Source organism: Hyaena hyaena, unplaced genomic scaffold (genome assembly GCF_003009895.1).
Source record: "Hyaena hyaena isolate Hyena2069 unplaced genomic scaffold, ASM300989v1 scaffold_105, whole genome shotgun sequence".
Lineage (NCBI taxonomy): Eukaryota > Metazoa > Chordata > Mammalia > Carnivora > Hyaenidae > Hyaena > Hyaena hyaena.
In genome coordinates, this window is record NW_024080737.1 from 1,941,222 (window position 1) to 2,229,579 (window position 288,358).

At 38.8% G+C, this 288,358-nt stretch overlaps 2 protein-coding genes and 1 long non-coding RNA gene across 6 annotated transcripts; 2 read left to right on the plus strand and 1 right to left on the minus strand.

The window, feature by feature from the left end:
- Positions 1-11,946: 11,946 nt before the first annotated feature.
- On the minus strand, positions 11,947-230,686 carry VEPH1 (ventricular zone expressed PH domain containing 1). 2 transcript variants are annotated; one of them, XM_039236068.1, is made up of 13 exons: positions 230,523-230,686; positions 213,137-213,352; positions 202,752-202,926; positions 174,907-175,073; positions 160,890-161,099; positions 131,944-132,164; positions 108,256-108,465; positions 106,938-107,335; positions 64,548-64,687; positions 61,004-61,138; positions 34,941-35,058; positions 18,313-18,449; positions 11,947-13,454 (listed from the first exon to the last, which is right to left on the minus strand). In XM_039236068.1, exons 1-13 carry the CDS (start codon positions 230,658-230,660, stop codon positions 13,218-13,220), a joined length of 2,502 nt encoding a protein of 833 aa, XP_039091999.1. In that variant the 5' UTR covers positions 230,661-230,686; the 3' UTR covers positions 11,947-13,217. The 2 variants fall into 2 exon arrangements, with proteins under 2 accessions (XP_039091999.1, XP_039092001.1); XM_039236070.1 differs by lacking the exon at positions 61,004-61,138.
- On the plus strand, positions 165,057-174,991 carry LOC120234279. Of its 2 annotated transcripts, none has more exons than XR_005529042.1 (4): positions 165,057-165,106; positions 165,190-165,279; positions 166,512-166,719; positions 174,930-174,991. It is a non-coding gene; the product is annotated as an uncharacterized LOC120234279 (long non-coding RNA). The 2 variants fall into 2 exon arrangements; XR_005529043.1 differs by lacking the exon at positions 174,930-174,991 and adding an exon at positions 167,371-167,452.
- Positions 174,983-190,913, plus strand: PTX3 (pentraxin 3). 2 transcript variants are annotated; one of them, XM_039236072.1, is made up of 4 exons: positions 174,983-175,046; positions 184,648-184,779; positions 185,240-185,641; positions 189,904-190,913. In XM_039236072.1, exons 2-4 carry the CDS (start codon positions 184,650-184,652, stop codon positions 190,515-190,517), a joined length of 1,146 nt encoding a protein of 381 aa, XP_039092003.1. In that variant the 5' UTR covers positions 174,983-175,046; positions 184,648-184,649; the 3' UTR covers positions 190,518-190,913. The 2 variants fall into 2 exon arrangements, with proteins under 2 accessions (XP_039092003.1, XP_039092002.1); XM_039236071.1 differs by having other exon boundaries at positions 175,005-175,046; positions 184,602-184,779.
- Positions 230,687-288,358: the final 57,672 nt, after the last annotated feature.

The following is a 288,358-nucleotide window of genomic DNA, read 5'->3' on the forward strand; positions in this document are numbered from 1 at the left end:
TATTTTTATACTCTTTTTATTTTGAAGAATTCCATAATAAATAATAGCCTATCTACAGTCATATTCTTTTTAAAAAATATTTTAGTTAGTTAATATACAGTACAATATTGGTTTCAGAAGTAGAATTCAGTGATTCATCACTTACATACAACACCCAGTGTTCATTACAAAGTGCCCTTCTTAATATTCATCATACCCAGGATATGCTTTCAAATACTTGCTGTGACATTAAATGATCTTATAAGTGAGTCACTATTGAAATTCTGGCAAGCAGATATGACATCAGGGACAAACTTGACAGTTAACAGTGTAATTCTCTGTAATAACACCCTCCCCCACAAATTATTCAGCTGTATGGGTTTGCTTGTCATCCTGGGACATACTGATTAGCCACACTCATTCAAATAGTTTAAGATTACCCTCAAGGCATCCATTCTCGTCCACAGAAAGTATCTCTTACCTTCTGCTTTCGGTTACAGGTATAAGCCTAATGTGTCTGCTCCAATCACGTTCTATAACATCAATTTAGCATCTTGATGTTTGCAGCATTCTCCGCAGACAGAGCTCTGTGTGCATCTGCTATTTTAATTCCATCTTCAAAGGGGCCCTTGGCCTCTTGAACTTTGTTCTGTTACCATTAGTGTAACCGCAGCAGCTCTGAACTTTGACCCACCACTGTCCCTCCCCCCACAGCCTGTCCTTTCTGGTGGCTTGACACTTAAAACAAACTGGCTGCGCTTAGTTCTTGGTGGCAGAGAGCAAAACAAACAACATTTTCATAACGACTGTTTCATTTTGGGGGACAACCTCATGTTTTCCTCAGGGGCTGTTGTTTAAAACAACAAAGACAAACCTTTACAGCTCTTTTCTTGTTTGAAGATATCCTTAATATGGAAATACTGTATTAAGTATTATAAATAATAGAGAATCCTCCCTCCATTTGGATGGTCCTTGGAGAAGGTTGCTTGGAAGTTGTACCGTCTGTCTGTTCCTCTTTTCTAAAATGTATTCCTGCCTTAATTATGGCTTACAGATGTTGTCTGTCTGGGCTACACACTTTTGAGCCCACACCCAAATTACTTTTATTTGTTTCACATACTAGCGCAGCCTGTTGGTTTTCACTGCAGAATGTTATTTTTTTTTAATTGTAACAATCAATTAACTAATATGCTTTAAAGAAAAATCCCTTGTTATCCATTTTATCTCTTATAGACCATTTTGCCCTTCCTGTCACCCTGAGCCCCTCATTCACACTAGACAGGAGTCATCCGTTGCCTCAAAAAAGCGAAGTGAAAAGAAGTTGGAGAGAAGTAACAGGAAATTGTCAGCTTTTGAATTTCAGAGTAGATTTCTGGGATTTCCAGCTGAGATGATACTTTGAGAAAATAGGATTTTATCTCAGAAGGCAAGGTTTTGAGGTTAAAAAATGTCATGAACCTGAAAAACCAGAATATGAACCTTGAGGCATAAATAATACATGTGGGAATACTGTAGGAAATGGGGACTAGGAAAAACCTGAATAAATGGAGAATCCTGAGTTGGCCGAGTTTCCCCTGAATGGACTAAGATTACATTTTTGTCACTAGGGCTCAAGACGAAAATTAAGTTTAAATATAAAGCAACAAAGAAAATTATGTTATTAGCATGTTTAAATTCACATGTTGGTGTTTGTACCTTACACATCCTTATAAAACACGCTGTTGTCCTTTATCAGGGAGATACTGAAGCCACTGTTGATATATTACACTGTTCTCTGTGTGAGGCCCATTGGGAAAAAAATTCTTGGGTATCAGTAGTGGGAATATTTTCTTCCTCTGGGCAACTGATTTATATTTTTAGTCCAGGAAACTGTGACTTAAAAATCTGACTAGAATGTCTCTCTTACTTTCGCCTGCATCAAAGTGAAGAGTCAGCTATGAACCTTACCTACCTTTTGCTAGTGAGTAGGACCTCATGGCATGGATTTCATCTACTTCCCTCATTCTGGTGACTCTTCTTCCTGTCTCATATTCCTTTTGCCCTATACCTTTGCTTAATTTCAGTCTGGTTGGACCTTCTGGGAAGCAGACCCTGAGACAGAATTTAAGGCACAGAATGTTTATTAAGGAGCACCCTTGAAATCAATACTTATGAAGGGAGTGAAGAGGATTCAAGATCGGGGAAAGGAAGAAGTTGAGCCCTGATGCAGTCCCAAAGATCTCCTCAGGTGACCTCAAAGGGAGCTCTGGAGCTAGAATGGCCCCTCAAGTTTGTCCTAAGTTGGGCATGAATGGCCAGGTCTTCAAAAATCCTCCAATAACCATTCATTAGATGGCAGATGCTCCAGGAAGAGTTGTGACATTGGCCACGCTAAGACAATCTTTGGAGGAAATGACAGCTAAAGGGTGTTTATCCAAAGCACTCTTGCAGCTGGAGTAAAAACTTCTTCATTGGAGAGGGGCTTGGTGATACACCAGGGCTGTAGACTGAATGTTCGTGTCCCTCTAAATTCACATGCTGAAACGGAGTTTCCAGTGTGATGGTATATGGAGGTGAGGCCTTTGGGAAGTGATTAGGTAATGAGGGCAGAGCCTTCATGAATTGGATTAGTATCTTTATAAAAGAGATGCCAGAGACCTCCTTCATCCCAACTATCATGTAAGGACACAGCAAGAAGACAGCCATCTATGAATCAGGAAGCAGTCTCACCAGACACTGAATTGGCTGGCACCTTGATTTTGGCCTTCCCAGCCTCCAGAACTATGTTCTTTATAAGCCACCCATTCTGGAGTAATTTGGTATAGAAGCCTAAATGGATTAAGATATTCAGTAATTTTTTAAAACTTAGTATATATTTTAAAAGAATGAGAAGTAATTTTTGGAACAAGGGCACAGATAAAATCCGTAGCTAACAATAAGTGACTGTTCTCATCCTGGCCCATTTATGTTCTCTCTTCACTGTGATCCTAAATCTTTCCATATGCTCTTCCCTAAGACTAGAATGCCCTTTCCCTTCTTTGAGAAAGTGTGAAAGCGTGAAAGAAGAAAAGTAGATCCCTCCTTCAAGGCCTAGAATAGTATCACCTCTGCAGTGGAGGGTTTGCGGACTCCCTCCAGGCAGGGTCATTCACTTCCTGCTGTCTCTGCCGTGCCCTCCCATATGTTCTGATCCCTTCTCTCCTGACAAGCCTTTCCCTCAAACCTGACCCCCTTTGGGCGTTCTCTTTACCATGAACAGTGCCACCACCCGTCCACCGGTGCCAGAACCCCGAGGGTGAGTTCCCAAGCCTCACCATGTCCTGCAGCGTTCTTTCCAACCTGTCTCTCCCGCCCTCCATTTCTCTCTATTTCTGGTGTCACTCTCTTCTCTCAAACTCTCATCATATGTGTTGCCTGTACCATCTGAATAGCCTCCTATCTTTTTCTCAGATTCTACTCTTGCTTTCCTACCAATCCATTCTCGACACAGCAGCTAGAGTGCTCTTATAAAAATGAAATAGATAAAGAAAATCAAGAGGTATTAACTTCCAGTTATGAAATAACCAAATCACAGAGATAAAAATTACAGCATAGGGAACGTAGTCAATAATACTGCAATGACATCGTATGGCCACAGGCGGTGACTACACTTACTGGGGTGAATACCGAGTAATGGAAAGATCTGTTGAAATCACTATGTTGTAAGTCCCAAACTAATATAACATTGCGTGTCACTTATACTTCAGCAGCAGCAGCAGCAACAACAACAACAACAAAATGCTGCTCTAGTTGTGGAACACTGTTTTAAGCCTGTCAATTCCTCTCCCTCTGGGCCTGCTTGACTTACCCACCTCTCCAGCCTTCTTACCTTCATTAGTTTTCTTTCCCCACTGCTGGTTTCTGGCCACATTTTGGCCTGGTTTGATTCTTCTAATGGACTGTGCACCTTTTCTCTCCAGGATCTTCTCTCATTGTGTTCTTTTTTGTCTGCTATTCCTCCACCTCTCCCACAGATTAGAAATTCTTATTCATCTTTCAGATCTCAGGTTAGCCATCCTTACCTTCCTGACTAGGTCAGATGTCTCATTTCACAATCTCCATCCATTGCACTTCTTTGTAGCGCCGATCACATGGCAATTGCATAGTTAATTAAGAAAACACCTTAACATCTTTTTCTCCTACTAGAATATAAATTCCATAAAGGTTGAGACTTTTTTAAAGTTTATATATTGGGGCACCTGGGTGGCTCGGTCGTTTGTGTGTCTGACTTCAGCTCAGGTCATGATCTTGTGGTTCAGGAGTTTGAGCCCCAGGTCAGGCTCTGTGCTGATGGCTCGGAGCCTGAAGCCTGCTTCGGATTCTGTGTCTCCCTCCCCTGCTCACGTGGTCTCTCTCTCTCTCTCTCAAAAATAAACAGTAAAAAAAAAAAAAAATAAAGCTTATATATTTTGAGACAGAGAGCATGCACATATGTGCATGTGCATGACCAGGGGGAGGGTCAGAGAGAGAAGGAGAGAGAATCCCAAGTAGGCTCCACACTGTCAGCACAGATCCAGGTGTGGGGCTCGATTTCATGAACTGTGAGATCATGACCTGAGCCAAAATCAAGAGTTGGATGCTTAACCAGTCAGCTGAGCCACCCAGGCCCCCCAAAGTTTGGGACATCTTGATCACCTGAGCATTCCTAATCCTTAGCCCAGAGCCCACACATAGGAGGAGTCTGATGTTTTGATTTCCTTACTGGATATATATTTATTTACTGAGTTTCTTAAAGGCAGGGACAATGTATTAGTCCTCTTTGAGACCCCCTGCCCTACCGTAGTATCTGGCATATGTTGGATGCTCTAAGTATTTGCTAAATGAATGCCTGAACCTCACTGTTTGAAGGGTTGTCTGGGGGAAGAGGGAAGACATTTTGTTTGGCTGCCAGGGAAAGAACCAGAATTTAAGGTTAAAAATTAGAGAAAGGCAGAATTTTCCGAAAATAAATACACATGATGAGTAACCTAATAGGAATCACATTCAAACACTTCTATGGAATGCTTTTGGGTTCCGGGATTATGGGTCATTTTTAACATATTTTAGTAATCTTCTTGTGTTTTCTAAAATTTTCCACAATATTTTCATATACAATAAATAAGTACATCCAATAACTAAATCAGAAAAAAAGTGCTTTAAAAAGATACGGACAGGTAACAAGGTCATGGGCTCTCTAGAGTCCCTAGAAGTGTATGAGCAGCTAGATATAAATGACACCTGCCAATGGTGACAAGGAAGAGACTTCTCCATTGGGAAAGGGGGATTGGAGTCCACGTGCTCTGAGATTCTTCTGACTCCGATAGCCCTTGATACTGTTAACTGAAAGAGAAATACTGAGTCCCCTTTCTTGGAAGAACTTGGTCTAGCGTGCTTGGCTGCCTGGCATGCTCCCAGGGGCTTACTTCCACCGGAACTTAACCATGACAGGATTAGCTGCAGTGGAATCAGATTTATAGCCAACTGAGACTGATATGCAGCAAGATTTAGTGGTGTCAGGAGCATGAATATGTCTGTGTGGAAGAGCATTAGATATCTGTCTGAATTGTTTGAGTGAGTCCTGATTAAAATGTTCTCAAATCAGCACTTGAATCACACAGACTCTAAGTATTATATTTAATGGTTAATTAAAAAAACAAACAAACAGATATTTCCAAACTGTGGTTTTGGTTAAATTAAAAAGATGGGCTCCATTCTGATTTTTGTGTTTATGGGCTAGTTTGGCAAACAGGACTGTTGTTTTTCTCTTTTAAGAGAAAGGGCATTTAGACCATTTCCTCCATATTACAATAGTTCAGAATTAAGAGGGAACAGAATACTCCCAGAGGAAATCTGGTGTGTAGAAGTGAATCTCTGTCCAGAAAGCAGTGAAACACACATAATGTTCTTCTAATTACATGAAATCCCAGCCTAGATAGACACAGAGAGAGAAATCTAAGATAATGATGTAATAAGATTGATTTCTACAATGCATCTGTGAAAACTATTGTTTTGTTGTCATTAAACCTGTGTAAAAGAATATGTGCTTGTACATGTGTACAAGTTTGTACTATGGACATTACTGATGTGAGTGGGCTGGTAGTCACAAAACAAAATAAGGCAAAAAAGAATTCAAAGGGGGAAAAGTTAGAATTCACTCTTATTACTGTCCCCCAGTCCATAGTTTCCAGTGGAGTTCTGTTATTCCAATGAACAAATGAGTCTATCACTTGTTTGAGTACTTTATATTTTTACATTATTTGACTTCTTTATAATTCTTTTAGGTTCTCAGTACCAAAGTGAATTCTAATCATTTCACCGATCACAGGACAGAGGAAATGCATTTTCTTTCTCTTGGATGCAAAATTTAAAAAGGTTTGTCCATAACGGCCTAAGGAACTGTGTAAACACAATGTGTCTGATTATATTCTCACAGAAAAATGTGTAAGAAAGGTTCAGGATTTCCAGCTCCCCCTCCCCATACCATCAGAAAGTTTTTCTTTGAAGTAGACAAGTTCGATACGTACTGGGTCAGGGGTATAGAATGAGAAGAATGTCAATATGGAAAGTGCTCTGCAAGGCTGGGGTCTCATGGCAGGAACCAGGCTCTGTAAGGTCTTTGGGGAAGCTGGTTGTCTGTTCTGCAAAGTCCATGGCTAGAGGGGCTTGCATAACCTGGTATACGACATTGACCAGAACCCTCTTCACCTGGGCAAGTGCCTAAGCAAGCCAGTCTGGGGAATTAGCGTATTCCTTTAAATGTCCTTCAGCCCTCATCAGCTGCACCTAGTCTGCCTTGTGCCTCCCTCTGCTCTTCTCCGGTTCCCCAGCCTACAACTTAGTCGGATGCTTTTCCTCCCTCCTTCTGTCTCTGGTATCACTGACCTTGAGGGCCTCTTCTGGAAATGCTCCTCCTACTTGGTCTGGAATTCCTCCTTAGACACCATCCTAATTTCACCGCCATGCTCTCCAATCTGTGACAGTGGATAACAGACATATAAGCGCAGCTACCCTCACTGCTGCCACCTTGGCCCATTCCCTATGAGCTTCTCTGCCAAGAAAGAGAACTTGGATAAAGGAGAACACAGGAACATGGATTGCATATGGATATTAACTACCTTTATTTCCATCAAAAGACACTGTGATGGTTAAGTTTACATGTCAACCTGACTGGCCTAAGGGATGCCCAGATATCTGGAAAAAACATTATTTCAGAATGTGTCTATGAAGGTATTTCTGGAAGAGATTAGTATTTGATTCAGTAGACTGAGTAAAGAGATCCAGCCTCACCTGATATGGGTGGGCATCACTGCAGGCCTGAATGGAACAAAATGGCAAAGGAAGGGAGGATTCTTTCTCTCTTCTTGAGCTGGGATGTCCATCTTCCTCTGCTCTTGGACATCAGAACTCCTGGCTCTTGGGCCTCCAGACTCCAGGATCAACCCCAGTGGCTCTTTGGGTCCCAGGCCTTTTGACTTAGACTGAATGACACCACTGTCTTTCCTGGGTCTCCAGCTTGCAGATGACAGACTGTGGACTTCTTGCCCTTTGTAACCATGTGAAGCAACTTCTGTAATAAACCTCCTCATATAGATCATTCGCTATATATTCTATGGTTCTCTTTTCTCTGGAGAACCCCCAAAATACAGAAGGTAAGCATTCACAGAAATGTTTGATCTCATATCTTTGAGAATGGATGCACTGGGCAAATTATAACCATTTTAAATACAAAAATTACATTTGCAATATGCTTTACTGTTCACAAAAAACTTTTGATTATACAGTTTTGATAACTGTGAGACAAATCATTGTAGAACTCTTAAATTAATACGTTTGCTTACTTATTTACATTTTTTTCCCATATTGTAAGTTCTGAAGTTGGGATGCACCTTAAAATCAGTGCTGTTTTGCAGTTGTAATCCATCAGGAATGACTACGACCAGGTGTCATTCAAACTTGGTCCCAGTAGTTCTCTATGTTGTCACTTCAATTGAGTTACATGCTTGGCCGACACTACATGTGTTAACTGCTGTTTAGCATGTCTTGTTTTTTAATGTTTTATTTATTTCTGAGAGAGAGACAGCTTGAGCAGGGGAGGGTCAGAGAGAGAGGGAGATACAGAATCTGAAACAGGCTCCAGGCTCTGAGCTAGCTGTCAGCACAGAGCCCGACATGGGGCTGGAACCCACGAACTGTGAGATCATGACCTGAGCAGAAGCCAGAAGCTTAACCGAATGAGCCACCCAGGTGCCCTGCTGTTTAGCACGTCTTGAAAATAATAAGATGATTTGGTTTTGAGACAAAAAGTTATCATGTACACAGAAAGGCAAAGAAATATGGATGAAATATGGCATTTGGGAACCAAAGAGCCCTCATTGGAGAAATGACTGCAGATCCATGACTGCAAAGCAGCCACTAAATGTTTTATCTAAAAAAGGAAGGTATCAACATGTAGATAAGCCTAAGTTTCATTTTGTTGCTGAATTAGATACAAAAGGATTACCTGTCACACATCACTAGAGTTACCTAAAGTCAGAAGAAACTGCTAAATCTCTCAGGATAGATAAAAGACATTTGGAAGTAAAACAGCACTGATTGTATCATTACTAAGACATGGCATCATAATTTCATTTGTAGGATTTTTTTCCTCCCTTAGGAGTGTGTAAAAAATGGAGTGCCATCAAGTACCTATTAAATTAAAGGTTCTCTGCTGGATGCTTTTACTTAATATTTAAGCTTCGTAGCAATTCTGTTCCATAGACATTATTCTCAACCTAGATATGAGAGATGAGTAATTTGCTCAGGTTGGTAATTTAGTTTTGGTAGAGCTGGGACTTGAATCCTCATGTGTCTGTGCCCAGAGCCATCTTCTCTAGACTTCACTGCCTTTGTAGAAATCTCCCTGATTTTCAACCCCCTCTGTCCTTCAGAAGCACCTCTGGGAAAGAGTCATCCCAGTAGCGAGAGCTATTCTGGAACAAGATAACATTTTGGGTTTTTCATCTCAAAACTTAGATTTTTGGGGACAGGAAATCCTGGCTGGGGCATTTATGGTATTCATTACTCTACAATGCACCTTGAATTCCACGTATATATTCCCTTACCTCATCTTGCAATCATTTCCAAAGGTAATTTTTAAATGTAAATCTACTTTTAAATTTAAAGATAAATTTCCCAAGGGGAATTTTTCAACCCAGTAATCTTTATGTATGCCTGAGAATAAAGTTACAATACAGAAAGTAGGTGAATTGAAGATGACCCAATAAATGTTTCTCAACATCACCAACAAAGGATTTTCCAAGAAAATCATGTTAGCAAAGGATGGAACATTTATTTTTACCAAACCCCAGGTTCTCAAGAAATAACCAGATGAGAGTCTCACACATAAATGTTTGTTTCCACAGCTATCTGAGAGGGAAAAAGAATCAAAATAAAATGAAAATGAAAACCACTTGAATTTCTAACCATGATTATAATTGTATTCATCCCAACATTTTTAAAGGTTTAAACATGTTTAGAAAAGTGGTTTCTTCTTAGCTCAGGAACAGAAGCTACAGTCCTCTCGGAAAAGGGCACTGTGTGGTGAGCTAGCTGGCCACGGCAGGGGAAGTGCCAGAAATATCAGTGGGAAGCCAATGACTCTGAAATTCCTCGTGTGATTCCAAACCTGCGAGAATTTGTTTGCATTTGGAATTACTACCGCACCATGGAAATGAAACCAAAGAGATCATTGTTCACACGTCAGACATTTATTTCTTTTTAGAATTGGTTCAAAGGCTCTGAGAATTGTATTCTAAACTAGAGCATCCAGTTAATGAAATCACAAGGGCTCTGTAACAAGTAACAAAAATAATTCATTTCTTTCAAATTGAGCTGGTGGGGCCATTCTCTTCTTTCTTACGATAAGCGTTCAGTGAAAACAGAATCAGTGTATAACCAGGTTGCGTTTTACCGTAATCTCTCTGCTATGAAAGGTTTGAACACATCACTGGCATTTAAATTATTAACTAATGCAGCATCACCTAATATTCTATTTGTCTGTTATCAGCTTTTTCCTAATTAACTGACTCTTAAGAATGGCTGGTAGATTTCAAAATAATATTTAGAGACTCATTTACAACTCTATGTCTGCTCACCTTTTCCTCTCTGACTTCACGGGGGGAGATGTCTCTCTAGTCCAAGATGAATCATGTATATACTCTAAATATATACATTAATGTTAAATTTACCATTTGCCTCACCTCTTAAACTGTTGCTTCGGAATTTTCTCTCTCAGGAAATGCCACCACCATGCATAAAATTTCCCAAGAAAGCACCTACAGGTCATTAGAGACTTCTTCCCGTTTCTGTACCCTGGCTCCATCCAAACCACCAGTATCCAATCCATTTTACTAATTCAATATTTTTCCTGCATTTCCATTCCCCTCTATCTCCTCTGCCACTACACCTCACCACTTCCAAGAATGTCCCAAGTGATCTCCCTGCTACAACCTTTTATATCTCTACAATCCATTCTGCATAACACTATCAAAATTATTTCTCTAAATGCAAATCTTCTTAAAACCTTTTAATGGTGCTTCATCATCTTAAGAATAAAGTTCAAGATCCTTAGCATGGAATCAAGCTCTTTATGCTATGGCTTCCTAGGTCTCTCCAGCATCATTATGTACCATTCCTCAGCAGGCCTCCTTATGTTCCCATCCTACACAAGGACTTGTTGTTTTGCAAATGAACCATGTTCCTTTTCCTTCCTATGCTTTTGCAGTGTGGTTCCCTCTATTGACCATTGTCTCCTTGTCTGCCCATGACACTCTTAGCTCTTTAGGACACGTTCATTCTCTAACAGCTCTGGGAAACAGTGAGGGAGCCCATGCTTTGACTTTGAGTTCAAAGTCAATTACAGCGGTGCCTTCCCCTGTATTTCCATAGGACCCTGTGCAAACTTCCATCAAGGCACTTGCCCCTGAGCATTTCAATTTTTGTTCTACATGATTGTCTCTTCTATTATGCTATAAACTTGAGGGGAGGAGCTGGGTCTTTTATTTTTCTATCTCCAGGCCAAGCATGGTACGTGTTGCTTGCTAACTGTTCCATAAATTGCTATGGCATGAATTTTAATTCTTTTCCCATTACTTCTGAAAGCTTTGCTCACCCTGAGTTATTTTTCTTTTCTTTTTGTATGTTAAACTTCACCCCCTTAAGTCTAATTCATCTTTAGAACAAATAACAAAATGCTTTCTGTATTGTAGCCACAATATGTTGAAAATACAGTCCAGTTATTGCTTTAAACTCCTAATCTCCTTTTGATTTTTCAACCCACTGAAATTTCGCTTTTATGTAACTACTCTAATGGAATTGTTCCTACCAATAATGCCAACTGCTTCCTAACTGTAAAAGTCATTCTTTATCTTACGTGATTACTCTTCAGGATTTTACATTGTTAATCTCTCCCTTTTTTCTGAAAGCCTTAATTATTTGGTATTTGTGACATTGTTTCCCTTGGTCTATAATATCCCTGAACACTGACCAGCCAATCCAGTGTTCATTTGCTTAAAAGTTAGGTGTCCTTATTAGTCCTTATTAGTTCTTTCATCTTATTCTCCCTGAGTAATTTCAGCAAATTCCACATCTTTGGTGATCATGTATATATCCCATGAGGCAAAATCTTGACCCTCAGAACTGTTTCCAATTTGTAGTAACTTCTGTGACTCACAATACCCTCAAACTTAATGCGTTAAAATTCAATTATTTCCTTTCTCAAACTTGGCCTCTTATGAAGTATTTCCTGTCCTAGTGAGTTATCAGTAGAGTCAAGGTAGAAGAATTAAGAGTATTGACTACTTACATTTTTCCTAGATTTCTCTAGTCTTCTTATGTGTATTCCAAGTTAGCTTTTGTATTAATTCTCTATAGCTATGGAACAAATTTCCACACACTTGGTGACTTCAGACAGTATATATTTATTATCTCAAAGTTCCCCTGGGTCAGATGTCCAAGCATGGCTTAGCTGGGGTCCTCTACTCAGGGTTCTGCAAAGCTGTAATCGAGGTGTTAGCTGGGGCTGGGGTCCTCTTCAAGCTCATTGGTTGTTGGCAAAATTCATTCCCTTGAAGCTGTAGCATTCATTGCAGCTTGCTTATTCAAGGCCAGTGGAAGAGAGAGTCTCTGACTTGTTCACCCTTTTTTAAAAGGCTCACGTGATTAGGTCATGTTCACCTAGGGTCATATCCTTTTGACTGACTCAAAGTCAGCTGATTAAGAACCAGAAACCTCTTCACCTTTGCCATGTAATGAACCATAATCATGGGAGAGACCAACCTATTCTTTTTGCCATATTCTATTAGTTAGAAGCAAATTATAAGTCCCACCCCACTCAAGGGGAAGGGTCAGGATATAGACCATTGGGAATCATTCTATAATTCTGCCTGCCACAGCTTAATTGTTTTTAATATGAGTGATGGAAAAAAACATTAAATGTAATTTGGAGATATTAAAAGACTGAATATAAAGAAGAAAAGTATAGAACTGTAACATCTCAAAACGTAATGGAAATGGCACATATTTTGAAGATGGTGAAAATGGTGTTCTATGCTTACTCTTCCTGCCTTGGGCAGGAGACGTATCCAAGTACCTAAACTTTAGACCATGTTATATGAACCTAAACAGAATGATCAGATAAGTTGTTCTGAAAGACGGATATTTAATTATATAAAGCTGTCTTCACTTGAGAACTATTTTACCATGTGTTAGCTTCATTTGCAGTAGGAAAGAATAAACATTATTGTATGTCTGTAAGTAAGTTATGTTTGACTTTTCCTAATAGGGCTTTATTTTTCTTCTAATACTTTTAACAGACTGTCGTTTTCATCAGAGGTGCTTAATCTTTCCTTGGGAAAAGTATTTCAGGTACCTTGTGAAGCTGTGTATCTTCAATACAATATGGGAACCCCATATGTACAGGGGTTCCTAGATTCCTGACTCTCCCCTTTCTACCTGTACCATCTGTAACTCCTTTTTCTGAATGCATCATACAGATGTTCTGGAGTTAATGCAGATGCCATTAAAATATGAAATGTATAAAAATCTTGCCACTTTTGGGTTCTGCTTCTTAAAGAAAACTGTTCCATTTGGTACTCAGCGAAAACACAATGTGACTTGGCTAATTTATCTCTTTTTTCTTGACATTGGCAGTGATCACGCAGTGCCCATTGTATACAATCAGTGTGAGGTCGGCTTGCAAATCCCTACAGATATGTGGTTACTTCTCTACTTTCCCTCTCTTTTGCTTGGGCAACTGCCACATTGATGCACTGGAGCCACTCTTCTGCATTCTTCTCATCCTTGGCCTTGAAAACATAGGTTTTATTGTCTGTGAAGATTTCAAAAGCCCGAGGGAGGGAGCGGTCCCTGCGTTTCCTGGCCACAACTTTCACACTCTGTACTTTGCTGAGTTCTATTGGGGAGTCATCAGGATCATCTTTCTGAAATGGACATGGGAAGGAAAGAAAATGAGCTGGCTCCCACAGTATGAAAAGATCTTTGGCAACTGGAGAATTTTCCAAGAGGATCAGAATCGTTTCACTGCATATAGCTGTTATATGCTTTTTTACTTTGAACGCTAAGGGCCCAAAGAGTCATTAGACCAATGGAAGGAGTGAACAATTGACCCTATGTTACAGTATATTAAGCTGGCACAAGATGGCCAATTTGTAAGAAATTATTATACAGTGGAATTTGGGAAAATGTTTAATTCATATTTCTTTGACTTTATGTCATTTTCTTTGATTCCAACACTGTATCAATAGGGAAAAATGCAACAGTACAACAGAGTACTATTAATTCAGAATTTGAGATACTTGGGGAAGCATGAAATTGAATTTTCCGTCATGTTATCTCTGAGAAAGGGTATTAATTGAAAAAACAAGAGTTCTAATGTTTACATAGATCAAACTGTTTTTGAAACACACTGGACCTCTGGAAGCATGATTTGTCTACAAACATTCAGAGAAAGAATACTTAATGATTTACATTTTTCTTGCATCAAAGCAGAGGCTTAAAGATCACTGCAACATGAGGGCCATCACAATGGGCTAGTGTGAATGGTTTCGAGAGATCAAATATTCTTTACAGCAATTTCTTCAACATCCCTGAATGCATCTGTCTCCTGGAGCGTACATCTCTTCTTGAGGATCTTGCCAATTCTCCTTTCCCACCTCCCCTAGGCAGCCACCCTTTTTTCATTCTTCAGTGGAAAGGCACCCTTCTCACTCGTCGCAAACTTACCGTGGTGTATTGTCCCACTTGGAAAAAATCTCAGGGGAATCCAACAAATAAAAAAGCAATTCAAAATATGGATGCCAGGGATGTGTCCTTCAACCGAAGCAACATAATCACTCTCCAGATATTTCATTGAGATGCATTTCCAATAGCATTTCACTCTTTAATGTTTAGTAACTATTTATTGGATTATACTTTTGACTTTTAGTAAGTGATATAATTTTAAAAATATTTTAAAAATTTTAACTCTGAGAGACTGGTAGTCACAAAAAATTAAAGTAATTCAATTTCAATTTGTAAACATAGTTTTATTGTAGTGAAAAATGATTGGGTAATCAGGATAAAATGCTGTGAGAGTAGAAAATACTATTTCAAAGAAAAATAATACCATGTAAACATTTTGATTAAAGATGCACTAATTCATGTAGTCTTTTTTAAATGTTTTATTTATTTCTAGGAGAGAGAGAGAGAGACAGCGTGAGTAGGGGAGGGTCAGAGAGAGAGGGAGTCACAGACTGAAACAGGCTCCAGGCTCCGAGCTGGCAGTCAGCACAGAGCCCGACGCGGGCCCCGAACCCACGAACCGCGAGATCATGACCTAAGCGAAAGTCGGACGCTTAACCGACTAAGCCACCCAGGCGCCCCTCATGTATTTTTTTAATGGATGGTGTTTGGTGTCAGATTACTATGGTATCTTAGCCCAATGCCATATAAAAAGGAAAGTTGTGATCTTTTTATTTTAAAATAATAATATTTAGGAGTGCCTGGGTGACTAAGTCAGTTAGGCATTCAACTCATGACGGCTTAGGTCCTGATCTCATGGTTCATGAGTTCAAGCCCTACATCAGGCTCTGCACTGTCAGTGAGATTCTCTCTCTCTCCCCCTCTCTGCCTCTGCCCTGCTCTCACTCTATGTCTCAAAATAAGTAAATAAACCTAAAAAATGATAATGTTTATAATTCAGTAGATATTAGTTTGTCTGACTTTTTAAACTTCAGATTAACCAAAAATGCTAGTAGGTATTATACAGATTTTTCAAAATTCTTTTAGGAAATCGATGGAATAAAGTTTGAAGATACCTGTACTATGTAATGCTTTGTTAGCTTAATTAATTTGGTTTCTAGTAAATATCTGACAGCAGTAAGATTATATTTATTTGAATTAGTCTGTAGTATAGAAACTGATATATGGAGGAATTGATCGAGAAAACAAAAAGTTACCACAGTTCTCTAAAGAGGGACAGTGAAAATTACCCAAGAGAAATGGACAGAAAATCAAAGGGCACCATTTCCTGGCTGGTTGGTAGAGACCAAGACCTTAAGAATGCAAAAGTAAAAAATAACACCATAGTCTTTCAATTCTTATTAAAAATGCACATTTTTCTCATTTATAAGAAAGGTCCTTTTTGATGGAGCTGAAACTTCAGCTGGACTGGTGGCCACTGCTAGGTTACTGTAAGTGTCCCTGGGGATGAGAGGGAAGTTGCAGTGGTCTTTATAGTACATTCTATTATTTCCCAGTATTTGAGCCATAGGTTCTGTCAGGTTTCTAAAATGTCAAACCATTATTTGCCTCTAAAGATGTCAAATACGTTAGCCAATTATAAAATAGCTTATTCTCTAAGCTGTATTAAAAAGCTCTGAATTGGGGCACTTGGGTGGCTCAGTTGGTAAAGCGTCCGACTTCAGCTCAGGTCATGATCCTTTGGTTCATGGGTTTGAGCCCCGCATCGGGCTCTGTGCTGACAGCTCGGAGCCTGGAGCTTGGTTTGGATTCTGTGTCTCCCTCTCTCTCTGACTCTCTCTCTCTCAGAAATAAATAAAACATTAAAAAAAAAAAAAAAGCTCTGAATCAGGAAGTATAAAGGTCATTATTTGAGTTCAGGAAAGATGTTCTTAGGCCCTAACTCTGTCCTGTCTCAAGGGATATAAGAAATCACTGCATCTTAACTTCTAATTCTGATTACTTTAATAAAAACAGGAAATTCAGATGCTCACTTTAAACACTTTAAAAATATTTCAGTATGGAGCAATGCTAAAAATAAAGTTTCTTTAGACCTCCAATAACTGTCTAAATTGAGCACACCATTTACTTCTCTTTCAAAAAGATCTTCAGCCACAGAACATTCCATCTGTATATTTTACAATACACACAGATGAAGAAAGTAGCATGAGCTTAGAGTAGGTGTCATCATCTTTTTTTTCATTCAGAAAGTTAACTTGTTAACATTTCAGAAAGTTAAGTTTTATTAATTAAAAAAGCATTTGATCAAAATTTGTCATAATTCAGACATACCATACTATGTAGTTATCGAGTAAAGAGTTCAAATAAATTTTATAATGAGCATTCCAAAGATACAGTGCATATGTTCTCAGTGAGTCATAATTTTAAATAATTTAAAATCTTCCATTAATTAACTGAGACACAGCTGAGTTTGCCACTGGCTCTGTATTTTAAGTGTTCATGGGAAGCAGAACAGTATGTTCATTTCACAACATGCTTTGATGTCACACTGCCTGTGTCTGACTCCACAGTTTTATCCCTTTTTACCCTACTGGCTCTATCCTTGGTCAAGCCCATCGAAGTCTCTGTCTCTTTGTGTCTTTCTATCTCTGTCTCTGTCTGTCTCACAAGGGGAAGGGAGTGAGGCAGGGTCTGATGTTACGTGATGTAAAGGAACCATACGGTAGAACACATTTGAGACACATTAATTAAACAAAATTAACTGGGCTCTTTCCTGCAAGACTTGTCAGAGCCCTTAGCTCCTTTGTATTTCCCAGATGTCTTTGACCAGGCCCAAAGCCAATTCCTGGTAATAACTGACAGATCCTGGGTCCCAAAGGCCCAGAGTGGGGCACAATGGGTTCAGAGGTGTGAGCAGCATACCGTATGTGTGTTCTCCGGGCACCTTTGCACAGGAGTGGATGACCATGTGGACACATGCACATGTTTTCTCCATCACTCTGATTCTGGGGCTCAAGTAATGGCTGTAAAAATGGAACTGGACAGAACCCTTTCTGGCTGGCCTGGTAGCGAGGTAAGACTGAAAGTACCTCCACTGCCCAAGCAAGTCAGATTCCACAAGGCTTTCTTGGCGTCGGACCTAACCAGGTACCTGCCCTTCCCAGGAAAGACACAGGCAAGTAAGGGCTCTCAGCTGTGGGGGCGGCGGGAATGGCCCAGCCCAGAGGAACGTGCTTTCACCCTCTGGCAGGAGGGAAGGGGAGAGGGCAAGGCACCCCAGATGCAGCATCTGGAACATGGCACTAACAATAGTGCTGCCCTAGAGGACTGCTCTGAGGATTCTCGAAGGCAATCCAGTATGGCATGTGATAAGCTATATTCAAAATATCCAAGAAGTAGGTCAAGTTTTCTCTCTCCCTGATCCTGAATGAGTAGAATTTAAGGATAAAACTGATTTGAAAGGAAAGGGCTAACTTTGCATTGTTGATTGGAATAGAATGCTACTTCAGAGGTTTCCCACCAGAAGCTCAGAATACAGATATTTACAGAGCATCCTAGTTTCAGGTAGAAAGTTATATTACATGAATATTTGTTAATTCTTTTGTAATCATATTCTATTTGTTAACTGGATATTAAATGACTGAAAAATGAACTTAGTTGACTACAAAAAGGACTTATATAATTCAGCCTTTGTCTCTTTCTCCCAGCCTACTCTCTCCCTTCCTCAGGTCCCTGCCTCCGAATATAACTTTTAGTTATAAAGGAAATCAGGGTCAATATCAATAGCCATTGATTTATGTAGGTGATCTATAAGGAAACAAAAGCACACTGTTCAAGACAAGCTCACTGAGTAGTCTTTCTGCACTTCATCTTTCTAAAAAGTCAAAAAAGGATCTACCATAATAAATCGAAGAGAGACAGCTAATGTAGGACTGAATGGAATAGATGTTCGGGGGAGTATGCAATAAAATGGCACTGTAAAATTGTATATGGAAAAGGAAAAATTATTGGTGTTTTAACTCAATACAAAATGCCTACCTGCTGGGTGGAGAATGGACCCTTAAAAATCCAAGTGTAAAAGACAAGGGGGAAACTTACAGATTTTCCTTTTTGAAACAGAAGTTGATTTCCAGCCAGTGTAAAATAACGAGTTTTCCACCTTTTGATGAACTTCCATCTGACTTGCTTCTCTTTAAGTTTTCCTTCTATGAGAGGCTGGCCATCTTGATTTACAACTGTTGAAGGTAAGAGAATGATCAAGCCACTTATTTTCCATTATTTATTTGCAAGTGATCAAAAGTCAGAATTGTACAATGAACCTGAACCAAGTAAGCATATTTGGAAAGTACACTAATAAATTATGAATTTGGTTAACTTTTCCCCCTTTGCCCCTAAAGGAATGCACAATTTAGATATGATAATGAGAAAGTGTTGAAAGCCCTCATTGAGATTTTCAAAAGGAATATAGTTCACAAAAAGAGCATCTGGTTAGCAGTTTTTAAGGTGGATCCAGATATCCAACTTTCTGTGCTTCTTAACTCTTTTGTTTCATGATATTCTGTTCACATGAACTGCTTAGAAATACAACTTTATAAATAATCACACACCAAGTATATTTAGCTACATAACAGAAAAAGCCAAAGCAGTGCTCTCAAAGATGTTACCTGAAGGCAAAACATTGCAAAGGCAAGCCCAACTCTTTTGAACATGGTATTTCTACTTTCTGGCACACATATGCTCCCATTTCCGTTCTGCATGTGCCCATCTTTACCCAATGAACAACTAATCATTTCATGCATCAGCTCAAATGCTGTTTCTTTCAGAAGACCTTCCCTAAACTTAGACTGGAGTGGATTCACCTGCCATATGTTCTATAGCATCTGGCATGTTTCTTTTACATCAAACATTATTGATAGATAGTTATTGGTGTTTATCTGATTCATCTCTATCTTTCCTATTCAACTGAAAACTCTATGAGGGTAAGGTCTTTGCTTTGTTCACACGTGTATCACCAGGCATCTAATACAATGCCTGGCAGATATAGGCAATTTATTAATATTTGTTGAATGGAAAGGTTTATTTTACAGTGAAGTAGAATGTATATGATTACACATCATAATAGAGTTAGAAGATTTGTTACAATGTCAGAAATTACAACGGAAGAATTCCATTTCTTTTGCCAACTATGTAAGATTCACTCTCCAAATTCATATGAGAGCATCTGATTTCTTGGGATTATGACAATATTTACTTATATAAATTATGTTCAATTTTCACAGCACTTTGAAAGTAATGAAATATGTTCCATCATTTAGAAATTTAGACAGTGCTGTTTGACCATGAGAACAAAAGCCCTCCTTCTTATCCTACCATTACTGTTTTCTAATACAGGTCAAATAACTACCTTAATAAGGAGGATGTGTCCACCTTGAAGGCATTTTTGGGATAAGAATGATGAAATACACAAAATACAGTTTCCATAACCAAAGTTCTACTAAGGCTAGTTTCACCATGTTTCCTCCCTGTCTGATGACTATTTAATTGGATGGTCCATTCTCAACCCCAAATTAAGGTTAAAAACTGAAAACATTATCAAATATATTGTTAGATAGTGACAGGGCTATGATGAAAATGAAGCAGGGAGTGACTTGGGGATTGGTGAACATGCACGTATGTGGTCAAGAAAGAGCTTGGACATTTGAAGGGATCCTCATGGTGGCTAGTAACGTGCACAGCAGAGCCCAGGGAAAGCAGGAACTCAAGAAGTATTGACCACCGATACAGTGTTCTGCTTTGCTTTACTAGGGATCATCTGATTTAGAGTATTCTTAAAGACAATAACGTTCTTCGCATATTTAAATTTCCATAAATACAGTACTTGCTTCCTTTGTGCAACCTCCACACTCTGCAGTTATGGCAGATGAAGCACTCAGGACAGACGGTCTGTCTTCACTATTCTGTATGTCCTAGAGAGCCAGAACAGCCTCCCAGTGTGGGCCTGGACTATGGATTCAGTGTTTACTCACAGCATGCTGCTGAGTCATGAACAGGGCAGCAGCCTGTGTGAGAGAAGGAACGGAAGGTCCAAGGGGAGATCCAAGAAGAAGAAAACAAACTCTAACAATGAAAAACCCAGGCCAGAACCTAAACTAAAACATCCATTTCCTATGCTTTCACATTAGAAAAAAATTGCCAACCTAATTATAATGTTCTAGGATTTTTGCATAAGAATTCAGAAGGGTTAGACTGGAGTCCTTTCAAATACAGTTTTCTGATCAGCAAGATCCCATGTGCTTTACAAAGATGTTGAGATCAAAATTAAAACTTACGGAACTTATGTGAGGGCACAAGGTAAGTAAGCACTACTTTCCCCTCCATCTCCTGCTTTTATTCATAGTTTTACTTTACTTCATAATTTATAATCACATTGCTTTTTTACCATAGCTTTAAATGGGAAGATGACTTAATGTAATGCCTTCATAACAGTAGATTTTTCTCATCTCTGTCTTCCATATTTACTCAAAGAAGCATTTGAAATAGTCATGATATTTGAACTGATTTGAAATTATGGTTGATTTAGGCGATATTTAAGCACATGGATCCTTCTGGATCTGACCTAGGGGATTAGCTTCAAGTATTTCTCCTCAAGGCAGATCCAAATGCTGCACTTGAAGAGTATGTGACAAAAGTTTGCAAGGATCACTCAGCAAATAGTTGAGGGAATTGTCTGCGATACAGAGAGGGTAGCGTATCATACCCACAGACCTACGTAATGACCATATGACAATAATGTTCATGAAAGACTCAAGACAAAATGACAGGCTTGCTTGAGCACAAAAGGACTGAAGGACTATCGAGAAGTTCTGCTAAGCAGACACTTTTCATTGTAGCCCAGCCAAAATTACCCCAGGGAAAAAGTCCATGGAGAGGGTTGTAGGAAGAAAATGTTAGCAGAACTTTAAACAAGCTTTATGTTAGGGCCCGAATTTAGGCATCAAAGTCATCTTCAGGTAATTTAATAAAATCCAGGCTCTTTGTAGCTATAGGATTAATTTAAAAATAGTTTCGAAAGGCAAAAAAAAAAAAAAAAAAAAAGACTTAAAATGTTTTGCAGCTACTATCCTACATCTTTATTTTTCTTTTTGCAAATATGTCTGGCATATGCACCAGAGGCCGTGTGTCATTTTAATAGGTCTATAGCCCATATCATGTCCTTGTAAGCAATAATTCTCACAATAACACTATCTCTTCATGATCAAATCAGGGAATGAACTCTTTCTAAGGGTAGTCATATTCTATTTGAAAAATAACATGTGGAATGTGACTATCAGAGAACAATCACGCATCTGAAACTCTCCTGTTTCAACGAACACACACAGGACCATCTTCCCTCTTGCCAATTAACGCGTTATTTCATTTAAAGCACCACAATGTGGCTAAGAGCTGGATCTGTTCTTTTTCTAATTGTCACTGGCTGAAGAGCTATGGAATATTAAACTGATTTGTCTTGTGCAACTGGAACCCAAACTGTTATTGTGTTTATCAACTGAAAAGTCTTTCTGAGGGTCAATACAAATGTTTATACAGTAACTGTATTTCTTTTGTGCACCAAGAGTTGAATATATGTATGTTGATAAAAAATGAATTTTGAAGTGTTAATCTAGTTCTACATGAAGTGGGTGATTAAGAGTGAAGTAATGCCAGACAGATACCTTAAAGCTGAGAAGCTCCACAGCAGGAAGAGTAATGCAATAAAGAATACCTCTCGGGGGCGTCTGGGTGGCTCAGTCGGTTAAGCGTCCAACTTCGGCTCATGTCATGATCTTACAGTTGGTGGGTTCGAGCCCCGTGTTGGGCTCTGTGCTGATAGCTAGCTCAGAACCTGGAGGCTGTTTCAGATTCTGTATCTTCCTCTCTCTCTTACCTACCCTGCTCATGCTGTCTCTCCCTGAGAAATAAATAAAACATTAAAAAAAAGAGAAAAGAATACCTCTCTGTTTCTGTCAGCTAGCCAGCCATCCCATACATACTTTTGAACATAGATAAGCTGTAAGGCACTGTGTTTGGATCTGATGGGGTTACAAAGCCCAGCTCAGAGGGAGCTTGAATTTATCATCTTGTAGGTGGAGGTGAAGCATTTTACAAATTATACAGTGCCACTGGAGAAGTAAAAGTCAACCACTACAATACTAAAAATCAGGAAATTCTACTTGCGGCTCGGAGGAGGTGACCAGGCAGCTGGGCCTGTGCTAAGGAAAGGAGACAGGGTATCCTTGGAAGAGGGCAGAAAAGGGCTGAGGTACAAGAGGGGTGTGTAAGGGAAAGCACATGAAAAGAAAAGAACCTAAAACTCTGGAAGGATCCATGAACTCACAAGCAAGTTCATAAAACCATTGCTTTGGAACAAAGCCATATGTGGAAGGTTGAGGGGGTGAAGGCAATTCAAGATTTTCTAGGTGTAAGATCCAGGAAAGAGATTGAGTATCAAACTGTCATGGTGAGGTCATATTGGACTTTAATTGTAGGTCTTTTTGAAGACTTTTTAGAAAGGACTTTGCTTTTCTTAAGAACTAAGCAGGGGCCAAGAGCCTGTGTGGGTCCAGTCAGCATAGGCATGAGGCCTCCTGGGCCCCAGATGGGATCAGTTATATGTCACGAAGAGTTTCAGCAGGAAACAGAGGACACCCCAAGCTGGGTAATTGAGGGGAGTTAATAAAGGGGCTATTTACACAGATGTGGGCAAGGTGTAGGAAAAGCACTATAGTACTCTTGGGCCAGGCACCATGGGGAGGCATACTACCCTCTGCATGAAGAGAAAAGGGGAGCGAACAGTTAGGACTTGGAGGGAAACCTACGTGGAGAACACTGTCTGTCACAAGCTGTGGCCTTGGGCACAGGACATCGTCAGCCTGCAGCGACCAAGCAGAGGGGAAGCTGGGAACAAATAACCCTCCCTCACTCCGCTCCCTCTCTGTGATCATCTGATTTTGTCCCTAGTGGTCAACTGTAACTGAAAATCAGAGGTAGGGGAGACTGGAATACACTGAAGAGGTACCTCTTCTTAACTGGGCAGAGGAAGCAGGAAAGCTTCCTCTGGAGTAAATGTGTCTGAGCTGAATTCTGAAGAACAGATAACAATAATGAAAGTGAAGGAAGAAAAGATTCTCTGAAAAAACAAAAACAAAATCCAAAAGTATATGCAAAAAGCTAAGGCTTAGATAAGAGTCATGTAATACATTCTAGAAACGAATTCATTCTTGCTGAGTACAAAATGAGGGCTAATGGGGGTGGGAGAGAGGGGAAAGGAGTGAAGGGCATGGAGGAGGGCACTTGTTGGGATGAGCACTGGGTGTTATATGGAAACTAACTTGACAATAAACTATTTAAGAAACAAAACAAAACTAATTCATTCTATGTGATGGGAGCCTGGTGGGACTTGGAGGGTAAGAGATGAGGTATGGGAGTCAAGGCAAGACTAAGCCTAAGATCCTTGGACATTGTGCAAAGTGGAATCTAATGCTTTGTAATAGAACACAAAGAAAAATAATAATTTCTGAGGTCATACAATCCCTTTTATCTCAAGTACACTAGAGGTCAGTGACTCAAGATCTCCATCTTGTTTTAAGATTTGTTACAATTCTGAATATGTCCTTAGCCATTTATAATTTACTTAAACACAGTGTGTTGAATGTCATGTTTACTCACAACTATAATAGATCACACAGGGTTATACAAAAAACCTTCTCTGGTATAGGCCTATAGTTTATGGGGTAAAGGCAGTGATTTTGGAGCCAGACCTGAGCTGAACACCAGAATCTGCTATTTAACAACTGACTGGTCTTGTGTACGTTACTTCACTGAGTTTCAGTTTCATCCTCTAGAGCTGTAATGCTTAACAACAGGGCCACCACAAATGGCTGTGCAGGTTGTTCACTGCACGAGAGCACTCAGCCAAGGTGGTGAGTAGGGTCTGAAATTCAACGTGTATTTTGCTGTTCACCATCCCCTCCCAAGTGAATGTCATCCATAAAAGCACACAAAAGTGCCATTAAGGTTAACCTGAACAATGTCTGGTACATGGTAAGGGATACATAGTAGCTACTATGATCATGATCATGATATCATCACCAACAACATAAAATGATCGTTGTCATCCTTTTATTGTGATGATAAACAGATGTTTCTCATAAATACCATATTCTAATGGCTCCAGGATAAAACCTGCCTCCCTCCCTCAAATCAAGAATGAAGTGAAATTTACATGAAGGCATTAGGAATAACAAGAGAATTCAGAGTGAGACAGGAACACTTTTAAGGTTCAAGGACTTCAGGCTTTGAACTTAAGATGTGACAGGCAATTCAAAGAGTCCCAAAAGGGAGGTGAACTCTTCTGTTTTTGTGTAATGGATTCATTTATTCACCAAGACTGCCATTTTGAAGCCAGTCCAGTAGGGGTTGGGCTGCGTTAGGGTGTTTTCTACATCATCTGTGGTTGCTCTCTTTTCTTCCAGACTTCCTGCTTGTTCTTAGGACAGTAGATGGTAACCCCCATATAACTACTATTCATATTACCCAGAGACTTCCATCCAGGCTCAGAAATCCCTTATGCTGTGTGTTTTTTGGCACAGCAAAAATGTAACATTTGTTTTGAAAACATTGGATGTACAGGAATAACCCATAACTGAGACTGTCATGAATTTAATTTGCGATATTTGAATTCTTAGCCATTCTTTTCTGATTGTTAAATACCTTCAAAAGAAGGCATCTTCTGGAAGAAAAAAATATATATACATCTCAAATACTTAGCTTTTAAATAAGAACTTAGAAAATTTCCCTTGAAATTACGGCTTCTGGGAATTACAACTCCTATTCGGTTTGAGGGTTATTTCTTTGTATGTACTCAGAGTCTCAGATTACTTGAATTCCCTTCCATGGTTTTACTGATTTTTGTGTCTGTGACAGTTCTAATAAAGCCAACTATAATTATAGAGGAAATGCTTAAAGAGGGGTAGAAGCACTAAAATGAGGAGGTCATAGGAGCCATATTCAGTAAACTGAGCATCTGCGGTTTTTGAAATCACTAAGGATTGTTAACAAATGGCATGTTTCTACTGAATATCTAGGCAGTGTTTTAAGGTGCCATGCTTCCTTATCAGTAGTGAATGAATGAGGAGGTATAACCCGGCATAGATTTTGAAACATCCCACAAGATGCTATGAGGTCCAGAATAGGACAGACAAACTCAACTTGACAGGAGCTTTTTGATGACATTTTCACACGTACTGAATTTGAATTCTTAGCCATTCTTTTCTGATTGTTAAATACCTTCAAAAGAAGGTATTTAATAATTTTATACCCAATGGAACACGGTATGCTTTCTAGGCTTCTCTGCTGGTCACCAAAATGTTGATCTAAAGAAGCCTCAGAACTACTATTTTATAAGCCTGTAGAACAATGTTTTCTAGACTATATTCTGAGGGCCACCTACATTGGAATTACTGGCTGGCTTGTTAAAATGCACATTCCAAGGTACCCCTGCAACCTATTGAATCATAATTTTGAGGTGGGGTGAGGGATCTTATATTTTAAATAAGGTCCCCTGGTGATTCTCATGTAGCTCAAGAACTTCTAGGAAATGATAGCAGCCTCATGGCAGATGATAGTAATAGGTCATAGAATACACAGAATTGTTAAACTGCAAAAACAATAATGGGAAGAAAATTGTTATGATCTTTCCATGAAATTAAAGAATAGGATAGCAGTATAAAATAATATACATGTCCTTGGCTTAAGCCAATAGAGTTATAGAAAAAATGCTCAGTGTCTGTGGAATTTGGCTTATTTATTGTATCATCAGTGAAACAAAAATTCTAAAGCCGCTTGATAAAAAGGTAATCTGTTCAGAAGTTTTGTGCAGTAACCATGGTCACCTTTGTGCCTTTATGGGAAACTATCAGTGAAGACTGGCCCAGACTTGCTCACTAATGACTGGTAGGGACCAATGGGAAAAGATCAGAGGTGGTGGAAATGAATGAAGAGAACTGCTCAATTTCAGGATTGAGCTTTGAATAAGAAAGAGTCCCACACATGTTTCTTATGTTAGTCCCACACTGCTATTCTATTAACATGATCTCACTGATAGGTCTTAACTGGCAAATCTGGCCATAGGATTTTAGACAGCTGTAAATGTTGAGTACTTGCCCACACTGGGTAGCGTAGAGCTGCTTTCCTTGCACAGGGAAGTGATATGACATTCTTGTCACCTTGTTTGGGTTGTGCAATTTGAGCACATCCTGGCCATTGTCACAGCTCCCTGTACATTCCTGGTGTACTAGAACGTCCTAAGGTGTTGTCTATGATGCTTTTATGAAATGATTTAACACAAGTTCCATCTGTTGTTGTTCAAATCTTTTGGTCAAAAAAGAAGTTTTACATTGTTTGCATTGGAAACTTTATCTATAACATGTACATGTCATCATGCTCATGCCCCTGATCAGATGTATCTCTCTCTCTCTCTCTCTCACACACACACACACACACACACACACACACAACCTCACTTTCTGTTGATTAGAATGATTGCCCATATTGCTTTTGTAAAGAACTTAAGAAGATACTGTTTATTCAACAAATACATCTAACATGAAAATTACACTGGAAATGTTATCATATGAATACCTTTGTCTCTTAAAATGAATCCCTGTGAATTCCTTAGTTTTCTGTCACTGTTTGCCTGAAAAAAATTTTACCAAACATTTTCTGAGAAGATAGAAACTTTGAATGTTCACTTATTTGGTAAACATTTATTGAGCATTGTATGCTAGGGACTGAAAATGGATGGATAAGGAGAGCTCCCTTCATAGAATTTACTATTTTCTAGAGGAAATAGACATTAATCAAATAACCACATGTGAAAAAACAAGATGGCAGGTGTAACAGTGGTCATAAGAAGAAGTTTGAAGTGCTCTGAGGACCTTAGTATTAGTCAGGGAGGTCACAAAAAGCTTCCCTGTGGCAGTCAATCTGAATTGTAATGGGAAGACTAAGATCTATATTAACCAGACGATGAGGGGGGAAAAGGGCACTCCATACAAAAGCCCAGTCGCAAGAAGCAGCATGGTGTGTTTGGGGAACTGAAAGAAGATTCTTCTAGCCTGAGTGGAGAGAGAGCAGATGACATGTGGGACAAGGATAAGGCTACAGAGGATGGGAGAGACCATTGAATGAGAGGCTGTGAGAGGCATGCTATAGAGTTTGGTCTTCAAGCCAAGAGCTGTGGGAAGCTGCTGTAAGGATTCACGCAGGGATGTGGCACTGTCAGATCTGTGTTTTGAAGAGGACATTCTGGCTGCAGTGTGGGAGGCTGATTGGCACGGTCCAGAGTAGCTTAGTTAGGAGGCTGTTTTCATCATTTTAGGTAAGAAGTTACAGTATCTTACTCCGTGTGATGAAGAGAAGTGGACAGAGCTGAGAACCACTGAGAAGGTCAAATCCATGATGCTGGGTGAGGGACTGGGTGGAGGTAGGGAGAGGGCAGCGGGTTTCTGACTGGTACACTGGAATGACCGATGTTGTGTTTGCTCATATAGAGAACGCTAAAAGAAAACCTAGCCTTTTTTCAGGGGCAAGGGAGGGATAATCAGGAGTTTAATTTAAATGAAATGAGCCTGAGGTGCCTTCGAAGCAGCCAAGTAGGTGGCGGGAAACGTAAACCCAGAGTTGGGAGGAGAGGCCTGCCTGCAGATACGTGATTGGGAGTTGTCTCGTACAAGTGGCTGTTGAAGATGCAGACCCAGAAAAGACTGGCTGCAGAGAGAGTACAGCAGGGAGGAGAGGGCTCTCAGCAATGCAGAGCTGGATGGAGGAAGGTGCCCGCCCCCCCGAAAGGGGACTGAGAAGGGGTATCTGGAGAGTAGGAGGGAGACCAGAGTGATGCATCCCACAGTTAAAGGGAGAGGATGTTGGAAGAAGGAGAAATCGGTCAGCAGAATTGAGTGCTGTTAAAAGGCAGTAACGGAGGCATATACAGTGAGAGACTTGCCTCACTCCAATGACCACAGGGACAATGGATTAGAAAGAGTCAGGTCAGATGGAGAAGGATGCAAAGAGATGCAGAATGAATATAGACACCTTTTGTTTTAAAGAGGAGGCGAGGCAAACCATAAGAGACTCTTAAGTACAGAGAACAAAGACAGTTTGATAGAGGGAAGGTAGATGGGGTGATGGGCCAAATGGGTGATGGGCACTAAGGAGGGCCATCGCTGGGATGATAACCGGGTGCTATATGTAAGTGATGAAATCACTAGTTTCTACTCCTGAAACCATGACTACGCTGTATGTTAATTAACTTGAATTTAAATAAATAAATAGATAAATAGCCAAACAAATGAAATATTGTCTGTAAATCTCTTAATGTAGAGCTGGTTCATAGTAAATGCTCAATAAATGGTGGCTGCTATTCCTATTATTACTAAAAAGATAATAAAGAGGAGGTGAGAGGTAGTTAGTAAGTGGAGGAAAAGGAGAGGATAAGCCACTTGAGTGTGTTTAGAGGCCAATGCGAGGATTCAGTTGGGAGGAAGAAACTGAATAGGGAAGAAAGGGTAATCTATAGGAGAAGGTGGGAAGGATGAGATCCTACCTATGCAAAATATTGCCACCCTCTTGAGATATTGGATGATTTTATTCCCCGTGGCTGCTTAAAGCACCTGTATGTCATTTACACAGGCGAGTTTGTAGCTGAAAAACACATTTCTTTCCTAGCGTAGTTATATAGGTAAATAAAACGTTAGGGTTACTCTGAAAGGTGATGGCTAGAGCTCTTTTGAAATATTTTATGTGCTTTATTTTAGAACTACATAAAAGTTCTTTAAATTGATGTCATGTTAAGCCGGTGTACTGATAAGAGGCTGGTTTACTCACTCTATCTGCCTTTTGAAAGCATGTTTCTGCTCCACAGCCTGTCTTGACTCAGCTTATTCTCCAAGTGGAAAAGGACACATTCCCATGTGTGATAATTTGTTTGTGGAGAGCCATGGGGTGACTAATGCTTGGGTGCAAGTATCAGGCCATCAGACACTTTTACTCTGTGTCAGGATAAGATTGTTGACCCAATATGATAAGGCAGAAGGATCAGGAAAGTGATGGCAGATAAAGAATAGAAATTAGCCCTTGAAGGGTGCTAGGTTACTGAGCTTAGCTTATTTCCCACTGAAGCTCACATGTTCTCAGTCAATTTACTACAGACTCTGTGTATATGTGTGTATTGAAATCTTTTAGTGAAATATTAAAATTGGGTATTCATAAGATGTTAAAATCCTGTGCACAGCAACATTTTCTTCTTATAAAGATTTATTTTGCAAGAGTTGCTACTTTAAGGTTTCAGTTCAGTGTCTAATTTTGAGAAAGCACTGGATTTTAAAGTTGCATTTCAAAACAAATCTTCCATACTCATCCTATCACTTACATAATCCATGAATTATTTGGCATCCAAATACTTGTTAACCACTACCATGTACTGGGTACCGAGTACTGGGTAGGGTATACACAGATGAATAATCCATACTTCCTCTCCTCCAGTTCACTGTCCAGTCAGGGAGATTAGTAGCAACATGCTGTGTGTGCTGAAGAAGTGTGGGAGAATAGAAAGAACAGAGGAGAGGAATTTATTTTTTGAGGGTAGTGGTGTGTCCATGTCTGCGGGTGCATGTGTGACAGAGAGAGCTGTGAGTGTGTGGGAAGGCTTAAAAGAGAGAGGCATGCCTATAAACAGGCATAGAACAGGAAAATGGGAAGAGGGGGAAAAGAAGAGATTTCTAGTCTGAGTCAATATGTATGCATTTATCTTGTCATTAAATAATGGAAAGTATCTTTGAACAATAAGCTGGAGTTCAACTTATATAATATTGAGTGCATATTCAATAGTCTCTAATTATAGGTAAATGTGAAGTTATCCTACACAAGCTCTGTCCTGCTTTTGGGACTGACTCTACCCATGTGTAGGACATAAGACAATATTCTACCACATGTAGTTGGAGGGGAGGCGTCACAGGGGAAACCCAGCCACCACATAAACCCAAAATGGAGTTTTCTTTTCTGTTACGTTCAAAGTACTGTGAAAGTTGATAATGACATCCACTGTTTCCATATTAATGGACTCACAGAGGTATTGGTGGCCTATAGATTGGGTCCTCAGAGGCCACTGAGCCCACTTTCACATTGGCATTTGGAGTGGAAAGTTACCTAGCCCACACCGAAGGTGTCCGGCAAAGGAGAGCCACCACTATTACCGGTTTGCAGTGTGTGAAGAAAATCTCCTGACAGAGGCCTTTCTTTTCTTCATATCATTCTACAACCATCTCCATTTGCTAGTCCGATATAATGAATAGTATGCTTCTGTAGCACAAATATTTGAAATCATGTTCTAAAGAGGAGTCGTGATTGAAGGTTGTTTGAAAAAAATGTTTTTGTTTTCTTTTATAACCTAAGGAGACCTCCCACAGACGATCACATTCAACATCTAAATATCTAGTGACTAAGAGAGTAATCACACTGGGAGTGCTCAGATTTATAGAGGAGGACACGAGCGCCAAAACTGAGACATCTCTAAGTTATTTTTTTCTAGGGTGTAAGAACATAGGCATCCCGTGTGTCTTGAGAAATAAGAGTGAAAGTCACGACCTAGTTCTTCCTCCTCCTTTTAACAAATGGGACTGAACTGAAAGCCAGATGTGTTCCAGGATGAGCTGGCTGACTAACTGTGACTGCTAGGCATGCATTAGTGGTTCCAAGACATGAGGGCAACTGATAAGGGGGATTTGCTTGTTTTTCCAGAAGTAAGTTCTGTTCTGTTCTATCCACTTGCTCAATCTCTATTCTCTCATTCACGTGGAGTAATGGGATTGGCAATAAACACCAACAAGCAAATCTCAGAGGATTCTTGAGTTATTTCAGTGATTTTCTAATCTTCTACTCTGTATTTTTATAAAATAATTTTCGGAAACTGAATCAGCAATTGGAGGGATTGGAAATAGCTTCTACGTAACCATTTCCCTCATGTAATCATTTCCCACACATTATCATACCAAAGCCCTTGTTCTTCTTTAAGTACATTAAGTCACTGGAGAGGTAGATATTATAACATTGTGGAATAATTGTTCTTGGAATTTCCAATATTCCATGTCCTCAATTTGGATTTGCCTAAGAGGTTGAAGTTTCAGGTTCAGGAATTAAGCTGCATTAATCTTGATTCTATCACTTGGTAGCTGTGTGACCTTGGGAAAATTGTTTCAGTCTCCTCATCTGTAAAATGGAGTCAATAATAATCATAAAATTACTTAGCTCATTTTTAGTATCATAAATGACAGCAATTATAATAATTTCAGGACCTTTAGACTATTGTAGCGTTCAGTTTCCTCTGAGTTCATCTGTACCTAATGGATTCAAAGTATACTTTACTGACTACCAGATATTAAATGCCTGTGAATTTCTGTATGCTGCTAGGAGTCCTGGTAGGTGATAAGACTTTAATCTGAGAAGAGAAGAGAATGTACTTAGGTGACCATGTAAGCCAGATGATTTGCTGTCAATTTCTGAATGAGTCCCATTCATATAGTTTGGTCTATATATTGTTAAGAAGGATTTATCTTTTAGAATGTCCTTCTTGATGTCTAATTGAAATTTCTAAATACCTCGTTTTATTTCTCATTTATGGAGATGCTTAACAGCACTTTTTGCTTTATATGGGAACACTGAATACTTGACAGCAATTATTTTCATTTGTCAGTACTTCAAAAATAATACAGTTTTTTTAAAAATTTCTTTTGTCTTAGGCTCCCCAATTCTACTTCTTTAAACTCCTCCTCTCTTTGAACCCTGTGATGGGCATCTGGACTCTGGGAGCACTGATTAAACCCAAAGCAGTAAAAAAAGTCAGGCATAGCACGTCAGGTGCTAAGCTGGGGAAGTGGGCTATTTGTTTCATATATAGTGACTTATCTCAAGGAGGAAAGAAGCCCCATCCTCACTTACCAGATTCACAATGCACTGGGTATGGTATAGTGATGTATTTAATTTGAATTAATACATAATCACAATCTTGAAATATTTTATTTTAACGTTTGAGACACCTTTGATTTTGTCATTTCCAAATATTATTCATTCATTCACTCACTCAGCAGTATTCATTCCCTCCTATAAACATACAAGTAGGCTAGATTTTTCCATATATGCTTTCTGGCCCTAACTGGATTATGAACCCCTTCAGAGGAGAGATATTGCACCTTACTCATATTTTGTCCCAAGCTTTGGCCTACAGAAGACATTCAACCAATGCAACAAACATATGTTAAGTAAATGAAAAGTGGGCTGCGGGTGCTACGTTTGCTGTGCGTAACCAAATAATAAAATATTTATTCCTATGTCTTGGTCATCTTTAAAATTTAAGAACATGAATGCAAATATTGTCTCCATGAATAATATGTGTCAGCACCATTATGTTAGACCTTTCACTTCTGTGAAATGTACAATCTACATGCTTAAATAAGATGAGATCAACAATCTACATACATTTTTCAGGGAATCAAGAGTTTTTGGTGAAAATAATAGTTGAAAATAGGACTTCTCTCAGACTCACATTCCCTTTCATGTAGCAAAAAGGAAATGAGCAAAGAAATCTAAGCACAGTGAAGTTTTTAGAGCCAAGCATTTTGAATCAATATGCTCTGCTATAACATATTTGGCCTTGTTTGAATTTTTATTGCTATATATTCCTGGTCTATATTTAACTGTGAGAAACACAAGTAAGAAAAAGTAAATGTGCAAAATGTTCTTTTCAAGCATATGGCAGCGAATTTGAGAAAACATATATTAAAGGAACACTTTGTGTTTTTAACTTTCAGCCCCTCTTCTGAGGCCTCCGTTGGCCAGATACGATTAAATGTTTATTGAACTAAGGACTCAGCTTACTTGGAAAGAGAATTCTTAAGGGTCTCTAAAAGCCACCTAAGATAAGCACCCTACTTCGCCATGTTCTCAAATAGTTTCGTTTATGCTCTTTTCCATAGGTGGAATAAAGTATAATGAGGAAGTTTTATAATGGAGACATTCAATTCCCCAATTCCTTATTTGCTCAAATTAACTTTTTAAAATTGGGGTGTTCACTCTGGCATTAGCTCAATGCAGACTCTGTAATCAGCCAACAATCTGTGCCTCACAGAGGCTGCCATCCTGCACTGCCAGCCTCTTCCATCCACACCTTTTCTGCTGGCTAATACATTTTAATTGGTGCCTCTCCATGAGCCCCTCACAACTCCATCTGGCCAACTAAACACATTTCTTCCATTCAGTCTTAATTTCTTGGCAGTTAGCAAGAGAATGGACTTACCACAACGGGTAGTCTTTAAGATGCACAAAATCCTAAAACGAAAGGAATGGGTATGGGCAGTGTAATCCGTGGCTCTCTAGAGATGGCTCAACTACAAAGTGGCTTTGGGCTCAGCAGTGTTCTAACACTATTCTCTTGGTTGAAACTGCAGTTCCTGAGCTGTGTCAGCATTGAGAACTGAGAACTCTGTGTCCTCTCAGAAGGCAAGTGAGTGATGAACTAGTCTGCTTCCAAGGACAGTATAACTGTGTGAAGACATATTTATTATCAACCTAATTCTACCGGTCAGATTGGAGCAAGTGTAACCAGGAGGCACAATGGTGGAATGGTTAAGATCATGGGCCCTGAGGTCAGACTGGGTTCAAACCCTGCTACCATTAATTTATTACCTGTCTGACCTCAGTTAATCATATTTCTCTGTACCTAGTTTCCCCATAAGTAAAATGGAGATAATATTAGTACCAACCTGATAAGATCATTGTAAAGGTTAATGAGCTATAGCTGATATGTTTAGCATAGGGCTTGGCTTATATTCACTAATAATTATTATTTTTAGGCAAGGTCAATAGATCAAATTCCTTGGGCAGCAGAAAGGGAGGGAGAGGGTAAATAACAGCTCTGAAGTTATTCCTCAAATAATTCCTCACTCTTGAAATGTTTCACAGCAGAATCATGAAGCAAAAGTATAAGGGGTAGGTCACCTGGGTGACTCAGTCAGTTAGGTACCCGACTTTGACTCAGATCATGATCTCATGGTTTGTGGGTTCAAGCCCCACATCAGGCTCTGTGCTGACAGCTCAGAGCCTGGAGCCTGCTTTGGATTCTGCACCTTCTTCTCTCTCTGCCCCTCCCCTACTCATGCTCTGTCTCTCTCTCTCAAAAATAAATAAACATTTTTAAAAAGTGTTTTTTTAAAGTGTAAGGGGTGACCATGAGAAGACAGGGCTTGTGCATGCATTCACTCCTTCAGTGGCATCTTTTTTCCTTGGAACTTTCGACAGATTGCCTTTTTTTCTCTATCCCTCAGGGCCATCTGGACTGAAATGAATGCTTTCAGGGCAAAATAGCCAGTACTACTTTCTTGATGACTACACATAAGGTGTTGTTTCTCTTGCTCGTTTCTGGTTTATATTTCTTTCCCTTTCAACATCTTTCCTTTCTCTCATTCCCACTTTGGGTAGATGCCTTTCTCAGCATGAGGCAGAGGCCATCAGGCATACATTATTACAACTTAGGATGTTCATGTAAGAAGGCCAACTAGAATGGCAGGGCTCATGGGTCCCTGTAAATCCCAGGGGCACAAGTGATTCTTAGCATCAAGTGGAAGGGAGGGGTCTCTCACCGGTCGCTTTCTCGGGGTTGTTGCACATGAAGCATTGCCATGCTCCTGCTGCTTCGCTGAAGCCAAATACATCAAAGAATCTCACTTCTTCCAGATGGAGCTGTACCTGGTCCAGATCCTGTTCCAGGAACACAAAGCACAAAGAACATAAGCTGATCTGCCTGCTATGTAGCATTCGAAGACTGGAGAAGAGGGATGTGGGAGCAGGAGGGCCAGTACTCAGACTCAGTGCTAAGGACAAGGAGAGAGCACTGAGAAAACCTTTCTGGGCCCATCTTGCAAAAGAGCAGCTATCTCAAACTCTTTCAAGGGACTTCTCTTAAATGCAGAGGATAGTGATCATTGGCCCCAGGGCTGGGCCCCAGGGCTCAGAAGCAAGGTCTGAAGTGGCCCAGCATTTTCTTTCTTTCTTTTCTTTTTTAAAAAGTTTTTAATGTTTATTTATTATTGAGAGACAGAGAGAGACAGAGCATGAGCAGGAAGGTGGCAGAGAGAGAGGGAGACACAGAATCTGAAGTAGGCTCCAGGCTCTGAGCTGTCAGCACAGAGCCTGACGTGGGGCTAGAACTCACAAGCCACGAGATCATGACCTGAGCTGAGTGAAGTCGGATGCTCAACCGACTGAACCACCCAGGCACCCCAGCGCACCATTTTCTTACATCTAATGGCAACTCCAGAATTTCTAAAAAGGAGGGGTATGCAAGTGACAGCGTGGTTGAAAGGAAAGTTGTAGGGGAGTTTGTTATTTATACTTTGCATGAAATTGAGAATCCATTATCCATATGAAAAATTATTTTTGTTAGGTTGGCTTTGTAGGGGGCTGATGGGAGATATGAGAGAGGGCTTAATCCCTCAACCCTTGGCTTTGTCACTGTTTTAGTTTTGTGTTTTATCTTAAAGGTATATGCAAATCCTGCATTATATTCCATGATATGGCTGTATTGGTTTTAATGGAAAATAATGTCTTAAATTACTTATCAGTAAATTAATTAATTGTCCCTCTCCCAATAGCTGAGTTGAATCAACACACCAAGAAGACTGGCGCTGGTTTATGTGCCCTGTGGCATCGTGCCAATGTGTTCATGTTTAAGAGGCAGAGGAGAGAGGTTCTATTACACTGTAAATGGATGGGATACTATTAGCCTAACCAAATTAAATAGCTCTACTGTCCTCCTGAGGCTTTCCTATTATGTAAATGCCTTGTGTCCTCTGTTACAGGGTGGTCAGAACTGTGCTCTTAAAAACTTGCTTTCCTAAGAGGGATTTAATGCCTTTGCTAGCCTTCCACGTGCCCAGCTGACTTATGTGTTTGTCCTCTGCAGAGTTGTGATTTTATTTCCCTTCCTCTGGTCCACACACTCTTACCTTCTACTCATAGTAACAGCTCTTAGTAAGCCCAAGAGCCAAAGGAGGGAGGCACTGTTGATACTGCTTAGGATGATCTAACATAAAGAATGGGCAAGTGGCTCCTCAGTTCCTACCCCAAAGTTCCCATTTCCCAGGTCTATGTTTCTTAATAGAGGTGAGAAATATGCCAAACTCTCACAGGGTTCTTAAACCCTGTGAGAATAAACATCTACTTTGTTCATAGTTGAATCCCAAGAATCTAGTCCAACATCAGGAATGGATTAACATTGGTTTGCAAGCCCGGTGCAGAGTTTTCCAATGAACTATATGAAAGTATCATGAACATTTAAAGGGAATTCTTTTAAGAGAACATTTACACTCACTGGAACATAAACACAATGAAGGCAGGGATTTTCTCTGTTATATTGGTTGCTATGATCTCAGCGCTAAAACGCCTATCCCATAAGCAAGCATTAAATAAATATTTGTGGACTAATGAAAGGCATAAACTGGGACCAGAAAGAAATGCTTTTCAGCATTTTTTATTAAGACTATTATGGTTTGTGTTCTCACACTGGACATGTTGGAGCCTCGACATGTGGAATATAGCATTTTGAGTTGCTAATGTTTAATACCATTTTTTTAAAAAGCATGTTCCCAAGATAAAGACTGAAGAAGCACCTGGGAGTTTTTCAGGTTTCAAAGGATCAAATCTATATTTAAATTTATGGGGGAAAAGCAGATGTTCATAAATCTCAGTTTCAGAACTGTGTAGTCTCTGAAGTCTATACTTGGCCATTGGCATGCAGATCACTTCTCTATTTCACACACAACTAAGGATCAATTTTTCATTCACCACAAACACTGCTAACAAACAAAGTACTTAAAATAATATGTAAGGGTTCCTTCATTTCTCCTGTTCTGAGACCAGAAATGTCCCAGGTTGTTGTCTATAATCCACATTTGTCTTGGCAAAAAGTTACTTAAAAAGTTGAGGACAGATGGCAAGCTACATCCCAGTGTTCAAGTTCTTAAGTTAAAGCAGGCTTACTTCTTCAGAGGATTTAAGTGTTATGCAAAAGGAACTGACTGAAGAAGATAGAGGGTAATTCTCTGAACTGTTGAAATCAGTAATAACAGTCAACCTTGAAGAGAGACAGATGCAATACATGTAGCTCCAAATATTGTTGGAAAATCAAAGCAAAATAAATCACAAAACAAGGAAACATAAACCATCAACTAGTGATACCTACATTTTTGGAATTTTGGTTTCCTGCCTATGCTTGGGGTCATTATTTCTCTCTCCTATTTATCTTCCTTACCCTCCTGGGTCCTATAACTTCTGAGGCTTTGCCTGAGAATTGCTATATGGCACTTTAAAAAAAAAATACAAGAGAACTAAAATTGATTTATTTAGAGAATTATAAGCTTATTTTAAAATAACTAGATTCCAGAAGAATAATAAAAATCATTCATATCTAAGTACAGTCCCTCCATGAGTACTTTAGTTCAATGGCATTGTGGTAGACAGACCCTAGAGTGACCCCTCACCACACCATAATTTCTATCTTCTGGTGTCCATTCCTTCATGTAAACCCTTCCTCTTAGGTGTGGGAGAGACCTGTGATTTGCTTCTGAGAAAATGGCAAAGATGATATCAATTCCATGATTATGTTATTATGTACACACAAACACATACACACTGCACACACACTGCACATACCCTCCTCCCCCACAAACACATACACCACACACACACACACACACACACACACACACACACACACACACACACCTATCTTGTTAACAGATGCATAGGAGAGACTCTTCTGCTGGCCTTGAAGAAGCAAGCTGCCGTGTTGTGAAGTGCCTATGGAGAGGGCCACATGGCAGGTAACTGGGGTGGCCTCTTGGACTAAAGTCAGCCTTCAGCCAATAGCCAGTAAGAGTTGCAGGTCTTTAGTCTTACAACCCCAAACAAATGATATCTGCCAACAGCCTAACCACATTTGGAAGGAGAACCTTCCCAGTCAAACCTCCAAATGAGATCATAGCCTAGCCAATATCTGGACTGCAGTGTTGTTAGATCCTGAGTGGAAGACGCAGCTAGCTCACAAGCAGACTCCTGACCCAAGGAAACTGTGAGATAACAAATATATGTTCTTTTAAACTGCTAGGTTTGGGCAATTTGTTATGTAGCACAAAGGCTCAATACTGACATTGTGCCATGAAGAAGGGAAGGTGACAGACACTCTGTTGGCCCATTCTCAATGAAAATGATGATTCTACTTAGAGAGGTCACATTCTTTCAAGAACACTCCAAATCAGGCCTCAATAAAAACAGAAGAATATAAAGAAAAAGATATATAATCATAGTAAGGACACAGTAAGAAAGGTTTTCTTGATAAACACCATCTAATTCAAAAGGGATAGAAGCCCCTGGAGGAAAAATGATGTTTTTAAGTAGCCAATTCAATGAATGTTTCTCCATTTTTTAAAATCATTAACGGGAGTAGGAATTTGGAGAACTATATAAAAAGTCTCTTGCAAAGCCTCTTAGGGGAAAAATAGCCAGATAGCCTGGAAAGACGAGAGGATATTTACAACATTATTTGGATGATAATGACAGCATGAGTCAATGCTATGGATTCTGTGAAAGTGCAAAGTGGCTTCAGGGTCTTATACAGTGGTCGATGTAGTGTGAGAGGGTATGGGGAAGCAATTTTCCAGAAATCAGTGAAAGCATACATCTGGAAGAACTTTGTGTTCTGGTACATTTAAATTCTGTTTAAAGCTATTTTTGCACAGATACAAGACATAGGATTGCCTCATGTGCTCTGTGTGCCTATAGTTAATGGGATCAACTCTACACACATACTTCAAGTATGCTTTAAGATATGTAAACAAGAGGTTTTTTTTTCTTTTTTAACGATTTCCAATATTTTCACAATAGAGGAGGGCTTTTTGTCTTTACAGTTATTTCTAGTGTACGAATTCTAATTATGTGAAGTCCAGGGTGTACAATAAACTTATTGAGGGAAAAAATTAATGAGTCATCCTTATGTCACTTATCTTTATGTTATTCTTATTGTCCTACATTGTGCGATCATAGCGTCTTCTAAGAAACATACTGTGCATTGAGTGAATAAAGTAGCAAAAGAAACTCTAAAGAATATTTATGCTATAATTTAATTTTTAAATCAACTTCTGAAAAATATTATTATTCAATTTAATTTATAGCAAGTAGTATTTATAGCACCTGGTGTCAGGAACCAAGGATAAATAGATGGAGACGCTATCCTGTATTCCAAGGATGTGATACAATAATGCATTGGGTCCACAGTATTCCTTACAGAGGAAAACTGAAACACATCTTTATTTGTGGTGAGTTGTGATTTTAGCTTCTTCCAGTGTGACTTTTTTGGCTCTCAACTGGATTAAAGCCACTTGGCAGGAAGACTAATGCCTGCCTGTCTGTCTTTCTTTCTTCTTTCTTTCTTTCTTTCTTTCTTTCTTTCTTTCTTTCTTTCTTTCTTTCTTTCTTTCTTTCTTTCTTTCTTTCTTTCTTTCTCTCTCTCTCTCTCTCTCTCTCTCTCTCTCTCTCTTTCTTTCTTTCTTTCTTTCTTTTTCTTTGTTGAAGGAGAGAGAGTGGAGAAGGGGAGGGGCAGAGAGAGAGAGGGACAACAGAATCTGAAGCAGGCTCCAGGCTCTGAGCTGTCAGCACAGAGCCTGATGTGGGGCTTGAACTCACAAACTGTGAGAGTGTGACCTGAGCCGAAGTCAGACGTTTAACCGAATGACCTCGGTGCCTCAGGAAGACTAATTTCTATATTATTTTACAGCTTCTGAAAATACTTAATATAGCACTTCTCTCATAATAGATGTTCAATGAATGTTTGTAAATGTTTATTAATTGAGACACACAGATTTTAGTTCTCATTTATATCAACAGTAGAATTTAGGTTTTTAACCTTCACATCTATTCAATTATGCAAATAAGCCCTTTCAGTTATATTTTTGAAAAATATACCTACATCTTTATGTGTGTTATAGGAATTTGTTTTGTTGAATTTTATAAAACAAGTTTTTAGAATAAAATATGAGTAATTGAAGAATGTTTGTCTAAATCCTTCAATATAGCATGCTGACTGCTTATTCTCAGTATTTCCAAATTACTGGTTCTCAGGAGGTGTCAGTACCAGGAATCCCAGGGAAACTTGTTACAAACATTAAATACAGGTTCCTTTCCTAGAAGCCTAATGCAATAAGCCTGTGTTTGTGCCTGGGAATCTGCATTTCTAAACAAGCTCTTAGGTTATTCTGATGTGTAGTGACTGGTGATTAACCTTACATCCTTGGGAACAGAGGATGATGACTGATTTGTTTCCATTAATCGGTACTTGAGGACTTTTTCAATCCTCTTGTGCATATGTTTATATTCTTCCACAATAGTTTGGTTTCAAATGACAACATATACAATCTGGTTGCGAGAGCAAAAATTCCATTCTTGAAGATCAGAGACATTATTATTCCAACTTGGAAGGAAGAGAAAAAGCATGAAAATTCAGGCTGTTGAGGCTTATCTGAAAGTTGGCAGAAGGCTGGGATGTGTGGGGAAGGAGTGGGCAACAGGTGGGAGACAGACTCCGAGCAGAGGCAGCAAGGGTGCTGACCCAGAAGAACTCATAATATAATTCAGTATTCAATGTAGATGTCACACATGTGCTCTGTTCCATTGTCTCTCCTTTCTCTCTTACAGACTAATAAGGGAACTGTAGGTACATACAAGTACGTAAGGGCGATGAGGCCAGCTCCTTACTCTCACTATAGATCACAGAATAGACTTGACTTTTTTCCTATCCTTTGAGTACCAGTGCATTGGGAAGAACTGAGCTGCTTCTTGGCAAGTCATGGCAATTCTAACCGTGGGTCTGGCTCCAAGTGGCTGGAAGAAAGCATGTTTGATTCATTTCATAAGAAGTTCTGAAGAACTCTTTCATGTAAGAACCACCAAATATGTTAGAATATTAGACTTGATTCAAAAAGTCAAGTTTTCACATTCGCCTAAGGATCATGAGAAAATAATGTGATTATAAAATGTTGGCAGTAAACACTACAAGAGTTTAAATAAAGCAGTTTATGCAAAAGCTAATGTAAGTGTATGGGTTGAGTAGAAACTAAAGGTGGAAAATTGGGTGAAACTTCATAAATGTTTGATAAACCCACAATTACTTTCCTTATGAACCCAATTTCTTTTCAAATTTAGCCCATTAAAGGCAGCGAAGTATTTTTAATCAGAGTGGAAGCAAGGGCAAAAGATTAATTTGACATTTCTACAGTGGTGACAGCAGTAAAATATAATCATTGGAACCTCTGGCATGACAGCCAGTGTCGATGGTTGCCACCTGCATTTAACAACTATACATTGAGCCTCTAGCACTACTATGGGCAGTAGTCCCCCGTCATCTGTGGTTTCACTCTCCAAAGTTTGCGTTACCCACTGTCAACCCCAGTCTGGAAGCAGATAATCCTCCTGATGTATCATGAGTAGGTCAGTAGTAGCCTACTGCAACTATGTCGCACTTCCTGCATCATCCACCGCCGTTCATCTCATCACTAGGCATTTTATCATCTTCTATCATCACAAGCAGAACAGTGAGTACAGTATAAGATATTCTGAGAGACTACACTCACGTAAGTTTCATTACAGTGTATTGTTGTATTATTCTATTTCATTATTAGTTATTGTTGAACTCTTATTGTGCCTAATTTAGAAATTAACCTTTATCATAGGTACGTAGAGGAAAAAGCATAGCATATACTTGGTTCAGTACTATCCGTGGTTTCAGGGATCTACTGGTGGTCTTGGAATGCATGTGGAGAATACAGCAGGGGACTACTGTACTACCACGTGACACTAGATCACAGAGGGTGCTGATATGGAATGAGCCCAGTGAAGAGGCTTTCTTTTTCTCCTCTGGAAGTCAGTTAGTAGCATAACCATACTCCTCAGCCATGTAGGTGATTTTGTTGGGGGCGAGGTCCTTCTCTTATTTCCCCCTCATTATCCCTGACACCACTCTCATTCCCAGATGCTCTTCCCACATCCCCTTTACAGAGGTGCTCATGCTTTTGAGTTTGATATATTCCTTCAAATGTGTCTGGATTCCTGAAAGATATGTAGTAGTGCTTAGCGTATTTTTCATTTTCCTGTTATGCCATGGACCATATTCTATTTCTTTCTTGTTACTCTCAAGATGTGTACATGGCATCATGTGTATACCTAGTTCGTTGCCACTACTGCCATACAGTGATGTCATAGTGTACATCTGCCGTGCCACATTTTATTTAACCATTCCTCTAGTGAGAAGCACCAACTGTGCCCCATGTTTACACTTACATGAACCACGTAACAATGAATGTCCTCATACGTGTCCCCTTGTGGATGTATGAATTTTTCTGGGATAATCATTCAGAAGTGGAATTGTTGGGGGCACCTGGGTGGCTCAGTTGGTTAAGCATATGACTTTGGGTCAGGTCACGAGCTCGTGGTTCGTGAGTTTGAGCCCCACATTGGGCTCTGTGCTGACAGCTCAGAGCCTTGAGCCTGCTTTGGAATCTGTGTCTCCCTCCCTCTCTGCCCCTACCCCACTCTCTCTCTCTCCCTGTCTTTGTCTCTCTCTCTCCCTGTCTTTGTCTCTCTCTCAAAAATAAACATGAAAATTTTTTAAAAAAGAAGTGGAATTGTTGCACCACAGGATATGTTTAAGACTGCAGAGAAAAATTTTTTTTATGTTTCTGCATACTTTGGGCTTTCTGAGAAAATTTTACTAAAACTTGGGACTCGGGCTAAAAGAACAAGCTTGAGAAGTTAATTTATAACTTATTAGGAAGTAAGAGACCATTTAGAGAGATTAATCCTCCAGAGATAAATGGAATGTGTTTACATCGCAAGGTGGGGATGAGACCCAGGATTTGGAGACATCTTTAAGCTGTCAAGCTGGAGACAATGGTCTTATCCTTCCCCTGAAGAGATTTATTTATATCCCAAAAGGTAGTAGAACCCAGAATCCTTCTTAAGGAGCAAAACTTTTTCTCCCTTCCTTTCAGATAAGTGGGGGTGCTGCCCCCCCTACCATATAATTATCCAGATTTATAGTTTCAGCATTTCTTTTCCTATAGTATGGTCCCTGGTATGTGTAGGATGACACCTGCCCAGGATTAATAATGGAAGCAAAAGGGAGTCAGTGAGGTTATTAGCTATAAATAATCTGCTCCACTCCAGAAATTTTGTTTGCATGAGACATTAAAAATGTAGTATCGTGCATATCCTTAACTTCACAAAGTTCTATTAAATTGCTTTTCAGAATGATCCAATTTACATTCCCACCAGCACAATATGAAGAATTCCTTTTCTGCATCACAATGGAAGGACTTTTTAGGCTCTGAAAGTTCTAGAAGGATTACTATCTAACAGTCCTTTCATATATCTGAAATAGGCCACGCTTTTGGTGACCACAGTCATATTGGTCTGCTTGCATCAGGGACTGGCAGTAGTCTCCAATGGCTCCTTAAACTGCTGCTTTTTAAACCAGAGGAAAAATCAACCACATTGCTGTGGCAAACATTGCATTTTTCTTCATTTTTCTTGCCTTTTGCTAACATAAGAAGCATTCCAGATTCCAGGAATCAGACCACCCTTTTGAGGTACAATTATTTTAATACACAAGTACATATCAACATGTGGACAGGGGCCAGTTTTATTTAAGAACTGTCATTTTGTTGATGTGTTTACTTTTCGGAGCAGTTACAATGAGGATAAAATGGACTCTGCCATGGATCTTTGGAGAAGGCATTGCTTCCCATGATGTGAGAATTTCAAATGTCTCCATTTAGTCACTCAACAGGTAGAGCACGGCACTAAGCATTAAGCACTGATGAAGTACTAAGAGATCAAGGCAATGTGATGTTGAATTACCCCTCATAGAGAAATGGGTAAAGCAAACTGGTCTATTTACACAATGGAAAATTTTATAGATCCTAAAATGAACGAGCTAGCTTCACATGTGTGAACAGATAGATATATATTTTTAAAATTTTTTAATGTTTACTTACCCGTGAGAGACAGAGAGAGACAGAGCATGAGCAGGAGAGAGGCAGAGAGAGAGAAAGAGACACAGAATCTGAAGCAGGCTTCACGCTCTGAGCTGTCATCACAGAGCCCAAAGTGGGGCTTGAATTTATGAACCGTGAGATCACGACCTGTACCGAAGTTGGACACTTAACTGACTAAACTACCCAGGCACCCCAAGATAGATATATTTTTGAAACATGATGTTAAGCACAGAAAGGATATTGCAAAAGATATGTGCACTATGACAACACTTATGTAACATTTTAAAACAATAGTACAAAAATATTCATGGAAATAATACACACCAACCTTAGGAGAATATTTGCAATTTCTGTTTTTTGCTAAAGGGGAATATTTGAAGTAAATACGGAAGAAATGTAAACATGTCTTCTATCTTGTGGTGGGAATGGGTATCATCTTTCTGCACTTTACTGAATTTATGAGCTATGTCATAATATAATAAAAAATAAAAGTGAGGCAGAGAACACAGTTTAATGAAGCAGAGACTGGCCAGGGTTAGGATCTATCAGGAAGAAAGGTTCTGTACATGGGAGGGAGGTCTTCTTTGGAACCCCTCAAATCTCTTGTAGGGAACTTCCCTTATTCGGCCTGTATGAGGCTGGCCTTACTGGTGAAGATCAGTAAAGGACCATCTCTCTCTCCTGATTTTTGCATCTTAGTCTATGTGCATTTCTGCTTGTTGGGGGTATCCACACTAAAGCTTCTTGTAATCTCGTTCTTCAAACTCAGGGACAAAGAGATAAACATAAAATGCTGAGTGTTTTATTTCAAAGCATTGATGTTGCGTCATTTTGTTTTAGAAAACGAAATAAAGCAAACCTAAAGCGTGCAAACACTAGCTTCTGTCATAGGGAAGTGTTATGGAATAGATTAAATGACACATGATACATAGAAATAAGGGATTTTTTTTTTTCTGCAGAGTGGTATGGCATAAAGAATGTAGGTTTTGGAGACAGAAGATCTGACTTTGAGCCCTGCCACAACCATTCACTAACAGTTTTTGGGAAATAACTTAATTTCCTGGTGCTTTGGATGCAGTTCTCCTTCTGTAACATGACTATGATCGCAAAGCTGTCTCTTTCAGAGAGTTGTTGCCACAAATAAATTCATGGATAATCACATCACTTTGTAAACTGTAGAGAAATAATACAAAGTAGTGATAATGACCATGATTTGAACTAAACAAGATAAGGAGCTCTTTTTTATGTGTATAAAATAGAGAGGTTTTGTTTTTAAATCTCTTAGCTAGATAAATATGTAAATCTTTCCAAAATGAATGACTCATTTAAGAAACACTGATGTTAGGCGCCTGAGAAACATATTTTGTTTTCTAAAAGCAAGTAACACACTTATCTCTCTTTGTTAGTTTGTTGTCAAACCTAGGAATATTGGATGTAATGAGATGCAAACATAGAAGGATGTAATGCAACGCAAACATTTGAAAGGGGAGTAATGACATGTGCATGTTTGATGGGACCATAATGAGATGTACAAATAGAAATGCACATAGAAATGTGCATGGGCAAAAGTGTAATGAGATGCATAAATGGACGGATGTAATGATGAAGCCATTTGGAGGGGGATGTAATGTGATTTATAAATGGAAGCATTAAATGGGAAGGGTGGAAAGGGCAGGTTGTGATAAGAAGCAGAGAGAAAGAATGCAGTGCTATGCATGAATGGAGGAGCTAATAATATGTGCATGGTGAGGATGTAACAAGATAAAAATGGGATGGCATAATGAGGTTCACAGATGGAGGGATGTAATGAGCTGTGCAGAAAGGAAGGAATCATGACAAGCATAAAAGGAAGGATCAATGCTATGAATAAAGAAATGGGCATAAGATGTGGGAACTGAAAAGAAAGGCAAAAAAAAGGGGGGAGACACTGGTGAGGGGATGGGAAATAACAAGGTGGGCAAATGGAGCACTAACGAGATGCTGAAATTAAAGGGTGCAACAAGGTGTGCCCATTTGGGGAATAATTAGACATTAATATATAGGCTTATAATGAGGTACCTGGGCCCTGATCAGACACAGGCCACAGCTTCAGTTCTTAGAAAGTAAGAGCAGGGCCATAAAGATATCCAAATTGTTACAAATCCAAAAAAGAGAAAACTAAACAGGTGATTTAACCACAGCCTCAAAGGTTATAAAGCAATGATTTTACAGATGCTGTTTATGGGGCACTCACTGTGCCAGGTGCTCTGCCGGGTGTTTAACCAGATGCATCATCTCATATTACCTTCCTAGCAACACTATTAGGCAGAGGATTTGTTCCTAGTTTATAAATGAAGAAGTTAGGCTTTAGTGAGGTTAATCAGCTTGCCCAGATTCCCAGAACATGTCCGTGGGAGAGATGTGACTCAAGCCAAGTCAGTTGGATTCCAGCTGCCTTTTCCTCTCTTCCTGTATTTCCATAAGGGGGCGCCTGGATGGCTTAGGCGGTTAAGCGTCCGACTTCGGCTCAGGTCGTGATCTTGCGGTTTGTGGGTTCGAGCCCCACATGGGGCTCTGTGCTGACAGCTCAGAGCCTGGAGCCTGTTTTAGATTCTGTGTCTCCCTCTCTCCCTGCCCTTCTCCTGCTCATGCTCTGTCTTTCTCTGTCTCAAAAATAAAAATAAACTATAAAAAAAAAGTTGGTGGGACCTTCTGCCTCAGAATCACTTGGATCATATGTCAGAAATGCAGAGTCCCAGGTCTATCCCCAAAATTACCATTTGTGAGGTCCACAGAGGTCCCAGAAACTTGCATTTAAACAAGGTCTCCAGGGACTCTTGCATGGACTAAGGTCTAAGAACTACACAGCAGCACTGGAGGGGGGAGGGAGGGGCGGGGTTCTAATGCTTCCCGTCAGCTCTGGTAAAAGGTCCTGAAGAAAGGGGCTCACACTCAGCATGAGCAATTTGGGATGGCTACAAGGGAGACTTTGGAAGGAATGAATTATCAGACCCTGAAATGAGCCATCAAATCATTCTACTGACTATATTTAGCAAAGAACTTAAAAAAGAAGGCCCCTATCCCTAGGAACGGTCATTAGTAGTAACCCCAAATTGTAGTGAAGATAGTATAAAACAATGCAATAATATATTGAAAATAATTAGACTTTAGGAAATATTTGTATACTTAATTTAAAAAAAATAAAGGTTACTTCGTAATCCCTAAAGGAAAGAGGGTGATGTGGTAATATCTCCCTAGCACCAAAAGTTTGCTAATCTACATGCAATATACAGGATCTTAAAAAAAAGGCAAATAGTGCCACTGACTGTTCCCTTTCTTGATATGTCTGTTATTGAGATACCTAAATTGCTATGATTTTTTACATCAAAAATACCAGGATTTGATATTTTTGAAGTGAATGTTAAACTTGGGTGACTACTCATATTTTAGTGACATGGCTCTGCTCAAAACATTTTCCAAAATCTCTTCCAAAAATATTTTGTAGAGTATATTCAGAAGCCATGTACAAAAAGTTTCATTACTTTAGTGAAACCCAGCTTTCAGTAAATAATAACTATTATTCAGTATGAGTAGTCTCCTTTTATAAATGTTTGGCTATTATGAAAATAGATCTCAGTTGCAAAAGATGAAACCTTTGTTATTCATTTTGTTTAAGGGGTCATGCAGAGGAAGTACAATAAAGTGACACTAGTTACCGTGTACTGTAACTACCACACTTCCTCTTTGCTTGAAAAAAAGTGCTGTTTGTTCCAATAGTTTAGTGTCCAGTGTTTGTAGGCATTCCACAGTATCTGTGATAGCACTGAGGAAAAAAGTACAATATTTTACTCATGCACTGATCATTTAAGAAAAGAACCCAAATGACTATTGGATTGAAATAGACTTTTCAGAGGAGCCGCATACCTCTGTTCCCCCAGGAATAGAGTTATTTTGTTAACTATTTTCTAAAGTGTGTGTGTGTGTGTTTTTTTTTTAAATTTCCTTGACTGATGCAGAACATCTGGCTGACTGTGAAGGAATGTTCACTACAGTAGTAAAATTGACATGCTTCATTATAGGACAGTTTGGCTTGTGAAAAATGAAGGAAATACAATACATGTGATAAACCAGGTTTTAAACTATACTAAGAGAACATTTCTCCTGCCAATTTTAATTTCTTTAAAAAGGCTTACATAAAGCATACATATAATATGTGTGGGTGGTAGTCAGGGAGATACCAATAGTGTGTATTAATTAGACAAGTATAAGGATAACAATTTTCTCATTTTTAAATAGATAGTAGTCACTTAGGTTCAATGTGTTTATAAAGTCATGTGCAATTGCTTAATATGAGTTGTGTGTATGGAATTGTTTAAATAAGGAGTCCTATAGGTTGTTATAATGTATAGCTCTTAAGGGGAAAAAAAGAATCTGAATGAAGGTAGAGACAGTATTTAGGGAGGCAAAGTTTAGAATCTGGCTGGACTTCCAAACCCTCTGGTCCTAAGGTATCAATAAAAGTCATGCTTATAAAAGTCTCCAGAGGGTGTGCTCCTGTCAAGGACTCTCTCCACCTTGGAGCCTGTCTTCTTGTGTTAATCACGTTGATCTCTGATGAACTATTATGTGGCTATGGTGGAGAAGTGTGGGTCTACCAATAGCACAGAAACTATGATAAAAGCTCATCTTGTGCTTAAGCTAATACTCTCAAAGTGCTACCTAGCACTGCAAGTCTCACACACGCAGCAGGGAGTATGGCCACAGTCGCAACTGGCCTCATCTCGCCTGGTGGCCACTGTCTGTCTGCTTTTGCCTTGGCCAGCAGTGCTATGGATGAGCTTGCGCTCTTGTTTCTAAGGGGAGTAGTAGAGCATGGGTTGGGGCTGAGAGGAGAAGCAGAGGGTTCTTGTGAAGAGAAGCTCAGCACAAATCCATCCTCTTCCTTATTCAGAAAATAACTTTTTGGGGTGCTTGAGTAGCTCAGTCAGTTAAGCATCTGACTTTGGCTCAGGTCTCATGATTTGTGAGTTCGGGCCCCACACTGGTGTCTCTGGTGTCAGCATGGAGCCCACTTTGAATCCTATGTCCACCTCCCCCCTTCCCACACTTGTGCTCTCTGGTCTCTCTCAAAATAAATAAATAAACTTAAAAAGAAAATAACTTTTTTCCCTGGGCTCTGAAGACCATCTTTCTGTTTCTAAAATTGGGTTTCCTACATTCTTTTTCTTAATCTTTTAAATCTTTTCTTTTTTGGTCAACATCTTGACACCTCTGTCTTATCAAAGATTTCCCCTACCTTGAAATCTTTCACTGCTTAATTACCACTCAACCAAAACACAAAAGCTCAAGCTTGGATGAACTATGTTTTAGCACCTAAACAGCTGATCACTACTGGCGAAAATCATATTTCCATTTTTACTGTAAATTAAAAAAAAACTTTAATGTTTATTTATTTTTGAGAGAGAGAGAGACAGCATGAGTTGGGGGGGGGTGCAGAAAGAGAGGGAGACACAGAATCCAAAGCAGGCTCCAGGCTCTGAACTGTCAGCACACAGCCTGACACAGGGCTCAAACTCACAAAACATGAGATCATGACCTGAGCTGAAGTCAGACACTTAACAGACTGAGCCACCCAGGTACCCCTCCATTTTTACTTTAAATCCATGACTGTAGACCCAAATGGATGTTTCTCATGGTCTGAAAGTCCTGCTATAGTTCCCTAGTGAGTTCATGGTTCCTTTGTCTGAGAATTTCATTTTAGACTTTCTTTCCTCACACTTCCTATATTCCATCCCCCCTCCCCCATCACGCTTTCAGCTGGTGGCCTCACCTCTTATGTCACTGAAAAAGATGAAAAGTCATGAAACAGAACTCATTCATCTTTCTCCCATCAAATCTGGGTCTGTGTGCAATCACTTCCTCTCATCTGTTCATCATCCTCACCTTATCTGTTGTATCATCCCAACACTTGCAAACATGTGCTGGAGGCTTCCATTCTAAACCATCTCCATACTTCCTCGATTTATGAACCCATTCAGCTCCAACCTCTAAAACAGCTCTCTACACATGCTGTCTCCTTCCTCATTCTTTCTTCCTCATTTCTTCGCCAACTCCATTTTGAACCTTGCCTTTCAAACTCCATTAAAACTGCCTTTTCCAAGTTGCCCAATTGGATGGGTACTTTCTTGTACTTTGCTGCCTTGACCTGGCTGCCAAATCCCATTCACTTTCTTGCCATCTCTTTCTTGGACTCTCTTGAGATGTGTGACCACGATACTTTCTGAGTTTCTGTTGTCTTTCTGCTGCTCTCTGGATTCAGTCCTTCACTGGCTGTGCCTTTGACTGTCTTCCAGATTGCTTCAATCTTCCTGTGGTTTTCACCACCTCTGTGCCAACAGAGCCCTCGTCTGCGGCCTAAACCACAGAATTGTCTACTAGACAATTACACTGGGACATCTCATAGACATTTTATTTATTTATTTTTTATTTATTTATTTTTTTAATGTTTTATTTATTTCTAGGAGAGAGGAGAGACAGTGTGAGCAGGGGAGGGTCAGAGAGAGAGGGGGTCACAGACTGAAACAGGCTCCAGGCTCTGAGCTGGCTGTCAGCACAGAGCCCGACGCGGGGCTCGAACCCACGAACCGCGAGATCATGACCTAAGCGAAAGTCGGATGCTTAACCGACTAAGCCACCCAGGCGCCCCCTCATAGACATTTTAAATTTAAGATATTCAAAAGTCTCCCTCACCCTTACACTCACCCATTAGCTTGCTATGTCCCTTTTACCTCCAAAATTTATACTGAATGTGTCATTCATTTCTATCCCTGCCAGGACCATCCCAGCTCAAACTACTCTCTTCTCTCATCTGGGTGGGCGATAGACTCCCTGATTCTACTTTTGCCCCTTTCTCATCTAGCCTTCACCTGGGGACAGAGTGATTATTTGAAAATAGACTGGGTAATAATGTCTGCTGCTCAAAACTCTTCAGTGACTTCCCATAGATTGCAACAAAATGTAAGCTCCTTGCTGTGGCTTATAAGGCAGAGGTAAATTATCCCAGACCATGTTATTTGGTCTCTCTGCTCCTCCCCCACTCTTGTTCTCTCTGTCTCTCAAAAGTAAATAAACACTTTTAAAAAAGTTTTTTAAAGCCAAGACTTGAGTTTTTTAAGTTTACTTATTTATTTTGAGAGAGAGTGCAAGCATAAGCTGGGGAGGGGCAGAGAGAGAAAGGGAGATAGAGGATCCCAAGCAGGCTCCATGCTATCAGCAAAGAGCCCAGTGTGGGGCTCAAACTCACGAACCATGAGATCATGACCTGAAGCTGAAATTAGGAGTCAGACGCTTAACCAACTGAGCCACCCAGATGCCCCAGCCCAGACTCTATTTTAATGTCTACCATACTCCCAACCAGCTCTGTCTTTGAGCCAGGCAGGTCCCAGACATTTGCATCTGTGTCTACATTATACCCTCAATCTTCCCTCTCAACCTCCTTGCCTTCAGATTTCTATTATGATTTATATTCTCATGGAGCTTACCTCTTAATCACTAGGTTTTATTCATACCTTGTTATTTTTATTTTTTTCATCCCTTTACCTCGCCTTTGCTTCCTAGATAGTGCCAATCAGATTTTCCTGCTTCTCAGCTTGCAGCCTAGAAGTCCTCACCCCAATCTAGGCTTTTGAAATCACAAACCCAATTCCCAGTTACCCCATCCTCACTAGATTGCCCTGAAAGGGAGGGCTCAGCATAACTAATCTTTCTCAAACACCACGATACACCCTGCTCTCCCTCGAGGCTGACCTACAATACTTGTCACTTACATCACACATGTAGACTTAAATTTCCCTTAAGAACATGAATAGTTAGGGGCGCCTGGGTGGCTTAGTCGGTTAAGCGTCCGACTTTCGCTTAGGTCATGATCTCGCGGTTCGTGGGTTCGAGCCCCGCGTCTGGAGCCTGTTTCAGTCTGTGACTCCCTCTCTCTCTGACCCTCCCCTGCTCACGCTGTCTCTCTCTCTCTCTCCTAGAAATAAATAAAACATTAAAAAAAAAAAAACAAAGAACATGAATAGTTATAGCCTATATATAGTTAACCGACTCCATACTTGTGCATTTATTTCCTCGAGCACTTTATTAGCACTGCAACTCAACACATTAAATCTAAGTCTTGGGGAGCATCAGAAGGTCTCCTTTTGTTATACCCAGAATTGGTGCTTCAGTTTTATTTATGCTTTGACACTACAGCCAATTACCCTGGGACTTGTCAAGTATGTTTGTAGCAATGTGGATTGAAAACAAATCTCCAAATGTTAGCCAGATGGGGCATATTTTATTTCAGCAGTAAATTTAAATTTTTTTTTGTTTCCATAATGGGCAGTTTTGAGACCTCATTTCTATGGCATATGGAATTTCTCCATGCTTTGGGAACTGGAACATGTGTGTCAATAAAGGAAACTTCTCTCTGAAATTCCAATCTTTTAGCAATCCCCAATCAACTTCGTCAACTGTCTGGACCTCTGATAATCAGAACGCCGATCCCTCTGAAGGGCTGGGCCGCACATGCACTAGCATGAAATTACTAATGGTATCTCTAGTTGCTCCCAGAGGCCATGCTCCTCATTTCTTAAGTAAATTAATGGATTTTCTGCCCTCTTTCTAAAAATCTTTATTTTATAATGAAAATTGATGAGCTTAAAATGGATTTTTCTTTAAGTAAACTGCTCATTTATGTATACTTACATAAAGCAATGTAACTAAAAGTCATACTTCTGTAATACATTTTTTCTCTGATTATAAAAGAAACACAAACGTCTAACAAAAGATTTCAAATATGCTAATCCCATCAACCAGAGCTAACCATTGCTAACATTTCAGTATATTTCCTTTTGGTTGTTTTAATGGGCAACCCTCCAAACAATCCTCTTTATATAAATAATTTTTTATCTTGCAATATGTCATTTGACATAGCATTGTTTCATGTCATTAAACATTTCTCATAAATATGATTTTTCATGTTTTCTTAATATTCTTCCATATGGAAACATATATATGTATTTATCCTTAGATATTTAGGCTATTTATAAATACCTCCACAGTATTTATTTGATGTGCATATCTTGGGTTTTGTACAAATTTCAGATTATTTCTTTAGAATAGATTCCTAGAAATGGAATCACTGTGTTAAAGGATATGAATATTTTTAAGACTCTTGACCTGTATTTCTAAATTGTTTTTTAGAAGTGTTGAAATAATTTACACTTCAACTAAAAATGTGTGTGTCCAAACTCCCTTGCTGTAGCCAGAACTGATTATTATCCTTCTAAAAGTGGATTAAAAGAGGGTAATATTAATGTTATTTTAATTTAAATTTTTATATCTTTGACTATTGATGAAGCAGAATGCTTTTTTGAACTGAGTCTCCTTTGAGTTGTTTGCTCATGTCCTTGGTGCATTAACGTTTGACTTGCATGAACCTATGGTATCTTTAGGATATTAAGCCTTGTCTTTCATTATTATTATACATATTTTCATCTTAAGTTATTGTGAATGACAGGTTTTTTTAAAAATAAACTTTATATTTTCATGTAGTCAAATCTATCAACACTCTACTTTTAGACATTACTTATAGGTTTAATTATTTTTTTTAAAAGCTAGAAAAGCATATACAAAGGATAATGTAAGAAATACCCTACTTGCCATATTAATAAATACTGACATTTTGCTTGATTTTTTAGAAAAAAAAATCCAGATGAAATTGAGATTTCCTTAATTCTCTTTCTAGTAATATTTCCCTCTCTTCTTTACCCACTTCTATTATCAGGAATTTTGATCTGATTCCAAACATGGTATATTTTTCCCACAGGTGTATGTACCGATAAGCATTCATAATACTGCTTAGAGTATAATAAAAAATCTATGTAAGCTACCATGCTATTTATCATACTTTTGCAACTTGCTCATTAAAACTTAATATCCTTGGAGCACCTGGGTGGCTTAGTCAGCTGAGCAATTGACTTCAGCTCAGGTTATGATCTCTTGGTTTTTGTGTTCGAGACCTGCATCAGGCTCACTGTTGTCAGTGCAAAGCCCACTTTGGATCTTCTTTCTCTCTCTCTGTCCCTCCCCCACTCATGTTTTCTCTCTCAAAAATAAATAAACGTTAACAATAAATACATAAATAAATAAATAAAATTTAATATCCTTTTTTCAAGACTGGTCCCATGTTATTACATATAGGTCTAATTAATTCATTTTCATTGCTTGTATAACATGATTATATCACAACATTTTCTTCATTTATCTACTGATGGGGGGAACATTTGCATTGCTCCTGATGTTTTGGTGAAAATAATGTTCACTTGACATCTGTATATGTCTCTTGGTGTTTCACCCACAAATGGAATTGAAAGATAATAGGGTAGAGGAGTTTATTGCTAGATTGTTCTTTTTAAAAGGTTATAAAGAAAAATTGTCTTAAACTTTGTCTAGGATAGAATATTTTTGTGTGTTTTGATACAAAACTTCTTTGTGGTAAAAAAGCAATAATTATTTTTGATAAAATGCTTAAGCATTTTTCTGGTAAGCTTTGAGTAGTACTAAGATTCTGGGTTTATTTTTCCCCATGTTTATTTATTTAATTTAAGAGAGAGAAAGCACAAGTGGGAAAGGGGTAGAGAGAGAGAGTCCCACGCAAGCTCTGTACCACCAGTGCAGAGGCTCAGTACGGGCCTTGGATTCATGAACTCTGAGATCATGATCTGAGCTGAAGTCAGACACCTAACCAATCGAGCCACCCAGGTGCCCCACAGTGGTATGAAGATTCTAAAAAGCTAGTTACTCATCCTCCTTGACTGTTAGCTAGGGTTCATATACGAATATAATTAATGATTATATATTTCTTAAGTACGTTTTTTTCTTTTTTAAGTAGATTAATCTGTTATACTCTTATTTGTGGCATATGAACATTCTTGTTTTTTCCAATTCTTGGCCAAGATTTGTATTGTCACAGTTTTTTATTCTTGCCAGTCTGATCTTTATAAAATGGCATATCATTTTAAAATATTTAAATCAATTATTTCAGTGAGTGAGACTAAACTTTTTTTCTTATCTTTATTGGCCATTTGAGTTTCCTGTTGACTGAATTTTCTGTTCACATTCTTTGCCCAGCTTTGTCTTGGGTTGTTTGTCTCTTCCTTGTTGATTTAGCAGATTTTTGGGTTAATTACACATATTTCAAATACCTTCTCATACCTTGTGCTCGCCTTTTAATTTTGTTATAGTGTCTTTTGTAATACAGAAATTTAAACATTTATGTAGTCAAATATTTATTTATTTTTCATGATTTCTGCTCACTCATATCTTAAGACATTCTTTCTTATCCTGAGGTCATAAAGACAACTTTAGATATTTTCTTCTAATTATAAGGTTTCATCAATTACATGTAGGCTTTGAATCAACCTGGAGTTAAGTTATCTATACAGTGTCTTCTTTATTCTTGAGAGAAAGAGAGAGAGAAATGCTGGCCAGAGAATACGAGCTAACCTTTATTGAGAAATCACAACAGTGACCACTGTTCTGAGGATTCTCTATGTATTAACTTATTCAATCCTCAAACAGCTCTATGAGGTAGAGTAAATATTATTGCCATGGTACAGATAAAGACACTGGAATGTGGGGCCAAAGGCTTTAGAACTGGCAAGGGGCAGAGACAGATTTTAAAGCCAGGAAGTCTAGCTTCAGAGCCACACTTACCTATTCTGCTAGATGTATGAGTCAAGATAGAGGGGTTATGCTGCAGTAATACCAAAACCTTAGTTTTTAGCAAATCAAAAGATTGTAGTGGGTCTGGATGGCTCTCCAGAGCAGTGGTCTTCCATGTGGTGGCTCATTATTCTGTGTCTATCTGCTGGCAACTTAATATCAAAGTCTGCTTCTATAATCACCATGGTAAATGAAAAAAGGAAACACAGAGACTCATGTAGTTGTTTTTAAATGCTTCTGGGGGGAGTGACACATATCCTTTTTCATATTTCATTGGCTAAAGCAAGTCACATGGCCAAGCCTTTCTTCAAGAGGCAGAGAAATGTTATCTTCTTACGTGCCCAGAGTAGAGAAGAATCAGATACATCGGTGTCACCTTGGCATGTGCTCATGTTTTAGCTCTGCCATTGACTAGTTGTGTGACTTTCAACAGGTCCCTTTGCTTCTAATTTTAATATTTGGAAAATGGCAGCATTCACTTATTTATTCAGTTGGAGCCCAGTGTATGCCAGCTACTGTGTAACCCTGCAAATGCAATGGGAAATGGGGTGCAATTCCTGCCCTCAAACGGTTTTCAATTTATTAGCTACCTTACTGTTGATCTTTAGTTCTAAAATTCCACTGTTAAAAAGCAATCACAATAACGAGCCTTCCAGAGCATTACATTCTAGAGACTCAGGCATTTCCTCAAGAATTTCTTCCTTTTTTGGTGATGTGAATCCACAGTGTTAACTTATTTACAGAAACAGATATACACATGCACACCACTTTCAAATTGCTGGTATGTATATACTGGCACATGTGGGGAAAATAAAGCAGACTTTGGATTATTTTCACAGCTATTTTGAATTTAGTGAACAGAACACATCATAAAAAAACAGATGAAAATCAATTTGATTGAGAAATACTTATGCAGATAACTTTGGTACATAATACACATTCTAGATATCAAAGTGGTTTTTCCTCACTTACGAATAAACAAAATTACAAAACTAAAGATTTCAAAACCATTTTGACTTGCAGCTAATTTTTCCCTAGAGGAATATTTATTGGTATAAAATAGAACAAATATGAAGAAGTATATTTGTAGATATGCACAAAACTGGTTTGCCAATTTAAAACAAAATCTCTGAGGACTTGAAGCAGCCTGCCAAGTTTTAATTTACTAGTTGCCTGCAGTTAAAACACCGTTTTCATGAAAAATTTATAAGAATTTGAGGTATTTTCTTTAATCATGATGCAACAGTTTAATATTTGAGTGAAATATGCAAAAAAATTCCATTCTACTTTGCATTGATGCAATTATGGCATTTCCTTTATTCTTAAAACTGCAAGTCTAATTCTTAACCCAAAGCCAAAAAATAGTGATGCAATAGTTGGATGCATCTTTAGTATCTCACAGACCATTCTAAATGAATTTCTGATTAATCATACTCATTTGTCATCCTTCTTATAATCCTTCAGCACTTTGGAGGTATTGAGTTAGTTTCACAATATAACAGTTTTTGATTAATTTGCTACTTGTTCATACTTTGAACTTATTTAACATTGGTAAACCTGCTCCTCATCTAATAGTAAAACAAGGACAGAGACCATGATCGTATACTCTCAGAACCTCTGGAGTAAGCATCCAGTACTTATCCTGGGCTTTTCTTAAAGGAAAAATAAGAATAATTGAATCTTTGAGTATGAGAAGAGCTTAGAGAAGCTGGTTATACTTACCAAGGAGAGACCAATAACCATTCTCTATTTTCATTGTATGTATTTTCCCTGATTGATCCAGTCTATGCCATGACATCAAGTGCTAACTTATGACTTCTAAATCCATGTCTCCATTAATGGGCTTCATCCTGAGGCCCACACAGGCATTTCAGCCACCAACACCTGGTTATCTATACAGATAAGTCAGGCTCAAAATACATAATTAAGAATGCTTTATCTTCTTCCTCTAACTCAGCTTCCTTTGTGGTGTCTTTTTTCAAGATGGTGCCATCATCCATTTAGCCATATGAAGCACATGCAGTCATCCTTGGCTCTTCCATTTTCCTTATTAAGAACCAAGTCCTATTGGTTTTACTTCTTTAATAGCTCTTGAATCCATCTTCTTCCTACAACATCCAATTTTAGTTTAGAGCTCATTTCCTACCTAATTCTAGTAGTAGCTTCCTAAATGGTTTCCCTATTTCCAGATAGGTTTCTTCAGATTGTTTTCTCCATACCCAGGCCTATGACTTTTCCTAGTGTACATATACTGATGTAATCACTGATGTGATTGTACTGTATATGTACACTTCCAGTTTCACTCTATTTGGCAAATGGCTGTAGTTCCATATTCTGGGCTTTCCCCCATGGGTGTCTGCCCAGGAGGTCTCAGTCAATTGTGTCCTGAGAGTGTTGCCTCTGTTTCCACACTCCTAAAATGTTGTGTCTCAAGTCATACTTGTTTGTCTCAATAGAGCTCTTTTTCACCCTGACCATGCTCTCTCTCTCCTGTCCACATTATTTCCATTTCCTTGCTTTGTGGCAATTGCAGAGGACAAGGAGATGAGGAGAAGGAAGGAGGAAGAAATAAAAAGCACTAAAGAACTGGAGCCCAGTTTCCTGATGCTCTTTCCCTTTCAACCCTAGAGTCCATGGTCTTGTTTTGTAAAATGTTTCCTATTCTATACCACTCTGAAGATTTTGTGTGCCTCTGAATGGACTGTGTTATGTCAGTCTGTGAGCCTCAAACAACACTATTGAGAATTTGTCTAAGCTATTCCATTGTATTGCAGCCTTGGCATCCATTTTGTTTGGCCAAGTGGGCTGTAGGGGCCTTAAACTGACACTAATCCCCTCATGCACAATCATGCCCTAGATAGCAGCTTGTAGAGTCACAGACAAATACACAACCCTGATATGATGCCTCAAATGGCTCTTGTGATCAAGTTTCTTCTGGTTCCTACGGCCTTCTCCTGATATGCCTGTTAGATAGACTCTGGTGAGGATTATAGAAACCTACTTTCTGGTTTGAATTGATAAATCTGGCCTTATCTTGGGAACTCCAAAGTCCTTTATCTGTAGCTGCAATAAAGGAATGAGTCCCAGGTCCTGCCTCTTTTTCTGCCTGTACCTTGCCTTGACCTCCCCATGTAGTCCCTCAAGGTGGGCCATGTACTTCCCTCAGAACCTGTGAGTAATCAATTTCTCTATTTCACTTTCTCCTGTGGTCTGTTGTTGAACTGGGACTCACCATCTGGCACCATGTGCTCCATTTAACAAATGTTAATTTAACAGTCATAACAGGCAATGACCCTGTCTACCAGTATCACTCTGTCCTTTCAAAGATTACCACATGAAAAAGCATTAATTAATCATCATTTTTTTATAATGATGAAAGAAGTTAAGTGAAAGAAGATAAAATTAAACTTAAGAAAAGGGCAAATTGTTTCAAGGCAGTTTTGAATGCTAGTTTAAAATAATATGTTCTATGGGTGCCTGGGTGGCTCAGTTGGTTAAGCATCTGACTTCCACTAATGTCAGGATCTCACAGTTTGTGAGTTTGAGGTCGCCCCCCCCATCATTGGACTCTGTGCTGACAGCTCAGAGTCTGGAGCCTGCTTCAGATTCTGTGTCTCCCTCTCTTTCTCTACCCCTCCCCCACTTGTGCTCTACCTCTCTGTCTCTCTCTCAAAAGTAAATAAACATTAAAAAAATTAAAATAATATATCCATTATAATGCACCAGAAACCATAAGATACCCAGGAATAAACCTAACCAAAGAGATAAAAGATCTGTATGCTAAAAGCTATAGAAAGCTATAGAAAATCATAGAAATTGAAGAAGACACAAAGAAACAGAAAAACATTCCATGCCTATACTACCCAAAGAAATCTGTACATTCAATGCAATGTCTATCAAAATAACACCAGCATTCTTCACAGAGCTAGAACAAGCAATACGGAAATTTATATGGAACCATAAAAGACACCAGATACCCAAAGTAAGGTTGAAAAAGAAAGCCAAAGCTGGAAGAATCACAGTTTCAAGCTTCAGGCTGTATTACAAAGCTGTAAACATCAAGGCAGTATGGTTCTAGAAGAAAAACAGACACATAGGTCAATGGAACAGAAAAGAGAACCTACAAATAGACCCACAAATGTACGGCCAGCTAATTTTTGACAAAGCAGGAAAGAGCATCCAATGGAAAAAAAAGTCTCTTCGATAAATGGTGCTGTGAGAAGTGGACAGCAACATGCAGAGGAATGAAACTGGACCACTTTATTATACCATACACACACACACACACACACACAAATTCAAAATGATGAAAGACCTAAATGTGAGACAGGAAACCATCAAAATCCTACAGGACAAAAGTGGGAGCAACCTCGTTGACATCAGCCACAGCAACTTCTCACTGGACATGTCTCCAGAGGCAAGAGAAATAAAAGCAAAAATGAATCATTGGTACTTCATCAAGATAAAAAGCTTTTGCACAGCAAAGGAAACAATCAACTAAACTAAAAGGCAACTGATGGAATGGAGAATATACTTGCAAATGACATATAGGATAAAGAGTTACTATCCAATGGGGCAACCATGTGGCTCAGTCAGTTAAGCATCTGACTTTGGCTCAGGCCATGATCTCATGGTTTGTGAGTTTGAGCCCTGTGTCGGGCTCTGTGCTGACAGCTTGGAGCCTGGAGCTTGCTTTGGATTCTGTGTCCCTCTCTCTCTCTGCCCTTCCCTTGCTCGTGCTTTGTCTGTCTGTCTGTCTGTCTGTCTCTCTCTCTCTCTCAAAAATAAATAGGCATTAAAATTTTTTTTAATTTTAAAAATAATAAAATACCATGTGCAAGGAAAGAAACATTTACCTTCTGCTGTGGAAATGTGGATTCCATCATGGCTGTTTCAAAGCTGTGAGCACCCTCTGCCTGGGTCTTCTCCCACAGAGTTCTGAGAAATTGTACAGAACGACTCTGTATAGACAGCGGCTCAGGAAACAGGCTCTGAAAGGCATTAATGAGAAAACCATAACATTATCTCTTGTCCTAACAATATTGTGATTGACTACAAGGTACTATTTAGGCTTGGTTTGAACTTCAACATGGTTTAAATTTAAATAAAACGATATATCTTATCTTAAAGATCAAACACAAGACACAATTTGGGCTTTTTATTTTTTAATAGAAAATTAAAATTACTGAATAGGACTCCAAGGCAGTTGTAACTGACCTCTAAATACGCCTGACCTCTGTAACACAGTGTTACCTCAATCAATTCCCAAACATGGTACTTAATTGGAAAATGGTTAATATAAATATTCATATTTATTTGTTCAAAGATCTGAAAATTATGGTATAAAATTAAAACTAGAGTACAAATATCAAGTCTATTTATACAGAGTAGATTAGGAAGGCTAGAAATTAAATGACAGAGTTCATCATGCAACAGCTCAAATATCAACAGTATGGGGGGGGCGGAGACAAAACACATTTAATCCTAAAGGATATAAGGGGTGACTATTCCTAGAGCTAATACTGTTAAGTTCTGAAAAATAAGATTATTCATGTAAAGAAAATCACATGTACAGCTATTTCATTCAAGTCAATGAAAATAAAATTTTCAAAGGAAGATTTAAGTTGTTTATATATTTACTAATCAATCGTGTTTAACAGTCATTTAAACATTGTGATATAATATCTATAAGGTGAGAAGTATTTTAACTCAAGGGAACAATTTTATAAAAACATCGAACATAATAAAGGGCACAAAATATTATTTATACACTTATAATACCCTATGTATTATCCTTATGGTAAAATAATGATATTGGCCTATAAAATTTTATTTTGTGTCAATGACTGTCTAAGCATTAGTTTATGAGAATTTAGGTAGTTTGTGTGTATAAGATTTCATTTTACTAAGTGAAAACTAATAAGTTTTCCTAGAAAAATATAATTATTATTATCACCAAGATAGCCTGTTTCTTATACTGAGTGGAGAAAGTTGGAGGATCTTATTCTGCAAAGAAGTAGCCTATATATTAAAAAAGGCTAAGAGCCATTAACAGATTAATTATACAACCCATAATGTGGACACATCTAAGAGTTTCTTAATTAGTATCAGAAACTTACGCAGCATATGATTTTTCACTTAAAGAAAAACAGGGCCTGATTTAACTAATCACCATTCCAAAGAGGACCATTTAGATTGGAATCTGTGAAGTTGAGAACTCCATGAATGTGACAAAGAAAAAGGAAGAGTCTGACTCAGAATATAAGGCTAGTACTGGGTTTGTAATGAAAAAGTCAAAGATTTGATTTTTGTTTAACCCCAACTCAGGATTAACCCAGACTACACAATATCAAATGTGTGGAAAAAGAAACAGTAAAATTAACAAAGAAGAAAAGCAGCATAACTATAGATACTTTTAAGATTTTGCTTAAAGAAAAACATAAAGAATCAGACTATATCAGTAAAATAAGACTGAAGGGGCAAAAATAAAATCAAGTTTTTGGTTTATTTTCTGAAAATTGACAAGTAACAAGAATAAAGCCAACAATGAAACCAAATACAAAATCACTGATGAAAACTGTTTGAAAAATATAAGTAAAGTAGAAGAAAAAAAGGTCATTTCAAGAAAATAAAAAAATCAATGCCGGTTTTTATATTCACATATAATTTGATTCACATTAAAATGTGAGTTGTTGTCTATGAGATATTATTAAGCATTTTTTTTTTTAAATAAAAAGGCTCCACATAGGGAAAGATGGTATTCCTAAGGCATGTCTAAGCTGTCTCCTTTCTTTTTAAATTTTTAAAAATGTTTTTATTTATTTATTTCTGAGAAACAGAGAGACAGCATGAGCAGGGGAGGGTCACAGAGAGAGGGAGATACAGAATCTGAAGCAGGCTCCAGGCTCTGAGCTGTCAGCGGGGCTGATGCGGGGCTGGAAGTTGTGAGATCATGACCTGAGCCAAAGTTGAATGCCTAACCGACTGAGCCACCTAGGTGCCCCTCTTTTCTTTTCTTTTTTTTTTTTTTTTAATTTTTTTTACATTTATTCATTTTTAAGAGACAGAGTGACAGTGCGAGTGAGGGAGAGGCAGAGAGAGGAAGTCACACAGAATAGGAAGCAGGCTCCAGGCTCTGAGCTCTCAGCACAGAGCTTGATGTGGGGCTTGAATCTATGAACCGTGAGATCATGACCTGAGTCGAAGCTGGACATTTAACCAACAGAGCCAACCAGGCACCCCTAAGCTGTCTCTTTTCTTAATTACTATAGCTCCATTTTATGATTATGATCTATTCAGCATTAAAATTCATTATTTTCTCAATAAACTTACCTTTTCTTTATAAAGAAATGTAATTATCTGGTTGGTGACTTTGATAGGGGTTCTGATATTAGTATTTTATTTATTTTTTAAAGCTTATTTATTTATTTTGAGAGAGAGAGAGAAAGTGAGCAGGAGAGGGGCAGAGAGAGAAAGGGAGAGAGAGAGAATCCTAAGCAGGTTCCATGGTCAGTGCAGAGCCTGATGTGGGGCTCGAACTCATGAACTTTGAGATCATGACCTGAGTAAAACCAAGAGTTGGCTGCTTAACCAACTGAGCCACCCAGGCATGCCTGGCCTAATTTTTACCTATTTTATAATATTGATGTTCTGATTTTTCTGCCTTATCCTGCTCCTGCCTGCAACTCCACATTTCATTTTTTAAAACATGTGCTACTAGGAAAAGACCATAGAGACCAGTGAATGAGGGGTCAGGTGGTCTGAGTTATGCCTTTAATGTTCTTATCTGTAAAAATGATATCTGATATTCCTTCTATTATTAACATTTTATAATCTATATTTAAATCCTATGTGAAAGTTTGATATATTCAAGATAAGTATTTCCAAATATTCAAGAATCTCATTTGATGTTTAAATCTTTGCATTAAGTTGAAATTTCCTCTGTATGTAATTTCACCTATATACATCAAATCCATGCGGGGAAAGGTGGCATTCCAGTATCTTAACAATGTCAAAAAGGTACGTTGACACCAAAATTAATTGGAGATTGAATGGTTGTGGAGAAATAAAGACAAACTCTACATAAAGAAAGCTATTCCTCCAAATAAGCTGTTTTTGTTATTGTGTAACAAAAGTATTCTCTCTTGTATTTTTCATTTTTTTTAAACTAAGAATATTCATGATATTAACAGGTTTGGCCTCCTTGATACTAATCCAAAGTCTTTTATAAAGAAACTATCCTAAATTAAGGAAAACCCATGTTAAAAATTACTAATGAAATGTGTATGCACTGCTGTTATTTACATATGAACTCTAGTCAAAGAATAATCAGTAAAAATGATTATACACTCATACCCCACCAACTTGCTATGCAGTGATGACGAGCATGGATATACACACCTGCTGAAAGAGGAACATGATCTGGATCCATGGCTGAGGTTCTTGGCTGATGAGAATAAAACTGGACTTACTGTAGAGGCAGTAATGACCCTTCAGGGAGCAGGTAAAGAACAACTTTGCTACACAACTTCTAACAGAATCTAGAAACAAATAGACATAGCATTAAACATGGATGCTTCCCAGAGTTATACTTTATACTTCAACATACAAACACCTTTAGAAATACATTCTTCAGCTTTTGGTCTGTGAACCAGTAACTCCAAACAACTGTGTATTTGGGGGTAGATCCATTTCATGGAAAGTAGATTCAACTAAAGATGCAACAAATTAATAGTCTTTCTATCCATCTTTCCCTTGTTTCAACTAATAATGCATGAGGAATCTCTAAGCAATTCACCTGGAAGAAAGAAAACCTCTTGCCAATAAAAAGAGAGAGATACAGTGTCATTTCCATCTGATTGGGCACTTTGTAATGATAATGTGGGCAGGATAAGCAAATGCATGGAGGAAACCCAGGCATTTTCTAGGCGGTGGACAGTATGACATGAACCAGTTACACTGTTCTCCTGGCTGTGCGGGGGCCACAAAGACAGCCCCCAGAATAACTCAGCAGCAGGTGTGGCTTCCTGTGAACTGGCCTGGTCTGGTCTGAAAAGTTTATTTCATAATGAAGAGGTTCAGCAGGGAAACTTACTGAGATCATCTTTCATGGATAAGAAGAGGGGGAGGATGGTGGTGGCGGCATGGAGCAGAGGTGGCAAGAAGCCACTTAATTTTTACACCTACAAGATGGGTGTTACTATTTTTATTTTAAAAATGAGGAAATTTAGTGTATTGGTGGGTCAGCTTAGTGAACAACTGTGAAGACCTTATTTACCACTATGACGTTGGCATGTGACATGCAATAGATGCTTGAAAGGGCATCTGGAAAGATGAACGATGCTCAGGGATCCAGAAAAACTCAAGTCTGCCCAATCTGGGACAGAGCCAGTATTTGAGCTCAGCTGAGGTGATGCCATGTTAGGATGCTTTAGGCTCTTCCATACTGAGAATTTTGAAATCTATCATTTGATAATGCACAGGGTATTTATTCTTTCAGAGTTAAGCTGATATTTTAAATGACATATTTTGAAAATCATTAGATTTTAGTATATGCTACTTTTAAAAATGGAAATATAGGTTATAATTTATTAAATGTTGACGGGGACCCTAATAAGAATGTATTCAGTCCCCACCTAAGAGTGTACCCTGGGTTCCCTAGAGAATGGGGAGGCTTATCTGTGCACTATAAGAGTTCAGGTGTGAAGCAATAACAGGCCTTTCAGGACGAGTTTGGAAGAATTAAAGATGAATGGCCAATGACCTGTTAGAGGAGAAGGCATTAGAAATAAAATACAGCCACAGGTCAATTTAGAAATATATCAGAAATCTTAATAATTAATCACGTTCTGTGATTCTAAAACATTGGTATGGAAGAGGATGCTTTATTGAAGTTAATTGCTTTGGGGAATTAAAAAATTGGGCTCAGCATTCAATATCCTTGGATAAAATCAGAAAGCATTTCTGCATTCTATGGATGAATGGATCATGAGATGTAAAGAGTGACTGAAGGTCCAGTGGAAAAGACGATGAGGCCCTTCAATGAGAAAGAAACATGTCAGAGTACAGAATTGCACACAATATCGGCTTAACATTGCCCTACTAGGAATGTTTGAAAATAGTAACTAAAAATATTTTGGTACAGATGTTTTGAAAAATTGAGTTTAATCAATACTAGAGAAGCAGGAGATCAAGTATTCCATAAGAGTACACACACACAAATGGTATTTGGAATACATCTAGCTGTGATATATATGCTGAGACAGCAATATATTTTGAAACCAAGCATTTTAAGTGTAGGGAACATCCAGGAAAAAAATCACACAAGGCATGAAGTTTAAGGTAATTCCAGGTAGTGAGATTAGTGTATCTGCGTCGTTATGATAGTTTTTCTTCTACAGTTGATGTCCAAAGGGTTATTTATTTTTATAGAGTAAATGTTGAGGGCCATGCTTTACTTAATATAGAACGCTTTGCATATTCCACCAAATCTGATTATTTCTTTCTTTTGGTAGATAACAGCTTATCTTTATAAAAAACAGGATTTGCTGTGGTCTTTATAAATACTGAAGTTAATGTGAACATCAATAGTTATATAATATAATGTATTATAAGTTGAGATATTCAAAATATATACATCACACACATGGAGAGATTTAAAGCTATGATACAAAATACAAGATCAGGTTTCAGTTCGAGATGGCAACATAAGAAAAAACTCTGAACTCACTTTCACCATGGAGTACAACACACTACACCTATTAAGAGAACTATTCTTCCTGAAGAACTGAGGGCTGACTGAACAGCTACTGAACGATCGAAGATAGAAAGAATGGCAAGAGAACAGCAAGAGAGATGGAGACATGCCATGGTTTAAAAGATATATAGCTACAGCTCCAGCCAGCTGGCAAAAGTCACCAAGCACACACAGTCTGCATAAGGAACACCATATACAAGATCACTCCTTCAACTTTAGAAATAGTCATTTCATCTAATACATAGAGACAAACACAAAAAAATTAAGCAAAATGGAGACACAGAGGAATACGCCCTAAATGAAAGAACAAGAATAAAAACCTCAGAAAAAGAACTAAATGAAATAGAGATAAGCAATATGCCTGATAAAGAATTTAAAGTAATGATCAGAGAGATACTCACTGGATCAGATTAATGAATAGAAGAATGCAGAGACCTTCAATAAAAAGATAGAAAATGTTAAAAAGAACCAATCAGAATTGAAGAGTACAATAACTGAAACAAAAAAACATACTGGAGGGAATCAACAATAGATAAGAAGATATAGAAGGCGTATCACTGATCTGGAAGAGAGGGTAATAGAAAGCACACAAGCTCAACAGCAAAAAGAGAAAAAGAGTTTTTAAAATGAGGATAATTAAGGGATCTCTTGGACAACATCAATCCAACAAACATTCACATTATAGAAAAAAAGAGAGAGGTGTAGAAAATTTATGTCAAGAAATAATAACTGAAAACTTCCTAACCTAGGAAGAAAAATAGACATTGAAGTCCAAGAAACACAAAAAGTTCCAAACAAGATGAACCCAAGGAAGTCTACACCATAGCACATAATTAAAATGTCAAAGATTAACGATAAACAGAGCATCGTAAAAACAGTGAGAGAGAAACAAAAAGTTACCTACAAGGGAAAACCCATAAGACTATAAACTGACTTTTCAGCAGAAACTTTGCAAACCAGAAGGGAGTAGCATGCTATGTTCAAAGTGCTGAAAGGAAAACATCTACAACAAGAAATACTCTAACTGGTAAGGTTATAATTCAGATTTGAAGGTGAAGTAAAGAGTTTCCTGGACAAACAGAAGAGATGAAAAGGGAAAGAAAAGGAGAAAAGGAAAAAGAAAAATTTTTTCTGTTTCCTTTAAAAAAAAATGTGTTGGAACTTAAATAATCTTTAAGTGAATATGGACTGCTATTTACTTAGGGTATTATATATGAACCTCATAGTAATCACAAATGCAAAACCTATGATAAACACACAAAATACAAAGAGTAAGAAAGCTAAAAAATCCTCACTGCAGATCACTATAGTTGATCACAAAGAAAGAGAGCAGAAAGAGGAAAAAAAGAACTACAAAAACAACCAGAAGACAAAAATTTTTAAATGACAATACATACCTATCAATAATTACTCGAATGTAAATGGCCTAAATGTTCAATCAAAAAACATACAGTAGAATTGATTAAAAAAAAAAAAAGACTCATCCATATACTACCTACAAGAGCCTAACCTCAGACCTAAAGATACATACAGACAGAAAATAAAGGGATGGAAAACATTCACCATATAAATTGAAGTGAAAAAAATCTGGTGTAGTAATACTTATATCAGACAAAATATACTTTAACACAAAAACTGTAATAAGAGACAAAGAAGGGCATTACATAGTTCGAAAGTGACCAATCTACTTGTAATATCTACACACCTAAGACTGCAGCACCTAAATACATATAGCAAATATTAATGGACATAAAGAGAGAAATTGATAGTAATACAATAATAATAGGGGACGTTAACACCCCACTTTATATCAATGGGCAGATCATCCAGACAGAAAATCCACAAGGAAGAAATGTCTTTTTTTTCAAATGTTTATTTATTTTTGAGAGAAAGAGCAAGCAAGGGAGGGGCAGAGAGTGAGGGGGACAGGGAGTCCTCTGCGGGCTCTGCACTAATAGCAGAGAGCATGATGTGGGGCTCAAACTCATGAGCCTCAAATTTCATGACCTGAGACGAAGTCAGATGCTTAACCGACTGAGTCACCCAGGTGCTCCAGAAAAAAATGTCTTTGAATGGCACATTGGACCAGAGCAACATAACAGATATATACAGAACTCTCTGTCCAAAAACAACAGAATACACTTTTCGAGTGCACATGGACATTCTCCAAAACAGATCATATATTAGGCCATAAAACAAGCCTCAATAAATTGAAGAAGACTGAAATCATACTGTGCCTCTTTCTCGATCACAGTGTTATGACACTAGAAATAAATCACAAGAACAAAACTGGAAAAAACACAAACACATGGAGACTAAACAGCATGATAGTAAACCAATGGGTCAGTAAAACAATCAAGGAAGAAATTTTAAAAATAAATGAATACAAATGAAAACACAAGGTTCCCAAATCTGAGACAGTAAAAGCAGTCCTAAGAGAAAAATATATAGCAATACAGATCTACCTCAAGAAATAAGAAATAAACCTCATTAAGCAATCTAACATTATGTGTAAGGGAACTAGAAAAAGAAGAAGAAACAAAGTGCAAGGTGAGTAGAAGAAAGGAAATAAAAAATATCAAAGTGGAAATGAATGATGTAGAGACTTAGAAAAAAAACAATAGAAAAAAAATCAATGAAACCAAGAGCTGGTTATTTGAAAATATAAACAAAATTGACAAATCCTAAAGCAGACTCATCAAGAAGGAGAAAGGATCCAAATAAATAAAATCAGAAATGAAAGAGGAGAAGTAACAACTGACACCACAGAAATACAAAAGAAAACAAGAAAATATTATGAAAACTTGTATGCCAACAAACTAGACAGCCTAGAAGTAGATGCATTTCTAGAAACACATAATCTTCCAAAAATGAGGCAGAAAGAAACAGAAAATTTCACAGACTGATTATAAGTAATGAAATTCAACTGGTAATAAAGAAAACTACCAGCAAACAAAAGTCCAGGACTATAGGGATTCACAGCTGAATTCTACCAGACACTTAAACAAGAGTTAATAGCTATTCACTGCTAGGAATTTACCCAAGGGATACAGAAATGCTGAGGCATAGGAGCACATGTACCCCAATGTTCATAGCAGCACTCTCCACAATAGCTAAAACATGGAAAGAGCCTAAGTGTCCATCAACAGACGAATGGATCAAGAAGATGTGGTTTATCTATACCATGGAATACTACATGGCAATGAGAAACAATGAAATCTGGCCATGTGTAGCGACATGGATGGACCTTGAGGGTGTTATGCTGAGTGAAATAAGTCAGGCAGAGAAGGACAAATATCATATGTTTGCATGTATAGGAGGATTAGGAGGAACTTGACGGAGGACCAAGGGGGAGAAGAAGGGCAGAAATGGTGGGGGAAAGGGGGAGAGACAAACCATGAGAGACTCTTGAATGCTGACAAAAACTGAGGACTGATGGATGTGGGGGGAGGGGGGGACGGGCATGGAGGAGGACACTTGTGGGGATGAGCACTGAGTGTTATGTGGAAACTAATTTGAGAATAAACTATTTGTAAAAAAAAAAAAAAAAAAGAGTTAATAGCTATTCTCCTCAAACTATTCCAAAAAATACAAAAGAAATAAAGCTTCCAAACACATCCTGTAAGTCCAGCATTAATTACCCTGTTATCAAAACCAGACAAAGACACCACCAAAAAAGAAAACTACAGGCCAATATTCCTGATGAACATAAATTCAAAAATCTTCAACAAAATATTAGCAAACCATATGTAACAATACATTAAAAAGACTGTTCACCATGACCAGGTGGGATTTATTCCTGGGATGCAAGATGGTTCAATAGTCACAAATCAATCAATGTCATACACATCAACAAAATAAAGGATAAAAATTGTATGATCATTTCAATAACTGCTAAAAGAACATTTCACAACATTGAACATCCATTCATGATAAAGACTCTCAAAAAAATGGGGTTAGAGGAAACATTCCTCAACACAATAAAGGCATGTATGGTAAACCCCAGCTAACATAATCCTCAATGGTGAACAGCTGAGAGCTTTTCTTTAGGGTCAGGAACAAGACAAGGATGTCCATTCTCACTACTTTTATTCAACATATTACTAGAAGTCCTAGCCATAGTAATCAGACAAGAAAAAGAAATGAGTTATCCATAATGGTAAAGAAGAAGTAAAGTTTTCATTATTTGCAGATGACATGATACTACATACCGAAAATCCTAAAGATTCCACCAAAAAACTATTAGAAGTAGTACATAAATTGAGTGAAGTGGCAGGATACAAATTAATACACAGAAATTGGTAGTTTCTATACACTAACAATGAAGTCACAGAAAGAGAAATTTAAAAAGCAACACCATTTACAATTATACCAAAAAGAATAAATAGCTAAGAGTAAACTTAACCAAAGAGGTGAAAGACCTATACTCTGAAAACTATAAAACACTGATGAAAGAAATTGAAGATGACAAAAACATATGAAAAGATATTCCATGTTCATGGGTTGGAAGAATTAGTATTGTCAAGGTGTCCATATTACCCAAGCATCTACAGATTCAATGTAATCCCTATCAAAATACCAACAGCATTTTTCACAAAACTAGAAGAAAGAATACTCAAATTTGTATGGAGCCACAGAAGACCCTGAATAGTCAAACAATCCTCAGAAAGAACAAAGCTGGAGGTTTCATAATTCCAGATATCAAGATATAACTATAAGTCTATAGTAACCAAAACAGTATGGTATTGGCACAAATAATAGACACATAGACCAACAGAACCCAGAACTAAATTCACATTTATATGACCAATTAACCTATGACAAAGCAGGAAAGAATGTCCAGTAGGAAAAAGACAATATCTTCAACAAATAGTGTGGGAAAAGTGGTCAGCTATATGCAAAAGAATGAAACTTGACCACTTTCTTACACCACACACAAAGATAAATAAAAATGGATTAAGGATTTAAATGTGATACCTGAAATCATAAAAATCTTAGGAGATGGATGCAAAAATTCTCAACAATATACTAGCCAACAAGATACACAATACATTAGAAGAATTATTCACCATGACTAAGTGGGATTTACACCTGGGATGCAGGGCTGGTTCAATTTCTGCAAAACAATCAATGTGATGCACCACATCAATACTTTCAAGAAAGTAGGAATAGAAGGATCATACCTAGAGATCATAAAAGCCATATATGAAAGACCCACCGCTAATATCATCCTTAATGAGGAAAATCTCTGTTTTTCCCCTGAGGTCAGGAACATTGACAGGGTTGTCCACTCTCACCACTGTTATTCAACATAGTATTGGAAGTCTTAGCCTCAGCCATCAGGCAACACATAGGAATAAAAGCCATCCAAATTGACAAGGAGAAAGTCAAACTTTCACTCTTCACAGACAACATGATACTCTATATGGAAAACCCAAAAGATTCCACAAAAACACTGCTAGAACTGATCCATGAATTCAGCAAAGGTGCAGAATATAAAACCAATGCACAAAAATCAGCTCCATTTCTATACACCAATAATGAAGCAATAGAAAGAGAAATCAAGGAATCAATTCCATTTACAATTACACCAAAACGATAAAATACCTAGGAATAAACCTAATTAAAGAGGTGAAAAGTCTATACACTGAAAACTATAGAAAGCTTATGAAAGAGATTGAAAAAGACACAAAAAATGGAAAAATATTCCATGCTCCTGGATAGAGAACCCAGAAATGGACCCACAAACGTATGGCCAACTAATCTTTGACAAAGCAGGAAAGAATATTCATTGGAATAAAGACAATCTCTTCAGAAAGTGGTGCTGGGAAAACTGGATGGCAACATGCAGAAAAATGAACCTGGACCACTTTCCTACACCATACACAAAAATAAACTAAAAATGGATGAAAGACCTAACTGTAAGAAAGGAAGCCATCAAAATCCTCAAGGAGAAAGCAGGCAAAAACTTTTTTGACCTCAGCTACAGCAACTTCTTACTCAACATACCTCTGGAGGCAAGGGAAACAAAAGCAAAAATGAACTATTGGGACCTCATCAAGATAAAAAGCTTCTGCATGGTGAAGGAAATAGCAAAACTAAAAGGGAACCAATGGAATGAGAGAAGATATTTGCAAATGACATATCAGATAAAGGGTTAGCATCCACAGTCTATAAAGAAGTTATCAAACTCAACACCCAAAAAACAAGTAATCCAGTGAATAAATGGGCAAAAGACATGAACAGACACTTCTCTAAGGAAGACATCCAGATGAACAACTGACACATGAAAAAATGCTCAACATCACTCATCATCAGGGAAATACAAACAAAATCCACAATGAGATATCACCTTACTCCAATCAGAATGGTTAAAATTAACAATTTAGGCAATGAGAGATATTGGCAAGGATATGGAGAAAGAGGATCTATTGTGCACTCCTGGTGGGAATGCGAACTGGTACAGCCACTCTGGAATAGAGTATGGAGGTTCCTCAATATGGAGCCAGCAATTGCAGTACTAGGTATTAATCCAAAGAATACAGATGTGTTATTTCAAAGGTTTATAGCAGCACTATCAACAACAGCCAAGTATGCAAAGAGCTCCATCGACAGATGAATGGATAAAGAAGATGTGGTATATACATAGGAGGGAGTGTTACTCAGAATCAAAAAGAATGAAATCTTTCCATTTGCAACTACATGGATGGAACTAGAGGGTATAATGTTAAGTGAAATTAGTCAGTCAGAGAAAGACAAATATCATATGACTTCACTCATATGTGGAATTTAGGATATAAAACAGATGAACATCAGGGAAGGGAAGCAAAAATAATATGAAAACAAAGAGGGGACAAAATATAAGAGGCTCTGAGGGTTGCTGGAGGGGTGGTGGGTGGCTGGTGGGGAATGGGCTAAATGGGTAAGAGGCATTAAGGATGACACTTATTGGCCTAAGCACTTGACGTTACACATAGGGGATGAATCACTGGAATCTACTCCTGAAATCACTATTGCACCATACCTAACTAACTTGGATGTATTTTTAAAAATACATAAATAAGGGTACCTGGGTGGCTCAGTCGGTTAAGCATCCGACTTCGGCTCAGGTCATGATCTCACAGTTCATGGGTTCAAGCCCCGCGTCGGGCTCTGTGCTGACAGGTGGCTCAGGCTTCGGATTCTGTATCTCCCTCTCTCTCTCTGACCCTCCCCTGCTCACGCTCTCTCTCTCTCAGAAATAAATAAAACATGAAAAATTTTTAAGAAAAATAAATAAAAATGCATAAATAAAAATTTTTTAAAAAATTTAGAAGAGAACACAGGCAGTAATTTCTCTGACATTGGTCATAGCAACATTTTTCTCCTAAGGCAAGGGAAACAAAAGCAAAAATAAACTATTGGGAGTATACTAAGTTAAAAAAAAAACTTTTGCACAGCAAAACCATCAACAAAAAGATAACCTACTGAATGGGAGAAGATATTTGCTTAACCAACTGAGCCACCCAGGCACCCTGAGAGTGAATAGGAGAAGATATTTGCAAATGATATACTCAATAAGCTGTTAATATCCAAAATATATAAAGAACTTATACAACTCAACACTAAAAAATCATTCTAATTTAAAAATGAGCATAGGACTTGAATAGACATTTTTCCAAAGAAGATACATAGATGGATAGCAGACACATGAGAAGAGGCTCAACATTACTAATCATCAGGGAAATACAAACCACAACCACAATGAATATCGCCTTACACCAGTTAAAATGGCTAAAAGTAAAATTATAAGAAATAACAAGTGTTGGCAAGGATGTGAAGAAAAAAAACCCTGTGAGATCATGACCTGAGCTGAAATCAAGAGTCGGACACTTAACCAACTGAGTCACCCAAGTGCCCCTAACATAATTTTCTAACCTGGGAGTAGGACAGATCTTCATAAATCTAAAGAGATCTGGCAAGTCTGTAAAGAGAAGCTCTTGATAGGCCCATGTAAAATGGGATTAATTGGTCTCTTTTAACCTTAAATGTGTTCAGAAGAAGTAGGAGAGAGTTAAACCCCAAAAGAATAATCAAAATGACTTTGCTTAGAGTTCCTTAGAGGTGGAGAAAGCTGTAGATTCAGGTGAAGGAGGACTGTGGTGGTAACTTTAATGCCCTATGATGCTCTATGAGCAGCTGACAAGTGTGGCTATTTTTCTAAATATCTATACTGGATCTGAGAAACAAATCATTCTTCTTGGAAGACTAGACACTTATAACTCATCACCCAGGGTGGTTCTTATATATAATCTATGCCATTAAATACTTTTTATATAGAGATAAATGATTTTTAAGAATAAATATAGAATACAGCATTGAATTTTTTAATATAGCTAGTAGAAATATCAAAGAGTTGGCATTATATTTTTGGAAAAAACAATAAGTTGACTCTTGGTTTGAATTCTTAACCAAACTTATGCCTTGAAATTCTCTCCCAGCTAAATAAGGATCAAATAAATGTTATCTGGCTTGTTTCCCAGGTTTTTTAGCTGAGCCATTTGTCTCCAAATCACTCTACATTATATCTACATATATCCCACACAGGAATATATTTGCTGAAATTGCTAGACTGAAAGTATTCACACATTGAACATAACATAAATATGCAACAAATTCAGAGAAGGCATTTTGAGAGATGTAGCAGTAAGAAAGGTAATTTTCATTGACTCCTCACTTTGTACTTAGGTATAAGTATAACAAATCAAGCCTTTATGAAATAGGTCTTGTTATCCCCATTTTATAGAGAAAGAAATTTCAAGATCAAACTTCCAGGAAGCAACTAAATTGGAAATTGAACCCAGGTTCTAAATCCCTTCTCTTTCCAGTGTATTGCTGAATGGCTCAGAAAAAATAGAGGTAATAGAAGTACCTCAAAAAGGAAGTATCATCCAATGGAAAGATCATTGGTCCAGAATCCAGACAACCAGGGTCTTAGTGGGTAGCCTCCTATTATCTTTTCTCTGTGTCTTTGGGCTTCTTATCTATAAAATGGGGCCCACCAAAAGCTGATCCAGAAAGTAGTTTGTAAACCTTACATTTTTATCTGCTTACTATAAATCTCCTAGATTATAAGCTCCATGAGGGTAAGGGTGTGTGTGTGTGTGTGTGTGTGTGTGTGTGTGTGAAAATACATACAATATGAAATGGACCATTTAATGATTTTTAGGTGAAAATTTCAATGGCAGTAAGTATATTCATATTATTGTACAATCATCACCAATATCTATCTCCAGAACTTTTTCACCTTCTCTAATTGAAACTGTACCTATTAAACTATAACTCCCCATTTCCCTCTCCCTACCCAGCCCCTGGAAACCACCATTCTACTTTATGTCATTATGGATTTGACTACTCTATGTATTTCATGTAAGTGGAATCATACAACATTTATCCTTTTGTGTCTGCTTATTTCACTTAGCATAACGTCTTTAAGGTTCATTTATGTTGTAGGATATATCAGAATTTCATTCCTCTTTAAGGCTGAATAATTTTCATTATATGTATATACCACATTTTGTTTACCCATTCATCCATTGATGGACAATTGGATTGTTTCCACTTTTTGGCTATTGTGAATTATGTTGCTATGAACATGGGTATATATATATATATTTCGTTTAGACCCTGATCTCAATTATTTTGAGTACATAGCTGGAAGTGGGATTTTCAGATTACATGGTAATTCTATGTTCAGTTTTGGGGGAACTGTCATACTAGAATATACTTTCTAGCTCTGAGATTATATGATCTCATGGTCTACAGAAGCCCATGAAGAAATGTACTTCTCATGACTTCCCAAATTAAGGTTGGATGTTTGCACAGGGCTACCCTGACTTGCTTTCAGTACTCAATACAGGACAGATGGCAACAGGATCAGTGAGAGTAGATTTCTTCTTCCTAATTGATACTAGACAGACAAGAGTCACTGAGGCCATTTCTTACATCTCCCATGTAATTCTCCTCTGATGTGTTTCAAAGACATGATTCAAAATACTAACTCCAAATTTCTAAATAATACTGTCATTTCACTGTATAAATATCCTAAATTAGACAGAAAAAAAGTAGGAGGAAATGGAACTGGTAATTTATCTGATGGGAACTTTTCCAAAGCAGGTAAAATAAAGCATGTTTTTGAAGTCACCCATAAATTACAATGTTGGGGAAAAACATAGAACATGCTTTATTACTTTAAACTGCTTTAGCTTTTGCCTGAAAAAAAAATGGAAGAAGACATGACAAGCCGTTATGCATCACTTATTAAACTAATTCCAAGTGATTTTCAAATACATACTTTTATCTTAGATGAAAAGTGTATTCTCTGTCACTCCCAAATTAAAATTTAGATGCTTTTAAAAGAATTACCATTATTTGGGGTGCCTGGATGACTCAGTCAGTTAGGCATCTGATTTCGGGTCAGGTCATGATCTCATGGTTCGTGGGTTCGAGCCCCGCGTCGGGCTCTGTGCTGACAGCTAGCTCAGAGCCTGGAGCCTGTTTTGGATTCTGTGTCTCCCTCTCTCTCTGACCCTCCCCTGCTCACACTGTCTCTCTCAGAAATAAATAAAAAACATTAAAAATTAAAAACAAGAAAGAGTAACCATTATTTTATAACTTTGATGCAGGAAATAGAGTAAAAACATTCCAACATAAAAAAATTAGGTTTTCAAAGCACAGATGAATTTCTAAAATTACTGTTTGAAATGATGTCAAATAATTCTTTAAGAGTAGACATTGCTTTAATCATCATGGTATTTACAAGGTTTGGTTCTGCAGTAGGTGCTCAGAAGTGTGATTTGTTGAACTGATATGTTCGACTGATGTGTGAAGGAAATTTTGCATTTCACCAAATTTCTCATTTGATGAAGAATGTAGGGTGGGAAAGTGATGGGAAAGGAGACTTTGCCTCATTTTCACGAAGTTATACTTACATCAGTGTTGGTTGAGAAATACATTGTCTATTCTCAGCAGCTGACTGACTCCTGGCCATATCACATGCACATGTGTGCAACATCCTCCCCAGAGCCAAAGTACAAGTCTCATTTTCCTACTCGTGGCAAAAATTCCAGCCAGTTGCCAAACAAGCATGACAGATGCTTTTGTTTGGAATTATCCAAAAAAATGAAATAAAGTTATTTTGCAAGTGATTGCTTTAATAATACCAGTAAAATTCAGAGAAGCAAAGGGAAATTTGGTAATTGCATATTCAGAAATGGATAAACCATAGGTGTACAAAATCAGTACAAGACCCTGATTGTGGGGAGGGGAGTCAAAATTATATATTAGTATATGAATACATATATATTCATATAAATGCATTTTAGAAAGGTCTGTAAAGTTATAGATCAATCATTGACAGTGATTTTTCTGGTTTGAGAACTGGGATTGGGTGTGGGAGCATACACTTTTAATTCCACATAAAGGGAATTTTATTATTGTAATTGTCTCCTTGTGGGTTTATATTCATGTGTACCTACATAATTTAAAAAGAAAAAATTCATACACAATGAAAAAGTTGATATTGATTAAAGCAGGCAGTTTAAATACGATCTCACTAAATTACCATGCAATGGAGCCAATATTTATAGTTTTAAAAATATTTTTCTCTTTGGCTTTCTTGAGCTCACAACTTTTGCCCTAATCCATGTTAACTTCCACCTAACTGTCAGTCAGATGGGTATGGGAGTGGGGCGGTAGGTGTCAGATAATTATAGAAGTACAGAGAAAAAGACAAGATAAAATGGAATTCAGTTGCCAGACAGATAGGAAGGCCTTTGTCTTGGTAAAGGATACTTAAATTTGTTTATTTCTCTTTAGTCTATCAACTCCTGTGCCTGGAGGACTTGTATAGATTGGTGGTATGGAGCAAATGGCAGCCAGGTCAGTTTTATGGTTGAGGTATTATGGGAGAACATAACACAAAAGAAGTAAAAAAGAAAGCTTTCCAGTTGTGGCAGGATAGACTGTGGAGAGAAGGAGAGAGACAAGTGTGACACCATTAGATGTGGGTCTTGACTTCCCAATCTTTGGACTTCAGTCTGGGGAAGAAGGAGTATATTAGATAAGTTATGGTAATACTGGGGGCAATTGGATCCTTACAAAGGATGAGATCCATTCCCAGGTGGCACTCAGCGCCAAAGCAGGGCAGCCAACTAAGTTACAAGCACAGCTCTGTGAACTAAGTAGAGAAGGTCTGAGGTTCAGATCTCATGGACCACCTTTGGCTCTTTTATGAAGTAGAGTGGAGGAGGTAGGAGCCGCGACCGTGGCTGGACAGCTTTTCAGAGAAATCACCACAGTGTGTGTGTGGGGGGGAGGGGGGGCAGTGGAGGAAAGCTCTGAATGGTGGACTACAGGGAGAACTTCTCAAGGCAGACCTTGGAGGGGGTCACAGCACCAATGGGTACTGCGGTGGGGTCAGGATGGCCAGACAGAACTATTGGCCTGTCCCTGTGCACAGTTCCTGGACAATATTATACCACCCTAAACTTCATCTGGGAGATGGTGATCAGGCAAGCAAAAGACACTATCCTTTAGGCAAGAAGACACTTTTCCCCCACCCCCATTCCCAGGTACAGTGCTATCTCACCACTGCACAAAAAGAATACCCCCAGATGCCACCTTTGGAAGATAAGCATGGGAGGGGAGGGGAAAAAAAAGAACATTTTCTACCAAGTAAGAGATTGTTTCCTAACTGTACTATTCAAAAGATCCTGTTGGATTAAATTTAAACAGAAGTCAGTTAAGTTTCCCTTTCACTAGCTGGTGGTCAATTATTCCTTATGGGTTCTGGAAAAAATGATAGTACATCTTCTTTGTAAGTATGAGTTGTATTGTGAAATTTTGTAATATTAGAATAAGTGAAAAGTAATGATAGAGAATAAAACTACACTGAATAAGAATATTGAGTGGAGAAAGAAATCTTGCCCTAATAGTCAGATGGTTAATAAGTCAGAAAGTCTTATTAAGAGTCACACAGCAAAGGACAGAGGATGGGGAGTCAGCTTAAGGAGGGAAACTGGACATTTGGCACATGAGGCTGAAATCTAATCACACAGTGGAATGTAGTGTTTCTTGGTACATATGCACTTGCAAATTTCCTATGTGAAAACTGATCAGAAATTATTCCAGCTTGTTATTTCAAGTCACTAGTAAAGAACAGAATTAGAGCCATCCAACAACTTTTAGGTGATGGAGAATGTTGGACGTTCTTATAACCAGTCTTTCTGCCCTGACTCAGGAGGAAGGAAAAGCCCTTCCCTCAGAAGCCATTCTAGGACCAATTTCTCTGACCTCTCATTCAAAGTCCAGTACTTCTCCAAGGTGGTGGTTAAGAACACAGATTCTAAGTCAAGACTTTCATACTTAATAGCTGTATGTCCTTGGGAAAGTTACATAACCTTTCTGTTATTTAAATGGGAATAAGAACACCTATTTCTTTTTTTTTAATTTTTATTTATTTTTGAGAGAGAGAGAGAGAGAGAACAAGTGGGGGAGGAGCAAAGAGACAGAGGGAGACACAGAATCTGAAGCAAGCTTCAGGCTCTGAGCTATCAGCATAGAGCCCAATGTGGAGCTGAAACTCACAAACTGCGAGATCATGAATTGAGCTGAAGTCTAATACTTAACCAACTGAGCCACCCAGGCACCACACAACACTTATTTCTAAGGACTCTTTAGGGTGACCAACCATCCTGGTTTGCCTGGATGTAGCTGCTGGGACTTGAGACTTTCCATGGTAAAACTGGGAAAGTCCTGGAAAAACCAAGAGGCATTGGTCACCCTGGTTAATACAAGTATAAAATGAGTTAAGTCATATGAAGTTCTCTGACAGAAGTGTACTTGGCACAGCAAGTGCTTGGTAATGTTTGTTACCATTATCATGATCACTATTATAACTACTACTATTGAATATAAGGAAAGAAAGGATTGCTCAGCCAGGTGGAGTATTTAAACACTGCCATTATGCTATTTGGATTAAAGGGGTTGCATAATGACCCTTGGAATCTCTAAGTCTCTTAGTGTACTGACATTTTTGTCTAATTGTTTAATTAAAAAGAACTTAATACAGAGCTAATACTGAAGTACAGTTTGAAATAAAATTCTATATAACTGAAATAAATTTCTCTGGAGATATGACAGAAGAAGATCCAGAAAGAAAGAAGATCTAGCAACAGTGCTTGAAGGCATCCACTCGATCTCTCTGAAATCCTCCAAAGTGCTAGTACCCCAGACAGGAGCAAGTGAAGCTTTTGTTGCTAAAGGTATTTTGAGGCTCAGAAGCACAGAAATGGGGCAAGAATATCACCAGGAAGCTCTGAGAAATGGTTTGATATGTGCTGTATTCAAAGCATCACACATGAGAGGAAGACTTTCTTGCAGCAGAATAAGGAAAAAATAGCTAACATTGATTGCTTGAGTTTTATATGTTGGGCACTGTTCTAAGAGCTTTATGTGTGTATCACCACTTAAGATCACAACAATCCTGTGATATGGATACTTCCAGTTTAGAGAAGGAGCTGAAATTCAAAGATATTAAGTAATTTCTTATGCTTAGATTAAACAGCAATTAATAACACTTGAAGTCCAAGAGGGATTTCATTTATACCTAGGCATTTTTAATTATGTAAATGCTCTTATAAATTGCGTATCACTCTCATTTACACTGTATTTAGAGATTTATAGTTTAGTTTTTGGTTTTGACTGAGTTTCGATCTTTATTGTATAATTGGATGCATTGTGTGGTACATTCCCATTCATGCTCAAACCTCTTTTGAGGGATGCACACGTGACTGACCCTGCTCAAGATATTACTGGTCCCCAATGGGAACCATTTGAACTGGAAGCATAGCAATCAAGGAAATAAGTCAAGGAGATAACCTGCCTCTGTCAAGTTAGTTTTGGAAAGTAGAAAGTCGACAGCAAAAATCATAATCATAAAATTATTTTTCTATATATCAGTGTTATATATAACATAAGTCAATATATCTTTGAAAGCCTTAGTTTCCTCCATTGTTTCTTTCAAGTTGTATTTTAAGTGCAACTTGTTTCATTCTTAGGTAACGTAAAATCCGTGGATGATGACCTTAATCATCATAACTAACATTAGTGAGAGTCAACATTTTTATTCTTTCTGGTTAATTATTTCTATCTTCATTTTCTTATGGCTGCTTATTCAGCTTCCAGAAACTCAAACTCCTAATTGTAAATTTGGACCAGCTGGTTAAATATTTTGTTCCATACAGGAAGACAGAAAGATCTATTGATGAACTAAAGTGAGAGGGAATAGAGTTGAGTTATCCTTGTTTCAATTGGCTAGCTCTCAATGGTCCATGGGGTAGCATAAACTTTGAGGTGAGAAGACAATCAATATGCATTCAATAGAGGCTGCAGGAGTGGCTTATTGCTCTCTGAAACTCTGGCATCTCAAATATTTGCCTTGTGTGGGAAATCTGATAAAGTCTCAGAACTGTAGTTTCTCTCTTATGAGATAGGATTGCAATGGAACCAGCTCAGAAAACTATTCTTTTCCTTAAAATCTTGAGATTGAAATACACTTGAAAGCATGGCAAAGCTCAGAATTTAATTTCCCCTGTATATTTAGATCTCCTATAATGGCTTAATTTTGAAATTAAATGTTTCTACTTTGGCAAGGCCTCTATAGTAAATTTTTCTGTTTCACTGAGAGTCCTGTGTTGCGAAGGGAAATCTGAGAAGCAGAAAGTCAAGATGGGAGGTATCTGAAAAATGGTTCAGATATTTAAAACCTATCTATATTATATGATATCATCTTGCTCAAATGAAATCTCTTAGCAGAGAACCATTGGGTTGGTACCCTCAGGAGAAGACTTTCCACATTCATGGATTGCCCAATCTGAGCAACCAGACAGTATCTGATATTGTTCTATATGAGAGACTCTATAAGGAAACATTTCATTATTGTTGAATCCTGGGCTGGCTTCTTGGATTGAGAGCAGGAGCAAAAGAGCAGGTGGGCTAAATGATAAAGTGTTTTTCTTAGAATTTGGGTGGCAAAAAGGCAAGAAATAGTTAATGTGCTGTTTCCAATTGCACTTATCAGGAGCCTGAAATGGCTACAGTGCTCCAGGTACAAATATCACAGAACTTGTACTTGCCTATGCCAGCCCTGGCCATATCAAAATCAATAATCTCTCATGGCAGGCTTTGCCTGAGCCACTTCTAGAACCAAGGGAGACAGACCTGGTGGTTAACCAGGAGCTCTATCACCACTAATGCTACTGGGTTGGAAAGAGTCTAGGTTGGGATGAACAGGGATGAAGAAAAACATGGACAGTAAGCCATGGGTCTTCACTGGAACCTATCCCTTCTCTTCAATGAAATGGGAGCTGGCTTTGAATGTTGCCTAGGTGCTGCTGCCGCCCTCCCATCTGGAGACTGGCCCTGTTTGTGGATCTCCCCTGTCCGCTGAATGGATGATCCTGGAAACATACCCTTGGCATTCACTTGCTGCTGAGAACTGCATCTATCTAAGAGTTCTGATTGCCCTGCACAGTTCATCCTTTTAGCTATGACTTTAGGTCTTATCTGCAGGGCCACTGCTTACAGCCACACAGGCTTTCTCTACTGTATGAGTCCAGGGGGTGTCATTCTCACAGGTCATAGTGTAAATGGTTCCTTTCTGGAGTTGGCCAATGCACAGGCCTTTTTGGAGTGAGCCACACTCCTTGGACTGTGTGATTTGGGGTTGGATGGAGATCACTGGAGTAGGCTGACATTCTATTTTAGGTTTTTTCTCACTCATGATTTCTAACCCACATTCTTTGTGCTTATGGTATTCTTTACTTCTCTTAACCCTCTGCATGTCTCATGACCATGACCCTCCTTTTCTTTCAAAACTGTATTTAAATTCTAATCAGTTAACATACCGTGCAATATTGGTTTCAGGAGTAGAATTCAGTAATTCATCAATTATGTACAACACTCAGTGGTCATCATAACAAATACCTTCCTTAATAGCCATCACCCATCTAGGGGTACCTGGGTGGCTCAGTCAATTGAGCATCCAACTCTTGATTTTGGCTCAGGTCTGGATCTCATGATTCATGAATTTGAGCCCCACGTCGGGCTCTGTGCTGACAGCATGGAGCTTGCTTGGGATTCTTTTTCTCCCTCTTTCTCTGCCCTTCCCCTGCTTGTGTGCGTGCATGCTCGCTCTCTCTCTCTCTCTCAAAATAAATAAATAAACTTAAAAAAATTACACATCACACATATAGCCCATCCCCTATCCACCTCCCTTGATCAACCTTCAGTTCTCTATCTTTAAAAGGCTCTCATGGTTTGTTTCCCTCTCTCTTCCCCTCTCTCCATATGTTCATCTGTTTTGTTTCTTAAATTCCACATGAGTGAAATCATGTGGTACTTGTCTTTCTCTGACTGACTTATTTTGCTTAGCATAATACATTCTAGCTCCATCAATGTCATTGCAAATGACAAGATTTCATTCTTTTTGATGGCTGAGTAATATTCCATTGTATATAAATACACCATATTGTCTTTATCCATTCCTCAGTTGATGGACATCTGCCATGTCCTTTCTTTAGGACTCAACAAAACCTCATTTAGCTTACTAAGGAGTGAAGATAAGGGGGGATAAGTATATTTGAGAAATTGTATATGTCTCTTGTTCCAACAGAAGAAGACTGCAGAAGATCACAGGATATCTCTGACCATGGTAAATAGCCTTATAGAGCATAATGACTTTGCACTGCAAGGGAACTGTAGTTCTTATAGTTATTTCATGGCATATGTGTGTATGTTCAATGGTAATTAGGCAAATAAATAATAAAGCCAATAGAAATATCCTTGTTCTTTGCAGATTTGAGTAAAAATAGAGTATTCTCTAAGAACTGAAACTGTATGAGCATTGTTTTGAGAACATGCTGCTGCAAGCACATTAGCTTTATTATCACAGGACAAGATCAGCTCGACCTAACAGCACAGTAGCTAACAGATTCTGCAGATTCTGCAGTTAGACAGCCTGGGATCAATCTAAGGTCTACCAACCATATGCCAGTTATGTGTGATCTGGGGCAAATTTTGTTTTCTCTTATATATTTCAGTTTCTGAATTTGTAATTAAGGAATAATAATACTTTCCTCAGGAATAAAACCATCATATTAATTGTAAAGGAGATGTGACTGGATAGTGACATCTGCAGTCGCTTTCCTGGCCGCCTGATTGCACAGACAGATGAGCAGCAACTCTTACAAATAGTCCTCAAATTGGGCCAATCAGGTGACTGATTGCTTATCATTATAGAAAAAGGTTTTATAGTAATATTACCCATATTTTTGTATTAATTTCAATGTTGTTTCTAGTATTTTCAGGAATTTAGTCAGTTCTTCTCCCAAAATAGGAATAATGAAAATGTAAATTATGTAACTAATTTAAAGGTTTTTTTAAACTGTTTTTTATTTATTTCTAGGAGAGAGAGAGAGAGACAGCATGAGCAGGGGAGGGTGAGAGAGAGAGAGGGAATCACAGACTGAAACAGGCTCCAGGCTCTGAGCTGGCAGCACAGAGCCCGACGCGGGGCCCGAACCCACGAACCGCGAGATCATGACCTAAGTGAAAGTCGGACGCCCAACTGACTAAGCCACCCAGGGGCCCCTAAATTCTGTAACTAATTTAAAATTGAGCCTATCTTTAAGTGACTATATTGATACTTTTATTACTTCTCCAGTGAAGTTTTGGTTACTACCAGAAAAAATGCACCCTTCAATGATAATGATGACTTTGACTCAGCTCTGGGAGGAGGAACTGGAGCATTTATACATCACAAACCCTCAAGGGGAAATTCATTTGGAAGAGCTCAACTGTTTCCTACCATGCACTGTTGATGGTCACCAAATACAATTTGGATGTCCAAACAGTAAGAATACAAAGTACTCAACATCAATACAATCAGAAATAAATCTGGGATATTTTCATAGGAACTAGCACAATTTGCAGACATGAAAGTAATTTTGGAGTTTATATGAATTTTAAATCAAATACATACATATATCTCTCTCTATATTTATTATTTTATGATGCTAATGTAGTTGATTTCTGGCAATGATACAGAGTCACTTTGTGGTCACACTGAGTCAGTGGAAGCCCATGTGTTATAAATAAACATTTGGCTCTACCAAGAAGAGATTTATCAAAAGCTGTGCAGAGGCAAACAAGGCAGGCAAGCCTTGATCCCCTGCAGGTACCATTCCATGTGTGACCAATTACTTTACGATTCTGCAAAATATATAACAGCAACCAGATTTAGGGTACAGAAAATTTTAGGAAGTGTTATTAAACTCCACTAAAATGAGTCTGTTTACATGTTTTCTCCCCTAGGAAAAAAGGACAAGCCTAAGATTGTCTATATGTGAGTCATCTATCTTACTGCTCACCATCTGGCAATTCTGAACTAAGGCCTTCTGGCCTACCACCACCGAACAGCCTTAAGAAAGCATTCTTGAAAGAGTGATATGTATTTTCTAAGAGGTTTGATGATGTCAGATAAGTTGGTGCAAGATGTATGGTACCTCCATACAATATATATCAACTGTCTCAAACTCTTTGAAGCTTTTGCAAAAAGTGGCCTTTAGCAACTTCTAGCCAAGCCTGGCTTTCCTAGGATGTTCACTGGGGATCTATTCTAAGTTGACTTCATAATCATGTGTCTGACATGGAAAAATTAGGGAGAATTTTGTTTCATTAACTGCTGCTGAGTGAGGTCTCACTAAATAGAAAGCAGCTAACTTTGTGCAATCAGGCCTGGGGCTATGCCATAAATTTGGAAGCTATTTTTAGAACATAATTCTAGTCTTAAGGGAAACTCAATACTACAGTCTACAAATATGACTGAAAGTGTCTGAGGAAGGCATTTTCATATGAACTATACTCTTAGAGCATAAATTCTAAAACATGTTACAGATTACTTTTTATTGATGTAGTTGCTGTAACAACATAGATAGCTATTAAGCTTGAAGAAGGCTGATTTCATTTGTTATCCTTTACAAGGGAAATATCTAACATCATCATCATTATTAACAAATATTTTGGCAATTTACCAAGTATGCAGCATTGATCTAGGTACTAAAACTATAAAGAGACTCATTGAGAGTCTTATCATTATAAAGAGATATTAGGAATATTTTAAAAAATAGCAATCCAAGGCAAAATGCAAGATGAGTAGTACATGGGATCACTGAGGACAGAGGAAGTAAGATTTGATCTAGACTTGATGAATGTGGAACCTAGATAAATGGAGCAGAGGCATGGACAAAGACATGGAGGTGTGGATGAAAATGGCACATGCAAAGAGGCAGTGTGGGATAGCCTGGCAGTGGCATGGCCATGAATCCAGGGTAGAGTCTTAACTCTGCCCCCTATTGGCTATAGTACCTTGTACGGGCTATTTGACTTTGAGTCTATTTTCTCACCCATAAAATGAGGACAATCATAGCTAGGCTACAGGCTCTTCACCATGGTTAAATAAATAAATTGATTCAGTTATTTTTATTAAATATTCATTATGCATCATAAGAATATTTATTGAATAAAAATTAGCTATTTTTACAAATAATAAGTTATTCATCTGGAAAGAGCAAGTCCATGTGGGAGATGACTTAAAACTAGAGGTATAAGCTGCATCTAAATACAAATAACAGTAACTAGTAACACTGAAATAAGGAAAAACCAATAGCAAAAACCAAGTCGTGGTCTATATCTATTATTTATAATATGTATATTCCTTTGTTCAATAATTTAAAGGTAACTCCCTATTTCTTCTTTGTTTTTACAAAGGTAGGGGTTATCTGGGAAGAAGATACTCAAAGATGTAAAAGTAAAATCCAAAGTATCCAGACATATAAAGGTTAGACTGGGTGAATAGAGCTCCTTATAAAGATTTCGTTTTTATAAGCAATAAAAAAAAAAGTATAGTATAGACATAGACTTAAAGGAATTTTCAAAAGATCATTTATTCAACATGCATTTGCTGACTTTCTACAGTATAGATCCTAGATATGTGCTATTTATTTTGTTTAGTGGAGGAGACAATAAAGAATAATACACAAAAAAAGGAAATGGGATAAATGCTCTGAAGGAAAAAAAAATAGGAAAACTTCCCCAAAGAACAATATTGGAATAACTCATTTAGACTGGGGAGGGGGTCAGAGAGGGCTGTTTTGAGGAAGCAGTGTTTGTGCTAAGGCCTCAAGGACAGGCAGAAGTGAATGAGATGTAGGGAGAGGACAAGTGGTCCAGGTCTAGGCCCTTGGTGGGAAAGAGCCTGGGCAATGGTGCTGGTGCACACAGTTCTCAAAGACCATGCCAGCCCTGGTAGCCTATATATGTGTATGTGTGTGTGTGTGTATATATATATATATTTTTTAATTTGTCTAATACACATATGTGTGTATGTGTGTGTGTGTGTGTGTGTGTATATATATATATATATATATATTTTTTTTTTTTAATTTGTCTAAACCTTGACCACAATAGATGACTTCAAGCCAACTTGGCCTGAATGGTCTTTGAAATCCATTGGCCATTCTTGTAATAGAACTTCAAATATTAGTTCTGGCAACAGAGGTACTCTAATCCCCAAGCATATATAGAAGGATGACTTTAAAAATGCCCTCCGGCTTCAAGGGATCACATTCACAAAAATCAACTCAAATCATACACAGTGAATTTAGAGGAAATGATGTGACTGTATTGTGCTTTGATAACAGAATGGTAATAAAGAGTGTAACAACAGGTGATAGGGTTAATTTGTTGCCTCTTGCCAATTACATATTGCCTCCTCCTGGCGTGAACCACTATTTACCTCACAAAGAGTGAAATGGCCAAAGGTCTTCCTGCAAATCCAACATGGCAAATGCCTGCCATTTACCTCCCTCTAAATGTGCTGATGTGACCTTTTCCCAAATACAACTATCAGTTAACATAAATCCAAGGGTAAACAATTACAGGTTGTCTGCAGATGTCCTTGCATAGGGTCCTGGCTATAATGTAAAATTCAGTTGGCTGGAGAACCAGATACCACCTTGAACACATAGAATTTGGCAGGAAGTGATGACGGACATACTGCTCCACCACCATGAAAGATACATGGTTCCTTGTATTTCATGCCTTTCCTAATCTATGTGGTACTGTTGAATTTCATTTGATTTTAATTTTGCTTTCTGTCAAAACTGAAAATCATTAACCATTCCACTCCCCTAACCACCTTCATCAATATGATGATGCTCTATGCTCAGTGCAATGCTCTCTGAAAAGCTACCCGTTGAAAATTCAAGAAGTTTGTGTATATGTGGGTATTGAGAGATGTTTTTTCTTTGACATTCTCAAAGAGAGTAGACCAACCCAAAGAATGAAAGGAACGGACATGGAAAAAGGAAATGCAAATACAATGAACTGAGACAGAGATGAGAACTTCAAAGAGAGGGAGACGACAGGAAGATTTATTATGAGGAAAGGAATTCAAATCAAAGCAAATATAGTAATGTGATGGTGGTAGTAATAACCCAAGAAGTCCAATATTTTTTCCCTCTTTATAGAGAAAACAGGACCTAAATATAACTAGTGTCTGCCTCGGGACAAAAGGGAGAACAAAATACAAAAAGTGTCTGTGTCAAAATCAATCAATCAATCAATCAATCAATCAAACAAACAAACAAACCCCACCTCAGTTAATTTTGCATCTTTTTTTCCCCCCCTCATCAATTCTCCAAATACTCTGCTGGGAAAAGGAGATGGGAGTTACCGGCTCAGAGTTAGTGAAGCCTGTGATATTTGACCTCAGTCACCCTTGAAGTTTGCATCTGTCACAACACAGCACACAGCTTCCTTATACACTGCCTTTGTCTGCTGGATTCACGAAGGGCCATTGAGTGAGACACCCAAACAGCCCACCAGCACCATAGCTACCAGCCTGCTTCTCTCTGTGCTTCCTTCTGCAGGCAGAGAACCAGACATGCAAATCAGCACCCCAAATCAGAAGCCTTCTTTCTGCACTACCTATTTTCCAATTTTCTGTCCTACACTTCCTCAACATGATGGAATCTTGTCAGTACTGGGAGTGACTTTGCAAATATGAGCAAATAGTTCCCCTGGGCCTTAGAAAGAAGGCTGGAGAGACAGCGTTTCAAAATAGCCTAAGGGCAGTAAAAACAGTAGGAGTCAAACTGCTAGTTCTCTTTGGCACTATTCTTTTCATTCCAAAAGCCCGCTGAATACCAACATGTTCACAGTTTGGAGTCAAGACTTCCATGCTTACCCCCCATCAATTAGTTTGGGTTTTACAAATGTGCTGATGTGGCACCTCTGACAATGACTGCATCACGTTAGAACCAACTGTCCTGAAAAACAGTTTGCTGGACCTCCAACACTAGATCACTGGGAGATACCAGCAGAACTGTACAAAATCCCTCTTGTGTGGCAGTGCAGTCTCTTGGGCCACAACCCAGTCACTGCTTAGTGCCAACTTTGCATCTCCTTTACTCTGCCAGACATTTTGTTGTCATCCTTTGTCTGCTGTTTCAGCCTCCATTTACCTAAGCTTATATTTTTTTAATCCCTTTGTTATTATTTAAGTGGGATTTTAGTGATAGTGAAGATGAGCGTGTTCTCAATCAGCTATGTTTACTCTAAGGTGTGTATGGGGGGGATGCGAGCGGGGGGTGGATCAGAAACCCTTAAACATCATCTAGCATAAAGCTCCAGGTGAATGCAGCAGCCAGTAAAAACTGACTGCCTAGAACAAGGCTTGATAAACTATGGCTGTCGGCCAAGTCTGACTCTGCTTGTTTGTGTAAATAAAGTTTTATTGGAACACAGTGATGCCAATCCATTTATGTATCACCTGTGGATGCTTTTACACTATAATGGCAGAGTTGAATAGTTGCAGTTAAGATCAAATGATTTATCTCTGACCAAGGAAAATTTAGTAACTGGCCTTTTACAGAGAAGGTTTGCCAAACTCTGGTCTATAATGCAGGCTGGTAATAATGCTTAATATTGCAAGACGAAGTAAGCATTTTTCTATATTTCAAATTTGTTTGAAGAGTGTTACAATTTTTGGAATTATTACATTTGGTTTTAGGGCTAAAGGGAATGCCGTGGGCAAGAAGAAAATATTTTTTACCAAGGTATAGTAAAAAAATATCTTTTTAAAGAAAAGTACTGATCTAGATTCAGTATCTTATAGCTGATATAGTGTAAGATGTTACTTATAGAGGGAAACCTGGCAACTCTTTATATATTATATTAAAGATAAGTTAATTGACTAGCAGGTCTATTATTTCCAATACTTAAACAAAAATATTCCATTTAGAAGATCATCCTGCTAAAATTTTGTAGCACACTGTAGCTATCATTGCACATTGCTGGCCTAGATCTTTAAATTATACTTGTAAACCAGCCCATGTTTTTCAAATCCAAATTTTCACCATTACAATTAAAAATTGAAGCATCTTCACTTTTAAAAACTGATAGCCCTTTCTTGAAAGGTCAAAATACTTTCCAAAATAGTCCTGGGGAGAAATACATAAAATTTCTAACAATAGCAAAATGGTAAGATTAAGGATAATTTTCTTTATCCCTTTAGGTAAGGGATAAGGGGATAAAAATTTAAAAAAATTTTTTTAATTTTTATAGTGGACACTACATTTTTATATTTATTTAAAAAATTGACTTCATGAGGAGTTTTTTTCTATGAGGAAATGGATTAGAATTGGGTTATGCTATTATTTGAGAAATTCTATTAATCTATCAGCTGTTACAAAGTTAGTATCGCAGGGAGCCAGCCTTCTGAGGGACAAATGATGAGCTAAGTTTGTTTTGTAGATGAAAGAATTTCAGAAAATACCAGTCTCAGTGGTGCAAAATACTCAGAGACTAAGAACTGTGTCTGAAAACCATTGGCATAAATGGCAGTTAGTTTGGTTTAGTTTTGTTTCCTCCAGCTCACATGTCCCAATTTTAGTTTGGAAAATAAGACCATCCTCTCCACAGGTGACACAGCCCGTGGAACTGTTCTGAAGAATAAAAGTCTTTGTCTCACTTCCTGCTCAGCCCATGCCTTCCTGGCTATGGGAAGTGGGGGGTGCAGAGAGTTACACCGTGCACTTGGTCCCCATCTCATATTTTCCTACAGTAAAAAAATCTGTAATTCATATCCATGATAGCTAGAGCCTGCAATGTTAATACTGACTGAATTTCAGGTAAAAATACGAAAAGCTTTTATGAGTAATAATTTTTGGATGCTCATCTCATTTAATTCTCAGATATGCAATGCACTGGCCATTACTATAGAAGAGAGACTTCTGGTTTCTATTCTAGAGGCCAAAGCCCATGCTCCCAACCTCTCCACCCAATGGCCTTACTTTTGAATGTCCCCTCTGATTATTTTATTTTATTTTATTTTATTTTATTTGTTTTTGGGGGAGGGGAGAGAGAGAGTCCATGCAAACAAGTGAGGGAGGTGCAGAGGGAGAAGGAGAGAAAGAATCTTAAGCAGGTGCCACACCCAGCATAGAGCCCAACATGGGCTCCATCTCACAATTATGAGATCATGACCTGAGCTGAAATCAAGAGTTGGATACTTCCTGACTGAGGCATCCAGGTGCTCCACTCCTCTGATTTTATAAATAACTATAATGAAGCTCATTTTTTAAAAGAATTAACAGTCATCAGTTTCCACTAATTCAGTATTTTCTTCAATATAGCAAGTGTTTTGAAAAATACCACACACATATCTCCAGCAAATGACTAACCACTTTGTCTCTTTTTAAATGCTGAGTTTGAGATATAATTCTTTATTTGTGAAAGTCTCTGTGTGTTTACAACCTTTTGTGTTGCACAAGACAATTAATTTTTCTTTTCCTAATTAAACAAAGGGTATCAACCTAACCATAAATGAAAAGTCATGTGCAATGTTAAAGTCAGTCCATTTGGCAAAGAGACTGGGATTCAGCTGCACATTAATGGTACACACACTGTCTCCTAGGTCAGGCCTACATCTTGCTCTCCATTTGTTGGTGTATTTGTTCATTCATTCATTCAACTGTGTGTGTTGAACTCTTACTCTGCACTATGCGAGACACTGGGGATAGAGAAGGTCCAAAGCCTGCAGGGATGTCAAAGGGATATAGACTCAGGCCCACGGTGTTGACTGTTTCTCATTTAAAAAAATTTTTTTAATGTTTATTTATTTTTGAGACAGATCATGAGTGGGGGAGGGGCAGAGAGAGAGGTAACACAGAATCTGAAGCAGGTTCCAAGCTCTGAGCTGTCAGCACAGAGCCCATTGTGGGGCTCGAACTCAGGAACCATGAGATTATGACCTGAGCTGAATTTGGACGCTTAACCAACTGAGCCATCCAGGTGCCTCTGACCACTTCTCATTTTACGCTCAGCATGTATCTCACAAGGTATGTAAGTGTTTAGGATATTTGATAACTGAGTTGTCTAAAATCCAGAGCCCTAAAAGCCAAGTTATTGGAAACCTTAAAAAATAAGGAACCCTGAGTCCTACTGTAGGACCCAGAGAATCTCTTCAGGTTCCAAGTGCTACTCATGTCTCACCTTGGGCCTGACTGATGCCCCCAGGGGCTGAGAAGACCATGTCTGGGCTTCTGCTTGCTCAGTTGGGAATTTCATCCAAGGGTAGTGAAAGACTCCAGGACACAAACAAGTATTTTAGGAAGTTTATTTGTCTGATAAAGGCTGTGATTTGTGACCTGAGAAGGCCTACAATGGCTGCAAAGGCTGCCACTGGTGGGACTCACTGCTGCATGGATTTCTCTGTCCTGATCAGTTGCCCACTGAAGATGTCACCCTGCCTTTCCTCTTGGGCTGTATTGTCAAGCACTGGGCCCTGCACTGAGTGAGCAGATGCAAAAGCAGGCTCCAACTGGTCTCATGATACTGACCCATTCACTCAGGACACCTCACCCCCACACTCTCCCTTTTAAGTCCTTGTGTCTCCAAACCCTCATCTGTCTGGAGAATGTGAGCCAATTCTGTCTATAGGAAGGGAGTAAATGGTGAGAATGCAAAGAAATGCATTCCTAATAGCAATTATTTGAGGCTCCTGCCCAAGAAGGTTGTGGTATAGACTTTGGATTGAAAAAGAGAAGAGGAATACTTCTCAGACCTTTTAACCGATTTATTGTACCTACCTCTCATCATTGCTTTATTATAGGGGTAGTTCCAAGCCCAACCTTCCCTAAAATGAATGAACAAAGTAGCCTGCCTACATTCTCCCTGAACAGACTCTGCCCCCAACTAGTTGATTCCATAATTCCATGTTAAGAAACGTGGGTTTGTTTGTTTGTTTGTTTGTTTAGACAGTAAAAAGTGTGACCAAAACTAGAAAAGAATTTTTTTTCCCAAAAGTCACTGGGGTCATCATTACAGCAATTTGGGTACAGTTTCTTCTTATACCAGCAAAGGTCCTTTCTTGATGACATTTTTATCAGTAAAACACCTCATAAGGATGAAAAGAGTTTACTAAATCATATCTTGATGGATAAAGTGAAAATGAATTTGGAACACATGGATTACATTTTCTTAAAATGTGCATGAGTTCAAAAGTTAACAATAATAGTGCTTGACTAAAAGCATTTGGAAATTTCTTAAGCCTCAAGACTTTGAAAACCCAGTTTCTAAGTTAAACTTAGATGGGTTCTCTTACACATTAGGGCACTATAATTTGCATTAAAGGTGCTATTTGTTACAAATAGCACTTCAACAAACCAAGGATAGCAACATGCTATTATTTTATCCTTTGCTTTGGAAATTTCTTTGTATTTTAGTGCTTTAAGTTTTCAAATAAACCCTTTAATTTATAAGTTACTGAATTACTTTATGAAGACAGAATAATTCTTCTTGCTGTTGCACATAAATTGAAAGTATACAATAGTTCAGGAAATGCAAAGTTAAATATGATAAAATTTCTGAAAACATTAATAAACATCTTACGTGTTCAACGTATACTTGACATTGGAATTATGGAGAGATTATACAATTTCAGTGTTGAATATAAAGATTTTCTTGATTTTTTCTATTGTAGATTCAATTGTTTCTAAGAGTTCAAATGTTTTGTTAAAAAAAAAAATCAAATAAATAAACAAAAATCACCCGGTGTAACTGGTGTGATTGAAAAATAAAAAATCAGTGGAAAGACACGATAGGGGATATAGTAATGTCCTATTTACTGGAAAAGATAGCTTTTATTCCAGTATTTTCAGGGTTCTTTTTAAAAGAAGTTAGAAAAAAATCAGGTAGATTCAGCAGAGATGGTCCAATGCATAATTACATACTTAAAAAGAATGAAGGCCAATTGGATTAATCTGTAAATATCAGTGATAGGTGAGTGCATATTTAGACACCGTCTCAATCCACTTTTCAGTGTTTTGGGTTTAAGAAAGCATACATTGCCTCTAGCACACTTTTGCTTAATTTTAATTCTCTGAGTATTTTAAGGGAAACATAATCCATGTGTTTCTAATTCATTTTTACAACTTGACTAATCATCATTGAAGACATATTTGATACCCAAGATATTTTGAAACTATTAAAACTACCTTCAGTGAGGAACTAAATTCCACATTCATAAAAAGTCAGAAAACCAAACACACTACAAATTCAAACATGTACCATGGAGCAGAATTTCCTGGCTTGCAAGCCTATTCATTCTTTCTTAACCCTATATCCTGTGAGAAGAATCAAAGGACAACTGGAACCACAAATTTAATGAATAGTCCAGATGACTGAGCCTTGTAACCTTGAGTGTCCTTGAGAATAGTCATCTCTTCAATTAAGAGGTGATTATTAAATGAAGAGCCAGTTAACTAAATCGGAAATTCACTGTAAGGAAGAAAATTACTTTCTCTACTTCTGGGATTCACTGGAATTTCTCATTCCTACAGTAGCAATGCTTCTTAAACTGTAATGTGCATAGAATAACTTGAAGGATCTTGTTTAACTATAAATTCTGATTTAGTAGGTCTAGGATAGGTCTAAGAATCTGAATTTTCAGTAAGTACTCAGGTAAAGTACCCAGGTCAATGGACCACACTCTCAGAAGCAAGGGTCTGTTGCAGGGTTTCTCAAACACCAGTGATATTTTGGGAAGGATGATTCTGTTTTTGTAGGGGGCTGTCTTATCCATTATAAAATGTTTAGCAGCATCCCTGGCCTCTACCCACCCATGCACATGCTTCTACTCCCCCAATCATGACAACCAAAAATGTCTCCAGACATTACCAAAAGTCCCAAAACTGGGGATAAAATTGCCTCTAGTTGAGAACCAGTGCTCTATTTTTGTTTAGTGATTAAATGTTTGTTGCATAATATAAATACCTTTTTTGATGAACTGCTTTAGCGAATACTGCATCATTAACTAACTAAATAAAAACCTTTCTTTCTCTATTTTTTCCCACTGAGCAATTATACTTTTATTTATGGACACTCTAGATGTTTCACGGATTTTATTTCCTTTCTTACTATGGTCACCAGGATGCTCAGAAGTAAACTTGCAAACCACATTTAGCAATTGTGAAAATTTACAGGGAGAAATTTTTGAGAAATAACTACTAGATTTCTTTTATTTCTCTTCCCCCTCTCCCTACGTTAAGTGAATCATCTCCTTTAATTTATATTTTCATAGGTTCTTTAATATACAATTTGAAATAAGATTGATTTCCTTTAAATAAGGTAAACCAAAGAATTTCAATAAAAATAGCAAGCAAGGGGACTTCTGGGGAGGATGGCAGAGTAGGAGGACCTTAAACTCACCTCATCCCACAGATTAAACTAGATAAAACTTGAACCAAACAACCCAGAAAAGGACCCAAACAAACTCCACAAATAAATGCAGAGAAGAGGCCACATCAAAGAGGGTAGGGAGGGAGAGGATGTGAGGACTTGGTGGGAACCCAAACCCTAAGGGTCTGCTACTGAAGGGAGGAGCCAGAGGCATGGAGAAGGGTGAGAAACAGACTAGCGTACCAGGGATCCTACAGGGGAAGAGAAGTCGTCATAGCATTTGGCTTTAAAATCAGAGGGGCCAAATTTTGTGAGTGCTTACAAGCAGTAGGACTTAAAGCCTGGAACTTTAAAATTCAGCAGGCTCAGCTGTGAGGGAGACCAGAGGGTGATAGGAAACTGAGTGTCTGTCCTTAAAGAGGCAACATGGCAAAATGCCCATGGAGATACAGCTTGGAAGCAGCAGTTTGAGAGGCACCCAGAGCTTTTAGGAGGGAGAGTTAGTTACTCATCTCCAAGTTCACTAAGGGATTTCTCCATGAACAGAGGAGCTGGCTGGTGGCATTGCCTTCCCCTACGCCTCATCATAAATAGAGAGCCACTTGTGGGAGCCAGCATGGCACCTGTAATCACTGCCTAACTTGCTTACACCATGCTCCCTTCCAGTGAGACCTGCTTCAGTCCCGTAATTGGAGATCTCCTCCTCCAGAAGACCTGCACAGACCTTGCCAACACTGTTTTCCAACCTTCCACTGAGAATGTGCACATCTTGTTAAATTGCACCTCCCATTCATGTGTGTTTTGTGGAGCAGCCCCAACTGGACTCCACAGTGGCTGCACATTCCCTGTGGCAGAGGACCAGCACCACCTAGTTAAAGGTTCATGTCTCACCTAAGTCTCAAGAGCAAGAGACTTTCCTAACTACCAAGAGAAAGATGACTTTCCTAACATACAGAAACACACAGAGGGTTAGGAAAAATGAAGAGACAGAAAAATATGTCATAAATGAAAGAAGAAGACAAAACCCAGCAAGAGACCTAAGCAAAATGGATGTAAGTAACATGCTTGAGAGTGAATTCAAAATAATGATCATAAAGATACTCACTGGATTTGAGGAAAGAGTAGAGGACATCAGTGAGACACTTAACACAGTGATAAAAAAGAACTAATCATATGTGAAGAACACAATAAATGAAATTAATAATCCATTTGATGTAATAAATACCAGGCTGGAAGAAGAAGAAAAACAAACTAATGAACTAGAAGACAGAGTAGTGGGAAGTAATCAAGCTGAATGAATGAGAGAAAAAAGAATTATGTAAAGAAAGAATAGACTTAGGGAACTCAGTGACTCTATCGAACATAATAACATTTGTATTATAGAGATCCCAGAGATAGAGGAGAGAAAAAAGGGGGGGGGAGCAGAACATTTATTTGAAAAAATAATAGCTGAAAGTTTCCCAAATCTGGGGAAGGAAACAGATATCCAAATCTAGGAGGCACAGAGATTCCCCCAACAAAATCAATCAAATGAGATTCACACCAAGACACGTAGTAATCACAATGACAAAAAGTAGTGATAGAGAAAAAAAATTCTAAATGCTGCAAAAGAAGGCAGTTACATACAAGGGAAGCCCCATAAGGCTACTAGCATATTTTTCAGTAGAAACTTTGTAAGCCAGCGGCTTTATATATCCAAGGTGTTAAAGGGGGAAAAATCTACAGCCAAGAATATGTTATCCAGCAAAGTTATCATTCAGAGTAGAAGAGGTAAACAGTGTCTCAGACTAACAAAATATTAAGGAGCTAATATGACCACTAAACCAGGCCTACAAGAAATATTAAAGGGGACTCTGAGTGGAAAGGAAAGACCATAAGCAAGAGGATGAAACCTAGGAACCACAAAAGCAGTAAAAATAAATATTTCTGTAAAAAGCAAAAAAAAAAAAAAACCAGTCAAGGGATTCACAAAATGAAAGTATACAAAATATGACACCATAGGCCTCAAATATGAAAGGAGGAGGAGTAAAGAATGGGTCTCAACTTAGGCAACAATAAACTTAATATAGACTGCTATATGCAGGAGATGTTATTTACAAACTTAAAAGTAACTACAAATCAAAACCCAGTAATATATATGCAAAGAGTAAAGAGAAAAGAATCTAAGTTATGGAGTAACAAAACCCAGCAAATGAGGGAGAAAGACAAGAAAGGATCAGAAAAGAACTACAAAAACAACCATAAAACAAATAACAAAATAGCAATAAACATATATTCTAACAATTATTACTTTGAATGTAAATAAACTAAGAGGTCCAACTAAAAGACATAGGGTGACAGAGTGGATAAGGAAGCAAGACCTATCTATCTGCTGCCTACCAGAGACTAATTTCAAACCTAAAGACATTTGCAGATTGAAAGTGAGGAGATAAAGAAATATTCATCATGCAAATGGAAGCGAAAAGAAAGCTGGAGTAGCAGTCAGACAAAATAGACTTTAAAACAGGGACTGTAAAGGAAATCATCAATAGTAATACAATAATTGTAGGTGACTTTAACAGCCCACTTACACTGATGGACAGATCATCCAAACAGGAAATCAACAAAGAAGCAATGGCTTTGAATGACACATTGGACTAGATGGATCTAACAGGTATATTCAAACTATTCCATCCTAAATCAGCAGAACACACATTCTTTTCAAGTGCATAGGGAACATTCTTCAGAAGATCACATATTAGGCCACAAAAGAAGCCTCAACAAATTAAAATAGATTGAAATCATACATACCTCTTTCCTGAAAACAACAGTATGAAACTAGAAGTCAACAAGAAAAAATCTGGAAAGAATACAAATACATGGAGGTTAAATAACATGCTCCTAAACAATGAATGAACTGGCCAAGAATTCAACAAGAAAATTAAAATAATATGGAGACAAATGAAAATAAAAACACAATGGTTCAAGTCTTTGCAAAAGCAAAAGCTGTTCTAAGAGGGAAGTTTATGGCAATACAGGTATACCTCAAGAAACAAGAAAAATCTCAAATGAACAACTTAATCATAGCCCTAAAGGAGCTAGATAAAGAAGAACAAACAAAGCCCAAAACCAGAAGAAGGAAGGAAATAATAAAGATGAGAGCAGAAATAAAAGATATAAAAACTAAAAAAATGATAGAACAGATCAATGAAACCAGGAACTGGTTCTTTGAAAAGATCAACTGAATTCATAAGCTTTTAGACTAATCAAAGAGAGAAGGAAAGGACTCAAATAAACAAAATGAAAGAGAAATAACCAACACCTCAGAAATACAAATTGAAGAGTATATTATGAATAACCATATGCCAACAAAATTAAACAACGAGGAAGAAATGGATAAATTCCTAGAAATATACAGCCTACCAAAATTAAAGCAGGAAGAAATAGAAAGTTTTAATAGACTGATTACCAGCAAGGAGATTGCATCAGTAATCAAAAGCTCCCAAGAAACCAGAGTCCAGAACCAGATGGCATCATAGGTGAATTCTACCAAACATCTAAAGATGAATTAGTACCTATTCTTCTCAAACTATTGCAAAAAATAGAAGAAGAAGAAAAATTTCAAAATTCATTCCAGGAGGTCATTATCACTCTGATTCCAAAACCAGGTAAGGACATAACAACAACAACAACAGAGAACTTCAGGTAAATATCTCTCATGATCAGAGATGCAAAAATTCTCAACAAAATACTAGCAAACGAAATCCAACATTACATTAAAAAAAAAAAAAAAGTCATTCACCAGGGGCTGCCTGGGTAGTTCAGTTGGTTAAGTGATGGACTTCAGCTCAGGTCAAAATCTCATGGTTCATGGGTTCGAGCCCTGTCTTTGGTTTTGTGCTGACAGCTCAGAGCCTGGAGCCTGCTTCAGATTCTGGGTCTCCTTTTCTCTCTGCCTCTCCCCTACCTCCTCTCTCTCTTTCAAAAATGTATAAACATTAAAATAAATTTTAAAATAATCATTTACCATGATCAAATGGGACTTATTCCTGATATGCGAAGGTGGTTCAATATTTTCAAATTGATCAACATAATTTGTCACATCAATAAGAGAATGAATACAAATCATATGATCATTTCAGCAGATACAGAAAAAAGCACTTGACAAAGTACAACATCCATTCATGATACAATTCCTCCACACAGTAGGTTTAGAGGGAACGTACCTCAACATAGTAAAGGCCACATATGAAAAGCCCACAGCAAACAGCATACTTAATGGAGGAAAACTGGGAGCTTTCTCCCTAAAACCAGGAATAAGACAAAGATGTCCACTCTCACCATTTTCATTCAACACAGTACTGGAAGCACTGGCCAATCAGCCAACAAAAATAAATAAAAGTCATCCAAATTGGCAAGAAAGAAGTAAAACATTCATTATTTGCAGATGACATGATACGATATACAGAAAACACAAAATATTCCACCAAAAATCTACTAGAATTGATAAATGAATTCAGTGAAGTTGTAGGATACAAAATCAATGTGTGGAAATCTGTTGCATTTCTACACACTAATAATGCAGTAACAGAAAGAAATTAAGAAAACAATCCCATTTACAGTTACACCCAAAAACAACAAGATACCTAGGAATAAACCTAACCAAAGAGGTGAAAGACCTGTCTCTGAAGTTACTTGATGAAAGTAATTGAAGTAATTTCAAGTTATATTACAAAGCTGTAGCAATCAAAACAGTACGTACTGGCACAAAAATAGATACATAGGTCAACAGAACAGAGTAAAAACCCAGAAATAAACCCACAATTATATGACCAATTAATATTTCACCAAGTAGAAAAGAATGTCCAATGAGAAAAAGACAGTCTCTTCAACAAATGGTGTTGGGAAAACTGGTCAGCTACATACAAAAGAATAAAACTGAACCACTTTCTTACACTGTACACAAAAATAAATTCAAAATGGATTAAAGACCTAAATGTGAGACCCAAAGCCATAAAAATTCTAGAAAAGAACACAGGCAACAATGTCTCTGACCTTGGCTGTCAGAGGCTGACCCTAGACATTTTTCTAGATATGTCTCTTGAGGCAAGGGAAACAAAAGCAAAAATAAACTTTTGGGAGTACACCAAAATAAAAAGCCTCTGCACAGCCAAGGAAACAATCAAACAAAACTAAAAGGCAACTACTGAATAAGAGTAGATATTTGCAAATGACATATCTTATAAAGGCTCCCTATTGAAAGTATATGAAGAACTTACACAAGTCAACACCCCAAAAATAAATACTCCAATTAAAAATTGGACAGAAGAAATGATACACACTACTCCAAAGAAAACATCCAGATGTCCCACAGACACATGAAAAGATGCTCAACATCACTTATCAGGGAAATGTAAATCAAAACTATAATGAGATATCACCTCACACCTGTTAGAATGACTAAAATCAAAAACACAGAAAACAACAAGGATATTGAGCAAAAGAAACCCTCTTGCACTGTTGGTGGGAATGCAAACTGGTGCAGCTACTCAGGAAAACAGTATGGAGTTTCCTCAAAATGTTAAAAACAGAACTACCCTACAATTCAGCAATGGCACTACTATGTTTTTACACCCAAAATACAAAAGCCCTGACTCAAAAGGATAAATGTATCCCTAAGACTAGAGTAGCATTATTTATAATAGCTAAATTACAGAAGCAGCCCAAGTGTCCATCAATTGATGAATGGATAAAGTGTTATATATACATACACATATACACATATATACATATATCTGTGTGTGTATATATATACATATATATATATGTACATACATGAACACACACAATATAATATTATTCAGCCATAAAAAGAATTAAATCTTGCCATTTGCAAAGACATGGATGGAGCTAAAGAGTATGTTGCTAAGCAAATTAAGTCAGAGAAAGACAAATACCATATTATTTCACTCATATGTGGAATTTAAAAACCAAAACAAATGAGAAAAAAAAGAGACAAACTAAGAAACAGATTCTTTAACTATAGAGAACAAACTGATGGTTACAAGAGGGGAGAGGAGGAGTCACTTCTTTTGACTAAAACTCACTCTGGAGAAATGGGAACTGGCAGAGAGGTAATCTAAGATAAATCCCAAAGTACCAAGAAAAATTCTCTAGAAAAGTTTTTCCCTAAAAAGCATTCTTCAAACGGGCCACTGGACCATGTCAATGAATGAGACACCAGGGAATTTGTAATATTTTCTTATTTGCTGTTTTTCCCTCTGGAATTGTATGGGAAAGCTTTAGGATTTGTCTCTGCCTTCAAATCTTATAGCTCTCCTCATCGATAAATGATCCTAATCCCACAATGAAACTAATCTATTTTAGAAAAGAAGGAAACCTCCTCCAGAACCACTAAATGAATGGGTGTTATCATCATCCCCCAGATTAGACCAACCGAGGAGAAGGAGGTAAGGGCTGGGTTGGCTTTGCTTCCTTGGTCATGCCAACATGAGGTTGAAGTTGACTACATGCAAAATTTCAGTAAGAAATCTTTTTTGTAATTAATTATGAAATAACACCTGCTTCTTGATATTTATAATAAACTTTTATTTTGTATATTCTTATATCTGTTCAAGTTAAAAAATCAACTCATGTTGGTCTATTAGATAAAGGAAGACATTACTAGCTTTAAAATTAGCTTTCTGCAAGTCAGGCTTGCTGATATGCTCTACAGCTGGGATATATTTTCACCCCATCAGGAAATACTTCAAAGCAAACCAAAGCAGCATTGATGGGTTCTTGTAAGCTTTTACATCATCCTTTATAGAACACCAGTGATGGGCCACATTTTTAAGGATTTATTTCAGTATCATGCATTTTTGGATTCTTTTAACCTCTATTTTTGTTCACATAAAGGAATTCCAGTGATTCAGATATTTAAGATGCCTTTTGGCTAATGAACTAAATTCCTTCAGTCTTGTAGGTAAATACAATCAAGCAATGATGTCAGACCATCACTCTGGATATGAATACGTAACTTTCCATGGTGGCTAACCTGTACCCACACTAGGGAGAGTCCTATAAGACCAAGGAGAGAATTACTGACTTGGGAATAACAGGTTCTTTCATACTCAAAATGACACTGCTGACCCAACCTCAATAAGACCTGGGGTTTGATAATTTTTCCAGACATGATGATAGATTTGTGCTGCTCTATTTATACTCCATTGCTTGTCCCCACTGTGATTAATATCACACAATAATAAGATGGTGGGCTACAGATAAGAATGGTATCTGTGACCTTGACTCATCTTATACTGAATTCTGTTGTGCTGTGACTAGTGAGGTTCTTGTTCTTTCAACATAGTTTATTATTGAAGTATTAGATTGAACCATATGAAAGTGATGTTTTTGTAGGTCAGAGTAAGGAGATTGGATATCAGTTTTTTTCATATGATTCAAAACAATACCAAAAAAACTTCCTTAACGGCTGCTTTATCATTTTCTTATAATAGACATTATGGTCTTAGTCTAAAATTATTCTTAGCACTCTGTTGTTGTTGTTCTTGTTTCCTGTTGGTTGTCTTTTTAGCTTCTTCCCTTTGCTTCTTTTTTTAAATTATTATTTTTTTAATGTTTATTTATTTCTGAAAGAGAGAGAGAGAGACAGTATGATCAGGGGAGGGTCAGAGAGAGAGGGAGACATAGATTCTGAAACAGGCTCCAGGTTCTGAACTAGCTGTCAGCACAAAGCCTGATGTGGGGCTCGAACCGACGAACCATGAGATCATGATCTGAGCTGAAGTCAGATGCTTAACCGACTGAGCCATCTAGGCACCCCTTCCCTTTGCTTCTTGATTATCTCGCACAGTTCAGCAAGACCAAATATGCCTCTTTTACATCCACAACACTTTAAAACATAACACAGTTTCTAAGCCTAAATCTTTCTTCAATAAATTTCTAAGAAAAGAAATGTGATATTGTTGAGCTGACGGATCTCATGACAGCAAGGAAAACTGTGTCAGCCAGATGAGTGCTGGCTTTCTTCTGAATGGTTTACACAATCCCTGGAATAATAACAACATGTCCCCTGCAGTCAGTACGAGTCCTTTTTCAGTGGATGTATTTACAGTGAGTCATATAAATCTTCAATCCCTCACACATATCCTGTGCAAGGAATTTTCCAGGAATTTCCAGGAAATTACTAAAATGTGAACAAATTCCAGAATGTCTACTTAAAAAATACACATATACTCAGTTCTATCTAGGTCATTCCTGGCAGGAAACATCAAAAGAAAATACCTTTTGATTTTTGGTTGTTTTGAGTAAAGATGATGGATTTATTCAATATTTTGGAAAAAACCCCAAGCCACTTAGTTAACTCTCAAAGTCCCAAAATAATTCAAGGCAATAAGAAATATCATGTGTTTCTGACAACTGGAACTGCAAGACTTCCTCAATGTTCACAAGATTAAAACACACCATCTACCACAGTGTTTTAACCTAAACTGAAAAAACAAAACTATTCTGGTGGATGGAAATATGTCTAACTTTATGTTTGCTACAGATTTCCTTTTTTTAGCTGGGAAATTCACATAACCTCATTTCTGTTAAGTTCTCCAACCCGTGCATTAAATACACAGACTATTAGTGAAATGGGAAATTGTAAAGTGTTTGTATTAATTGGGTTTTATTGACTTTATTCCCAAGTCCTGCTATACTTAATTATTCAAAACTTACATTGAATATGAGCAATATTACTTTTATTGTCGCCATTTAAAAAAAGGAGTTTTAAGAATCCTAATCAATCAATTATTGTAAACACTTCTGAAAATGTCAGATTCTACAGACATACAGACCATATTTGTCATTGCCAAGTCCTTGAGAGCATGAGAATACATTCCTTTCCCTTTGTTAGCATGAAAATACATTCTTTCTTCCAACTTGGAGTGGGGAAAGGGAGAGAAAGCAGAATATGGAAAATGGGACTGAGTACCATTTACTGAAGGGGCTACAGTCAGCGGGTGGGTGAATATGAATTGGATTCACTATCCTTCAGCTATGTTTCTTTCCGAAAGAAGGGCATAGCCTGTGAAAAGCTTTCATGTCCAACATGAGGTCTAGGACCTTCTTCTTAGTCTGAAGGGAATAACATGGCTGTTAACTGAGAAAGACCACAGGAAAAATCCAATTAGTCTGATAGTGCCTTCAAAATATCCAAAAATATTCAACCCACTGCCAGGAGGATGAGCTTGACCTGTACACTCTCATTTTAGTTCCTGTCACTCAAACCTATCATCTTTTTCAGTACCAGGGCACAAAATTTAAGAAGCACCAGAAAATTTAGTAGTCAAAATAAGTAATGTTTTTTAAAATCAAGATTAATACACAAAGTTCATGATAAACAAAGTATCAAAATTGTAAGTGGAAACATGATCAATATTACTTCATTTTCCTTTTGCCTCTGCTCCAATATGACTTAGCAAGACATACTGATTCTGTCTTTACTTAAAATTTTACTGAGTTTTTTTGGCACCTCCTTAAATTGTGCACCCAAGGGAAGCCTCTGTTCCTGATATCTTGCACTTTGTTCTCTGTTTTCTGACTAGCTCACACTCTTACTGGTTCCTGACATGTATCATCTCCTGACTATGATTTCACTTTTTTCTTTCTGTAATTTCCAAGAAGCCAAAGACTGTGTCTGTTTGGGTCATAGCTGAATCTCACACAAAGCTGAATTTTTAGAATAGTGATTGGTGCATGGTAGTTGCTTCGTAGGTGCTACCTGAATGAACGGGAGAAAAATCTCTTGGAGCTCAATGCTGTACATAGTTTCCTTGTGTGATTATGTGGATGCAAAAATGCTTCTGGCTGGACTTCTACCTGAGAGCCTGTTCTGGGGAACATAGACCCCTTCCAGAATTTTCCTAAACACTAGGGACAGGGAATCAGGAATAATATATCTTGAGGTTTGAAAAAATCAGAGTTGGTGAACTTAGGTGTACCTAAGTAGATTCAAATAGGAATCAAAAAGATGACTGACCTTACCGGGGTAAAAAGCAATTAAAATAATGTAATGGTGTTTTCAAGTGATTTATTTTACAAAAACCTAAGGTATGGCAATTTTTATGATTTGAGCCTCCCCTGCCAACCCCCCACCCCCCGAAGTGATGTTTGAAATTTCTCCAGTTTAGGGTGTTCAGAGAACTTACCTTCAATGGTACACTGATCAGGGACTGGAATCTTCTTCCCAATTTCCACAGCGTATGCTTTGACTTTACTGAAGTTTTCCTTTAAGTGCAAGTAGAGCTTGTCTTGGTATTCTACAGGACTTTTAGTTGTTTCTGGAGTTTCTTCCTGGCAGTTTTCTTTAACTGTTCCTGGCAAATTCTCTGATTCTGTATGCATAATACTTGGGTGTAAAAGTGAAGAATTTCTCGGCTGTGATCTGTCAGAGTTTGCCTTAAAGGGCAACTTGTCATTTCCTTGGCTAAGTGGGTCTATTTCTGAAAGAAAGATGCTAGCTGGCGTATCTCCACTCTCTACAACTTCCCCATCATCTGAACTCAGGCTCTTTGTTAGCACAGTGTGCAAAGCCAAACTCTTTGACCTGCAATACAAACCAAAAGGCAAGACAGGCAAAGAAGTTGAGCTAGCATCCACTGAGAAGGAAAAGAAAGGATAATAACAGTGGGGAAAAGATACCTCCTCTAGAATGTGAAACCATAAATTGGTGCTTTTAACAGATTTGATAAAACAAATAGACCAGCAACAAGTTAGGTAATAAGCCGAATCTTTGAAGATGTAGACCACCTCCAAAAACAAAGATTTAAAAATCAATGTCATGGCAAAACTAACTGGAAAATGGTGGACTTTACATTCTTTTTTTTTTTTTTCTACTTTTGATTCTGCCTTTTCATCAGAAGACAGGAGAAGCTTTTTTTTTTTTTAATTTTTTTTTAATGTTTTATTTATTTCTAGGAGAGAGAGAGAGACAGCGTGAGCAGGGGAGGGTCAGAGAGAGAGGGAGTCACAGACTGAAACAGGCTCCAGGCTCTGAGCTGGCAGTCAGCACAGAGCCCGACGCGGGCCCAAACCCACTAACCGCAAGATCATGACCTAAGCGAAAGTCGGACGCTTAACCGACTAAGCCACCCAGGCGCCCCGACAGGAGAAGCTTTTGATAGTCATTCTCCATATAACATATTTATATTTAAAAAGTATTTTTAAAAACTAAGCCACAGGTTTGTTTGCCATTTGTATTCTCCTTTTTTTTTTTTTTTTTTGTTTTTTTTGAGAGACTGACTCAGTTTTTTTTTAACTGACTGAGCCGCCAAGGAGCCCCTGTATTTTCTTTTCATTATAGCAAGCTTCTTTGGATAACAGAAGCACCGTGAATGCCATTTTATTCATGAGAAGATAAACTTTGGGAGCTAAAGGTAAAAGATATTTTAAAAAAAAACACACACAATAACAAAACATGCAAACATGAAGTGCATACTTAAAAAAACAGCCAAGCAAAATATATACCTGTTAAATCTAATGTCCTTTCTTTCTTCCTTAGAAAATTGGCCCAAACTGTATCTTCTCATAGAGCTAGGAGTATTGCTCTCAGCATTTATTTTGTCTTCAAAAGCCTGTATTTTAACTTGGAGCTTTTCATGGTCATCATCTTCAGCCACAGTGAACTTGATTTCTTCCAGCTTCTCAGGGAATTCAATTTCATTGCTGGGTTTTCTCCTAAAAAAACAAAAATCATTTCATTAAATGTGGTCACGTATACCCTCAGAACAGTGTTACTCTCTATTGAACTGATTCAATATTCAAACTGATTCGTATTCACATTAGAAAAATTTATTTAATACATTTTTTAAGTTTATTTGAAAGAGTGAGAAAGGGAGAGAGAGAGAGAGAGAGAAAGAGCACATCCCAAGCAGGCTCCACACTGACCTTGAACTCACGAACCATGAGATCATGACCTGAGCTGAAACCAAGAGTGACACTAACCGCCTGAGCCACCCAGGTGCCCCCTGATACATTTTTCATTAGCCATTTAACAAATATTTATTGGGTAACTACATGGATATAGAGTTTAAGATTTTCTTTTTAAGTAACTTCTACATCCAATGTAGGGCTTGAACTTACAAACCCAAGATCAAGAGTTGTATGCTCCACCAACTGAGCCGGCCAGGTGCCTCCCACCTTTTTTTCTTAAAGAATATTATATTTGTTCTAGTTTCTGTCACCTATATCATTTCTGTGGTAGGAAATATGCTCATTATGGTCATCATCACTGCCAGCCCATCACTGGGGTTTCTCTTGTACCTTTTCCTGGCCTATCTCTTCTTTACTGATGCTGGCTATTCCTCTATACAATACCCCTCAACTGATTGTAGATTCACTCTTTGAAAAGACCATCCTATTTAATGGGTACATGACCTAAATCTTTGGAGAACATGTCTTTGGAGCTGCTGAGGTCATCCTACTTAGTGTGATGGCCTATGGTTGTTATGTGGCCATCTGCAAGTCCTTGCACTATACAACCATCATGTACTGGCAGGTGTCTGGCCTGCTAGTGGGAGTGGTCTGAGTTGGAGGCTTTCTTCATGCAACCATATGGATCCTCTTCAGCTTCCAACTACCCGTCTGTAGCCCTAACATCACAGATCACTCTATGTGTAATTTGAACACTTTGCATAATTTTGCCTGCAGTGATACACTCTAGGGCTCTTTGTTGTTGCCAACAGTGAACTGATCTGTGTGGCTCAGTAGGTTAAGCATCTAACTTTGGCTCAGGTCATGATCTCACAGTTCGTGAGTTTGAGCCTTGTGTCGGCTCTATGCAGACAGCTGAGAGTCTGGAGTCAGCTTCAGATTCTGTGTATCCCTCTCTCTCTGTCCTTCCCCTCCTCACACTCTGTCTTTCTCTCTCTCTCTCTCTCTCTCAAAAATAAAATAAAAACATTAAACTAAATTAAAACAATAAACTTCCTTTTAACTTTTCTTTTTTAAAAATTTTGTTTTTTATTTGAGTGTAGTTGACACACAATGCTACATTACTTTCAGGTGAACAATGAACACAGATCGTTGAAATTGCTTCTATAGCTTTTTCTGCCAGAAGTTTATAAATATGGGTGTTTATATCAATTTTACATTAGAAGGAGAGTTTTGGAAGAATGCAGAGAATAAAAAGCAGTTTTTTAGTTATCTACCATATCCTTATCCAGCTCTACAAAAGCATGGCTTTCATATGAAATTCATGCCAGACATTTTTTAGAAAATTGTTATTCGCTGATTTGTTTGCAATGAAATTAACAGAATAAGAACATTTCAAATGGACTGTGTAAAGTCATGGTTTTGCTAATTTTATGGCTATCACTGTGACTCTTTTATGTTATGAAATAAGAAAAATCTTTCTGAATTTTAATATGTTGGAGGAAAGAGATTTTCCATGAATGGTATTAATAGTTCCAACTATCTTTTTTTATTGCAGTACTTATAAAAACACTCTGTGACTCATTAAAATTACCTCCTTTAAGTCAGGGGCTATTTGTGGAATAGCTTTGGAACCCCTCTAAGGACTAATACATGCCTTAAACTGAGTAGAGGCCTAGTGATAAGCTGCAGAAATAGCTCACTGATGCTCACTAAGGTGCTGAATGATTACAGAAAAGTAGTGTGTGTTTATTTTCCTTGACCTGCCTTAGCCAGCCTAAAGCTACTTTAATTTCTATTTAGCAATCACTATCAATCCTATCATATGAGGTTATTAATTCCTTCCTTATAAACATAAGGGTTAATAATCTCTAGAAATCCATTCATCAGGATGGCTTAATGATTCTGTCAGTTTGTCTATGTATATTTACTCGGCCCTCTTTACCATTTTTTCTGGAGGTTGATGAAAAGGACCTCAAGCATATGAAACAATCATGGCTTTTTCAACCATATGGCTATTTTCCTCTGAGAGCCAAAGTAAACCTAGCATAGTATATAGGTGAGGACGAGAAAATATAATTTTTTTTTTTTAATGGCACTGCTTTTTAGGGAAAACTAACATGAAAGAGCTGGTGACAGATTTTTTTCAATTACATTCCACCCATTGTGTGGCCATGTGTATGGTGGGTACTGGGGAAGGTTACTTGGCAGGTTTTCTGGCTGGACCATAGAGGAGTAGTGGCTTTGAGGGAGGGTTCATAGTTTTGGGCCCACACAGTTTTAGAATTACCCTGTTAGTCCAGCCCAGGGACAGATATAAATGGTGCCACTGGGAAAACAAGTAGATTATCCCTTAAAGTAACTAAGATATTGTGTGTTGTCTAATAAGCTATTGCTGAGAAAACTTAAATACATATTTGTATAGTTTTTATAGGCTTCCTTGGTTTTGCATACATAATGCAAAAGTTATTATCCATACCATGCCTCACTGAAATATACATGAGTAGATTTGAAGAATCAGTACATGGGAATAAAGGCTAATCATGAACATGTATCTCTTTATGATACATATGATACTGGCTACCCACAAATAGATGGGAGGTTTTGACATCTTCCAGCCAGATGATTCTAAAAGCTGGACTTTATACTCCTATTACAATTGAAACAAAGATGGGACTATCATGGATGGTAATTTACAAACCATGATGATTACCAAGGTTAATTTTCAAAGATCCAATAGGACTTCTGGAAAAGATGGTGGGGTAGGACGATGCTAAGCTCACCTCATCCCAAGGATACAACTATATAACACCCACATCAGTGTGAACAACTCAGAAAATGACCTAAAGACTAGCAGAACAGACTCTCCACAGCTAAATGAAGAGAAGAGGCCACAATGAAGAGGGTAGGAAGGGTAGAGACACAGTGGAAGCTGAATGGACCCACGGGACTGTCCACAGAAGAAGGGACACCATAGGCATGAAGAGAGAAACAACCCTTCACATCAAAGATCTCAGGTATGGGGAACCCACACAGGTAAGATAAATTCCTATAACATGTTGCTTTGGAAACCACAGAGGACTAATTTTGTGAGTTCTTACAATAGTAGATTAATATCTGGAACTTTGAAAATCAGCAGGCTCCACCCTGGAAGAGCCAGAGAGGAAGAGGAAATTGAGTTACTGCCCTTAAAGAGAGAGCACAACAAACAGCTCTGCAGACATACAGCATAGAAGTAGTTTGGAAAATGCTTGGGATATATAGGAAGATTTACTTACTAATCTCAGAGCATGTGCTAGAGGAGCAGACATCTTCTAGGAGATGGAGACTTCTCCAGGAACAGAGGAGATGGGAAGCAACATTTCTTCCCCACTCTGACCCCCAGCCTACAAACATGGACAGCTGAGGGAACAGCACATTATGGAACACTCTTCACCTAATGTGCTAACACCATGCCCCACCCCTGCCTTCTCTTGCAGATATGCCCCCTCTGGCCCTGCTGCAGTTTTCTAAAGCAGCTCAAGGTCCCCTCCCATGACACACCTGGGCAAACTATGCTAACACTACAAGCTCTGTCCACATATTCTCCTGCAGACACATCCCCAGTGGGCTAGGGGCAGACATCTGGTCTGAATGCAAGCCCCAACAACAAACTAAACCTTCTCAGGAGGCACAACAGGGAAAGCACATTGCTGATCAGTGCTGTGTGTCTGGCAAATTTCTGGTGCGACTCAACTCAAGACTAAGGCAGACCTGAACTGACCCAATAACAACACAGGGACCAAATTCTACCCACAATAGACAAAGAAAGCCATTGCAAATGACAGGGATGAACACAAAAGTGGCTCAGCCAAAACAGTAGGGTGCATGTAGCCCACATAGGAGACACTACTAAAATAACAGTTTCTGGTGAAGAAGAGACAATGCACTGCAGGACTTCTTCATTAGGCCACCACTTTCAAGATCAGAAATTGAAGCTAACTTTCCTAACACATAGAAAGTGACACAGAATCCAACAAAATGAGAAGACAGGACCATATGTCTTTAATGAAAGAATAGGACAGAGTCACGGCAAGAGAGCTAAATGAAATAGAGATAAGTAATATGCCAGATATAGAATGTAAAGTAATGGTCATAAAGATATTCACTGGACTTGAAAAAGCGTGGAGGACTCTTTAACAAAGACGTAGGAAATATAAGAAGAACCAATCAGGGATGACGAACTCAATAACTGAAAATAAAAATACACTAGATAGAATAAATAATAGAGTAGAGGGATCAGAAGAACAGATCAGCAACTGGGAGAACAGAGTAATAGAAAGCAATCAGGCTGAAGAGGAGAGAGAAAAAAAATAATAAATGAAGAAAAAAGACTTAGAGAACTCTAGAACACCATCAAATGTGGTAACATTTGCATTATAGGGATCCCAGAAGAAGAATAGATTAAAAGGGGGCAAAAATGTATTTGAAGAAACAATACCTGAACATTTCCCGAATCTGGGGAAGAAAACAGAAATCCAGAACCAGGAGACACAGAGAACTCCCATAAAACCAATCCAAGGAGATCCATATAAAGGCACATAGTAAATAAAATAGCAGAGTTGTGATAAAGTAAGAATTTTAAAAGCAGCAAGAGGAGAGAAAAGTTACAAGGGAAACCCTATAAGGATGTCAGTTAATTTCTCAGCAGAAAATTTGATGTCTGGAAGGAAGTGGCATGATATATTCAAAGTGCTGAAAGGAAAAAAAAGTCTGCAATTGAGAATACTCAATCTAGTAAAAATATCATTCAGAATAGAAGGAGAGATAAAGAGTTTCCCAGACAGGGGTGCCTGGGTGGGCTCAGTTGGTTAAGTGTCTAGCTCTTGACTTTGGCTCAGGTCATGATCTCACGGTTTGTGAGTTCAAGCCCCACACTGGGATACATGATGACAGTGTGATGCCTGCTTGGGATTCTCTCTCTCCCTCTCTTTTCCCCTCCTGATTTGTCCTCTCTTTCTCTCTCAAAATAAATGAATAAACTTAAAAAAAAAAATGTTTCCCAGATAAACAAAAGTTAAAGGAATTTATGACCACTAAACTAGCCTGACAAGAAATGTTAAAGTAGACTCTTTGGGTGGAAAGGAAAGATATAAGTAGGAGTAAGAAAAGTATGAAGTACAAAACCAGTAAAATTAATTATATCTATAAAAATCAATCAAGCAACTCATAAAATAAAAGGTTGTAAAGTTTGATACCATATACCTAACACATGGGAATTAGAAGAGTAAAAATGGGTTCAAACTTACATGACCATCAATTTAATATAGACTGCCATGTGCATAACATGTTATATGCAAACTTAAGACCATCCACAAATCAAAAACCATAATAGATATGCAAAAAAAGGAGCAATGAATCCAAGTGTGTCACTAAAGAAAATCAGCAAGCCATAAGAGAGGAGAGGAAGAGTAGAAAGGACCAACAAAAACTACAGAAACAACCAAAACATGAGTAACAAAATGGCAATAAGTACATTTATATCAATAATTACTTCAACTATAAATGGACTAAATGTCCAAATCAAAAGACATAGAGTGACGGATTGGATAATTAAACAAGATTCATCTATATGCTGCCTACAAGAGACTTACCTAAGACCTAAATACATAAGCAGACTGAGCATGAAGGTATGGAATAGCATTTATCATGCAAATGGAAGTTGAAAGAAAGCCAGAGTAGCAATACTTATATCATACAAAGTAGACTTTAAAATAAGGACTGTAATAAGAGACAAAGAAGGACACTATATCATAATAAAGGGAACAATTCAACAAGAATATATAACAATTGTAAATATTTATTCACCCAAATACATAAAGCAGCTAATAGTAAACATAAAGAAAGTCATTGATAGTAATACAATAATAGTAGGGGACTTTAACACCCCTCTTACATTGATGGTCAGATCATCCAAACCGAAAACCAACAAGAAAACAGCGGCTTTGAATGACACATTGGACCAGATGGGTCTAACAGATATATTCAGAACATTCCATTCTAAAACAGCAGAATACACATTATTTTCAAGTTTCAAGTCCACAGGGAACATTCTCCAGAAGATCACATATTAGTCCACAAAAGAAGTCTCAATAAACTCAAATAGACTGAAGTTATACCATACATCTTTTCTGGCCACAATGCTATGAAACCACAGATCAACAACAAGAAAAAGTCTGGAAAGAACACAAAGACATAGAGATTAAGTAACATACCCCTACACAAGAAATCAGTCAACCAAGAATTCAATGACAAAATCAAAAAAATATATGGAGACAAATGAAAATAGAAATACAATGGTCCAAAATCTTTGCGAAAGCAAAAGCTGTCCTAAGAGGGAAGTTTATGGCAATACAGGCCTACCTCAAGAAGCAAGAAAAATCTCAAATGAATATCCTAATCATACCCCTAAAGGAGCTACATAAAGAAGAACAAACAAAATCCAAAACAAGTAGAAGGAAGGAAATAATAAGGATTAGAAAAGAAATAAATGAAATAGAAATGAAAACAAAACAAAACAAAAAGGAGTAGGATAGATCAATGAAACTAGGAGCTGGTTCTTTGAAAAGAGCAACAAAATTGATAAACCTTTAGCTTGACTCATAAAGAGAGAGAGGGAGAGAGACAGAGAGTCAGGTGACTCAAACAATGAGAAATGAAAGAAGAGAAATAACAAGTGACACCACAGAAATACAAAGGATTATATAAGAATATTATGAAAAATTTAGGCCAACAAATTGGACAATATAGAAGAAATGGATAAATCCCTAGAAACATGTAATCTTGAAAACTGGACCAGGAAAAAATAGAAAATGTGAACAAACCCATTATTAGTAATGAAATGGAATCAATAATCAATAAACTCCCAACAAACAATAGCCTATGACCAGATGGCTTCACAAGTGAATTGTACCAAACATTTAAAGACGAGTTAATACCTATTCTTCTCAAACTATTCCAAAAAAATAGAAGAAGGAAAATTTCCAAATTCATTTCAGAAGATCATTATTACCCTGATTCCAAAGCCAGATAAGGACATCACCAAAAAAGAGAACTTCAGGCAAATATCTCTCATAAACACAGATGCAAAAATCCTCAATAAAACACTAGCAAACTGAATCCAACAATACATTAAAAAAATCATGCATCACCTTTAAGTGATATTTATTATTGAGATGCAAGGGTGGTTCAGTATTCATAAATCAATCAAATTGATACATCACATCATCAGGATAAAGAAATAAAGAGAAAGAATAAAAACTATATGAACAGTTCAATAGATTAAAACAAACATTTGGCAAACTTCAACATTTATTCATGATAAAAACCTTCCATAAAATAGGTTTAGATGGAACATACCTCAACATAATAAAAGTCATGTATGAAAACCCCACAGCAAACATCATACCTAATGGTGAAACACTGAGAGCTCTTTCTGTAAGATCAGGAATAACACAAGGATAGTCCACTCTCCTTACTTCTATACTGGAAGTTCTAGCCACAGCAATCAGACAAGATAAAGAAATAAAAGGCACACGAATTGGTAAGGAAGAAGTAAAACATCCACTATTTACAGATGACATGATACCATATATAAAAAAACTTTAACACCACCGTTCCCCCCAAAAAAAGTCTACTTTGATAAAGTGACAGGATACAAAATCAATATGCAGAAATCAGTTGCATTTCTATACAACAATAATGAAGTAGAAGAAAGAGAAATTAAGAAAACAATCCTAATGATAATTGTGCCAAAACCAATAAAATGTGTGGGAATAAACTCAACCAAGGAGGTGAAAGACCTATACTCTGAGAACAATGAAACACTGATGAAAGAAATTGACGATGACACAAACAGATAGATGTTCTATACTCATGGATTGAAAGAACAAATATTTCTGAAATATCTATACTACCCAAATCAATCTACAGATTTAATGCCATCCCTATAAAAATACCAATAGTATTTTCCACAGAACTAGAACAAATAATCCTAAAACTACTATGGAACCACAAAACCCCTGAATATTCAAAGCAATCTTGAAAAAGAACAAAACAGGAGGTATCACAGTCCTAGGTTTCAAGATATACTACAAAGCTGTAGCAATCAAAACAGTATGGAATTGGCCCCAAAACAGACACATGGATCAATGGAACAGAGGAAGGATTTCACAGAAGGAAACCCATGATTATATGGTCAATTAATCTTTGACAAAGTAGGAAAGAATATCCAATGGGGAAAATGTCTCTTGGACAAACTGGACACCTACATGCAAAAAAATGAAACTGGACCATCATACACAAAAATAAACTTAAAATGGATTAAAGACTTAAATGTGAGATCTGAAAGCCATAAAAATCCTAGAAGAGAATACAGGCAATAATGTCTCTGACAATGGCTGTAGCAACATTAGATATGTCTCCTGAGGCAAGGGGAATAAAAGCAAAATAAAACTATTGGAACTACATCAGAATAAAAAGCCTCTGCACAGCCAAGGAAATAATCAATGAAACTAAAAAGCAACTACTGAATGAGAGAAGATATTTGAAAAAGACATATCTGATAAATATATATAAAAAAAAAACTTACAGAACTCAACACCAAATTAAGTAATCCAATTAAAAATGGGCAGAAGACATGAATAGACATTTCTCCAAAGAAGAAGAGTAGACGGCTAACAGACATAAAAAGATACTCAGCATCTCATCATTAGGGAAATGTAAATCAAAACCACAATGAGGTATCACCCCACACCTGTCAGAATGGCTAAAATCAAGATAAGAAACAAGTGTTGGTGAGGATATGAAGAAGAAGGAACCCTCTTGCACTGTTGGTTGGATTGCAGTCACTGTGGAAAACTGTGGCAGTTTCTCAAAAAATTAAAAACAGTACTACCTTATGATCCAGTAATTCCACTATAGGATATTTACCCAAAGAATACAAAATCATGAACTCAAGAATATATATGCACCCCTATGTTTATTGCAGCATTATTTACAACAGCCAAAGTATAGAAGCAGCCCCAGCGTCCATTGATAGATGAATAGATAAAATGATGGTATAAAAAGACACACACACACACACACACACACACACATTTTATTCATCCATATAAAACATGAAATCTTGCCATTTTTAGCAATATGGATCAATTAGAGTATAATGCAAAGTGAAATACATCAGTCAGAGTAAGACAAATACCACATGATTTCATTTATATGTGGAATGCAAGAAAGAAACAAAAACAAGCAAAGCAGAAAAAAAGGGAGAGAGAAAATGACAAACTAATTATATAGAGAGAATCAATTAATTATAAAGAACAAACTGAGGGTTAACCGAGGGGAGGTGGGTGGGGTATGGGTGAAATAGGTGATGGTGGTTAAGGAGTGTGCTTATCATGATGAGCAATGGGTGATGTATGGAATTGTTGAATCACTATATTGTATATCTGAAACTAACATAACACTGTATGTGTTAAACATTTAACATTAAACATTTAAATAAATAAATACATAAATAATGACTATCTCAAGATGAGAAATTTGAGGGGCAGGTATTTATTTTCTATCCATGATAGTCCATGTATGGTCACCAAACTAAAGTATTTCTCTGATTCCCTGGATTCTAATCACATTTCAGAAATGAAAGATACCTTTATTTTTTAACTTTATTTCAGAATTTTCTATGGCTGAGATTATTAAAACTTATAAAACTTTATGGCATGAAGTACACCCAATATGTATACATCAGATATTGAGAATGATGCAAATTTTTAAATCTCAAAACATGATTTGTTAAAGGAAATCTCCCACAAATTCACTGGGGTTTTGTTTCTTTCTACATAGAAACCTGGGTTATAATAACAGTTAAGTAATAGCATTTTATTCCAAAATCTTTAAATTTCATATGATTACAGTAAATCTCCCTGGATAATTTTATTAGATCAGTTTCTGACTTTCTTAAATAATTTTTTACTTGCAGAGGTCTTTATCTTATTTTTTGTATACTTTATATCAATTTCCCTCTCTGTATAACAGGAAAAACAACTGTACTTAACTCATGTGTTGTTGCAAAGATGAAAAAACAGAACCAGTGTGAACCACTGCTCCTAACAGATAATACAATGCTCAATAGATGTGAGATTTTATTATTAGTATTACTGTCATTATTAATTGATATTACTATTTTTATTATTCCTTTAGAAGTTGTCCTGTCTATCTTGTATTAATATATATAGAAAATACCAGTGGTATAGACACAGACAGACCAATATTCCATATCCTGGAGGGAACTACTGTTCCCTGGAGAATGTCATGGCATTAAACTTTTAGGAGAGGACACTCAGCTCGCTTTCCTTGACCCTGTCTCTAGTTACCAAGTTTTGGCCAGGCAGCCATGGCCTGAGTGAGTCAGACCTCTAATAGCTGGGAACATGCCTTCTTTCATTCTCAGATTTCCTTGTAACATCCCTCAGAGAGGACTTTGGGCATGAGAGAAATTATAGGTTATCCCTAGACATTCACTGATCCTAAGAGGGTCAAGTCCAGTGCCTCTAGGGTAGGGCTGCCCAGTTAAATACAGGATACCCAACCAAATTTGAAGTCCAGATCATCAATGAATAATTTTTTTTTTTTTTATTTCTAGGAGAGAGAGAGTGACAGCGTGAGCAGGGGAGGGTCAAAGAGAGAGGGAGTCACAGACTGAAACAGGCTCCAGGCTCTGAGCTGGCAGTCAGCACAGAGCCCGACGCGGGGCTTGAACCCACGAACCGCGAGATCATGACCTAAGCGAAAGTCGGACGCTTAACCGACTAAGCCACCCAGGCGCCCCAATGAATAATTTTTTTAAGTGTAGGTATATCCCTAGTGGGGCATACTAAAAGTGTATTATACTATACTAAAATGATTAAACTTATACTAAAAAATGATTTGTTCTTTATCTGAAATTCAACTGGGTGTCCTGGACTTCTACTTGTTAAATCTGGCAACATGACCCTGGGGTAAATCCCTGTTGCTTGGAGGGCAGGGATCTGTACTGTTCATCTTTATTCTCTTGTGTCTGAAATAGTACTTGACACACACAGGTACCTGAAATGTTTGTGGAATCAATGAACTAAGATCACCTTGGTTTCTAAAGCCAGCCTACTCTCTGCACCTCAAAAACCTTCTGAGCTCTACAGATGCCCACGAGGCATGGGCCACTTCCCCTGGTCTATAGGGGGTTGGGAGTGGGACAGTGTCATTCGGTAAATATCAAATATAGAGAAGCAGGGAGGAAAAGTAGGAGTAAAATGAGGGATTTGCAAAAGACTAGATAAGAAGAGTGGAGAAATAATAAAATGTCTAGGCCAGAGAAGTGATATCTGCCTTTAAGGCTGATGAGCACTGCTGGTAAGTGGAATTCTCACCACAAGGACTTTCTCTTATACACAATCTTCCTCGTTTTTATTATTTGGAGATTTGTGTAACACAGGAGTTAGGGGACAGGGTGGTAATGAAGAGTCACCAAGGCAGCCAAAGCCACAAGATGGCCCAAAGAGAATGTTTTGTCACTGGCCATCGATCCACCTGGGTTTTGTCACAGAATTTTGCTGGCAGGGAGTTAGGACCCGTTTTCGTTCCAATAGGTTAGGAGGTCAGGACATGGTAGAGAGAAGTTAGAGTTTATAATAAACATTCACTGCTCCTTCACTTCTAGTTTTTAAATTTGTCATAAAAAGACAGGAGAGAATTTGTTCAAAACCAATACCCTTTTCTGGAGATAAACTCTGCTTTCCTTAGAGAGCAAGGAAACGCATCACAAATATAAAAAGCACTGGTGGAGCCATTGGTCCTGTGTGTGTTTACTTGCTGAGGGCCAGTGGGTTGGGCTCATGCAGGGGGTTGTTATTTCTCTTTCATTTGTCACTTTTAACTCCAGAGGTAACTTTATAGAAATCTTTTTCAGAGTTCTATAATCCGCTAAATATTAACTTGGCTTTAACTCAACATGCCACATTACAAGAGGCTTCAATGATTTCCAGTCTGAACCATTTCTGGTCTTGTTGCCAAAGTAAAGTTTTTAAAAGTACCTCAAGGGATGCTCAGGGGGAGGCCTAATTACCTCCCTCTTGTGTGAGCTGGACTCCCCTTGGAAACAAATTAGCCCTTGGGCAGCTAGCTCACTGCTCTCACTACGCCTGAAGATGAGACTGTGAGGCTGGCAGAGGTGGAGAGACTGGCAGCTTCTCTTCCTGGATCCTTAAGTCAAAGGAAAATAATATTAATTAATGCTTGACAATCTTGGCTTGTGATCCCATGTCCAGAATATGTACTCCTGCAAAGTTAATTCTGTTAGGGGAGAAGTAGAAGAACATAATGGATCAAATCCACATTGGAGTCCTAAATTCTTAGGATGTTATATTCTTTACTCTTTAGCAATATCTTGGCTCATCAGTCATCATAAGAATGACATAGGATCCCCCAGCACCACAGGGCTGTCATCTGTTTTGGGACTGTAATAGGTAACAGTTCTGGAACAGCCACTCAAATACTAAGGGAAAGGACAATGATGAGTCTAGGTCTTGGTACTCAATTCAGCCTCTGACTGAATGCACAAGAGCAGAGACCAGTCGGTGGCTGGTTATATGGGAGCCAGTCACGCCATGGGTACAGCTTTGCCTAAAATGAAATGACTCCATGGTTTATTTCATTCACACAAGGTTTTTTTTTAAAGCGTTCTCAAAAGGAGATGGTTGTGGGGAAATGAACCGAACATAGCCTTACTAGGAAAGTTCACGTCTCCTATTTCCTGTTTATTAGCTATGTGGCAAATCTTTTTAGAAATCTATGTCTTATTTTTGTCATATAAAGATGGGATTAGCGATAGAGCATCATCGGGTTGCTGAAAGCATTATATACTGGATTTGACACTGTAGTCCATACAGAATGGGCGTGAAAAAGTCAAATGGTAAAACGTTGGTGGCTGCTGCCCAGTGTGGCATGTGACACCAGAAGAAGGCAGCTTGTGTAAGTGATATGAAGCTTGGAAGATGAGCTCTCCTTCTCTGGGCCAGGGGGACTATACAATGCTTTTACTCCTGTGGCATCCTAAAGAGTGTGGACTAAAGGATAGTGCCTCATGCTACTGAGATGCAGAAGTAGTTTAAAAAAAAAAAACCTCTCTGTACTGTAAGTATAAATCCTGAACACTTGTAGACAAAGAGAATTTCCTGTAGTTAGAATAAAAGTTAAAAGCCCTCATATGAGGAAGTGACTACTCTAATGCAGATGTTCAGTCATTTGCTCACTTTTCATTCAGCCAGGATGAGAGAGAATGGGATACGGAAAGAGGATGAGCAAAGAGTACAAAGCCCCTGTGATTTCGAGGTAAAGGTACCTCATCAGCTTTGCCACTGACTGGTGCTTCAGATGTGCCTTAAATCTTTAGTCAGGAGTCCTGAGACTAGACTGGGCAGGCCAGGTGAGCAGCAGCCTTAACAGAAGGTAGCTGGATCCTAACGAATTGTCATCTGAATGTGGCACAAGTCACAAAAGCACTCTGTTAAGGACAAAGGAATATAAAAATGTAAAGTAGTAATGTCATTAGAACACTTTGAATCAGGCGTAAGGACTGTAAAAATAACATGCTCCTCTTTTTCTGGGCTAACATTTCTGTCTGGGGATGAGAACAGGTAATAGGATTAAAGAGAGGTTATATACCATGAATATGCAATCACAGAGTCTGGAGAGGAAAAAGATTGATACATTGTCACTCACCAGCTTTTGACACTGGAAGAACAAAAAAATGGTTAAGTTTTCCTTCTTGATACATCCTCTCATAGTTTCCACCCCAAATATGATATCTTACCCCATTTTTAATAGGTAGAAATGTATAGCTACCTAGAATTGGGGGTATAGTCAGTCAAAACACACCAGTGACTGGGTTGGGGACAGAACACTACACAAAACAAAACCCTGTGACTCAATTTCTGCCAATCTCTAGCAGAGTCTAGCCAACAGCCTTCAACCTAATAAAAAGTCCACAGTTTGCCTGATGGTAAAGCTGAACACCATTAAGAATTGTTTTTCTTCAGCTGAGCCATCCCACAATGGTTGATCTCAATCATCGTTGAAGTGTTGTGTTTATTCTCTCTCATTTATTAAATGTCTTTCTTTAAGTCCCAAAGGAAAGTTTGGAGAGCAAAATATTAGTTACCAAAGAGAGTTCTAAGCTCTGCCTGGGTTTAGCTACTTTGAGGATCTAATACAATGCTTCTCAAACGACCTGTGGAATAGAACCAGCTTTTTGGTTTCTTAATTTTCATGTCACAGACCAATATTTTTGTGAAATATGATAAGAATAAGTTACCAGAGAAATAAAATGAATCATACAAAGAGCTGAGTATAAGCCCACTGATCCTTCATTTGGATATTGCATCCATGTCAAATTGCTATCAAAGTTCTAAACTTTTATTTTCTTTTTTTTTTTTTTTTTTTTAATGTTTTATTTATTTCTAGGAGAGAGAGAGACAGCGTGAGCAGGGGAGGGTCAGAGAGAGAGGGAGTCACAGACTGAAACAGGCTCCAGGCTCTGAGCTGGCAGTCAGCACAGAGCCTGACGCGGGGCCCGAACCCACGAACCGCGAGATCATGACCTAAGCGAAAGTCGGACGCTTAACCGACTAAGCCACCCAGGCGCCCCTCTAAACTTTTATTTTCAATCTCTGCAATAACCTCATTACAGGCCAGTAAAAAATGCTAGCAGACTGGTGTTGGTTCATGAGCTACATTTTTAGAAGCTCTGGTATAACAGACATGTTAAGTGAAAGTACCTACTATAGTGCCCACCTGGAACAGAATACTGATGCTAATACTTAATATTTACTGAGGGCTTTCTATGCATGAGCCACTTACTGTTCAGGTCTGCTACATGTATTACTTCTTACATAATCTAGTGGGTCAAGTCCTACTACTTCCTCCATTTACAGATGGAGAAACTTAGGCACAGAGAAGCTCAGTAACTTCCTGAAGGTCGACTAGTAAACCCAGCATAAAGTATCTGCCTCCGGACTGCACCCACGTCACATGGCTTTCCCACTGCCTCTCCATAGGTGTTTGGTTCAGGTTGTGTCTGAATCTACCCCAGGGATAGGTAATACATGTAATGGCATTGGTGATAATGCAGTAACTAACAAGAATCATTGTACCTTCATATCCCTGAGTAACACCCTATGGGAAACAAGACACCAGAACAGAGTTGACATATAATCACTGAGCAATTCTTCATAGTGATCTGAAAAATGACTTTTGGCATCCCTTTTGACCAAAACTGAAAAGGTGTTCAAAACTCAGGAAATGTCATGCAAATAGAAACCTCAGAGTTCAATTACGATTGATATCAGAAAAGAACCAGGGAGGGTTACCCCTCTTGCAAAAGGCTATAGAGGGTCAAGTCCCTTTCACCTCCTCTTCCACAAGTTCACTTTTTCCTTTTCTCCAGGCTAAAGCTCTGGTGCTTCCTGTCTTTTTTTGAAAGAGGAAGCTGAGCCATGGGAGCTTGATGAAAAGCTCTTTTCCTTTTTGGTGTTTCTTGTGTTTTTTTTAAAACACTTCTGTGTTACAGGCAAAACGCCTGGATCCCCTGGTGAAGCCACAATTGCAAGCAATTGCAAATGCGTTGCTCACGCTCCTTGGCAGGGCCATCCCACCTCCCATCTCCACCCCTCTTTGTCCACACTCACAGAGCCAGCCCCTCTCGGGCCTCACACTCTCTAGGCTTGCTTCATTGTCTCCAAACTTGATAATGATGTCTCCCACCTACATCTCTTACTGATAACCGAATTCCTGAAATACCTTTACAGACCTTCACATCACCATAAATACTGCTTTAAGGAAGGACAAATGGTGGAGTAAATGAACACCACATGGAACATAAGTGGTACCACATGTCAAACTTAATCTCCTAAGTAAGAAGAGGGGCAAAAGACTGAAGCCCTTCCTTCCCTCCGCATAGAGGAGTAACAACAGCCACAGCTACTGCCACATATAGCTGTTATAATTCACTTTTTATACAAGAGACCAGCATAGAACTCTCTAGATTGAAAAGATACACTTGTTTGTTTTTGTTTTTGTTTTTTTTTAAACTCTGGTTACCTTGGTGGGGCAAAATTACATTCAGCTTTTCCTAAGCGGGGGGCAAGGCTGACCAGAACATCACATGTTTTTAATTATGGTCCTGAACCTCCTCATGTATATTCCCTGAGCCAACAGTTACTCTCAAAGAATCAATTTCTCTTTGTATAAACATGTCTTGCCTGAAAAAGTGGGAACTCTTATAAACATTTTTAAGACACTATTTTCCTTCCATAGATGAGTAGGCTTTGAATGGTACCTGTCTCAAGTTTGGGGAAAACCAGAGGGGCACACAGAAAGCTACATAACACTTCAAGGCAGGACTGTGGGTGCAGAGGAATGGAAAGGCAGTATGAACTGTAGTAGCTCAGGGAAAGTTACAATAGGCAGGGGCGGGTAGGGGACATCTTGTAGGGAAGTGGTACTGAATTAAAGTCTTAGAGAGGGCAAGCCTTCAAAGGGAAAAGAGGGAAGGAGGGTGTTCTAGAAGATAATGATAAAGGGTGGAGGGTTGTCACTTTGGGGAGGAGTAGGCAAAAGTCACCCTTGGCATTCCTTTAAAATTCTTTTGAATTATCTCTGAAGCACTGAGAGCACTGTAAATCTCATCCACACTAACATTTGAGATCTACCAGATTAGACCAAAGGAAGAAATCAAAGGAATTTCTGTGAGCCAACACCTGGGCATTTGCACTATTGCCCTTCCAAGAACTACCATGGACCTAGAGGGGAGTAAGTATTGGTTAGAGAATTTTCCTTTATTCTTGCCTGCCCACAAGGTTTACTCCATTATATTTTAACATGAAGCCTCTATAGCTATAATACATACTGGAAGGCTTTGTTGTGAGAATTAAACAATAAAACATAGTTGAAAGTTCTTAGCACAAAATCTATCTTGTGGTAGAAGCTAGTGAAAGCTGTGATCAGACCTACAGATAATAACCTGCTTTATGCAAAGTTGTAAAGAAGACCTTGGCCCACTGCTCTCTACAATTTCTGCTGTGGACTCCGTAAAAAGCCATCATTCTCAACCTCTTGGGCAATGCCTTCAGGGACTGTGCATTACATCAGGGGGTAGCTTCTAATGTGATCTCCAGGATATCAAGATGGGAACTCTGCAATGACAGGTTACACAAGGTCTCACGGTTTGGACACAGTCCTTGCAGGCCATGTTGCTTGGCTACATATTAGGGCCACAGGCTGATTCAAATCCCCGGTTCTCCCTTCTAATCCATTTCTTTGATGTTTACTGCATGAAATTTGGGATAAACCAAAACTCTGGGGCCACTCCAAGGAGGATAGATTTCTTGGAGTCATTCTCTTATAAACATAATCTCCTTATCCTGTTTTCCCTTCATTCTCCCCAACATACTGTAGTTTTATTATCTTCCCTCCATTGTGTCATTTCTTTCCATTTATACCCAAATCAGACTTACACCCACCCATTTAGTTTTGACTATAATTTACCTTTCATTCTCCCTTCCCCCACTGTGCCAAGCTTGATTCTTAAAAACAAAGAATAAACACAAAATTTCACCAAAACTACCACCATTATCACCAAAACAACAAAAGAACATACCACCCACTTAACCAAGCCTGTGACTTTTGGGAAAGCTTTAACCACATGCTTTGTGTTAAAACTTTTCTTATAAGCAACTTTTTCCCCCCATGACTTGATGGCTTTGGCTAGGGTTTGAAAGCTGGATCTGAGGGAATTGGAATCCCTCTGAGACACACACAGACACACACACACACACACACACACACACCCCACCTAAGCCTGGGACTTGGAGCTGTGTGCAAATGCCCTCTCTCCTTATCCTCTGCCTTCCCCTGGGCCTTTTCCCATGGCCACCCTTCTCTCTGTATTCTCTGATTTCTCCTATTTGATCCCCTACCCCTGATTTATTTTCACAATTTCCACCTCTCGAAGTTTCCATCCCCAACTGGGGCCTGAGCCTATATACCTACTAAGACCACCTGTGACAAACTGTCCCCAAATCTGATGGTGCCTGATTAGAGCAGCCTCGCTGGAATCACATGCATGGGCAAAGGTGTCTTTTAGTCAAAGGATCACTTGAATGCTCAGCCAGCAGACAGTTGCTGAGAACTCACCCTCTCCTTCCCTAGATTCCCCCAGGTCCTGGATGGCATATGATTCAATGGTTAGTGGCTGCCCAGAAGGCTACTTAGGGCTCCCACAATTTCGAAAGGTATAGATCTTTCCCCTTACCTTGACATCTTCCTTTTTAATCCACAATTGCTGTTACCTCTTTCTGCTCCTCCAGAATTAGATTCAAATTCTAAATGCTTTGCTTGGCTGTCCCATTATTTAGCACTGTTGGCTTACTGCTTAGATATAGACATTGTTTTTAAAACATAGGAACAAAAAATGTATAAGTATGTTACCTGGTGCATCTAGTAAAACTCACTCAATTAATTCAGAATGATTTGGCACAAAGAAGTTTCCTATCTACTTCAGTTTTTCATTCTCTCTAGGATGCTATTGTTTTTCTTTTGATAATCTTGTATTTTTGGCCTGAAGTCTAAAATCTGGCCTGCTGGGCTATGTGTCAGATTTGTAAATTAGATGACATCTGTTTTGAATTTTATCATCTTTAATTTTCTTTCAAACTCTCTTCAGTTATCCATTTCCTCTTTAATTGTAAAGATCAGACTTTGCTGGGTGCTTTAGACAAAAGTATAGACCTTTCTTCTGTGAGGGACACAGATTAAAATTATTGAAGCTAAGTGGTCATAATGGAGGCTATTCAGAGAAAAGATGTTCAGAGGAAGCCTTAGCAACCATCCCAGAGAGGAGGAGCAGCTAACGCAAAAGGCTGGCTGTCCACACCAGCGTTTTGAGGTTCCCACTGAATAATTACAGTCAAGTAGAAGAAGATTGACAGTGAGTATTGAACATTGGCAAAGTGAGTATGTTGAATTGAGAAATGCTGAGGTAGTGAGGATGGTGATGGTGGTGATGGTATACAAGGTGAGTGGTGATGTTTTGATCTCGTCACATTTAATTTCAGTGTGTTTTCTTTCTCCAGGAAAATAATAAAAGGAGGAGAAATTTAAATGCATTCTCACAATATGGATTCATATTTTGGTAGTAAAACCTAATTTTTTCTTCCTCTGTACATATCTCCTAAATTCTTCTTTTCATGGGGAAAGTGTTTATTGCCAATTGGGCCGGGTGTATTTATTTATTTTAAGTTTTATTTATTTTATTTTTGAGGGAGAGAGAGAGAGAGAACAAGTAGGGTAGGGGCAGAGAGAGAGGGAGAGAGAACTCCAAGCAGGTTCCACACTGATATAGTGAAGAGCCTGACGCGGGGCTCGAACTCACGAAATGTGAGATCGTGACCTGAGCCAAAATTAAAAGTTGGACACTTAACTGACTGAGCCACTTAGGCGCCCTGGATCAGGCCTATTTATTAAGGGTCGAGTCTCTTGTTAGAGTGCCCAATGTAACACCCTTGTGTAACGTGCTTTTCCTTTATGTAAATATTTTTCAAATATATACTCTTACAGAGCCAACTGGCCTCTTGCAGCTTTGCATTTCCAGAGGCAATAGAGAACACATAGAAGGCTGGCCAGAATGTGTGCCTAAGCTTTCACATCTGATGCACATGTCACTCATCACTGGAAGAAGCAATAAGCAGGCTGGCTGTGCACAGAATACAAAATGGCTCTTCCAAACACCTGCTGTGGAGGCTCTAAACCAAATTTCTAAAAACACATAATGAAAATTGGCCAACGGTGACTTTGTGCTTGCACACAAATGACAAATCACCCCTTTGCGATGCTGGCCTTGGATGTCTTGGATACGGCTTTGTTTAGGCTGTCACTAGGCAGATCATGAGTCTGTTAAAATGCTATTTTTTGAATGGAATATGTACATAGCAGTAGTTCTCAACTGGAAGTGATTTTTGTCTCTCAGGGGACATTCAGCAACGTCTGGATACACTTTTGGTGCCCCGACTGAGGGGGAGGACTGCTACCATCATCTAGTGGGCAGAGTCCAGGGGTGCTGACAACCATTCTATAATGCAAGGACAGCCCCATAACCAAGGATTAACTAGCTCAAATTTCAATAGTACCAAAATTAGAAACACTGGTTTACAAGCATTTATATATTGAGCCAGGCAACAACGGATCAAAACTATGGTGTTGAGAGAAAAGGACACTTGTAATCAGTCTTTGGATGAACAGCTATTGTTGACATTGATGGTTCCAGTGGCCAGATACTATTCTCTGTGTATAGTGGGCTAAGAGAGCTTGCCATTGGGCTCCCCTCCTGGTCCTCTCTTCATGGTTATTAGCATTATCTTCCATGTGTACGCCATCACTCAAACTATGTATCTCTGGGTTTTATCCACTTTCCCCCTCTTCTTCTCATCCTCCCTCCTACTGGTAATCAGTTCCTCATAATTCTGTGCTCGCCTCACTATAAGGATTTGCCCTGACTTCTTAAGTCCTCCACTATGGATTTAGTCCAGGCCTCCCTCAGAGTTGAAAGAGCCTGTTCAGGCTCCAGCGATAGCATCCTGGTCACTCTCTTGCTGCTCCAGCCAAATTTCTTCATTTACCTAGTCCTTCAGTGAAGAACCATTTATCAAGTGCCTACCATCTGCTAATTACTCAGTTAGGAGCTGTGATCATTCCCTGGATAAAAATCGTTCCAAACCTCCCTACTGCTTAAGGGATGAACGCCCCACTTCCTGACACAGCATGTAAAGCCTCTGATAATCTGCCTCTGATGTAACTCTCCCGCCCTATCCTGATGTACTTGCTCCAACCACAATGAACCAATTGCTTTTCCTTAGTTTGGGTCCCACACTCTTAAGCCCTCGTATCTTTGCACATGCTATTTTCTGTATTTGAAGTATCCTTTCTACCCTCATCTGAGAAACTCTCATTCATCCTGTACAACTTAATTTAGTATCTAGAGAAATGCCTGGCCCGTGAATCTACTCAATAAATATGGAATGGGGGCGCCGGGGTGGCTTAGTCGGTTAAGCGTCCAACTTTCGCTTAGGTCATGATCTCGCGGTTCGTGGGTTTGAGCCCCGCGTCGGGCTCTGTGCTGACTGCCAGCTCAGAGCCTGGGGCCTGTTTCAGAGTCCGTGACTCCCTCTCTCTCTGACCCTCCCCTGCTCACGCTGTCTCTCTCTCTCTCCTAGAAATAAATAAAACATTAAAAAAATTTTTTTAATAATAAATAAATAAATATGGAATGAACTTAAATTTGACCTTCTCTGTAAAACATTCTATAATTTCCTGGCTGTTAGTCAACATATCTCTCATGCTCCCCAGCCTGTTGTATGCACTTTTACCAGAACCTCTGCATATCTGACTACAGACCTCTTGAGGGCAGGCATGGTGTCTTATATCTCTTGGACTCTCCAGGCTTTGTGCCAAGCTGGACATAAAGTGAACCCTGGTGATTAAATGCCCACTATTTTGTCAGGATGGCTTCTTTTGTTTTTGGAATTCTTAATTCATACTAGAAATAGTATGCATCATTTGATATCCTCAAAACTCACAAAAGTTGACACTAGTCTCAGATGAGTCCTGTCCTTTTTCTAGAACTGAATACCTTCCAGTGCATAGGATCTGAAGGGTGAAACTAAGGTCTGAGTCCATCCTCTTCACCTACTTACTGTGTAACCTTGGGGAGACATTAAACTCACCTCTGACCCTCTGATTTTTCTTCTGTAAAATAGGAATAATGATATCTGCCTTGAAGGGGTGGTCATGAGGATCAAATGAGAGAAAAATATTTTTCAAATATTTTTAACTTCTCAGGGCCATAAAACTTTTTCCAAGTGCTTCCGTGTTCAAAATATAGCAAAATAAAATAAAACCTATTCTCCAGTCTTGCATGATCTGTATTATTTTTCCCACAAACTTCTTGAAAGGGCCAGTTTGATGCACTGTATTTACTCTCTCTTTTCAACCCCAGTATTGTTTTCCACACAGCCATACCACTGGCAGCTCACTTGTCACAGTCTTCACTGGAATCAGAGTAAGCTTCCTCAAACATGGATTTGAATAATATCCTTCCATGTACACACCTCCACAATGATTCTTTATTAGCCTACTGAGTAAAATTCACACTCCTCAGGAATGAGTCAGGCCCACCATCATCTGGTCCCTGCTTACCACTTCACTCGCAATACCTAGTGGTGCTCTCTTTCTAACACACACCCTAGCCATACAAAATGGCTTCTGTTTCTAGAAAGTGTTGTGCTCTTTCACATGCTGCCCAAAACGTTGCCTGGTGCAATCTGGTCATTTTTTAGGACTTGGCTCAAAATATCATCCCTCTGGGAAGCCTTCCCTGATCTCAGCTTCCTATTCCTCTTCATTGCATGCAGAAGTAGATATCCCTATCTCTGTGTTCCCCAGACTCCTTGGCTGCATCTTGATTAAGCATAACCTTCCCACTACTCTCTAATTAGCCACTTAAATATTGATCTCTTCTATTAGAAAGTGAGCTTCTTTAGGGATGCTTGGATGACTCAGTCAATTAAGCGTCCGACTTCAGCTCAGGTCATGATCTCACAGTTCATGAGTTTGGGCCCCACATCGGGCTCTGTGCTGATAGCTCAGAGCCTGGAGCCTGCTTCCGATTCTGTGTCTCCCTCTCTTTCTCTGCCCCTTCCCTGCTCTCACAATCTGTCTCTCTGTCTCTCTCTCAAAAATAAACATTAAAAATTTTTTAAAAAGAAAGTGAGCTTTTTTGGGGTACAAGGAATATAGTTTATTTGTCTCTATATATGTAGCTTCTAACAGAGTTCCTGGTTCAGAGTAAGCAATGGCTAAACACTTGTTGACTAAATAAGTGAGTGTTATAAATATCATTATTCGTACCGTATTCTTATTCCTTTGTTACATTTTGTGCACTTTCTAGAAAATCTTTTGTTACATTCTGGCTTTCACAAATTAAAAAAAAATCCGGCAAATGCCAAAATTTATTCATAAGTTACTCTGCATTGAGATAGTTAGTGGGTTTGATTTTCTTTGGGAAGTTGAATGTCTACAAAAGAAACTGTTACTGCCTGTGCGACTCTTCTATGGGTTTATGACATACCCCTGAGGTACAAAGGACCTCCTGCTCACCTGCTGCTTCTGGTCTTGGTAGTTTCCAGTTGTTGGGTAAGAAGCTTGGCAATGGCAGTGAAGCTGTTGCTCATGCGGAAGATATCTCTGCTCTGAGGGCCCAGGATGGAGGAGAAGGCATCAGTGATGCTCTTAATCTCCAGCAGGAGAATATGATGAAACGAATGTTCCATGTTGGCCAACTGACTCACCAGAAATGGCAGGCAGCTCCTGGCTCTCTCCTGCCAAGAACAATGAAGACCAGTGTACACTGTTGGAAATGCAAACTGGTGTAGCCACAATGGAAAACAGTATGGAGGTTCCTTAAGAAATGAAAAATAGAACTACCATATGGCCAGCAATCCCACTTCTGGGTATTTATCCAAAGGAAACAAAATCATCATCCCAAAGAGATTTCTGTAATCCCATGTTCCTAGTAGCACTATTCATAATAGCCAAGACATGGAAACCACCTATGTGTCCATAAAAGGATGAATGGACAAAGAAAATGTGGTATATGTACACAACAAAATACTATTCATCCATAATCATGTCATGAAAAAGGAAGGAAATCCTGCCATTTGCAACAACATGGATGAACATGGAGGGCATAGTGCTGAGTGAAATAAGCCAGACAGAGAAAGACAAATCCCATGTGGTATCACCTATATGTGGGAACTAAAAAAAGAAGTTGAACTCATAGAAACAGGGACTGAGGTGGGTGGGAGAAAAAGGGAGAGGTTGTTGAAAGGGTACAAGCTTGCTTTCAGTTATAAGTTGAATCAGGTCTGAGGATCTAACATATAACACGGTGACGATAGCTGATAACACTATATTGTATAATTGAAATTTGCTGAGAGTAGAATTTAAAAATTCTCACCCCTTTCCCAAAAAAGGTAAATATGTGTGGTGATGGATGTGTCACTTAACTCAATGTGGGGGAAACATGTCATAATGAATATACATATCAAATTATCACATTGTACATTTTAAATATCTTATAATTGTACTAGTCAATTATACATCAAGTAAAGCTGGAGGGGAACAGAAGAACAGTGAAAAACAAAAACCTATATTTTAAGAGAAAATTATAGCCCCATGACCAGCAGATGACCATTCTGCGGGGAGCTGAGAGAGCTAGCTAGAGCTAAATAATGTCTCATTCACAATGCCTCTGAATTGGCTTGAAATTTTAATTTTTTCCCTATTTTCAGGACAAATTTTGTTTAAATAAAACTTTTTTTCCCATTATTCTCTTCTTAAAAATACTTGAACAATCTCATTTGCCTATCTCATCAGGTCAAAACCTCTCAACTACCATTAAAAATCTAACCCTATACATCTACTCTTCCCAACTTTGTGTGCTCCAGTCTCCTCGTCTGTGACTCAGTGACTGCCTGCAAGGGAGAGGCTGGTCAAAGGCACCCCTGATCCAGGCTTCTATCAGACGATGCCACGTATCACACCAGTGTGTAAGGGTTACATCCTCTCCACAGGTTAGTCTCACTCATTTGTGCATTTTAAGCATCTTTCAACAAGTTATGGATTCTATGTTCCTGATCTAGAGAGCAGATTATGTTTACCTACTTTTAATCAAGTTAATGCTCACAAGTAACTGAACTAGGTTCCTTCAGGGAAATGGAAGATGAAGGATAATATGAATTCAGGCATGAGTGAGTAAAAAGCAGATGTCTTAGCCAATAGGTCTCCTATATCTTCACGTGAGGCATGAGACACCATGATTTAATCCAAAAGAGCTGGATGTTAGCCAGAAAAAATCAGAATTATCAAGGAAGTTATTTGAACTGTATATTATACCCAATATAAATAATGATATACAATAAAGATAATTTAAAACATGATTTATTTCATCTTTAATTCCTCTCTAAAAATCCTATTTTAAAAATGTATTTAAAAATTGTTAATTATGCTAATGTAGCAGAATATACATGTAATTATAAATATATATATGCTGGAGGGGCGCCTGGATGGCTTAGTCAGTTAAGCGTCCGACTTTCGCTTAGGTCATGATCTTGCAGTTCGTGGGTTCAAGCCCCGCGTCGGGCTCTGTGCTGACTGCTAGCTCAGAGCCTGGAGCCTATTTCAGAGTCTGTATCTCCCTCTCTCTCTGACCCTCCCCTGCTCATGCTGTCTCTCTCTCTCTCTCCTAGAAATAAATAAAAATATTTAAAAAAATATATATATATGCTGGAAGTTGATGGTCAATATCCTTTTGACTGATAGGTGTACAGGCCTAAATTACTTTTCTAGCTAGGTATTCCCTTTTACCCTTTGTTCTTGCACTTGAAGACTTCATTTCTTTCCAGATGTAACTTCTGTCCTATCTCCTCCATGAAGCCATTCCTAGTGACCTCTTCTGTCTGAATTTTCACTGCATTATAGACTTTTAAAAAATCTTGTTAGTACTTGATTGCATTTGATCAATTGTGCATTCACACTTTTATTTAATCATCAGATAGGTATTGCATGTCTAAAATATGCTTTTGTTAGATTCTAGATGACAAAGGTAAATAAGAGGTGGACTCTGCCTTTAAGGGATTTGCAATCCCTCCTTCCAATTATAATTCACTAATGGAAACCAGTCAGGTTTCCTAAAGGGGCTCTTTCTCCATTAATCATCAGCCTGGCACAGAACTGAGCCTATAGAGTCTACACCCAGAGTATAAGTCTTGATTCACTAATTTAAGCAAACCTTATATGCCAAAATATGACTTTACAAATAAAATATGCAGTTGCAAAGGAATTTTGTGCTTTACAAGAAATATTTATTTCAGAACAGATTTAAGTAGGGAAGTTCCCCAGTCTTTAATACTTAACTTGATTTTCCAAGATTGCATGTACAATTGCACTGGACCACATCTCTTGGGGATGTGGTGTACATCTGCCAGTCAATCCCTTAATAATCATTTGTTAACAACCACTAAATCACAGTGCTCTGTCTGGGTGAGGGGGTAGAGGCTCATAGTTTATGACCTGGACAGCTAACTGAGGAGACATTTATTCATTAAAGGATAAGAATATTAGATGACTAAAAAATAGAGACCATTGGAGCAAGCTCCTAACAGCCTATTTTATACTTTGGCTCACACAATTGCCAAGTTGCAGAATGACACTTAAATGCTCTTGAGTCGAATAGGTTTTTTGCAAAACACAGATGCTGTCAATCATGCAAGATCTCCATATGTGAATGCACAGTATGCAATACATCACAGGGACATTTTTCATTTCCTGTTTAAAGGCAAAAGCTGAGGAGCACCTGGGTGGCTCTGTTGGTTAAGTATCTGACCTTTGATTTCAGCCCAGGTCATGATTTCATGGTTAATGGGATCAGGCTCTGTGTTGGGCTCCATACTGATAGCACAGAATCTACTTCAGATTCTCTCTCTGCCTCTTCAACCTAACCCCACATACTCACGTTGGGGCATGCATGCCCTCTCTTTCTCAAAATAAATAAACTTTAAAAACAAATAAATAAAGACAAAAGTTTAACGTGGGGTTCCCTACTATGTGCCAGGCTCTCTTTCAGAAGCTAGGATCACATTATTGAAGGAAAAGGAGGTTTCCTTCTTCTTCAGAGGTTTTTACCTCCGCCATCACAATGAGTCAAGCAGACAATAAACAAAATAGGTAAAGTATGTAATGTATTGGATGAAGAAATATGCCTCAAAGAAAAATGAAGCAAGATAGAGAGTTGCAGGGAGGGGAGTCAATGTTAAACAATGTAGGGCAGTCAGATCTCACAGAAAAGGTGACATTTGGATTCAACTAGGTTTTAGAATCTAACCCAACATTCTCAGTAGTCATAGTAATTACAGGAAAACTTGTCCTGCTTGAAACAGGAAGGAAGGAAGATAGGAGAACACAGGAGATGGGTCACTTTACTACCGAGACAATAATTTCACGTCTCAAGATGTGAAAGATAAGTGGCTTCCTTATCTTGAGAATCAGATTCTTCTTTAGCATTTTTTAAAAGTCATGCTACAAATATTTCATCTGCTTATCCAAGAAGTGTCCCTATGATTTTATTAAGGATTCTTCTCACAATGAAAGTTAGCAAGCCCTTTCTTTAAAGAAAGCATGTGTCTTCCCAAAGGTGAAAGTGACTGTGTGGGTATTTGCTGAAATCAACACAATTCTGGATGAGCTCCTGGAAGCCAAACTGAGCTGAAGGGGAAATTAATCACAGCGCAGGAACAAGAAAAATTATAACTGTTCTGGAACTAACATATGAAACCAAGCCAACCTCACATCGTTTGTTCTGAACCCTTGGAGGATGTCCATGTACCTTACAGGGGTAACAGATGTGATTTTGGATTAGAAAGTGTGGAGTTAGGGTAATAAGGGGGTGAGGAGATTCTGATTTCTTTCCGGGCTCCATGACATTTTGTCTCTAGGGAGCCAGTGACTTCATTTTTTCTGCTTTCAGTCGTCCTGCTGGAGGTAAGGTCAGCAGCACCTGCATGCCTTAATTGCAGGCCTGACATCATCCCTTTTTGACAAATTACTTATTATAAAAATAATAATAGCTGACCCACAGATATACTTCATCTAAGTGCAAAGCCTACTCTACATACTTTTTATGTGTTTATTAATGTAATCCTCCCCATAATACTCCAAAGTCAGTACTGTGATCACTGCCATTTTAAAAGGAGAAAACTGAAGCACAAATAGAAGACTAACTTGCTCAAGGTCACATATGCTTTTTCTGTCTCTAAAGCTGTGTCCTCACTGGTGATACCCTCAGCCCTTCTCATCAAAAAACCCAACCCGCCCACACACATATTTTTCCACTTTTTGTTTCTGTATCTTGTTCATCATCAGTTACATGGTTCTTTTCATTATTTTTTTATTTAAAAAAATTTTTTTAACACTTACTCATTTTTTGAGAGACAGAGAGAAAGACAGTGCAAGCAGGAGAGGGACAGAGAGAGAGGGAGACACAGAATCCAAAGCAGGCTGGCAGCACAGAGTCTGATGTGGGGGCTCGAACCCATGAACTGTGAGATCATGATCTGAGCCGCTCAACTGACTGAGCCACCCAGGAGCCCCCTCATTTCATCACTTTTGATTTAGCGACATAAACATCATAAATACTCTGTGAATACAAAATAGAGCAGCAGGTCTCAAACTTTTTGGTCTCGGAACTTCTTTCCTCTCAAAAATTATAGAAGGCCCCTATGCCTGTTCATATTTGCCATATGTTACCATATATATTAAGTTAAAATGGAGGAATTTAAAAAAATGTCTCATGACACTTTTGGTTGTTCCAGCCAGGAAATGGGAGGAAAGGCTGGTGGGTGGAGGCCAGAGATTCTGCTAAACACCCTGCAATGCACAGGACAGTTCCCCACAACCAAGAATTATCTGGCTCAACCTGTCAATAGTGCCAAAGCTAAGAAACCCCGAGTTAAGTGAAACTGGCTTTTTGTTTGCTTTTTCCTGCAAGTGTGTGGTGGTGAAGAACATAAAGTGCACTGTCTCGATCAGTGCTAAGGCATTAGCAGTTTTACTCACCATTGCTTTTGCCCTTCCAGCACAAATGTCCACACAGTGAGAAAGGCCAATGATGTATGAGTGTTACTGTGAAAATAATTCAGATCTCACAGATCTCCTGAAAGAGGGTCTCAGGGGTCCATGAACCCACTGAGAACTGATGCACTAGAATCAAGGGTCAGCAAACTTTTTCTGTAAAGGACCTGATAGTAAATATTTTTGGCTTTAGGGGTCATAGGATCTTATGATCTCTGTTGTGGGAAAACAGCTACAGACAATAAGTGAATGAATGGGGTATGGTTGGATTTGACCGACAGGCAGTAATTTCCTGACCCCTGAACTAGATCATGTGCTTACAAAATTGCCTTGGCCATATCATTCATTTGTATCAGTGTTATCCATGTTGTTTTTAAAATGCTACTACTCCTACCTCCTAAAGCCTCTCTGCTACTGTTCTTTGTCAGGATAACAGCATGCAACTCAGAAAGTGGCCGAAAATGAAAGTGTGGGTGCCTGTAATGATGATGATAGTTTCCCTTTATTAATAAGCTTGTATGTGCCAGGTATTTGGCATGTGCCCCCTCACGTGATCCTCACAACAAATCTTGCAAAATGGGTATTAGGATAAGGATACTGATGATAAGAGGGCTAATCACTTGACCCAGGTTATACAAGTAGGAGAGTCGTAATGGCAGAGCCAAGAGAGAATCAAGATCTGCCTGATTCCAGAGTTAGAACCTTTCTTCTTTGCCTGGGCTAGAAAAGACTTTACTAGAGCCCTGCACGCTGCAACCTTCTCTGTCTTCCACCCACTGCAGGCATTACAACTGATTATAGTGTTCTCTGCTGAACCTGGAAGCTTCCTGAGACCTATTCTTAATGTTGTCTTCCTTCAGAGTGCTTCTCAGAGAAACCCAGGTTGCATGTTAGAATCATCCTTTTAACACAATTCTAATGCACTGTAACCCCCCCATTCTTATTTAATTTCATTGTAATGGGTGGAGTCCAGTCACAGGACTTTTTTAAACCTCCCATATAATTCTAATGTTCAGCCAGCATTGAGATTCACTAGTCCGTATAGAGTCATAAATTTCTGGAAAGTTGAGCATTTGCTGATTTGGAAAATGTGTGTTAAATCCTAAAATCCACACTTCCTCTCCCTTATTCTTTATCAATGTGCAAAAGAATAATGGAAAACAATATATTCAGCTGCCTGAATGAAAATATTTTATTTCTTGGGCATCTGCTGTTTTTGCTTTTTTATTGAGTCAAATCATTCTATTTCTTCATAGCTCAACTCTGAAGCCTCCACACACCAAAGAGACATAAGGGCCATAGAAATGTAAATCAAATGAATGTATTGTTAATGTTTTCTCAATAACGCTTTGCCAGGGAGGTCTCAGGTTTTGCCAAGGAACCCTCAGAAGCATGAGTGGGGCCAGCAGTGCTTAACGGCTTGGCGCATATTTATTTTAGGAGTCTCTTTCCTAATGATGGTGGGGTTACTAGCTCCAGAGCAAGAGCTGAAGGGTTTGTATGAGCCTTATCCCCACCCCAATTCTTTGGCTTCAAGAAATTCTAGAGTAGGAGGCTAATTCTTTCCAGCTTGACCTGGGATTTTCCCAGTTGTAGCACTTGAAGGTACCTCATCTGGGGAAAACCCTCAATCAAGGGTAAATGGGCAAATTGAGACAGTTGGTCACCTTATTCTGCAGCCTATGAGAAGATGAAAAATTACTTCATCTCAGAGGATTCTGCTCTTACTTACATTGTTGGTGATATAATGATATATTATTGTACGTACCTCTGTGCTGTATGTGTGTATACACACAGTCAATTATCATTATTCATGATAATGCTTTATAAAGTCACTGGGAACACTGAATTAGCAAACACACTAGCACTGTTTCTAGGGGAAATACAGGGTTAGGTTCTTGCAAGCTCTGGTCATACATCTTTATCAACTGATGAGTACATAGCCTTGATTAATGCATGTTAAAGAAATCTTAATATATATTATTAATTCATTTAAACTGATCTTACAGCCAACAACACTTTTAACCCATGCTTGGACGAAGCTTATTGTAACACAGGCATTTCTCCATAAGGTACCTCAAAGCCATCTTGTACTTAGGAATGGAATATTAGACAACACTTTAGCACTATATTGTAAGACATTTTAAACAGCAAATTACCAACAAAAAAAACCCCCACAAAAATGAGGAAAATGTGGCACTAAGTAGACCATGTTTGTAGTATGAGAGTTGAAGGTAAAACAGTACCTGTTTGACCTCAACTGGGAACCTGTGTGTTAGATGACTTAAATTTTTTGCTGCTCTGTGCATGTCTGTGAACGATCTCAGAAGCATCTTAGGTGTTGATCTGAAGTTACAAACACATTTTATTGTGGGTGAATTCACAAATATGAAATCAATGAAGTGGAAGGAAGGAAGGAAGATGGGTTGCTAGGTCGGTAGAAGGATCTATTGATCTATCTCAAATCTTTGTGGATCTCCTATAAAAGGAAGTATCTGCTTTTACCTTGGTTGGTCAGAGTTGAAAGGCATTCTAAATTGTGAAGACATGACTTTCCATAAGCCATTGCCAGCACGCCCAGAGAAATGCAAGTTTACCTTTACTGAGGTCAGATGGTTTGGCCTCTAGCACACCTACTAGTTTGTCTTTCCTTCTATGTTCCATCATGGGCCTTTAAACTATTTGAAATTTTCTCTCAGTAACAAGTTACTACGCATCCAAATCCATTTGAACTCTTGTTTTTCATCAAATATTAATTCTTCTCCCCATTACAGATCGTTTTGTATATGGGACCCAGCTTGGGTGTGCAGACTGAAGACTGGGGATGGTGATTTGCTTTTTGCTTATAACTCAGTTATTTATAGACAAAGATGAAAATATGGGTAACATTGACCTGTTATGGAATCCATTTTTCTTTCTTTCTTGGTTCTCCACATAAAAGGAAAAACAAGATATTAGAATATGCCATTTTATAAAAGGAGAATCCATTTGGTTTAGGATACTGCATTATGGAGTCCTCTCTGCATGAGAATTTAAACTCATTTCTGAGGAAAATGTTTAATCAATGGGAATAACTCTGGAGCAGGTAAGTTCCACTTACTGATGATATGTATATGATTCTTTGTCCTGTTATACTAGAAGAGTTTTGATAACTTCTATTCTGTGTTCTGTTCAGAATTGTGAAGTAGTAACCTTGAAGATAAAATTCCAAATATTCTAGGGATGCCTGGGTGGCTCAGTTGGTTAAGCCTCTGACTTTGGCTCAGGTCATGATCTCACAGTTCATGGGTTCAAGCCTTGCATCCGGCTCTGTGCTGATAGCTCAGAGCCTGGAGCCTGCTTCAGATTCTGTGTCTCCCTCTCTCTCTGCCCCTCCCCTGCTCATGCTTTGTCTCTCTTTCTCTCAAAAAAAAAATTAAAAAAAAATTTTTTTAATTACAAATATTCTATTAACTGATAAGTCCAAAATGACTGAGTCAAATGACTTTGTTAGCCATGCTTTTCTGTCAGCTTCAGCTGGTCTGTCTGAGAAATGTGTTAAATTTCTCCATTCCAGCCACTGCTCAGACCCATCCTGGAGACTTATAGTTCCTTCTGAGATACCTTCTAAGCAACAACCTAAATTGTTCCACTGCCTAAAATCTCCTCTTGAAGAAAGGACTGGTTAAGTATTTGGCTTTCCAGAAGGTTTCTTTCCTTCATGTAAAATAGAAATGACAAATAAGAAACTAGCAAGGCAAATAAGAAGAGTATTGGCTGTTCAAATTGTCAATAAATATGAAAGATTTTCTTTGGATAAATACTCACAGAGAAAATCTCACCCTCCGAGAACAGAAAGGTGGCAGTACCATGTAAATCCCTCAGTACTATGCCTTATTTGTCTAAGCAGGAGTGGGTGGTAGTGTCGTGGTCACAAAAAGGGCTCAGAAATTCCTTCCTGAGTTTGTCGTGGCACTGTGATGGCCAGTCATGAAGCTTGAACAAGTTACTTAACTCTCCATGGCTTGGTTTAAAAAACAGGTCAATAAGCAGTGCCCGCCCTGTCCAGTGGCTGTGAGGATTCAGTTAAAAACAAAGCATTCAGAATAATGCCTGGCACATGGAATACTAATGTTAGCTATTATTGCTTGAGTATCAAAAATTGTAAATGCAGGAGTACCCAGGGGGTTCTGTTGGTTAAGCATCCAACTCTTGATTTTGGCTCAGGTCATGATCTCACAATTCTTGGGATACAGCCCCACATCACGCTCTGCACTGACAGTGTGGAGCCTGCTTGTGATTCACTCTCTCCCTCTCTTCCCCTCCCCCACTCTTTCTCTCTTAAAATAAATAAACTTAAAATATTATAAATACAAATACAGGCATATTTGAATTATCACAAAAACAAAAAAAAACCTGTCTCAGAAGCTATATCTTCTTAATTTTCTCTAGTTAACTTATTTTATGAATTGATAAAGGTTTGAAAATTCTAGAAAGGTCCAAAACCCCAATATCAGCTCAGTATATGGGCCAGTGTATTAGTAACCTACAAAAAAACTTTACTTAGAAGTGAAATATGCTCTACATTTTACTGAGAAAGTCTGTTTCTCTTGTTATTTATTTATTTATTTATTTATTTACTTACTTATTTACTTATTTATTTAAGAGAGTAGGGGAGGGGGCAGAGGGACAAAGAGCAAATCTTAAGCAGGCTTCATGCTCAGTGGGGAGCCCAATGCGGGGCTTAATCCCATAACCCTGGGATCATGACCTGAGCTGAAATCAAGAGTTAGCTACTTAACTGACTGAGTCAACCAGGCACCTCTTGCCCTTTTTAAAAATGTTACATGGCTAAGTAAAAATACCATACAACTTAAGATTTTCTTAGTGACTGGAGCCAAGTTTTAGCTCATTATCTATAGTTATCTAGATGTTTGTCTCTTTGCAATTATTCCCTAGTCTTTTTCAATATATTCCTGTGTCTAAAGTAAAAACATTTTAACATTTTCAACCCTGCAAAAAGTTGCTGTTATTGAAGTAGGCAAGGCAGTGATGGTCAAGCTATCCAGTAATCTATAAATGCCAAGGTAACTGTACAACTAATACATTTTATTCTTTAAAGTTATGTTACCCAAAGATATGCTCTTCTAGCCGTAAAAATTAGCATAAAAATACAAGCAAAATGTTTGCACAGTAAGTAGGCATTAAATGTTAGCTTATAACTATCAAAAGCTTAAGATTCAATAAATTTTTTAATAGAACACTGAGAGGGCAAGCTGCTTGAAGTCTTTTTTGTGGAATAAAGTGGAAAATAAATAAATTAAAACATTGTTAATGACTCTGTTTCGCAGATAATCCTCCTATTTTGAGCTGATTTTTTAAATAGCATTCCAAAAACTCACATTCCTCAATTCTTCCTTTTGTCCTCTGAACATGCCTCAATTTTTCTGTATATTGGCTTGGAGTAATTGAACAAATTTTTGTTCCCATTAATAAATAAAAACTTTATTATAACGTAAATGTGTTCGCATATTCTAAATGATTATTTAATCCAATGTAAATGAAATAAGTCCCTGTCTTTTCCTTATTTTGATTCACTTTGCATTATTTCAGGAACACATTGTTTCTGTGGGCACATGGGAGAGTAATAAATCATGCCTAGTAAAACAATGCCATCTAGGCAAAACAATGTTAAAAAATAGGTCCCAGTAATAAAAGTCAAGAAACAGCTGATGAAAACAGATGTATCCTTTGTTTTGAATGAACCTCAAACTCTGTAACATGTCAGAAATTAAGGACCATTTGGACTCAGTTCAACTGCATACATTTGGCACCTAGTGCTTTAGTCAACCCCACCCTTGTTAACAACAACAACAAAAAAAAGGTCTAATTTTTGTATTCATAAACCAATTATGGCTTTTATTTAAACATGGAACTTACTATGTCTTCCTCACTTCCTCAAAAAGACATTTAAAATGGAAATCAGAGAATGCAAAAGACAGCTTACCTTTATGCCTTGCTTTTTGAGATACTAATGTACCAAATAAATTACGGTTTTAGTATGATTGATTTTTTTTTAAAGGGCAGAAAACTGGACATGATTTGCTATCAAATAAATTTTTCCATTTTGCAGTTGTTTTTCCCAAAACAGCATTCAGTGTGCCCACATTTATATTTGAAAACTCAAATTGCTCTACATTTGTCCTAAGAGTTTATTTTCCAGCATCTTTTCTTTGCATTGACCCCAAAATACAGATGTTAAAGCTTGCAGAAATCCTTCTAATTTGAGCTTCTAACATAGTATTATTTTGAGAGTTGATGAAAGATTTAGAAGCTCTATAGTTTGGATTTAGTTTCTAAAAACTGGGGGCTTGGGAACTTAGCCTCTTAAAGGTAAATCTTTTATGTGGGCTCGAGGGACCCAGAATGAATTATACTGATCCAGGATTTCTTCTTCCACCACACCATGGTCCCCTCTTGTAAATGGCCTTTCATTGACTATCCTGAACAATGGTTCTACTATTTTTTTTTTTTTTTTGCTTCAATTAAGCAAATATTTTTGAAAGACCTTTGGGGCCTATAGCATTGAAACATTTCTAGAGACCTCAAGAAGCAGCCCATCTTTAATTATACAGTATCTGTTTAGCAAATGTAGTATAATCACGAAAATGATAGAAAAAGGAACCATAGACCTTCTGGCCCAATCATGGAAACATTTTGAAGAAAGATGCTTATTATGAGCCCAGAAAGAAAAAAAGGAAAAAAGGAAAGGAAGGAAAGGAAAGAGAAAGATAGGAAAAGAAAGGAAAGGAAAAGAGAAATAATGTTTGAGCCCTTTGCCAGGAAAAAAATGCTTTTTGGTCATTAGAAAAAGAGCAATATGGTAAGATTTAACTCAGTTGAACTACACATCAGCTACAATTGAACTTTCTGTAATTTAGTCATTACATTACATAATTTACTTATTATATAATTATATACAAGATGCCTATCTGTCTTTGCACCCACTTATTTTCATAAAAAATAGCCAGGAAGTTTTATTCATAGTAGCTGAGATTTAACTCCTAAGATATAGGTTAGGCAGAAATATTTGGGTAGTATTTCATTACTTTACAGCAGAGAATAAAATGGAAAAATGCAGCTTGCCAAAGTGGAAACTTTGCCTGAGATTGGCTAGGAGAGTTTGATATAGTTTTTCTGGTACCCTGTTCCCCATCCTCCCAATGCTTCCCTTTTAAGTTATTGGACTTTGCCTTGGGTTAATTATTTTTGGTCTCACAACAACTATGCTTTCATTGTGAACTGTCTTAACTCCTTGCTGATGTAAATAAATTTATTTAACTTGATTTACTGAAACTTAAGTGGCATGAATATACAAGTAAATAAAATATGCAAACAAACTGCAATGAATAGGATGGGGGTTTGAAGGTATATCTGACCAAGGTGTGCTCAAAAATTTGAAACACACTAGCCTGAAGAAAACTATTACTTTCAAATTGTTGTCCACTTATTTGAGAGTTGACTTTTAGGAACAGTGGCAAAAGAGTACAACAGTCTTTTAGGGTTTTTAGATGGGGTTGTGTTGAGACCCTGAATGCACTCAGTTAGTCCATTCAGGCTGCTGTAACAAAATATAACATACTGGGTGGCATATAAAGCACAAACATTTGTTTCTCACAGTTCTGCAGGCTAAGACATCCAAGATCAATGGTGCTGATAGATGTGGTGTTTGGTTCCATGGAGGAAGGGGAGAAGGGAGCTTTCTTAGGCCTCTCTTATAGGGGAGCTAATTCCATTCATGAGGTCTCCATCTTTATGATCTAATCCCCTCCCAAAGGCTCCACCTCCTAATACCATCACCTTGGGGATTAGGTTTCCACATATGAATTGGTGGGGGGTGGGAGGGGCACATTCAGACCATAGCATGCTTTAATTTTGTCATTTTTTAAATGTTTATTTTTGAGAGAGAGAGAGAGTAAGCGAGCACATGAGCGGGGGTGGGGGTCAGAGAGAGAGAGAGAGACAGAGGGAGACACAATCTGAAGCAGGCTCCAGGGTTTGAGCTGTCAGCACAGAGGCCTATGCAGGGCTCGAACCCATGAACCACGAGATCATGACCTGAGCAGAGGTTGGACACTTAACTGACTGAGCCACCCAGGCACCCCTAATTTTGCCATTTCTTAACAGATGAACAGAAGAGTCACCTCACTGTATCTATTGTGTCCATTTTATCTACTGTATGGGACACTAAAATCCATGCTTCTTGCCTTCAAGGTCATTCTCACTTTTTAAAGTGAAGGAAGGTAGACTATTCCCTTTGGAAAACCTTTCTAACTTGCACTATTTCCTTTCATCATCCTCCTTTCCTGCTAGTTGAATCTGCACCTACCAGACAGAAAGGAGAGAGAGTTTGTAATCAAATAGTGCTTCAGGAATGTGGAGCTGTCATAGAGAAGGTGGGCTCTGGAAAGTGTTTTGAAGGAAGAAGGGGACTTTTGAATGAGATAGAATCATCACATTATCACAAAGAATACCATCTGCATCTGAAGGAAGTTTGCCCTCCAAAGCAGAAGTCAATACAAGAAACAGCCAGAGAGAATGGAGAGACCAGTAACAGCCTAGCATAATTCTGGGATTTCTAAAATCAACCATACTTAGAAAATAAAGATTTCAATGACATGAGATAGTTAGGAAAGTTTGTCTTCCACTTTTCTGAGTAAAATTCCAGATATTTGAAACTCTATGGGATCTACATAGCATTGAGGCTGATCATTTCCATTCACTAGTGTTCTGGGAACATTTAATTTCCAGTCATCTCAAGTTTATCAGTCTTAAATAGCAACAACTATGTCTTTACCTTAGATTTATTTCTTACTTAACAAGAAATAAACTGATGTCACGACCCCCTTCTCAGTGTAATTTCTCATGTGTTATCTTCACGTATTCATGTCGGTAACAAGGATCATTCCAGTTAATGCTAAGAACTAGAACATGAACATTTCAGTGTGACAGTCCGCTGCTGATCAGTCAGCTGTCAGATATAACTTTTCTTAGGGGTTTTAGCTCAGTCCATATGAACAGTACCAAGTTCTTAACTCCTACTCACTACAAAATATACCAAGCTTAAATTTGTTTAATAAGTAAATCTCTAGGATATTCTACAGCAGATAAATCCTGCAAGGCCTGAGTCCTTGAGACTAGTGCCTCTTACACGTTCAGGTACATGCACAGTACCTGGGGATCTTGTTAAACTGTAGATTCTGATTCCCAGGTGATGCTCAAGGCTCCTCATCTGGGGACCACACTTTGGCCATCACACAGGAAGCAGACTGACAGGTTCTGAAAATCAGTAGCCACCAGCCATGCCTGGAATCCAATGTCTATCTATTTCCTGGCCCTCCTTAAACACAACGTGCCATGTCCTCAGCTGCCGTTCACTAGTACAAGACCCTGCTGCTTAGTCAAGTTCCAGTCTAAATGAATGAAAAGCAATGCAACCAGAAGAAAATCAGATGTTAAACCCCACATTATAGATGTGTACTCTCAAGTGTTCAGAACATGGGAGACCACAATGGCCTGGGGAGGTATGTAAAGGCCTACTCCTTGGATTGGGATCCCTGACACCTGAAGTGCCAATCAACTACTTGGAAACTGAAGGACACCAGCAGGGGAGTAAAAAAAAAAAAAAGTACCAAAGAGAAGTCGTTCAGAAGGGGTACCTGGGAGTTCTGGTGAAAGCAGATTTCATTTGAGACAGATACCTCAGCGCCAGTTGAGGGCTGCTGGGGGAGCACTGATTCCTCACATACCTGTCCTGTCAGTCATATTATCACAGTGGCTTGTGAAGGTGAGGAAAGCCGTAGGCAAAGAAGTGCAGAGGCTGGTAGTTGAAGTAGCTAGCTTAAACTGAAGTGATTAAACCTGTGGGGGATATGGGCGGGGCGAGGACTACTGGCTGCCTTCTTAAGAGAGCAGCAGGATTTGAGCTAGAATTAGCCACTGCTTCATCCTCTCAAACCCCCTGCTGACAAGGCGCAGTTTTCATTCTGGTGAATCCAGGATTCAAACACATCTTAAGTTCAGGACTAAAGACGCGGTGATGAAGTGGGAGCTTTCTACTTTCCTGGGGCAAATACGCTCACCAACTTCCTCACAGATAATCGCTGTAAGAAAGCCAAAAGGTCCCTCTCAGAAGAGAGGAGATCAGATCTGTGGGGACCAGGCTGATCATTCTTGGGGTTCAATCCTAAGGGGAGACTGGGCAGGCATAGGCACCTTCTAGGTGCTGCTACCGCATCATTAGGTTTGTCAAGCTGCCTGACTCACAGAGGAACTGAGGGCCCTTTGTGGATGTGGTCAGTTGGCCTAAATTACAGTTGATAATTATAAGACATTGTTGAAAATTGTTGCAACATGTAACTTTTATAACCATTATTTACTACTCTATGTTTGCAACTATTTGTGGGGACTGTTTGTCCTTTTACCAAACTCTGTAGTTTCTTGGGAACTCTGAGGTACACGGTATTCATTTACTAGATAGGAAGGGAAACAAAATACTATTCCAGGGTCATCTGGGCACGAGTGATGAAAAACTTTGGAGTGAGAAGGTAGAAGACAGGAACTATCTGCTAATCAATGAGGAGTTTTCATAATGTAACCTCAGTCTACCGACCAGCCTCATCCTTCCCGTCTCTTCCATTATTCATTCAGTGCTCCAGGCACTTGAAGTTCTCCATGGTTTCCAAAAGACTCACGGTCTTTTCCCAGCTGCTTGCTATTATACATGCCGTATCCTCCCATAGATACCTTCCTCTTCCTCAAATGACATGACCCTATCATTTGACAAACCAAATTTCTATAATAACACTCTCCCAAACTTGCTCACACAGGGAGGGTTACTTGCTTCCTTCTTGATCCAGCTCAGAATGCAGTAGTAACACACACCAAATTAAATTCAAATAATCTGTTTGTACATCTCCCTTGGCCCAGAGTTTCTCTGAGAGCCTCTGTAGGACAGGGACCACATTTTTCTCTTCTTTGTGTCCCCATCGTCAGCACTGGGGCTTGCACCCAGAAAGAATCAGCAGGTCAAGCCTATATCATGAAGGGAGGGAGGACATAGGATATCAGCACCATTATTTGAAAGCATATTTTATATATAATCAAAGGGTTTTTTTGTTTTCCTTAGATTCTGTAGAGGTATATTATTGATATTACTTACAATTAGCATGTAACCTTTTCACAATATAAAAAACAATAAAACTATTTGCATTTTAGCAGGAGGGTGGGGGGAAGGTTCCCCCGTTGACGGCACTTCTGTGGGATTAAGCAGCAGCTGGCTGGCACCAACCAAGGCTTAAGAAAATGGATCCCCAAAGTTGCCAAGCTTACCAAAATTTTAACTAAATTCTCCGTCTTTGGGGACAGTGTAGTTTTAAGTCGCAGTTTCTTCCTCTGGTAGAATGGCCCCCACATCCTTCAGTCTTGATTTGCAAGTTAAAGGAGCAAATCATCCATCCAGCTCCTATTTCCCAGGATGTTTTTCCACCATCAGGATGAGGACAGTAATGTGCTCATCAGTTGCCTTTGTCATTCTTTTCCTTTTCCTCCTGAAAGTGTTTTTGTAGGCCTGCCGGATGTCACAGAAATGCGACCTGGGCAAGATGTGTGTCACTTCTTTACTTGAAAAGTATCCATGACTCTGAGCCTAGAGAGGATGTAATAAACACACCCCAGTGCTTGGCCAGCATATTCCAGCCAGTTAGAAAAACAAGGCAGAAGACACAGGATTTAACACCCACCATGGCAGCGGCTGAACTGGGAGGGCATGCCATTTGATTCTTCACAGGTGCAGACTGTTGGTCTCTAGCTAAGGAAAACAACCGGCCCTAGCCTCCGTCCATGTGCCAGATCATTTATAAAGAGCATTTTAAAGCATCTTGCCTGTTTCCACCACACAGGTCTGCTACCTCGTGGGTCTGGCACCGGGAATAAAACATAGCTATAGAGTGTGTGCATCTACGTACCAGTGTGTGCCTTCAAATGAGACTGGGTCCCGATGAGGGTTCAACTATTAAATTGTTTCAGTTTGTTTACTTGAGCCTTAAGTAAATAGAACATATGAATCTGATTTTGCTTCTCAAAAAAAATCTAAGCCATTCCTAACGGAGTCTCTTTTCCATGTTGACCCATGTTAGGAAAGAGCTATAATAACTGTAGTACCCAACCCAGTGGGCTGAGGCCAACCTGCATGGCTGACAGTCTAATGAGTCAAGAAAATGATGGAAAAAATAAAAGCTACTAGCATTGAAGTTCTATTTCAGTTCTCCACAGACAAAAAAAGTCAATCTGGACTGGGTTTAATTTAAACCACTTCATATTTAGTTAATAAGAGCTTTTTTAAAAAACTGCTGCAAAATTATTTTAGCTGTTTTTATAGGTGAGGAGCTGGGGACGACCCACCCTTTATGGAAAGCCGTGCACGTCCAGTGCTTCCCAAAATACAAAGAAGGTCTATTTTATTATTTTACAAAATGTGGCTTTATTACTGTTTTCATTACTCTTATTCCCCTCAGGAATAATTGTCTGCAAAATAAATATAAAGCAGATATACATTCCACTCAGGGAAAAAAAAGACGACATATATCAAGTATTCTTTAAAAAAGAAAAAAGCTATAGTCTATCCTGCTTTGCACCTTTAATGACAGGTATCCTTATCTATGGTAGCTCATTCCATTTCGACCTGTCCTTGTTTTTTTTTTTTTTTTAACTTGTTTTTAATGTTTTTATTTTTTGGGAGGTGGGGAGAGAGAGACAGAGAGAGACAGAGACAGAGAGAGAGAGAGAGAGAGAGAGAGTGGGGAAAGGGCAGAGAGAGAGGGAGACACAGCATCCAAAGCAAGCTCCAGGCTCTGAGCTGTCAGCACAGAGCCCAGTGCAGGGCTCGAACTCACCAGCTGGTGAGATCATGACCTGAGCCAAAGTCAGACATTTAACTGACTGAGCCACCCAGGTGCCCCTCGACCTGTCCTTGTTTTGACTTGTCTCATGCATATACATGAAGTCAGCCTCTTTCTTTGGAGAAGCAGGGAAGAGGCAAGCCATTTCCCTGGTGGCTGTCTTCCCTAATTTCTGTTAGGCTTCAACTTCAGCCTATATCCAAGTAAGTGCAATGAGAAAGACTTGGGCAACACTGAAGAAGTAATTAATTAAATTTCTCGTACTTATTTACTATTTACCATTAGCCCGACACTGTTCCACACAGTATAATTCATTAAATTCTCACAAAAAGTTATGAGGTGAATAATATTATTTCCATTTTACAGATGAGGAAACTGAGTCAAGAGAGATGATATAACTTTCTACTGTTATTATTATCAGTTGAAATGTATCAAGCACTTACTCTACTCCAGCCACTGTGCTAAAGGCTATGAATTATCTGGGTGTATGTTTATGGATAGTCTCTTTTTAATTTTATTATAATTCCAGTATAATTAACATACGGGATTATATTAGTTTCAGGTGTATGATATAGTGATTCAACAATTCTAGATATTACTCAGGGCTCATCATGATGAGTGTCCTTTTTTTTTTAAGTTTTTATTTAACTTTTTTATTTATTTTTGAAACAGAGACAGAGCATGAGCTGGGGAGGGGCAGAGAGAGAGGGAGACACAGAATCTGAAACAGGCTCCAGCTTCTGTGCTGCCTGCACAGAACCTGATGCGGGGCTCGAGCCCACGAACGGTGAAATCATGACCTGAGCCGAAGTCGGACGCTTAACCGACTGAGCCACCCAGGCGCCCCATGATGAGTGTCCTTTTAATCCCCAGTGTGGTTATGTGTTAGGGGCACTGCTTCACACTGATTCTGTCATTTCATCTTTACAACAACACTGTAAGTACAGTTATTTCCCCCATTTTATAGATAGGTTGATATGAAGGGGACCAAAAAATAAAATAAAGATCTCTGTAAGTAAAAACAAAATTAAAAATTCAGAAACAGATCCAATAAAACTATCTAGGGAGATATACTATAATCACATAAAAGTCCAAGTTTTTAGAAGAAAATGCTATGGCTTTAAATGTTGTTATAAGCTAGAGCTTTATGTAGAAAGAAAACAAAACTAGTGAAATTGTGAGAAATTATTCCTCTAATAGTTATATGTTTGAGATTTAAAAATCTATGTAACGCTCAATATCTAATAAATGCATATTGGGGTATACTTTGTGCCTTACATATTTTTAAGCTTCAATGATCCCAGCTATAGAACTAACATGGATAGAAAATAAACATCCTCCCCTCAAATTTCTCATCATAAGAGGATTCATTGGATTATCTGTCTACTTATTTACTTACTTATTTTTAGACCGAAAAATTTTTATATTTTTTAATATTTTTAGATCTTAATTCCAGTATAGTTGATGTACAGTGTTATATTAGTTTTAGATGTACAATATAGTGATTCAACAATGCCATATATTTCTCAGTGCTCATCAAGATAGCTTCACTTATTTCACCCATCCCCCACCTGTCTCCTCTCTGATAACCATCAGTTTGTTCTCTATCGTTAAGAGTCTATTTTCTTGGCTTGTCTCCTTTTTCCTTTGTTCTTTGGTTTGTTTCTTAAATTCACCATATAAATGAAATTATGTGGTATTTTTCTTTCTCTTACTGACTTATTTCACTTAGCATGATACTGTCTAGATCCATCCATGTTGCTGCAGATAGCAAAATTTCATTAATTTCTGTGGTTGAGTAATAGTCTAATATATAGGTATATATACCACTTCTTCTCTATCCACTCATCTATGGATGGACATTTCCATAATTTGGCTATTGTAAATAATGCTGCAAAAACACAGGGCTGCATATATCTTTTTGAATCCTTGTTTTCATATTCTTTGGGTAAATACCAAGTAGTAGAATTACTGGATCATATGGTAGGTCTAGTTTTAAATTTTTTCAGGAACTTCCAAACTATTTTCCACAGTGGTGGTCCCACTTTGCATTTCCACCCATAGTACCTAAGGATATTTTTCCTCCATATCCTTGCCAACACTTGTTATTTCTTTAGTTATTGATTTTAGTCATTCTGACATATGTGAGGTAATATCTCATGGTGGTTTTGATTTGCATTTCCCTGATAATGAGTTCATGTGTCTGTTGGTCATCAGAATGTTTTCTTTGGAGAAATGTCTGTCCACGTTTTCTGGCATTTTAAAATTGGATTGCTTATGTTTTTGGAGTTGACTTGTATAAGTTCTTTACGTATTTTGTATACTAGTATTTTATCAAATATGTCATTTGCAAATATCTTCTCCCATTTCATAGGTTGCCTTTTAGGGTTTTTAAAAATGTTTGTTTGTTTATTTATTTTTGAGAGAGAGAATGTGTGCACACCTGAGTAGGGGAGAGGCAGAGAGAGAGAGAATCCCAAGCAGGCTCCACACTGAGCAGAACCCACTGCAGGGCTTGATCTCACAAACCAATGAGATCATGACCTAAGCCAAAATCAGGAGTCAGACTCCTAACCAACTGAGCTACCCAGGTGTCCCACCTTTTAGTTTTGGTCATGGTTTCCTTTGCCGAAAAGATGCTTTTTATTTTGATATAGTCCCAATAGTGTATTTTTGCTTTTGTTTCCCTTGCCTCAGGAGACATAGATAGAAAAATGTTGCTACAGCCGATGTCAAAGAAATTACTGCCTGTGCTCTCTTCTAGAATTTTTATGATTTCAATTCTCACATTTAGGTCCTTAATACATTTTATATTTATTTTTGTGTAATGTATGAGAAAGAGGTCCAATTACATTCTTTTGCATGTAGCTGTCCAGTTTTTCCAACACCATTTGTTGAAGGGACTGTCTCTTTCTTATTTCTTGCCTCCTTTGGCAAAGTATAACCGGCCATATAAATGTAGGTTTCTACCTGGGTTCTGTATTCTGTTCTATTGGCTTTTGGGTCCATTTTTTGTGCCAGTACCACACTGTTTTGATTACTACCGCTTTGTACTATATCTTGAAACCTGGGATTGTGATACCTCCAGTTTCGTTCTTCTTTTTCAAGATTGCTTCGATTATTTGGGGTGTTCTGTGGTTCCATACCAATTTTAGGATTACTTGTTCTATTTCTGTAAAAAATGACATTGATATTTTGATAGGGATGGCATTAAATCTATAGATTGCTTTGGGTAGCATGGCTCTTTTTAAACAATATTTGCTTTTCCAGTCCATTAGTATGGAACATCTTTCCATTTGTTTGTCTTGTCTTCATTTTCTTTCATCAGTGTTTCATATTTTTCAGAGAACAGGTCTTTCATCTCCTTGGCTAAGTTTACTCCTAGATATTTTATTACTTTTTATGCAACTGTAAATGGGTTTCCATGGTTTCTCTTTCTACTGCTTCATTATTAGTGTATAGAAATGCAACATATTTCTGCACATTGATTTTATATCCTATGACTTTACTGAATTCATTTAACAGTTTCTAGTAGGTTTGTTTTTTTTTTTTGCTGGAGTCATTGTAGTTTTTTTATGCATAGTATCATGTAATATGCAATAGAGAAAGTTTTATTTCAAAGCAGATATCTTTGATTTCTTTTTGCTGTCTGATTGCTGTGGCTAGGACTTCCAGTCCTTTGTTGAATAAAGGTGGTGACAGTGGACCATCCTTGTCTTGTTCCTGATCTTAGGGGAAAGTTCTCAGTGTTTCACCATTGAGTATGACATTTGCAGTAGGTTTTTCATATATGGTCTTTATTATGGTGAGGTATGCTCCCTCTAAACCAACTTTGTTGAAGGGCACCTGGGTGGCTCAGTTGCTTGTGCATCCAACTTTGGCTCAGGTCATGATCTCACAGTTCATGAGTTTGAGCCCCATGTTGGGCTCTGTGCTGACAGCTCAGAGCCTGGAGCCTGCTTCAGATTCTGTGCCTCCCTCTCTATCTGCCCCTCCCCCTCTCATACCCCCCCCCCGTCAAAAATAAACATTAAAAAATTAAAGTATTAAGCCTACTTTGTTGAGAGGTTTTATCATAAATGGATATTGTACTTTGTCAAATGTTTTTCTACATCCACTGAAATATATTTATAGTTTTTATTCCTTCTCTTGATGGTGTATCACTTTAATCGATTTGTGAACATTGAACTGCCCTTGCATCCCAGAAATAAATCCCACTTGACAGTGGTACATGATTTTTTTAAATGTATTGTTGGATTCAGTTTGCTAGTATTTTGTTGAAGACGTTTGCATCTTTATCCATCAGAGATATTGACATATTGTTCTCTTTTTTTGAGTGTCTTTATCTGGTTTTGGTATCAGGCTAATGCTGGCCTCATAGAATGAATTTGGAAGCTTTTGTTCCTCTTCTATTCTTTTTTGGGATAATTTAGAATAGAAGAATAGGTATTAACTCTTCTTTAAATGTTTGCTAGCATTCATCTTTGGAGTCACCTGGTCATAGACTTTTATTTTGGGGGGAGTTTTTTAAATTACTGATTCAATGTCATTGCTGGTAATCAATCAGTTTACGTTTTCTAATTCTTCTAATTCAGTGTTGGGAGGTTATATGCTTCTAGGAATTTATCCATTTCTTCTAGGTTGTCCATTTTTTTTGGCATATAATTATATTCTCTTACAATCCTCTTTATTTCTTTGGTGTCAGTTGTTATTTCTCCTCTTTCACTTCTGATTTTGTTTGAGTCTTCTCTTTTCTGTTTTGATGAATCTGGCTAAAAGTTTATCAATTTTTATCTTTTCAAAAACCTAGCCTCCGGTTTCATTGATCTGTCTTACTGTTCTTTTTAGTCTCTGTTTCATTTACTTCTGCTCTAATCTTTATTATGTCCTTCCTTCTAATGGCTTTAGGTTTTGTTTGTTGTTCTTTTGTTTGTTGTCCTTAGGTGTAAGCTTAGGTTGTTCATTTAAGACTTTTTTCCTTGCTTCTTGAAGTAGACTTGTACTGCTATAAACTTTCCTCTTGGAACAGCGTCTTCTATATCCCTAAGATCTTGGACTGTTATATTTTCATTTTACTTGTCTCCATGTATTTAGTTTGTTTTTTCTTTTTTTTTTTTTTGTCTCCATGTTTTTTAAATTTCCTGTTTGATTTATTGGTTGACCCACTCATTGTTTAGGAGCATGTTATTTACCTCCACATGTTTGTGTTCTTTATTGATTTTTTTCTTGTGATTGATTTCTAGTTTTATAATGTTATGGTCAGAAAAGGTGGATGGTATGACTTCAATCTTTGTGAATTTTTGAGACTTGTTTTGTGGCCTAATATATGATTTTTCTGTTTGGATGATCTGTCCATTGATGTATAGGGGGTTAAAGTCCCCTATTATTATCGTATTACTATTGATGACGTCTTTTATGTTATTTACTGCTTTATGTATTTGAGTGCTTCCATACTGAATGCATACATATTTACAATTGTTATATCTTCTTCTTGGATTGTTCCTTTTATTTAAATTTTTATTTTTATTTGAGAGAGAGAGAGAGAGGAGATGGACAGAGGAAGAGAGGGAGAATCGTAAGCAGGCTCCACACTCAGTGCAGAGCCTGACAGGGGGCTTGATCCCATGACCTTGAGATTATGACCTGAACTGAAATCAAGAGTTGGATACTTAACCCACTGAGCCACCCAGGTGCCCAGATTGTTCCCTTTATGATTATATGATGTCCTTCTTTGTCTCTTGTTATAGTCTTTGTTTTAAAGTCTACTTTGTATGATAATTAAGTACTGCTTCTCTGGGTTTCTTTTCACTTCCATTTGCACAATTAGTATTTCTTTCTCCCCTCACTTTCAATCTGCAAGTGTCTTTAGGTCTGAAATTAGTCTCCTGTGGGCAGCATATAGATAGATCTTGCTTTTCTTTAATCTATTCTTTCACCCTATGTCTTTTGATTGGGGCATTTAGTCCATTTACATTCAAAGTCATTATTGATAGGTATGTACCTATTGCCATGTTGTTAGTGGTTTTATAGTTGTTTTTGTAGTTGTCTGTTCCTTTCTTCTGTTGCTTTCTTCTTTCATGGTTTGTTGGCCTTCCTTAGTGACATAGTTGTATTTCTTTTTCTTTACTCTTTGCATATCTATTACTGGTATTTGATCTGTGGATACTATTAGGTAACTCTGGGGTGTCTTGGGGATGGATTCTTGAGAACTGCTTTGTCTCCTAAGGTCTCCACTGCAATCTTCTCATTGAAGAAAGACAAAAGGATCTATGCATTTTTGCTAATGTGAGGACATATCTAATGAAGTAATATTTCTTATTTGTGCATCTGCATGAACTGAGCATCCCACATAGGTGGGTTAAATCCTGGCATGATGAAAACCACCTGTGTCCTTTTCTTGACAGTGCCAAGTAAGGTGCAGCTCAGGGGCAACAACATATCACTTGTCCCAGAAGCAGATTTCTCTGGCCTGTGTTCCTCCCATGTTATTCTTCATCTAGTAGATGTGCTTTGCATGTCAGCACAAACCTGAAAATGGCTCATGAGACACTGTATTGCCTCCTATATTGATAAAAGTACTAGCCAGCTATTAAACATGGTTTCATTTAAATTTGGGTAGAAAAAAATTCCTGAGGTAATTTGGGAGATACTAAGTGTAAGGATTTGTAGGGCTTTAGTTTTGCGTTTATATATACAACTTTCCTCTGGTGGGTACAATACAGATGAAAAAACTGTGATGCTGCTAGCAAGCTGCTGAAAAGAGTGTGCCCACCCAGATGGGCCCTGATTTGAAAGACAGGGCACATCCGGCTTGGATCCCCTGTAGCCAGGCCTTGCAGTTCTCATGCATGGCTTCATTCAAGCACAGAAAGTGAGGCATAAGTTGATTAATAACTCATGTGACTGATTCCAGGCTAGCTCTACTCCAAGATTATCCCGTACCTGATGACTACATATTTCCAGGAGACTACCCCTTTCTTCTTAAGGATCTAACAATGCAGTTTTCTGGAGGCCAGGTAACAAGGGAGGGATAAAACAATAGACTCCAGTCAGTCACAAATTGTGCATTTCAAAAGTTGGAGCAAGATTCTCAAAGTTGGGTTGGCTTTTCTGCATTTCCAAAATCTTTTAAACCCTATCAATGTAATCACCTGATACTGAAACCCCTGAATACATATGAAAATTCTACTTTTGTGCAAAGAGAAACGTTTTTAAATGAAGTCAATTTTTAGATTAGACCAGGACAGGATGAGAGAGACAGATCCTAGGGCCTGAGGTCACTAGGGTCCTGTGACTGTCTTATCATTAACACCCTAAACATTTCTATGTTATATATTCTCAGGGCTATTTATTTCACCATAGACCAAGTTCTCCACACAGAAAATGATGCAGTTTTTTTCAGGGCAAAGTTCCTACTGCTCCCTCTTTATTGCAATTCCCTTCTCCATTGGTGTCCAGGATGCTAACTTCTACCCTCAGGCCCACCTGGCAATGTCCTTCAGTAACTTCATATTTGTTTTTAGAACGAGGATGGGCAGAAATACACATACATATATGTCTTCCCTGCTGGTTTTGGTCTTTGGGAATATGGTTCTGTGAGATTTTTAGAAAGTTGAACAGATGCACTCAAATTAATCAGTTAAAAGCTGCTTAGACTACTACACTTACTCTTGGGACATCTGAGCTTTAGTATTCTTTAAAACTAAAAGAAAGTCTTTCTAATGGTGATATTCTCAGTGTTAGAAACAAATAAGAAGGGGTGTCTTTCTCAGTAAATGAGCCTGACTCACATATATATAGGTAATTTCGGCAGGCTGATCTTAAAGGAAGTGGAATAATGAAATCAAGAATATCAGAGCAGAAGGGAGGTAAACCTGTGTAAAGATGTTATTTTTGAGGAGAGAAAACAGACCCAGAGAAATAAAATGACTTGACAAGCTGCACCAGAGACTTTCTGTGGCCTCCGTCATTATTTCTTCCCTTCTCTCTTGATATGTAACCACTTGAATCCAGACTACATGTTCCAGCCTCCCTTGCAGCTAAGTATGGTCATATGTAGTTTTGTTTTATCGTAGCAGTAAGATATGAATAGTAGGTTGTGTTTGACTATCTGGAAGAGTCCTTCTTTCCTTTCACCTTCCTGCTGGCTGAAGTACTGACTTGATGGGTGGAGATGCGTTGCCACATTGACCATGACATGGAAATCATGTGTTCTCTAGTGTGTTCAAGGAAGCCAGAGCAATAAAGTAGAAGGAACCTGGGTCTCTGAAACATGTATTTCTAGACTGACTGCCTTCTAGACATCTTTATGTGTGAGGGAAATAGATAACTGTCTTTTTTTAACTGTCACTATTATTTTGAACTTTTGTGTTACTCTCAACCATACCTCATCTAAATTGCTGTATCAGTAGTCTGGAAGAGTCTTAATTGATTCACATGGCTTGATGGAGAAAGGCAGGAAGAGTGATGAGCGATACCTGATTCTAAGTCCAAGATAGAAATGCTTTAAATACTTTACATCATAGGATCTCAAATACTGATCCACTAACAGTTGTATCAGAATTACCTGACAGAGAGTTCCACAAATCCAGATTCGTAGGTCCCTTTCCTAAAGATTCTGATCTAATAGATTTTCTATGAGGTCCAAGAACTTATATTATTAAAAAAGCTCCTCCTGTAATCCTGATATCCAGGTACATTTGGAAAGTATTTGATCTAGAATTTTCTTTGTGGTGGTCAGAACCACCAGAAAAAAATGTTTCTTCCCCAAATGTAGATGTCTTTATGGACACATGAGAGTGAGAGATGGGGGAGGGGCAAATATTTTGATGCCCTGAATTGTGAAATAAGTGATTCCTCTATTTGTATCCTATCTTCTCCCCATACCCATCTGGGGTCACGCAAATGTCACACTAACAGGCTACTCTCTGTCAGGTTAGCCTTAGTTCCGGTAAACCTACAGTGACATAATTGTATGCGGTTAGTGGTTTTTGTTTTTGTTTGAACAGATTACCTTCTCTGTGGGAAGTTTAGTCACTTACTACATTACTACATATTAATGAATCATAAATGTATTTGTAATGAAAATAACTACCATTAAGGTACAGGAAGAATTAACTTTTTTAAGATTCCAGGGCCTCACACATCAGAGGTTCAAGTTTTTGGTACATAAAAAAGTCTGCAAGGTCGGCAGATTCTGTCAAACAGCTGTCAGCTGAAGTTGTCCTAAAAGCACTTGGGCACACCAGTAGGTTTTCCTGGCAGCCAAAGTGACAGGCACGGAAAGTGTTACCAGAAGGCAGATCATGGCAGGCATGAGACATTCCCAGCAGCGGTGGATAGAAAGGGATTATACTAAGCAGCATGTCCACAACAAAGTAATCCTTTTACAAGATCCTCCCATCATGTTGAGGGTTACAGGCTGCTTGGCAGTTCAGCTCTCCCACCTTCATCTGGGAAGCTAGAGGAGAAAGGCCCTCCACTAGAAGGAAGCCTCCCATTCACTAGGCCTCTGCAAATCTCAGCAGAAATAAAATAAAACAGAACCACAGACCCATCCTAAAACAAACTTTGAAAAGAGTGCCAAGGATAGCAAAGATCTAATTCCAGCTGGGTCACCAACTAACCCAGTCTCAGTCTGGGTAAGTCACTCGACTTTTCTAGCCTTTAATTTTCTCTCGTGTAGAAACAAGGGATTGAACTTGATGAACTATGGACTCCCTTTAAAGAGTTGTATGATTTTATAACTATTATATGTAAGTGGGCGAAAATAAAAGCTTCCCTCCATCAACTATGTATTTACTTTTATTTTAAAAAGATAAAAATCCGAAAGCCCAATATAAAATCATCAGGCAGACATGCATGTGTGCACACCCTTCAGAACCTGAATTTCTGGAAATTGTTTCTTGGTCGCTTAATCCCCACAATCTGATGGCATTCTGTTGTTCCTGCCAAAAGCTTCTATTGTGCAAATATTTAGCTAGGTCTTATAAACATCCATGAACATTTATTTCACTCTTCCAAGTAACATCATCCAGAAGGCTCAAAATACACCAACCAAATGCAGGCACTATTATTGAGAGCATAGCTATGGGATTGTATTAATCAGTAGTGTTTGAGGCCTAACCCTGTGCTTACTCACGGTTTCCTCAGTTAACCAGAAAGTCAACCAGAAATGAGATGAAATTCTTTTATTGGTTATTATTACAAGGTGGTCTTAATCTGTCATAGTGCTTTCTCCATTTTAATCCTTCCCCTTCCTCAGGTGACACTCCAGCAATGAGATCCTTGCTTCCTGAGCCTTCTACCTAGCTCTGCTACAATGTGCCCTTGATCCAAAGGCCACTGTCCATACAAAAGGTTTGAAAGAGAAATGGGAGCTCTCAAAAGTTCCAGGACCCATTTGTAGGTCACAGAGCCCCAGTGGATTAAGTGCCAATGGAATTTAGGGAAATAGAGAGAAAAAAAAGTCAAACTTACTTCATCCACATGCCCCACAGCTCCATAGATTCTGGCCATTTGTCCGATGAGGTAGGGGAATCTCTCACCAATCTCTTTCAGCATTGGAAGAGAACTGTTCAAAGCCACAGGTTCGTAACCTGCTATCTCTATGAGGATGTTTAGGATGACATCACTATGGGTTGAGTCTTTCAAATGCCTAATTAGGAAAGGAATACATTTCTGAACCACCTATGAAAAGAAAAGAGAGAGGAAGAGAAGAAAGAGAAAAAGGAGGAAAATTAATTAAATCAGAGCCAATCTAATATTTTTTGATTTTATGAAACCTGAAGTCAACACATTCTGGGATTATTGCCCTCATTGGAACTCAAGGGAATACCCCAAGACTGAAATTTAAAATTTACAATAAAATTTCAGAGGCTTCAGTTTCTTTTCGTTTTTCTTTTCATCTGTGCTCTGCTATTGAAGAGGGAAGTTCACAAAATGTTTATATGCTGCTATTCATAAGTCAAGTTTTGAGGTGTTATATTCTCACCAGAATATTATATTTCCTCCAATCTACCATAAAAGTGCAACTTAAAGAGCAATATAAATATGCAAAAGATCCTTGATGACTTTAATGAAAGCCTTTAAATTGTAGAAGTATGGTTTGGAAATATTTAATAAAAACAAGAAAACAGGAAACAGCCTTCAAATTTTCTTCAATTTTCCATTTTGATCACAAAAAAGTACTAAGATAAAAAAGATTAATAAAGTAAAATAAGTTCTACCATATTCCTGATACCCTAATATGGCTTTCTTGATTTTGAATGCTTGTATGAATATAAAGATGCAATAATTCATATTAAAGAAAATGCTTTTTGCGGAATAAAGTCACTATGCTATGTTAATACACAGACATGTTGTACACCAACAACTTAATGCATTGTTTTGTCTGCAAAAATAAAACAATTAGAAAGGAAAACCTGTGGAAAACTGAACAGTAAAAGTAAAAACAATTTGCCCATCTATATTTCTACTATGCTGTGGCTCCTCCGTGGCTCAGTCGGTTAAATGTCCGACTTCGGCTCAGGTCATGATCTCACGGTTCATGGGTTCGAGCCCCGTGTCGGGCTCTGTGCTGACAGCTAGCTCAGAGCCTGGAGCCCATTTCAGATTCTGTCCCCCTCTCTCTCTGACCCTCCCCTGCTACTGCTGTCTCTCACTCAGAAATAAATTAAAAAAAATAAAAAACATAAAAAAATATATTTCTACTATGCTGATTTCTTTTGTTGTTGGTTTGCTCTTTTGGTTTGTTACTTTTTTGGTCAGGTAGACTTGAAATGTAGCTTCCAGTATTAAAACAAAATCTGATACTCAGCTCAACCTGCTAAATTTATAATCCACCCCCTGCCAAAACCCTGCTTCTCTCACTTCCCTCTCTAGTCTCAAGTGTCTCTTTTCTCAATAAATGGCATCATTATCTACCTGGCTACTCAAGCCAGAAGTCTGGGAATCATTCTTGACTGTTCTTTTCCCTTTATCATTAGCTTCATCCAAGGAACCACCAATCCTACTGATTCCACCTCCCAAGTATCCCACAGATCTGTCCACTTCCCTTTGTTTCCATTCATTTCTCCATTCACTTATTTATAAATATTTAATGAGTCCTTCCTATTTGCAAGGTAGTATTCTAGGTGCTATAGCTGCTAATAAGTCTGACAGTTTCCTGCCTTTGGGGAATACTTCACTGTCTAGTAAATGAGACATTTCATAAAACAAGTAACTATAATAGAAATACATAATTATAAATTTTAATAAATGCCATATAGGAAAATACAAGGTGCTATGACAGACTATCCTGGGGCCCTAGTATAGGCTGAGTCAGGAAAGTACTCTCTCAGCAGGCACATCTAAGCTGAGACCACTGATCCAATCATCCTGAACTTGGGGTATTCCAACAGCTTTCTTTCTAACTCTTCTCTCTGCCATCAGTCTTGTCCATCTAGTTCCTTCTCTACGTTGTGGCCTTAAAAGAAAACCTTCCTCTGCTTAAAATAGTTCACTGATTTGCCACTGCTCTCAAGATAGAGGCTTAACATACCTTTTCCTAACTGATGCCTAACCATCTTTCTAGACTTATCCCCCCATCCAGATCCCATCAGATATCATACTTCAACTGTGTTGATTTTTTCAAAATTTTTTCTTGACCTGCTAAGTTTTCTCTTGCATCTAGGATTGTACTCATATGATTCACTCTGCCTGTAATTCTTATTGCCCCTCTTTTTTTGGATATCCCTTCTCATTCTTGAGGCCTTGGGTTAGCTGTTGTTTCCTTTAAAAGCCTTCGTCCACTCCCTTCTCTTCCCCTATCATTCCAGTGCCCTGGCTGAAGCCCCTATCACACCCTAAATGGCTCCCAGCAAACCATATGCTTTCTTCATATTGATGGTCTAGATGTTTGTTTTATAGGCTGGATTAAAAACTCTACAAGAATTTGTACCCCATTGAATACCCAAAGCCTAGTACAGAGCCTGGCTAGAAACTGAGTCAATAAATATTTGAGGAATAAATCAAAGGAAGAAAAATCTAAATGGTTTTATAGGCTAGAATTTGAATAACCTCCACACCCCAACCCACCGTGTTGAACAGTTGTACATAATGTTTTAATGTATATATTGTCACATGTCATATACAACATAACTAACAGGGACATAAAAGCAAACATTTTGAAAGGAATAAAATTATCCTACATATAAATTTAAACTGAATATTCATATCTAGTACTTGTGGAGGAAGGGCCAGGGCTAGTTTCTGGTATACAGCACATATGCTTGAACAAGTCCACAAATGCTGTCTATGCATTTGGGAGTGGCTGCATGTCCTTCAGGAGAAACCACGAGAGATCCCTGGCACATAAGGCAGAAGTGTCAGCCAGCTGCTCTGGGTCAGGGCAGCGTATTTAACCTGAGTCTTTTAGGAATGGAAAATGCTTACACATTTCCTGCCCCATTCTATAAAATTCCATTTCCCAGTCCTTACTCTTCATGTCCTATTTCTGGAACATGAAGGTCTCTGTGACATGTGCTTCTAGTCATGCCAATTTTATTTAAACTCCAGCTATACATCCCAAGCCATACAAGAGTATATTGTATCCATTGTACCATAAGGAAAAAGAATAGAAAGAAAGAAAGAAAGAAAGAAAGAAAGAAAGAAAGAAAGACAGACAGACAAGACGAAAGCTGGTTCAAGGAAAATACATATGCTTAGGCACAGCTGAATCCATAGAAGCATCAAGAGTTGAGAAGACTTGAATAGTGTAAATAAAGTACTTTTACCAACTGAACAAAAATTGATTACTTTGTGGTTTCGTGATAACCCAAAAGCTTATTATGATAGTGATAGAAAAGACATATATTTCCTGAAGTTTATCACACACATGAAAGGGAAGTGGTGTTTTGGGCTTTAGGCAGATTATTCTAGAATAAGAAGGAATTTTATTTTCTAAATACAAGGGATTTCCTTAGGCTGGTCTCTTTCATGCTGCCTCATTGGGGAGCTGCTTCATAGTGCAGAGAAGGCCTTGTCATCACTGAGAGCAGAGCAGCCACTACAACAGTATAGATGTCTGGCGGAGGGCAAGCTGACACGGCCTTTGTTGAGGCCACAAGCCTCATGGCATGGATCGCTGAAAGAGCTTTCAAACTGCCCCATCTAATCATGTCAAAACTTCAAAGATTTGTCATGGTCTACAGCTGGGGTCCACACAGGACCTAGGGCTAGAGTGCAAATAAAGGTCCCCACACCACACACTCAAATACTCAGGAGCTACCCTCTACCTGATACATATACCTTTATAACAATCTAGGAGGCCTGATTTGAACTTGCAATTTTTGGCCTGTGTGGAGGGAACAGAAAGAAATGACCTCTAGGTCCCATTCCTGGCCCCTCTCTTCTCTTTCTACTCCTGGCTTTGTCCTGTAGGGAGTCTTGTATGCGTGTATGTGAATACCCCAGCCCGCTTATGCAAGTTCATCTGACTGAAACACTCCTCAGGCCTGTGGGGTCATGCTGTTGGCACGGCCTGTCCTTGGGAGAACTGACCCAGGGGCCAGGTCTGTTGAAGCTCTAGAAGCAGGACAGAGCTGTATAGGAAAAGAATTTCAAGGTCCCAGTTACCTGGACTACGTTTATTAGGTGACAGAATGTGTGGGAACTGGGGGAACATGTAGGCGAAGGCCAGACCATGAGTCTCTAAAGTAAGTAGCCCAGGGAAGGCACGTTCCCTGGCTCTCCCTGCCTTCCTGAGTGGAATTAATCACTGCCTTTTTTGTGCTCTCAGAGCAGTCTGCTGACAGTTTTAGCATCTTGCCTTTGAACGGAAGTTTTGAGGACATCTCTCCTCACCCCTGACCTGTGAGGGGCTATGAGGGTAAGGCCATCTGAAAACATAGCACCATAATACATAGCATCTTAATTAGCAGCAAATAGCATTTAAATTCTTATGTATATAATAAAAGGTAGAGCTAGTGTGTGTGCACATATGTGTACATGTGTGTATGTGTGTGCACACATACTCCCTCTTAAATTAGTCCTCGGGCTCAATTTTCTCTTCTAATTGATTTGGCCAGCATTAACAATCTCTATTACTCTTCAGAAGCCTATAAAATAACTGCCACTCTTCATTTACTAATTATTCCCACCACACTGACAAAATATATATACTGAAAACCATGGTTCTGCTCCAAAGACTGTTGTAGAACAGTCTATATATTCCATCACTCCATCTTCTTAATATTATGCAAATGGCTTATTTTAAGTAAATACCAAAAGTGACCTCTGAGTATTAGCAGCCTGATGATGCTGTGTTAGGTGCTGAAGGATTAGGTATGTGAATAGGAATGCTCTAAACTTGAAAATCCAAGAAAAATGACTCTTTCCTCTAGGGACCAGGCCACAAAAGCAGTTCCTCTGGGTTTGGACATTAATCAACAGAGGGCTGAAGTTGCTATTTTCTGCCACTCATCTCTGTATGGTTGGGACTATAAGCCCAAGTCCTGGGGATAATAACAGATGAGCTCTTATGTGTTACTAAATTGTGTTCCTTTTGTTGGCTAGATTACAGCATGGTTTACAACAGCCAAGAATACAGACTTAGCCCCAAAAGGACACTTGGAAAATTGACCACCCAGCCTTTTCCTATAAATGGACCCTGAGGGTTCTCTGGAGGTTCCAGGCATGAATCACTAGCCAGGAACTGCCTCCTTCTAACTGGGAAGGATGGCTTCCTGAAAGAGTGATGCCCAGAGGGCAGTGATGGGACCCACCTGCCTGGCCAGCCACATGTGAAGCCCACAGATATACGGATGTTGAAGTTCTGCCACCTTTGCAATCTCAACCTTGTCTTCACTGGAGAACCTGCTCGCTTTACTTCCTATTTACAAAGCAGTGGCATAGCTTTTATGCAGAAAGGAAAGTTTCACTTTAATCCAAGTTCCACAGGGTCAAACCCTCCTCATTTAGCTCCTTGTTTCATCTGCAATGAAGTTAACGACTTAAATTGAAAGTCTCAGTCTGCATTTCTAATTGTTGCCATTTTTTCTCTTTCTTCTCTCCCTTTCTCCATATACGCCTCCCTTCCTTTTTGCCCATTGTCTAATTAAGGAACGTAAGAGAGAGGAGGTGAATCCAGCATTTCTCTGGCCCACTGTCTGCACACCTCAGTAACCAAGTGTGAGCCATGAAGAGCCACATGACGAGCCACAGGAGGCAGGTGGAGGCCCGCTTTAACATGAAGGGGAGTGCTGATGGGAAACAGAGGTCTGGCTCATTCCCCTGCTACAACTTCTCCCCCATTAGGGCCCTGACACAGGTGAGATCCATTCACAGCACTGTGCCTATTTCCTAAACCCTTGCTGCTTCGTTCTGGGATCTACACTTAGCATGCACAACACCTACAGCACTCTGCTTTCACTCTCTCCTCATTCAGGTCAGGTCTCCTACTTCTCCTATAGAGCTCACCTTCCTGACTGCCTTTGTCTACTGAGCCCTCTCAGCTCCCATATGCTTCACAAGTCACACCTTATAGCCTCAAGTTTTCAGAGTGTTGAGGCCAAAAGATCTCAACGGCTGGAATTAGACTGGGTTTATGATGTAGCTCAGACTTATCTGTATGGCTTTAGGAAAGTTACCTAAACAGTGATAGCCCCAGATTTTCTGTAAATGGCAGTCACATGGAAGACAGTGTGACTTTAATGGCCAGTGGGAGACATGGACATTGCCCATATGAAAATTGGAGGGGCTGATAAAGATGAGGAGGGTATAAATAGCCACCACACTGTCACTCCTTTGTACCACCACGGTTCTTAACCCTTCCAAACTTTGACTTTTCTGTTTACCAAAGGAAAGGTTGTTATGAGTAATAAGTGAGATAATGTAAAACACCTACACAGTGTCTGGTACTTGGCATTAGTTCAACCACTATTAGTGTCCTTGTTTGCCTTCCTCTGCCTCCTGTAACCAGCTGAGAACACTGCAGGAATACCTTGGAGATATTCCAGACCACCATGATAAAGTGAACATCAAAATAAAGAGACTCAAATGAATTTTGTAGTTTCCCAATACATATAAAAGTTATGCTTATACTCTAATCTATTAAGGTGCAATGGTACTATGTCTAAAAATGTATATACTTTAACTAAAAATACATTATTGTTAAAAAAAAATCCATCTGAGTATTAAATGACTTGTAATCCTTTTGCTGGTAGAGAGTCTTGTCTTTATATTGATGGCTGACTGACCAGGGTGGCAGTTGCTGAAGGTTGGGGTGTCTGTTACAATTTCTTAAATAAGACAGCAATGAAATTTGCCATATAGATGAACTCTTCCTTTCACAAATGATTGCTCCGTAGCATGCAATACTGTTTGGTCACATTTTACCCACAGTAGAACTGTTTTCAAAATTGGAATCAGTCATCTCAAACCCTGATGCTGCTTTATCAACTAAGTTTATATAATATTCTAAATCTTTTGTTGTCATTTCAACAATCCTCATAGCATCTTCAGCAGGAGTAGATTCCAGCTCAAAAAAACACTTTCTTTGCTCATCCAAAAGAAGCAAAACTTCATCTCTTAAAGTTTTATCATGAAATTGTAGCAATTCAGTCCCATCTTCAGGCTCTACTTTTAATTCTAATTCTTAGGCTATTTCTACCATATCTGCAATTACTTCCTCTACTGAAGTCTTTAACCCCTCAAAGTCATCTATGAAGGTTGAAATCATCTTCTTCCAAACTCCTGTTCATGTTGATATTTTTTTTTTTACCTCTTCCCATGAATCATGCATGTTCTTATTAACATCTAGAGTGGTAACTCATTTCAAGAGGGTTTTCAGTTTACTTTGCATATATCAGAGGAATCACTGTCTATGTGAGGTATAGCCTTATGGAATATATTTCTTAGATAATACTTGAAAGTTGAAATCACTCCATTGACTGTTCCATAGGCTACAGAATGGTTGTTGTGTTAGCAGGCATGAAAACATTAATTTCATTGTGTATCTCCACCAGAGCTCTTGGGTGATCGAGTGCATTGTCAATGAGTAGTCATGTTTTGAAGAGAATCTCTCTCTCTCTCTCTCTGAGCTATAAGTCTCAACAGTGGGCTTTAAATATTTAGTAAACCATGTTGTAAACAGATGTGCTGTCAACCAGGCTTTGTTGTTCCAAATCTAGGAGTAGATTTAGCATAATTCTTAAGAGCTCTAGGATTTGCAAAATGGTTATTAAGTACTGATTTCAACTTAAAATCACCGGCTGCATTAGCCTGTAGCAAAAGAGAAGTCTGTTCTTTGAAGCTTTGAATCCAGGCATTGAGATCTCCTCCTTAGTGGTGAAAGTTCTAGATGGCATCTTCTCCTATTGGAAGGCTGTTTTATCAACACTGAAAATCTGCTGTTTAGTGTTGCCACCTTCATTACTTATCTTAGCTAGATCTTCTGCATAACTTGCTGCAGCTTCTACATCAGCATTTGCTGCCTCACTTTGCACTTTTACATTATGAAGATGGTTTCTTTCCTTAAACCTCACGAACTGGTCTCTGCTAGCTTCAAACTTTTCTTCTGCAACTTCCACACCTGCATTGAAGAGAGTTAGGGCCTTGCTCTGGATTAGGCTTTGGCTTAAGGAAATGATGCAGTTGATCTTCTATCCGGACCACTCAAACTGTCTCCATATCAGCAATAAGGCTGTTTTGCTTCCTTATCACTCATGTATTCAGTGGAGCAGCACTTTTAGTTTTCTTCAAGAACTCTTCATTTGAATTTACACTTAGCTAAGAGGCCAGTATTTGGTGTACAAGGCCTCTCTTTTGACCTGTCTTGTCTTTTGACATGCCTTCCTCACTAAGCTTACTCATGTCTAGTTTTTTAATTGAAAGTGAGAGAGCTGTTACTCTTCCATTCACTTGAACACTTAGAAACTTTTGAAGGTTTCTTAACTGGCCTAATTTCAATAGTGTTGTGTCTCAGGGAATAGGGGGCCCCTAGGAGAGGGAGACAGATGAGGGATAGACAGTTGGTGGGGTGGTAAAAGCACACATTTATCCATTAAGTTCTCCATCTCATATGGGTGCAGTTAGGGACACCTCAAAACAATTACAATAATATCATCAAAGATCACTGATCACAGATCACCATCACAAATATAAGAATAATGAAAATATTTGAATTATTTCAAGAATTATGAAAATATGACACAGAGACACAAAGTAAGCAAATGCTGTTGGAAAAGAAAGGTACCAACAGACTTGCTTGACACACGCTTGACCCAAACCTTCAATTTGTAAGAAATACAGTATCTGTAAAGTGCAACAAAGTGCAGCACAATAAAATGAGGTATGCCTGTACCCCTTAAATTGGAGGCTACTTGGTTTTTTTTCCCCAAGCTGAGGAGAGAAAAGGGGGTTAGGGGGTAAGAGTCCTAGACTGGACCAGTCACTTAACCTCTTACTACTTGTGTGATGGAGGCAAGTTAGCCTCCCAGAACAACCGTTTTGACTGGTGTAAAACAGAGGAAAAAATAACACACATTAGAGTTATTGGTAGGAATAAATTAAATTGATAGAATTAGATCTTAAGAAAAGAAGCCCTTGGGGTGCCTGGGTGGCTCGGTCAGCTAAGCATCTGACTTTGACTCAGGTCATGATCTTTCAGTTCGTGAGTTCAAGCCCTGAATTGGGCTCTGTGCTGACAGCTCAGAGCCTGGAACCTACTTTGGATTCTGTGTCTCCCTCTCTTTCTGCCCCTCCCCCACTCATTTTCTGTGTCTCTCCCTCTTTCAAAAATAAACATTAAAAATTTTTAAAAAAGATTTAAGGGGCGCCTGGGTGGCCCAGTCGGTTAAGCATCTGACTTTGGCTCGGGTCATGAGCTCGAGGTTCATGGGTTCAAGCCCCACGTTGGGCTCTGTGCTGACAGCTAGCTTAGAGCCTGGAGCTTGTTTCAGATTCCATACCTCCCTCTCTCTCTGACCCTACCCTGGTCACTCTCTCTCTCAAAAATAAATAAAACATTAAAAATTTTTTTTAAAGATTTAAGAAAAATAAGCCCTTTGTGAATGATAAAGTCCTCTGCAAATTTACACACTAATATTAACTCATCTGTGTTAAGAAATATATTCAGAAGAAATATATTTATTCTGTATGCCAGGGACTATGAAAGGCATCAGGGACACAGTAGTGAACAAGGTGGTCTTCATCTCTCCAGCATTTGCATCAGAGCCAAGGTGGTCCAAAGAGAGAGAGAGACCAGTAGAGGCAGAGTTATTACAGTGTGAAATTTGCTATGGCAGAGATGGGGGTGAAGGAAGGAGTCAGATAAGATTATTGGCAAGAAACTGAGATCTAAGTATCTATCTAAAGTCTAGGAATAGTCATCCCAGAAAGAGTGGTAGTGGTGAGGAAAGAACATTCCAGGTGAAGCACATAGCATATATGTAAAAACTCAGTGCTCTGAGAGTGCCCATCTGTGGGTATGTAGGACTATATAATTGCTCAAGGTGTTGGGAGGTAAAGAGACCCTATGAGAATGGGCAGAGGTCAGGGACCTTATAAATGGCCTCATAAGTCCTTTCCTGAGTCTTCAGGCAGCCATAGAAGGGCTGTAACCAGGTGTCTGATGGGAACCCTTTGAATGTCACACATGATGCCATCCTCACTCTTGGACCCCACCTTTTAAGGTAGGGAGATCCCAAGACTTTTCCCTCCCCCTTCCTGTAAGTGAGCCTCCCCCTGGTTTAATTTACTTTCATGTCCAGCCTTTAGCACATGGGAAATAAATTGAATTAAGTTATTCTCCCCAGATCTCCCTTGAATTTTTATTCAACCTGCTTTTCCAAAAAGGTGTGTTTTGCTCTGCAGAAAAAATGGCATGCCAGCTGCCTCCTTTATGAAACCAAGTTTGGCCTTTTAGTCACACTCCCCTACCCCCCACCATTTCCCATATCATCTGGCCCCCAGGCTCTATCTATGGTAGGCAGAATAATGACTCCCCAAAGATGTGCACACCCTAATCCCCTGAACCTGTGATGATGTAGCCTTATGTGGCAAAAGGGACTCTGTGGGTATAATTAAGTTCAAGGTTTTGAGATGGAGAGATAACCTGGACCATCTGGGTGGCACCAAGTAATTATAAGGGCCCTTAGAAGATGGAGGCCAGGAAGCTCAGAGTCAGAGGAGATGTGATGAGAAAACAAGAGGGAAGAGGGATGCAGGCCATGAAATGAGGAGTGCAAGCAGCCTCCAGAAGCTGAAAAGGCAAGGAAACAGATTCTCCTCTAGTCTCAGGAAGGAATGCAGCCCCGCTGATCCTTTTTGGACTTCTGATCTCAAGAGTGGTAAGATAATAAATTTGTGCTGCTTCAAACCACTGAGTTTGTGGAAATGGGAAACAAATACCCACTCCTTCTCAGTCCTTCACTCTAAGCCTCCATTTAGGTGATTCAGTGATCCTTCAACTCTCTTCCTTGCCCAAGCTCAACTACGGTTTTGCTCAAACTTTCTGTCCTTAATCCTTTCCCAAACTGATCCCTCCACTTGCACTCTGGAATTCATTTCCTAACTTTCTCTAGCACCTGATTCTAGCTAATGTTTTGTACCACATCTTCAATCTCTTCATTGTTACTGGATTGTTCTTTAGTTCTCCTTATTTCCTTTAAACTTGTACACACATGCAGTCAGTTCCTAGCCTTCTCTCCACACATAGTCAATGATGATAACCACCACTCCTCACCCCATCCACACAGACAGTGCCCTGGGGAGTCCCTGGTTGCCAATTCTAAGGATAGTTCCAATCTCCAGGCTCATTTACTTCTCTGGATCTTTATCCTGTTGAGTCACTTTACACCCTTTGGAGACCACAACACCTCTTTCCCCTGATTCTTCATGTTCTCCAATCTCTTTGGTCTCTTTTGGTCATTTATTCATTTCTGAATTCAACAACTTTTTATTGAAATCCTACTCTGTGTCCAGCACTATGCTAGGGAGTATATATAAGGATGCAGACACAGGTCCCATGCCTCTCAAGGAGTTTTGAGTTCACTGGGAAAGACAGACATGCAAAAATAATGATACATATTGTTCTAAGGGCAAAAGCAAAAATGTACACCAGATTGACATTGATGTTCCCAGTCTTCTGCTCAACCTCTAGCCCACCTTCTCATAGTGTGGTCCCTGGAGCAGCAGGATTAGCCTCACCTGGGAACTTGTAAGAAGGAGGTCCCTACCCAGACCTACTGAATCAAAATCTCTATAGGTGGGGCTCAACTCTTCTCTCCAGTGTCCAAGAACTCCCAGCCCCTGGGGCGCCTGGGTGGCTTAGTCGGTTGAGCGTCCGACTTTCGCTTGGGTCATGATCTCGCGGTTCGTGGGTTTGAGCCCCGCGTCGGGTTCTGTGCTGGCTGCCGGCTCAGAGCCTGGAGCCTGTTTCGGTCTGTGACTCCCTCTCTCTCTGACCCTCCCCTGCTCACGCTGTCTCTCTCTACTAGAAATAAATAAAACATTTAAAAAAAAAAAAAAAAAAAGAACTCCCAGCCCCATCTCTACTTCATCAAGCTCCTTTGCCCCTCTGCTCTACCTGGAATACAACCTCCCATTGTTCAGGGTCTGGCCCTGATGCCATTTCAGCTATGAATCTTCATGACACCCATTTCTTCTCCCTAAGGCAGAATTCATTGCCCCTCCTTCTGTTTATACCATTTGTAGAACACTTACCACCTTGTTTTATTCTGTTTGGTTTTGTGAATGTTTATTGAGTGCTACCAGATACTATGCCCAGGTCTGTGATACAGAAGAAAAGAAGAAATAGTTCCTTACCACAAGGCACTTGTAGCCTGTTACAGTTAATTATGCATACAGCCATTTTGCCTGTCTTTCTTTGAACAATTTGCATGTTGATTTCAAATGTTCCAGAATTCACCTAATGTTCACTGATTTTTCAAGTGGTGGGTATTGACATTATCAAGAAATGAAGCAGTGATACAGCCATAACTGATATGACCCGGGGATGACTTTTTATCTTACTTATACACACGCTTTGGTACCCTCCATAATCCATTTCTACTTTCCTCTTCCTGGCAGCCTCTAGTCTCTATCTGAGTATCCTTGAGGGTTAGCAGAAATGTCACGGGTAGAGTGTGTGTCCTAAACAGAGAATATCAGGACTTTGGATGTTGGTGGTGGTGGTGGAGGTAGAAGAAGCATAATGCCTAGAGAGCAGATGTACCCATCTGAAGCCCACAGGGAAAAAAGCCTGTAGAAAATAGAAGTCAAAACCAGAAATCAAATCTGAGAAATAGAGGACAGGAAAACTGTTCTCTTCATATTATTTGAGCTACTGGATCAAGCCTCATCTGGAGGTTTTTTGCCCCCTCTCATCATCTTAGCTAATAAATTCCTTTTGTTTTTTAAACCAGGATGGGTTGGGTGTTCTGTTACTGATAATCACAATTATCCTAGTTATTTAGAAAATGAGGCTTTGCTCTCACTATAGGCTGATTTCCCCATGTGCAGGTCATTCCCTTGGCCCTACCTGAGAAACCACAGATTCCTGGGACTGCATGGCCACACTAAACTTCAATTAGGGCTATTCTGCAATGGCTACAGATTTGTGTGTTCTTTGTTCTGTTTTTAGTACCATACTGGTTACAGTTAATTTTATGTGTCAATTTCGCTAGGTCATCAAGTGCCCACATATTTGCTTGAACATTATTCTAGGTATATTTGTGAGAGTATTTGCATATCAATCTGGCATTTAAATTGGTAGAATGAGGGGGCCCCTGGGTGGCTCAGTAGGTTAAGCATCCAGCTTTGGCTCAGGTCATGATCTCACAGTTGGTGGGTTTGAGCCCCTTGTTGGGCTCTGTGCTGACAGCTGAGAGCCTGCAACCTGCTTCAGATTCTGTGTCTCCCTCTCCTTGCCCCTCCCCTGATCACCTTCTTTCTCTCTCTCTCAAAAATAAATAAACATTAAATTGGTAGAATGAGTAAAGCAGATTGCCTTCTCCAATGTGGGTGGGCCTCATCTAAACTGCTGAGGGCCTAAATATAACTGGTTGAGCTGGGACACTGATCCTCTCCTGCTCTTGAACTGTGACTTACACCACCAGCCATCAGGTTCTAAAGTTTTCAGACTTGGACCAAACTTACACCATTGGTTCTCCTGGTCCTCAGCTTACAAATGGCAGACTGTGGGACTTCTCAGCCTGATAATCGTATAAGCCAATTCCAATTGTTCATGAACGTGAATACATTCCTCTGTGCTCTTTTTTCGGTTCAGATTCGTGCCCTATCGGTTCTGTTTCTCTGGGGACCCGTAACAGTACCCAACCTCTGCCATCACCTACCCCCTCACTTTCACAGTTCTAGAAAAAGTGAATGAGTGCTTTCATCGAAGGATGGATGTGTTTAGACACATGAGGGAGGAAGCCTGAAGCACTTATCTTGTTCACAAATCCAGAAGCATGCCTGATTGTGTGGACCATCATGTATATGGTGTACTTTTTACCTCTGGTTGCTTTCTCTTTGCAGCTACATGTAAAAGCCGTAGAAGATGGTACTGTTCTGGTTGTTCCAGCTGAGACATCAAGGCCAGGAGTTCTGTCAGGTGTCTGTTAATTGGCTGAGGCTGCTTTTCATACACAGCAGGTAACACCCTCAACAACATGGCATTACCTGTTGAAAGAACAATACCAGGCGTGATGATGATTAGCTCACAATCAGTAGAAACGCCATTATTGTCAATGCAATAAACTTTGCACTTAGTCATTAAATAGTGTGGAATGATGGCCAAATCTTCGGATTAAAAAAACATAGTATCTTATTCTGAAAAATCACTAGAGCATGACTTAAACTGATTCTGAAAAAGGGAATATTTTATTTACTTATTATCTAATGACAAAATTTCCCGAGTAATGTGCCATGGGGAAAGAGGAAAATTTGACAGTAACCAAACCACACCCTTAAGAAGGAAACAGTTCTGATAAAGAATTCCTGACGAGAAACAACATTTGGATGCTGTTTAAATGAAAACTAAGCAGTGCCGTAAGCATGAAAGTAAATGAAACTGAACCAAAAAAAGAGCACAGAGGAATGTATTCACGTTCCTGAGAGATAGGGAGGCATGATTTAGACAACTGACATATGAAAACTATGCTCTATTTTTATGAATAGTTAGGAAAGTAGCAATGCAAATTTAAATCCCCCATTTCTGCACTATTTCAAGGGAAGTTTAGACTCAGCTTCCTTGTCACATATGATTTACCTCAAAGACATGTAGGGACAACTGGATTTAAAATGGCAAAATCTCAAGAAAAGATATTGCATAAGCTACAAGGACTTATCTGCAAACAACATATGGGAAACATCTGCTTATCACTTACTTTATGGTATGGATTTTTTTTCTCAGAATCCTCTCAAGTACTTACATGTCTCAGGAGAATTGATTTCTAGGGATTTTTTTGAACAAAAATTTTCTGGTGTCTATTTACTTTAAATTTGGCTTTGTATATAGAAGAACTACACAGAAAGAATCAAATAAACACCACTGATTACACATATGTAGACGTTTCTTAAATGGTGGGGATATGTCTATAAATAAAGGACATTTAGATGTGAGAATCAAGGACAGAAGACTATCATTTTCAGAATATCAGTGACTAATTTAATAGAATGGTGATTCTGGATCAAACTGAATGTACATGGGAGGTGACAAATAATGAGAATTATTTTTTCCACATGTTGCCCATAGAATTGGTCTCCGGCAGATTGTGGAGCGTATAAGAGTTCGCAGAGTACAAGGTATTAGAAATATATTCCGAATTTTCTCTTTTTAATGTTTTTTATTTATTTCTGAAAGAGAGAGAGTTAACATGAGCAGGGGAGGGTCAGAGAGAGAGAGAGGGAGACACAGAATCTGAAGCAGGCTCCAGGCTCTGAGCTAGCTGTCAGCACAAAGCCCGACACGGGGCTCGAATCCATGAACCGTGAGATCATGACCTAAGCCGAAGTCAGATGCTTAACCGACTGAGCCACCCAGGTGCCCCTAGAATTTTCTATAAAAAAAATGTGTCCATCACAAAACGTTGCTTTATTTTGTTTTGTTATTTTCATCAAGAGTTTTCCTTAGGGATCAGGAATTTTAAATGTCATGTACAGGGTACATTAGAGCATAGAACTTAAGTTACACAGACATACTGATCAATCTCTAAAAAAGTTTGTGATAAATAGCACTGTTGTTGGGATTGAAGAGAGGAAATGGTGTAAAGCTTTCTGGTACAATACTCACAAACGTCCCGAGAGCCCTGAAGGGGAAAACTCCAGATTAGTCATTGTCAGCTGACTTGAATTTCTATCAAATGATGCAAAAGTAAATGCATAGAAACTGTTTTGAGGGGCACCTGGATGGATCAGTTGGTTGAGTGTCCAATTTTGCCTCAGGTCACGATCTCAGTTTGTGAGTTCGAGCCCCACATTGGGCTCGCTGCTGTCAGGCTGCCAGAGTAGAGCCCACTTTGGATCTTCTGTCTGCCACTCTCAGCCCCTCCCCCATGTGCACTCTCCCCAAAACAAATAAATATCAATAAATAAATTTTTAAAAAACGTTTTTTTGAGTTAGAAACCAATATAGGTATAGAAATCCTATCGATTCCATTTATAAGCTAATATAGTTTTAAGTTATGGAATATTTGAAGCCACTAGATAAATGTAGGCAATCATATAAAGAACAAGGGTGTACCCACCAAACATCTTTGTCAAAACAACCTTCTGCCAGAATTGCTTCCTCTCCTTTTCTGTCCAGAGGCAACCACCATCCTAAAGTTGGTATTTATCATCTTCAGGATGTTTTTACACTTTCGTTGTATGTGTATATACACCAACAAGCATTTTATAGTGTTGTTTTCCATGTTTTAAAATTTTTTATCAATAAAATTCATACTGGACAAATCTCTTTGTAACAGTTAACTTCTTTTACATTCAACATTGTGTTGAAGTTTTAGCTCCAAGTTGTACGGTATTCTATTGTATATATAGGCAACAACTTACTCATATACTCTATGATGAAGAGACATTACTATGATTATTATGGTTATGATGATGATTATGATTAGCTTTTACCAATAATGTTGCAATTTTTATACCTATTTCTTTGGGCATAAATGGGAGATCTTTGCTAGGGTACTTCTGAGCTTAATGTGCTTAGACATCTACCTGTGTATCTTGTTAAACCATAGGTACTGACTCTGCAAGTTAAGGATTTGGGCTTGAGAATCTGAATTTCTAACGAGCTCACAGGTGATGCTGATGGCCCCTGGACCCCATAATTAAGTGGCAAAGCAGTGGTTATGGCCCTGGGAGTTAAGCTTCTAGATGTTTCAAAATTTCTTTGCAATGTGGTTGTGGTTGTATTAGTTTTCTATAGCTGCCATGAGAAATTGCCAAAAATTTAGTGGGCCAAAATAACAGAAATTTATTATTTTATATTTCCATCATTCAAAAGTCTGACATGAGTCCCACTGGGCTAAAATCCAGGGGTTGGAAGGGTCAGCTTCCTTCTTGGAGGCGGTAGAAGTGAATTTATTTCCTTGGCTTCTTTAGTTTCTGGAGACCGCCAGCATTCCTTAGAGTTCCCTCCCTCCATCTTCAAAGTCAGCAGCTGAGCAAGTCTCTGACTCAGCTGCTATCATCATTATTTCTTCCCATGATTCTCCCTTCTCCCTCTCTCTTCCACTTTTAAGAATCTTGTGATTACACCTGTCCATGTGTATAATCTAGGATTATCTCTCTATTTTATGTAGCAACTTTAATTTCATTTTCAATGCAGTGAAACACAACATGTCCACAGGCTGTGGGGATTAAGACGTGGACACTTGGGGGGCACTATTCTGCCTGCCATCATGACTATAACAATTTACACACCCACCAGCAGCATGAGTGTTTCTTTTGCCCCATATATTTTCCAACATTTGTCTTGACAGACATCGTTTTTGTTTTTTTTTTAACAAATAGTTTATTGTCAAGTTGGTTTCCATATAACACCCAGTGCTCATCCCCACAAGTGCCCTCCTCCATGCCCATCTCCCCCCTCCCCCCCACATCCATCAGTCCTCAGTTTGTTTCTCAGCATTCAAGAGTCTCTCATGGTTTGCCTCTCTCCCTTTCCCCCACCATTTCCCCCCTTCTTCTCCCCCATGGTCCTCCGTTAAGTTCCTCCTAATCCTCCTGTACGTGCAAACACGTGCTATTTGTCCTTCTCTGCCTGACTTATTTCGCTAAGCATAACACCCTCCCCTCTGGAAGACAGACATCGGTTTTTGCCAGTCTGATGGAGTGTGAGATGGTATCTCATTTTTTTGTGTGTATGGTTGTTTTCATTTTCATTTTCTTAATTGCTTGTGGGGCTAAGTACCCTTTTAATATGTTCACAGGTCATTGCCCCTCCTATGATTTGACCATTCATATCCTTTGCCTTTTTTCAGTTGAAATGTTTGTATTTTCTTCTTGAATTATAGAAGGCATTTATTTATTCTGGATGCTAGTTTTTTGTTGATTGCTTTTAAAGTTGCAATTTTAATGTAGTTGATGTTTAAAATTTCTTTATTGTTTGTATTTTGTTGTTGTTGTTATTGAGGTATCTCTCTCTACCCTAGGTTCATAAAAATTTTCTCCTAAAAGCATTATGATTTTGTTTCTCATATTTGTCTTTAATCTATCTGGAATTTACTTTTGTACATGAGGAAGGGATTTTTTTGTGTGTATATAAACAATTACCCTGGCTCCATTTATCAAGTTGTCAGTTGTTTCCCTCCTGATTTTTAATAACTTTTTTTCATGTAGAATGTTTCTCATATATCTGGGTCTGTTTCCTGGTATTTATCATACCTTCACCAATTATACATGTTCTCAATTACAAAATGTTTACAATAAATCATTATATCTCATAGGGCAAATTTCTTCATCTTCTACTTCAAATTTCTCTTGCCTCCTTTATATAAATTTTATCATTAGTTTGTCACCTTCCTTGAAAAACTAGTTTGGCATTATTTTCCCCACAACAAATGTATGGACTAATTTGGGATAATTGACGTCTTTTTGAAACCAAATCTTCCCATTCAAGAACATGGTCTTGCATCCATGCATGGTTTTAAAAAAATATCTTTCAATGAAGTTTTCTGATATTAGCTATGTTTATGCATCTTTTATTAAATTGATTCCCAGGTGTCTCATTTTTGTTGTTGCTATTGTAAAGGGAAGCTTAAAAATGTATTCTCAATTGTCTGCTGATATTAAGAAAGCACTGATTTTTGTTTGTTTTTTAAGCCAGCAAAGCTAGCTCAATTCTTTTAAAATCTGTCTTCATGCCGGTCAGAGTGGCTAAAATGAACAAATCAGGAAACTCTAGATGCTGGCGAGGATGTGGAGAAACGGGCACCCTCTTACACTGTTGGTGGGAATGTCAACTGGTGCAGCCCCTCTGGAAAACAGTGTGGAGGTTCCTCAAAAAGTTAACAACAGAACTCCCCTATGACCCAGCAATAGCACTGCTAGGAATTTACCCAAGGGATACAGGAGTGCTGATGCATAGGGGCACATGGACCCCAGTGTTCATAGCAGCACTCTCAACAATAGCTAAAACATGGAAAGAACCTAAGTGTCCATCAACTGATGAATGGATCAAGAAGATGTGGTATGTTTATACAATGGAATACTACATGACAATGAGAAAGAATGAAATCTGGCCATGTGTAGCAACATGGATGGAACTAGAGGGTGTTATGCTGAGCAAATAAGTCAGGCAGAGAAGGGCAGATACCATATGTTTGCATATATAAGTGGATTAGGAGGAAGATAATGGAGGACCATGGGGGAGAAGAAGGGGAAAAATAGTTGGGGAAAGGGAGGGAGGCAAACCATGAGAGACTCTTGAATGCTGAGAACAAACTGAGGGCTGATGTGGGTGGGGGAGGGGGGGAGGGGGGAGAGGGGCATGGAGGAGGACACTTGTGGGGATGAGCACTGGGTGTTATATGGAAACCAACTTACAATTAACTATTTTAAAAAATAAAAAAATCTGTCTTCAGAGTCTTTTAGATTTTCTGTATATAGGTAATCAACTCATAATAATTGATGATGGCTTTGTTTCTTTTTTCCGTTCTTATATCTTGTTTCTTTTTTTGTTCTACTTTACTGACTGAGGTTTCCAATACTCTATGAATAGAACCAGTAACCACAAATATAGTTTTGTTATTCCTGTTTTTAAAAATTATGTTTCTAAGGATTCATTATTATGTATGTATATGTTCCTATAGACTTTGGTATTTCTGTTTTATCAGTTTAAGTTTCTGTTTCCTAGTTTGTACATAAATGAGTGTTGAATTTTATTAAATGATTTTCTGCATCTGTTGACATGATTTTATAATTTCTCCTTTGAATTGTTAATGTAATAAATTAATAGATAATTCTAATATTTATATGAGTCTTGCAGTCTTGTAATAAACTCATCTTGGTTATAATGTATTTTTATGCAAATATTGCTGAGTATGTTTGGCTAATATTTTATTTAGAGCTTTTGCATCTATGTTCTTGAATAAGACTGGCTTTATTTTCTTGTATTGTCCTTGTCTCTTTTTAGTATCCTACTTACTAAAGTTATAGAGAGTTATAGAAAGTATTTAGGGCATTCTCGCACACTCTGTTCTCAGAAGCAGTTTGTGTAAGATGAGGATTATGTGTTCCTTGAATGTTTGGTAGAACTTGCTTATCAAACTTTCTGAGCAATGTTCTATATATTTCATTATATCAAACTTTATATAGCTTAAGTTTCTGTATCCTTTAGCAGTGTTTTTGGAATCTGATCAGTCATGACAGAAGTGGACATAGTTATCAAAGAGTTTTATTAAAATGTCTCTCTCTGATTATAGATTTTTCAGTTTCTCCTTATTATTTTGTCAGTCTTTAGCATATATGTTTTTGAAACTATGTTACTAAATGATTCTGAGATATATTCCTGGTAAAGCATTTATTATACTTTATTCTCTTTCTCTCAGAGTCTATTTTTGATTGATATTAATATGGCTATCCTAGCTTTTTTGAATTGCACTGTTTTGTACATTCTCCTTGTGTCCTTGTAAAATTTTTTACTTTGAATACTACTAGGTTCTTATGTTTTATGTGTGGTTCTTGTGGGTGACATATAGCTGGGGATTTAAAAAATATTCTTACTTGACAACTTATGTCTCTTAATTGGAAAGTTTGTTTTATTAATATTTATGATGATTATTGGCATATGATTTATTTTTATGACACTGTGTTTTGTTTTGTATTCATCTTGTTTTGTCTATGCTTTTTTCCCTTCTTTACTGCTTTCTATTAAACAAGTTTGTTTAGGGGCGCCTGGGTGGCTCAGTCGGCTAAGCATCCGACTTAGGCTCAGGTCATAATCTCATGGTTGGTGGGTTCGAGCCCGGTGTCGGGCTCTGTGCTGACAGCCAGCTCAGAGCCTGGAGACTGCTTCAGATTCTGTGTCTCCCTCTCTCTCTGACCCTCCCTTGCTCATGCCATCTCTCTCTCTCTCTCTCTCAGAAATAAATAAAACATTAAAAAAATGAACACATTTGTTTAATTCTATTCCTATTTGAACATTCTATTTCCTTTTGGTTCTCATGGCTGTCTTTAAAAGATAAACATTCTGGAATGAACAAAGCAAAATTATCATCATCTTTCTGAAAAATGAAAGGACTTTAGAATACTTTATTGGACTTAAAGAGTATATTTTGGATGATTTTCTTAGATCTTTCTTCCAATTCTTTAATACTATCTTCAGCTTTGCCTATTAGCCATTTAACCCGTTCCTTGAGGTTTTTAAATTTTCTTTTTTTTTTAATGTTTATTTATTTTTGAGAGAGAGAGAGAGAGAGAGACTGAGAGTGGGGAAGGGGCAGAGAGAAAGACAGAGAATCCAAAGCAGGCTCCAGGCTCTGAGCTGTCAGCACAGAACACCGATGTGAGGCTCGAACCCATGAACCACAAGATCATGACCTGACCCGAAGTTGGATGCCCAGCAAAATGAGCCATCCAGGCACCCTGGTTTTTAAATTTTCAATTAATTTTTGTTTGTTTGTTTCTAGAAGTTACATATGGTCATTTAAAAAAATCTGCCTACTCTTTTTCTTTTGACAATGTCTTTTCTTTGTTCATGTTTCCAACTCCTTGTGGATCTAAAATAATTTTACTTTTTAAACATTTATTTATTGTTGAGAGACAGAGAGAGACAGAGCACGAGCAGGGGAAGGGCAGAGAGAGAGGGAAACATAGAATCTGAAGCAGGTTATAGGCTCTGAGCTGTCAGCACAGAGCCCAATGCAGGGCTTGAAACCACGAACTGCAAGATCATGATCTGAGGTGAAGGCAGAAACTTAACCGACTGAGCATCCCAAGGATCGAAAATAATTTTAAACACACCTATTTTCTAGTTCCTAGCTGATATTTTAAATCAATGAAGTTTTTGGAAGAGGGGGTACTTAATCCTTTTTTGTTTGTTTCTGTTGATTCTCATTTGTCATGGATTGTTTCCTCATAAGTTTAAATTATTTTTTATTGCAAACTTGTTTTTAATGTGGCAGATAGTATACACTGAATCTTGCACATGTGTGAAGGCAGACCCACAGTCAAAAACTCTTAGGGACTCTGCAAAGTTCAGTTAAAGAGAGACATGCTTGGGGCGCCTGGGTGGCTCAGTTAGTTAAGTGTCTGATTCTGGCTCAGGTCATGATCTCGCAGTTTCTGAGTTCGAGCCCCACATCAGGCTCAGCATTGATGGCTGAGAGCCTGGAACCTGCTTCGGATTCTGTCTCCCTCTCTGCCTGCCCCTACCCCGTTCACACTGTCTCTATCTCTCAAATATAAATAAATATTTAAAAATTATTAAAAAAAAAAAAAAAGAAAGATAGACATGCTTACTTCTCACTTATTCTCATTCTCTGTCCTAACAGAGAGTGGGGTTATATCCACTGACATCCCGTATGTAACTCTCTGAGGGTCTGGCTTTAGGTGAGAGTCTCACTTCTAATTCCCCACTTTGGCCTATGCTTTGTTCCGACATGGTCATTAAAACTTGGTTGTTACAGAACTGATAACCCTTCCCTCTCTTTACCTCCCTGAGGGTGGGGGTAGGGGTGGGGGAGGAGTGGCATCAGCTCTTGGGTTTACACATTTGGTTTAGGTTCCCTCCTTTATCTTTGGCCCCTGGATACTTCCCTTACTTTACTAGTAGTTCATTTGTACATTTAAAGTTATTATAATGTAAATGCATTTCTAGGTGTTTTGTACCGTAGAGTTTTAAGCTTAGAGAGATCTTCAATATTTCCACAGAAACAGGATTCCCTAAATGTACTTTAAAAACATGATCTTTGACTCTAAGCCTAGTGAAATCATATTATTTCCATATAATACCAGTTCATGAAAAGAAACATTCCTAAAATCAGCTAATTCCTCTCACCCAGCTCTTTAATTCAATTTATCGCTTTTGCTTTGCTCTTTGTCATTTTAAAAGTGTGTTTATAAAAGCATAGTTGCAACTCCAGAAGGCTTAAAGATGGAGTAACTCCAAATGGACTTGGCTTCTAGGGCCATCAAAACCCTTACCAACTTGGTTTATCTCAGAATCAGAGAGTAGTTTTCACAACTTAGACCTATAAAACTGTGTACAAAGGAAATGTGGGAAACGTTTTCTATACATAAAGGGCTGTGAAACTGTAAAAGCGCCACACAAAATGCTGAAATGATGATCTTGCTTTCATGCCTCATGCCTGCTGACTTGTTTCTCCCCCCCCCCCCGCACCCCCTCCCCTCCCTTTCATCCCTCAGTGCTACCAATTCAAGTTACAACAGCTAATCCTCACGGGGACAGTCTTAGCCCAGTTTCCCCACCTCTTTCCCCTCTGACCCTCCTCCAATTAATCTGACTGCAGTGTAAACCTTTGCGGTCTATTATTGTGCAACGACCACATTTCCCTCGCCCTCCCACCCAGCCCCCTCCCCTCCAAATTCTGGGGAACTCCCGTTACCGCGGTGCCACCGGCATTACTCATTCATCTCCATTCAGGCTTTCCCCAGCATTTATTAAGGGCTCTCTGCTCCAGCCTCTCACTCTCACTCTCCGCGGCTCAAACCCTGCTTACTTGAGAGCTCGCCTCGTCCCCTCAGGCCAGCTGTGGGAAGCGGCAAAAGAAAGAACTTTGTCTCTCGCCAGCAATGCATCTCGCCGCGATTCTGTTCTGTGCTCTCTGGTGTGCGGTGTCTGCCGAGACCTCGGATGATTATGAACTCATGTATGTGAATTTGGACAATGAAATAGACAATGGACTCCATCCCACTGAGGACCGTAAGTTCATTTTAACTGTTTCTCTGCTAACCCTAACTACATATCCATCCCTTTGGGTCCAAATATTCTACGTAGACTTTGTAGCCAACGAAGGGAGCTTTAAAAAATTAGAGTTTGTTCTGCAAAAGAAAAGAAGCACTTTAGGAAAGGGGGGGAGGTTTCAACAAGTTATTTCTGGTCACACGTACACAATGGCTCGGACCGCATGAAATCGCCGATATTTGCCTGTTTTGAGCCTCACGAACGGCAATTTCACAGAGTTCCACTTAATATATACCCGCGGGAATGGGTTCTGTCACTGCCGAGATACTCTCACGCTGTTTTTCGGGAGGTGTCCTTAAAGGGGAGGGGGTGCTGGGGATGGGCAGTGACTTGGGACCGCCGAGGGAGGTCAGCTTGGTACAAAGCACACCCTAGGAAGGCCTGGGCGCGTCGGTAACGTGTGTGTCCCGCGCTCTAGCCACGCCGTGTGACTGCCGTCGGGAGCACACCGAGTGGGACAAGCTCTTCATCATGCTGGAGAACTCGCAGATGAGGGAGGGCATGCTGCTGCAGGCCACCGACGACGTCCTCCGGGGCGAGCTGCAGAGGCTGCGGGCGGAGCTGGGCCGCCTGGCGGGCAGCCTGGCGAGGCCGTGTGCGCCGCCGGCCCCCGCGGAGGCCCGGCTGGCCCGGGCGCTCGACGAGCTGCTGCAGGCGAGCCGCGACGCGGGCCGCAGGCTGGCGCGCCTGGAGGGCGCGGGGGCGCCGCGGCCGGAGGAGGCGGGGCGCGCCCTGGGCGCCGTGCTCGAGGAGCTGCGGCGGACGCGAGCCGACCTCCGCGCCGTGCAGGGCTGGGCGGCCGGGCGCTGGCTGCCGGCAGGTAAGGACGCGGAGCGGATCGCCGCCCCCAGCCCCCACCCCCGCTTTGTCCTCGGAACGCGCGTGGCGGGAAGCCCAGTGGCAGGCCTCTAGGGCCAGCTTCAGCGGGGGCACACACACGTCTCTTTCTCAGGCACGCTCGCAGGCCTCACACACACCATACAAGGCGCGAAAACTGACTTTACAAAGTGTTCTCCAGCCGCCAGGAGCCCAGAACCGAGCAGTGCACGTATCCATCAGCCTTGAAATAGGCGTCTAGGGCCGCTGACTGACACCCGATCCAACCAGGAGGTGCAGGAGTTCTATTGGCCGGTTATAACTGTGACCTCTCTAGCTGTCCGGCTTCCCTCCGTTAGGGATTTCCACTTCTTCTAATTTTAGCCTGTCTCTCTCTTTAGGCTGGGGCTCCGATTCCCCGCGCTATTTCAGGCCCCTGCCTAACTTTTAGGGACACGTTCCAATCCCAGGGCCGGCCCCTCCTCCCCGATGGTTCTGAGCTAGAGGCTTGAGACTGAACCTGATCTCTTGAAGGATTAGTGGAATTCCTGAGGGGTCCCCCAGCCCTCGGGGCCTACGGAATTAGCCCGTGAGAGGGGTGGTCCGAGAATGTGAGGCTTAGGATCAACCTGCGGGAGCGGGATCCAAGGTGGAATGGTCTGAGGTAGGATCCCGGGTATTTAATGGGGTCAGAGCCAAACGAAAGAGACAGAGAGGCAGAGAGAGAGACAGAGAGAGAGAGAATGAGAGAGGGAGGGAGGCAGAGGCAGGCAGGCGGTTTGAACCAGATGCAACTTGCTGGGAGTCCCATGTGATATACATGAATCTCCAACACATGTGGGCCTGAAATGATACATTCGAAAGATGGCTAAAAGAAATGAGATTCATTTGGAGCCAAGTAACACTCCTTTATAAGTCAAAATTTCTAAGAGATAGTAGTGCAAAAATCATTTGTGGGTCATATTAGATAATGAGTGACTTAGGTGAGAAAATATAACTTACACTGCCCCTGAGAATCTCATGAACAGAAAACAATCACAAACAGTGCCATCCCTCCTTTTATGCACAATAAAGCAACTCATCTGTTGAAGTAGGAAGAAGAATCATAAGCATCTGTGACAGCATGTTTCATTTAAAATTACAGAAACCATACCAGCGTATCAGTCTTTACTAAATAGTTGAGGACTGTTTATCGGTACTAAGCATATTTTCTTGAATATTATGTATAGTTTCAGGGACTGAAAAAGCATAAAATCAAATATGCAAGAGATCCTCAATGTAAGTGACAAAGAGACAAATTATAATTCTGTGACTATATTAATGGATGAAATTTCTTGTCTTTGACAAGCCATGTAAAATCAGTGTACATATAATGTACCCCAAAAACTAAAGAAATGACATGAATTTTCACTGTGACTTCTGTATGCTAGTTAGAACAGAGAGGGATATATTTCTGAATTCTAAAATAGTAAATTTCTTATGTCCAATAGTACTTTTATCCACATGGTTTGATTTCTCTTCTCTTCCTTTCCTGCCAGCTTGGTTCCTAAGGGATTCCTAATTATTCTGTTGTCGGCCTCCTAAGAACCTGGTTTTAATTTTGTTCAGTCTTTGATAATATAATCAGAAAAACCTATTAGTTAAAAGCCATTTCATGAGAGAGTCTCTGACATTCTAAAGAGATAGAAAGAGCCTCTATCACTGGTCCCCACCAGAAAAGCCACAAAGAAACCTGTGAACACAAAGTTCCACTACATGAACTCATATGGCCCGTGCACCCTGCAGGGGAAGCTGAGTCTCAGAGAGGCAATCAAGGAATGCTCTGGAATGCAATCCTGACTGCCTGGGTTTATATAAACAGGAAATCAGTAATTAGACAGCAGTAGGCCCCCTCTTGAACACCACTTTACTGGAACATTACAGAGAATATCTCAAATGCTCATGCATCTTTTGTTCCATTAGCTTTGTTTGAGTTAATTAACACAGCTAGAAAAAAAATGCATCTACCAATTTCATTTGAAAAAAAGAATGCCTCATTAAGAATCTTAAAAAATCTTTCTTCAAAAATTCAAATTACTCACTGAAAAAGTTAGTAGCAAAATGTGACAGGACCAACTTGTGCTTTAGTATTGTCGTTACTTTCATATGATTTTCTGAATCTCAGTTTTTGATGATTTCTAAGTCCACCTGCTTAATTTTTTAGGACAGAGCTTAGCCCTCAATCACTTGCAGGCATTTAACTTAGTTTAGCACACTTTGCATGGGTGTTTGGTCCTGCAAATTCTATATAGGCACTAGTTAGTCTTTAAATGCTCTGGGAGTTTGCTGGTCAAAGCTATTTTATGGTAAATCTTCAGTTTATTATAAAGTGAATACTTCGCCCTCATTTACATTAAGAAAATTCTTTTTCTGGTCTTTCATACACATATGAGGTTATCACAAAGTAGAGCCCACCCGTGAAAGGTTTTAGCATGTTTCCCACAGACACTTAGAAGGTCTTCACTTCAGCATCTCTAGTTCCTCACCAGACATGTGACCTGGAGATGAACTGATGCGGGACTTTACTGAGCTCCCAACCCCCACGTCTGAAAGTATCCTTCTAAGTGCTCTTTAGCTGAAATATGTTCTCCAGTAGGCCCCTTGGAAGGGTTCACTCTTCCTTAAAAGGCTTTCTATTGTTGCCTAGTGTTTATAAACATGTGGACAAAATAAGAGTTTTTAAGCATTTCCTTGATATACACAGTTCTTCCTGAGTATACTTGTTGCTTACAGACTTGCAGAATATTAGAAGGAGAATGGAAGAGGCTTTTATAGGTAACAGTAAAGCCTAGAGAGAGATGGAACTCATCACAATCTGCATGCTTGCTAATAGTAAAACAAACAGGAGTTCCACCTCTCCTAGTCAAATCTAGGGGTTCTTCTACCATTAAGAAGCAATGCAGTGTGCTAGGTAAGGGCGTGGCCTCTGATGACCAAGTTACTTAGTGCTCTATGCCTTACTTTTCTCATCTGTAGAATAGGAATATTAAGACTATCCCTTAGGGTTGCTAAGTAGGATTAAAATGATATAGAGTGATTAGAACAGTATCTGGTACACAGAGAGTACCCAATTAGAGTTGGTCATCATTATTATATATTGTTGCCTTTCAAAGTTGGCTTTCTACAAACTTTGCAAAGTTTATAAATATCTGGAACATGTGGTGTATGAAATGTGTTCAGCAACAATATGACTATCCTAGAGTTTCATTTAAAAATGCATGTAGACTTGGGGCACCTGGGTGGCTCACTCAGTTGAGCATCTGACTCTTGGTTTCTGCTCAGGTCATGATCTCACAGCTCATCAAACTGAACCCTGAGTTGGGATCCACACTGATAGCACTGAGCCTGCTTGGAATTCTTTCCCTCTTTCTCTGCCCCTCTTCTGTGCTGGTGCTTGCTTGTTCACTCACTTTCTATCAAAATAAATAAACAAAACATTAAAAATAAAATAAAAATACATGTTGACAGTGGGTAAATAGGGTGAGCTGGGTCCATTGAGTTTCACAGGCTTTTTTTTGTGGGTTTTTTTTTTTTTTTTTTTTTGAAAAGCTTGGTGAGATCAAGAAGAGGAAAACAATTTGGCTCTAAGTTTTTGGAAAATAGTGTCATTGTTTGAAGTTAATGCATAGTGACTCAACAGTTTTATTTAAAAAAAAAGGGCAGTAAAAGAAAATAAGCTAATTGTGAGGGGAAGTAGTTATTAAAATATGGTTTCCATTATTTTCTGAGTTTGGACAATTTGGCTACTCTACATGCCTTCTTCTCCACTTAGATGCCGCATTGTGTAAGCCTGACAATTGACTTTCCTTATTCCTGCTTCTTTTCCCCCTACTGAGAAATCACTTTTTTTTTTAAAATATTTTTATTTATTTCTAGGAGAGAGAGAGAGCGTGAGCAGGGGAGGCTCAGAGAGAGAGGGAGATACAGACTCTGAAATAGGCACCAGGCTCTGAGCTGGCAGTCAGCACAGAGTCCGATGCGAGGCTCGAACCCACAAACCGCGAGATCATGACCTAAGCGAAAGTCAGACGCTTAACCGACTAAGCCACCCAGGTGCTCCGAGAAATCACTCTTGAAGTTCCTCCTCCTCAAGTCATAGTATAATACTGCGTATAATTTCCAGTTGTAGTCATTAAAATACCTACGCTAAAATACCTAAATGCTGGCATTATTTCTGAATGAATTTTTATTTTTTCTCTTATCCTTCTTACTTTCTTGCTCTTCTAGGTTGTGAAACAGCACTTTTATTCCCAATGCGTTCCAAGAAGATTTTTGGAAGCGTGCATCCAGCAACACCAATGAAGCTTGAGTCTTTTAGTGCCTGCATTTGGGTCAAAGCCACAGATGTATTAAACAAAACCATCCTGTTTTCCTATGGCACAAAGAGAAATCCATATGAGATCCAGCTGTACCTCGGCTATCAGTCCATAGTGTTTGTGGTGGGTGGAGAGGAGAACAAACTGACTGCCAATACTGTGATTTCCCTGGGGAAGTGGACCCATCTGTGCAGCACCTGGAATTCAGAGAAAGGACGCATGTCCTTGTGGGTAAACAGTGAACTGGTGGCTACCATTGTCCAAATGGCCACAGGTCACATTGTTCCTGAGGGAGGGATCCTGCAGATTGGCCAGGAAAAGAACGGCTGCTGTGTGGGTGGTGGCTTTGATGAAACACTAGCCTTTTCTGGAAGACTCACAGGCTTCAATATCTGGGATCGTGTTCTCAGCAATGAAGAGATAAGAGAGACCGGAGGAGCAGACTCTTGTCACATCCGGGGAAATGTTGTTGGGTGGGGAGTCACAGAAATTCAGCCACATGGAGGAGCTCAGTATGTTTCATAAGTGTTGTGAAACTCTACTTGAAGCCAAAGACAGAAACTCACATTTTTAAACATATGACAGTTGGGAAGGTCTAAAACCTCAGTGCATATTAAGAACACTTGAGACTAATGAAGGGGAGAGTTGAGATCAATTTTTATTTACTGAATACTGGCAAAATACTGAATAAACAGTTGAAGACAAGACATTGGAGAATGCTTTTGGGGATATTGTTACTAGACTTTATGCCAGGTGCTTTCAGATTAATGCCATGTCTTTGTCAGATAAACTCTCAAATAATTAAAACAGGCTGTATTGTTGAACAGAAGGACAATTGTTTTACTTTCCTTTGGTTAATTTTGTTTTGGCCAGAGTGGACTTTTACATTGGAAGAAAAATAAAATAACATGTTGCCGTCCATTGTTCATTGTTATTGGTATGTACCTTATTATTAAAAAATGATAAAACATATTTATACTACAATGTGACTTAACAAATGCAAATGTAGTTTATGTGTTATAATCAAATGTCACTTTTTGAGAAGATAGTTATATAAGTTATATTGTGAAATGGTTTTGTATTAATTTTATTAAGACTATTTTTGTAAAGCTGTACTGTAAATAAAATATTTTATAAAACTACCCACGTCATCTAACTATACATTTAAAAGGTGTTTTGGAGCAAATCCACACTCTTTTTTTTTTTTTAATGTTTTACTTATTTTTGAGAGAGAGAGAGAGACAGTGTGAGCAGGGGAAGGGTAGAGAGAGAGGGAGACACAGAATCCGAAACAGGCTCCAGGCTCTGAGCTGTTAGCACAGAGCCCGGCATGGGGCTCGAACCCATGAACCACGAGATCATGACCTGAGCCGAAGTCGGAAGCTCAACCGACTGAGCCACCCAGGTGCCCTGCAAATCCACACTCTTGAAGCAGGAAATAGTTTTCAGATACTAATCTATTCTGTGAATGGTAATAGTTAACTAGAAATAATCTATACAGCTGTTTTAAGCTTTGGCTTCCTGTAAATCATAAGCAAAAACTCTGATCTTGGCTAAGTCAATTGATCTTTCTGGGTTTTAGTTTTCTCAACTGAGAAATCAAGGAATTGAGGAAATAATGATCTCTAAGTCCCTTCCAATTTGACAAATCTATGACCATATACAACTTTCTGTCCTGTGTAACACAGAAACAAACAAACAAATTATCAGAGTTCCCCAAATATATATGATGAGGACTGTTGCTGGGGAGATCTAAGAATCTGGAAAGGAATCAATGACTCCTGCCTTTAAAGCATGCCCCATTCTCATACCCATGCATGAGCGAGAGGACAATTAAACTTCTTCACCCTGCAGAATGGGAGGTAACTCTCTACCACACTTATGTTCTCCTGTAGAGGTGATGCAGGGCTAATAGAAGACCATCACAAAGCTGTCTCTGAATGTCAGTACCGAACGTGGTAGAGCCACAATGATGATATGTCCTCCTATGGACAGGGCCTGAACAACCACAGGTCATCTCTGGTTTGTGAGGTTTGGAGAACAGGGCCAGGAGTAGTTATCAAACCACATTTTACAACTAACTAGTTGAATGTTTTTAGGTAAGTCACTTATCTCTTCAGGTTTTCCCAGTAAAAGAAGGGAATTGGTCTCTCATTGCCTTTAGCGACAAAATGTCATAAATCTAGGTATCTTTGAGGATGCTCATGGTATCCATGTAGTTTCATTCCACTTGTGGACCCCACGAAAGCAGGCTGATGAATCTCCAAGAAGAGTGTTCACAGTTATGAGGTCAAAAGCCAGTCTTAGAATCTTGGAGGTTACATGATTCAAGGTTGTACGCACACTTGCCATATGTAAGTCCTTATTTAGCCATTATCTGTATGACTTGAATATGTAACTGGAAGAAGAAACACTAGATCTAATCATAAGCAGAGAGTTAGGCATGCTTTCAATTTCTACATCTCAGATGCAGGAATGAGATCTGCCCAAGATAATGCAGGCCAAAATACATGCAAACTCACATGCTGACAGAGTTAAACAGAAGGGCATTTTTATTTTTATTTATTTTTTATTTTTTATTTTTTTTAGTTTTTTTTGTTTGTTTGTTTGTTTTTTTTTTTTACAAATAGTTTATTGTCAAATTAGTTTCTACATAACACTCAGTGCTCATCCCCAAAGTGCCCTCCTTCATGCCCATCCCCCTCTCCCCCCCACATCCATCAGTCCTCAGTTTTTGTCAGCATTCAAGAGTCTCTCATGGTTTGCCTCTCTCCCTTTCCCCCACCATTTCCGCCCTTCTTCTCCCCCTTGTTCCTCCGTCAAGTTCCTCCTAATCCTCCTATACGTGCAAACATATGATATTTGTCCTTCTCTGCCTGACTTATTTCGCTCAGCATAACACCCTCAAGGTCCATCCATGTTGCTACACATGGCCAGATTTCATTGTTTCTCATTGCCATGTAGTATTCCATGGTATAGATAAACCACATCTTCTTGATCCATTCGTCTGTTGATGGACACTTAGGCTCTTTCCATGTTTTAGCTATTGTGGAGAGTGCTGCTATGAACATTGGGGTACATGTGCTCCTATGCCTCAGCATTTCTGTATCCCTTGGGTAAATTCCTAGCAGTGCTATTGCTGGGTCATAAGGGAGTTCTATTGTTAGTTTCCTGAGGAACCTCCACACTGTTTTCCAGAGGGGCTGTACCAGTTTACATTCCCACCAACAGTGCAGGAGGGTGCCCGTTTCTCCACATCCTCGCCAGCATCTAGAGTTCTCTGATTTGCTCATTGTAGCCACTCTGACTGGCGTGAGGTGGTATCTCAGTGTGGTTTTGATTTGTATTTCCCTGATGAGGAGGGATGCTGAGCATCGTTTCATGTGTCTGTTGGCCATCTGGATGTCCTCTTTGGAGAAGTGTCTGTTCATGTCTTCTGCCCATTTCTTCACTGGGTTGTTTGTTTTTCGGGCGTGGAGTTTGGTGAGTTCCTTATAGATTCTGGATATTAACCAGAATCTGATTATGTCATTTGCAACTATCTTTTCCCATTCCGTTGGTTGCCTATTAATTTTCTGGGTTGTTTCCTTTGCTGTGCAGAAGCTCAGAAGGGCATTTTTAAAAAATTTTAATGGGAATTACAAGTTGAGGGTAAAGAAGTAAAGAAGAAAAACAAATAATTCTTGGGTTACAAAAGTAGAAATTTCTTCTTCTATGGCAGTAAATCCAGATAAGTGGGTTTTAAAAAATATTTTTATTGTTTATTTAATGTTGAGAGAGAGTAACAGAGCAGGAGTGGGGGAGGAAAACAGAGAGAGGGGAGACACAGAATCTAAAGCAGGCTCTGGGCTCTGAGCTGTCAGCACAGAGCCTGATGTGGCGCTTGAACCCACAACTGTGAGATCATGACCTGAGCTGAAGTCTGCAGCTTAACTGACAGACCCACCCAAGTTCCCTCAGATAAAGTGTTTCAAGGGACTTCTGACTTTTCCCTAATACTTATTTTTTCCTCTACGTAACAGAATTTTGGTTTACATAGTAAGTATACCTACTCACAGTGAAGTCTATATTTTCCAGTATCAATTGCAGGTAGGTGTGGCCAGGTAACTAAGTGCTGGCTGATGCTGAAATATTGAATGTGATTCTCTTTCACTTCCTCTTTCCTCCTGACTGGAATATGGTAATGATGGCAGGAGTTTCAGCAACCACCTTCGACTTTGAAATTCAGAGTAACAATATAGAAGCAGCTTGGGCCTGCTGTTGTGAAGCTGCCTTGCCAGTCTTGGACTGCCTGTCCTTGCACTTCTTTAACATGAGAGAAAATTACACTTCTGGCATTTTAAATCCACTATTGTTTGACCACCTAATCTGATCCAGTAGAACATTTTTTTTTTAACTGAAAAGACCACACACACTTTATTTCCTCAAAATACTCATAGACAATACCTAGAAAATACATTTTATACGTTTTATAAATTCTCAGGAAGTTGGCTATTTGGCTTTTTTTAAACTAATAGTATTTAATGAGTTTCAGAATACATAGTATCAGCAAAAGGAAGAAGTAAGAAATGTGTAAAACTGACATAAAATTTCTAAAAAGAAATATCAGTATGCTGGCTTAATTTGGCACATTGGCAAAGAGTTTCATTAGCCAGAATGGTTATTATGGGCATCACTATATCATGGTGTTGTAAAATAATTGGGCAAGATGACTAAAGTTTTTAGGAGGAAAAAATATACATTATATATAAAAAAACATAAAATATTATGTGTGTACGTGTGTACTAGAGTGACCAATTGTCCTGGTTTGCCTAGAATTGTCCCAACTTTATCAGTGAGAGTCCCGTGTCCCAGCAAACCCTTCAGTTCTAGGCAGATTGTGACAGTCCGTCACTTTGTCACTTTAGTACTTAAGTATGTGTGTCAGTACAGCAATATTTTTGCAGAGGTGTATATGAATATGTGAACAAAACAGAGTTGGTATATTTTCCTTGTCTATTACAATATAAATTGGCTTTTTGTGAAAGGTTAATTCCTTTAAAATATATTCAGAACATTTTACTATTAAGTATATATTGCAGAATTTTAGAGTTTGGTATTTACCATTAGTTAATTAACCCCATTTTAACAATTACATTTGCAAACAAAGTAGAAGTTTTAATTGATTTTTACTTTTTTATTACATGGTATATTAGAAAGCTCTTCTTTGAAAGTTTACTAAGGCCAAATATTTCCAGAACTCTCTTTTAGGCCCTTAATGAATAGCACTCATAAAGTTAAAAATCTTGGTCAAAGTAATTATACACATTCACATCTATATTCATGGATTCAGTGAACTAGAAAACAGATTACTGATACTTGCATTCAGTTTCATAAATCTGGACTGTGGAAGAAAGTGTGCTGGTCTCAGGCTCAGAAATCCAGCATTCTAATCCTAGAACATTACTTACCAACTAGAAGAAGTCAGGCCTGCCAACTAATGATGAGTTTCACATTAGCCAAGACAGTAGAGATAAAGGACTTGCCTACCTTACTGAAGAGTTATTAAGAAAATGATGTAAAACCCCTAAACTAATATTTGAAATAAAAGTTGTCTTAAAGTTTTTCCAAGTTGTTCCCAGTGGATTAAATCAAAAAGAAGCAAACACGTGAAAATACATATGAATAAGCTAACATGAAGATTCCCATATATATTGTGGAGAAGTCCTACTCCGAGGCCAGCCCAGGGATGCTCCTCTCTGGGAAGGCCTTATTTGACTTCACAGCAACACCTGCTGGTGGAGTCAAGCAGGTGCAAACTCTGGAGTGCAACTGATCCCAGACTTCATTAGCAATTCAGAAGAGGGCCTTTTCCATTTCAAGATGTGTCTCTGTTTCTTGATCTGCATTTGGATTATTTTTTTTTTGAACATCATTTTTAATATTTCCCTATGTGTATTTATATTCAGTTTGAATATTCTTAACAAACTGCTCCATAGCCTGTTTCCTAGAAATTGGATTAATAAATTCTTTCTCAACAACCTGTGATACAGTGAACTTAACACTTTGTTCTTTAAGAATAATTGTATCATGAATTTTTAACGGCTAAGTATCACCCCAGGGATTATAAAACTCCACAAATGAATCTGGCCCTGCCTTTAATATTTTAATATGGGCCTGGTACATGGCAGATGCTCAATTAGGGATGACAATGACATTGATGTTGATTATGATAATGACAATAAGAATCACTGTAACCATTGATGAACTACGTGCCCAGCATTGTGCAAAGTATAGCTGCTCTATCTATTTAAGCCTCTCTTCACTCTATGTGGTACATATTATTACTGCCATAATAAATGAAAGGTTAATTTTCTACCTCTATTTTCTGAGACAGCTCACCAATCAGTGGTTTGAATTTTGTCTCACATAGAGAAAGAAATGAGGTGAATTTATCATAATTAACTAGACAGTCTTTTCTAGACTATTGCCAGTAAGTCAGAAAGGAATTTGGACTCTTGCTGAGACAATATAACATTTTCTTTCCGAAGACTTTCTACTTAAGTTTCAAATCATTTGAGGTCATCTTGTGATTTGTGCCAGAAGGCCATGTAAAAGGCATACTGATGGAGAGGCATATTTCCTTATTATAACCATTGATTCAGAAATGCAGAGGAAGAGACATCGCTACTTTTAGTTTTGATAGTAGTGATGTGCATTGCATCACAGAGTTCCAAATCAAAATTTGGAAAGGATTTCCCTACAAGCCTTTAAATAATCCCTTACAGTGGGAGATACCCTCCCACGGTATTGTCAGCTTCCTGGGTAAAAGATGTGCTAAATTATGCTGTACTAAGCACTGGTTATGCTTTTATATGCCAGTACTTGATTTTATAAAGCATCTACATGGCAAAGAACAAGTTTGGAGAATTATTCAGGAGTCATTGAAAAATGACTGTCCCACTCAAAAAGTTATGATGTCACAGAATATTAAATATTACTTATGATATTTTAAAATATTTATTTATTTTGAGAGAGAGTGTGTGCCAGCAGAGGAGAGGGGCAGAGAGAGAGGGAGGATCACAAGCAGGCTCCTTGCTCAGCACAGAGCCCAGTGTGGGACTCGATCCCACGACTGAGATCATGACCTGAGCTGAAATCAAGAGTCGGATACTTAACTGACCGAACCACCCAGGCACCCCACTTCTGATATTATTTAAGCAGAAAACAAACTTATTACCTAAATGACATCCTTGTCTTATTTTTTAATTCAAGGGAGGTATTTAATATTTTCCTATTAAGTATGATTTTAGTTGTTGTAGATATTCTTTATTAAACCAAGGGTGTTCCTTTCTGTTGTCAGTTTGTGGAGAGATTTTTTTTTTTTGTCATGAACAGACTTTGAAATTTACAGAAGAAAAGGATATAATATGTATATATAATATTCTCTTAATTACATATAATTTTAAATAGATACATATGTATACATATACAATAGCCCCTTAATCAATTTAAGTTCTCCAAAATTCCTACTTTGCAAAAAACTATTTTTCAAGTATGGGTACTAAATTTTATAAGATGGTCTTACTGATCACATGACTTTTTGAGCCTTCAGTCTTTTACCCTGGGGAATTACATTTTGAATACTAAGACATTCTTGCATTCTTAGGACAAACTCAACTGAATCATTATGAATTCTAGGATAGCAATAGTTCTTCCCTCACAAGATATTGGGACAATTATATGAGTTAACAGACCAGAAAATGGTACACAGTAAGCACTTAGCAAATGTTAATGTTATTTTCCTTAAGCATTGCTGGAGTCATTTTTTATTTGTGATTTGTTCATAATTAAGATGGGTCTGTATTTTCCTTTCTTACGTTGTCCTTTCTGGTTTTGATATCACATATATACTAACCTCATAGAATTAGTTGGAGAATGTTTTTAATTGTCTGAAAAAGTTTAGTTAAAACTGTAATTATTGGGGCTTCCGGGTGGCTCAGTCGGTTAAGCCTCCAACTTTGGCTTAGGTCATGATCTCACGTTCATGGGTTCGAGCCCCTTGTAAGGCTGTGTGTGGACAGCTAGCTCTGAGCCAGGAGACTGTTTTCAGATTCTGTGTCTCCCTCTCTCTCTCACCCTTCCCTGCTCATGCTCTCTCTCTCTCTCTCAAAAATAAATAAAACTTTTTAAAAAAAACTATAATTATTACTTACATATTTTTTTCTAATTGTACAACTGTAAAACTAAATGGAAGAGGGTTTTTGTTTTATTTTTATTTTGTTGGGGATTAGTTTAAAATATTTATTTAATTGTCTTATTTTTTATAGAGATATTCAGGTTTTCTAGTGCCTTACCTCTCAAGTATGAACCAAGGCAATACTGCTCATATCTTTTCTTTTCTTAAGTTTATTTATTTGAGAGAGTGAGTGAGTGCACATGAGCAGGGGAGGGGAGAGACAGAGAGAAAGAGAGAATCCCAAGCAGGCTCTGCACTGTCAGCACAGAGCCTGACGTGGGGCTCAAACTCACTAACTGTGAGATCATGACCTGAGCTGAAATCTAGAGTCCAATGCCTAACTGACTGAGCCACCCAGACACCCCAATACTGCTCATGCCTTTAATCTTTTCTCCAAATGGAAGAACTTTTTACAATTTCCTTCTCACTAGGAGAATTCAGAGACTATAAAACAGACACACGGAGTCTAACCAATTTAACTAAAATGAATTTCTATTTATATTTAATGTAAAAGTCGATATTATTACTTATATATAATTATTAATAATGAAAAGCAGTCAAAAATTGGCTTGGAACTATTGCAATATTTGCCTTCAGGGATAAATACACAAGCTCTTTGACAGTCGCTCATGATTGACTTATAAGCATAAAGGAGGCATTTGGTTTGGAATTAAGGACAAACATACGTACAAAACAACTGAAAACGATTATTAGTGGAGTAATATTAACTAAATATAAGGAGCAGTCACCACTGGTATACCATCAGTCTTGCCTGGCCCCATCTGGTCTACTTTTTCATTAATGTTTTAAAATGAAGGTAGAATGGTTCCATTTATAAAATTTACAGCTGCCAAGAACCTGGGAGGAACTGCAGATACACTGAGATGAAAGAATCATCCAATAATGGATATGCCAAAGCGATGGACTAAATCTCTAAAAAAGGAAGTATAAAAGTAAATACATAGGGCTGTTTGTTGGTACCCAGTATTCATTTTAACCATTGCTGGCAACAGTCCTGGATTTGGGGGGGTGGTAATCTGTACCCCATCCATGTAGTTCTCCTGTAGTTGACCCCCACTTACTGCTTTGAGGAGGTTCATTACCCAAACCTAGCCAATTGAAAGACTGTGTTCCTGGCAACAAGCCTGGATTGGTTCAGAAATAGGCATGTGGCCCATGTTAGGTCAAGCATAGACAATGAGACTGAATATAGAGTTTCTTTTGCTTAACTGGTATTCATGATGATGTAAACTGGAAGCTGCAGAGGCCCATAACATAGAGGGTGAAAGTGAAACCAATCCAGGGGCACCTGGGTAGCTCAGTCAGTTAAGTATCTGACTCTCGATTCCAGCTTAGGTCATGATCTTACTGTCCTGAGATTGAACCCAGCATTGGGTGTGGAGCCTGCTTAGATTCTCTATCTCCCTCTCCCTCACCCCCCCCCCAACTCTATGAACAACAACAACAACAACAACAACAACAACAACAAAAAGGAGAGAAAGAAAAGAAAGTGAAACCAGTTCAAAGGAAGCAGAGTTGAGTATTGACTTTTGGTACCACCACTGAGCCCTGAATCAAGTCATATGGGAAGTCTGATATACTTATGTACTTTTCAGTCATGTGTTTGGATACATTCTTCCTCCTCCTCTCCTTCTCCTCCTTCTTTGTCTTTTCTTCCTCTTCATCATCATCATCAAGCTCTTTATACCCCTGGTGTTTTTATCACTTAAAATACTACTAAATGGTAAGATGGGATAGTCATAGGATTTTTGTTACGGAATTCTTGTGAGGATTAAATGATATAATCCATATAAAGTGCTTAATACATCATTTGGCATATAGAAAGCATGAAATATATTTTAGCCATTGTAGTTATAACTGTCATTATAATCATTAGTGTTATTATTGAGTGGATGACCATTTGGTAGGGTTTAAGCACTGCCTTGATAATTGAGCTAAATCGTGTTTAATGTCCCAACATAAGATTCTACAATTGTATAATTCTAGTCTTGTAAAAAAATAGATCAAATCAAGTAACTAATACTTTTAGCATTTTCTGAAGTAGTAGAAAAATGGGAGAGTGCAGCTTAGGATAATACAAATCAAGGAAGAAGATCTAAAGGGAAGAAAGCTATAGGTAAAGAAAAAAGAAATCCCAATGATTGCAGGGAATTTATGACAAAAATATGTAAAGCAGAAACTTACTCAGAGACAGAAAGATCCTCTCTACCCTGCAGCCTTAAGTGTGATGGGCTCATGTGAATGGTTGTGGAGTTTTACAGACACATTAGTCTTAAAAATCTGAACCCTGAAATAGGTAGACCCAACTTCTTATAGGTCAAATTATCATGTCTTTTATGGTAATTTTGATAGTGTCATATCAAATAAACCAAATCATTTGTTTATTTCAAATGCTTGTGATGAATTCAGAAAGTGTATTTGTGTTTCAAAAGATTTCTTTGTCATTAGAAGTACATTTCAACAAAAAAGAAAAAAACACAAATACATGAGCTAAGCTCTTGGCAGCTGCAAAGAAAATTCATTTTTGTTTTGTTCTGTTTTTTTCAATAAATCTGTTACTTGCAAGTCTAACTACCATGGTTTTAAAATGTATGGGGTGTATAAGTGTTTTTAATATCATGTGAAATCTCTTCCAAACATGTAGTCAAGGTGGTAAAGAAGGCATAACTGCTTTTCTGGACTTTTAGAAAATTTAGTATCATGATTAAAAGTTAATTTAGCAATTCAATCCTGTAGCCAAAGAAAATGAGAAGTGAATGATATTGACTAGTAATGTCAATGACAAATCTTTAGAGGGGAACACAAGTAGAGTGATGAATCTCCACTGTCACGACAGGGCTTCAGACATATCTGGGCATCTTTCAGACCATTGGGGTGGCTGGTCAGATGTCGAGGATTGGGGCTGTGAACTCATCTTAGGAATGTCTGGTACAGTGAAAAAAGCCTTAGTCCTTGGTGGGCCAGAGTCATTTTGAAAACGTTTTGATTAATTTCTTGCTAGCTTGACTCTTGGCTGGATAGTTAAGCCCAGGAAAGAGAGAGAACGTTTTTAGACAGAACAGAAGGATGCATTTTACTGCAAACTTGGGAACAGTTTGGTCCTGGGAGCTAAGCAACCCTGCTCTTGGGGCCTCTATCCACACCCAGGAGAAAGACAGGTGTTCTTCCTCATCCTGCCGTAGGCTGCTGCATGAACTTAGTGAACTAAGGACTGGTGGCTCCTGAAGCTGCAGGGGTGGCAGCACAAAGGGACCAAAGCTGCCATCCTTGACCAGGCAGTGTGCAGTGAAATCCGTTCCTCAGACCTCCATGGCAGCAGCCACAGAGTGTGCTGGGCTTGGGGTGGTGGAAGTGGACACCACCATAGCATGCTGTGCCAGGAGGCATAGAGAGAAGAACAGCGTGGGCTTCTGGACTGGTCTGGACACCTCAGAAAGGGAGCAATTGTGGAACATGGAGACTCTAAGGTCTGGGAGCATTCTAAATTTTTTTTTTTTTTTATGTTTTATTTATTTCTAGGAGAGAGAGAGAGAGAGACAGCGTGAGCAGGGGAGGGTCAGAGAGAGAGGGAGTCACAGACTGAAACAGGCTCCAGGCTCTGAGCTGGCAGTCAGCACAGAGCCCGACGCAGGGCTCGAACCCACGAACCGCGAGATCATGACCTAAGCGAAAGTCGGATGCTTAACCGACTAAGCCACCCAGGCGCCCCGGTCTGGGAGCATTCTAAAGAGGGTTGGTGTTCACCCTGAGCACTTGGGGTATGCGGCAGGAAAATGTGGGCCAAGATACTCATAGAACTTGATTTTTATTAATGAGAATTGGGGACGTTGGGTGCATATCAAGTAACACCATATATTGTTCTCTGATCCCAAATCAAAGAAGCCAAAAAACCATGGTTTCTGATAGATCTGAAACCGAAGGAAGAAACATAACAAAAGAGAATACTTTGACTGGACTAACTTGATCTCTTTCATTCAAATGTGAAACAATGAACAGAGATGTCCTGATTTGATTTTTTATGGCAGTATTTAACACAATTACACATTAGTCCCAAATCATGTTCACACTGAAGAAGTCTTCACATGTTCTCTGGTGTATTTTATCTAACATTCCTTGCTTTGGGAAACCAAAGGCAGAAAAGGTTTTCCATCTGCCCCTGAGAACAGTAGAACATACTCCACTCAGTGCAGACAGGTAGGTTCTCTACAACTGGCAGCTGGACATGGTGACCAGAAGCATGGAAAACACCATTCTCCAAACTGAGAAATGTAAAGTCAGAAGAGAGAGAGCTTACAACTACCCTACGAGTCCAAATAATTCATCTGCCCAGTGAAGAGACATAGACTCAACCAGCGCAAGAAACCTCACCCCTGTTCACCAACGAGCTCGTGGCAAAGCAGAGAATCTAACGTACCTCTCAATGCTCAATGTCTCCCTTTCCACACACCATTACTGCTTCATGAAAATAGTTTAAAATCACTCCTAAGAAAGCATTCCCACACTCAGCCTTTGCACCATACCTTGGAGTATGCTCTTTACTATAACGTCTGTGTGATCAGCCAGGAGATCTGCCTTGGTGATTGCAGCCAGGGACAGGTAGTTGGACATATTCCTGCACAGCTCCTTGTTGCCTCTGTGGAGGAATTTCACTGCTATGGGGATGGCTAACGCCATCACAGGGGGCCGGTTGTAATTCTGAGGAAATATAAGAAAGCAACAAATAATAAGTGGCTCATTATTCATCCATTTATTCATTCATCCAAAAAATATTTATTGGGCTAATCTCCAGAGTGCAGCTGTGAAAACACAAACCCCACCCTGTTTTCATTGTATTTGGGCCTCTGGAAATTCTTGTCCTTGTTAGGGAGACTTAGAGGCAAACAGGCAGCTAACACGATAGGCTGATGGGAGCACTGACAAAGTGCAGGATGCTGAAGGAACAAAGGGAAAACACCTAACCCAGTCTTGGATGGTACCAAGAAAGACTTTCTGGAGGGAGTGATGTCATAGCTGGACCTAGGTGAACAGGAGATGGCTGGGTGACAGCACGGAAAGGAGTGAACAGAGGAAAAGCACGTGTGGAGGCACAGAGGTGAGGGAGAGCGTTTGCCATTGGAAACTGTGAACAGCTCAACATGGTGGGAGTGCGGTACATGTGGGAAACTTGGGGTAGGGAAGTGAGCACAGGGACAGAAGAGGTAAAAGGGGCATGATTCTGAAAGGTGTGGCATTCCATACCAAGGAGTTTGAAATTGATCTTCAGGGTGATCAAGAGTTACTGATGACAAAAATAAGCCACCAGATTTATACTTCACAAAACAACCCAAGGAACATTGAACAAGTCGCTTTTTGACTTTATCTTAAAAACTAAAGTTTCAGCCAGAGAGATTCAGAAGAAAAAAGTGAAAGAATATAAGACTAAAAACTAAAGAAATTCTGGGTCCTAAAATAATTCTCTTTTTAATATACTTTGTGATTGGCCATCAATATCCTTCTACATAAAATAGTGCTATCAGCATTTAATTGCCCATGAGGGAATAATAGTTAAAACATACAAATTATTTTCTTAAAAATGAATGGTTTGTCTTCACTACCATTAGCTATTCTGACCATCAACCCCATCTTTAGCCTAATTAGAAGGCAAATGTTCCACACTGCACACTATGTTTGACTTCATATTATTAAATTAGAAATAAAAGGTGGTTGTTTTTTTCTAACTGTTCATGTGCAAAGTGCTTATATCTTTCCACCTGTGGATTACTCCCTCTGGAACTTCCCACAATTCTGGGTTGATGGTACGTGTTCAACCACCATCTGAGAAACTGAATAACTAATGAAGAATATATAAACCTATTGTGATAGTAGTCATCAGGAACATAACGTGATAGGAAGGAAGGCATGGAGGTGGGTGGCCCTTTTGCTCCCACCTAACTTGCTCGTGTTGGTGTTAGTGACAGCTGAGTATGGGTCGAAACCTCCAGTGACATCCATTTTTAGGACTAGTTGACTGGGCAGTTGTTACACACTCCTCAACAGAGTCCTATTTCCATGGCCAAGGTCACATGCTACTTCTTTCTAATGAGGGCATTTGCCCTCTTGGCTTCTGTCTGGTCAAAATGACTCAGACATTGACCAATCAGAGAATCACATTTCCTCGGTCCAAATAATAGGTTTAAGAATAGGTAAATTACCCAATCAAGGAGTCATAAAAGTGCTCTGTGAAAGAGATTTTCTCTTCTACTGAATCAAAAGTGTTGAGAATGGAAGACCGAGAGTAGCTGCTGCCAGGTTTGACCTCAGTAGGAGAAAATGTATGAGATTCAAGGCAGCATGGATATATCAGAGGGACAAGTTGAGAAAAAAATAGGTCCTGGTGACATCATCTGAGCCCCATGCATTAGGCCGTGCCTGAGGCCAATACTAGCCCCAAATATTTCTAAGTAAGACAATTAACTCTTTTGTACTTAAGCGTTTTCCCCTCCCAGTCCCTAGAAATAAAAATAGACCTTTAAATTCTTAATTGATTCCTGTAGCTCTACCTGTTTTCTAGATTCAAGAGTCAATCTGACTATTGAGCAGAGAAAGCGTTCAAAACCCTAAACTGATATCCCACAGTTAAGTCAGCCATGTTGAAAGCTCTGACCTTATCCTTTTGTGACAAATCATGTGCTTCTTTTTTTTATTTTTTTTACAGTGAGAAGCCATGATTATTTATTTATTTTTTTAAAAATAGTTTATTGTCGGGGCGCCAGGGTGGCTCAGTCGGTTGAATGTCCAACTTCGGCTCAGGTCATGATCTCACAGTTCGTGGGTTCGAGCCCCACGTCGGGCTCTGTTCTGATAGCCAGCTCAGAGCCTGGAGCCTGTTTCAGATTCTGTGTCTCCCTCTCCTGCTCATGCTGTCTCTGTCTCTCTCTCTCAGAAATAAAAAAAAAAAATTAAAAAAACATTTAAAAATAGTTTATTGCCAAGTTGGTTTCCATATAACACCCAGTGCTCATCCCCACAAGTGCCCTCCTCCATGCCCACCACCCCCTTCACTCCCCCTACCCCATCTGTTTGCATGTATAGGAGGATTAGGAGGAACTTAATGAAGAACCATGGGGGAGAAGAAGGAGAAAAATAGTGGGGGAGAGGGAGGGAGGCAAACCATGAGAGACTCTTGAATGCTGAGAATGAATCATGTGCTTCTATAGCAGTTCCACTCACTAGGTTTCTGTCCTATCCTTCTTAGAGTTCCTAACACATCTAACTATTAGGACCATGGCTTGCAGCCAGACTTCTCTGATACCAGGCTTTGACTTTACTACAGTATTTCCTCTCCTGGTGAATTTAATTGGGCCTGATTGGACTGGGCCATTACTGATGTGATGAGCTCTGAGGTCTCCCTGGGAGGCTGGCTGCTCCCTGCCTTTCAGCTTTAGAAATCTGGATGTGTGTCTAGTCGGGCCAGACAGAATTGTTTGGATCCACTGATGCTAACTCACACCAAAGGATTTCTAAAAGCCCAGTGCATAATCAAGCATGCCAGTTTACTCATCTACAGTGAGGGTCTTTCCTAGGTCAGACTCTTTCACATTATCAGCATATCAGGAACCCGATTAGTAACCAGAATGTTCACTGATAGGCACAAAATCAGATAAGAGCAAAGAGAGATCCTGAGGGTGATGTCATCCAGGCCATGATGAAACCTCACTAAAATAACAGTCCTACCCTATAACCAAATCCCCATGTCTGGTGACTGACTGAAACTTTCCTGTCCATCAGGTTTGGTCTCCACCCCTCCCCCCAGCGCGCACGTGTGCACGCACGCACACACACACAAACACACACACACACGCCCATGTGAGTGCTGGGTAATTGTGCCATAATAATGACCCCCCACTGGGAATCCTCTTTTTGTTGACATACTCTTCAGAGTATGTTTAGGAAGTGGTGGTGTTAGGGAGGCTGATTGATTTGTCCATTTTCTCCATTATAATCTTATTCTATCCCTGCTCCCTTGAGGTTATATTCAACTTACCTCAATCACAGCATTGGATATTTTCCAAACCATTGTCTCACCTATACAATTTTTGGGGTTGCCGCTACAGACAGCCAATCTTTCCATTATGCATAGATTTTTGCTGGTTTAGCTTTTAGATGACACATCTTTGTCCCTGTCATGGTTGATCAGAGCCCCAGTTTTGAGAGTGAAATGCAAGCACACAGTTCTCAGAACTTTCCAACAAAGAACTTCGTGTCCAGGTTTACTTTACCTACTCTGAGTCTTTAGCCAAGAACAACTTGCAGCTAGAAAAGCACATATCTTCCATTAGAGGAATACGTCTCCAAGCACATTTACCTGTAACTTGCCATGAAAGCACAGATGGTCGCATTGGGAAGTACCATCCGTGTTCCCTCCTAGTTGTGAACACAGATGGTACAAGATCAATGAAAATCAGTATTCGCAGCAACTGATATTTTTAAACCATGGGGTGAGCTAATATTTGCCAACAACCATGAAAGAACAGGCTGTCTTAACCAATTTGATCATATTCTTCTTATGACAATTCTAGATGTTCTAGAGAAAAGAAGTGGGCAGCTATTAAAGTCTTTGAAGTGTGGTTATAAGTGAAATGTATAATTTTTTTTACAAGTAAATAATGTCATTATTAAAAAAACAAAAGTTTGGGGGCCCTGGGTGGCTCAGTCAGTTAAGCGTCCAACTTCAGCTCAGGTCATGATCTCACAGTTCGTGAGTTTGAGCCCCACATTGGGCTCTGCACTGACAGCTTAGATCCTGGAGCCTGTTTTGGATTTTGTGTCTCCCTCTCTCTCTGCCCCTTCCCTGCTCACGCTGCCTCTCTCTCTCTCTCTCAAAAATAAACATTTAAAAAAATTAAAAAAACTTTAACACGCTCAACTTTTTTGTTTTCCTCCCACATATGTCATCTGGAAATTTCTCAAATGACAGAAGTAAAACATTAAGCAAAGAGCAAATCATTTGTATAAACACCAAGGAATTGCTACCAAAGGTTCTCAAACTCTAAATAGCGTCTAGACCATTGCTAGTGTGGCAAGAAGTTACGGGCACTGCTGACAGAAACAGGATGTGAGTGAGAGCCTGGGTGGCCAAGATGAGGCTAGAAAAACACAGGTCTCTTGGGCCCTAACAGGTACCATACAACCTCTTTCTAATGGCTGAGCTTCACTTACAAGTGAAGCAAAAGGAGTTGCTGATGGAGTAGGTCTCAGGCCCATGAATTTATTTTACCTTTGGTATCATTTTTAGATCACAGAAATGCCAATGGTACACACACAGAGAAAGCCCTATGATCACCTGTACAAATAAACCACTTTAACAGCAGCTGTTAATGCTGGGGCTAATGATGGGCCTTGCCCTTCAGTGCAGATGTGAGATGTTGCTATGCATATCTTCTTACATGCAATTCAGTGCTCAGTACTCAGGGAACAAATTCAGTGAAGTATGGGGTAGATATAAAGACTTGCTCAGGGGGACAGTTATTTTAGCTGTAGAAACGAAACAAAAGGTCTTTGTTCTATGCATGCCAAGAATTGTATTTCTTAACTAGATTAGCACCAATTTGAGCTATTGGTGGAGGTTTTCCTTTTGAAAACATGCACTTTGGGAACATGTCCCAGAGTTTTAAAATGAAAAGAATAAAGCTAAGTAAAAGAGATATCTACCTGAGATGATAGCAACTAAAAAGCTCTTTGGCTCTTGGGCTTTGAATTCAACTAAAAGCCATAAAAGAGTAATCTCAAGAAATATTAAGTGTCATTTATTAAAGTCATGGTTTTATGGTTTTTCACCCTCCATCATCGATCAGATAATCAAACAAACTAATTTTGGACTTATATCTAAAATGCTTGCTTCTTAGCAGCATAGGTATGTATAAAATCTAAACGGAATATACACCTAAATTTTCCCAGTCTATTTTCAGACAGGTAATAAAGGATTGGGTCTCAGTAACCTGGGAGATTGTGTCCCAGTCTCCTCCCTTTTTTTTTTCTTTTTTTTTGCCACTGTCTTGTGTGGCGTTAACTGATGAATAAGTACTGGGACCCATTCTGGAGAAAAGCATAGGGCAGTCACATCTCCTGACTTATTCAGTACTTCATTTATTCATTCACTCATTCATTCATTCATTCATTCATTCAATAAATACTATTTTGAGCACTTACTATGTGCTTACTATTCACAATTCTAGATGCTGGGACTATATCAATAAAACACAGCTTCTACTTTGGGGATGGGGAGACAAGGAATGAACAATGACTAAAATAAATAATTAAATGAATAGCCTGTTAGAAAGTGTTGAGTGCCATTTTACAGTTTTCTTCAGATAATGCTAATGCCAACCAGAATTAATACTCAAGCAGCATTTCCTGTTGCAAACATTTTATGTCTATCGTCTAATGACTATCTAATCATCACAACAAACTCATGAGGCAGTTACAGCACAGAAAGTAAGGAAAAGTAAGGCACAGAAAGATAAAATTGCCCTAAATCACACTGCAAGTAAATGGTAGAGCTGGCATTGCCTACTAAATAAACATCTAGATCAAGACAACCAATTCTGCCTCTGAGAATTGCAAAGGAAATGCTCTCAAAAATGTCCAAGTCACTTCACCTGCAATGCCAGTCAGGGACAGGCTTTGAATCTTCATACAGCATTGACTGAAGAGGAAATAAGAATACTGAAGCGTGGAATCAAGGTGAATGGACAGTTCGTCCATCTACAAAAAAAAAAAAACAAAAAACACAACAACAACAAAAAAAACCAAAAACCAAAAAGGAATACTTTCTGATGTCCAGAAGTGAATTTCAGGATTTTTTCTATTCCTCCCTCTAGTCCCCCAGACAACCTTCCACAACTACCTCCTTCTTTATACAATCATCAATAGTGTGACCAGACATGAAGAAAGAGATAAAAGGTTGAGCTTACTTGGCAACAGCCCCGTAAGCAGTTTGGTTGGGGAAGATATTGCTGTAACTGGTAAAACCAGACATTGGCTCTCATCTTCATAATGGTTGGCCTGTCAATTCAAGTTAGAACATCATTCTAGCACATCAGCTATGTTTTCATTTTCTTCATTTTCTTCCTGTCTCCAGGATTGAATTTATCCTAGAATGCAATGTGCCTCATAGGGGCTAGCTTCCCTTTCAGTATTTTTCTGGAGGCTAAGAAACAGGCTTTGGCCAACTCCACATAGCAACCTGCTCAGAGGAAGCTGTGGTTTGAAAGGGGTACTTCTGGACAGTGGCTAGACCACAAATGGAGATTGTTTTTATAAAAGATGGTTCTCATGAGCAACATGTGTTGTTATGCCCACTTTACAGATGGCAGAAAAGAGGCTTAGAGAGAGAGAATAATTTTCCAAACTCTCATTTATATAAGACCTAGAGTGTTTGACTCTAAGGCCCTCAAGCTCCAAAGCTCTTTCCTATTCTGCCCCTCAGCATCTCCTACAGGAGTCAGAATTTCAGACCAGGAGATAAGCAGAAAAATTAGTTGGTTCATCCTTTGTTTTATAAATGACAGGTTGTAAGACTTGTTTAAAGACATAGGGTAGGTTGGTAAAAGCACGTCACCAAAGGCAAAAGAAACCAGAACTCGCAAGTGCATGTCACACATATGGACTGATTTTGTAATGAGGAATGTATAGAAGATGAATACTGGAATTTAAAAAATTATTTTAAAGTAAATGTAGTAAGTTCATACATTTAGGGAACAAAAAGAGAAATAATTAAATATATAATTACTAATTAAAAGTGGAAGAGGAAAGAGTCACCTGAAGTAGGTTTGGAGTGTAGGTTAAAAAAGGAATTTGGGGTGGGGGGAAGGACAGAAGGTTTCTGTGCGTGTAAACATATTTAGCTTGACATGAGAGTGAAATGGCCAGGAAAAAAAAAAAACAAAAAACAAAAAACAAGTAAAATGGCCAAAGATGGGAAGAACTGGTAGTTCCTTGCCTGATAGTATGATTCTGACACTGCTTATCGGGGGAGGGGGATGGGTGGAGAGAGAATCACTCTTTCTTTGTTCTTTTGTTGTTTTTTGGGGTTTTGTGCCAGCTCAGAATGCTAAGTGGTTGGCTTTAAAGTTGATCTACTGTTTTATTTTACTGAAAAAACAGAGCAGAATATGAGTCATCTGGATTGCTCCATGGTTCCCTCAAGAACCTAAATTACGTGTAGTACAAAAATCGTATTTTCGATATTTACCACAGGCCAAAAATTTCTCCTTAAAATTTGATCAAAGCAAAATGGCAAAGCTGCAACCACAGCCTTGCCCTTGATTCCTGGGACTGGCTTTCTGGCACTCCATCCACTGAAATCACTGAACTTTGCCAGAAAGCAAGTTTGTCTTCAGGGCTCCCTGCCTCCCATTTTAATCCCTTCTGCCTCCTTGGAGGGCACACAATGAACAGCCTGTGCCCACCCTCGCCCTACAGGCTGGAGTCACCCATCTCTGTGACACTTGTCCCTCACAACCAAGAGGCTGATCCGTTAGCTCCGTTCTCTGTCCCTTTCCAAAATATATCAGTGCTGGTGCTTAGGGCCCTGCTCTCAACAGTCTTACAAAGTCATTTCCTTGGAGTCGCTGATCAGCATTAAGTTTAGCGTTTTTATTTGCTCCCCACCTCCAACCCTTATTTAAATAGGGGACATAATGCCTTGCCCAGAATGAAACATCCCTTTATGTTTAAATTTGGGGCATTTTGGAGGGCGACCTGCTTGTAATTCTTTGATCTTGATCTCATTTCACAGATCTGGACTTTTGTACAAGGTTGGAATGTTTTGTCTGCTTGAACTGTGCTCTTGCTCCACCGTCTTTACCTGGCGAAATAGCTGCTTGTTGCTCATGACCCTCTTCAAATGTGGTCTCCATCCAGAAAGTTAGTCGTGCTAACACGGGAGCCATGGCCCCTGTGAAGCTACAGAGCACCTGAAATGTGACTACTCCAAAGTGACATATGCTAAAACACACACCAGATTTATAAGACCTGGTATACAAATAAGTAAAATAGCTCATTAATTTTTATATTATGTGCTGAAATAATAATATATGGATATATTGGGTTAAGGAAAAGTATTATCAAATGAATTTCATCAGTTTCTTTTCTTTTTCATGTGGCTACTAGAAGGTTTGAAATTATATATATGGTCTATGTTTGTAGCTTACATTTCATTTCTATTGGACAGTACTGCTCAAGAGTCCAGACCGATGGTTTGAAAATCACAGTAGGAGCTGGAGAATATGGATGATTTGTGAATTTCTGTCTGAATGTCTGTGCGATGGCACTTTGGAGTAAAATAAACTATGTTTCTGATGAATGCCAATAACGTATTTAAGATAATCAGTGAAGAGCAGACGCATTAGGACTTTGCTGTTATATCCAATCAGCATTAATCTTTCATTAATTTTGCTGAAATTCCCATTTCCTCTCCTCCCATCCCTAATCCTGGGGATAAAGGAAAAACAGGGTAACTGTGTGTATAGTCTTTTGTTCAGCTGAACGGTATGTGAACTAGATAGACAAAATGGAATATGCTCCATTTAAGTATAGACAACTGTGAGGAGGAGGAAGAGGAGGAGGAGAAGGAGGAGAGAGGGGGAGGAGAAGGAGAAAGGAAGCTAATGCTATCTGTCACACACAGTGCTAAACACTTCCACACAACCAGAATTTCCTGAACTATGCTCAGAAACCATAGTTCTAAGAGATATTCATCAATGTTGTGTTGAGGGTAGGGAGAGGAAAGGAAGTTCCATAGGCAAATCAGATTGAAGAACACTGTACTAAACAAAATTCACCAGCTTTCTTAATTGGAGGACTTTTCAGAGCCTTTAAAGTGCTATGAAACATTATGACAGACTGAAAGGGAAAAACTGAACTCAGTGTTTCCAAATGTATTTAATCACAGAATTCTCTTTTGAGAAATACCTATCAACATCACCAACATTTACTGTTTGGTAAAATTTGTCATTGACAATGTTAATGTCATCTGCATTTTATAGGGAGGAAACTTGTGGCTTAGGAAGTTAAATGACTTACCTACCTCTTCATTCTTTTTTTTTTTTTTTTAATGTTTTATTTACTTCTGAGAGAGAGAGATAGAGAGAGAGCGTGAGCAGGGGAGGGTCAGAGAGGGAGCGAGACACAGAATCTGAAGTAGGCTCCAGGCTCTGAGCTGTCAGCACAGAGACCGACGCAGGGATCGAACCCACGAACCGTGAGATCATGATCTGAGCCGAAGTCGGGTGCTTAACCCAATGAGCCACCCAGGCGCCCCCCTACCACTTCATTCTTATATGATTGGTTTGTGCTTAAGCCCAAATTCCAAATTCATGTTTTCACCAGAGGAAGTAATTTTTTTGAAGTAGGCTCCACAGCCAATGTGGGGCTTGAACTCATCCTGAGATCAAGAGTCGCGTGCTCTACCTACTGAGCCAGCCAGGTGCAGTTACAATAGGTGATTTAGTCACTTCTCTCCACATATTCCGAGCTCATTGCCCCTCAGTTCAGACTCCTCCCCTCTCTGTTCTCCTTGGATGAAAGAGGTCTTTTTTTCCCCTGAATTTTCCAGTAGTGGTCATTTACATCTTGGCATATATTAATGGTAGGTTGTTATATGTACATGTCTCATCTATCTAAATAGATTGGAGCTTGCTGTGGTATTGCTTTGAGTTTCCCACAGCATGTCTTGCAGACAGTAGAGGCTGTCTACAACCTTGTCGGGCTCTGCTATTGATGGGTTGTCCAAAATATTGATGGATGTTATCTTTTTACAGTATCTAAAGGCTACAGAAACATTAGCTCTTGGCTCAGAGACACCACGTGTTCACCTCAGTTGCAAAGCCAGTATCAAATGGTCTGATGTTGAATGCTGACATACCTGTAAAATGCAACTTGTGATATCAGAAGCAATTTTTGCATGCGGAGTGTCTTCATCTTTCCCAGAGGGTCTCAGGTTGTGTTCCAGGCAGGAGTCCCAGAGCCTCACAAGGGCCTTGGCATGCTTTTCAATGGACTCTGTCTCTCTGATGGCTGTTGTGATTCGTGTGATACAGATTTCAACCACTGCCTGGTCATTGTTATTGGTTTGGTAATCCTGGTTGAAAGAAAACCTTCATGTTAAATAACACTCTGGAAAGTGATCTTTCAAAGGACCGATAAAATACCAACTTATTCATTTAGCAAGTGGGTGTGCCATACTGTGTGCTGAGGGGTGAGGTTGTAAAGCGCCAATACAAAGGGGGCCTTCTTCCTTGGAGATGAGAATCTTGTGGACAAGGTGATATGCAAATGAGCTAACATAGAGCAGGTTCCTGCTATCACAGACACACAGCCAGGGAGCAGGGAGAGTTCAAAGCAGCTTCGTTATTCTTCAGGCTGTTTCAGTTTCTTTCTTTTTTTAAGTTTATTTATTTTGAGAGAAACAGAGGCAGCGTGAGTGGGGGACGGGCAGAGAGGGAGAGAGAATCCCAAGCAGGCTCCACACTTAGCACAGAGCCCAATGTGGGACTCAAACTCCCGAAACTGTGAGATCATGACCTGACTCGAAACCAAGAGTCCAGTCGCTTAACCAACTGACACCAGGCTCTTTCAGCTTCTAAGCCCGTTACAGGGCAAGGCTGACTGTTTTACTCTGACATTTCAGTAATTTTTGTGAAATGGTTCAAATCACCCTCCAATTTTCCCATGTAAACTTTCTTTCTCTTTCTCTACACAGCAGAACATATCAATTCAATACTCCGTCTTTGGTTCAAATAACTACCAAATCCATGTCAGCTTTCCCCAAGCAAATTTCCCATCATTCAGCTATTTAATTCTCCCTCAAATATCTAATCATCTTCATTGAGAGGTAATATGACCTTCCAAAACATCTAAATGTGAAAAATAGGCCCATCACTTTAATTTGGAAAATTGGTCGGCCACTGCTTGGTGGACTGACAAAAATGAAAACATAATTGAGCAATGAAGCAATTTGATCCTTACACCACTGTGGGCTGTTAGAGATGGGAAGTGATGGGGCTCTTCTGTCTACTGCAAGCTGCAGCTCGAACAATCTGATTTAGCTATTGTATTGAAAGCTGCAGTAAACATCTTATGTATGAAGCCCTCTCCATACTTAGATTATTGATGGCCTAGATTCTCCCGAAGTGGAAATTTCTTTTTTTAATGTTTATTTTTAATTTATTTCTGAGAGAGAGAGAGTGAGAATGAGCAGGGGAGGGTCAGAGAGAGAGGGAGATACAGAATCTGAAGCAGGCTCCAGGCTCTGAGCTAGCTGTCAGCACAGAGCCCAACACGGGGCTTGAACCCATGAACCATGAGATCATGACCTGAGCCGAAGTCAGATGCTTAACTGACTGAGCCACCCAGGCGCCCCCCAAAGTGGAAATTTCTGACACAAAGGACAGGAGAATGTTTAGGGCTCATGATACACACTGTCAAATTATTATCCAGGAAGGGGTTACTGACATATATGCCATTCAGCTGGGCCAAAGCATGCTTTCCCCATCGCTCCTTTGCAAGAACAGCGTATTTTTCATCTTTGCTAATTTGATTAGTGAAAAACAGATACCTCACTGCTGTTTTACTTGGAATTTCCTTGATCAGAAGTAAGGCTGAGTATTTTCACATGTGTATTGGTCATTTGTATTTTTTCCTTTGGGAACTGGCCACTGTATCCTATGTCAATTTTTCCTTAGATGACTTCAATTTGGGGGTCTTCCTTTCAGATCTTTTTCTACCAAGGATATTAAGTCAACATCTGGCATCTTGGTTGTTGAGTATGTCTCCATGTTTCATTACTTTTAGTTTCTTTGTTCCCATCTATTGACATAAGTTTATAAGTGGCCAAAACTCTCAAACTTTTTGGATTTCATTGTTTTTCCTTTTCTAAATTGGAAATTTGAGGGTTTTTTTTTTTTTTTGGAAAAAGTAATACATGGGCATAGTACAAAAAAACAAAAGGTATAAAGGAAGCTTTAGAGTGAAAAGTTAATCTCTCTCTCACGCCGTTTCAGCCCTGGGGAAAACAATGCTCACAGCATCTCCCGTGCTTGGCAAAGGCACATGCAGATAGCCACCTACACCTACTCCTTTGTTTCCTGTGATTCTTTTAATGGCTTCATTTTTTAACTTCAAACTTTTCTTATTTCCTTTATCCTTATCCAAATTCTCCTGTATTTTTTCTAGATTAAAAAATAAAAACTTGGGGCACCTTGGTGGCTCAGTTGTGTCCAAATTTGGATCAAGTCATGATCTTACTGTTCATGAGTTCAAGCCCCGCATCAGGCTCTGCACTGGTGGTGTGGAGCCTGCTTGGGATTCTCTCTCTCGCTCTCTCTCTCTCTCTCTCTGCCTCTTCCCCACTGTGTGCTCTCTCTCAGAATAAATAAATAAACTTAAAAAATAAAAATAAAATAAAACTTGAAACATTTAACATTTGGGGTTTTAGAAATTAATCTGCTAACCATTCAGTTAGCTTTTAAATCTATTTATAGATGATGTACATTTTACACTAAATAGCTAATCTAATGCTCCCATCACCATGTATTGAATAATTCTGTTCCTAGTAATTGTTTTGTATACAACAGTTTCTATTTCAGAGTTGTCTTTTCTGTTTGCTTATCCCATGTTTTAATTTTTTTACAATACTAATTTTGCCATTTTGTTCATATAAACTCCACAAAATTTTAAAGATATGTCCTAGTGTATTTTACATCTCTGTTGTGACTGTTAACAGCATTTATATTATTTCCTCCTTAGAATTTTTAATTAGTTATTGATGAATAAGTCAACCTACAACTTTTTTGTATTTATTTTGTACCTAGCTGTTTAGGTCAATTATTAATTATGATAATCCTTTTATTTTTTTATTATTTTTTACAAATAGTTTATTGTCAAATTGGTTTCCATATAACACTCAGTGCTCATCCCACAAGTGCCCTCCTCCATGCCCTTCTCCCCTCCCCCCCCCACATCCATCAGTCCTCAGTTTTTGTCAGCATTCAAGAGTCTCTCATGGTTTGCCTCTCTCCCTTTCCCCCACCATTTCCCCCCTTCTTCTCCCCCTTGTTCCTCCGTCAAGTTCCTCCTAATCCTCCTATACGTGCAAACATACGACATTTGTCCTTCTCTGCCTGACTTATTTCGCTCAGCATAACACCCTCAAGGTCCATCCATGTTGCTACACATGGCCAGATTTCATTATTTCTCATTGCCATGTAGTATTCCATCATATAGATAAACCACATCTTCTTGATCCATTCGTCCATTGATGGACACTTAGGCTCTTTCCATGTTTTGGCTATGAAGTTGAGAGTGCTGCTATGAACCGTGGGGTACATGTGCTCCTATGCATCAGCATTTCTGTATCCCTTGGGTAAATAATTCTTTTAGATCAATCCCTTGGGTTTTCCAAAAACATCTCTGTATTGGATCTATACCTTTTATGTATTCCATGGCTTATTGGGTTGACTAGAATTTCCTAAGCTATTTTACATAAAAGTAATAAACGCAAGAATGCTGGTTTAGTTTGTGGTGTTAGTTCCTGATTTTTGATTTAAAATTTTATGGTCCAAAGCAAGAACATACTGTAAACATTTTTAAAAACAGAGAGGATGCATCACTTTCTTCCTATTTTCAAAGTTTATGCATTTGCTTTAATTTTTTAACTGTCTTATTAGCTTCTACAGAAATAACCAAGCACTTTTTCTTAGTCAACTTATGTATGTGTTATGTTAACTTGTATGTATGTGTTTTTCATAACACTTTATGAAAAAGAAGGCATTTTTCAACTTGAATTTGTTTTTACAAATTCCTACATATGACATGAAGCAAAACATTCTCCAAAAAGGAGATTTCCTCCCAAAAAAGGTGAAAATGTGAAAATCTATTAACTACTCCCTTCAACAAAATTCAAAAAAACAAAAGAAATTTTAAAACTTTTTTTAAAAAGATCTTATTGAATGGTTTAAAGTTTTTTGGTGTGAAATCATCTTTGCAATTGGGGTTTTCTTGACTCTCATTCCAGGAAACACCTTGTTCTTATGAAATATATGTGTCTACATATGTGTTTATGTTTGAGTTCAACATTGGGTAAGTACTTGTGCATATTAAAATGAATAACTTCTAAGAATCAGATCTATTTAATATCAAACCCATCAAATTGGGCTTAGAGGTTGAGTCTCACAGCAACCTGGTCATTGTTAATTTTAAAGTAATTTACCCTAAAGTGGTGGGAAGGTCAAATTATAAGGGAAGGACAATGAAAAATCCACACATTGTCCTGCTCCAAGCCTAGTTACCAGGATGGGTCATTCTCACTCAGCCACAGACACCACAACTCCGTGTCAACACTCATGAGCCATTTGGTCACACCTCTTTATGCTATGAACAGTCTTCAGGGGATGGCCCACTGGCAAAAGGGAATGTAGAATATCTGAAATAAAGTACTCAGTGGTGGAAATGGCATAGGAGTAGAAGTTGGAAGAGAAGAAGGAAGGTTATCTTGAGGATTACTTCTCCCTCCCTTCCTTCAGAGATGGCATAGCATAGCAGTTAAAAGCATGGACTCTTGAGTCAGACTGCCTGTGTTCAGAGCTATATTCTACTCTTACCAGCTCTGCAATCTTGAGCAATCACTTGTCTCTCTGTCCCTCAGCTGCCTAATCCTTAAAACTGGGATATTATTAGTATCTATCTCCTACTACTAGTGTGGGGATTAAGTCAGTTAATATAGGGAAAGGATTTACAACACTGTCTGGCACACAGTAAGTACAGAGAAATGTTATAATACACAGTGAGTTACAAATGTTTCCTTGTGTGTTATGCTTTTTTATATATTCATTTCACTATTTACAATGTACAGCACCAAAAGGCCACATAGTACTCTTCTCTTATGGTTACATTCTACATGGCATCCATAGTAATAATCATTCTTTTTTTTAAATCTTTATTACTGAGAGAGAGAGAGAGGGAGAGACAGAGTGGGAGCAGGGAAGGGGGAGAGAGAGAGGGAGACACAGAATCTGAAGCAGGCTCCAGGCTCTGAGCTCTCAGCATGGAATCCGACGCAGGGCTCAAACTCACGAACCATGAGATCATGACCTGAGCCAAAGTCAGACACTTAACCGACCACGCCACCCAGGCACCCCAATAATTATTCTTTCTACTTTTAAGAGCACACATATATACATACCTCATTTATCGTATCATTCTAAGAACCTCCAAGGTGGAAACACTAATAACATCAACAGCACCAACAAGGACCCCAGAGCTCATAGTATCACCGGAGTTCCCAGCAGAAGTAAACATAAAACTACTTTGAGGGATGAACCACTCAACTAAAGCCATCCAGTACACACACAAGTAAAATTCTACTTAAACTGAATTTAAAAATCCAAACGTATAAAACATTCAAGAAACTAAGCCAATAGGAGTACATATCCACATATAAAACTTGGGGCATATTGGATAGTCAAAAACCAGATAATGCAATTATTGATCTCAAATAATGCAATTAGTTGTTCAAAATGACTCATGTATCAAGGAAAACTCTTGTTATGAACAAAGACTGCATCTCTCTATAAAGGAACAGAAAGATGTTAAAAAGAAACAAATGAAACTTCTAGAAATGAAAAACTTAATGAATGACATAGTAGATAAGATACAGCTGGAAAAAAAATGGATTGGAATATAGAGCTGAGGAAATGAAAACATAATGTATCATGCAGAGATGGAAACTACAAAAGATCAAAAGGCATGGAGGATAAAACAGAATATGAAGAATGTGAGAGCAGTGATTTTTGTTTGCTTCATTTATTATTATACCCCCAATGCCTAGAAAATAGTAGGTACTCAAAAAATACTTGTGAAATGAATATGTGAATGAATACATAGCATTTCCGGAAGGAAAAATTAGATGGAAAAGACACATGATGAAATACTTTTTAAATTTCCAAAATTGACAGAAAGTATAAACTTCAAACTCACAAAACACAATGAGGATTGAGCAGGGATATACAAGTAAAATCACATCTGGACACATAATAGTGTGAAACCACAGAACACCAAAGAAACCGCATGGAAAAAGTATATTAGTATAAAGAATGACAAACCAACAGTGGATTTTATAACAGCAACCCTAGAAATTACTGACAAATTAAAAACTATCCAGCTAGAAATCCACACCCAGGTATTCACCATTCAAAGTTAAGGGCAAAACAAGAGCTTTTTCAGAAAAGACAAACATTGAGAGAGTTTATCACTAATAGATCCTGACTGAAGGGACTTTTAATATGATACTTCTCAAAGTGGAAACTTGGATTCAGAAGAAAAAAGGAAGGAAGACAATGGGGAAAAAAGAATGATAAGAAAAAATGGGGAAATCGTAGGTTCTTGAACCAAACATTGACTGATCTAGTTTTTGAAATCAGTAATTTTAAAGAGTAAGTTTCAAGGGTATTAAACAAGAATAAATAAAAAAGTATTGCTTAAGACTAATATACAAGAGGGGCATGAAAGTATTCCAAGGTCCTTATGGTAATAGGAGAAGAGAGCTATTGAATAACTTTAGACATCATTGTAATCCATCAAATGTAAGATGGTATCAATGATAAGATCTTCCATTATGAAGGAAGAGAAAAGACTGCCAATTAAACTGTGAATTATTATCATGTTTTAAAGAGAATTCTAGGCAAGACATAAATTGATGGTACTAGCCTCTTATTTCTTTGAAGTTTTGTTCATATCTTCCAAGAGAATTGCCTGTTTCTCCTGCTTTTAGGTGCATTACTTGTGGCGAATAGACAATATTTTACCAATATTTCAGTAACAAAAGAGTATATTCTTTTTTAGTTTCCATAAGGCTCTCAGTTACTATTTTTTTCAAGAAAATGTGGAATTCCTATCACTCCTGCAATGATGAATATTTTGTTCTCTTATATAAAATGTGTACCCTAGTGCTCTCTTCCACACTTTCCCAAATACCCAATAAGCATTTGTTTCAGTACCACATTATAGTCTAGAAAGTTTAGAAACATTTTAAATGGACATTTAACACAACATTGATTGATTGATGTTAACAATAATGTACCTAATTCAGTTGGAATGTTAACACTGTGGAAGCTGTGAAAAATTTATGCACAAATAGGCAATGGCAACTTTATTATGCCTAATACCTGGCCAACGGTGATTGTAAGATTGTAATCAATTATAAAATATATTCGTGTTTCAGAATTATAAATGTGTGAAAAGTGTCTTAGAATTGATAAAATATGGCAAATACTTTTGCTAACATTTTAAAGGTACCTACTAAAAGAACAGACATAGAATATATAACTTTCAAACCAACAGAGTGAATAGAGGTGGAAATTGAAAGGATAAAAATTCATTCAATTAAAAAATAGGTAGGGTGACTGTGTGGCTCAATCAGTTAAGCGCCCAACTCTTGGTTTTGGCTCAGATCATGGTCTTGGTCTTGCATTTTGTGAGTTCAAGCCCTGCATTGGGCTCTGTACTAATAGTGCAGAGCCTTCTTGGGATTCTCTTTCTCTCACTCTCTCTCCTGTCCCTTCCCCGTTTGCTCTCTCTGTCTCTCTTGAAATGAAAAAATAAAGAAAAATTTTTAAGTGCAGAAAAGAAGATAAAGAGAAATTTAGAAAATCATGAAATATAACTAAAAAAAATGTAGAAAGATATCCAAATATGTAATTTATCATGATAAATACAAATTGACTAAATTTATCAATAAAAGACAGATTTTTAATTTGGATTATTTAAAACATCTACATGATGTTTACAAATTATATTTAAGTCATAAGGACATGAGAAGGTAAAAAGTAAAAAGACAGGAAAAGGGGAAATAGGCAACTACTCCAAAGAAAATGGGCAAAACTTATCAGAATAAAGTTGTACAATGGGTAATAAGAAAAGTTCTCCAAGGAGTAAACAATAATTCTAAACTTGTACACACATAATTTAAAAAAATGTGGTGTGTGTATATATATATATATACAGCAGAGTATTATTCAGCCATAAAAAGAATGAGATCTTGCCATTTGCAACATGAATGGAGCTGGAGAGTATAATGCTTGGTGAAATAAGCCAGACAGAGAAAGACAAATACCATATGATTTCACTTATGTGTAGAATCCAAAAAAACTAAACAAATAAATAATAAACAAAGAAACAAAAAACTGACTCTTAAAATACTGAGAATTAACTGGTGGTTGCCAGAGAGGAGCTGGGTGGGAGGATAAATAAAATAAAGGGGATTAAGAGGTACAAACTTCTAGTTATAAAATTAGTGTCAAGGAGATGAAAAGTAATTAATAATACTGTAATAACTTTGTGTATGGTATCAGATGGTGACTCTACTTATTATGGGGAACACTGAGTAATGTGTAGAACTGTTGAATCTGTGTTGTACATTGAACCTAATATAACATCGTATGTTAATTACAGTTCAATTTTAGAAAAGCTCTCAAGTTGATAAAGCAATCTTGACAAAATTACAAGGACAAATTGACAAGTCCAAAATTATAGTGGGAAATTTTAAAAGACCTCTCTTAGTAATTGACTATCCAAGCAAACACAAATTTATTGAGGATACAGAAAACTTGAACAACACAATCAAAATCAACTTACTTAATATCTTATACTCACTAACTCGAGAATACCCATTCCTCTGGAGCACAAATGAAACATCTAAAGAGGCAGCATAGTGTGGTGGCTAAGAATAGTCTCTGAATCCAAACTCTCTGAGCTTGATCTTTGTCTCTATTATTCACTAGCTATATAATCTTGAACAAGTTCAATTATTAACCTCTCTATACTCCAGTCTCCTTATCTATAAAATGGAGATAATATTAGTATACTTATCTCAAAAGCTTACTGAGGGGCACCTGGGTGACTCAGTCAGTGAAGCAGCCCATTTCAGCTCAGGTCATGATCTCACAGTTTGTGGGTTCGAGCTCTGCGTCCAGCTCAGTGCTGACAGCCAGCTCAGAGCCTGGAGACTGTTTCAGATTCTGTGTCTCTCTCTCTCTGACCCTCCTGTTCACACTGCCTCTCTCTCTCTCTCTCTCTCTCTCTCAGAAATAAATAAAACATTGAAAAAATTTTTTAAAAAGCTTACTGAAAGAACTAAATATATTAACATGTGATAAGCTCTTACAACAATTCCTACAACATAGTAAGTGCTACATAAGTATTAGCTGTTATTCGTTACACAGATTAGGCATAAACTGTGCTACAAAGCAAGTCTCAACCACTCATAAGCAACTGGTATCATGCCATTCATTTTGTCCAACTACAATGCAGCTAGATTTTTAACTTAACAACAAAAAGATTCCAAAAATTCTTGGGAAATTAAAGCACAAACTTCTAAGTCACTTATGAGTCAAAGAGGAAGTCACAATCAAAATAAGAAAGTATTTAAGAATTAATAATGAAAATATTGTATCTCAAAAACTTATGGGATGACACTAAGTGCTACTTAGCAAGAAATTTAGGGTCTTAAATACTTATATTAGAAAGTAAGGAAGTAAAAAACCCCCAATAAGCTAATTGTACAACTGAAGGGATTAGAAAAATGGTACTAGAATACAACCAGAAAAAGAACAAAAAGGAGAACAGTGAACATTAAAAAAGGAATTAATGATTGGAGCACCTGGGTGGCTCAGTCCATTAAGTGTCCGACTTTGGTTCAGGTCATGATCTCATGGTTCATGGGTTCCAGCCCCACGTCTGCTGACAGCTCAGAGCCTGGAGCCTGCTTCAGATTCTGTGTCTCTCTCCTTCTCTGCCCCTCCCCTGCTCATGCTCTCTCTCTCTCTCAAAAATAAACAAACATTTTAAAAATGAGAGTACAAGGGAACCTCCTTAATCTGATTATGGGTACTAATCAAAAGTCTGGAGGGGCGCCTGGGTGGCTCAGTCGGTTAAGTGTCCGACTTTGGCTCAGGTCACGATCTCACGGTTCGTGGGTTCGAGCCCCACATCAGGTTCTGTGCTGACTGCTCAGAGCCTGGAGCCTGCTTTGGATTCTGTGTCTCCCTCTCTCTCTCTCTCTGCCCCTCCCCCGTTCATGCTCTGTCTCTCTCTGTCTCAAAAATAAACAAACATTATAATTATGTTGTAAAGTCAGAAACTTTCTTTAAAAAATGAAAAAAAGGGTATCTGCTGACCTCATTCTATTCAACATTGCTTTTGAGAACTAGACAGGACAATGAGACAGAGAACTCAAACAGAAAGGATAAAAGTTGAAAAGGAAGAAACAACACTATTATTTTAAAATAATGATTGTATGCATTAAACAATTCCAAAGAATGTGCTTCTCTCATCTTAAAAAATTTCTTTCTTACTCTCTAACTCTTTCTAATTACCACTCCATTTCTCTCTTCTTCTTCAAAGGAAAATGCCCAGAGACATCACTGCTCATTTTCTTCAAATCTTCTCCCATTCTGTCTTAAACTAACTTCAGTTCAGCTCTCACCCCTACCTATCTAATGGAACTGCTTTTGTCATGGTCACTGTGACCTTCAAAACAGTCCTTCTCAGTCTTCATCTCACCTGACCTACTTAGAGCATCAACCTAGCTCTGTTCTTGATCGTTTCTCCACTTGGCTTTCAGGACATCATGCTCTTTCTTCTTCCATCACTGGCCCTTTCTCTCAGCCAGGTTCACTGGTCCTCCATCATCTCCTTGACCTCCGAGGCTGGGGTCAGTCTTTGGGCTTATTTTCTGTAAATCCTCACTCTTTCAGTGATTTCATTCAGTCTCAAAGCTAAGGAGTTCCAAAATGATCATGTCCAGCCCAGACTTGTCTCAACTCCAGATTCATACATGCAACTATCTCCATGACATCTTTGCAGGGACAGCTGACCGCTCAGCCTCCATGATTAGAGCAGAACTTCGGATTCCTTCCTACCCCTCACCTTCATCATTGTAACTTTTCAGGCCAAGAATCTTTAATCCCTCTGTCTCTCTGTCCCTCTATACCACACCTACATCAACAAATCCTGTTGGTTTTGCATTTAAAATATATCCAGAGACTGAATAATTCTCACCACCTCCATTACTGCCTGGTGGCCAGTCTTTGCCTTTTTTTAATTAAAAAAATTTTAATGTTTATTTTTGAGAGAGAGAGAGAGAGAGTGCAATTGGGGGAGGGTCAGAGAGGAAGACACAGAATTCAAAGCAGCCTCCAAGCTCTGTCTGAGCTATATGCAGAGAGCCTGATGTGGGGCTCGAACACACACACCATGAGATCATGACCTGAGACGAAGTTGGATGCATAACCGACTGAGCCACCCAGACGCCCCTCTGCTGTTTCTTATCTGGATTATTGCAATAGTCTTTTAATTGGCCTCCCTGATTCCACCTTTGCTTCATCACAGACTCTTCTCAAATCAGGAAAAGGAAAATCAGATCATGTTACTTCTCTGGTCAGAAGGCTCCAATAGCTGTCCAAGGCCCTGCATGATCTAGCCTCCATTTCCCTTCTGACCTGATGTTCTAGGACATTCCTGCCTTGCTTTCTCTGCTACAACCACACTGGCTTCCTTGCTATTCCTCAAAAACTTCAGGCTTCCCTCAACCTCAGGAACTTTGTATTCAATAGCTTTTCTGCCTCAAATGCGTTCTTCCAGGTTTCCACAAGTATTGCTTCTTCATCGCCTTCAAGTTTTGCTTCAAGCCAGGTTCTCAATATGGCCACTTTGTCTGCCTGTTTAAAATTTCATACCTCAGGGCACCTGGGTGGCTCAGTTACTTAAACGTCGGACATCGGCTCAGGTCATGATCTCACCATTTGTGAGTTCGAGCCCCATGTCCAGCTCTGTGCTGACAGGCTCAGAGCCTGGAGCCTGCTTCAGATCTGTTTCCCTCTCTCTCTCTGCCTCTCCTCTGCTCAAACTCTATCTTTCTTTCTCAAATATAAATAAAAATGAAAGTAAAAAAAATTTCATACCTCTAATCCCCTGTCACTCCCCTGTCCTCAACCTCTGTTCTGTTTTTCTACATAGCACTTACTGATCTTTTAATGCACTGCATACTTTCCTTATTTATTTTGTTTATTTTTCTGCCTCACCCAATTAAAATGGATGCTGGCAGAGATTTCTTTGTCTGTTTTGCTTACTCTTGTATCCCCAGCACCTGACTGTGTCTGGCATATAGTAAGTGCCTAATAAGTATTTGTTGAATAAATGGAAAATTTATAGACAAGACATTAAGATTAATAGGAGAGTTAAGTTTCCTGGATACGTGATCATGACACAAGTGTATTTTCTGTTATAATCACCTGAAAAAAATAGTTGGAAACAATTTTTTTTAAGATGCCATTTTTATAATCTCAGCAAAACAACTAGAATACTTATAAGTTTTAAAAGACTTACAATACTCTTAAGATCTTTAAGAAAAAATCATAAAACTTTATGGCAAGATGCTTAAGAGGATCTAAGAAAATGGAAAATAATACCTACAGATAAGAAGACAGTAATATAAAAATGTTAATTTTCTTCAAATAAATATATAGTCATAATGAAATTCCTATCATGATAGTGACAGAATCATTCATTAAAGTCATTAAAAGACAAAACAGATAAAAGCAATTTTAAACAAATTTGAGGATACTCATCCTACCAGATATTAGGACTATTACAGTGAAAGGTATAAGGCAAACTACATTAGGAATAGATGTGCAACAAGCATGAGTGACAGGGTTTGTACAAGAATAACCAAAAAGTCCTTCAGTTAGTAAGAAAAGGCTTCCTTAAAACATCAATAAAAAATACAAACAAACAAACAAACACTCTAAACCCTAAATAGGTACTTTACTGAAACCCAAATGACATATAGCGAATAAATACCAAAAAACTATCTGTTGCCCTTCCCAGTAATGAGGGGAACACAAATGTAATTAACAGTCAGATATGGTTCATTTAAACTGACAAAAACTGTAACAATCTGATAAAAGCAAGCTTTGGTGAAGATATAAAGCCACTGGGAATCTCAAGCATGGCTGGTGGGAGTGTGGGTTGGTATGGCCACAGTGGAGAGCAATTCGGTGGTATATCAGAAAACTCAAAGTCTATAAACCCCGAAACCAAGTTTCATCCCTAGTTGTCTTCACTAGAAATACTAGCATATTTGGCAAAAGCACTGATGATAAGAATGTTCACTATAACACTGTTAAAGTTAAAGGCTATCTTGCTTGCATAACTTCTCCTCTTGTATTCTTTCACACACCCTAGAGGGCTGAATCAGATCTGTTCTCCAGTCTCCATGCTCGGCTGTGAGTTTGAGTTCTATCCCTAAAATCAACATGGTAGAGCATGTGAGGTCATGGCTAAGCTATATTGTAGGTCGGCCACAATCTCTTTGGGTGTGGAACTTTCCACTCACAGACACGGGAGGCAAATGATCATAATTTATCTGACTTCTTTCCTTTCATTTCTCCTAAGGCTGCATTACAGAAATGACTTTTCTATTCTAGTATCCTATTTACCTATGATTTCTCTTCTATAATCCAAGCTTTTTTTTTTTCTTCTGAGAAACTCCAAAAGGAGTACTCAAAAATTACATTTAATTGTTCAAAAATTGCATTTGAGGAGAATCACGTTAGAAAAATCCCAATACTTAAGAATTTCACATAAGAGGAAATTATTCACATAAGAGTTTCACATAAGTGTCCATCAAAAGAAGGATGCAAAACCAAATTGGGGCATAATCATGTAGTGGAATACTCTATCCCTCCAAACCCAAATGAATTAGCACCACCTGCATCAACATAGATAAACCACAGAAACATTATATTGAGCCTTATACTACTTATATAAAGTTTTGAAAAATAGGATATCATGCTATGAATAATTTTTGAGCTATGCATATATAGCAAAGAAATAAAAACATTCATGGATAAATACTATGATCAGGATTTTAGTTACATTGGGAGAAAGGGAGAAGGTGTGAAGTACAGAGAAACATGCAGGGGGTTTATCTAATTCTTAAAGTTGGTCGATTTGTTTATGCCTAACATTTTTCATTGGCTTTAAAAAAAGTTAAAGAGAGCTGGAAGGATGGATTAGGCAAAGGGAACATGGTGGGTTGGGGGGGGGTGCTGGGGAGTGGGAAAAGAAGATGAGTGGATAGCAATGAGCAGTCTGGGAGGTGAGCCAAGGTGGTACAGGATATGATTATTAGATGAAGGTAGTCCAGAAAGGACTTGAAATGAAAAGATAAAACTTAAAGGTACATTTGGGGACCTGGAGAGAATTTTGAGAAGATGTACTTTCAAAGCAAAGCATAAGGACAAAATATTTCCCAGCAGTATTTTGGACTAACCAATGGGAATGAGAGCATAAACCATAGAATGGAACCTAGTAAGGTTCAATTATTTTGTGAGTGACATTAGGCAAAGGATTGAAGACTTGTTTGCCAAATTATCAGATTTTGAAAAGATGGGAATAACTAATATATTGGGCAGAATCATAATTTTTTGAAGGTATAAATATCCTGGAATGAGGGCCTAAAGACAAGAATATTGTTGCAATGGTTTAAAATGCGACACGATACACTTACAATGGTTTTCAAGTTAGCTAATTACAAGTCTTGATTCAGCATCAGGGCTCTGGTATATCACAACATGAATGGGGCCAACTATAGAAATGTGGTCAACCGTAGAAAAGAAATTTTAGACACAGAGTATCTGACTAGTATCAGCAATTGTTCTAAGCAGTTCGTTTAAGTGCTGGGCAATGATAAATTACAATAATAAATTAGGAAGGTGCCAAGGGAAAGAAACCAGGATGCTGAGAATGTAGGCAGTACTTGGGAGCTACAATGAGATGCCTCCAAGAATTTGGAAATGATATTTCCCTTTGAAAATTAACTAGGGGGAAAATAATCCACTTGCATGAGTGGGATTGACCAGCTATTGGACTAACCAATTTACTAGCTGTTCATGAGTGACTACAGGTGAGTTAAATATAGGGCAGTAGGGCTGGAATGTGATCCTAGTAGAGGAGGAAGAAATCTAATCAGTAGTAATTTTTGTTGTCTAGAGAAAGACTGACTAAATACACTTGGTATGGACAGCATGGAGCACACAAGAATTCTGACTGACATGAGTTATCATTTTCACTGCAAATCAATAAGTCAACACTCTAATTTATGTCTCTGAGTCTTGCATTTGGATAGCATTTATCATGTACTGACAAATTTGAGTTTCCAGACCGAAACCTGGAAATGTGAGGTAGTACGACCTTTCTCAGCCATAGGCTCCTTCTTTGTCATGGAAAAACCTAAGGACACCAGGACACTAAGGATGTTGAGCTGAGAAGAGAGAAGCTACAGGTGAGCCCTGACACCGATCTTCAGACATTTAAAGTTCTTGTAGGAACAGTTGGGGCAATGAACAGACCAAAGGGCAATTATGTATTTTTACGAAGAAGTAATCACTAAGAACTAGAACCACTATAGCTCATTTCAGGAATAATAAAACTTGAACTGGCTTTTAAAGAAATGGAAAGGGAGAAGGAATTCCACACTGAGACATGCTTACAACTAGGACTTAGTAGCAAACATAAAAATGGATCGATCTGGACAATCCCTCTAAAAATTAATTTTTATTCTGCCACCCATCTGCTCATGCCACAGTTACAGATAGAACAATGGAAGAAGTGACATGTGACACAAGTTAGTAGGTGAAGAACACAGGAAAATGGCCCTGCAGACCTGCCTGGTGGGATGCTGATCTGAAGGGACAGACGATGCCCTGATGACAAGGGACCTGCCTACCTTAATGGTTAAAGGTGGGGACACATAACAGAACTAACCAGTCCTAAAATTCTGAAGTTGACATCTGTTAAATATAAGCAACTGTTGAAGGAAACAAAAGAAATCACTGACACTAGTGACCTCTAGTGGAAATAGGCTTCAGGGGAATATATATATATATATATATTTGTATTAGATTAGATGAAAATCAGTGGCACATGCAGCCAATTCATTTCTGCAGGAGTGTGAAGGGAAAGGCTGCTGGAAATAGCACACGAATCCTGCCGGGAAGGTGGAAATGTACCAGGAATACTTTGTGTTTTGAGTCAGACTACGTTGATTAATGTTCTGAAAAAAAATGTGGACACATAATTGCTGTCAAAGACATTAGCTGAGAAAAGAGTGTTGGGCAATGACTTCATTGGCCACAGGGGGGATTTAGTATGTTCCTGGCAGCCAATAAGTGAGCATGCTGACAGTCTTGAGGAGGAAGCCGCACTGGTTGCTGGTATACCTTTTAAACATCTCTTCATTAAAACGTGGAAGAAAGCTGTGATCTCTGAAATGTGTACACATTTGGCAATTCAGTATTTTATGGCTCAAGTCCTGTCTCTTTCCTCTCCACCTGGGGGGCTGTTTGCACCAAGTATTAGCAAATGCTGTCAAGACAGAGACACAAGGGATGCTTGGTAGACTTGGCCTTTGAAATGGGACTAATCTCATGGAGCGTCCATGCACAACCAAGAAGGGCAACATCAAACCACACTGGGCACTCCACATCCACCCTCTTTGGGAAGCGCTTTCAGAATATATAATCTTGACATTGAGGCGAAGCAAAGGAATGGGAGAGTAGAGATTATAAATTTGTCTGATCACAGTGGGGGCTAATGATGGGTGAGTTTAATTAAAAGGGGGAGGGTTTGTAGGAAAAGAAGTAAAAAAGAAAGATTTTTTTTTTTTTTTTTAAATGGAGATTATATAGAAACACACAGAATCAGTGTTATCAAGCCCTGGGCAACTGTCACTTCTGGCAACAGAATGATCCTTGTCTCATATTACCTATGTGGCAGGAAGCGTCATCCTGCCTCTTTCATTATTCAGCCTCCTCCACACACCCTGCTTTGTTTACTGATGCTACTGTACAGCCTGGCAGGTCTGCTTTTCTGGGGATTTGCTCCCTCTCTTCTCCATGTCATTTCAAGGATAGAGAAGCTGCACTTAGATAAGATTTGTGATAATCTCACTCTGCAGTTTCCAGGGTTCTGCTCTCCATGAATGGGCAAAAGGCAGCCTAGCTGCCCGCACGTCAAGACTGCCCTGGTGTTATTTTTAGACACCAGACTAAACCACAGAGCAGAGTTAAATGGAACCAGTATTAACTGGTCTTTCCTCTTTATCCTGCAAAGTTCCTTTCCCACAGGATATGAACAATCATTTGGCTCTAGAATAAGTCATTTCAGGTGTCTAGTTTAAAAACTAGTGTACTTACCGAAGATGAGCTAATTATTTTAATTTGCTCCAGAGCTTCTGTCAGACTGTCTTCAATCTCAGAGTCATCTAAGGAGAAGAGGTCCCCGGCTCGTGAAAGATCTTTTTGTCCTAAAACCAGTCTGAACAATTGATGCATGATAAGACGCTTGATAATCAATTGACTTTCTGCAGCCCTGCGGTCACGTGTTTCAGTTGTCTCAGGTTAGTAAGAAAGAAACATGCAGCTCGAAGTATATACTTTGTATTCCTTGAAAGGTCATTTTTCTTAAGAAGTTGAGGTCTTCTTTGAAACTCTCTGGAAAAGAAACAAATGATACAATATTGATGTTAGTAGAATGGCATGGGTTCAAAATGTGAACTTCATGCCCAGCAGAGAGGGGGAAGGAAGTTTGGACATGTGCATGGAGTAACGGATCCTGGCTTGGTAATCTTCAAATGAGTTCTTCCCTTATTATTTCCCCCCCCAAAAGATCCTGTCCAAAAAAAGTGTAGGTTTCTCTTGAATTGAACGTGAACGTTAAACAGCTGCTTAAATCTTAAACTTATTGTTCTTCTTTCTATATCCTTCTACATCTCTCTATGCCACAAGGAAACAAGTGGACAAGCAACCTGGTACATCCAACCCTTGCCAATTTCCCCCAAACAGATTCCCATGGAAACCAAACAGAAAAAGGCAGTGAAAGGAAAAAGGGAACACAGAAAACATCTTTTAGAACTCCTGCCTGGCTTTCTCTTTTTTCTGGACATGGAAGCCAGTGCTTGCCTTCTTAGCCAGGTTTCTTTCCTACACTGACAAGAGAAACTTCCCCCCAACCCTAAGTCCAGAAGGTGATCAACACTTGCCTTATTCATATACAGTCTCTAAACAAGTAGCAACAGAATAAAGGATTCTGCCTAGATGTAGGAGGCTAGGTAGATCTCTGCTGAATGTGAGTGTGAATTTGAACTTGAACACTGAACTTGAAAGTGATAGCATTGCAATGCAGGGTAAAGAGGAAGGGCTTTGGGATCAGGCAATCTTCCCTCTATTCCCAGAGTTGAAATAATAAAGTCCCACTATACTTCTTACTCAACTAACAGTCCACAGAGAGAAGCGCAATGGCACAAATTAAATATCTGATTTTTCTCATCAGCTCCCTTCTGGGCCATTTGCGCTGGTAGAGACCTTAGCAATCATTTATTTAATGACTTCCCAAAGGCTCCATAGTAACCATAGTGGTGCTGTTCTCCTGACTTCAGTCCAGCAGGCTTCCCCCATGGTTTACAGTGAAGTGGAATCATCTCGTATAACTTAAAAATGCAGACCCATGTTTGGAGAGTGAGAGCTGAGGGTAATTTATTTCATGTAAGAAAATAAGCAGTAGGCAATTGTGCCCAACATTTCATTCTAAATGTGTTCCCCAGAATGAGTGTGGAAGGGAGTGGGGAGTCTGCTGCTTTCTCGGGTGATCTTAAACCTCCCTCTGAGCTCTCACTGTGTGGGCACCTCTTTGTGCCGAATGCAATTTTAAAGTTTAAAGGTATGCACTCTCCATGCAATATGGTTTCCAAACGCAAGCCAAATCCTTCATCAGGCATTCAGTTAAATAAGCTGTATCAGGGCAGTTGGTAGGTCATAGAAGGGGTGCCAAGGGTAGCATTGCCTAGATGCAACTTTTGTACTATCTACCAGCTTCAGAAAAATGACACCCAATACTTACACACACTTGTCTGTGCACCAGGCACTGTTCTAGATGCTGTGTGAACATTAACTCATTCAACTCTCATAATAACTACACGAGAATATTTCATCCCATTTTACTGGTGAGAAACCAAGGCATTAAATAACTTGCCCAAACCACACAGCTAGTAAACTGGACAGCTAGGATTTGGACCCAAAGATTCCAGTGCAAGCCTCCAAGTTCATAACCACTACTGTACGCTGCTTCCATGTAAGGCTCCATATGAGGCTCCTGTTATAAGCAAAGGCCTTATTAACATTTTAAAAGCATTATTAACACTTGAGGATGAAGATATGGGTAGGGCCATAAAGCATGAAAATGAATTTCTCTTTCCCCCTACACTGACCCTGCATCCTTGCCCTTCTATGGCCTGGGATTTAGGCCAACCAGTGCTGTTCCTGAAGCACATTCAGCTGTACCAGACATATTGCAGCTGGAGCTCTGAGAAGGAGCAGAAATACATGCTGGTGGAGAGGAGCATCCTAGGCTTTGCCTGGCCTCCTTTTTTATTTTGAGAGAGCAAGTGGGGTAGGGACAGAGAGAGAGGGAGAGAAAGAGAATCCCAGGCACCCTCTGCCCTGTCAGCCACGCAGGGCTCAGATCCACGAACCGTGAGGCCATGACCTGAGCCAAAAACAAGAGTCTCATGCTCAACCGACTGAGCCACCCAGGCACCCCCGGGCTCCTTCTTTACTCTCCACATTCACAATGACACCTGGTATGAAGTCCTACCTTCGTGCTATCACTCTTAAGTGTCCATCATGTGCAAAACATTGTTCAAAACAGTGCATTCTGTAAGAACTTTTACACATTTAAAGATGGGGAGGGGGGCGTGTGCCTGGGTGGCTCAGTCAGTTAAGCGTCCAACTTCGGCTCAGGTCATGATCTCACAGTTCATGGGTTCGAGCCCCGCGTCGGGCCCGGGGCTGACAGCTAGCTCAGAGCCTGGAGCCTGCTTCAGATTCTGTGTCTCCCTCTCTCTCTGACCCTCCCTTGCTCACGCTGTCTCCCTCTCTCTGTCTCAGAAATAAATAAAATATTTTTTAAAAAGATGGGGTAGGGAAAGGTGAAACTCACACCAAACATTCTACAATACAAGGATGACTCAGAGAAAAGTCTCTTGTATACTATAAAGGAAGTTTGGGGGAGTACAAGGAGAAAGAGATGTCTCCTAGGGGAAGATGATGAGGAGGTTTTTGGGCTAGGTATTTTAGGATAGATTTCATTCAATATACATGTGCGGAGTACAAAGTCAGCCACTTATCTACAGACTGAGATTCAAGTCCTAGCCTGGTCATTCAATGGTTGTTGGACCTTTGGTTCATGCTTTCCCCTTCTCTGAGCCTCAGTTTCTTCATCTGCACAATGGGGCTAATGCATGCCTAGTCTATCTCACCAGGTTGTTTTGAAGATCAAAGTTAATAACACATGAAAGAGCCCTTTGTCAAATAATGACACCAACAGCTAATGGTTAGCAGGTGTTTGCCATGTGGCAGGCACTACTATGAGTGCTTCCCAAGTACTGAGTCATTTAATTCTCACGACGATTCCATGTGATGAGAAACTGATGTTCAGAGAGGAAAGCGACCAGCCCAGGAACACCCAGAGAGTAATAAGTTGCAGAGTCAGAACTGAAGGCAGTTGGTCTCCCAGAACAAAGCCTTGTCAGTTGTGTCCCTGACCGTGTGTAATAACTATTGAACTGCCTTGCTTCCATCAGTCTTCATTTAAAGAGCACCCCACATGGTATACGCTACCGCCCCCTCCCTTGATAAGGATCAGCAAGGCATGTAATTTATTTTTCAGCAGCTCTGGTCATTGTTTTGCTCAGGTGTCTGGCTTCTCCTGCTGATCTCTCTGCAATAGCACAGAGGGTCAGAGACAGATCAAATTCAACCTCATCCTCTGAGAAACTCCCTACCCTTATGAACGCCACAGTCCTGTGACCTATATGCACATATATACAAGTGCCCACCTAACACACACAAGCACACACATACATACACAAAACCTCAGGTGCTTTCTATGCACTAAGCTCTTTGCCAGATACTTTCTTCTCAGTTCTCCCATCAACCCTGCAGGTAGATATTATTACCAAAGAGGAAACAGGACTGGTGAGGTATTGTGCCAAAGGTTACACACAGAGCCAAGAGTCACACCAAGTAGGTCAGCCACCAAATCTCATACTTTTTGAATTACAAAAACTGGCTTATAAAATTCCTTATTGCTCCCAGCTTTTGCTCTCATAATTTCTTTTCTTCATCTTTAAGGGACCCTAATCTGGAGCCCGCTTTCTCATTATTTATCATATATATTTTTAAGCAGATATTGGCTAAGTCAAGTTTCTGTAAGGAGAAGCAGACACCACACAAAACCATGATTATGCACCAAGCGTGACACATTTCAGGGAGTCCCAGCTGTCCCCACCAACTGGCTTTACCTGCATGCTACTCCTCAAAGGCAGGCAGCTTGCTGTTACTCAGCTATATGTTTTGAGACTGGGCGGGAGACTCAGGCAGCGGACTCCGAGGGCACAGCCAGTGGAATCCACTCAGCTCAGTGAACCTGAAGTTGTTCATTGCAGTGCCTGTGCTGGTAGTGCTGGGTGGAAGAATTCAAGGAATGCAGCCTGATGCCACTAGCAGCTCCAGAGCTGGTCAGGTGACAGGCTGCACCTCACCCAGTGCACGGTTGCCTCTGAGTGAAATGCTCTGTTTCCTGGGGTGAAACAGAAAGCCTGCTCCAGTAAAGTAAAGTTGTTTTTAACAGAGAAAACAAAACTCCCTGTGTTCGTGAAAACCTATACTTTCCCTGGGAAGAATGGGGCGGGGGTGAGGGCGGGATGGGGAGAGAAAGCCACGCAGGAAACAGTTTCAGCAGAAACTCAAAACAGGTGAATGGAATGACTATTGGGAGCCATTTCACAAAGCCTGGGGAAGAGAGGACTGCAGCTTAATGAACTCCTCCTACCCTCGCAAGATTTCACACCCAGAGTTTGAAACACTGAGCGTTTGTCCACCGAGTCCCAGTTCCTAAAGCAGTGATCCTCTTGTTCTGCCTCTAGATTAATATTTTTGAAACTTTAAGGATGCAGGAAGTTGCTACTAAAAGGAACAAATTACTAAACAAAAAATGCATACCTTCTTTTCCACTCTACTTGCTGGGAGGCTCTTCATAAAAATCCACTTGGATTTGCACTTTAAGTCAGATTTGTACTTTAAATATTGCAGCAACACTCAGAGAATACGTTTATCTTGCTGACACTCCAGAAGAGGAAAAGGTTCTGAAACTCTCAACACTTAATGGTTTCAACGGTGCAGTTAAAAACATGTTTTTAAATTGTATTATTCCCTACTCCTGATTCGTCTGTCCTTATTGAGGGTCTTCTCCTCATCAAATCACCTATCTGCTGGCAACATGTACAGGAAGCCGTGCGGCAGACGGATTCGTCTGTGCGATCACAAAGATGTGACTCCCATGAGTGCTACCCCACGAAGGCGTGTGGTCAGGCTGGCCACGCCCGGCCGTTGAACCAGCTCATATGCCCCAGAGGAAAGACCCTGTAAATCATTCTAGACATTTGGTGATCAATCACACTTTTATTGCCATCCACATATGGAGAATTCCCTTGAAGAGTTTTCTTTATAAAAATGGAGAATCCAGGTATCCATGAGCAGGTGTAGCCTTTCATTGGTAATTTCTGGTTTACAGATAGGAACACACTGTATCTCTTCAGGCTTCCCTCTTCTTCATTCTCCATTCCTTATTAATGGCTCTTATTGCTAGGCTTTATTCAATTTTCTTCCATTTTTAAAGGAATGTAGTGTCCAGAATTGGACATTTTATAGAAACCCAGTAAGAAGAGCCAAGTGGTTAAGAGCGTGGGAACCCAAACACTACTGGGTTCAGCTATATCATTACCAGGTTAGATCAGTTAACTTCCTTGAGCCTTAGGTTCCTTATTTGCACCTGAGGATTGTTATATGGGTTTTTGGGAGGTTTTATGAGATTATGTAAAGCATTCAACACAGAACCTAGCATATAGCAACCACACAAGATGTAATAGCAATCATATCCCTAATAATGCCATTATTTTTATAGGTCACTTTCCTGTTACCATGTCCCTATGCCATCCCTTGTAAGAGCTAACACACTGCTGTACTGCTACTCAACACTGAGTTCACATGTTAAAGACTTTTTATAAAGTCTTTTCCATTTGGGTCATATTTATATCCTAACTGTACTCTCCCCCCAACCTAAACCTGGGTAAGTTTATATAGTATCTTGAAGGCGTCCATATTAATTTTTTGGCAAATTTGTTCCCTGGAGAGATAGCCTTAGCCTTCAACCATGGCTAAACAGTAACTGAGTTTTTTTTATAGAGTGGAAATGGACTAAAATACAATGCATCTCAGACTTTTTATGGCTGGGTACTCCCAATGCCTGAGTTTCCCACATAAGTGCAATGCTTACTCCCACATTTATCAGCAAGGATGTAGTGTATAATTCCCTCCAGGGCACCAGAGGGAAAAATTCTTTATGACTTTTCAAGGTGACCTGCACTCAATGGGCTCTAATCACTAATAAAACATTGCTGGTTTATTCTGCTTTGCATCAGTAGATCTCTTAAATAAAAATACATATGAACTGGTGGACTTAACTGACCCACTACTGGGATACCACCTGGAAAAAAATGGAAGCTCTTTGGAGGGATTTCAATAAACAGAATTATCTCAGGAAACCAATTTATTCTGTGAGAATTAGCCTCTAACTTCCAACTTCTGGTTAGAGTATTCCCTGGTTTCCTCACTTTAGAAAATTCTAGAATAGCAACATTTATTTACGTTATGTTTTGGACAACACTACTGTGCATCAAAATCTTCTCATTTTATTCACCTGTATTATAAATGCCCACTGACTAGCTTAGACCCATTTGGGTTCTAGAAACTTTCAATAAAGTTCTCGGATAGATTTTTTTTCCCTTGAAAGAAAGGATTAAAGATTCTTTTCAAGGAGCATCTTTTTCACACAAGTGTGAAAGAACTACAGGCGTTCCCATGGGAATTGGCCGCATATATTTCAGCCCTTCCCACAAAATCTCTATTGTTCCCTAGGCGTCTCTCGGTTTCCTCTGCCATGACATCTTGCTACATTCACTTCTACTGAAAGCCTCTGAGGCTGGGTTATTCCAAACGATGCTAAAGGACTCAGTCCTTGGTCTTTTTCTAGAACTCATACTGTCTAAGTTTGTAGCAGGATAAGTATCATAAGGACATACAAAAATAGGCTTGGTGACCTGTTTAGGCAACAGCTTAAAAAACATTTTATTTTGAATACATACTGCAACTTACTGAAGCAAAAATAAGAAACATTTTCTCACTGGGACTGACGGAAACATCTTCAAGTCTAACAAACTTTTTAAACCAAGAATTTGTGATCTGTAATAATGATTTCATAGTGTATCCATTTTCATAAATTTTTACTTTACAGGCCATGTTTTCTTAATTGATATAAATCTTGGTATAAATTGAATAAATCTTATGTCAATATAAATACCAGTAGTTAATATAAATCTTGGAAAAATTTTTAATTCAAATTTGGTAGGTTTGTTTCTCCCCCCAAAACATACCCAAACTCTCAAATTACAAAGAAAATTCACTGTTAACTGTGTCTTTATTTACATTTAAATTCCATATACTAAACACCTGCATCGACCAATTCAAAAATGTAAGTATTTTTTCTATTCCTTAAATTGAAGACATACATACTTCAATTTAAAATGTCGTGGAATCCAATGGTTGGTTACTATAGCAATTTAAATATGTATTTAAAAGAACAAAAAGTAGGTAGATTCAATATGATTTGTAAGATAGCTACAATAAATATCGAAGGAAAAAATGACAGCAACAATAAACAGCAATGGTGACTGCTCAGCCCACAGACTGGAAAGATGGTGCTGAATTTTCTTTGAAAACCATAGACAGGGCCAGTTTCTTTGCTGGTTGTAAGATGTTTCTTGAAGTAACCAAAAGTGTGAAATAGAAATGAGCCCAGACAGTTAAGGAGTAAAACAAAACTGCACATACTATGAATCTAGAAGCACAAATTTCTGCTCCTGAGGCCTAGAGACATGTTTTAATAACCCGCAGAGAGGTGGCTTTTTTACCCTAATAACTGAAAAGCATGCATACAGGGCTAGACACACAACTCCCAAATGTGCTTTATCTGCATAATCAGCCAGCCCCTGGAAGTTTCTCTGCCCCACTCCCGCAGCCCACTCCTTCATCACTGCAGCTGCTGACATTTACTTTAATTAGCTTTTGTTTTGGCTGAACAAAAGGACAGGGGAAAAAGATAGCCATACCTCTTAGCACGGGAAACCCTGGCCATCATAGGAAATAGAAGGCAAAAAGCTTGATCTTTCGAGTAATTCGGCTGGAACCATGACCACGCTCAGAGGCAGCCTGGTAGCCCCTGCGCCTTCCAGTCCCGTCCCGCAAGCAGCCGCCGTGCTTCCCTGCGCTGCTTGTCAAGCCGCTGTACACTTGATTCCCTCCCCTGGACTCACCGTGTGGAATCGGGCAAATGAGTAACTTCTCCTCGCTCTCCCAACCTTCTGCTTAGAGCTAACAATTGGCACAAAGCTTCACCTATTTCTACAGTAGGTTTAGAGAAGCTTCTCTGGGCGGATCGGGAGTTTGAAAGAATTAGAAGATTTGCCTAACAACCAGTAACTTAGCTTCTGTTAATGAATAACTCATTTTAAGGAATCAAGGAAGTTTTAGGTTAATATCAGATGTGGAGCCTTTTACCAGGCAGGCATCAGTGAAAGGCTTGGTGAGGAATGGAAGGAGGAAAGTAGTGGAATGAGATAGTGTTTAAACCAAACATGAGAGGAAAATACCACCAGAGAAACAAAATGGCCAGTCCAAAGGAGGGAAGGCGAACTATGCTATTGGTACTGCTAGAGAAACACTGGACAACTGGATGAAGCAACCCCAGCAGCACTGGGGATTTCTCCAAGCCAGCACTGCTCTTTCTTGCGCCAATCCAAGTTGCTAATTCACTTCCTTTTACCATCCAAATATAGAACTCCTCTTCTCAGGCCTAATACACCAGGGATCCCTTATGCGCAGTGTTATATCTCTCTCTCTCCTTTAAGGAGAATGCTCTCCAAACCTCTAATGCATAAATTAATTGCTGGTACCCAGTGGATTGTTATATCAGGAGGCTCTCCTCTCCCCTTTTATGTGTATGACATGGGCTTTCTCCCCTTATTGATCTGAGGTTTTGCCTATGCATAAGGCAATAGAATCTTTCAGAACCTCTTCTAACTAGCTTTCAGTCAAACTAAGTGTATGAATGTGTGGGGTAGTGCAGTGGGGAAGAATAAAGTGCAAGGTATACATTTGGAAATATCAATATTTCTGTGTCGTTGGCAATTGTGCTGCCATGTCCATAAATTGCTGGCTCAATTAAAAGTCACACTTCTGGGGTGAAGAGGACTTTCTCCTGTGTTTACCACCCAACATCCACTTATCTGGTAAAAGCTGTACCCAAATTTCCCTTAGGAAGCAACATTCTTTGGACAAAGCTCACTCACATAAAATACATTGGGTCTTAGCCAATCAGAGAGATGACATTCTCCTGACCGTAATGATTGACTTACAGAATGAGGTGTGACCCCTTCCAGGCCAGTGAGGGTCATGAGAAAGATGAATATTTGGCTTCGAAGGGACAGAGTCTTTCCCTGCTAGATTTGATGACAAGAAAATAGAACGTCTGGTTGCCCTTGCCACATGGCCACCAAGAAACCAAATCTTAGTGACTTCGTTTGGCCACCAACTGCCCCTGAAGTTGACAAGACCTACCCTTCTTCACCGCAGGCCAAGTCATTAATAGCTTAAATGATTTTACATGGAGTTTTCTGCCACTTGCCATTGAAAAAGTTCTGCTTGGCTAAAGTAGCCAAACCCTGGTTTGTGAGAGGGCTTTTCTGGGTCCCTACAGTGCAGCTCCTTGCAAAGGAAGTGGACTAGGAGATGCATTAGGATCCAACTATGAAAAATGAGCCCCTTTAATGACAATCGCAGGCTTTCATGGACAGCCAGTGAGGCAGGAAAGACCTGGGAATGAATATAGTCATTCCATGTACCTGAAAGTGTGACTTCCCAAATTGATTCTCTTAACAAACAACATGTTCGCTTCCCCAGATATGTCCACTTTAGCCACTTAGATTTGTCTGGTAGTTTCTAGCCACATACTGTTGGAACTCAATAAACCTGATCGTGGACTCTATCTGTTCATGTGGAATTTTAATAAATTCCTCAGAGTGATTAGTTGCACAGAACATGGCTTTATCTTTATTTTTTCCCCCTTCTGTTTCTGCACAGCTCCCACCCCCTTGGTAAGCTTGAAATAAAGAACATTCTCTCTAACCACAAAGCTGGACTAAGATGCTTACTTTACAGAAACTACAGAGGTTTTAAAGCAGTTTTAAATGGGTAAATTACATGGAGGCACCTAGGTGGCTCAGTTGGTTAAGTGTCTGACTTCAGCTCAGGTCATGATCTCATGGTTTGTGGGTTTGAGCCCTGCGTCGGGCTCTGTACTGACAGCTCAGAGCCTGGAGCCTGCTTCAGGTTCTGTGTCTCCCTCTGTCTCTGACCCTCCCCTGCTCATGCTCTCTCTCTTTCTCTCTCTCAGAAATAAATAAAACATTTAAAAAAATTTAAATGGGCAAATTACATATAAACACAGAATTTTTAGATGATTTCAATTTCTATAAATAATTTTTCAACCTGAAATCAGTGACACTCCTTCAGATACACCATTTCTGTGTTCAGCCTCCCAGCACTGTAAGAGTTCATTATGGGCACAGAAAAACCCAGACATATTCAGGAACTCCCTTTTAGCTCAGTAAAATAGCATATGGCTTGGACTGTGAGAATCAAGTGATTTTTGTTGTTTTGTTGTTGTTGTTGTTGTTGTTTAGAACAGAGAAATCGAGACCTGTGGCTAAGGTTTATTCAGTTTGATTCATTATAATAAAGAATAATTGGATTTAAAAATGGTAGTAAAAGTAATATCTTTTACCCTCAAATTTGAGAGAACTCATTCTCCTAAACTTGCTCCTCCTTCTGTTTCTTATCTTGGTGGAGGGCCCTCACCATCCACCAAGCACACAAACTAGAAGGCTGTGCATTATCCTTTATTTCTCTCTTTTCTTTTCCTGCTCACAGCCAATGATCTTAGACTCTGTCCATTCCATGTCCTCAGCGTTCTTCATGGTCTACAGTGGATAGATCCTAAGATTACCCTCCATGATCCATTTTCTGCTGTTTATACCTTGGATTTTTCTGCCCTTCAGTATGGGTGGGACTTGTGACTTGCTTCTAACAGATAGCATATGACACAGATGATGGACTGTCACTTCTGCGATTACTGTATGTTATATGACTCCATCTTGCTGGCAGACTCACTTTAAAGATTCTCCTTGCTGGTTTGATGAAAACATTGGTCATGTTGATAAAGCCCCCATGATAAGGAACTATGGGTGACCTCTAGGAGTTGAAGGTGGCCTCTAGCCAATAAATGGGATAAACCCAGGGCCCTCAGTCCTACAAACAGAAGGAAATGAACTCTTCCAACAACCAGAGGGAAGTTGGAAGAGGAATCTTTCCCAGTTCAGCCTTCCGATGGGAACATAGCCCAACTAATACCTTGATTGCAACCTTGGGACACCCTGAGCAGAGGACCTATCTAAGCCTACCTGGACTCCAGACCTACAGAAAATGTGGGACTAATAAATATGTGTCATTTAAAGCCATTTATGTCATGGTAGTTTGTCACATAGCAATAGAAAACTAATACATGACTGTTCCCCTCTCTCCAATGTGATAGTTAGAGAGTTATTGTTTCTGTTAAATTCTTCACTCTCTCTTGTCTGGATATTGACAGGAGTCCCCTAACAGGTCTCACTGCCTCCAACACAGCCCCTTCAACTCTGCCATCGAATCAGCTTTCTAGAATAAAATATGATATATAACTCTGTTGCTTAAAATTAATAAGTGGCACCCCATTGCCTGGGGATGACCTACAAACCTCATGTCTTGGCACACAAAGGATTTTGTAATGTGGCCCTCAGCCCCCCTCCTAGCTTTGCTACAACCACTCATGTACATACAACTCTGTGCAGTGGAGTCAATACCTTCAGAATATATCTAGGAGCCCATCACCTTTCACAATCTCTGCTACCACTACTATAGTGATCAAAACCTTATCATCTCATGTCTCATTTAGATTATTGGAATAGCTCCCTAGCTTTTGCCGTTGCCTTGTTACAATATGGTCTTAGCTGAACATCCAGATAATCCTATGAAAATACAAGACAGAATTGACTCCCTTCTGCCCAATTCTCTGCAATGGAATGACTCTTGACCTCATGCAGAGTCAGAGCCAAAGTCATTTCAAGATCAGCAAAATCCTGTATAACATAGTATCCCCCTTCTCCCTCCATGGCTTCAAATTTAAATTCTACCACTCTTGCTTTTGGTCACCCTGCTCTAGCCACACTGGAAATTTACAGAAACTAGGTTTTAATTCATCTGAGGACTTCAGCACTATGCTACTAGGCTACTATCTGACACAAAGGAGGAATTCAATCAAAATTTTATGAATGAAGACTTTTTAAAATCTTTTTAAAAGCATCAATAAGCTACTAAGTCTATAATTGAAAAGAATTCTGATGCAGAAATAAAGAGATGGATAGCAAATAAATACACTTGACTGAGATAATAATTATTTTCTTGTTATGTTGGTAACAAATTTTTTTTTAATTTCCCCATACTGGTAAAGAAGAAAGGGGCACATCCTTTTGCTGAAAATTTCGAACATGACTGATTGGAAAAACGGAGAGAAGACACAAATTACCAATATCACAAATAAAAGAGTTGACATTATTACAGATTCTACAGCTATGTTAAAAGAAGAGTAAGAAAATATTATGGAAATTTTATGTCAATAAATTTGATGACTTAGATGAAATGAATAAATTCCTTAATGAACAAAAACTGTCAACACTTATTCAAGAAAAAAGAGATAATCAGAACAGCCTTATATTTATTATAGGCTGTTTTTAATATTTTAAATTAATATGTTTATTAATATATAAACAAATATATTTATTATAATATGTTTCTTATAAATATAATATTTACTTAAAATTGGAATTAGAGAATGAAACAGGACTGCTTTTTGACACCATACCAAAAATAAACTCAAAATGGATTTAAGATCTAAATATGAGAACTGAAACCATAAAATTCCTAGAAGAAAGCAAGTGCAGTAATTTGACATCAGCCATAGAAACACTTTTCTCGATATCTCTCCTCTGTCAAGGGAAACAAAAACAAAATTAAACTATTGGGACTACACAAAACAAAAAGCTTCTGCACAGTAAAGGAAACCATAAGCAAAATAAAAGGCAACATACTGAATGGGAGAAGATATTTGCAAATGATATATCCAATAAAGGGTTAGCATCTAAACTATATAAAGAACTTCTACAACTCAAGACCAAAATAAAACAAATAATCCTATTTAAAAATGGACAGACTTGAAAAGACATGCCTTCAACATACAGAGAGACATGGCCAAAAAGCATGTGAAAAAACTGTCAATATCATTAATCATCAGGAAGATGAAAATTAAAACCACAGTGACATCTGTCAGAATGCCTAAAATCAAAACCATGAGACCTAACAAGTGTTAGTGAGGATGTAAAGAAAAAAGAATCCTACTTTTGGTGGGAATGCAAATTGTTGCAGCCACTATGTGAAATAGTACTAAGGTTCCTCAAAAAATTAAAAATGGAATTACCACTTGATCCAGAAATTTCACTACCAGATATTTACTCGAAGAATACAAAAACACTAATTCAAAAACATATGTGCATCTCTATGCTTATTGCAGTGTTATTTACAACAGCCAAGATATGAAAGCACTTCAAGTGTCTATTGACAGATGAATGGAAAAAAGAAGATATGATATACAGTATATACATATATAAATAATATATGTATATATAACATATATGCTATGGAATATTGCTCAGTCATAAAAAAGAATAAAATATTGGGGCACTTGGGTGGCTCAGTCGGTTAAGCTTCTGACTTTCGCTCAGGTCATGATCTCACAGTTCATGAATTTGAGCCCCACGTCAGGCTCTGTGCTGCCACCTCAGAGCCTGGAGCCTGCTTCAGATTCTGTGCCTCCCTCACTCTGCCTTTCCCTGGAGTACTCATGCTCTCTCTTTCTCTCTCTCTTTCTCAAATAAACCTTTAAAAATTTTAAAAAAGAATAAAATATTGCCATTTATAACAACATGGGTATATCTGGAGAGTATAATGCTAACTGAAATAAGTCAGTCAGAGAAAGACAAATACCATATAATTTTACTCATATGTGGAATTTAAGAAACAACACAAGGAAAAAAAAAGAGACAAACAGGAAAAAGACTCTTAAATACAGAGAACAAATGTGGTTGTCAGAGGGGAGGGAACAAGAAGACTATAAAATAAAGAAAATTAAGAACCTGCTTATCTTGGGGTGCCTGGGTGGTTCAGTCAGTTGAGCGACCAACTGTAGCTCAGGTCATGATCTCATGGCCCGTGAGTTCAAGCCTGACATTGGACTCTGTGCTGACAGCTCAGAGCCTGGAGCTTGCTTCGAGTTCTATATCTTCCTCTTTCTCTCTGCTCCTCCCCTGCTTGTGCTCTCACTCACTCTCTCTCTCTCTCTCAAAAAGTAAACATTTTTTAAAACTTTAAAAAAAGAACAGGCTTATCTCAATTAGCACTAAGGTATAGAATTATTGAATCATTGTATTGAATACCTGAAATTAATATGAGAATGTAAGTTAATTATACGTGAAGAAAAATAAATAAATAAATATTTTTAAAAAATCAAAGTTGGAGTCATAGCTAAAAACATTCACCCAAAGAAAATTCGAGGTTCAGATAGTTTCATTGGTATGTTTTACAAAACACTTGAGAAATAATACTAATTGTATTGCAAATCCTTTCAAAAAATTTTTCACCATAAGGTGCTTTAAGAGCTACTTATATATACATTATCTACAGGTATATAAATATGTAGATATATATCATTTTGTGGCTGCTAGCGTTTTATCCTGTGAATACAGCACTTTCTGTTAATCCATTCTTTTGTTGGATGAAGTTGCAGGTGTTGAAGAGGATTTTACGGAGAGAAGTGGTAGGGTTGGGGCTGGAAGATACACTCAGGCTGGGCTGCCTGGGTTCGCATCCGGTCCTGCCACTTATGAGTCACATGGCTTTGGGCAACAATTTTAACCTTCTTATGCACAGGCTTTTTTTTTTTTTTTTTTTTTTAATCTACAAGGCAAGGGTATTAATTGTATCTACCTCCTAGAGTTGTTATGAGGATTATCTGCGGTAATATTTGTGAACTGCTTAGAATCATGACTGGAATGTAGTAAGTGCTACATGAGTGTTTGTTAAATACACACAAAAGGAACATCCTTGTAGGTGTTTCCTGGTGCACAGCTTCAGGAATTTGCCGAGGATGTACACCAGAAGTGAAATTGCTGGGTCATAAAATAGGCTTTTTTCTTTTCATTTTAACCTCTCTTTATTCTTATGTTTTAGATATGTCTTTTTATATCATATGGGTCTTTTCCTCCTCAATCTGATCATTTTGTCTTTTGATTAGAATATTTATATCATGTTCATTACATCTAATTGTGTACTTGGGTTTAAATGTATCATGTTAGCATTTGTTTTCTACTTGTTTTATGATTCTTTTTCTCTCTTTTCTTGATCTTAGTTTGACTGAGTATATTTTATTCCTCTTTTCTCCTCAGTAAGCTTGGAAATTATATAGCCATGTACTATTCTTTAGTACTTCCTTGGAGAGTGCAATTGGTATAGGTTTGTACTATGTCATGTGGATATATATAATGTGTGTGTGTGCATGTGTGTACATCTTGGCTCACACCTTGATATTTTATTATCTTTCTGTCTTTTCAATGAGTTGAAACACATTTTCCCCAAATACCTAAAAAAATATATTTTGTCCAGATTTTATTGTTCTCAGTAGATGGACTAATCAGATTTACCTAGATTAAGAGGGTGGAAGTCTAATATAGTTACGCTTTTATCTCTAAAATGAATTGTTTTTTTTTTCCAGAAGATAACTTGTCTACACATGCACTGAAATTGTTACTAAAATGGCACTCACAGATATTTTTATACCATTTCTACAACCTTAGTTTTTAAAGGTTCAGGAGTCTATATTGTGAAGACACTAAACAAATCAATAGCTTGCCTTGAAAAATGTCTGAACTCCATTTATGGTTTATCAGCATACATAACTTGTTCTTTATAAACAATGGTACTGCACTTGCAGGGATACATCTTACCTACCTCCTTTGTCCTTGAGCCATAATAGACTTCCACCTACATTTTCAAGGACAAAACAATAGCTTTCTTAACTAAAGGGGATTTCAGAAAACAACTAGTAATGCTGATATGAAACATATGCTAAAAAGGTAAGACCGTGAAATTAAACATTTTTTATGTCAGTACTATTGTCCATTTCTTTACTACTCCATAAAGAATGGTTTGTAGGTTGGATACAACCCCCATCCCTAATGTGCTTCATTATGAAAACAACACTTAATTAAATGGTGGACAAAGCCAGAAACATGCCATGGTTTAGGGAAATCTCTTAGGTTATTTTCAGATGTTTCTAGTTTGGCAAAAGCCAAAGCATATTTTGTCGAGCACATTTTATTCCTATGTGTATTATAAGCGAAATCTAACCCATGTGTTTTATTTCATTAATATTTTGCCAAGTTAAGTGGTTCTTTTGCAAGACATATTTAATGTTAAGTTATTTTTATGAGGCTTTTTCCCTTGGATTATGAATTCATATGTCACCTAAAGTAAGTATACTTTGATCCAAGTATCTTGTAGTTATGAAGTCAGAAACCCACAAAACCTGGGTGATTTCCCAACAGTGCCAAATACAATATTTCATTTCTACCACTAACATCAGGATTTTTTCCTCATATTTGTCAATCAGCACTTTATTGAGAAAACAACAGAGTTGTTCTCTTTTTTTTAAGCCCTGCTTTTTGACAAATGCCCAAATGAACCCGGGGCTCAACTCAACATGAGCCACTAACTTCAAATCATGGGCACAGATCTAAGTGTATGGTTTGTATACTGACTAAATGACATCTACAGTTACTTAAAGGTATGATATAAGTTGGCACATCAGAGAACTTGATGAATACTGATCCATAAGAGTGGCAAAAATGACAGCTGAAGATAAGGGGCAATGGGAATATTCAGTCAGTGCTGGTGGGAGTGCAAATGAGCCAACTGCTATAGAAAACAACGATTACCTAGTAAAGCTGCAGATGTGCATGCCCTCTCACCCAATATTCCAGTCCTAGGGATAGTCCCAAAGAAATCTGCACATGTGAACCAGGAGACATACACAAGAAAGTTCATAGTGTCATAATAACAAGAAACTGGAAACAATGTAAGTAGTAATCAATAGGAAAAATGAATATGGATGTTGTGATATCCATACGATTATTTAAAAAAATAATGGAAATGAATAAGGTATAGGCATGCTACATTATCAATGTGGACAATTCTCAGAACCAGAGTGTTGACTGAAAAAGAACCAAGTCATAATAGAAAAAAAATGCAGCACTATTGCATTTATATGAAGTTCAAAAATCTATAAAAACAAAGAAGTTAGTGGTTCAGAATATATACAAATATGTAACACTATATAAACAAAACAAAACACTATATAAACAAAACAAAACACCCCATGTCAGCCATGGAATAATATAAATAAAATTCAGGATAGTCATTATTTCCTGTGGCTGATGGAAAGTGGAAGGGATAAGAACCTCTAAGATTGCATCAACGTTCAATTTTTAAAAATCTGTGTGGTATGTACACAAATTATTGTTTTTATCATTATTTTTATAGTTTAAAATATGCTATGAATTTTGTGTTGTCTTGATTCAACCTTTAAAAACTAATATTTAAAATATTTAAAATGCAGATGAGAAGGAACTTAACGGAGGACCATGGAGGAGAAGAAGGGGGGAAATAGTGGGGGAGAGGGAGAGAAGCAAACCATGAGAGACTCTTGAATGGTGAGAATAAACTGAGGATTGATGGGTGTGGGGGGGGAGGGGGGTGATGGGCATTGAGGAGGGCACTTGTAGGGATGAGCACTGGGTATTATATGGAAACCAACTTGACAATAAACTACTTGTATTAAAAATAAAATAAAATAAAACACAAAAATATTTTAAAAAATTAAATGCAGATTTAAGCATGCAGTCAACATACTGAATTATTTACCTACTGCCCTAATTCTCATGAAACCAAAGCAAAAGGTACAGTCTGTCAGAGTTTAGTTACATGTTTAATGGTTCCCCTCCTGTCCTGACTTTCCAAAAAAAAAAAAAAAAAATCCCTTTGGGTTCTTTCTACATCTTACATAGCTGGGCTATTTCTTGTATTTTTGAATTAGATTAAATACTATCAGGCAACTTCTGTCATTCCGCATAAGTAGTAGTGATTACTCTATCAGAAAAAGAGTCTATAATAACATGACATAGTAGTTAATGTTTGACAAGCAAGTCTCAGTGGTGTACTATAACTGTCAGTGCAGTCATTAGGAACACGAAGACACAAGGGGCTGAATTCTGCAAGAGAATAGAGTACTCTCTCAGGCAAAACAAGGCTAAACTCTTTCCAAACAACAGGGACTCTCCTTATTATGTAGAATCAATTATTCACAAATCCAGGGTGACCTGCCTTCCTCCCTCCCCACCCCCCTCTCTTTCCTTTTTCTTTCTCTCACCTGACCCTCTTCTCTCGCTCTCTTCTCTCCTTTCCTTTCTTTCCTTCCTTTCTTTCACCAACTGTGTTAAATATCCGTTATGTGCCAGGGGCCGAATATTCATGTATGTACTTCTGTCCTGAAAAAATTAGGGGGACCTTTGGCATTGCATGTACTGCAGTCACACTTCCTTTTCCTCTCTGGCACAGAACGACCCTAATGTGAGCAATCAAATGTATCTTCACAGCTTTTGCCATATTTGTTAACTATAGAACTTCTTTTATCTTTTGTAAATTGTGGGTTTTACAAAATATATATGCAGAAGAGTATATATAATGTATATTTTAAAGAAATACAATTTAAGGGGTGATAATAAAATCAACACTCATGTGCTCACCATCCAGCTCAAGAAGTAAACTTTAACTGTAGTCAAAATGTGTGCCCCTCCCCAATTTTCCCTCCTTGTCTCCATCCAGAAATAATGAACAATTCAAATTGTGTATCATTCTCCTATCTTTCCTTATAGTTTTATAACCTATGTGTTTATTTAGATATTTCACATTTAAAAAATATTGAGAATATATATTCTTCTGTGATTCAGTGTTTTCCATGCAACATTCTATTTTTATGATTCATCCAAGGAACTGTTGATTGAGTTTTTACAGTTGTATAGTATTCCATTGCATGCCTTTGTCTCACTTGATTTATCCTTTCTTTAGTGATGGGTATTTAATTTGTTCAGTTTGGGCTATGACAGAGAATCTTCTCTGGGCATTCTTATGCATGTCTCCTGATGTAAATGTGCAAGTGTTCCTCTTGCATATGTATTCAGCAGTGGAATTGTTAGGTCATAGGATATGCGAACTTCCCACTGTACTGGAAAATGTCTATTTTCCAAAGTCTTGATTTGCATTCTCATTCACAATGGGTGAGATTTCTTAGCTTTACATCATTACCAACAGAGAATACTGCTTCACTTCTTAATTTTTGCCAGTCTGATGAGTGTGAAGTTGTATCTCTCACCTTGGTTTTACATTTCAATTCTTTGAGTACTAGTGAATTTGAGCATCTTTTAATATTTATTGGGCATTTATATTTTTCTTTTGTCAACTTCCTATTCATGTTTTTTTGGGCTGGTTTTTCTATTTGGCTATTTATCTTTTAAAAAAATTATTTAGAAGAGTTCTTTATATGTTATTTTTAATATGTTATTTTCTAGATATGTGTATGGCAAATATGTCTTCTTGGTTTGTGGTTTGAATTTCACCCTCTTTATGAGATTTTAAAATGTCTTTTGAGATCTTGATTGTAATGTAGTCAGAATTATAAATCTGTTTGTATATGCTTTGTGCTTTTTGTGTCTTTTTTAAAGAAACCCTTCCCTACACAGAGATCATAAATATATTCTACTTTACTGTCTACTAAAAGTTTTAAAACTTTTGCATTTCTCATTTAGGTCCTTAATGTATAAGGAATTGATTGTTCTGTGTATATAAGAATCTGTTTTTATCTTTCCCCATATTGTCAACCAATAGACAGAGAACTGTTCATAGGATTCATCCTTTCTCTAGTAATCCACACTGCCATCTCAATCGATACTATTTCCTTCTAGGGAACGCTTTGTTTCTGGGTTCTGTATTTTATTCTTTTAGATACAGTCTATCCTTATACCAACGCCATCTTGCCCTAATTACCATTTCTGGTAGAGCAACTTGCTTCATCTTTTTCTCTTTCAAAACTATACTGGCTATTCTTGACCCTTTGAATTTCCACATCAATTTGAAAATAAGATTGTAACTTACATGTAAAACTCTATTTAGAATTTGGAATAGCATGAAATTTACAGTATATTTGAGAATTAATACTTATACAATATTGAATTTTCCTAGCCATAGCATATAGCTTCAAAATTATTTAGATCTTCTCTAATGTTTTTCAATAAATTAGTTTTTCATATACAAATTAAACTTTTAAAACATCATTATTAATGTATAATTGATACACAAAAAGCTGCACCTATTTAATATATATGATTTGATGACTTTGGACATACACATACACTCTTTCGTGAAACTCACCACAGGCAAGGTTATAGACATATCTACCACGTCTAAAAATCTTGTGCTCCTTTGTTTTTGGTTTTGCTTTTGTTGTAAGAATACTTAACATGAGATCTTCCCTCTGAACAATTTTTTTAAGTGCACAATACAATATTGTTAATTATAGGAACTCTGTTGTACAGCATTATCTCTAGAACTTACTCATCTTGCATTACTGAAACTTTACATCCATTGGACAATGAGTCCCCACTCCCTTCTGCCCCAGCACCCTGGCATTCTATAATTTGCTTCCATGAGTTTGACTATTTTAGGTACCCTATAAAAATGGAATCATGAAGTACTGGTCTTTCTACAATTGGCTTATTTCACTTAGTACAGTGTCCTTCGGGTTTATTCATGTTGTCACATATGGCAAGACTGTCATCTTTTTGTGTGCATATGCCACATATTCTTTATCTATTAATTCATTAATAGGCATTTTGATTGCTTTCATATTTCAGCTTTTGTAAATGATGCTGCAGTGAACGTGGGAATGTGGATATTTCTTTGCAATCCTGATTTCAATTCTTTTGGATATATACCCAGAAAAGAGATTACTGAATTATATGGTTGTACTATTTTTAACATAAACTATACTGTTTCCATTTTACATTCACACCAGTGGTGTACAAAGGTTTCAGTTTCTTCACATGCTTGTGAACATTTGTCATTTTTTTGTTTTCTTGATAATAGCAATACTAACAGGTGGAGGTAATATCTCATTGTGGTTTTGATTTCTGTTTCCCTGATTAAACACCTTTCCATATACCTGGTGGCCATCTGTATGTTTTTTGGGAAGAAATGTCTATTCAAGTCCTTTGCCCATTTTTTAATTGGGTTATTTGTTTTGTTGTTGTTATTGTCTTGATATTGGGTTGTTGAAGTGTCTTACATACTTTGGATATTAACTCCTTGTCAGATATATGGTTTGCAAAAATTTTTTCCATTCCCTACATTGTCTTTTTCATCCTGTTGCTTGTTTCCTTTGTTGTTCAGAAGCTTTTTAGTTCCTTTATTTTTGCTTTGGTTGCCTCAGTTTTTAGTGTCATTTCCAAAAAAACTATTGCCAAGATCAATATCAGGAAGATTTTCGTCTATGTTTTCTTATAAGAGATTTGTAGTTTCAGATATTATATTTTAGTTTTAATCAACTTTAGTTTATTTTTGTGCATTTTATAAGGTAAAGGTCCAGCCACTTTATTCTCATTTTTATTATAAATAATGGGAGTGTAAACTGATAAACTGTTCTGGAAAACCACATGGCATTACTGAAGGCCTAGCAATTCCAGCTCGAAGAGCCCTAAGCTCTTGGCCATGGATACCAGGAGACCTGTAAATGCACTGTTATTCATGATATTAAAAAATGAAAACAGTCCAAACATCTGTGAAAAGTAAGGTCAATAAACCATTGTGGTATATTCACTGGAACAGTACATAGGAGTGAAAATGTGTAAACTAAACCTATGCCTATTGATATGGGTCAATACTAAAACCATAATATTGAGTGAAAAAGGCAAGTTACAAAGAATGCTTGCGGTGTGATTCCCTTAATATAAAATTGATATTCAGGACATTTAGACAATATATTGTTTAGAGGTACATGCATGCATAGTAAGATTATAAAGAAAGGCAAAGGAATGATCACCATGAAGCTCAGTAAAATAGGTACCTGGGAAGGGGTAGGTTGAACACGGTTGCTGTTGAGGACGCACACTGGAAGCTTCAGAGTACTGGTCTTTTTTTTTTTTTTTTTTTTAATAGTTTTATTGTCAAGCTGGTTTCCATATAACACCCAGTGCTCATCCCCAGAAGTGCCCTCCTCCATGCTCATCACCCACTGGTCATTTTTTTTTTTAAGTTTACTTGTTTATTTTGAGAGAGAGAGAGGGAAGGACAGGAGAAGACAGGGAGAGAGAGAATATTAAGCAGTCTCCATGCCCAACAAGGAGCCCAGCACAGGGCTTTATTCCACAAACTGTGAGATCATGACCTGAGCTGAAATCAAGAGTCGGTTGCTTAACTGACTGAGCTACCCAGGTGTCCCACTTGCTATTTCTTAAGCTGGCTGGAGGGTACACACATACACTTACATATTTTAAAAAGATACATAAATAGGTCCATGTGTATCACTATGAATGCCCTGCATACATAGATAGTATACATACCTTTGATGTGTTATAATTTGTTTAAAAGTCTTCATAAAATTTTAATTAAAACTTTCAACAGTTGAAAATTAATTTTTAGCAATTCAAAGAGCATTTTCATGGTTTTATGACAGGCCATTAATGTGCTAACACCTCAAGAGTGTGTTCTGGGCCTGAGCTTCTTTGTATCTCTGTATACAGTGAGATAATTAACTCCAGTGATGTGCTTTTAGATCCTGTTGGCTGTATACTGTAAAATGTTGAAATTAACATTTTCTCATTGCTCTAAGAAAGAGATTCACAGATGCTTGCAAGGTCCTCATGCAGACCTGGGTCTGGCCCTCATGCAAGCATTAAGCCGTGTACAACATGTGTTGTTGAAACACGGTGTGGAAAAAAAATCTGTTGGACCTTAACTTTTTTCTCCTCTAAGGCTTATGGCTGAAGAACTTCCCTCAGTCCACCTGACAAATGAAAATGGGATAAGTGACAAATTTTAAAATCTTTCTTTTATTTCCATGATTTATTCCTATCTTCGATTCTTCCTTTTCTGTTTAAAATCATTTTAAACAGAAACCTACACCTTTTCAACACATATACCGAACTGTTTGATAGGCTGAACTGCATGAAAATTTTTTACCCAAGGAACATATTCTAACCTAAATTTTCCTAAACTTCAGCCATTTGAAAATCCCTTTATGGTTTTTGACATAACCATTTATCACATGCCTTATGACATAAGTAGTACTTTTCTTTAAACTTAATTTGACTCCTTTTTGCTATCTTTACCTCACTCTAAAGAAGAATATTACTCAAATCATGAAGCTGATGTGCTATTTCCATTTTATGTAGTATTTATGAAAAAGAATCATAACTATTAGTATTTTTAAAAGTTTGTCTATATAACACATTTGACCAAAAGTCATTCTAGGTATGTCCATGTGCTCCACTTTGGGAAAATATAACCAAAGGTTATAAAGGCCAAAAAAAAAAAAAAAAGTCTACCTCTCTCCCACCTCCTCTGCCCCAACAGTACATGCTCAACAGAAGGGTAACTGGCCACCAGCTCCAGCCTCAGCATTTGCCAGACTGCCAATCTTCTTCTTTGTCTGCACAATGTTTCCCGTTTGGATTTGCTTTCTGCCTTTTATTTGGGATTGCCATTTTTCTGTTGCCCAGCTCATTAGAGAAGGGGGTAAATTTATGCCCTGGGAAACCAACACTCCTGCAGCTGCAATGCCAGCCGGTCGGCCAAGATAAAGTAGCAGAGCAGGATTAACAGACTGGTGCTCAAGTTCCCGTTTATACATGGGCCAAGTCACTGGGGGCATGTGCGGCTGCTTTAAAAGTGGGTTGTCAGCCTCCCCATCAGCATCTGCCAATAGCAGGGTGACAGAAGTCCCCATAGTCTTCTGTGACAATCCAATTCACATGTTTCCTCAGTGATCATCAACCACTTGGGTTTAATTTGCTCAAATTCTCCACCAACTTTCTAGCCGGGGCATTCCTAGCTTATTAAGCCCTGTTTCTTTTTTCATGGCATGGTGCATCTCTGATATAGTTTGATTAAAGAGCTTTTTTTCCCCCTTCCTTTTAGCTGTTCTTCAAGGTCAGATGGTTTAGATATTTCCAGAAGGCTGCCACTGCCTCTTAGTCCCACACATGTGTATATGATGCCATTGGCAGGGGCTTCTAGGCGCATGGCTGGGTCCATTAAGATTTAGTGAAGCCTGAAAAGGAGAATCAATGTTTCATTTACATCAGAAGGCTCTACATCTCATCACATCCTGGTGGACAGACTGTACAACATCTTAATACTAATCAGCTCTCTCTGACATTGAATTCTAAAGATTGGTATTTTGAAAACCAACAGTATTAGTCTGGCCCTCCCCTCTCCTCTCAGACAATCATCTGCCCCTTGCTGGGCTGTACAATTTGACGCTCTTGTTCAGTGACTTCTCACTCATTAAACTGATCAAGATACAAAACTTGTTAGTTAATTTTTCATGCACTTGGGGGATCTGGTTGCATATTTTAATGATCTGCTCTCAGAATGTGCTGATCAAACCGCATATTTTGTTGATTTGCTGTGACATATCCTTAACCACGGTGTTGCTCACACAGGGTCTTCGGTGATGTGAGCTGCATCCAAGAAGCGTGGAGTGGATGCTGTGTGTGCTAATTAAGCCATGCAGCTCCGCCGAGGCGTTAATGTGCTCTTCACTGATTGATCTGAATAATAACCATTTGGAATTTTCATATTCTGTACCCCAGGGCTCAGATGGTATCAAAACCAATATTTACTAGCATCACATTTGTCCTAGTCAGACCTTAAGGCCCTTTTCTCATTTGCTTAAGGTTTGGTCATGAAAATTGGGGAGTCCACACCACCACCTCCAGCATCCACTCACACACGCCCGTGCTCCCCCTGCCACATATGCCATGCAGAAATTAGATAAACAAAGAAATCAGGGAAAATTCAGAACAATAACAGAAAATAAAGTAAAGCAGAGAGATAACAACAATCTTTAGCTCGACTTTCTGGATCCTGTTGATGTTGAGGGCCTAGAATTGGCTCTATACATTTGGAAAATAAAATAGTCCAACCTCCTGCCACTATCCCCAAATCACTGACTCCAAAATTAGTCCCTCAGGTAAAGTGGGAGACCTGCCAATGAGGAGGCAGAGCTGGGCCGCCCGGGCCTCTGTTAGCAAGCCAGGGGACCTCTTGTCCAGACCCTCCCCTGAGCTGTTCACATAACTATTAGGAAATAAATCAGGATCTCATTTTCCACTTTTTTCTAAAGATGGGACAGGCCATGGGCATCCTTAATTTCTAAATTCTATAATTTTATAATTATAAATTTTATAATTTTAAATTTATATGTTTAAATTAAAAAAAATTTAATTTTAAAAATTTAAATTTTAAATTTATAATTTTAATTTAAATTTATAATTTTAAATTTTAAAAAATTTCCACTTTTTTCTAAAGATGGGACAGGCCATGGGCCCCCTTAATTTCTAAATTCTATAATTTTACAATTTCTAGGAGGAGCCAGGTCATAGATTAAAAAAAATATCTCCATCAAAGGAAAGATTTTATATTATAGGCTGATAGATTTTGCTTTAATATACTACCAAAACATCAAAATTAAAAATGGAAAATTAGAAATTAATATGGGGTTTGAGAATGTGAGGCTGTCTTCTCAGGATATCAACAATAAGATAGCACAAATAAACAGAATATTCAGCACGCCCCAAATGCCCTATAAAGGGCCAACAAGCAAATAGTTCCAGTTTTCTAGGCCACGCAGTCTCTGTCACAACTACCCAAATCTTCCACTGTGGTGGGAAAGCAATCTTAGAAGATACATAAACAAACAGGCATGGCTGGTTACCAATAAAACTCTATGTACAAAATCGGGCAGCTGGTCAGATTTGGCCCAAGGGCAGTGCTTTGTTAATGATTGGTCTAGAAGATTGTCCTATCATCCTCCAGTTTACGCCTCTGTAAAATGAAAACATGTACCTCCCTTGTGAGGACATTAGGAGAATTATGAGTTAAATAGTACTTGAGTACTTAGAAGTATGACTCACACATAGTAAGCTCTCTGAAAATGTTGGCTAATTTTGCTACTATTAGTTATTACTTTTGTTACTAGTAGTTATAATACGATCATGTAAGTCACTTAATTCATTATCTTGATCATTCAACTAATACTTATTAAGCCTCTATTTTTTATTTCCTGTGCTGGTCTGGGACTTCAGGGGTGACCTGATCAAACAGAGCCTTCTTGTCATGGCACTCACAGTATGGTGGGGGTCAGAGATGAGAAAAGGGATCATTCTAGGTCATGACAACTTCTTTAGACAGGCAGGATCAGGAGCACAGAGCAGAGACATCTGATCAAGACACGGGACATCAGATGAGGCTTCCAGGAGGAAGTGGCGGCTGAACTGAAATATGAAAAGCCACTAGGGTTGAGTCAAGGGGATCATGAGAGGTGAGGGCCATACTGAGAAAGGTAGGGGAGAGTGTTTAATCAGAGAAAACAGGCTGAGAAGAGTTAAATATAACTGGATTATGGAGTGGATGAAAGTAATGAGAGAGACTGAGGAGGTGGGAGATCCTCATGAACCATCTTGAAGATTTGAGGTTGATTCTAAAATGAAGCTTAGATGGTTTAAGTGGAGGAATGACATGGCCAACTTTGTGCTCTAGATAAAATACCCAGCAGCACATGGAGAATGGGTTGGCACGTAAAATTCGTGCTAGGAAAAGCAGGAAGAAAACACTAAGAGAGGGCAGAATTATGCGACCAGGGAAGAGAGACTGTGGATGGTCAGTCATTTGGAGCTTTCTAAGGAGATTAAGAAAGATAAGGTCTGTAACAGACACATGAAAAGATGCTCAACATCACACATTATTAGGGAAATACAAATTAAAACTACAATGAGATACCACCGCACATCTGCCAGAATGGCTAAATTTAACAACACAGGAAACAGACATTGGGGAGGACGTGGAGAAAGCTTCCGATTGCTGGTGGGAATGTAAACTGGTGTGGCCACTCTAGAAAACAGTGTGGAGGTTCCTCAAAAAGTTAAAAATAGAACTACCCTACAACTGAGCAATTGCACTACTAGGTATTTGCCCAAAGGATAAAAAAATGCTGATGTGAAGGGGCACATGCATACTGACCTTTATAGCAGCATTATCAGCAATAGCCAAATTTTGGAAAGAGCCCAAATGTCCACCAAGTGATGAATGGATAAAGAATATGTGGTATATATACATATGTATATATGTGTGTGTATCACGTGTGTGCATGTAAATGGAGTATTATTCAGCCATAAAAATTAATGAAATCTTGCCATTTGCAAAAATGTGGATAGAGCTAGAGTGTATTATGCCAAGTGAAACACGTCAGTCCAAGAAAGACAAATACCAAATGATTTCACTCATATGTGGAGTTTAAGAAATAAAACAGATGAACATAGGAGAAAGGGAAGAAAGAGAAGACGGCAATCCATAAAACAGATTCTGAATAATTGAGAACAAACTGAGGGTTGCTGCAGGGGAGGTTGGAGGGGGATTGGCTAAAGGGGTGATGGGTATTAAGGAGAGCACTTGTGATGAGCACTGGGTATTATATGTAAGTGTTGAACCACTATATTGTACACCTGAAACTAATATTACACTATATGTTAACTAACTGGAATTTAAATAAAAACGTGAAACATAAACAATAACAACAAAACAAATAAAAGAGGAAAGATAAGGTCTGAAGACAGGTCATCAATGGCCCTCGAGAAAGCATCATAATAGAGCGATAAGGGCCAGACTAGATAGTAAGGACCATAGTCTACTGGGAATAGGCACAGAGATCTATTTCAAGAAATTTGAAAGAGAAGTAGAAATTGAAGGGTAGGTAAGTATAGTTGGAACTAGTGAGAGGAGAAGAAAGTATACAGGAAGCTAGTGATGAAGGGGCAGAAAGGGAATAATTGATGGAGTAGGGCACTGAAGAAATCTCAAAAGAATGAGATCCAGAGCAGAATGTAAGATCAGTCTTGGCAGAAATGAAGGGCCACATCCCCCTGAGACACAGAAAAGAACATCTACAATGACAACAAAAATTAGTTCGCTGTGGATAAGGAAGGGCCGAGAAAAATTACCCTAGATCTCCTTCTAAAGTAAAGGACAGAATATGATTCACTGGAAGTGAAAAGTGGCACCTTTGGGGCTGGGAACCTGAGGGCAGAGGAGTAAGTCTGACTCAGACACTGTGGGGATTGTGAGAGAACAATATGAATAAAAAATTTGAAAGAGGCCTCAAGGTCCCAGATCCGATTTTGAGAACACAAAAACATGACGGAATCTAATAGCACTATTTAGGGATGTGTTTCCCCCAAGTAACACTTGTCAGCGCAGATGAAGAAAAGACAAAAAAGAAAGTGTGAGTTACTCAGAGGTGTGAACTGACTGGTGGGAATTGCAGAAAGCCAACGAGGAGAAGGATTGTGACTGCCAGAGAGAGTGCTGTGGGGTCAGAAAAAGTATGATCCTGGCCGAGAAGGCAGCCACGTGAAGTCGGAAGGATGGCATGGATGCCAGGAAGGTCCTGGAAGCCCAATATGACAACAGAATCATTAAGCTCATTTTGTTTCATTTCATAACATTTACTAGAATGAATTTCCAAAGGCCACTGAACTATAATTTTGTGATATGAAAAAACAGAAGACATGAAGGAAGAGTCTTCCAAATGTTAGCTCATTGAAAGGGAATTCCCCATCTGAGACCTGTTTCACAGAAGCTGGGTTTGAAATCCAGGTTGTGGACTTCTTCACTGAATGAGAGAGGTGTGCAGAGCCATCCATCGGCACGCCTCCCTGAGGTGCCCCAGCCCCTCCCCAGAAAGGAAAGCCTCCAGCCCGGTGCATGGCCCTCAGACCCAACACATGCATCACTCAGCCTCTCTTCCCTGCTTGAGATGCTTAGTTTCACCATTGCTTCTTGACATTTTCAAATACTTGAATTTTTGGCAGCACATCTGAGGGAATTAAAAGACAAATGCTTTTTTTGTTTGTTTAAAGCAAGTTTCAGAAACCTTCCTATAATTATCCTACTATTCTTTTGTTTGCCCAATGGCACCATATTGCCACTTGAATGGAAATGGTTACTTCCCTGAGAGTGTTCTTTTGTGTCCTCCTGGAGTACGACTTTTCTGGGTTCCAGTCAATCTGTGCCCTTCTTGTGGCCCTGGCTTAAGTTCCCATGTATGCTTTAACCTGTCACACACAGCAAGGTGACCCCTGCCCCAGCCCCCACCCGACCAGCCCTGACTGACCTGTAGTAAAAGTGGATTGGTCACACTGATCCAAACGTGTCTGTACACCTTTGGCGACACACACACAGCAGATGCGCAGATGGTGGCTGACGGACCACAGCTGGGGCACCTCGCAGAAGGGTTTGAGCATCTTCAGTCTCCCAACTTGCACAGCACCACAGAGCATCCCTGTCTAGTTGACAAATGTCTGTGTCAGGAAGCCATTTTTTTTAAAACAGAAATGCAAATGTCTTTCTCTGATTTTAAATGCACATACTGGCAGGTAGCAGTGAGAGCTATTTTCACATAGCAGTCACTGTACTCCAAACACTTTTTATACCTTACTTCATTTGCTCTTCACAACAACCTTGATATATAGCAACAACCAACAATCACAGCGCTGTTGTTAATTCTGCTTTACAGGCGGGGTGACAGGAGCTTAGAAAGCAGCAACATGATTCCCCCAAATCACACAGCTACTACAGGAGCCAAGATCTGCACCCAGGCAGGCATTGCCTAGAGACAACACCCTCCTCCACTACTTTACAATTCATTCAGTGGCTTTTCCATTTATTATTCATCATAAATGATTCAAGTTTTCTAGAACCTAAGGCTGCAAGCTTAATTGCCCCAGGCTTTCCTTTCCATCCGGCTACACTCCTTTTCTTATTAGATAAACAGCCCTCTTCCTTACACAGCTCTTTATACAATGTGGTCCACCAGCGTTTTATTCATTGCGTCCTTAGGTCTCTGCCCACCTCAATTCTCACAAGATCTTGAGGGTGACAGTTTCCTCTCCACCATCCTTATACACATCTTCCACAAGGGGGCGCGTTCTGACCATAAAGCTTTAGGATGTGCCTGTCGGTCAGCTAAAATAAACTGGCGTCACCTTAATGCCTTCATTCTGCTGCAAGAAATGGCTTTATTCAAGCTACACTCCTCATTGCTATTTCATGGAGGGGGGAAACAACAGTAAAAAGGGAAACCATATGATTTTTGTGGACTGTTTCTCCATAATTCATTCACTGGGTTTCTATGTTAAGTTGTATGGAATCCATTAAGCAGGATATTGAAGCTTATGAATGGAGACCTAGTAATTCTTCTTTAATAAACATGAGTTACTTGTGTTTCTTAAACTTTATTAGGCAGTTACTCAAAACATTACTCAAAACTGCTTGTTAATAATATGAATGATGATTTTGATTCCGTTTGCATTATTAGTATTTCTAAAGGCCTAAAATACAAAGTCTGGACTATTCATTAAGACTGAGAAAATGGCTGGCATTTGAATGTAAATCTTTGTGCCTGAGTTTAATTCCATCTTGACACTTCTCACCAAACTGTGTGAGGAAGGTAGGTGGTTGCTACCACAGGGCCTTTTTGTATAGCTGAGGAAACTAATGCTTGAGGGGACTGACTCAGAGCCTGAGTATGGGCCCTTTATGAGGAACAGGGCTCCTTTGATTGTTTCCCTGTCTACTGACTGGAGCCATCACAAAGAGTAAAGAAATGTAAATACACATCTCACTTTGAGGTAAAGCTGACTGTGCCCTCCTTACCTCCCTGACTTCTAACTGTGGGCATCCAGCTTAGTTCCAGTCCCTCTCTTATTTGCCCTCACATTCTTTCCCTAATGGACCTTGTCCATTTCCGTGACTTTGAAGACCATTTGTAGAGTAATGAATCTCAAACTTCTATCTCCCCAGAACTCCCCTCTGAACCCGATTCATATCTAAATACCTTCCTGATAACTCCATGCAGACAGCTTCTTGACATGTCAAACTGAACAGGTCTTAATGAAACAACTGATTTCCCACCACAATCCCAAAAAGGCATCACCTTTTCCCCAAGTTCAAGAAATGGCCCTGGCATACACTTGGTTTCTAAAACCAGACCCTGGGGGGAGTCATCCTGACACCCACCTTTGGCTCAAATGCATCAGCCATTCCTCTTGATTCTACATCAAAACCATATCTTATATGTGTTTCCATTTTCTTTCCATTTCATGTTCCACTTCAATTCAAGATTCTGTCATCTCTGGCCTGGACCACTGTAGGAGCCTGTCACTGGACCACCACTCCTATTCTTTTCTCTCTCTCTGACAATCCAGCCCCCACATAGTACCTTGATTAATCTTCTTAAAATGTAGATTTGACTCTGATCTCTCCTAATTAAAACCCTTCACTGGCTTCTCATTGCACAAGGAATAAAATTCCGACTCCCTATGAGAGACCCACGGTGCCTATAACCTTTTCCACTTTATTATAATAGTAATTCCAGACAGCTGGCCTTCTGTGGCATCTGGAACAGGCCATGCTCTTCCATACCTTGGGGCCCGTGGGCCAGCTGTTCCTTCAGGCCTCTCCTGGCCATCCTATGTAGGTAGGTCCTCCTGGTTACTCACCAGCATCCTATTTATTTCCTTTTTAGTGCTTTTAGCAGCCTATAATTATTCTATTAATTTCTTTGCTTGCTTATTTATTATCTCTCTCTCTGTCTTTAACAACTATGTAATCTCTAACCATGGTTCAGTCAATAAAAGTCAGTGTCCACAACATAGATATACAAAAATATGACTATTTAAATATTTCATTTTGTTTACAAATTCCTGTTCTACCAAGATAGACAATTTAATCTAAATCAAGGTGGACCCTTATCCACTTCACTGGTGTTGCACCCAAGTGGTAGAGGAATTACATAGGCACCCCCTCAAGATTTCTGTGTTCTATGTCCATACTAGCACCTGGTCGAATACCTGTTACCCTTCCAGGCCTCAGTGGGTATCTCACAAAGGCCCCAGAGAGACCTCCTCTTCCTAAACACAAGGCCCTTCCATCCAGTTGTTCTCACTCCTATTTTCATTAGGTGAAAACAGACTATTCTACAGTTCTGACACCCTGCTGGGTCCTGGGCAGTCTGTGCTGCTGGCTGGAGCTTGGTCTGTCTCAGTCTCTTAGTCATTCCTACTTGGGGATGGGCACTGGACCCCCTATCTAGGACCCATCAATGTCTGTACTCTTACTACCTTCCTCTAACTCCTCTATTGTCTCAGCTCAGAGAAACCTTCCCTAGAAGGAGCAGGAAGAGAGAGAGATAGAAGGCTTGCTCTTATTTTTGAGGTCCCTCTCTCAAACATCTTTTCTATATGACGTGTTATGTGTTCCTTTAAGGGCCTAATCTTTTGAAACTTAGAAGCAAAGGGAAACTTCATTCTCTGCTTTTTTTTTTTTTTTAAGTTTATTTGTTTATTCTGAGAAAGTACATGAGCAGTGGAGGGGCAGAGAATCCCAAGCAGGCTCCGTGCCATCAGCATAGAGCCCAACATGGGGCTTGAACCCACGAACCATGAGATCATGACCTGAGCAAAATCAAGAGTTGGATGCTTAACTGACTGAGCAGAGCAGGTGCCCCTACTCTGCTTTCTGTTTTCATGTCACTTTCCTAAACCTATGAACCCAGAACATCCTAACTGGCCAAATTGGGGGAAAGAGCTGAACAAGGAGGTGGGAAAAACTTTTTTTAATTAAGTAATGGTTCAAAAATATTTCTCCATCACACCACTATTGTGCCTGATACACTGTTGGGGTAGAATAGTTATTTCTAAATTTAAAAGTTAATAATAAGTAAATGACTGAATAAATATATGCTCAATGTCAGAAAACTTCAGTTGGGCAAATAAAGAGCTCAGAATACAAATTAGGGGGTCCAAGTCTTATACTTCATCCTCCTGCTGAGAATTTGATCCCCTATGCTCACTTAATTATACTATTCCCAGCCTTCAAAATAGAGACAGAAGTATGATTGATGTGGCTGAGAGATAATGATAACCACTTTGCAGTCTTTTGAGCTCCTTATAATAAAATATAAGAATGTAATGTTTTATATTCTTTACAGAAATTAGTTTATTATAATACCTTCTCTCTGAGCAATGTATTTGCCAGGATTCTTCCATTAAATTGTTTTATAACCTCCTTTACAAGACAATGCAAACTATGTATTTGCATTCGTAAGTTTACTTCAAGGTTTATTCAGAAGTCGGATTCTTCCAAAAGTAGTTCAAATTGAAAAAAAAAAAGAAATATTCCACATTGAATGATCCTTTTACTGGCACATACAAAAAAGCCAAAATATTGAAAAAAATAATATAGTTGTAATTGTGAAAACATAAAACATATATGTGTCTCCATGAGGTTACATCTATGCCCTTATGCATCAGTTTGCTTACCTATGAAATGGGATTAATAATAAGTAATATCTACTATAAGGACTCATTTTGAGGATTCAGTGAGAAACTACTATAAAATACCTGTTGCCAGGCCCAATAAATGTTAGCTTTCATTACTATTTTATAACAATATAACAAGCTTCTTTGTCACTTAACTACCGCTGCATAACAAACCATCTAAAATTAGTGGCTTAAAACAACAAATGTTCTCAGAGATATGCTCAGAGATTTTGTGGGTCGGGAACAGAAAAAGGGCACAGTGGGGACAGCTTGTTTCTGCCCCATAATGTCCGAAACTTTAGCTGGGAAGACTTAAAGATCTGTAGTGACTTAGCAGCTAGGAGCTGGAGTCATCAGAAGGCTTGTTCATTCAGATGTTGGACAGTCAGTGCTGGTAGTTTGCTAGGATCTCAGCTAAGCTGTGGGCAAGATCACCCACATGTGGTCTCTTTACTTCTTCATGTCATGGTGGCTGGACTCGGAGAGTAAGTATCCCATGAGAGAACAGTGGAAGTTGTATCATCTTTTGAGACCTACCCTTAGAAGTCACATGACATCACTTCTGCAACAGTGCTAGGCTCACCGACATTCAAAGGTAGCATTATAGACATACCCTCTTAATTGGAAGAATGTCAACATCACATCTCAGGAAAAGCATGTAAAACGGGGGATCTTATGTGGCCATGTTGAAAACTACAATTGTCAGAGCTTTCAAATTGAGAAATGTGACGTGCATAATATTCTTGCTATTTGTCATTCTTGAACAAAATTATGTTTTGTAAATGAGGAGTAATTTAATAGGCATGCTTTATAAAGTTAAAGGACTTTCTGTCTATGAAACACCAATCATCATCATCATCATCATCATCATCATCATCATCATCTAGCAAAAGAGAAGGACTCAAAGAACCTGTGGAGTCTACCAAACTGTTAATAGTGTGAACTCTACAAGAATTCACCACCCACAGCATATGACTAAAAATACTGCCACACTTGGCATAGCAGCCATAAGCAGATGCTCTAATGGAGACTGTGCCGGGTTCTGAGCTGGTAGTTAGCAATCTTATGACTCTAGAGGTGCAGTTACTCTGCTCCATGTAGTTGGGCTGAGAAGAAAAGGAAGTGGCCTCCATGTGGGTCCCTGTATGCTCCCTAAGTCAGGACAGCTGAGGAAGCAGATTTGGGAGGGAAGTAGACAAGCATCTGAGAGGAAGCCCGGGTAGTATCCCAGGTGGGTTGCTGTGGTAATGGTCTATCCAAAGCAGTTTCTCTTTCAGGTAAAGAAATCTGATTCTAAGACTTTTGAAATCCTAGGAGAGCAAAAAGAAAAACAAAAACAAATAAAACAAAAACAAAATCAAAATCAAAACAACAAAAATGAAGGAAAATGAATATACAACCATCAACTTTTAAATATTTACTAAGTTAGAACATTTTTTTTTAAAAAAAGCCATAACTAAAAAATATCTTTCTTCTTTCCCCATCATTTCATAGGAGAAAGATTGTGTTTCACACACTTTCCCCATCTCCACCCCCACCCCATCTCCATCAAGAAATGAGGGATTCTTTGGTAGATCATTATCCCAGAGTATGAGCCAGTTTTTGAAACTGAATAAACTTAGTTTTATGAACAACTCCCTACATGGTCCATAGCTTTCTCACTTTGATTCAGACCAGTGAAAATTCTATCATGCTCCTTTATGGGAACGACAATTGGTCTTTGGGAGCCATTGATTTCAGAACTCCAACTCCCCTGAGGGAATTTGAAATACAGCAGAAGACTCACTACTGGAAACAGTAGTTTCTAATCACTGTCTCCTCTCCTTCACCTTTCCTTCATCTTTCCTGGTTAGGGTCTTCCCTCCCTTATCACTTCACTGAAAATGGTCTGGATGAGGTCACCAGTAACTTCCCAGTGGCCCAATCAAAGGGACACTTCTCAGACATCTTTCTTAATCTCGCTGGCACAGGAAACTGTTGATCATCCCTGCATTCTTATCTGTTTCTCTCCAGTAATTATTATTAGACTTTATACCAGAGAATTAGGGACTGCTTTTACTGACTTCTCACACACAACCAAACAGATAAGATTTTAGCTAGAAAATATTAATAATAATAAGAGAGATGTATGTTTTGCACAGGAAAGTGTTAAAAGAAGTCTTTTTTTCCCCCTATGTGGTTACAATACATGTAACATTGGCAAGTACAAATGATTTAAGAAAGTGATTATTTACTTCTTTGTATGACAGTCAGAAGAGGGCACAATCATGTTTTATCTCTACCTACAATGAGAAAAACATACTGAAAAATAGTTTTATACAAGCCCTAGAAGGTAATCTTTTCTTGCAACTTACTGAATTGAGTTTAACTCCAAAATTACACACACACAAAATCAAGTTCTAAAGGCACTAAAAGCAACTACTTATGGGCAGTATTTTTTTCTCTATTTCTCTAAAGATAGTACTGCAACTTTTGCACTTCCACTCCTTTTCTTTTTTTAAATGTTTATTTAGTTATTTATTTTGTTATTTACCACACACATGCTGTGTACATGTGAGCAGGGGAAGGGTACAGAGAATGGGAGAGAGACAATCCCAAGCAAGGATTCTCTGCCCCAACTTGGGATTTGATCTCATGGTTCATGAGATCATGATCTGAGCCAAAATAGTCAGACACTTAACCCACTGAGCCACCAGGTGCTCCGGTCCATACTATTTTCTAAATTTATGTTTAAAATGTATCTCTTCTTCCTGATACAATATTTCCCATAATACTGACATATAAGATGTCCTTTTTCTCTTTGCAGTGTACATTTTAGAGTTTGGCACTATTGTGGGGATTCAATTGGTCTTTTTCCCTTTTTAAAACCTTGGGATGGCGGGGCGCCTGGGTGGCTCGGTCGGTTAGGTGTCCAACTTCAGCTCAGGTCATGATCTCACGGTTTGTGGGTTTGAGCCCTGCATCGGGCTCTGTGCTGACAGTTAGCTCAGAGCCTGGAGCCTACTTCGGATGCTGTGTCTCCCTCTCTCTCTCTGACCCTCCTCTGCTCACACTGTCTCTCTCTTTCTCTCTCTCTCTCAGAAATAAATAAAACATAAAAAAAAATTTTTAATTAAAAAATAAAACCTTGGGATGTTAAGAGCTAAATCATTAAATATAAGACTGAACACAACTTTATCCTTTTACTAACCTAAGAGTTTATTCATTTAATTTTAGGAACCATTTCTAAGATTTAAATAACCTCTTTTTAGAGATGTCCCTAATTCTTGTACAGAGTAGGTACTTTACTTATGGAATTGAATCTTTCAAGATGATGCATTATCTAAACTATTGATTTATATCTTTCAACTGTTCCTGTTCAGCCTGCTCTGCATTAAAGTTACTTGAATGTATGTCCTATCACTAATGGTCCAGTCAGTTTCCTGAGATGGGGATTCATGTCCTGCATCTTTGTTCTCTTCATTGCCCCTACCTAGCATGTTGCATGTAGCTTTCATGTTGCAAAAGTTTGATATATATTTAAGCTGAGGGGGCATAAAAAAGACCCAATACAGAACTTTATGAAAACCTATAGCAAACCTCAAACTGGTGAAAAGTTAAAAAAAAATTCTTTTTGAAATAGGGAATGTGACAAGAAGTCCTGCCACCACAACTTGTATTCAGTACTGACCACTGCAATGGACATTCAAGTCAGTCCAATGTGATTGGGGGGTGGGGGAGAGGAGAAACCACAAAAAAGAAAGGAAGGGAGGAAGGAAGGAAGAAAGGAAGGGAAGGAGGGAGGAAAGGGGAAAGGTGGGAAGGAAAGGGTAGAAGAAAAAGAAAAGAAAGAAAAAGTATGATATTGGAAGAAGGAAAAAGCTAATTTTACACGGATGATATAATTATCTACATACAAAATCTAAAAGACTCTCTAGACATAATTCATAAGAGAGTTAAACAAGGTAGCTAGATTTTCAGATCAACATTTATAAGCCCAACTGCATTGCAAAACACTAACTACAAAAACTATAGAAACACATCTTTAAAAGTTAAATAAAATAGCTCTTATAATATTAGAGACAGACAGGGGCACTTGGCTCAGTTGGTTAAGCATCTGACTTCGGCTTAGGTCATGATCTCATGGTTCATGAGTTCCAGCCCCACATTAGACTCTGTGCTGATGGCTGGGAGCCTGCTTCCTACTTTGGATTCTGTGTTTCCCTCTCTTTGCTCCTCTACTGCTCATGTTTTCTCTCTCTCTCTCTCTCTCTCAAAAATAAATAAAAAACATTAAAAAATTTTTAAAGATAGAGATAAAAGTATTAAGAATAAATGTAGCAAAAATGTGCAACACTTTAATGAATTAAATTATTAAAAATTGTTTTAAAATCTTTGAAAGTTGGGAGATGTACCATGTTTGTATCAAAGTTGATTATATGTATTCATAGCACTAAAAGGAAGACTCAGTATCACAATGGTGTCATTTGTATGAATTCAATGTCATTCCAATAAAAATCTTAACTAACATGTTCATGGATGTTGACTAAATGGAAATTGATCAGATTGTTGTTTCCAGTCAGGCTGGCATAACAAGGACCAGATTTATCCAATACTTGAAAAGCCAAAAAATGGACAAGACATATGAAAAAAATGTTTCTCATGACACTGAACATCAGGCAATGAAGGACAGTAATTCCTGAAATATGGGAAACAAATGAGATGAGTCTTTTGCTTGGCCCAGATTGTTGCCTTGAGAAAGTTTCCACACCAAGTTGCAGAGATGAAAACCTAAGGGGAGTCAGGTGGACTCTCTGAGTTCAGGAGATGGAGCCAAGAGTCCAGAGAGGCCAAGATGGCTAGAATATGCCAAAGTGAGCACTGAGAAGAGAAAGCTGTGGTTTTCCCCTCTCTTGGACCTACGAGTATGATAAACTCTGTTTTTCTGAGTCTCTCCTAGGACTCCTCTTATGGCTGCACCCTGACTGACCATCACTTAAAAGAACACAGAAGTAGAAGAACATGAGTTCTTTCATTCTGTTTCTTTGCTTCACTTGTCTAACACCATTAACACTATGCTAACTTGGTGATTAAAGCCGGCTAATTAAGACAGTGTCTTCCTGACAGTGACAAACAAACAAACTAGAGAAAAAGAATGAAAGAGCCAAAGGAAGTCCTACCAATATTTGGAAACAATATAATTCATACCTGCTGTTGCAGACCAATGAGGGAAATAAGAACTATTTAATAAGTAGTGTTGGGACTATGATTAGTCAAATACTAAAAACAAAATTAGAACTTCAGCTTACATTATAAACAAAATTTAGGTGTAAGTAGATTAAAGATTCAAATGTGGAAAAAAAAACTTTAAACAGTTTTAGAAGAGAATAGAGAAATATTTTGAAATGGGGTAGAAAATATTTCTTAAAGTAAAAAACAAACTATATATAAGTTTGATAAATTCAACCATATTGCAATTTAAAATCTCTGTTAGTCAAAGGATGCCATATAGTAAGTGGAAGGGCAAATGTCAACCAGGGAAAAATATTTTCAACACTTATAACTGGAAAAGTATTAATAACCAAGATATACAAATAATCAAAAAGAACAAAGCAAACAATTATATTTTTTAAAAATGGACAAAAAGATGGACAGTTTATAGAAAACAAAAGATAGATGGCTAATAAACACATTAAAGATGCTCACCTTACACTAATAACCAAGAAAATGCAAAAGAAAGCCATAATGGAAAGATATTTTACACTCATCAAAGGCAAAAATGTCTCAAACCACCAAATGTCACTGAGGAAACAGAATACGAGGGACCCCATTGACTGCTGGTGAAGCATAAAATGGTACCATCACTTTGAAGAAAAATTCAGTAATATCTTATAAAGTTGAACAGGTAAATACCCCTGATCCAGCAACTGCACTCTCCATTAAGAACCGTAGTCATATGTGTGAACCAAGAAATACACAAGACCATTCATAGTATTATTTCCATAAACCCTTCTTTTCACCATCCTCCTTTCCCGCCCCTCTAGGAAAAGAAGAGTATAAACAGGAGACTGGATAAATAAGTTATAAGATATTCATAAAAATATATAGCAGTGAAAATGAATGAGCCAGAGCATAATATTCAATGTGGATGAATCTCACAAATGCAGTTAAGCAAAAATAAGCACATACAGACCACTAACCTTTGCAGAAATGATAACTACTCAAGCCATTCTCTACTTCCTTCTGTTTAATGAAACACCAATATTACTTGGCAAATTGCTTCTCAGAATAAAGAGGACCCTGGAGTGTCTGGTGAGTTAGACGGTTAAGCTCCCAAATCTTGATCTCACCTCAGGTCTTGATCTCAAGGTTGTGAGTTCAGGCTCTGCATTGGGCTCTATGCTGGGCATGGAGCCTATTTAAAAATAATAATAATAAAGGGGACCTGCAGCTTGGTGTGGCCATGTGATTTTGTTCAGATCAATAGGTTGTAATCAGAAGGGATAACTATAACTTCCAGGAACTTAAAGGAGCTGTGCTCAGCTGTTAATGATCCTTTCTTGCCTTTCTGGCTTTTCCCTTTCTTCTAGGGAGCCACATGAACATACAGGCCAAAGTCCCAGCAGCTAACTTTATTTGTTTTTTAATGTTTAATTATTTTTGAGAGAGAGAGAGAGAGAGACCATGCAAGGGAGGGGCAGACAGAGAGGGAGACAAAGGATTGGAAGTGGGCTGCATGCTGACAACAGAGAGCCTGATGCAGGCTCGAACTCATGAACCATGAGATAGTGACCTGAACCAAAGTTGGAAGCTTAACTGACTGGGCCATCAAGATGCCTCTATGGCAGCTAACTTTAGACTAGAAGGTAGCATTTAGAATAGAAGCCATGAGCTGGGATGAAACAGATTCCTAGGTACCCCTGTATCAGCCCTAGATAGCCTACCTCTAGACTGCTTTTATGCAATAGAGGAATAAACTTGTATTTGGTTTAAGCTGCTTTCTGTCTTTCTATTTTTCTGTGTTATACCATTTGTTTCCATTACATCTGATATAGATGTAAATGAGATTTAAAAACACGCAAATCAATTAGCTTGTAGCAAAGGTACTGCAAAGCATGCAGTGGTAAACAACAAATTCAGGACTGTGATCATTTTTGGGGTGGGGTGCAGGGGGAAGATATGGGAGATGTCTATACAATGTGTATTGACTCTGTTTTGCTGTATTCTTTATACTTTTTGTGTGACTTAAATACTGGCATCACATTATTTAAGACTTAGGAGGCTTTGGAGCATAAGGCATATGGAGTTATTCATTATGGACCCTGGTTTTGATCTGCCCTCCCTCAATTCTCCTTTCCCTTTACTAACCTGAGTTGGACAAACAGAAATAAACCTACAGGTTCTTTTGACTCTCTTCCTTGAAGAACAAAGCAACCACCCTGTCTGCTTCCCTTCCTCCCCTCTGCTCTTGGTCTTGGTCTTCACAGATACTAAGAGAGGCCTTCCTTCAGCCCTAAGTCTTTCCCATCTTACAACATATTCATACTTCCTTTCCAAGTATCACCTCAGCCTCTATTCCTAGAAAGGGAGAAGCAGGAGTAAAGGACAGACAGCCTCGATCAACTCTGCATCTTGGGGAGGAGTGCAGTTCTATTTCACATTAAGCTCTCCTTTTCTCAGATGGCAATCATTCCGAAGAGCTGAAGAAGAAGAGGCTTTGCTGCCGGGCCAGCTGTTGCTTAGTGCCTGGCACATCAGGCTGCTGTCTCCCTACCATGCTAAGAGGATGTCAAAGCTGTTGGGCATTTAGGGGCATGCCAAGAACAGAACAGCTTCCACAATGACAGTGTAACAATTTCCCTCTGGAACGTTTCACAAATGGGTTGATGGGATTAGACAGCATGCCTTTCTTAGAAGACTTTATAGACACGACCATTTATACAAAGATGAAAGTGGTGTTTTGGGGAAAACGCCAAGCTGCAAATCTGAGGTGGAGAAGATATTCCATTAACCTTGTATCTACTAGGCTGTCGTATTAATTTCAAATGATAAAGGGATGTCAGATAAAGCCAATTAGCATAAAACACTCTTAGTCAGCTTTGCGAACCTTCAACAAATAGAAACAAGAATGAAGGACATTTGGGGATGGAGTTTTTCCAAGGGACTATTAAAAGTGATTGTGTCTTCACTTTCTTTCATCTTGTATATTCTATGTGCAAGTCCTAAGGCAACTACTAAGTGATTTCCTAAATCCACCCTTCCTGTATTTTCTCTTCTTTGTGATTTAATGCCCTAGATCTCTTTGCAGAGAAAAGACAAATGGTGACACAATTTTTTCTGGAGAAGGAAATACATGATTACACCTGATATCCAGAATGACCAGGAGTCTTTTGATCTACTGGAAACATGCCACTTTTACCTTCTTGGTGCAACTGTAGTGATGAAGTTTCCCCTTGGGGTTATTTCAGTGCTTGAGAGTGAGGATTGAGGTACACTAACAGATGAACACTGTACAAATCGAGTTTGTGTGGTAGTAATTCTTTGTTTACCAAATGGGTATGCTATTGCAGGTAAATTTTTTAAAGCAATTTATTATTCCCATTTTACTGATAAGAAAACCAGGGTTCATAGTGATTAAATTACTTGCTCAATATCTACCAAGTATGTGAGCCAGATCAGAAAGTTTTTTCATGGATCAGAAGATTTGGTCCTTTTCCCCCCAGTTTTATTGAGGTATAATTGACATACATCACTGTATAATTTTAAGGTGTACAGCATACTGGTTTGACTTATGAATACTGTGAAATGATTACTGCAATAAGTTTGATTTGCTGCCATTACCTCATGAAGGTACAATAAAAAGAGAAAGAAAAAAATATTGTTTTCCTTGTGATGAGAACTTAGGATTTTTCTCTTAACCACATTTCTACATATCATAGAGCAATGTTAACTATAGTCACCAGGCTGCATATTACATCCCTAGTATTTATTTTTCATATAACTGGAAGTTTGTACCTTTTTACCACCTTCCTCCAATTCCCACTCCCCCCATCCCAGTGGACATAATGAGCAAGAGCAAAGGCACAAAGGTAAATGTGATAAAGGATGCTTGCAAGATGAGTAAAATAGGCTTGTGTTGGAAGCATAAAGCATTCCTTTGGGGAAACGATAATGTGAATAATAACTAACACTTTTCTAAGCGCTTTGCCTCTATTACATCATTTTAATCCTCACAATAATCTTATGAGGACTTTAGTTTTTTCATTTTCATCTTTTGGTTAAGGTTTATTTATTTATTTTTAGAGAGAAAGAATCCCAAGCAGGATCCCAGTGCAGAGCCTGACATGGGGCTCAATCCCATGAACCACAAGATCATGACCTGAGCTGAAATTGAGTTGGATGCTTAACCTACTGAGCCATGCAGGCACCCTGAGGCCTTTCTTAATCCCCATTTTATAGATGAGGAAACTTAGAGACAAGTAACTTATCCAAGGCAAAAATGGCAAAACCAGAACTGAATTCATTATGGACTGAATGTTTGTGTCCATCCCCCACTCCCAACCATACAATGCATATATTGAAGCTGTACCCCCAATGTGATGGGATTTGGAGATGAAGCCTTTGGGAGATTATTAGGTTTAGATAAAGTCACAAGGGTGGGGCCTTCATGGTGAAATTAGTGCCCTTGTAAGAAGAGACACAAGGGAGCCCTCTCTCTCTCTCTCTCTCTCTCTCAGCTTGCATCACAGAAGAAAGGCTTTGTGAAGGCATAGCAAGAAGGAGCTATCTGCAAGCAAGAAAGTGAGTTCTCATCAGAAGTTGAATGCTGTTGGAAACTTGATCTTGGACTTCCTAGCCTCTAGAACTATGAGAAATAAATTTCTGTTGTTTAAGCCACCCTGTCTGTGGTATGTGATGAGCTAAGAATTCAAGCAATTTGGCTACCCAGTTCATGCTATTAAGCAGTAAGGGATAAGAGATTGTTAACATTATTAAAACAAAATGCAATACCCATCAAGATTCAGCCCTGGAAAATGGGAGGAGGTGGGTGGTAAAGCAGTTCTGATGTTTCCCTTCCTCTTGGAGATCCTTTATGTAGATTACCATTGTTTTCCAGCCAGAAGACAATTCCAGTAATTAAAAATGCTAGCCCAAATGTTAACCAAACTCCTTTTCTGTTTTAGCACAGCAAGATCAGCTGAAATTCACAGAAGGAATTAACAAAGTATAAAATGTAAACAAAAATAATAGGAAATGCAATTAGAGAGGTAAATAAAATTATGCTTTTAAAGTATGGCTTTCTGATCCTATTCTATTAAATGTGCTCTCAGGATTTACACCCATCTTAGATTACCCCTGCTGCAGACCCAGAGGACAGGGAGATGTAACCTCCTGAGCCCCCAGCCACAGCCCCAGGCTGTGTCTCATACCAGCCATTCTTTGCATTTCAGCCAGCTACTTAATATGTCCCTGAGCCATGGTCTTGGCCAAGCAGGTGGCTCTATCTATTCTCTACAGGTGACAATTCCACAGGTGGCAGAATGGCTATAATGACAGAAAAATAAATGTTCACATTCAAATGAAATCAGCTGCCTTTATCAAACTGCTATACCAAACCTTACAGTCTCAACAGAAAATACACTGTTCCTAACCATAAACTCATGAGGGGAAAGTAGGGTGGAAACTGATTACAGAGGTCCTAGATGGGATGGCCAATTCATCCTCAGTTTTCACAATGGAAATGTCTTGGGAAACCCTCAGTCCTAGGTAAGCCAGAGTAATTGGCCAGCCTAGTAAACGAATTTAGTTCCATAAACAACATTTTTGAGCACTTACTATGTATCAGGCACTGTGCTGTGTACTGAGGGTACCAGGATGATTGGCATCTCCTTGACCTTGATAAGTTTTCCATTCAACAAAAAGAGTCAACGGGATTTTTTTATTAATAGAGAAGAGATATTTAAAATGTTGTGTGAAGAAGCTAACTGGTAAACAGTGTTCATTGTCATTTCCCCTACTTATCCATTCAAGCTGTCCTACTTTCCTTCCCCTGGAAGTAAATTCTGTGACAAGAACTTTAGTAGAACTTTGATAGAAGTATCATTTGGGAGGTTATTCCAGGAAATATTGATAGGGAGTTAAAGAACACAAGGAAGAGAAAATGGCTAATAAAGACTGTTATTTAGCAAGATCACTCCCATGGATGACGACAGTTAAATTCCACAGGAACAGGGATAGTCATGTACCTTGGAATTATCTCATTAAAGATAAGGGGGAATTGGGGAGGGGGTAAGATGCCGGAGAAGTAAGGAGCTCCGTACTTGCACTCGTGCCCATACATCACACGGAAAAGATCTGAAGCCATTGGAAACCTTACAAAACCTGAGAGATTGGGAGAAAAAGGATGCAGAATCCACTGAGAAAGCCTTCTAACGGCTACCTCAAGAAACAAGCCAGAGTACACAAGGTGGAGAGTCCCAAATATCACTACGAATAGGAAAATAAAATAACCAAGGTCCCAACAAGAGAGACCGAGAGATACCATTCAAAAAACACACTCTGAAAGGATAGGCCCTGCACAGTCTAAGAGTCTTCTTGGATATAGCAGTGCTCATAGATACAGAGAGCATAACAGGTCTTTAAAACCAACAAGAGCCGGAAAGCTAACTAAAATGACGAAACGAAAGAGCTCTCCTCCAAAGACACTCCAAGAAGAAATGACAACTAATGAACTGCTCAAAACAGATATCAGAAGCATAACTGAACATGATTTTAGACTAATAATGGTAAAATTAATAGCTGGGCTTGAAAAAAACATAGGGGACATCAAAGAAACTATGGCTACAGACAGAATGGAAAATAAAAATAGGCATGAAGAATTAAAAAATGCGAAAAAATGAGATATAAAATAAATTAGAGGCCTCCAATGCACGGATTGAAGAGGCAGAAAGGAGAATAAGTGATTTAGAAGACACCATTATAGAAAAACAAGAAGCTGACAAAAAAAGAGACAAACTGATCCAGGAACATGAAAGAAGAGTTCGAGAGCTCAGCGATACGGTCAAACGCAACAATATCCGTATCATAGGAATTCCAGAAGAGGAAGAGAGAGGGAAAGGTGCTGAAGGAGTCCTGGAACAAATCATAGCAGAGAACTTCCCCGACCTGGGGAAGGAAGTAAATGTGAAAATACAAGAGTCTCAAAGGACTCCCCTCAGACGTAACTTGAATCGATCTTCTGCACGGCATATCATAGTAAAAATGGCAAAATACAAGGGCAAAGAGAGAATTTTGAAAGCAGCTAGGGAGAAAAGGGCCCTAACATACAAAGGGAAACCTATCAGAGTGGTGACAGACCTATCTACTGAAACTTGGCAGGCCAGAAAGGAATGGCAGGAGATCTTCAATGTAATGAACACGAAAAATATGCAGCCAAGAATCCTCTGTCCAGCAAGCCTGTCATTCAAAATAGAAGGAGAGATAAAAACCTTTCCAAATAAACAGAAATTGAAAGAATTTGTCACCACTAAGCCAGCCCTACAAGAAATCCTGAGGGGGACACTCTGAAGGAAAGGTTGCAAGGAACAAAGATACCAGAGACACCACCACAAACATGAACCCTACAAAAGATACAAAGACTCTAAACCCACATATTTCAATAATAACACTGAATGTAAATGGGCTGAATGCTCCAATCAAAAGACATAGGGTAGCAGAATGGATTAAAAAACAAAATCCATCAATATGCTGTCTACAAGAAACTCATTTTAGACGGGAAGATACCTTCAGATTAAAAGTAAGGGGATGGAGAAATATATATCATGCTACAGGAAATCAAAAGAAAGCCGGAGTAGCGATACTTATATCAGACAAACTGGACTTTAAATTAAAGACAATCACAAGAGATGAAGAAGGGCACTACATAATAATTACAGGGTCCATCCATCAGGAAGAACTAACAATCATAAATGTCTACGCACCGAATATGGGAGCACCTAAATATCTAAAACAATTAATCACAAACAGAAACAAGCTTATAGATAAGAATGTGCTAATAGCAGGGGACTTTAATACTCCGCTTACAGCAATGGATAGGTCAACCAGACAGAAAATCACTAAAGAAATAATGGACTTGAAAGACACATTGGACCAGATGGATCTGACGGATATATTTAGAACTTTACATCCTGAGGCCAGGGAATTTACTTTCTTCTCAAGTGCGCATGGCACATTCTCCAAGATAGATCACATACTGGGACATAAAGCAGCCCTCAATAAATATAAAAGAATAGAGATCATACCATGCACACTGTCAGATCACAATGCTTTGAAACTTGAAATCAATTACAGGAAGAAGTCTGGAAAACCGCCAAAAACATGGAGGTTAAAGAACACCCTTCTAAAGAATGAATGGGCCAATCAGGCAATTAGAGAGGAAATTAAAAAATATATGGAAACAAATGAAAATGAAAACACAACAATTCAAAATCTATGGGATGCGGCCAAGGCAGTCCTAAGAGGAAAGTACATTGCTCTCCAGGCCTATTTCAAGAGATTAGAAAAAGCACAAGTCCAAAATCTAACAGCTCACCTAAAGGAGCTAGAGGCAGAGCAACAAGAACGCCCTAAACCCAGTAGAAGAAGAGAAATAGTAAAAATTAGAGCAGAAATAAACAACATAGAGACCAAAGAAACAATTGAACAGATCAATGAAACCAAGAGTTGGTTTTTTGAAAAAGTAAACAAAATTGACAAACCTCTAGCCAGGCTTATCAAAAAGAAAAGAGAGAGCACCCAAATAGACAAAATTATGAATGAAAATGGACTTATTACAACCAACCCCTCAGAAATACAAGCAATTATCAGGGAATACTATGAAAAATTATATGCCAACAAATTGGACAACTTAGAAGAAATGGACAAATTCCTAAACACACACTCACTACCAAAATTCACACGGGAAGAAATAGAAAACCTGAACAGACCCATAACGAGTGAAGAAATCGAATCAGTGATCAAAAATCTCCCAACAAATAAGAGCCCTGGACCTGATGGTTTCCCTGGGGAATTCTACCAGACATTTAAAACAGAATTAATCCCAATTCTTCTCAAGCTATTCCAAAAAATAGAAGTCGAAGGAAAACTCCCGGACTCATTTTATGAAGCCAGCATCACTCTGATTCCCAAGCCAGACAGAGATCCAACAAAAAAAGAGAACTATAGGCCAATATCCTTGATGAATACGGATGCAAAAATTCTCAACAAGATCCTTGCAAATCGAATCCAGCAGCATATCAAAAGAATCATCCACCAAGATCAAGTGGGATTCATTCCTGGGTTACAGGGCTGGTTCAACATTCGCAAATCAATCAATGTGATCCATCATATCAATAAAAGAAAAGATAAAAACCATATGATCCTGTCAATAGATGCAGAAAAAGCATTTGACAAAATACAGCATCCCTTCTTAATAAAGACTCTCGAGAAAGTTGGGATAGAAGGAACCTACTTAAACATCATCAAAGCCATCTATGAGAAGCCTTCAGCTAACATCATCCTCAACGGGGAAAAACTGAGAGCTTTCCCCCTGAGATCAGGAACACGACAGGGATGTCCACTCTCACCACTGTTGTTTAACATAGTGCTGGAAGTCCTAGCATCAGCCATCAGACAACAAAAGGAAATCAAAGGCATCAGAATTGGCAAAGAGGAAGTCAAACTTTCACTCTTCGCAGATGACATGATACTCTACATCGAAAACCCGACAGACTCCACCAGAAGCCTACTAGAACTGATCCAAGAATTCAGCCAAGTTGCAGGGTACAAAATCAATGTACAGAAATCGGTTGCATTTTTATACACCAATGATGAAGAAACAGAAAGAGAAATCAAGAAGCTGATCCCATTCACAATTGCACAAAAAACCACAAAATACCTAGGAATAAACCTAACCAAGGATACAAGAGATCTGTAGGATGAAAACTATAGAAAACTTATGAAGGAAATTGAAGAAGACACAAAGAAATGTAAAAACATTCCAGGCTCATGGATAGGAAGAATAAATATAGTTAAGATGTCATTACTACCCAAAGCACTCTACACATTCAATTCAATCCCAATCAAAAGTGCACCAGCATACTTCTCAAAACTAGAACAAACAATCCTAAAATTTGTATGGAACCACAAAAGACCCCGAATAGCCAAAGTAGTACTGAAAAATAAAACCAAAACGGGAGGGATCACCATCCCAGACTTTAGCCTCTACTACAAAGCTGTCATCATCAAGACAGTATGGTATTGGCACAAAAACAGACACATAGACCAATGGAACAGAATGGAGAACTCAGAAGTGGACCCAAAAGTATACAGCCAACTAATCTTTGACAAAGCAGGAAAGAATATCCAGTGGAAAAAAGACAGCCCATTTAACAGATGGTGTTGGGAGAACTGGACAGCAACATGCAGAAGAATGAAACTAGAACATTTTCTCACACCATGCACAAAAATCAACTCTCTACCTGCTCTAACAATCTCCAAAATGTACTATGGTTCAAACACAATAGAAGCTTCTTTGTCCATCCAAGTCCAGTATGAGAATTCCGGACTGGCAGGCAGTTCTCCTCCAAATGAAGATCCAAATGAGGATCGCAGGCTCTTTCCACATTGCTGTCCCTTCATTTCCAAGGTGTGGCTTCCTAGGATGTTCTGGATACTGACATCTAGCTAGCAAATGAGGAAACAGGTGCAGAAGGTGCACCTATTTCCAAACCACAGTAACAGAAAGTAACACACGTTACTTTCCATCTTACTGAATAACCACATCATTTCTCGCATTTTAGTGAATAACAACATAGTTCCACCTAGCCACAGTGGGAGCTGGGAAATGTAGTTTCTGGTCAGGAAGCCACTTCACAGAACAATTATATATTATGGGAAGGGAACAAGAATCGTCTGTCCTTGAGGGCCTTTATCATCTCCATTTCTCAGTTGAGGAAACTAATGCACAGAGAAGTTAAGCCACTTGCCTGAGGTCACAGTGGCTGTTGTACTCCATGGAACATTCTCTATTTTAAAGATTACTACATATTTGGGGGTATTTGCTTTGTTTATAATTATGCATACTTATTGCTAAATAAGGCATTACTAAAGGTAATGGGGGAGGGGAAATGTGGAGGCTAAATTCAATTGAAAAACTTAATGAGGACTGTCCCACCCATGTGGCCTCACCTCCCTACTTCTGTGTGGAAATGTGTAGTCAGTTTTGATTGTCACAAATACTGAGATGCCACACAAATGATTAAGGCCAGGGTGGCTAGAAGTTCTACAATGCCGGAAGACAGCCTGACCCCATAAAGAATCATCCCATTCAAAAAGCCAGTGGTGTCACTGTATATCAGTAGACACAGCAGGCTGTCCCTTCTGTGAGGAGCTCACATGTTAGTGTGAAGAAAAGACGTGTGTGTGCTCAGAATCAGCTATTAGAGTGGTTTTGAAGGAGCATAGGTCCTGGGTTTAGAAGTCCAGCCTGAGTACTGTTCTGCCACTTACAAGCCAGTTAGGGTAAGTTCAGTTATGAAAACAGCTCAAGTAAGAGATGGAATGACTATTTGAAGTGAGATAGGTAGCAGAGAGAAGAGAAAAGTCCCCTTAGCTCTGTATGGATATTGGCTGGGCTCAAAGTAAGGGATAAACGTGAACTCCATTCAGCAGAGAGAACCACAGGTAGTCAATCACAGACCCTGCCCGCTGGATGTTTCAGTCTTGAACAGAAGCATGTGTAGCATTGCTGGAAGGAAAGGCGAAAAGTGTCTGGGGCTTAGGGAGAGTAGAAAGGACAGTTTTTGTGTTCTGAGGGCAAGAAGTCTCTTTCAGTTTTTTTTATTACTGTTTCTTTAGATTCTCTCTCTATTAGATGCTGGTGTGAACTCCTGTTAAAGTGGGGCTGGGTGTTTGAACTCTAATGATGATGTCTGCAACATCGGTATGTCAGACGGTCATGGTTCCAAGAGCTTTTTTTCCCTTTATTATTTGTTTAAGTTTATTTATTTATTCTGAGACAGCAAGAATGGGGGAGGGGCAGAGAGAGTGGGGGGAGAGAGAGAGAGACAGACAGACAGACAGATAGACAGACAGAATCCCATGCAGGCTGTGCAGAGCCCCACAGGGAGCTCGATCTCACAAACTGAGACCATTACCTGAGCCAAAACCAAGAGTCAGATGCTTAACCAATTGAGCCACTAGGTGCCCCACTTTTTTCCTTTAAATTTTAGTTAGTTAATACCCAGTGCAATATTGATTTCAGAAGTAGAATTCAGCGCTGCTCTGTACCTACAATCAGGAGGATCACGTAACCCAGCCCCCAGAGCAGTGCCTAGTACAAATCAGGAAGTGGTTTATTAATTGGGAATAAAAGCAAGAAAGCACATATGAGTCCTCACCATCACCTGCTCATCAGGTAGGCATTACTATCTAGGTTTTCAGGATGAGGATACCAAGACTGCCAAAGGTTCAGTAAGCTGGCTACAGTGAAACAACTATTATAAATGGCATGATCCTAATTTTTACTCCAAAGACTCCAGCATGCTGAATTATGGGTGAGAAGCATGAGTAAGAAAGTACTAATTTCCAACAATTTCTGTAATGAGTAACCTCTTAAAACAACAGACACGTATTCTTTCACAGTTCTGCAGACCGGAAGTCAGAAATCAGTTTCACTGGGCTGAAGTCTAGGTGTTGGCAGGGGAGCACGCCCTCCCCAGATTCTGTTACTCCCTTACCTCTCTAGCTTCTGGTGGCTGCTAGCATTCCTTGGATCTGACCTCATCACTCCAACTTTGCCTCTTGTTCACATTGCTTTCTCTTCTACGTTCAATCTCTCTCTACTTCCCTTCTCTAAGAATATAGGTGATTATTTAGGGCTCTCTTGATAACCCAGGATTATCTCCCCATCTCAAGAACTCCGGGAACCTTATCATCTTTGTAGATAGATCACCTGGTGAAGTGTGAAGAAAGGCTGCTTTGTCCGAGAGGCCTACATCCTGTTTTCTGACCTCTAGCAGGCAGTGTGGCCTAGCAGGGCTGGCAAGAATTGCAGTTTGAGGGGTGCCTGCATGGTTCAGTCCCTTAAGCATCTGACTTCAGCTCAGGTCATGATCTCATAGTTTGTGAGTTGGAGCCCCAAGTGGGGCTCTGTGCTAACAGCTCAGAGCCTGGAGCCTGCTTCGGATTCTGTGTCTCCCTCTCTCTGCCCCTTCCCCATTCATGCTCTGTCTCTCTCTCAAAAATAAATAAACACTAAAAAAAATTTTTTTAAAAAGAATTGAAGTTTTAGCTCACCCCATCCCCACCTTTCACCAGCTCTATGACCAAGGGCAAGTCGATCTCTGCAAGCCTGAGTTTTCTGTTTTTGTGAGAACTGAAGAAGATGGCTTCTGAAGGTATCCTACAGCATCTGGCACTTTGCAGGCGCCCAATAAGTGGCAATATTGTATTATCAATTCGCATTGTTCTCTTATTCAATAAGCCCTCACTGAATGCATAGAAATATAGGGAAAGAGTAAAGATGGAGAAGGAGCAGAGGATGCCATAGTTTAGATCTCATTTCTGGCCTCAATTCCTGTAGGTGTTGAGAGGGGTGCTGTCTCACCTGGCTGCCATTAATGGTCTATCGATGGCTGTGGGTACTTTCAGGGGGTGGAGGTGTACAGAAAATATGTGATTTCCCACGGACCTATTTGGGAGAAAGCCTTTCCAGTACCAAAGAGGCTGCATGGCTGGTTTTCTGCATCATAAACTGCCTAAGTAGTTTCTCAGCCAATACCTCTCAAATTTCTCCCCCACAAAACGGGAGGAGCTACATCCAGCAATACTTTACTGCCTGGAATGGGCCAGGCATGGTTTTCAACCAAATCGCAGGGCAGTGAGGGGAGGGGAAATTAACAAAACTGTCTTATCTTTAAGTATTTCCTCATATGTATTTTCTAAAGCTTTGGTGCCTGTTACAGCTTGTTGGCTTGTGAGTGTGAGCAGAAGGCAAAGTAAGTGATCTGGGAGCAGATGAATATTAATGGCAAAATTCAGAAGCAGCTAACTGCAAAGTGTGACAGCTTGCTTTTTCTCTCCATGCTCTAGCTTGTGAGTTTTATATTGCAAACACACAATTTAGACCTAACCTGCTAGTAAAGGTACTTCTCATTCATGTGATAAAATTAAATGTCTTATATTTTGAGGCATTCTTCAGAGAGATTACCATAACTTTCAGACCCTGCCTCCTAAACCCATTTGAGGGCCTCAGCTCTAGAATTGAGAGGTAGAGTCCTGCTAGAATGCCATGATCCTTTCTTGACTTGTCTTAAGGAAAAACACTCAAACTCTCCAAGCTTCAGTTTGAACAGAGATAAATTAATAATAATTCCTACTTTTGTGAAGATTAAAGACTCTCAAAAGCTCTAACAGTACCTCTAACAGTACCTGGCACATAAGTGCTCAGGGAACATCCTGAACAGAGAATAATCAGGTGCTCGACTGACAAATATGTGAGCTGTGGCAGTGCTTCTCACACTGTAATGCATGTAGAAATCATCTAGAAATTTTGTTAAGATACAGTTTCTGATTCTGTAGGTCTGGGGTGGAGCCTGAGATTCTGTGTATTGAACAAGCTCCCAAGTGATACTGATGTTGCTCATTCAACCAAGCATGACTGTCTCAGAGGTAACAGTATTAAAGTGTCCAGGGAAATGAGAGAAATTAGAGCAGGGATGGTATCTGCAGCCATTTAACAAATGGCTTTAACACACTGAGGAGCACAAATTTCACAAATGCTACTCAAGAAAGTAGCAGAGAGATGTTTTAAAAGTTTTTAATTTATTTTGAGAGAGAGAGAGAGAGAGAGAGAGAGAGAGAGAGAGAATCCCAAGCAGGCTCTGCACTGCCAGCACAGAGCCTGATGTGGAATATGGGGCTCCAACTCACAAACCGTGAGATCATAACCTAAGCTGAAAGCAAGTCAGACGCTTAACCCACCAAGCCACCCAGGTACCTTCAGAGAGACTTTTTTTTTTTAAGTGAGTAAATAAGATGAACAGGAGACCAGAGAGTCATATTGGCTGGTTTCACTAAGACACATTCAAAACCATGCCTCCCATTCAGAAAGTAATACCTTCCTTACAGATCCCTCGGCATTCACGCTGTAGAATCTGTGAACACATTTTAAAGGTTTCGGGGAAGTGGAGAGTCAGAGTTGTGAACTCAAATGTCAACAGGTACATAGGGTGCTTGTCCTGTCTTAGAAGATGAAGCTGTTTCTCAGCTCAGTCCACTGTTACGGAGAAAGCTCATTCCCAAAAGAAGCCCAAATTCTCTATTGTTATGTGAAGTCTCTTTTCTGTTGTTGTTGTTTTTAAAAAAAATTTTTTTTAATGTTTATTTGTTTTTGAGAGAGACAGAGTATCAGTGGGGGAGGGACAGAAAGAAAGGGAAACACAGAATACGAATCAGGCTCCAGGCTCTGAGGCATCAGCACAGGTCCAATGCAAAGCTTGAACTCACAAACTCTCTGATTGCTACCTGAGCTGAAGTCGGATGCTAAACCAACTGAGCCATTCAGTTCAAACCTAAAGAGATTCAAACCTAAATCTCTTTGGTTTTAAGTGTTGGCAACAACTTTTTAAAAATTTTATAGCTAGAGGCCCCCCCCCCCAAATTATCCTGCTACATGCTCCCTTTGACCACAGCTCTCTGGTATTTTGCCCTCAAAATAGATCTTAGGAGATGGAAAAGAAATGGAAGCTGGTAGAAGAGGTTCAAGAAGGATGAGGCTGAGAGCTGGAGCCTATACCTTAGTGATATGGCCTGGGATTTCTGGTGCTACCAGTGCCTGTTTCCAGGTTGTTTGTGGTGGGAGAGAGCATTTTGCTTCAGATCCTGGTCCCCATGAACCTCTTCTACCCAAGGTGGGCTCCAGGGCAGCCATCTCACTTGTCTGACTTTTTTTTAAATGTTTATTTATTTTTTGAGAGACAGAGACAGACAGAGCATGAGTGGGGGAAGGCAGACAGGGAGACAGACAGAATCTGAAGCAGGCTCCAGCTCAGAGCCCAACGAGGGGCTCAAACCCACCAACCATGAGATCATGACCTGAGCCAAAGTTGGATGCTCAGGCAACTGAGCCACCCAGGTGCCCTCCACTTATCTGACTTTAGATAAGGCCCTGTAGCAACAAGCCAGCTGACAGCCCTCTCCGGCACATGTTGTATTTTTATATCCCTTTCAAGAACCGAAATCACTAGCCCAGAGCCACCTTGTGTGGTGGTCATGAGGCATGTAACAAGGAGGCTCAGCATGAGAAAAGAATGGAATCTGTCTGGATGAGTCCTTGATGCTAGTCTGTGGCTCTAGACCTGGCATCACTAACTGCTGGAAGAGAATGTTATGATGCCTGCCCCGCATTGTCTGCCAGTGATAACTGTTTGCTTGGCAGTTTGTACATGGGGATCAGAAACCACCAATTCTAAAATCTGTACCCTAGTATTAATTTCAGACACTGTGAGAGAAAAGGGGGCACAGTGTGCTTGCTATAAAGTATTTGACTAGCATGGATGCAACGCGGATGAAAAACATAGTGTGAAATATTTGCTTTGGAGACTCTTTACCTGAAACTTCTAATTGTATCTTAATTGGTATCTTTCTTTCAACAGACTAGTTCGCTGTTCTTATGTGGTCAGCAGAAAGCGTGAAAGTGTGTTCTTCAAGCAGGCAAAAGGAGCAGTACAGGACTTCCAATGTATAATATTTACTTTTCAGATGTTTGAATAGCTTTGATCATATAATGATTGCAATCTGCCAAGATTGGATTTATTTAGAATCTCTGGGAAAAGACTGATCTGACAGCTCCACGTGCTGTAGAGGGAGTGTTGTGAGGATCTTTAACGAAATCTGTTCACACTTTAATTGCCAGCAATTTTTTTATTATAGATTACATAAAGTATCAAGAACAACAACAAAATCTATTGGGCCATCCTACCTGACAGCTGCTTAGTTTATAGCTGAGTGTTGGTCAATGGAAAGCTAGACTGACCTAAATCCAGGTATATTCTTTGATGTATAATTTCCACCATGGATTTATTTCTAAGCTCAAGAGAATGATGTTAGAGGCACAAATTTGACATATTAGTAAGAGCCTACTGACGACATATTGGGTGGGGTGTGTGTGTGTATCTCAAAGCTAAGTGTGGTCTCGAAAGAAAACATAGCTGTTGATGATCAGATTAAAATGAAATCTCATGGGATTTTATAGATAGGATCTGAATATTTTTTATTTTTTTAAATGTTTATTTTTGAGAGAGAGACAGAGTGGGTGTGGGAGAGGAAAAGAGAGAGAGGGAGACACAGAATCTGAAGCAGGCTCCAGGCTCTGAGCTGTCAGCACAGAGCCTGACGCAGGGCTTGAACTCACAAACGGTGAGATCATGACCTGACCTGAAGTCAGATGCTTAACTGAATGAGCCACTCAGGCGCTCCAAATCTGAATTTTTATACTAATAAAGTTGGTAGCATCTCTAAGGTTATGAATGGCTTATTGCTGCATTTTGATGTGGGAGAGTAAATTTAATGGTAAATACTATGATAGAACAAGGTGTAAGCCTTTTTTAAAATTTGTTTTTTCTACTTTCTCTACATTCTTCTTTGCTTTAATGTGTATGTTAAAAAAAAGTGACATATTTGGGAGTAGTCAAAAAGAGAAGATTTCAGTCTCCAAATTCCAAGTGAAGTTTCCAACATACTTATGCATGAATTGTTTTTCCCACCTTCATTTCATTGTTGAAACATGAGTAGTCTTTACCTTTAAGCTCTCTCTCTCTCTCTTTGTTGTTGTTGTTGTTTTGAATACCACTTCTTTTGATCATAGTCATTTCCAAAACACATCTTTAAAGATATAAACATGTAGCACTTTGATGAATAAGATAGGCCTCTGTATCACTTCAGATTTCAAAATAACAATGATGAACCATGCTGTTGAGGATCAGAAAGTTGAAAGAAGCAGTATGTGGTAACATAAGCTGCTTATATGATTTTTTCCCTTAGTATTAGCATTTTAAAAGTTAACCACTACCCAAAAAGCCACTAAATAAGATGTCAAATAAACACATAAGGTCTGCCAAATGCATCACCTTCCCTAAACCATCAGTTCTTCAAAAGGGGGAAATTGTTTCCAGGCCTTTTTCTCAATTTGAGAGAGAGCTGTGAAATAAGTTTGCTTTTTAGGAATTTAATGCCAAATTCTATTCTAACCCTTCAAAGAAACCCTCCCAAGAGTCCTTAACTAAAATTGATTTCTCTGTCATCGATGCCCTTTATACTATTAAAAAATATATGTATTGTATTAGAGAAGAAAAACAATAGAGGGAAGCAGTGAACCCAAAGTTGGTTCTTTGGAAAGATCAACAAAATTGACAAAGCTTTAGCTAGATTTGCTGAGAAAAAAGGATGCAAATAACTAAAATCAGAAATGAAGGAAGGTTGTTATGCCCAGCTTCACAGAAAATCAAATGGATTAAAAGAAAATACTATGAACAATTAATTATAGGCCAAAAAATTAAATAGCCTAGATGAGATGGGCAAATTCCTAGAAACACATAAATACCCAACACTGACTCAGAAAAAATTAAAATCTGAATAGATTTATAACAAGAGACTGGCTCAATAATCAAACTTTCCAACAAAGAAAGGTCTAGGGCCAGATGGCTTCCCTGGTGTTCTACCAAACATAAAAAAAAAAAAAAAAATTAACACTGGGGAGCCTGGGTGGCTCAGTTGGTTAGGCGTCCTACTCTTGATTATGGCTCAGGTCATGATCTCATGGCCATGAGGTTGAGATCTGCATCAGGGTCTGTGCTGAGTGTGGAGCCTGTTTGA

What these genes read in the sequence shown, in the direction of transcription:
- PTX3 (XM_039236072.1), top strand. Translation starts at nt 184,650, where the DNA reads ATGCATCTCGCCGCGATTCTGTTCTGTGCTCTCTGGTGTGCGGTGTCT. An exon ending in ACTCCATCCCACTGAGGACC is followed by an intron (nt 184,780 to 185,239) that starts GTAAGTTCATTT and finishes CCCGCGCTCTAG; the next exon opens with CCACGCCGTGTGACTGCCGT. An exon ending in CGGGCGCTGGCTGCCGGCAG is followed by an intron (nt 185,642 to 189,903) that starts GTAAGGACGCGG and finishes TTGCTCTTCTAG; the next exon opens with GTTGTGAAACAGCACTTTTA.
- VEPH1 (XM_039236068.1), bottom strand. Translation starts at nt 230,660, where the DNA reads ATGCATCAATTGTTCAGACTGGTTTTAGGACAAAAAGATCTTTCACGA. An exon ending in AGTAAAGAGCATACTCCAAG is followed by an intron (nt 175,074 to 202,751) that starts GTATGGTGCAAA and finishes TTCTTTCAACAG; the next exon opens with GTAATGCCATGTTGTTGAGG. An exon ending in CAAAGAGAAAGCAACCAGAG is followed by an intron (nt 161,100 to 174,906) that starts GTAAAAAGTACA and finishes TTCTTTTCATAG; the next exon opens with GTGGTTCAGAAATGTATTCC.